At 39.3% G+C, this 288,358-nt stretch overlaps 2 protein-coding genes and 1 pseudogene across 4 annotated transcripts in view; 2 read left to right on the top strand and 1 right to left on the bottom strand.

Annotated features, from left to right (window-relative positions):
• The window catches only part of LOC124605085 (MOB kinase activator-like 2), a 380,913-nt gene extending 324,100 nt beyond the window's left edge, over nucleotides 1–56,813 (top strand). For all 3 annotated transcript variants that reach the window (XM_047136535.1, XM_047136534.1, XM_047136533.1), the window contains exons 2-5: nucleotides 19,062–19,225; nucleotides 19,503–19,599; nucleotides 50,163–50,287; nucleotides 50,893–56,813. In XM_047136535.1, the coding sequence (XP_046992491.1) occupies nucleotides 19,062–19,225; nucleotides 19,503–19,599; nucleotides 50,163–50,287; nucleotides 50,893–51,407 (901 nt within the window). In that variant the 3' untranslated portion in view covers nucleotides 51,408–56,813. The remainder of the gene's footprint in view (nucleotides 1–19,061; nucleotides 19,226–19,502; nucleotides 19,600–50,162; nucleotides 50,288–50,892) is intronic.
• A 64,697-nt stretch (nucleotides 56,814–121,510) lies between these two features.
• Nucleotides 121,511–121,628, top strand: LOC124608085 (annotated as a pseudogene).
• Nucleotides 121,629–154,970: 33,342 nt separating this feature from the next.
• Nucleotides 154,971–279,365, bottom strand: LOC124607196 (palmitoyltransferase Hip14). Its single transcript, XM_047139419.1, has 12 exons — nucleotides 279,096–279,365; nucleotides 278,876–279,001; nucleotides 278,590–278,789; nucleotides 267,730–267,939; nucleotides 255,093–255,255; nucleotides 254,720–254,851; nucleotides 254,082–254,282; nucleotides 230,269–230,430; nucleotides 202,072–202,228; nucleotides 201,844–201,972; nucleotides 187,979–188,085; nucleotides 154,971–156,221 (listed from the first exon to the last, which is right to left on the bottom strand). Exons 1-12 carry the CDS (start codon nucleotides 279,147–279,149, stop codon nucleotides 155,961–155,963), a joined length of 1,902 nt encoding a protein of 633 aa, XP_046995375.1. The 5' UTR covers nucleotides 279,150–279,365; the 3' UTR covers nucleotides 154,971–155,960.
• Between the last annotated feature and the right edge of the window lie 8,993 nt (nucleotides 279,366–288,358).

Raw genomic sequence — 288,358 nt, 5'->3', positions numbered from 1 at the left:
CTGTAGCATGAAATCTGGTGATGTCTTCGTGCTTTCGAAACACCTCGCCTTCAACGTTTAAAAATTACCATGCCCTGTATTTGCTGCCCTTTAGACTCACAATAATGCAGTCTTCATATGACTACTTGCACATTTACTCACGACGGGTATCAGGTCTAGATTTAAAAACGCCGACGCCCTAGGCCCCAGACTTTCCGTCTCCCCCCCCCCCCCCCCACCCCACCCCACACCCCCCGCATCCTCCCTATGCGGTGTCTAATGTTGTGCAGTCCTGATAGACTTGATAGAGCACTGAAGACGCATCGTACTTGTAACTGATTCTCAAAATCTGTTGTAAGGTAAAGGAAAGGAAACGGGAACAGATTACCAGTGAGCCTCATCTTTTAGAACTACGGGTGTCTAAACAGCACTTAATTTGTATTAATGTAACGGTTTATCCACAATAGAATGATTCGAAATGAGAAAATGAACTCATTGTTAGATAACGAAAATGAAAACTGGTTACATTCAGAACGAAAGAACGGAGTATAATTATTGAGAACAAAGTAGTGTGATGGTGTCTGTCTGTTCTCTGTTTTCAGGCACGAAGGTGTGGTAGCTGATTATGATCCGCACAGAATTACATTACTCCTACCATCCTACAATTACATCGGTTAAAATGTGTGAGGCGCAAAAACTTACCGTTTAGGGCGGATCGTCCTCTCGAATCACTGTGCTGATTGCGTGACGCTACTGCTTTCCTCCTCTAAACTTGTACAACGCAAATTCCAAAATTAAGCCAGACGGGCTTAAAAACAAGATTGCTATCATAGCTTGGATTACGAGCAGTGTCTTCAGTGTCCTCGTCGGGATGTTGCCCTACCAGTTCACACACACACACACACACACACACACACACACAGAGAGAGAGAGAGAGAGAGAGAGAGAGAGAGAGAGAGAGAGAGAGAGAGAGAGACGGGGGGGGGGGGGAGGGGGGGTTCATGTGTTATAGAAAATGTATTAAAATGATCCCGGTAACAAGTCAGTGTAGTGGGATTATGTGAAGTGATATGTATCGTATTGAATCGTCCTTCAAACTCCGACACATTTTCTTATGTATCTGACTTTCATTTTTAGGAGAACATCTTTCAAACTGTGGCCCTTATACGACCAAAATCGCCAAATGTAGCCATTAAAGGTTCTGGTTAGGGCTCCGTTTCACTTGGAAATAGACTTTCGGGAATGTTATCGATACAGCTGCATGGCGAACTGCTACTAAAAACAGTGTCCTACATTGTTGAAATTGTCAGGTTTAGAATATATAGTACGCTGCCATTGCGCGCTTTTCTTGGAAGTAACTGAAAATTTACTTAGTCACTGTGAACCATAAAACTGTATTTGCGAAAAGCGTGCTTGCTAGGATATCCTTCGAGGCAATGCCCAGGTGCAAATTGCCATCCGCACATTATAAACTACGAAAGAACATGATGTTGCAAAATTATACTTATGACCATCTATCCAGCATCAAGCTTGCTAGATTCGGACATTTATAGGAGCAGTTCAACGAACAGTGAACTACGACGTATGGAAAGAAATCAAAGTTATATAATTGCTCTACAGAGTGCACGTCAGTAGGTTAATAGAATGGACCTTCAGGCACCGCTGGAAAAAGAAATTAACAAGAAACTGGTGCGTAGAACTGGACATTGGGTTTTAGAGTAGAAAGTAGAAAATAAGTAGAAGCTGAAAGAAAATTTTCTGAAGGAAAGTGTTAGAATTAAAAGAATTCAAGTTAGAAATGGTAAGAGAACTGCTGTGAAGTCTGGAGAAAGAAAGACACATGCTGAAGAGAGAAAAGAACTTTGGAGAAAAAGTAAACAGGAAATAAAATGAACACATGCTTTACAGCACGTATAAATGTAGAATGGGGAAGAAACCGTGGCAGTATGGATCAGTAGGTCGGCGAAGTCATGGACGCTCCGTGAAAATATAGTAGCAATGTGACCAAGGAGTCGTGGTGGTGGTAATCTTTTTTCGAAAATTAAATGCTAAATTGTGTTCATTTCTACAGTCACAAACATTTTTTGGAGTAGACGAATAAGCTTATTTTACAAAGGAAACGGTAATGACGTGGAGCTAAAGATATTATGTAATTCATTCTCTCTCTCTGATAATCCGTTATAGCAGTTCTGATCTTCCTTTAAATTTCACTATATACGGTGTGCTGTATGTGTAAATTGTTGTTAAATCTCCTTAAGGCTATTTTAGTTCCAGAAAATTAGGAGTTTGAGACGTTTACAATAATTTGAAGAAAAGTAAGTCGGCCGTGGTGGCCGAGCGGTTCTAAGCGCTTCAGTCCGGAACCGCGCGACTGCTACGGTCGCAGGTTCGAATCCTGCCTTGGGCGTGGCTGTGTGTGATGTCCTTGGGTTAGTTAGGTTTACTTAGTTCTAAGTTCTAGAAGACTGATGACCTCAGCTGTTAAGTCCCATAGTGCTCAGAGCCATTTGAACCATTTTGAAGAAAAGTAAAAGCTTCGGATGTAGATCCTAGCTGGATAAAGATGGCCTGTTAAGAGTATAGATGATGTAGGGGGTCTGAAACATAAAGTGTCCTTAATCTTTTTGACACGCTGGGGAAACTATGCCAGGTGACAATGCCGTTCAGCCGTTTCCTGCCGCAAAATAATTTACATACAGCGTAGCGCGTGGGAACCCTTGTTTCTTCACTTCCCTTCGGTGACTTACGTCATAGGCTGCACACATGCATAATTAACATTTTCAGTGCGGTTGCGGACAGTTGCTTGTATTTCAGCTTACCGAGGTATGTTCGTCATTTGATATGTACTTTAGACTTTGGTATTGTGACCGTCTTAAAAAAATTCGCATCACTAGGTTTTAAATAGGAAAAATTACATCTGCAGAAAAGGAGGGGGGCGGGGGACGGTAGGATTCCTTGTGGCTTTGACTTGTCTAAGAAGCATAATCACCCATCCAGTTTTCGGTGGGATTGTCCCGCAATATTAAAGTGTTGGCCAGGTTCTCAGGTAAAGGGACTCAGTACACATTTTCATCTCGCCTTATGCTGAATTCGCGAATTATGTGAACAAAGAGAGAGAGGAAGATGTGTGAATTTCCTCCCCCAATCACTATACATGATTTAAGCCGGCCGGGGTGGCCGAGCCGTTCTAGGCACTACAGTGTGGAACCGCGCGACGGCTACGGTCGCAGGTTCGAATCCTCCCTTGGGTATGGATTTGTGTGATGTCCTTAGGTTAGTTAGGTTTAAGTAGTTTTAAGTTGTAGGGGACTGATGACCTCAGATGTTAAGTCCTATAGTGCTTAGAGCCATTTGAACGATTTTTTGATTCAAAATACACATTTGCCTCTTAAATTGGCGAATACTGGATAGTTAAGTCAGAGCGTTCCACGTTAAGTTTGGGCAGTTTAGAATAAAAATGGATGGACGTTCGGAAAAGACAGCTCGTAAAGTTCGTCTGTTCCGAAGAACAAAGTTAGAAGATATACGGCTTTCAACAAAGACTGGTTAGTAACAAAGATTTTCCCACGTGGTTGATAAAAGAAAAATACTTCACAGCAAAATGTGTGATTTGTCCCGTCACGTTTTCGATAAAATTTGAAGGAAGTGGATCATCATAAGATACGAAAACACTTTCTGGCAGAACATCATTGTCGTAACAGTAAAACAATTACAACTGCTGAAGTATATCTGTTTATCACAGTGTGAAACATGGCCTTGACTGCAAGTAATTGGATTGCCAAATGTAATTGCATCATTCCTTGCTTCGAGACAGTAGTATTGCATCTAAAATTTCCTGTATAAGAACAAGGCGGTGGCTATCTCGGAAAATGTTGGCCCATACAGCCAAGATGTAGTCATAGGCAAACTTCATAAAGCCCTTTCATTTCATGTGTCTCAGGCGCTTCAAACTGAGGAAATATAAAAACTTTTCCTTGTGCAGTTTAGTACTTTGTTGTTAACCAGGGGCTACGTCAGATACTGATAAATTTTTATGAAGACTCCAAAGAAACCAATGAAGGCATTTTCCGTACATTAAAAAACATTGCAGAATTTAACGGCTTTCACGTGAATCAGGTAAGTACGTACAGTGCTGACAGTGCTCCATTGAACTATGATAAGATTGATTTAGCAGTTTGTGTCATCAAATGGGAAGCATGATGCTGAAGAAACGGAAACATTCACTTCCTGAATGCTATCTACGTTTTGTGCAATATACTCGTATTTTGCCTCTGTATGAAACTGCTGTTATAAAACTAGAAAACAGCTCAGTTACTATTGTTGAGTTGGACAGAATAATAAGGGGCCTTACGAGCAAGTTGTAGGGCAGGAAGCAAGATAAACTCTTAGGAAAGTAAGTTCATGAAATGCTGGAGGAAATACCAAAAGCACAAACGTTGAGTTTTGGAAATGATGAACAATATTTCTTGTCACTTTGCACTGATTATTTGTCCCAAAATTATGATTTGTCTGTGAACAGTGTATTCAGTCTGCTTAAAAGATTTTCAGTTGTTAAAGATTACCAACAAACTGAATCTCAACGTGAATGAAGATCAGTTGTACACAACGAAATCCGTGATTTCCGGAATGCATCTGCTGGACGTGATAGAAGTAAAGCAGAAGATCAGATCTGGATAGATTAGTTTAAGCAGCATACCAAAATTGACACCTTCCACTCCCAACAGCTTAGGCTTGTATGCTGACAGAATCTTCAGTATGACGAAGAACCAGTGATCAGAAGAAAGAAAGCGAATGTCCATGGTCTTAGTGAAAAGAGAACCTCGATAAAAGTGAACTTTTCTGAAAGCTGTGGTGAATTCTAGAATTTTCTGAAAGCTTGGAAGAGACTATTGGACACTTTCTTCGAGATTTTTGTCTCGGTGTGTGTTCCTTTTTTTTTCTTTTTTTTCTGAACTTTGAATTGAACCTTGTCTTACCTGTAGGTATTCATTTAAAAATTCGTTTCATTTTGAAATGTCAGATCTATACATTACAAATACGAAAGAAAAGGAGATCATCTTTTTATTTTTCTGTCAACAGAATATTAAAATTATATTTTGATGTATTTAGAAATTATAGGTTCAGCAAATTGGTTATGTTACATATGATATTTGTAGCAAACTATTAGCATTTTCTTCATTCCCCATGATCGACAAGTTGCCCAGATCAGGGTTCGTTAAGTGGTATTCCTAAGCTCGAGGCCTACAAAGATGGACCCGTGCAAAGTGTTTAGCACTACTGTTCAGAATACGAGCCTTGATTTGAGTCGAATAAGCTGACAGACGCCGATAAGCCGATTACGAAATTAAGAGGCGATGGAGGAAAGAGATCACCCTCAGTTTAGCAAGAATTACCCTGATCACATTATCTGATGTTTCCGAATGCTATAGATTTTGTGTATTTGTGTTTATGTTCAAATTTAACCAAAGAAAACACTCAAAAAACGCCCTTTTGTGTTAGAACTTTTTTTCCGCTTGTGCCTTCAATTCTCTCCGAATAATATAAAGTTGCGAAACAAAACATATTAGAGATATCAGGCTTGTGGAACGTGGATCATGTAAGAATGTTCTTGTAATTAGATTGTTAGATAACTTCTGCTGGTAGTGATTCAAGTAGAAATTAAACGAGGCCCCCGAAACTTCTCATCGCGATAGAAAACATCGATTATAGCAGCTACGATTTGCGCCTAAGTAGTTAGGCTGCTCTTCGATACACTTAAATTCGTTGTAGGCCGTTACAGCACAGAAGTATCCGTCAGTTTAATTTGAAGTTTAAGCAGTAACAATATTTTCGCGGCATCTGCCAGTGCTAGGGTAATGTGGAAGAAATTATTTGAACTGGTTAGAAACAGGGAGTCTGCTCGAATATTGTCCACTCGATGACTGTTCGTATCGAACTTCAAGCTTCTATTTTGTCTGCAAACAAGAGATGAATTGTTCGCACCGTTTTGATTATTAATGCTCCCGCGATGAGACTGGATAGGACATGTGTTAAAATGTTAAATAATAACTTCTACGATACTAGGAGCAGGCGTAATAGGCGAAAATTGTAAGGGAAGACATAAACTGTAATATATAGGAAAATTAACCAAAGCCTCTTATACGACCTTCCGACGGAAATCGTGCGACATTGGATACGGACCGTTTCGATCCATTGTGTCGCGACAGTCCCTTTACAAAGTCGCGCGTCCACACCTTCGGAGTCTGTCACACTACACAAATCAGCAAGTGTTAAAATAAATAGGTATAACTGGAACCAAGCGGCAAAGATCAGATAAACAAAAACAATGACGCTGCTAAATTATGTGACATGGGGTTTTAATATGCGAATGAGGGAATATTAATATACTGAATATGATACGGTTAATCAGAATTAGAAAATATATGTACATTTGTGTACATATATAATTAATTTTTCTCATTATAGCACAGGCAAAAGGCAGTGTACCGCGCTGTATAAATTGTGAAATAAAATAAAACGTACATATTTGATTGAGAGTAACTTCATCACCTTCTGTATACCTACTTTCTGGATTCCATGCCTTCTGGTAAAAATTGTAAAGAGGTAGTTAACAAACCAGTCTGACTTTTTCGGAGTACCACTTTTTGTTTTAGTCGGACAGATTTTTATATTCTCTCCAGAATTCTGATTTTAAATTGGGTATTTTTTCCGTGTCGTGTTGTGACATGTGGTTCCGTTTTTGTAGTCTTGGCGTGTGACATGCCAAAGACATGAAAGGGACTGAAATCGTAAATTATTTTCAAGCTTTCTTCTGTGCAGCGAAGTAAGAACTGACTCGGAAAAAATAGAGACTACAAAGAAACGCGTAAAATTTTCGCATGTTTCCTATTTTGATGGGGAACGTGAGACTTGTGACTTTCGTATCCCGATAGTTGTGGAACATATAACACCCCTGAAACTTGGATGGCGACTCGTATTCCTCGAGGCTTAAGGAGGGCGTAAATACTACTCATGAGATGAATGATTGGTACAGGGGATTGGAATGTGACGGGCTGCATCAGACCAGTCACAAGATAGATGAAAGGGAAAAAAAGGCAAGGAGATGGAGGCACAGGAAGAGAGCTCAAAAGTATGCTGCAGTCGTTCGTTGGATGTGCTTGAACTTGCTGAAAGGGTTCTTTTTTTTCGCGTACATTCCTCCAGCTGTCATGTTTATCTAAACACAAAATGAACCATTTAATGAGCTATAATGGCTGTTGCTGCCGCACAACAAACTGTTGACAGAAACGTTGCGAAGTGACACGTCCGCCGTTGTGTCGCGCTTGCCTGTATTTGTGGCGTTGGTTTGCAGACGGTGGAGGAAGGCAGTGTTTTCCTAGCCAGTGTGTGCGTTTGCTGAAAGGCACTCGCCAGAGTCCTTGGGACGGAGCTGATGCGTGAAAGCTTACAAAGGCGGCACTAGGCGGCCCGGACAGCTGGCTGGTCGGTTCGCGTTTCAGCAGCTGCCCCGCTGCGGGTCCTGTGCTCGGGTAGCAGCGACAGCACAGCGGCCAGGCCTCTCCTGTCCGGCGGGCCTAGTCAACACACTCCTCCCCACTCACCGACAGCAGGGCGACGGTGTTGAATGCGACATCCGCCTTATGCGGGTAGTATCGTTTATATTGATTTGTAACACAGTTTTTACAAAAGGGAGCTTACGGAATCCAATACATTGCACCAGCAACATAGTCATCCTTTAGGTTTCCTAAAAGCTCAGATTCGAAACATCAAGTTACAAGACTGATTTGCTACAATTATCTTGTAACCTACATATATTTTTAGTGGCAGTTAACATTTACTTTTAGGAGTACGAAATTGCTAAAAATAACACACATTTCAGAAAAACATTCTACATCTACATTTATACTCCACAAGCCACCCAACGGTGTGTGGCGGAGGGCACTTTATGTGCTACTGTCATTACCTTCCTTTCCTGTTCCAGTCGCGTAAGGTTTGCGGGAAGAACGACTGCCGGAAAGCCTCCGTGCGCGCTCGAATCTCTCTAATTTTAAATTCGTTATCTCCTCGGGAGGTGTAAGTAGGGGGAAGCAATATATTCGATACCTCATCCAGAAACGCACCCTCTCGAAACCTGGACAGCAAGCTACACCGCGATGCAGAGCGCCTCTCTTGCAGAGTCTGGCACTTGAGTTTGCTAAACATCTCCGTAACGCTATCACGCTTATCAAATAACCCTGTGACGAAACACGCCGCTCTTCTTTGTATCTTCTCTACCTCCTCTGTCAACCCGACCTGGTACGGATCCCACACTGATGAGTCATACTCAAGTATAGGTCGAACAAGTGTTTTGTAAGCCACCTCCTATGTTGATGGACTACATTTTCTAAGGACTCTCCCAATGAATCTCAACCTGGCATCCGCCTTACCAACAATTAATTTTATATTATCATTCCACTTCAAATCGTTCCGTACGCATACTTCCAGATATTTTACAGAAGTAACTGCTACCAGTTTTTGTTCCGCTATCATATAATCATACAATAAAGGATCCTTCTTTCTATGTATTCGCAATACATTACATTTGTCTATGTTAAGGGAGCCGGCCGCGGTGGTCTAGCGGTTCTAGGCGTTCAGTCCGGAACCGCGCGACTGCTACGGTCGCAGGTTCGAATCCTGCCTCGGGCATGGATGTGTGTGATGTCCTTAGGTTAGTTAGGTTTAAGTAGTTCTACGTTCTAGGGGACTGATGACCACAGATGTTAAGTCCCATAGTGCTCAGAGCCATTTGAACCATTTATGTTAAGGGTCAGTTGCCACTCCCTGCACCAAGTGCCTATCCGCTGCAGATCTTCCTGCATTTCGCTACAATTTTCTAATGCTGCAACTTCTCTGTATACTACAGCATCATCCGCGAAAAGCCGCATGGAACTTCCGACACTATCTACTAGGTCATTTATATATATTGTGAAAAGCAATGGTCCCATAACACTCCCCTGTGGCACGCCAGAGGTTACTTTAACGTCTGTCGACGTCTCTCCATTGAGAACAACATGCTGTGTTCTGTTCAATCCAGCCGCACAGCTGGTCTGATATTCCGTAGGCTCTTACTTTATCAGACGACAGTGTGGAACTGTATCGAACGCCTTCCGGAAGTCAAGGAAAATGGCATCTACCTGGGAGCCTGTATCTAATATTTTCTGGGTCTCATGAACAAATAAAGCGAGTTGGGTCTCACACGATCTCTGTTTCCGGAATCCATGTTGATTCCCACAGAGTAGATTCTGGGTTTCCAGAAATGACATGATACGCGAGCAAATAACATGTTCTAAAATTCTACAACAGATTGATGTCAGAGATATAGGTCTATAGTTTTGCGCATCTGCTCGACGACCCTTCTTGAAGACTGGGACTACTTGTGCTCTTTTCCAATCATTTGGAACCTTCCGTTCCTCTAGAGACTTGCGGTACACGGTTGTTAGAAGGGGGGCAAGTTCTTTCGCGTACTCTGTGTAGAATCTAATTGGTATCCCGTCAAGTCCAGTGGAATTTCCTCTGTTGAGGAAATTAATTTTGACGGACATGATCTTTCCGGCGTTATCAGTAAGGTTATTATTATTATTTTTCTGTCTCAGACGTTATGTCTGGTTAAAAATGGAAAGTGACGCGGACGTTGATCAAGCGTGACTTCCCTTTAACTGTGCCGTATATGTTACATTCCATTTAGGAACTTTCGGATATTTGAACATGTATCAATAATTACAGATTTCTATAGTTGTATGTATACGTTTGGATGTAGCTGTATTGCGTTGATGTACTGATTGATATTGTGTGGTATGATTCCTGTAGTTGACAGTATAATAGGTATGATGTCAACTTTATCCTGATGCCACATCTCTTTGACTTCTTCAGCCAGTTGGATGTATTTTTCAATTTTTTTCTCCTGTTTTCTTCTGTATATTTGTTGTATTGGGTATGGATATTTCGATTAGTTGTTATTAATATTTATTATTTAGTTGTTATTATTTAAATTTCGACACGTACCATAGACCATTGTCAAGTGCTTAAAAAGGTTTCTTACGAGGCGAACACGACAAGTGTCATAACCCAATTTCCCAGAAACTTCACTCAGTGGAAGAGGGGGTCAAAATAAGTGAACATGTGTACCGGCTTATCCGTAGATATTCGATAGTTTCTGAGAAAACGACGGTCAAATTTTACGAGTCAGCTAAAGTGGTGGCACAGTGGCTAGCGTCGCGGTTTACAATTTTGCTCCACGTGTTCGAAATCTGATTACTATTTTGAATTTCGTTTTGCATTTATGTGGTCGTGTCCGTAGGAGATTACTTCACGAATGTTTTCCACTGTGTTTTCGTTATTCGTCTCATAATTGTATGTGTGGTGAATGACTTTAATCAATGGAAAAAAATTGTTTTCCTTTGAAATTCCTGTAGCGTTTCTTGATTCGTAACCAATTGCAAGTGATCCGTTATGCGTAGTTTGCCGCGAAATTATTGCCAACGCATGAAATCTTCAGCAATGTTAACGACGTTTCTTTCCCGAGCGAGATTTATACGGAGAATCGTCGCTGTGGCAAACCTGCCTTCGCGCGACGCACGTGATGTTCGAAATTTCTGTATTTCGAATGTGTGTACGATCTGTATCATTCAAGGGAATGCATCAAATCTTCTTGATGAATAAACATCGAAACAAAATATAAGAACTAAGAATTTATGTGAAAATTAAATATAAGACGATGAGAATTTAAAAAGATTTTAATCCCTGAAAATACCACACCCCACACACATATACACACATCAAAAAAAGTTTTGCATCACCTCGGTTTAGAGTGTTCCGAAACCTGTACAGAAAAATGGAATAGAGATCAACACAAACATCATTTCCGCTCTTTTTATTGCTCATAAAAACCTGTGAAAGCCTGTTGTACCACCATACAGCGAGACCTTCAGAAGTGGTGGTCCAGATTGCTGTACACACCGGTACCTGTAATACCCAGTAGCACGTCCTCTTCCATTGATGCACGCCTATATTCGTCGTGGCATACTATCCACAAGTTCATCAAGGCACTGTTGGTCCAGATTGTCCCACTCCTCAACGGCGATTCGGCGTAGATCCCTCAGAGTGATTGGTGCGTCACGTCGTCTGTAAACAGCCCTTTTCAATCTATCCTAAGCATGTTGGATAGGGTTCATGTCTGGAGAACATGTTGGCCATTCTAGTCGAGGAATGTCATTATCCCGAAGGAAGTCATTCACGATATGTGCACGTAGGGGGCGCAAAGTGTCGTTCATGAAGAAGAATGCGTCGCCAATATACTGCCGATATGGTTGCACTATCGGTCGGAGGATGGCATTCACGTAATGTACAGCTGTTACGGCACCTTCCATGACCACCAGCGGCGTACCTCTGCCCCACATAATGCCACCCCAAAAAAGCAGGAAACCTCCACCTTGCTGCACTCGATGGACAGTGTGTCTAAGGCGTTCAGCCTGACCGGGTTGCCTCCAAACACGTCTCTGACGATTGTCTGATTGAAGGCATATGCGATACTCATCGGGAAAGAGAACGTGATGCCAATTCTGAGCTGTGCATTCGGCATGTTGTTGGGGCCATCTGGACCGCGCTGCATGGTGTCGTGGTTGCAAAGATGGACCTCGCCATGAACGTCGAGAGTGAAGGCCCGCATCATGCAGCCTATTGCGCACAGTTTGAGTCGTAACACGACGTCCTGTTGCTGCACGATAAGGATTATTCAACATGGTGGCGTTGCTGTCAGGGTTCCTCCCAAGTCATAATCCATAGGCAGCGGTCATCCACTGCGGTAGTAGCCCTTGGGTGACCTGAGCGACCCATGCCATCGACTGTTTCTGTCTCTCTTATGTCCTCCATGTCCGAACAACATCGCGTTGGTGCACTCCGAGACGCCTGGACACTTCCCTTGTTGAGAGCCCTTCCTGGCACAAAGTAACAATGCGGACGCGATCGAACCGCGGTATTGACCGTCTAGGAATGGTTGAACTACAGACAACACGAGCCGTGTACCGCCTTCCTGGTGGAATGACTGGAACTGATCGGCTATCGGACCCCCTCTCCGTCTAATAGGCGATGCTCATGTATAGTTGTTAACATCTTTGAGCGGGTTTAGTGAAATCTCTGCACAGTCAAAGAGAATGTGTCTGTGATACAATATCCACAGTCAACGTGTATCTTCGGGAATTTTGGGAACCGGGGTGATGCAAAACTTTTTTGATGTGTGTATAAGAAATGCATAAAATTACCCATGTGTAATTTTACAGTTAACATAACGGCTTTGTACCCGCTAAGGGAATAAGAAACATTCGTGTAGCAGCCTGCTACGAACGTGGATAGATAAATGACAAAAATAAAATAAATAAAAACAATAATAGTGTTTCGAACACAGGATGCAAAAGCTCAAATGGTGCAAATGGCTCTAAGCACTATGGGACTTTACATCTGAGGTCATCAGTCCCCTAGACTTAGAACTACTTAAACCTAACTAACCTAAGGTCATCACACACATCCATGCCCGAGGCAGGATTCAAACCTGCGACCGTAGCAGCAGCGCGGTTCCTGACTGAAGCGCGTAGAACCGCTCGGTCACAGCGGCCGGCGATGCAAAAGCGAGACGTCGTGACGCTAGCCACTCTGCCATCAGTTGGGCTGAGCTTGTCGCGCGCTAAAGGGCATCTTAATTGTGTCGAAAACCTTGGCGATCGGTTTCTGAGAAACAGTGGAATATCTACGGATAAGCCGAAACACGTGTACGCTAATTTTGGCTCCTCTTCCATTGTACGAAGTTTCTGGATAATCGGGTAGTGCCACTTGCCGTGTTCTCCTTGTAGCATAAATCAGAAATATCCGGTCATTATACAAACGTAGAGATATTCGTGGCCGTTGTCAAGAGATTCTGGGTTGCATCGTAATCTGATATTTAAATAAAAATCCTATCAGACAGCCTTGAAACACAGCGGCCCTTTTACACGCCACAGATAACCAAAGCGAGAGAAATTTCACTGCTGACCCACGACGCAAGGTGAAGGTAAAGGACTCTAGCTGTGAAAGCAGGCGGAAATGATGAGTGACCATGGGGTAAGTACCTCTGCCGAGCGAGTCAAAGACCGTTGTTCTCCCCACCCCCACCCCTCTCATAAAAGAAAGCTGCAACAAGATTACATATTTTACCTCGTGTGGACAGTGGTCCGGCTGCAGATCCAAGAATAATATTATAATAATAGTGCTGCATCAGCTTTGAAAACTGCAGCGTGGGTGAGCTCTGAACTTCCAGCTCTGCTGTCGTAACATGATTAAAGACTACAGCACTACAGTCCCAGATAGTTTTCGTGTGTGATGCCGTAATGAAAGGTGCGTAAGGCAGAACTAAAGATTAATGTGTTCCAGTGTATTCGCCAATACACTGATGAACAATGAATTAAATATACTTTCCTAGTAAGACGTAGCATTCACTTCCGACCTGAAGGCAGAGATTGATCTCTCACTAACAACCGACCGCTTACGGTCATTGATCAGAAGAGGGCCAAGACACGGACGTTCCTCGCGGCAGCGTGCCAGATATATTGTGTAACACTTACGTCAGGTGACTTCGGGATCAGCTACGAGCCTCATGTCCGTGGAACCACTTGGACACCATCCAAGATCGCTGAGGCGTTACAGTGTCTTGCCGAATGTTGCTATTTGAGCCCATCTGAACAACCCTGGTACACGAGTACCGCCGCAGTTTAAGCTAAGCCTCGTTCGCAAGATGATTTAATCGCAACATGTGCTCTCTCTAGTTTCGCACCCGCAATCAACGTGAAATTCGTCACCCAAGGTGTCCTTTGTGCGTTATTAGAACGTGTTGTGGTTGTGTCTGCTCCCATGCTGGAGTGTTTAGAGGTACCGTTTGGTTGTCTTGGGTAGTGGCATTTCCAGTTCTGTGTATAACAAAGTACTGTGTAGAATAATAATAAATAATAATAATAATGTGAAACACGGATTGCAGGAGCTTCGAAGTTGCTTGTTCAAATGAAACACAGCATAACTTGGAAACAGGTTGTGTTGGATTTGCGTTCACTGACATCAGCAGTTTCTGTCAGACATGAAACTGATTCACATTTAAAAGAGTGAAAATCACCTGCGATCACTGTTAGTCAGGTTCTTTTTAAGACCACCGTTCTTACGCTGTGTAACATGGTTGCCACGCGTTGGATAGCTGGCGTTGATGCGCCGAATAGTCGCGCGTCGCGCAACGCCATTGGCAGTTTGGTCGTAGGACTGTCGAAACACGCTAATTCCTTTATACTGTTAAGATACGTCTCCTCTTTGAACCATTTTGCTGCGCTGATTCCATACAACCAGCTGGCACATACATACCACTTTCTGCCAAGAATTACGTGAGCTATGGAGGGAGCTCCTGGTATCAGTTGTACACTACCTACCTACAGCGTCCCAAGGCAACCGTGCTCTTTTGCCGGAGTGACAAATATTTTGTCCAGTGAGCTTGTGACACTGTCACTCAACCACTTTCATACTATTAAGGACTTCAGAAAGAGCAGATTTCAAGAATGTGTCACGAGCGTGCACCGTGGATAAACGTTGGCAGATTGAGTACGTTTGCTGGTGCAAGCTGTTTCACGGCGCTACACTAGCGCTGCGCCCACGTGGTAAGGACGGGTCTCGCGCGTGGGAACGCCGCGGCGCCTGCGGAGATTGCGGGTATCGGCAGTCTGTTTATCTTTTCCTGCGCACTCGCGCGGGAGTCTCAGGGCGCCGCTCTGTCTCTCCTGCACGCGGTCGACTACTGTACCCGCCACGTCACACACCCGCCTGGCCATTAGAACTGCCACAACGCGAAGTATAGCGGAGGACGAAATTTTATTTACTGCTAACATAAACTGTAGTAGGAAGTAATTACTGGGAATACGGGGTGAGAAATTTAGCATGCATAACTGCCATCTCTGGCAGCAACAGTGAGTTCTATTCAAATGAGAAATTATTATAAACTAATCTTTATAATATTTTTCTGAAGGAGGGACATTGCAATATAAAATCCGAAGTTTTCAATGCAGTGGAACCGAATTTGGCACAATTGCTATGGAATGTTATATCGTTACATAATGTTTTTTTCATGCTTGCTGAAGTTATATGTTTTTTATTACAAACAATTGAAGTTTTTCAGCAAGGTGAATACAAAGGTTCCTTTCTTGAAAAATATGTCAGAACAAAACTAAAGTATTTTTGTACAAATGTTGATATACCACTATTACACATATCGCTGTAACAGACTATTAATACAGTCTTTCACTAGATTTTTACAGCTCTGCAAATCTCCGTAAAAAAAGTACCAAATCCTAGGGCTTTTCTCTTATATAGATGCCTTACTATTGTAGTACGCGAAAATTCCTTCCACAAAATGTTTCACTAGAATATTGACTAACTGAATGCCAAATTTTAAGCTCTATAATGTCAATGATTTGCCAGGAAAAGGCACATAAAATTGCCAAAATGTAAGTACGGGAAACATGAATCGAAGATTTGACAGTCAACCTGAATTGAAGGTTTGACAGTCATGGTATTAGGCCTTACCTTATCTCGATGAAATAGTGTAAGCTGTATGCATTCTCCTCTTCACTCTAAAGCAGTCTTTTCTTTGCTTGTCTTCTTGGGTTAACCTGATTTTCAAACTGAGGAATAATAATTTCAGCTGCCTCAATTCTCCTGTTATCAACTTTCTTCAGTATTGACAATTTGAAATCTTCTGGATTAAATCGTAGCATCTGTAGAGTCCGTAGTTTGCCGAGATTAGCACAGTTAAAAACTAAACGAGCATCGCATGCTGCAATTTCGTCAGCAGTTGTGGAAGCATATGTTGTCTTGGGGCACAGTTTTCCTATCAGAGAGTTGTAACTTTCATTATGATTTTGAGTTTTTCCATGCACACTCTTTTGCAGGTGTTCTGGATTTGCTGAGCACCGAAATATTCCCCACATTGTGATTGCATAAAACTGGAAGAAACCACCGCAGGAATGATTAATATGAGGAAATGCAGAACCAGAAAGGGGCACGGACCTGTGCAAGCTTTTGTTAGTTACTATTTTGATCACATTTTGGAGTGGAGTTGGAATGTAATATTCAGGAATTGAAATTTCAGAACCATGTAATAAATGAAGTTTCAATAAAAAAATTTGGCTTAAGTAATAAAGATATGTCATTCTCTAGTATACCGTAATTAATACATCATAGTGACTTGCTAGTCATGCACACCAGTCTCTTGGCTGCCCCTGACAGTGTGTGTTCAGTGGGTGAGAGATTTGAAAAGCATGTTGGCCATGACAACATACAAAAACCCTCTGCACCGTGGTAGGTCAGGACAGCATGGACAAAATGTGATCTTGTTGACTGATAAAATCATGGAGACCTCTTAGCTACAGGCCTTAACACGTTGAAATGTAATGGGTGCTGTCCAAATTACTGGATACATGAACCATATACGATTGTGTTGTGTACTCACTGGCACCCTATGACAATAAATCGAGCAATCTGGCCAAGTTCCTTCTCTTCAGACATTCTGTATGCAGTACTGGGACTTGACAGAAAAGACGACGTTGTGCCATATATTCAGTGTTGGCGGAACCACCACTGTCGGCAAGCCTGCCGCTACTGCCATTTCAAGAGAATCTGCAATAATAATCGCTGTGCTGACTTGTCGAATTCCAACACATTGTGGTGGACGTTTTGCTCTCTTTCATGAGGCGTAATGCAAAATACTCGCAAACAACCAACATTCAAATGCAATTTCCGAATGAAAGATCCTGTGTAATCTTTCCTCATTCACAGAATGTAGATGGTGTTACTTATGCCTACATGTGAAGTTGCGCTGGCATGCTAATCATTTGCAGTTTACACTAGCTGGTGGGAAACCACCTCCAAGACAACGTTTTTGAAGCTTTTTGTCACACTGTGAGCTCCATTTGTACTACAGAATGTCCATGAAAAAGGGAAAGTTCAGTCAGTCTTGATTCTGGCCAAGTCACTGAAAGTGAAAGCTATACAAACTTGAATAACAATACAATGAACTATGTTCTCCCTGAACCACTTTTGGTACATTTTTGTTCCTTGTAATCTTATTTGCCTTGTTATTAGTAGGTTGTGTTTGCACATGTTTTGGTTCATTAAGTTGTTACACAGGGTATTTAAAGTAAGTGTTTGATATTCTTACAGGAGAGGATGCTGATCAAAATCAGAAAAAGTCCTGTAAGAATATAATCAGAATCAAATACTTTCTGAGATATAGGCTACATGTTAAGATACCAAACCAGATGTGAAAAGTTTTCTCTCCACAACACAATACACTATAAAGTGGCATGCAGAGTATAGATCTAGGTGTAGATTGTGTAGGCACAAGGTCCCATTTTCATTAGTAAAACACAGGCATAACTAGAATGCTCGATAAACATTTCTGACATTTATTTTCTGCATGTCTTGGTCAATCTGTTAGTGCTGTTATTTCTTGTAGAATTGCTTAATGTATTTGAATACTTAGGTATATTTCTCTACTCTCACGTAATATATCTTAAGTCTTTCTGTTTCTGTAGCATTTAAATCATTGCCAGGCATCTGTTTTGCATGGCAATACCTTGTCAGACGTCACCTGAGCTGTATTCCCATTTTATGGGTGTCAGATATTGGCAAAGTCAGCTCAGTTGCAGTTGATGGTTTTTTTAAACATTTTCATTGACTTTTGTTTGGTCATTTCATTCTTGCAGCCTTTATTGATGGGCTTCTTAGCCTTTTGGAGGGAAGACAAAATTCATCTTAATCATGGAGGGGTAATGGTTTATTTGAACATGGCATTTTTTTATACTTGGACTTTCATTATTTTCTTCATTGATCTGCTGGAGTATACTATATGGTAAGACTAGCCCGTTTCTCTCCATTTAAGTTTGAAGTAACCCAAGAAAGTCTTGATGTTCTCGTCCCAAAGTTGGCCTGTTTTTTATGGGTTTTGTCTGTTGTAGGGAGTACATGAGCATTGATCTGGATGTACTTTGTGTTGTCACAGCAAAGAATCAGAACATTACCATTGAACTGAAGCTTTCTTATTAGGTTCAAAAGCAATGTCAACAATCTGTTTGTTTTAACCTACCTTAACTGCTTTTATTCTATTACAAATTGCCTAGGGAGATACCCAGATACCTTATTTCTTGATCTTCTAGTACTCTTCTGTTTGTTGGTTATCTTTGTCAACTTTTACTTTAATAATTCTTGAGCATCTAGTTAACATTTGTGTGTTTGAAAGCAGTATGAGGTGCAGGCTAATATAAGAAAATAGCCTGTGTGCACTCTGGCAGGATGCTTAGAACAGTTAGAACCAGGGATAATGTGTTTGTGTAGACAACTTTCTACATGGCTTGATTATTTGTAAAGGTATAAGTTGGATCACGCAATTCCAGTGACTAAATGGGGGTTGTTAAACCCCCGAGCTTGAAGGCAATTCCTCCATTTTATTCACCATCAGATTGTGAGATTATCTTCTGCGTTCAAACCTGATGACAACCTTCACCTTTCATCTAGGTAAGGGCGAGGGGTACTTACAGTCTGCTACTGGCCAAACCAGCTGGTGGTTACAGTAAGATGTTAAGTGAACCATTGGCCCATCATTACTTTTCATTTTTTACTGTTTTGTGTTGTTACTGCTGCTATTTTTAAAATATTGAAGGATTTTTTTTGAACCACTTTCCTATGATGATATCTATATATTTGTCTTGGTACAACAAAATACCAGTATATTATTGTTTTCTTACATTTAAATTCTGTAAAATTTTCCTTTCACATTATACACATCAACAAAATGAAAGAAAATCAATACGATCAGTCTTAATAAAAGGCTGCCTTTTTCTGGCTGTTAATACGATAACGCACTATATCATTTCTTCTACATTATGTCTAATAACTGTTCATGTTCCTGATGTGTGCGAAGTTTTGGAATTGGTTTATGAGCTCTGTACTGCCATCGGATGTTTAAAATTTTGTCATCTGTGTTACAGGAAAGCCCGTCGGAAAGATAAAGAACCATCAACCCCTAGTGCAGATGATCCAAAACTTTACCTCGAAGAAGCGCTCCTTGAGCGAAAGTTACCTGATATTGATCTGAGAGTCTTGGTGGACCTACCAGCAGGAGTAGACTACAATGAATGGCTAGCTTCCCATAGTAAGTTGTAATCTGTTTTAGATGACAGTAGACACAACTACTATCATAAAAATATTTTAAAAGTTTATCTAGTGTTTGGAAATTCCTTATCAAATATAAAATAAATTCAAATTTACTCTTTTGTTTGTGGAAGCAAAATTATCAAGTGTAGATTTTAGATTATCATCTCCAAACTGATTAAGCAAAGTACTTGTATTTCACAAATAATTATATTATTAATAATTTTTGAATACCTCGAAGTATGGTTGTTGTAAGTATCTGTTCTATTTTGTTTCAGCTATTGCATTTTTTGATCATATAAATCTTTTATATGGGACAATATCAGAATTTTGTACAATGTCTGGATGCCCAGACATGACTGGTCCAGGTTACAGGTAAGCTGACAGATGCCTCAGATGATAATCTTGTTCATCATACTTACATCTTTGAATACTGAATATTCTTGACACATTGGTTGATATTTGACTTATCACCTTACCTGACAACCAAAGCTTTGTAGAAGTATATACAATGTGTACAACTTTGTTTCCGCCGTTTTTTTCCCCCTACATTTGAGGCTTTGATGGAACAATTGGTTACACATATATCATTCAAAGTATTTTCCATTGCTGGCCACTACTTTCTCCCATCTTTCGGGCAGTGTACAAATCCCGCGTCGAAAAAATTGTCCATCTTTTGAAGCGATCCACGAATCGATCCAATTTGTGACTTCTTCATGAGATCGGAAGTGTTGGCCAGCCAGGACATGCACCATTGATCTAAACAGGTGATAGTCAGAGGGAGCAGTGTCTGGAGAACACGGCAGGTGGGGTAGCACTTCCCATTTTAACGTTTCCAAGTACATTTCGACCTGTTTTGCAACATGGGGTCGAGTGTTGTCATACTGCAAAATCTCTTTATCATGCAGCCATTTGTCTTTTAATGCTCTGCTCAAATGCATTAATTGGATTCGATAACGGGCACCAGTGATTGTTTCACTTGGTTTTAACACCTCATAGTACACGACGCCGAGCTGGTCGCACCAAATGCAGAGCACGATCTTGGAGCCATGAATATTCTGTTTGGACGTCGACATGGAAGCATGGCCCAGATATCCCCATGATTTTTTGCGTTTAGGGTTATAATAAACCCATTTTTTGTCCCCAGTCACAGTACAATGCAGAAATCCCTTCCGTTTTTGCCTCTGAAACAACTGTTCACAAACACACAAATGCCGTTCAACGTCTCTTGGTTTCAGCTCACACAGGACCCAAGTTCCTTCTTCCTGAATCATGCCCATAGCCTTGAGACGTTTTGAAATGTCTCTCTGTGTCACTCCCACTAATCGTGCCAATTCTTCTTGAGTTTGACACGAGGCTTCACTCAGCAATATCTCCAATTCTACATCTTGAAAACCATTCTCTCTTCCACCGCTATGCCGGTCTACAACGTTAAAATCACCGATTTTGAAGTGTTGAAACCACTCAGGTCACGTTCTGTCACTAATAGCGTCCTTACCATTCGTACTTGAGAGCATTCAATGAGCCTCAGCCGCTGTTTTCTTCATATTGAAACAAAACAGTAACACCTCCCGTCAATGACGAGAATTAGGCTCGTAAACTGACATTTTCAATCAAGAACAACTTTATGATGCAGACACAAATCGACTAATGTTCGAATGAGGTTATGTTGACGAGGTCCAAGCTAACTGTCTGACATCTGCGATCTGTTTCTTTCGACCACTACTTACCGTTGTCGCCACCTATCGGCAAATGGCTGAAGCAAAGTTGTACACCTTGTATATTGTATATTTTCTGATCATATTACTTGTATGTGAAATATGTAGTGTCACTGTCTTCTTTACATAATTTACAACAAAAAAAAGCAAGCTGTTTAAAGTGATAGTCACAATGTGCATTGCTCTAAATGGTATTTCTTTAAGTGTGTAAAACTTTTCCTTTCAATTGTTTTATGTTTATTTTAAATACATTAATCCAGGCACCATATGCCTTTAAAATTCATGTATTGTAAAGGTTTTCAATATGTTGCATCTTGTAGCTCTCAGATAATTAAGGAAAGACATTTTCAGTTGTTTGCCCCAAAGCCACTAGTTATTTATTAGCTGACTATTTTTGGCTCTTGCTCATTTTCAAATGCCACCTATTGTAGAGAACATAATGTATGAGTGGATTCATCAAATGCGGATAATCCAGTATGATTAATATTATGATCCATATACATGTTTTATGTTTTGGATTTACTTGGTGTGAACAGTTCTATTCATAGCATCACTCTTTGGACGTGCTTCATATGTGCATCCAAACATGTCATAATTATTGTAGTTCTGCCTTGGTGTAGTGTGTACGAGCAACTTATTTATCTTAATTGTGGTTTCTTCATTATCCATGATCTGCTCCATGCACAACAATGATATTTCGTATAAAATGGAAAATTTGGTCCCATTGGATTTCACTGTGTATCATACTGGCTTATTTTTCATTTGCAGTATCATAAATTTGACCGATATTGACACAAAGAATTTTATTATATGCTCTTATATAATCTCTGAAATATTCAGTTTAGTATGCAGTTGTATTACTGTCACTGCCTTTGTTCAGTGTGACACACAATGTTCCATCATATTACTGTCGTGCAATGAATTTTTATTTTATTTATAGCATTATTTAAGAGGGCAAATAGTACTTCATTTGTATTTCAGTGGAATCTACATACAACAGTATTGCCCCGCTGTTATAACTGGACTTTTGGTGAAAGTTTATAGTCATAGTTGGTGAGTGATTAATGTAGGAAGTTGTTAAAATAAAACATAGTCAGAAATTTAATGCTCTTTTTAACTAAAAATAGCAGTATTTGAAAATAGTTCTGAAAAAATCTGATTTTAAGTTCAGTTGAAAGGTTACTAATTTAGCATACCTGTTCCTTAATAATAATTAAATGAATTTGTCACCAAAAGAACTCGGATATAATCAGTCAAAAAAGCAAACACCACCAATGTAGTTTCCATGATCAACCACGCAAAAGGAGCACTGGACATAGCAAAATTTTCATGACAGAGCAAAGCAGCTTAGCTAGCAAAATTGCCAATGTCATAGATTCTTGTACGACATAATATGAAAATAGAAAATGGTAATAAAAAAAAGGAACTACAACATTTGTACAACATTAATATGAAATGAGAAGCACATAACATCATAGCATTACAAGCATGCAAAGGTAATATGATTGTTTTGATGAAGAAACATTAGTATATAAATAAAACAATAGAATTTTTTAAGGCTCACACATATAGATAAAGGCCCCACAAACAGATTCCAAGAATTAATAAAAAGAGTAATCAAGGAATCTGAACTTGTCTTAACACAAAAAGAACAGAATAAGTATATAGTCATTAACCCCCAGTGCTCCAAGCTAAGAACCCAACGGAAAGTACACTAACCAGATGTCACAATTAGACTCATTGTAAATTATATAAACAATCTTGCATTCTTAACTGAGAAAAAGCTGAACAAAATCATATGCAACAATTACACATACAGTACACAGTATACTCAAAAAACGTGATGGGATTAATTCTTAGAGATTAAAGACACAAAAATCCCAGATGACAGTACATTCTTTTCTTTGGGTGTAATTAATAGACACACAGCTGTGTCCATTGATGAGACTATTAGCGTAAAAGAAAACCCTTGAAATGCAGACACATATCACAAGCATAAGTTCAAGAATTAGTGGAACTACCAATGATGATACTATCTCACAAGTATTTTAGCTCCAGTGGCTAAAATACTCTCACAGAAAACTGATCTTGTGATGGCTAGTTGCCTGTCAGCTACACTAGTGATTTAGATTTCCAGACCACCTAGAAAATAAATTATTTGAGAAACAAGACCATTGGGAAGGAAAAGTAAAGTACTATCTAAGGTACATAGGTGATTTCATCATTTTATTTAACTGATCAGTAGTGGAAATTAGCAGCTTCCAACATTTTGATAATATGCACAGAAATACCACCTTCACAATCATACATGAACTCAATGACAGCATTAACTTCCACAATTCACAAGGAGCCATAAAGAAGCATATTTTAGAACAGTACTAGGTCAAATCACAGAATATGCTCTAAGTAATACTGTGTAAAAAGAAATTAAACACAAAATGAAAAAAATTCAAAGACAAAATCACCCTGACAAAGACTGAAACAACAGAGATAGATAAATTTGTGGCACTTCCATACTGGGGACATGTATCAGACAGGACAAATTACACATTAAAGAAAGAAAATCACAAAAAGGATTATTCATCAGTAACACTAAAATCATTCTTGAAATAGACAAAACACAAACAAAACATATAATCATTATGGAGTTAACAAAATCGAATGCAGTGAATGTAAAAAGGCCTACATTGGATTGACAGGCAGAACTTTTGAAACAAGATATAGAGAAACACAAACAGAAACACAAACATAAATGAAAATAACCTTTCTTCTTTCAGCACACAACCCAGAATAAATAAAGACACCTCTCAAAATATTGGGAGAAAATTCACGATTTTAATAATGACACCAAAGGCCAATTAATGGACGTTTTAGAATAAATAAAAATCTACTTTCATATGGCTAAGCACCCAGAACAATTGTTAAAAGAATAAACAGAATCATGCAGCAAACAGTTCATAGAAAATTTCAATACCTCCATAATCACGTATAAATTGCACCCCATCCTACATTAATCACTCACCAAATACCTGACCACAGATTATCCACTGAAAAACCAATTAAAACAGCAGGACAGTACTGTCGTATGTAGAAAAACAAATTAAATAATATATCTCCACTTAAGCAACGGAAAAATAAAATGAAAATTTATTGTGCAACAGTAATGTGATAGATCACTGTGTCCCACACTGGACAAAGCCGGTAATACTAATACAGTCACAGAGCCATCAAATTTATGACAACACTTGCAAAAAATAAGCAAGCATGATATACAGTGAGCTCCAGGGAGAGCAAATACAGCATTTATGATATATTGTTGTCATTTGGATCAGATCGTGCTGAATAATGAATGTACCACAATTAAGGAAAATTTATCTTGTGCTCATATGCTGACATACTACAGGTAAGGTATAACAGTGACATGTTTGAATGCAGATCTGAAATACATCTAAAGTCTGATGACGTAAGTGGAACTGTCGATGCCAATTATATCCCAAATACAAAATACGTAGGTACTTACTGCCTGGACCATAATGTTACTGATACCTTTATTATTTACATTCAATGCATCCACTCATAAAATTTCATCCTCTGTAATAGGTTGCTTGTCAACATGGGCAAAGCCTGAAACTTATCAGCCAATAAATAAATAAATAGCGGCTTCAGTGCAACCAGTTGAAAAGATCTTTTCTTAAAAGTTAACATACTGAATAGTACCCACATATCAACTAAAATTGTAAGAACCAGTGGTCCTGAAAGGGGCATAATAGTTCAGAAGGGAGTGACACCGGGCTGCAGATTATCTCCTCCTCCCCCCCGCCCCCCCCCCCCCTCCCCCCATGTTATTAAATATGTACCTTCAGCGAGCTCTAAATGAAACGGAAGAGAAGCAAGCACAAAAGGAAATGAAAGAGAAATTGAAAAAGGAATAAATTTCAATAGAAGAATAAGAACAACATGGTTTGCTGATGACATTGTAATTTTGCCAGATGAAATATCTTGAAACATCATTTGATAGAAATGGGTAGTATCTTGAAAATATAAGATGAATATGAATAAAACAAGGGAAATGAAGTGTAATTCAAGTAAATCAAATGAGGCTGAGAGAATTAGATTAAAAAATGGGATACTAAAAGTAGCAGACACGTTTAGCTATTTGGGTAGCAAAACAACTGGTGATGGTGTTGAAGTAGTAAACGACTTGGACTGGGAATAGCAGCAGTTCATCAAAAAGAGAAATATGTTTATTCCAAATATAAATTTCTGTATTTTCTGTCAGTATTTGTCAGAACGTAAACCTTGTGTTGAACTGAAACAATGATGAATAACAATATAGATAAAAAGAGAATAGGAGATTTTGAAATGTGGTGTTGGAGAAGAATGCTGATATCAGATAAATAAATAAAGTGACTAAGGAGGAGGTATTGCATGGAATTGGGAGAACAAAAATTGTGGCGCAACTACATTGATAGGACCCATCATTAGGCATCAAGGAACAATTAATTTGGTGATGGAGGGAAGCGTAGTGGGTAAATATTGTAGAGGGAGACCTAGGCTTGACGATTGGGTAGTTAAAGTAGATTTAGATTGCATAAGTGTGCATATGTGTAGAGACTTGCACAGAGTAGACTAGTGTGGGAGAGCTACTTCATATTAGTTTTTGGACTGAAGACCACAACAACAATTGTAGCTGTTTCCAACTCCATTGTTTGGCAAGCATTATGTTAGTTTACACGCAGCCTGGGGTTATTCCTATACTACTTAAAGACTTCTTTTTTGTACAGACGCCAAAAAAGTGGTAAGCAATGTTCTTAAAACTATTATTGGCTGCTTAAATATTATTGACTGGTTTTCTGCAAATGGTCTTGCTCTCAATTTTAAAAGGACACAAAATATTCAGTTTCGCATATCTACAGATACTACACCAAAAATAAATGGCATGGAAACTTCAGAATACTGAGGTGTCCATATTTATAAGAATTTAAACTGAAAAAGCACATTTTGGAACTCTTAAAATTTTTAAGAAAGGAAGTCTTCATTACTAAAAAACATACAGTAAGAATAATGTGTGGTGCTCACCCACAATCATCTTGTATAAGTCTGCTTAAGGAGCTGCGATTCTGACTGCTGCTTCACAGTATATTTAGTCCCTCGTGAAAGTTTGTTGTAAATCCTCTACTACAGTTCAAAAGGAACAGTGATGTACATAGTTACAATATCAGAAGAAAATTTACATTCATTAGTCAACATTAAGATTGTCTTCAGCACAGAAAGGGTTGCACAATGCTGCAATAAAAAATTTTCATCACTTATTTATTGATATAAAACATTTAGGATGGAATGTAACAATATTGCGAAAAGGACAGTCAACAAAAAGACTGTCACAAATAATAGCTTTCAGCCAGCAAGGCCTTGTATGGCCTTTGTCAGAATTAGACGACAAACACACACATACACACTCACGCAAACACAACTCACACACACATGACTGCAGTCTCAGGCAACTGAGGCCACACTGCAAGCAGTAGCACCAGTGCATGATGGGAGAGGCGTCTCGGTGGGAGTAAGGAGGCGGCTTGGGTGGGGAGGGGGAGAGATGATAGGGTAGGCACGGCAGAGAATGACGTACTGTTGGGGAGTGTGGAGGGATGAGGTGGAAAGAGGGTAGAGCAGCTATGTGCTGTCAGAAGGTTAGATGGAGGGAGTGGAGAGGTGGGAGAGGGGAGGGGGAGACATCAGAAGAGGGGAGAAGTAAAAAGACAGTGTGCGATGGAGGAATGAGGGCTGTGTAGTGCTAGAATGGGAACAGAGAAGGGACTGGATGGGAGAGGACAATGACTAACAAAGTTTGAGGCCAGGAGGGTTATGGGAACATAGGATATATTGCAGGGAAAGTTCCCACCTGCGCAGTTCAGAAAAGCTGGTGTTGATGGGAAGGATCCATATGGCATAGGTCGTGAAGCAGTCATTGAAATGCAGGGAATCAGGTTTGGCAGTGTGCTCAGCAACAGGGTGGTCCACTTCTTTCTTGGCCACAGTTTGTCCATGATCATTCATGCAGACAGAAAGCTTGTTGGCTGTCATGCCCACAAATAATGCAGCACAGTGGTTGCAGCTTAACTTGTAGGTGACATGACTAGTTTCACAGGTAGCCCTGCCTTTGATGGGATAGGTGAAGTTTGTGACCAGTGGTGGTGGTGGTGGTGGTGGTGGGAGGATGTATAGGACAGGTCTTGCATCTAGGTCTATTACAGGGGTATGAGCCATGAGGTAAGGGGTTGAGTGGAGGGGTTGTGCAGCAATAGGTATTGTAATTGTAAACTGTCGAAGCTGTGTTGGTAAAGTACTGGAACTTCAAGTGCTGATAGAAAGCACCAAAGCTGAAATCGTTATAGGTATGGAAAGCTGGCTGAAGCCAGAGATAAATTATGGCAAAATTTTTACAAAGGCACAGGCGGTGTTTAGAAAGGATAGCTTGCATGCAACTGGTGGTTTGTCGCTAGTAATAGTTTATCCTGTAGTGAAATAGAAGTGGATAGTTCCTGTGAATTATTATGGGTAGAGGTGATACTCAACAAACTAGCTAGGTTAATAATTGTCTCCTTTCACTGACCTCCTGACTCAGCAGCATTAGTGGCAGAACAACTGAGAGAAGATCTGGAATAAATTTCACATAAGTTTCCTCAGTATGTTATAGTCCTAGGTGGAGATTTCAATTTACCAGATATAGACTGAGACACTCAGATGTTTAGGACGAGTAGTAGGGACAGAGCATCGAGTGACATTATACTGAGTGCACTATCCGAAAATCACCTCGAGCAATTAAACAGAGAACCGACTCGTGGAGATAACATCTTGGACCTACTGATAACAAACAGACTCGAAATTTTCGACTCTGTAAGCGCAGAACAGGGGATCAGTGATCATAAGGCTGTTGCAGCATCCCTGAATATGGAAGTAAATAGGAATATAAAAAAAAGGGAGGAAGGGTTTATCTGTTTAGCAAGAGTAATAGGAGGCAGATTTCAGACTACCTAACAGATCAAAGCGAAAATTTCTGTTCCAACACTGACAATGTTAAGTGTTTATGCAAAAAGTTCAAGGCAATCATAAAATGCGTTTTAGACAGGTACATGCCGAGTAAAACTGTGAGAGATGGGAAAAACCCACCGTGGTTCAACAACAAAGTTAGGAAACTACTGTGAAAGCAAAGAGACCTTCACTGCAAATTTAAACGCAGCCAAAATCTCTCAGACAAACAGAAGCTAAATGATGTCAAAGTTAGCGTAAGGAGGGCTGTGTGTGAAGTGTTTAGTGAATTTGAAAGTAAAATTCTATGTACCGACTTGACAGAAAATCCTAGGAAGCTCTGGTCTTACGTTAAATCAGTAAGTGGATCGAAACAGCATATCCACACACTCTGGGATGATGATGGCATTGAAACAGAGGATGACACGCGTAAAGCTGAAATATTAGACACCTTTTTCCAAAGCTGTTTCACATAGGAAGACCGCACTGCAGTTCCTTCTCTAAATCCTCGCACAAACAAAAAAATGGCTGACTTCGAAATAAGTGTCCAAGGAATAGAAAAGCAACTGAAATCACTCAACAGAGGACAGTCCACTGGACCTGATGAGCTACCAATTCGATTCTACACAGAGTACGGGGAAGAACTTGCCTCTCCTTCTAACAGCTGTGTACCGCAAGTGTCTAGAGGAACGGAAGGTTCCAAATGATTGGAAAAGAGCACAGGTAGTTCCAGTCTTCAAGAAGGGTCGTCGAGCAGATGCGCAAAACTATAGACCTATATCTCTGACATCAATCTGTTGTAGAATTTTAGAACATATTGTTTGCTAGCGTATCATGTCATTTCTGGAAACCCAGAATCTACTCTGTAGGAATCAACATGGGTTCCGGAAACAGAGATCGTGTGAGACCCAACTCGCTTTATTTGTTCATAAGACCCAGAAAATATTAGATACAGGCTCCCAGGTAGATGCCATTTTCCTTGACTTCCGGAAGGCGTTCGATACAGTTCCACACTGTCGCCTGATACACAAAGTAAGAGCCTACGGAATATCAGACCAGCTGTGTGGTTGGATTGAACAGAACACAGCATGTTGTTCTCAATGGAGAGACGTCTACAGACAAAGTAACCTCTGGCGTGCCACAGGGGAGTGTTATGGGACCATTGCTTTTCACAATATATATAAATGACCTAGTAGATAGTGTCGGAAGTTCCATCCAGCTTTTCGCGGATGAACTGTAGTATAAAGAGGAGTTGCAGCATTAGAAAATTGCAGCAAAATGCAGGAAGATCTGTAGGGGATAGGCACTTGGTGCAGGGAGTGGCAACTGACCCTTAACATAGACAAATGTAATGTATTGCGAATACATAGAAAGAAGGAGCCTTTATTGTATGATTATATGATAGCGGAACAAACACTGGTAGCAGTTGTTGTTGTTGTTGTTGTGGTCTTGAGTCCTGAGACTGGTTTGATGCAGCTCTTCATGCCACTCTATCCCGTGCAAATTTCTTCATCTCCCAGTACCTACTGCAGCCTACATCCTTCTGAATCTGCTTAGTTTATTCATCTCTTGGTCTCTTTCTACGATTTTTACCCTCCACGCTGCCCTCCAATACTAAATTGGTGATCCCTCGATGTCTCAGAACATGTCCTACCAACCGATCCCTTCTTCTAGTCAAGTTGTGCCACAAACTCCTCTTGTCCCCAATTCTATTCAATACCTCCTCATTAGTTATGCAATCTACCCATCTAATCTTCAGCATTCTTCTGTAGAAGTTACTTCTGCAAAATATCTGGGAGTATGCATACAGAATGATTTGAAGTGGAATGATCATATAAAATTAATTGTTGATAAGGCGAGTGCCAGGTTGAGATTTGTTGGGAGAGTCCTTAGAAAATGTAGTTCATCAACAAAGGAGGTGGCTTACAAAACACTTGTTCGATCTATACTTGAGTATTGCTCATCAGTGTGGGATCCGTACCAGGTTGGGTTGACAGAGAAGATAGAGAAGATACAAAGAAGAGTGGCGCGTTTCGTCACAGGGTTATTTGGTAAGAGTGATAGCGTTACGGAGATGTTTAGCAAACTCAAGTGGCAGCCTCTGCAGGAGAGGCGCTCTGCATTGTGGTGTAGCTTGCTGTCCAAGTTTCGAGAGGGTGCGTTTCTGGATGAGGTATCGAATATATTGCTTCCCCCCACTTATACCTCCTGAGGAAATCACGAATGTAAAATTAGAGAGATTCGAGCACGCATGGAGGCTTTCCAGCAGTCGTTCTTCCCACGAAACATACGCGACTGGAACAGGAAAGGGAGGTAGTGACAGTGGCACGTAAAGTGCCCTTCGCCGCACACTGTTGGGTGGCTTGTGGAGTATAAATGTAAATGTCGATATTTAAGTATCTTTCAGCCACTTTCATTTGGCAAATCACTGCCACAAGAGCAGTGCATAGTGTAGTTTGAGTGTACAGGGCTGTACACCAAGCAGTTTCAAGTGCAGAAATGACATGAAGATGTCATATTTCGTGCTTCATACTTTACCGAAAGTTCGATAACAAAGTGGGGGAAAAACTCCGCAGATTTTGAGATGATGAGTCTAATGTTTTCTTCGTGAGTTGTCAAAAGTTTATGACTACTACAGTGCACCATGACATGATATAACACTTAGATGGCACAGACGGTTCCTTTGTGGCAGTGTGTCCAGCAAATGTTTCGATGTGGAACGCAACAGCTGAGAACTGTGTATGATTATTTTAGTGGCACGATCTGCCCTTTGCTTTTCCAGTGTAGTGTAGCACATTTTGTCTCAGAGATAAGAATTTAACAACGTGAATGCTGTTTTATCTTTAATACCACTTGACTGTAATTTGTGTGAGGGTACTCACTGATTCACAGGATCAAATGTCTTAAACAAATCTTGAACAACTTTGACTCTAATCAAGCACTGGGGTCAGTAATATCAGCATGCAATTAAATTCACCAACTGATTGTACATCTGATATTAAACGGAAATGAAAAAATTCCATGGTGTACTGAGTGCTCATTAATTTTTTCAAGGTTTCACAAGTGGTTTGATAAAACCATTTTGTTGATCTCAATGTTACAAAATCACAGCAACTAGATGTTCTTATTTTGAACCGTGAAATGAATTTATGGCTATGTCACATTCAGTAACAGTCCTAACAAAAATAAATTTATCATTTCAGTTAACTTGACAGTCAGGGTTGAATCATATACTTCTTAACCACATGTTGTTGTAAATGAATCCATGAATTTGTCATATGCTCTCTTTGATTCACTTACCAATATTCTGTTTTCTATTATTACAGTATTACTGCAGCCTGGACACTCTTTTCTTATATACTTCATTTATTACCATCTGTGCTACTTTTCCAATATTACTGATTTTGCGTACTGGTTTCCTTTGTTTTGTGTAGTTTGTTATGAAGTACTACAGTTTGATGTCCATAAATAGAATGTACGGGTCCTTCAAATTTTCTTTTAATTTGATAATTTTTTTATAGAAGCTTAAGATCTTTGCAGTTGCCTTGTTTTCTTATTGTTTTTACCACATTGTGTGCCTTATTAAAGCTATGAATAAATATTTTGTACTTTTCATTAACATCATCTGTCTCGTACAACGGCTGCCAGTCTATGTGTGCAAGAACCTCGTTAACACTGTGTGGTGCTGTATATTGATCTCTAGTACTCTGTGGATTGAGTTCTGTGGTCATACAGATCATTTTCAGTAGTTCTAACTTCTGATTATTTCCTTTTTAAATGTGCAAGAACAATGTATATACATATGTGCAAAAATCGCGTTGTATCAATGTCAAGCATTACAAAAATCCTTATTATTGTTACTAATCATCATTAGCCGTAAGAAGTTTTTCAGTTACAGTATCTGTACAATATATATACGATGCTCCATCTCACATAAGCATGGAAACACAAATTGGATAATGGAGCTCAATACAAACACTGTAGTTATTGTTTACCAGATCCAGTAAATCAATAATACAGTATAATATCGGAGTTTAAAAGTGTCTAGATGTTAACCATTAACATGGCATATGTTTACTTTGTGACACAGCCTGGGATGTGGGATGTTTTCTACTCAGTCATAAAAAACAGCTCCTCTGGCCAAAATGTATATCATGATTGACAACTTAATGAACTTAAAAGTGAATTATTGCAATAGTGACCAGTAAGATTACAGTTGTTAATTGTTTGTGAGTGAACATAAGCTGTGCTGAAAGCATATTGTTACCTTCATTTCCAGTTACATTAATGTTTTTACCAGCAGCAGGAAATGGATGACATGCTGCAGATAAAACATTAATGTAATAAGAAACATTAGCAATATGGAGTTGGGCATGAATGCCTGAAACTGGTAATGGCACTGAAATACAGCATTTCAAGAATATGGTTTTTTATGTGCATTTGCTGTGAATGAGAGTGGTTACAGAATTCTTCAAGTTTCAGGCAGTTTTCTTTATTGCTAGCATTCTGTAAATAACTCCTCAAGTTTATTTTGTGCGATTTTCATCCAGTTTAATGATTTCTGTTGAAACACCAGTACATCAGAGTGCCTCCCTCCCTTTATACCTTGAAGAGTTTTATTTACCTCATTTGACCTAACTGTGGGAATACCGTTATTTTCATTACTACATGTCCATGTTTTTGATTCATGTCTCTTGAAGTGCACACATGTTTGAAGAGATGTTTGAATGCTTGTACATTTTAATTAATCCACTTTGTCTGTACTTCATCGTAATGCAAGCGAGTTGGTTCATATATATTTGTGTTCTACAAAACTGCTCAAGTGTCTAAACAAATCTCTGTTCGCATTGCAGATGAAAAAGCTAGCATACTTTGGTTACATTCATTCTGCGTCATACGGGATCCTTTTATGGAGTAACTCATCAAACGAAGCTTAAGTCCAAAAATGTGCAGTACAAATACTTCAAGATGTGAACTCAGTAATGTCCTGTTTAAGAAACTAGGAATACTAATGGTTGCTCCCCAATATATTTATTCCTTAAAGAAATTTATCTTTAAAAATATCTCTCTCTTCTCAATACAACAACTCAGTTCCTAGAATCAAAATTATAAATAAGAATAATGTTCACAAAGCTTTAAAGTCACATGCTAGTTTGGTTCAGAAAGGTGCCCATTATTCAGGAATCACATTTTCGGTAAGAATGTGTTGTATGTTTGGTGCCCTCCAGTATCAATAATCATGTGTTTGATGTATGTTGCTTTTTTATGGTAGTTTATTTTATTGGGCAAATTTTGGGCATCCACCCATCATCAGCAGTACCTGTTTTACAGAAGACAAATATTTCTTATAATATGTTATTTATAGTATACAATATTTTAGGATATTTGGTTTTATTTATACATATGCATATACACTTGAGCCAAAGAAACTAGTATACCTGCCTAATATCATGTAGGACCGCCGCGAGTACGCTGAAGTGCCACAAAATGACGTGGCGTGGACTCGACTAATGTCTGAAGTAGTACTGGAGGGAATTGACGCCATGAATACTGCAGGGCTGTGCCCATAAATCCATAAGAGTATGAGGGGGTGGAGTTCTCTTGTGAACAGCACATTGCAAAGCATCCATGATATGCTCAATAATGTTCATGTCGGGGGAGTTTGGTGGCCAGTAAGTGTGTAAACGCATAAGAGTGTTCCTGGAGCTACTCTGTAACAATTCTGTATATGGGGGGTGTTACATTGTCCTGCTGGAATGGCCCAAGTCCGTCAGAAAGCACAAATGACAAGAGTGGATGCAGGTGATCAGACAGGATACTTATGTACGTGTCACCTGTCAGCGTCATATCTAGACGGTCCCATATCACTCCAACTACACATGCCCCACACCATTACAAAGCCTCCACCAGCTTGACCAGTCCCTTGCTGACATGCGAGGTCCATGGATTCTAGAGGTTGTCCCCATTTGAAACAAGACTCATGTGACCTGGCTTCCAGTCATTAACAGTCCAACGTCAGCGTTGACGGGCCCAGGTGAGGCATAAATCTTTGTGTCTTGCAGACATCAAGGGTACACAAGTGGGCTTTTGGCTCCAAAAGCCTGTACCAATGATGTTTCGCTGAATGGTTCACATGCTGACACTTGTTGATGTCCCAGTATTGAAATCTGCAGCAATTTGCAGAAGAGTTGCACTTCTGTCATGTTTTACAATGATCTTCAGTTATTGTTGGTCCTGTTCTTGCAGGAGTTTTTCTGGCCGCAGCAGTGTTGGACATTTGATGTTTCACCAGATTCCTGATCACTCGTGAATTGGTCGTACAGGAAAATCCCCACTTCATCGCTACCTCGGAGGTGGTATGTCCCATTGCTCGTGTGCCGACTATAATGCCACATTCAAATTCACTGAAATCTTGATAACCTGCCATTGTAGGAGCAGTAACAGTTCTGACAACTGCGCCAAACACTTGTCTTACATAAGCGTTGCCGACCGCAGTGCTGTATTCTGCCTGTTTACATATCTCTGTATTTGAATATGCATGCATATACCAGTTTCTTTGGCACTTCAGTGTATATGAAATCAGGATAAGAAATTTTTATGAGAATATCTGATATCAGTTGCAATTAATGTAGATGCAAATATATATATTCATTGTGTACCATAGCCTATTATAATGTTGCTTCCATGGAGCTATAATAAGGGGTGGTAGTACTACAGAATTTTGTTGTATGTTGCTTTGAAGCCAGCACGACGATTTTACATGCCCCAGAACATTAGCATACTACTGTTTACATTGCATCTTGTTCTTAATTTCTGTCATGTGAACACAAGAGTTGTTTTAAATACAGTACTTTCGTGAAAATCGTAGTGTCAGAAAGACATTTTCAGTTGTTTTCCTGGTCTAAATGCTTATTTGATCCAGTAATGTGATGCATTTTGCCTTGTTGATGTAACTTTCTTTTCGTTATATGTTTTGAATAAATTTTATTATGTGAAAAAGACTATTTTCATAATCTAGCATTTTCCTTAATACAGACAGCTGAAACTGATTTTTGGTTTGAGTCTTTTTCCTGAGAAAGCTGAGAAGATATTTTGCTGTGTTTAGCCAGTTTCCAGCCTTTCCTTGTCACAGCATTCACGAAGAGAAGTCAAATGACAGAAATAAAACCACTACAGTAAAAGTAAACAGCACAATCAAAATTCCATGTATATAAAAGACAGTATTGCTTTAACGAATCCATTTACAAATGAAAGGATATTCCTTTACACTTCAGACTATATTCATAATGTAATTGGGTAGATAAAAGATCTACTCACCCAGCAGAGGCAGGAGAACGCACAATTTTCCTTCTCATCCCGTCTGGTAAGTTTCGCCTGACCCGGGATTCTGGGACTTCTCTGAACTCTGCCCCTTTCCTTAAACCTCACAAGTCCTTTTCCTTCACCTGCCTTCTTCAACCTGGAACCCTTCTGCCAGGATGAGGAGCTACAGGCTGCAAAAACCTGCATACGTAACACCTTTCGTATTTGTGTTTTCCTGCTGTCGCTTGATGAGCAGAGTTTTTATCTGTCCAATTACATTATGTTTTGGAAAAATTCATTATTTTCATTGATATGTTAGACTGTAGTCAAAATGATTATCACACCCATAAATGATGCAATTTTGATCGAAACACTTCCACCAGAAGCTGTTGTTTGGGACAGTTAATATGGCAGACATTAGCCTCAAGTTGTGACACCATGATAGTTACCCTTATTATGCTTCCAAAGTTTCTTCTAATTTTTATTATGTCCATTAACTGAAGAAAATTGTGTTGTATGCTAAAGAATAATAGTGACTTTTTTATCATTTTTTTTCGTTTCTTAGATCAATCTGTTCATTTAAAATAATGTCAGGATGTTTGATTATATATTTGAAAATTCCTATTTCCTACCAAATATTTAGTAAACTGCCTTTTTTGGCAGTATGTAAGACTGATAGGCATTGTGTCATATCACTGGCCATGCGGTTTTGCTCTTTTATGTGGTGTGATGTAAATGAAGATGTTCTTTAAAACTTGTTTTTAAATATATAAATAATGAATCATTCTGACATTTTAAACAAACTGACTAATCTTTAAAAAAATCTTTAAAAATTTCACTAGTATTCTTTAGCTACAACTCATATCTTTGTTCTGTCGATAGAGATAATACAAATTAGAAGTAACATCTATGGTATATAAAAAATAATTATGTTCACATGTACAGTAATTACCACTGGCAATCACATGATAAAAGTATAGTAATCACACCCAATAAATGAGAATTAGCTGAGGAAGGTGTAAATAGCGTCATTCAGAAATTTTTAAGTGGTTCTCTGCAAATGGACTCTCACTAAATTTTGATAAAAACCAGTATATAAAGTTCTGTCCAATAAACGGCACAACACCATTGATAAATATAGACTTCAGACAGATGTCTGTTCCTGAGGCAGAATATTCAAATTTCTGGGTGTATGCATTGATGAGAAATTGAATTGTAAGAAACACAGTGATGATCTGCTGAAATGTTAGTAGGTTCAGCAATTTGTGGTATTAGGATTACTGCAAATTTTGGTGATACACATCAGTGAATTAACTTACTATGCTTATTTTCGTTCACTGCTTTCGTATAGTATCATATTTTGGGGTAGTTCATCTTTAAGAGAAAAAGTATTTATTGCAGAAAAGGATGTAATCAGAATAATAGCTGGAGCCCACTCAAGAGCACCTTGCAGACATTTGTTTAAGGAATTAGAGATATTCACAGTACCTTTGCAATACATATATTCACTTATGAAATTTGTTATTAATAACCTATTCCAATTCAAAAATAGTAGCAAAGTGCGTAACTACAACACTAAAAGAAAGGATGATCTCCACTATTCTGGGTTAAACGTGACTTTGGCACAGAAAGGAGTGAATTGTGCTGCCACAAAAATCTTTGGTTATTTACCAAATAGCATTAAAAAAGAAATTAAAAAAATTTCTGAATGACAATTTCTTCTTCTCAGTAGATGAATTTTTAGATATGATGTAGTAATTAAAAGATTATATTGTGTAATCAAAATGTATGATGAGATAAAAGGGATGAAAGAAATTATTCACATAGTGAAGGGAGACGAAAATTTAATAGTCGTGGACGACTGGAATTCGATAGTAGGAAAAGGAAGAGAAGGAAATGTAGTAAGTGAATACGGATTGGGTGTAAGAAATGAAAGACGAAGCCGCCTGGTAGAATTTTCACAGAGCATAACTTAATCATAGCTAACACTTGCTTCAAGAATCATGAAAGAAGGTTGTATACATGGAAGAAGCTTGGAGATACTAGAAGGTATCGGATAGATTATATGATGGTAAGACAGAGATTTAGGAACCAGGTTTTAAATTGTAAGACAGTAGGTAAAAAGACGAAGGCTAGTAGAAATCCTTGGGTGACAGAAGAAATACTGAATTTAATTGATGAAAGGAGAAAATATAAAAATGCAGTAAATGAAACAGGCAAAAAGGAATACAAATGTCTCGAAAATGAGATCGACAGGAAGTGCAAAATGGCTAAGAAGGGATGGACAGAGGACAAATGTAAGGATTTAGAGGCTTATCTGACTAGGGATAAGATAGATACTGCCTACAGGAAAATTAAAGAGACTTTTGGAGAAAAGAGAACCACTTGTATGAATATCAAGAGCTCAGATGGAATCACAGTTCTAAGCAAAGAAGGGAAAGCAGAAAGGTGGAAGGAGTGTATAGAGGGTCTATACAAGGGCGATGTACTTGAGGACAATATTATGGAAATGGAAGAGGATGTAGATGAAGATGAAATGGGAGATATGATACTGTGCGAAGAGTTTGACAGAGCAATGAAAGACCTAAGTCAAAACAAGGCACCGGGAGTAGACAACATTCCATTAGAACTACTGACAGCTTTGGGAAAGCAGGTGTTGCCAGATGTGAAAATTACCGAACTATCAGTTTAATAAGTCATGGCTGCAAAATACTAATGCAAATTCTTTACAGACGAATGGAAAAACTGATAGAAGCCGACCTCGGGGAAGATCAGTTTGGATTCCGTAGAAATACTGGAACACATGAGGCAATACTGACCCTACGACTTATCTTAGAAAATAGATTAAGGAAAAGCAAACCTACATTTCTAGCATTTGTAGACTTGAGAAAGCTTTTGACAATGTTGACTGGAATACTCTCTTTCAAATTCTGAAAGTGGCAGGGGTAAAATACAGGGAGCGAAAGGCTATTTACAATTTGTACAGAAACCAGATGGCAGTTATAAGAGACGAGGGGCATGAGAGGGAAGCAGTGTTTGGGAAGGGAGTGAGACAGGGTTGTAGCCTCTCCTCGATGTTATTCAATCTGTATATTGAGCAAGCAATAAAGGAAACAAAAGAAAAATTTGGACTAGGTATTAAAATCCATGGAGAAGAAATAAAAACTTTGAGGTTCGCCAATGACATTGTAATTCTGTCAGAGACAGCAAAGGGCTTGGAAGAGCAGTTAAATGGAATGGACAGTGTCTTGTAAGCAGGATATAAGGTGAACATCAACAAAAGCAAAACGAGGATAATGGAATGTATTCGAATTAAATCGGGTGATGCTGCGGGAATTGGATTAGGAAATGAGACACTTAAAGTAGTAAAGGAGTTTTGCTATTTGGGGAGCAAAATAACTGATGATGGTCGAAGTAGAGAGGGTATACAATGTAGACTGGCATTGGCAAGGAAAGCGTTTGAGAAAGTATTTATATGGAGTGTAGCCATGTATGGAAGTGAAACGTGGATGATAAATAGTTTGAACAAGAAGAGAATAGAAGCTTTCGAAATGTGGTGCTACAGAGAGAATGCTGAAGATTAGATGGGTAGATCACATAACTAATGAGGAGGTATTGAATAGAATTCGGGAGAAGAGTAGTTTTTGGCACAACTTGACTAGAAGAAGAGATCGGTTGGTAGGACGTACTCTGAGGCATCAAGGGATCATCAATTTAGTATTGGAGGGCAGCGTGGAGGGTAAAAATCGTAGAGGGGGACTAAGAGATGGATACGCTAAACAGATTCAGAAGGATGTAGGTTGCAGTAGGTACTGGGAGATGAAGAAGTTTGCACAGAATAGAGTAGCATGGAGAGCTGCATCAAACCAGTCTCAGAACTGAAGACGACGACAACAACAACAACAACAACAACAACAATCAAAACTTATGTTAAACTGACACATTCCACATCATTATGAAATGTCATATTCATGATCTGTGTAACAAGTATTAATGTAATGTAAATAGCCTTTTAAAAATTCTTATGCTGATTGTATACAGAGGGTGCCCCAGGAGAAATTGCAGTAGTTGGGGACATGACAGGAACAGAACATTCAAAGCAAAAAAAAAAATCTGGCGAACAAGGGCTCTAAAGTTCATGTCTTAAAAGCTGTGAGCACTTCTTCAGTGAAAGATATATGTTTGACAGTAGTGAACATGAACGTGAACATGAACATGAGCTCATAGCTCGTAAGAGAATTACGCATTTTAGCATTCATGTTTTTATACATTGTTTGTTTTCATGATGCCTTCAATACTTCATAATTTGCTTCTATCCCCTGGTGTGTCCAAAATGTTTGAAGATTGCTGCTGTTATCAATAAGCGTTTGTACCCGACTTCCTCTATAAATTTTCTTTATGGCAGCAACAGCACCCTGATCCATTAGCTGTATTAAGGCTGTCAGAAGTGTCATCCTGTCATCTAATTTCAGAACATTTTCATTTGGGTGTGATGGTGCATTTCCAGTAACAATACAGCCCTGGCAGACAGACCCTTCAACATTAACTGTTCTTGCTCCTATGACACAAAGCAATTATGGAACCATGTTTTGAAATATTGTGTGGTCCATCCAGGCACCTTTCTGGTAAAAAGAATGAACAGGTAAATTGCACACATCTTTTCCTTTGAAACAACATGGTGTTTTAGTTTTATTTGCTATGCCATGCTTAACTTTGTGACCCCACACAGTTAGCACAACACAACACAGTTATTCTTTCCTTGCTTGGTTTATAACCAGGTGCACTATGCACCATTTTTGAAAACTAGCATCTTTGTTGATAGACACTTCCAAAACAAACCAATTTTGACTGTGTTTTATCCCCACTTAACGTTTTTCCTGGAGAGCTCCCTTCCGGGTGCCATGGTGCTGTTTAAATCTTGTTAACCAAGACTTCAGTCCCCAAGGTATGAAGAAAAATTGGGCCTGTTGGGCACATATTGGGCCAGATGCTTGTGTGCCATTTGCTCTTTTCTGTTGAAGCTATTCAAACATGGCTTTATCCAGTTCTGTTTATGTAGACATTTTCATAGCATTTTGCTTTGACATACCTTTAGAAGAGTCAGAACTAGCAGGTTGAATTATTTTGTCTTCGTTTTACTGAATGTCACAGATCGTAGTTTCAACTACATTGTAAATCAATGCCAGATTCACATACCAGTACCATCTTCTTTGAGTTCTTGTATGATTTCCAGTTTCTGCTGTATCGTCAACAAAATATGTTTTCATTTTTCAAACATTTTTCTTAACAAAATGTGTTTTCACTTTTCAAACATTTTTCAGCACTAACAGAAACCAATGACTGTCTTCTGCAACACTTACAGTCCAGCCTTGCAATGTTCGTACCAAATATTGTTTAAGACAGTGGTGTTGTAGCATGAGATATTTGTTCACCCGTGACCACTCCTGGATGGAGAAAAACTTTCAGCATCAAAAAAAGGGGGAGGAATAGGTTGTCGATAATCGAGAGTTTACTGTAGTATGAATAACACACTGTAAGACATATTTGTCTTCTGTAATAAAAATTCTGCCAATGGTAAGGCGAACGCCCAAAACTTGTCCAATAAAATAAACTACCAACAAAAAGCAACTTAAATCAAATACATTATTAATATGACATATTTGCTCATTTTCAACAACTTCCCAGTGGCTGTAAAAAGTTTAACCACTCATAAAGTTCAGTTTATGAGGAGTTCAGAGGATTAAAACTACTTTTGCTCCATTGACTAATTTTGTAGCAGAACTGACAGATTGATATACATTACTGATAATATCAGATAGTGCAAGTATTATCTACAGTGCATGTTACAATAGCCTAGGAATTATATATGCAGCTCGGTGTATTCAACATTTACATTTTTTGTGACGAGTTCTTTTATTATGTTTTAAATGAAAATATTTTTGAGATTTTCTTACTTATTCCACATCCATGAGGACCATTCCACATGACATCTGAGGAAGAAACATTTTATACTTTGTTTCTATGTAAATATTTATTGTGTGTTCGTGCTTTCTGTATCTTGGAGGATCTGTTCACTGTGGATCTGTTGGAATGTAAATGCTTGTAATCTAATCTAAACTTTGTTTTTAAAAGAATTCGAGGTATTTTCTCTGAGAGTATCTCAACATCTGAAATGTTCTCTTTAATTTTCTTCTTTACTAGAAACAGGTAAATCATCAGGCAGGAGATTGGTTCAGATACCAAAATATGTTACTAGACATGGTCCTATTCGAGGTGGTATGCCGTTGCATTACTCTGACGTTTGAACACAGCCAGTTATTGGGGACTCATAATTTAAGGTGGATTCCAAAAGATGATGCAACTTGACATTTTTCACATTAATAAGCATTGCCAGAGGTGGAAAAAGTGATACATGACAGATGAAGTTCATAAGTCTGACTGAAGGTTGAGCCAGAGGCCTTTGGATACATATTCTATCACTTTGTCACTGGACCATTGAGTCACATTTCTTATTTACCACAAAGCTTAAACCATAATTTCCTCCCTGTAGTAAAACATATGACTATATCCCATTTGATCTTATACAACTCCAGTATCTATCTTGAGAGCTCTGGAACTTATTTTTTTGCAAAATGAAAAGAATTGGAATTGATTGGACTCTTACGGGGAGTTTCTGGTCGAAAGGCATGAAAAATCAAAGTTTAGAATTTTTTCTTACAAAGGTTGTTTTAATTAAAACGAAAGTTTTTCCACTTTATTAAAGGTACATTTGTGTATGAAAAATGTTTGTATCTCATAACAAATTAAATATGACATCAGCAGCAGCCTGTATCAAAGTAAGCACCTCACAGCATGTCCTGATTTGCACAAAGCATTGTACAGACTTGTGGCTATTTCTTAAACTCATAAAAATAGGAAACTCTTAAACTGGAATGAATTTGGGAGCCAGCACCTCAAAAAGGTAAAAATGGCAGCTATTTGCAAATATGTCCATTTCTCGGGATGCTTTTCTAACCTCAAATGTTTGAAAAGGTATTTAAAATTCATCTACAAAGATAGCTCTTGCTAAGGCCCCTAAATTTAATTATCTTTCACTTCAAAAAATCAAATTAATTGGTTATAAAAGAGGGAAACATTCCACGTGGGAAAAATATATCTAAAAACAAAGATGATGTAACTTACCAAACGAAAGCGCTGGCATGTTGATAGACACACAAACATACACACACAATTCAAGCTTTCGCAACCAATGGTTGCTTCATCGGGAAAGAGGGAAGGAGAGGGAAAGATGAAAGGATGTGGGTTTTAAGGGAGAGGGTAAGGAGTCATTCCAGTCCCGAGAGCGGAAAGACTCACCTTAAGCGCGCGCCCACACACACACACACACACACACACACATTTGTAAAGGCAAAGAGTTTGGGCAGAGATGTCAGTCGAGGCGGAAGTACAGATGCAAAGATGTTGTTGAATGACGGGTGAGGTATGAGTGGCGGCAACTTGAAATTAGCGGAGGTTGAGGCCTGGTGGGTAATGGGAAGAGAGGATATACTGAAGGGCAAGTTCCATCTCTGGAGTACTGACAGGTTGGTGTTAGTGGGAAGTATCCAGATAACCCGGATGGTGTAACACTGTGCCAAGATGTGCTGGCCGTGCACCAAGGCATGTTCAGCCACAGGGTGATCCTCATTACCAACAAACACTGTCTGCTGTGTCCATTCATGCGAATGGACAGTTTGTTGTTGGTCATTCCCACATAGAAAGCTTCACAGTGTAGGCAGGTCAGTTGGTAAATCACGTGGGTGCTTTCACATGTGGCTCTGCCTTTGATCGTGTACACCTTCCGGGTTACAGGACTGGAGTAGGTTGTGGTGGGAGGGTGCATGGGACAGGTTTTACACCGGGGGCGGTTACAAGGGTAGGAGCCAGAGGGTAGGGAAGGTGATTTGGGGATTTCATAGGGACGAACCAAGAGGTTACGAAGGTTAGATGGACGCCGGAAAGACACTCTTGGTGGAGTGTGGAGGATCTCATTTCAGGGCAGGATTTGAGGAGTCATATCCCTGCTGGAAAGCCACATTCAGAGTCTGATCGAGTCCCAGAAAGTATCCTGTCACAAGTGGGGCACTCAATCTGGAACCACAACACCCTAATTCAGTAGTTAATCTTTCCTCCAAACCTCTCTCCCAATCCGAAACCTCTGTCCTATCCAAAGGCCTCACCTTCAGCCCTACTCCCAGATTCAAACAAACAGCCCTCGTCAAAGATTTACTGTCATACACTCATACTCTCTGCTGGAAATATCACTTTGCCATGAAGAAAAATGATCCTAATCCTACTCCTAATGATACAACTCCCCAAGAAACTATCCAAATTGAACCCTGCCTGGGACAGTTCCGTCCTCCGTCACAGCGGGACCCACCTCCTCTTCCCCAAAATCACCCTCTCCAAACCTTCCAGGAATTTCTCACTTCCAGCCTTGCCTCTCAATCCTTCTTAAAAGACCTTAATCCGACTCCCAACATCACGACTGCTGAAGCCCAGGCTATCCGTGATCAGAAGGCTGACTGATTCATTGTCATTCTTCCGGCGGACAAGGGTTCCATGACCATGGTACTTGATCATCGGGAGTATGTGGCTGAGGGACTGCGTCAGCTTTCAGACAACACTACATACAAAGTTTGCCAAGGTAATCCCATTCCTGATGTCCAGGCGGAGCTTCAAGGAATCTTCAGAACCTTAGGCCCCCTACAAAACCTTTCACCTGAATCCATCAACCTCCTGACCCAACCGACACCCCGCACCCCTACCTTCTACCGACTTCCTAAAATTCACAAACCCAATCATCCCAGCCGCCCCATTGTAGCTGGCCGTCCCATTGTAGCTGGTTACCAAGCCCCCACAGAACATATCTCTGCCTACGTAGATCAACACCTTCAGCCCATTACATGCAGTCTCCCATCCTTCATCAAAGACACCAACCACTTTCTCGAATGCCTGGAATCCTTACCCAATCTGTTACCCCCGGAAACCATCCTTGTAGGCATTGGTGCCACTTCCATATACACAAATATTCCGCTCGTCCAGGGCCTCGCTGCGATGGAGCACTTCCTTTTATGCCGATCACCTGCCACCCTACCTAAAACCTCTGTCCTCATTACCTTAGCCAGCTTCACCCTGACCCACAGCTTCTTCACTTTTGAAGGCCAGACATACCAACAATTAAAGGGAACAGCCATGGGTACCAGGATGGCCCCCTCTTACGCCAACCTATTCATGGGTCGCTTAGAGGAAGCCTTCTTGGTTACCCAGGCCTGCCGACCCAAAGTTTGGTACAGATTTATTGATGACATCTTTATGATCTGGACTCACAGTGAAGAACAACTCCAGAATTTCCTCTCCAATCTCAACTCCTTTGGTTCCATGAGATTCACCTGGTCCTACTCCAAATCCCATGCCACTTTCCTTGACTTTGACCTCCATCTTTCCAATGGCCAGCTTCACACATCCGTCCACATCAAACCCACCAACAAGCAACAGTACCTCCATTATGACAGCTGCTACCCATTCCACATCAGACGGTCCCTTCCCTACAGCCTAGGTCTTCGTGGCAAACGAATCTGCTCCAGCCCGGAATCCCTGAACCATTACACCAACAACCTGAAAACAGCTTTCGCATCCCGCAACTACCCTCCCGACCTGGTACAGAAGCAAATTACCAGAGCCACTTCCTCATCCCCTCAAACCCAGAACATCCCACAGAACAACCCCAAAAGTGCCCCACTTGTGACAGGATACTTTCCGGGACTGGATCAGACTCTGAATGTGGCTCTCCAGCAGGGATACGACTTCCTCAAATCCTGCCCTGAAATGAGATCCATCCTTCATGAAATCCTCTCCACTCCACCAAGAGTGTCTTTCTGCCATCCACCTAACCTTCGTAACCTCTTAGTTCATCCCTATGAAATCCCCAAACCACCTTCCCTACCCTGTGGCTCCTACCCTTGTAACTGCTACCTGTGTAAAACCTGTCCCATGCACACTCCCACCACCACCTACTCCAGTCCTGTAACCCGGAAGGTGTACACGATCAAAGGCAGAGCCACGTGTGAAAGCACCCACGTGATTTACCAACTGACCTGCCTACACTGTGAAGTTTTCTATGTGGGAATGACCAGCAACAAACTGTCCATTCGCGTGAATGGACACAGGCAGACAGTGTTTGTTGGTAATGAGGATCACCCTGTGGCTGAACATGCCTTGGTGCACGGCCAGCACATCTTGGCACAGTGTTACACCATCCCGGTTATCTGGATACTTCCCACTAACACCAACCTGTCAGTACTCCGGAGATGGAACTTGCCCTTCAGTATATCCTCTCTTCCCATTACCCACCAGGCCTCAACCTCCGCTAATTTCAAGTTGCCGCCACTCATACCTCACCTGTCATTCAACAATATCTTTGCCTCTGTACTTCCGCCTCGACTGACATCTCTGCCCAAACTCTTTGCCTTTACAAATGTCTGCTTGTGTATGTGTATGTGCGGATGGATGTGTGTGTGTGTGTGTGTGTGTGTGTGTGTGTGTGTGAATACCTGTCCTTTTTTCCCCCTAAGGTGAGTCTTTCCGCTCCCGGGATTGGAATGACTCCTTACCCTCTCCCTTAAAACCCACATCCTTTCATCTTTCCCTCTCCTTCCCTCTTTCCTGATGAAGCAACCGTTGGTTGCGAAAGCTTGAATTGTGTGTGTATGTTTGTGTGTCTATCAACATGCCAGCGCTTTTGTTTGGTAAGTTACATCATCTTTGTTTTTAGATATAAATTAATTGGTTAATCTGTTAAGGCTCTAGACCACTTCATGCACTGAAAAATGTTGGGAGAAAAATGCTTTTAAAGTTTGCAGTAACAAAAGAAGCTTTGTTTCATAACTTAAGGTTAATCTGCAATTCCAGGACCATAGCAGCATCCTTCCTCTTCTTCAAACATGCTACGGTTCAGAATTTGGTACTGTACTTTACCAGTCCAGGTTCTTTTAACAGACTGAGACATTCCATGCTCTGCAGTAGCCGTGTGTTTCATGTTAGATAACACCATGAAGTTTTTACTGTTCATCCCTATGACAATTCCTGATGCGTTCGTGGTCTTAAGAATATATGAACAAGTAACCTTCATTGAATGTACCTGCAACTATATATGCTTCTGTTTCAACAGTTTTTACCCCACAGTGAAGAGGGATTGGTACAAATTTCAAAATGCATGCATCAAAGCTCTCATCATATTGCATGTGGTATCAGCATATGTTTTAAGCAAATCGTCATTGGACAAGAATTCATGCACTGGTCAAAACGTTTCTTGAACTAATTTATCGAGCACCTGCAGCTGCCTATATTCCGGTCGGTGCACAGTTCCATTCATCATGCTATAAGTTCTAAAGTACTTTCACAGTCAAAAAATCCATTTGCAGTCGCAATCCATATACGCCATAAATGAAATTATGTAAAACATATAAAGATTCCATTTTTTATCAGCCTCAACAAGAACCTCCCCTGAAGATCCATATTGTCTACTTAACCAAACTTTGTGTGGCAAGGTTTGGGCTCAGAAGTAAATGGGCATACCTCACACTGTGAAACCATTGCCTGAGTCTTGCAAGCTATGTCAGCCAGTAAACTTTAACCGGGGCAAGATTAACAATGTCCCCAGAACTTGCATGCGCAGTATGGCCTCAGTTAACCCTTCCCTTGATGTAATGGTCTCCAAACACCCAAGGCAAGACATGAGAATAGTACAATATTTTGACAGAACTGTGCTCACAGCAGGCTCAGCCCACATATGAATGCTTCTGACACTCACAGCCTGGGATCAACACAACTGTTATGCATGGTAACTATGTTTTAACAAGGATATCAGGTCATCAGTCAATATCGTCTCTTAGCAGCCACTCTTTGTGTCCTTCTTAACCCATCAGCGCCGGAATTAATTTTTTGTGATTTTTTAAAAAAATTGCGTTATTATGAATGTAAAAGGCATAAATTACACAACAGAGTTGTTTTGACGAAAGTCATTACCACCATTAGCGAGATATTTGATGTTGCCATATGGCAACGCTAGGCGCTTTCACTACTTAAATTTATATGGATTACAACTGCAACTAAAATAAGTAGGTTATTGAAATTTCTTATTACATATACAAGTTTTGTGCAAATTTATTATTCAGTCTTCATCATACAATTGATATTTTATGACACAGTACAATTAATAATCAAAAATCAAACCTTGAACTCAGCATTATTTTACATGAAATGGAATAAAACAGTCAATACACAATCCCACATTACACTTTGAACACATTGTTCTCACAATAGATTTACAGTCCTTGTGTGCACACCTTTTCTTCTTCTTTCCTTCTGTGTGCTGGACGAGGTGGTCAGTCTTATCAAACCTAACTGAATCTTATAATGCGGTTGTCGGAACGTGCCCTTGATGCAGATGGTCTGCCGGCTCCTTTTGGTAAAGCTTGGTGTCCTTGCAAGTACGATGTTGCTACTTCTCTCTTGAAATAGTTTGGTTTCTTACCTCAGATACAGATGATTCTGATATATTTGGATGTTGTGTAGGTGTTTCAGGTACAATTGGATCATGTGCAGTACGCATTGATGGTGCCGGCGGATTACAGTGCTCATAATCAACACCGATCCTTTCATTATTTGGCATCCTTATTTCAGCATTAGCTCGTAGTTGACGAGAGGACCGGCTGTCTAATAATCTGTAAAAATAAGAAATGAAATAGCAAATCATAATAAAGTCGGCATCAGTATACAAACAATTACAAACCAATGATAGGCATACTTACCTGCCAGCATGTTAATTTCCCGAAGCTTCATCTGTGTATACATTCGGATCTGGGGGCTCAACAAACACATCACCTTCAATATCGTCATTATAAAGAATCTCCAGCGCCTCAGCAAGTGAGAAACCTCTTCCAAAACAAAAAAGAGAAAATTCATCTTTTTACTGAGTACAAGTGCCTAGCATTGCCATATGGCAACACCGACATTCGAACGGCCTAAATGAATGTAATTTATTTCACAGCAAGCAGTAACATCCAAAGAATATATATTTGCCTATTTAAAGCACAACCATACTAAAAAATCAAATTATATATCATAAGTTACTGTGTAAAACATACTTACTCGAACTTATACTCCATTTTTCTTCGTCATTCAGCAAACGATGACTTCCAATACTGCTTACGCTGCAGAATTTAAATGTATTGTTAAAACTGTTGCATTGTAGTGATCTTTACAGTCTTGCAGAACGGAATCCAGTGCTGCCAACACTTTCGCTTCATTGATGTCGTGGAATCAACGATTTTAAAAAAGTGTTACAAACATTGCCATATGGCAACGCACGGCGCTAATGGGTTAATACATGTACGTCAGAGCGTGGCAGTCATTAACTCACTGTGTTGTCTGCAGTGATTTTCAAATCCCTACCCACTTAAGTCAAATGCTGGGATGACTCCTTTGGTAGGATATGGTCAATTCCCTTCCCCTTTCAAATTATCAGCTCCATTTCTAAAAATCTCGTCAGTTGAAGTTAAACCCAGGCTTTCTCCCTTCCAAACATAGGCTTCACCTGAAAGTTCAGCTTGTTACCATTCTCTGTGTGTTTGTCTGCTCCTCTTGGTCTCTTGTTCTTACGTTCATGGTCTTGGCATTTATGTTGATTTATTGTTACAGTAACATGCTCTAATGAGCACATTTACCATCTAACTATCATTTTAATATAGCTCTCCATTGATTTTGGTTTAATTTCTGATGATAAATGTGTAATCTTTCATCAAACGATAAAACCAAGTTTGTGAGAGTGCAAATGGGCAGCATATGAGGGGGTACCCAAAATACCAGAATTATTTTTTAAAAGCTGTATATTTTACAATAGTTTACAAAATAACATTATCTCCTTCAAAATACTCTCCATTACGACTAACACATTTGCCCCACTGCAACTCATTGCCAGTTCAGTGCCGCCTGCATCGTCGACCTGGCTTGTTCTGTTCATGTGCAGTAATAGTTTTTGTTAGTGCTGTTCTGTTCTTGTTTCGTTTTTTATGATGGCAAGTTTAAGTGAACAATGCGTAGCTGTGACATTTTCTTTTTTATTCGGTAAAAATGCTGCTGAAACTGTTTTAATGTTAAAAACAGCTTACCAGAATGACGCAATGGGAAAAACTCAAGTGTACGAGTGGTTTGCTCAATTTCAAAAGGCAATGTGTCTATTGTTGACAAACCTTGTTCTGGACGTCCATCAACTGCCCTAATTGACGAAAATATTGAAACAATTCCAGTGCTTTTGTTCATAGTCTGTTGACAGGCAACTGATCAACTGTCAGAGGTTAGTGGGTTATCTTGGAGCACAGTTTGGCCTGATTTGTGGCAGACACAGGACTGAATCTTCCACCATGACAATGCACCTGCACACGTACAGCCATCTCTATTAGACACTTTTTGGCTAAAAATGGCATGGTTCCGCTGCCTCACGCACCTTACTCACCTGAGCTGGCTCCGTGTTACTTTTTCTTATTTACACACATGAAAAGGGGCATGAAAGGACACTGATTTGACATTGAAGAACTAAAGAAAACAAAAACAAAGAAGGAACTGTCAGCCATTTTTAAAGATGACTACAAAAAATGTTTCGAACAGTGGAAGCAATGATGTGCAAATATCCCAATCTTTACAGCACTTTTCACATCTGAATCAAGTGCAAATGGAAAAAAAATCACTGTTACATGTACAAATAAGCACCCGTAGTTTTTTTTTTATTTTTATTTTTTTTTTTATTTCATTGGAAATTTAATGTTAAAAGTAACGTATGATTGTTTTCAGGACCTATCTTTGGTTTGATGATAAGGGTAAGAAAGCGCGAGTTGCCGCGCCACAATATATAGATTATGTGATGACATTTACCCAGAAGACTATCAGTGATGAGACAATATTTCCTACAAAATATGGTATGTTGTCTTTGTTTTTCTATTTCAAGAATAATGTAATTGGATAGATAAAAAGTCTACTCACCAAGCAGCGTCCATCCAATTACATTATATTGTCAGAAATTGATTGTTTTCATTGTTATATTTAAAGAATAAGATTCAAATAACATTAATATCACAATTATAAGTGGCTCCTCACACACACACACACACACACACACACACACACACACACACACACACACTTATTTAGTTAACTTAACTTAACTTAACTTACTTACTTTTGGTACCAGAGCTATCTTCTCCTGGCAAAAGAGAGAAAAAGGTTGAAGTAGATAGTAGTTATTAAGGAAATTTCTGTAGGACATCCTCTCAAGGTTTTCAAAAGAAGACAGGAGGAAAGGAAACTCAATATTTTACCCTTACTTAATGTGTCTCTTTTGATATTAAATTGAAAGCCATTGCTTTTGTGACTTCCTGTTCATACCTGCCTCTTCCACCACTAAGTAAATAGAACTATTTCTATCACTGTTTGACTGTAGAGAATTTGATATGCAATCTTGTTGTTATGTTAATAGCAGAAGCTTTCTAAATATATATATTGATGATGGTTATATTGTTCACAGGAAATGAATTTCCCAGTTCATTTGAATCTATTGTTCGAAAAATCCTGAGGTTATTGTTCCATGTTTTGGCACATCTATATCACTGTCACTTCAAGGAAGTGGTTCTACTAAATTTACATGCACACCTGAACTGTGTATTTGCCCATCTGACATTATTGAATGAACGCTTTCAACTTATAGAAGTGAAGGAGACAGAAATTCTGCAAGACCTAGTGCTTGCATTAAAAGTTCACTCGGACGCTCCAGAAACGAGCACCAATGGTGAAGATGGTATCCGTGGTAATTCGGACAGTAAACAAAGTAGTGGTGATGCCACAAGTCAGTCACTTTCTGCTGGTGAAACAACACCAATGACAGCAAATAATATAGGGACTGAAAATGAGCAGGATACTGAATCAGGAACAGGGATACCAAGCAGTTCAAAGTCGGATCTGTTGACTTCTGTGTCGGAGAAAGAGGCTAAGAAAGAAGAGTCTTCAAAAAATCATGATGGTGTACAGGACGTGTCTCACTAGCTGAAATGAGAAGTGTGTTGTTAAAGTTTGGTGTTTCCAACAAGGTGAGGAGTAAGCATTTACTGTGTAGATTGAGTTAACTAGACATAGATTATAGCCAAATGAGCCAGAAGAAATAGAGCAGTTATGCAAGATGGAAGGAAGCCTTTAAAACCGTCCCATGGATCATTTGCTAGGAATTTAATGTGACAGGCTTTCTCCAACCCTGTGAGAAATATTGTGATTTGTTGTTTGAATACATTTTTTTTTATTCCAGTTGATAAAAGAATGTTTGTGAATATTTTTGTTCTGTTAATTGCAGTGAGGTACCATATAGGTTGTGACTGCTAGTTATTTAAAAGCATTGTGTTAGTATTATTTTCGGGTGTTGTTGATGAAGTGCAATTTTGGGTTGTCTATTTTACCATTGTAATATAATGTAACAACAGATTTTGTAAGTTGTGCATTTTGCCATTATTAAGCACCTACTATGTTAATTGTAAATACAAATTTATTGGTTTTGTCATAATTTTCATATAAATTCCACTCTTTTCTTCAGAAAAGAAATTATGCAGACTGCTGAAATGGCTCTCCCTGTCGACATGATAAGGGTTTAGAATGATGTGTTTCGTATGTAATTGTGCAATTTTAATCATCAAAATATTGTTAAACATATTTTGTTAATGGCGCAGTTTTATCCTTGCTTATGTGTTATACCAAAGCTATGGAAGTTAAAAAGGAAAAAAGAAAAAAAAATCTGAATATTTTTGTATGTTGCTAAGTGTTGTTAAAATGTCAGCAAACCTACCATCTTGCAGTTATGTGACAAGTAGGTCTTAAAATTAAAATATCACATACTTGCTATTGAAATCCACTCCTTTAAGAACAAAACATTGTTATAGACTAGTTTGTAAAACAAGCAATTAAATATATAAATATATATTATGTGTGTATATATCACTCACAATAATGTTGTACACTGTTACACAAGTATTTATATTATACAGAAATGCTTACTTATTGCCTTGTTAATGTTACTATAATTGTTATATAATATAAGAATATGAAGAGAGAAAGTAACTTATATAGAAGAATATGTTATCTACAGTTTCCTTAAAATAATGTCTGGCCCTTGTTTACATGAAAGTATGCATGCATTGAATATTGAATGTTAGTGGAGGAAAGATTTTAATTGTGCCACTGGTAAGCCAAAACACAAAAAGAAACTATAAGCATTATTTCATTAAATTTCCCTCTGACCTCTTTGGGGTTTCTAGTGGTGTCATACTTAAATCACTAGTTTCCCGTGATTTAATTGGATATCTTTCATTATTAAATAAACTGTGAATTTGATGTCTGTGTTTGTTTTAAGGGGCCTTCTTTTGGAAGTTTGATGTATTTTCACTAATCCGTACATTTTCACTTGCCAGCTATTACTTTCCACATAGCAAACATTCACTAAAGCTTTTTATGTGTTTTAATATTTCCCTCTGCTTCTGAAGTTTGAATGTGTCTAAAATTGATAATTTTCATCCTTTTGTAAGACGTAAAAGATTGAGTTATCAGTTTGTAGCACGTTTAGTGCATAGTTGGGAATATTATCGAACGAAGATTGATATATTACTACTGGAATTATAAGCTCTGTTCATTGAATTGTAAAATTGTAGTCTCACTTGCATTTGCCCTGTATGCAGTTTAAAGGTGTTTTTTTTTTTTTAAGGAAAAGCTAAGAGTAACGTGTTAATGCTGTTTATCGTGCAGCATACATGTTGTGTGCTTTGTTTAAGATCCATATAGCAGGAAGATCCACATAGTTCTGCTTTTTATCGCTACAGCACAAGATCCACATATTTATGTTCTGTTAAACAAATCTGTGTCAGAACAGTAATACTGTAGCTGTATTCCATACTCTGTAAACTATCAGTGGGTGTAAGCTAAACTTTATTGACAAACATCATATAATTTACAACCTAGTTACGATGTTGTTTTACAAGACTGGACTAAGTTGCTTCTCTTATCGTCTTCTTCTGCCAGGTTTGGTTGATTAATTCTGAACCCTCATGGCCTGCCTGTTATAATTTGTTGATGCAGACCTTCTACTTTAATGGCTAATGTTCTCTCATTTCATGCATTTACTTGCACTCATTTCAGTTTGTGATAAAAAATGTAGTAGCATATGTGCATTAATTTTTGCACCTAAGTCTCTCGGTGTGTCATTTCATGATCTGATTGCCGTCTTCTCCTCATAAATTTCTGTTTCAAATGGGAATAATGTGCCTCAGGGTAAACATTGGTGTCGTGAAGCTCTTGCCTTCTTTTCAGATATCACTTAAGTAGACTTTGTACTCTTTTCCTGAGATCATTTTTGCTTCATCAGGATGGTTAGACTCAAAAGCCATGTATGTACTTGCATTTACACTTATAGTCTGTCCACATCCACCAGGTATGTCAATTCAGAATAGATTTAGTAGTGTTGATGAATAGAAGTATATGAAACTGATTTTGACTTTGGGGAAAAATATTCTTAAAAACTTCACAGTTCACATTTTGATTATCTCTCTTAGTTGCCATAGTTACAGTTTGATTATTTCTCTTAATTGCCCCATTGCAGGATGGCATCCATCCAAGAAATTGTGTGTACTCCTTTAAACAAATTTTTAATATAGTTTTTTATATCTCTGTGTTTGTGCGGTGTACTTTTGATTTTTTAAAGAAATCATTTTCCATGGCTCACCAGTCAAAATAATTTTAAGTGGACAGTTGGAAGGAGCAACTATTTCAGTTTTCTTCAGGTAATACCTGCTTGTATAATCACTTAAAGATAAAGTAACATGTATTGGTGGAGATTATGTCCAAAATTTAAACTTGTAAGTTGCAATTTTATCTGTAACATTTTTTATCACTTCCATTTTTGGGCATTATTTAATGGAATCACTTTGAATAGGTTTCATTTTAACTGTTATAAATGGGAACTATGGAATCTGGTGACACTCTCCATTTGATTGTTTCATCACTGCTTTCTGTTATAAGAGATTATTTTTTGCCTTGTAATCACCATGATAACAAAGGTTTTTATTATTTTGGCAGTACATATTCCTAGAAATGCAGTTGAACAGTGTAATTTGATTCTGCTGCCAATGTGGTCTGGATGCTGAAATTATATATAGGTAGTATAGTTGTAAAAATGTAGCTTCAAAATTCACCTTATCTGAGAAAACATTTTTGTTATATTGCAGTTGACTGTGTGTAATTGCAGTAGAATCACTATGCAATTTAAAAATTTTACTGCAAGGATTTTGCCAAAATAAGTAAGAGGGTAAAGTGTCTGCCATGTGATTACAGTAGTGTTTCATTGAAAAGTAATTTACATTATTCAAGAGATAGCTTTACCTTTGATCACTCCTCATGGAAAAAAATTATCTTTTGATCCTCATGGAAAAAAATAATCTTTTGATCCTCATGGGGAAAAAATAATCTTTTGGTATATGCTTCTGGTCAATTAACCAAATGTTAAGTTTCATTTCATTTTTAATGTTGTTTTTTCATTTGATGAGATGTGAGAGCAGTGTGACAGTAGCAGAAGATGACAAAATATTTATAAATGATTTGCTTGTAGTTAGTAATATAATTGAAGTTTGTTGACACAATTCTGCACATTTGGAACTGAGTTACTGTTAAGAAGCAGTAGTAATGATAGTCTTTCTGAAAGATCTTTCCTTCACTGAACAAGTCGCAAATGCAGAACATACTTTCATGTTGCAGCCAGTTCACTTCCTGTCTAGGCCTTCCCTGTTCCAGCATGGCAAATTGTACCTGTTAGACAGACTGAGCACATTATAAGTATTTGTGATTTCTTAAGTTGTTTGTGGTTTTTTGTTCCTTTCATTTCTGATGGAAAGAAGAGTAGATCTTTGCAAACCATGTCACATTTGAAAGGTGTGAAAGTTCATTACTCAAGATGTGTTAAAGTTAGGGGTTTTTATTGATTTTTAAGTGGATTAGTTCTACCTCCTAAAATGTATTCTCATACCATCATTTCAGTTTGTGATAAATATTGAGGGGAGGGGTTGGAAACAGTATTTAATGATTTTCATTTTCTTTTCAGAAAATCATCTTATATCACTTATCCTACAGAACACAGCTTTTGTTAATCGAAAGAATTAAATAATTTATTTTTGTATAATGTAAAATGGTGAGTCACAGACTGGCCACTTATTATACATGGCAAATGAAAGTGCATTACCTCAACAGTGGGTAAATGTTTATGCAGATCTTCTGTACTGTAAGAATGCATTGAGTGTTCTGCTTTGCCATGTTTTCCCTAATCTTAAATGAATATATTTTAAGTGAATCTTAGTAAGTATGTAGCAGGCTGTGGAACTAAGTTACATTTTTTTAGTTTTGTTTGTATTTCACTGTGTAGTGTTGTTAATTGATGTATGATATGTTGATTTGAGTACTTTATGTTTAAAAAAAGATGAGTCAAAAAATGACAATTCTGGTTTATTTCTTAATTTTCTTCTTGTGTAGGAATTGTGTGTTTACTCTTTTATTTCTGCAAATTAACATATAAGTATTTGTCTGTACTTCCATCTGCATGATGCAGTAATTTATTACTGTATGATCAACTTCAAATCATGAATTTTTACTGACTAGTAGTAATGTCTGTGTCATGCCCAGAAGTGCTAATAGGACTAGATTGGTCTGTTTGCACTAAAAGTGCCCATTTGAGTACAGAGAAACCAAAAATTTTAGAATGAGAAATAAGATGTTAAATACTTGTATTTTCTGATTACTGTTGGGCATGAAGTGCTTACAGTGCGTAATATTGTAACTGTAAAAGGCTTGTAGTGAATTACCTCCATTTAATGTTGATGCTAGATCAGAAGCAGCAACTTTTTGTAGGTTTTTTCACTCTACAAAATTCAATGCAGCTTTCAAGAGGTATTTTTTTATGTGTATATATATAACTACATCAGTTTCCACAGTTTTCTCAATTGCTGAAGTAATTAAGTAACGAAAGCTCTGTTGAATACTGCCTAGTTTTACTTCAGCAGTGAACATTCTGAAATATAAAAATGATTGTCATAAATCTTTTAGCAATCTGTTTACATTTTATACTGACATTTTCTTTTTATTTTGTACTACACAAAATTCAGCACCATAAAATTAATATCTTGTTAGTACTTCACTGATCATTGTGATAGTACTTTTGGTGAAACTTCATTCATTTCTCCCTTGTTGTTATAGTGTTCTAGTGCAGTTGATGTCCTACCATTTCTATGAAATGTTATATGTGTATATTCTTTCCTCCAGTTTCTCTGTACAGTGTACTATGCTTTGCATGTTAAGTTTCAGTCTTTTGTTCTATATCTACTGTAATTATTAGTTATACTTCCTGTAATAAAATGTTGCTTTCACAGATTATTTGTCCGATCTACAGATAACCATATCCAGGAAAAACACATTCTGTAACTTTGCAAAGAATGCAAAACATTCAAGCAAAATGACACACAACATCTCTTTCTGCAGTGTAAACGTTCTAGTGTGCAACAACTCTACTGGAAGTAATTTTGAAGTATTGTGTAAGCAGTTTGTTTAGTTCATATACATTGCATAAAGCACTGCTTTGATACTGCAAAAAAACAGTTGCGATATGATTCACAGATGTGTTGTCAGTCAGGTAGAACTAGGTTGAAATTTTTTTTTTTTACAGATACGAACTGAAAATGATCGTATATGAAACTTCCATATAATGAAAACAATTAACACTATTTTATTGTTCACATTGATTCACAGGATGTCAGTCTGTTCATAATAAGAGTTAGTAACAATTGTAAAGTAATTTACAGAAGTCAGAAGCATGTTTATGCTATTATTGTTGCTGCAACATATGCAACATGCAGAGATCTTAAAGAGTGTGTGGTCCTTCTCTGCATCACATTGATCTGAAGGTGACCATTTGAGCTGGTCAAAATCATTAATCTAAACACACGGATGTGACTGTCTGGAAATAAAAATTATTTTAACAAATCCAGCAATCATTTTCATATCCAGATGATAAACATATCATGCTTCGTAAAACAATTTGGTGATAGCTTGGAGCAGAGGTCTGCAGAACAATAACAGAAAGCTGAAATAAGTTTGTTAGTCCACCTACCTTCTATTCATGTAGCTACTAATCCCATCTAATAAAATTTCATTTTAGTTCTGGAGAAGTTATTGTAGAATGTAAATACTGTAGGATTAAAGGACACCACTCACCAAACAGCAGAAGTGTTCAGTTGTCAATAGGCACACACGAAAATATGAGTACCAACCAGCTATCCACAAGGATGAATGGCCACCTCAAAACTATTATCAAGAACAAAGTTGACTACCTGGTAGCACAACAATGAACCAACTGGATCCTTCACTCCACACCAACTTCTGAACTACAAAGATGGGAGTTGCCCTTACAGTATATTCTCCACTCCTGTAATCATCCAGGACTCAACCTCAATTAACTTATTGTCCCCACACCGTCCAACTGACAATTTCCCCTTGCTATGTTCTGTCACCTCCCTTCCAATCTATGTCCCCATGTCACCTTCAGCGTGTGCTGTGGCTCACAGTCTGCTACAATTGTGCCAGCCCATTTAGCTGCCAGCTTACCTTCCTGCATTCCTAGCCTGCAAACTGGCCACTTCCCTGTGAGCCACCAGCCACTGAAACCCAGTCCCTCTCCCAGCCTCCTGCCTCTCTTTCTCCATCTCCCTCTCCCTGTACCCACCCCACCTGACAGTACCCCCACCACAACCAGTATATGTGTGTGCCTATCAACAACTAAACACTTACGATATTTGTTGAGTGGTCTGCTTTAATACTAAAGTATTTAAATTTCATTTTCATTAGAATCATAATTGTAACATAAACTCCAGTGTGTTCCCCCAAGTCATTTGTGCTCTTGTCTGACAGTGTAATTTCCAGCAGGAACTAGTGGCTAGTTGTACAATGTTGTTAGAAAAGTCAAAATGATTCAGATTTGTTCCTGTGGTAATATATATTCTCTCTCTCTTTTTTAAACAGTTTAAGGATAGAGAAACCTGCTATAAGATTGCTGAGAACAGTTTTGGTGTCATAGAATCTACTTGTCTGACTCCTCTTTAAAATTCTCAACTTCTCATTATCCTGTAGAAATCTAATGGACACTGTGAAATTGACAAAGATTAGTGTTTTAGAAATCAGAAGATAGCGTGGGTGAACACTGATTGTGCCTGTCACTGTCAAAATGAAATTGGGGATAAGTTCTTGCCCTTCCCACCATAACTGCTGTACATTGTCTCAATCACAGATAGACTGGGAACTCTGCATGTAATCCATGCTAAGATACACATGAAACTGTGATATTGATCATAACAAAACTACTGTTTTACACTTAAACATCCTTTATCACTTGATTATTAGGCACGCAATTTCTCTGCAATATTCTTCAGTGAGCTTATGGTCTTGCTGCAGTGCTAATCCTGTTTCCTGTCAGATCACCAGAGTTAGGCACTTTAAGGCTTGGCTAGTGCTTGGATGGGTGACAGTCCGGGTCTGCCAATGTTTTGTCCTTCTCAGTGAGAAAACGGCAGTAATAAAGAATTTTGTTGGCATTCTGACAGCTTTGAGCATAATAAACACATTTAGTACTTCAGAGTAAGGCCATTTAAATTACACATGGTAGGATGATACAGTAAGAGTTCCACGATGTGAAATTTAGTCTGCAGTTCTGAGTAACTACTCCTGAGTAATCTGCAAATGGTATTTGTAATCATATTTTACATTAAATGTCAACTTCATGGCGTTTGAGAGGAAATCAGTGGGCCAGATAGTGTGCTGAATAACTTGTCATTTCCAAATGAATTTCCTTTCTGCAGCTGTATGTGCACAGATTTGAATCTTCCTGACATTTAAAACTGTGTGCTGGACTCGAGCCCAAACCTTGGACCTTTGGCTTTCGTGGGAAAGTCGGGCAAGTGCTCTACCAACTGAGCTATACAAAGCATGGCAAACTACCCTCCCTCATAGCTCTGTTTCCCCAGTCTCGTCTCTCCTACCTTCCAAACTTCACCAAAGCCTCTTGCATACCATACGTTATTAAAACTCTTGGAAGAAAGTATATTGCAGAGAAATGGCTTAGCTATGCCCTAAGGGATGTTCCAGAATGAACTGCTGTGGAGTGTGCTGTGATGTGAAACTTGTCAGATTAAAACTGCCTACTAGATTGAGACTTGAACCTGGGACATTGCCTTTCATGGGTAGTTGTTCTACCAGTTGAGCTATCCAAGCACTACTTGCCACACACCGTCACAGCGGTATTTTCACCAAGTCCTAGGGTCAAACCCTATCTGGCAAATACACTCCTGGAAATGGAAAAAAGAACACATTGACACCGGTGTGTCAGACCCACCATACTTGCTCCGGACACTGCGAGAGGGCTGTACAAGCAATGATCACACGCATGGCACAGCGGACACACCAGGAACCGCGGTATTGGCCGTCGAATGGCGCTAGCTGCGCAGCATTTGTGCACCGCCGCCGTCAGTGTCAGCCAGTTTGCCGTGGCATACGGAGCTCCATCGCAGTCTTTAACACTGGTAGCATGCCGCGATAGCGTGGACGTGAACCGTATGTGCAGTTGACGGACTTTGAGCGAGGGCGTGTAGTGGGCATGCGGGAGGCCGGGTGGACGTACCGCCGAATTGCTCAACACGTGGGGCGTGAGGTCTCCACAGTACATCGATGTTGTCGCCAGTGGTCGGCGGAAGGTGCACATGCCCGTCGACCTGGGACCGGACCGCAGCGACGCACGGATGCACGCCAAGACCGTAGGATCCTACGCAGTGCCGTAGGGGACCGCACCGCCACTTCCCAGCAAATTAGGGACACTGTTGCTCCTGGGTTATCGGCGAGGACCATTCGCAACCGTCTCCATGAAGCTGGGCTACGGTCGCGCACACCATTAGGCCGTCTTCCGCTCACGCCCCAACATCGTGCAGCCCGCCTCCAGTGGTGTCGCGACAGGCGTGAATGGAGGGACAAATGGAGACGTGTCGTCTTCAGCGATGAGAGTCGCTTCTGCCTTGGTGCCAATGATGGTCGTATGAGTGTTTGGCGCCGTGCAGGTGAGCGCCACAATCAGGACTGCATACGACCGAGGCACACAGGGCCAACACCCGGCATCATGGTGTGGGGAGCGATCTCCTACACTGGCCGTACACCACTGGTGATCGTCGAGGGGACACTGAATAGTGCACGGTACATCCAAACCGTCATCGAACCCATCGTTCTACCATTCCTAGACCGGCAAGGGAACTTGCTGTTCCAACAGGACAATGCACGTCCGCATGTATCCCGTGCCACCCAACGTGCTCTAGAAGGTGTAAGTCAACTACCCTGGCCAGCAAGATCTCCGGATCTGTCCCCCATTGAGCATGTTTGGGACTGGATGAAGCGTCGTCTCACGCGGTCTGCACGTCCAGCACGAACGCTGGTCCAACTGAGGCGCCAGGTGGAAATGGCATGGCAAGCCGTTCCACAGGACTACATCCAGCATCTCTACGATCGTCTCCATGGGAGAATAGCAGCCTGCATTGCTGCGAAAGGTGGATATACACTGTACTAGTGCCGACATTGTGCATGCTCTGTTGCCTGTGTCTATGTGCCTGTGGTTCTGTCAGTGTGATCATGTGATGTATCTGACCCCAGGAATGTGTCAATAAAGTTTCCCATTCCTGGGACAATGAATTCACGGTGTTCTTATTTCAATTTCCAGGAGTGTAGTTTTAACCTGCCAAGAAGTTTCAAATCATCACACATTCTGCTGCAGATTGAAAATTCTTTCTGGAAACATTCCCTTGGTCACGGTTAAGTCATTTCTGTGACATTTGGAAGATAGAAGAAAAGGTACTGACGGAAGTAGAGCTGTGACAGTGAACTGTGAGTCATTCTTGGAGAGCTATTGGTAGAGCACTTGCCCTGGTCATAGGTTTGAATCCCGGTCCAACACAGTTTTAATCTGCTGTGAAGTCCCTGTTTCAAAATGCTACTCTTAGGTGACACACCATTGTTTGTATTATAAAACCATAGTGGAGCCTTGTTTTTATTGTTTCTGTATAATTGAAACTAGGTTCATTAGTGTCATGTTTCATGGATCATTTGTACAATTACCCGTAGTGAAGTAGAATGTGTCATTTTACGTTCACATTACAGATTCACAATATGGTTACACGCTGACAATTTACAATTTTTTAAGCTGATATGAGTTAGTAATGCCTGTCCACCTCCTTCTACACCATACAAAGATAGAAATTGTACAGAATGGGAATTGTCAAGAATGAAACTTTTCAGATACTTTCAAATTTAACATTGCTAGGTTCTCCCTGATTTCAATGCAATCAAAAGCTGTTTCCAGTTCATAAGAACTTTATTCAGTTGTGCTTTTTATCATCACCTTGTGCTGTGTCATTCACAATTACCTTTTCCCACACATTATCATATGAACTACAACAGGCAGATTCCATATTCCTAAATTTCTGAAGAGTGTGTGACATGTGCACCACTGCAGACTGTTAATGAAGGTACAAGCACATGGAATAGGTTCCCAGACAGGTAAGTGGCTTGAATACTTCTTAAGCAATAGAACACAGTAAGTTGCCCTTGACAATGGGTGTTCATCAGAAACAAAGGTATCATTAGGAGTGCCCCAAGGAATTGTGATAGGACAGCTATTATTCTCTATGTACATAAATGGTCTGAAGGACAGCATGGGCAGCAATCTGCAGCTGTTTTCAGTTGCTGCTGTGCTGTACGGGAAGGAATCATCATCGAGTGACTGCAGGAGGATACAAGATGATGATAAGATTTTTAATTGGTGTGATGAATGGCAGCTAGCTCTAAAATAGTTAGTTCATGCAGATGAGTAGGAAAGACAATCCTGTAGTGTCCAAATACATCATTATTAGTGTGCTGCTTGACACAGTCAGGTTGATGAATTATCTAGGCATAATGTTGTAAAGTGATGTGAAATGGAATGAGCACATGAGGACTGTAGTAGGGAAGACAAATGGTTGACTTTGGTTTACTAGGAGAATTTGTGGTTCATATGTAAAGGAGACCACATATAAAACACCAGTGCAACTCATTCTTCAGTACTGCTAGAGTGTTTGGGGTCCCCACCAGGTCATATTAAAGGAAACATTGAAGCATTTAAGGTGGGCTGCTAGATTTGTTACCAGTAGGTTTGATCAATATGTAAGTATGGAGGGAATGTCATGTTCTTTTCGAGAAACACTTTGTAGAAAATTTGGAGTGCTGGTATTTGAAGCTAACTGCAGAACGATCCTACAGCCACCAACATACGTTTTGCATATGGACCAAGAAGATAAGAGAAATTATGGCTCATATGGAGGCATACAGACAGCAGTTTTTCCCTCACTCTGTTTGCAAGTGGAACAGGAAGGGAAGTGACTAATAATGGTCTAGTGTACCCCCGCCATGCACCATGCAGTGATTTGCGGAGTACATATGTAAATGTAGAAGTTCCTTTCACTTATCATCAGACTTCTAAACTAATATTGTGGTTCTGTTAGCAAATTAAATTTATGAAGATAATGGACTATCTGTTTGAGAACACCTGTTTTATTTGTTAAAATCAAGCAGCAGTGAGACAGGCCTTTCTTTTTGATTGGTAAATCAACATATTGCTTCAAATATTAGTAAATGACTAAAGAAGGTATTTTTTATTGATGTAAGCATTTCTGCTGCATGTTATACCTAGTACAACAGTAGAAGTACTATTGAAGAATGTGGACAATAGAGGTATTTGATTCTAACATAAGCAGTGAATAATTACTGCTGTAAGACATTGGAAGACAGAATTATGGAAATGGATAGGTGGCGTATTTCACAAGTTGACGTGAATACTTTTTCTCTCTCTCTCTTTTTTTTTTTTTTTTTTTTTTTTTTGAAGATGGAGAGATTTAGGAAACTTTGCACAGAACCTTTATCCAACTTTTATTGTAACACTTTCATGCCTGAGTTTTCAATCTAATTAAAATCAGCATCTAAGCAAATTTTTTAGTCTAAATTTGTGCTGTAAGCTCTTCATAATTCCTTATGTCTTTTCTATGTGCAACATATTTGACACTCTCTGCTCTTACAAGTAATCATAATCTTCTAATACTTCCCATATTTGTCCAAAGAATGGTATAATTCTGATCCATTTTTCAAGAGTTCTGAGAATATCTGTTGCTTCATTACCTGAACTGAACTTCACTATTTCCTTCTACTCTTCCATCTCACCTGCCCCCCCCCCCCCCCCCCCCACACACACACACACGTTTAAGGCAGGAAGGATACAAAAAATCTGCACTTGATGCAGAATGAAACAACTTCCATCAATATTCCCAGTATTTATGCAGTTCCTGTAAAACTGGCACAGTTCCCAAGACAAATTCATGCGTGCTGAATAAAAATAACAAATAAGGACGTACACTAGCCCCAACCCATGAATGGAACGATTACCCTATTCTTTCAACATACAAGCATAAATTTAATGTTTAGGACATACAGTGGTAGGAGTTTAGGCTAAAACATAGTGCTTGTATCTAACGCATCCATTGGCCCTAATATGTTGTTCCCCTCCCCACCGTCTTCTGTACTGGGTGCCCAAACTATAACTTGATATGAATCCTACTGAATGTGAAAACTGCAACAACATAGAGGACGCATGTAATTTGAAACTTAGCAAAGTATATTTGGAACAGTATGTCTAGGATGGGAATGCTCAGCAACACATCCCTTAGCTGGTGTTACAGAAATTACTGTAGAGGAACAGTGAATGTTGTTCATCATTATGTAAGATGAAAGAGGACTAAGACTTGAGAGGCCAAGAGGAACAGCAATCCTCTTGTGGTATACGGTTTGGTGTGAATCTACATCTACATCCATACTTTGGAAATCCTCTGAAGTGCTTGGAAGAGGGTATGCCCCATTTTACCCGTTATTAGTGCTTTTCCCAGTTGCATCCACATGTGGAACGTGGAAAGCATGACTGACTGAATGCCTCTGTGCATGCTGTAATTAGTCTGATCTTGTTCTCACATTCCCTAGGGGAGTGATATTTAGGGGGTGTAGTAGATGAGGTGTGTTCAAAAAATTCTGGAACATCCATAATTTCGCACCAGTGGTGTGTTGGACTGAAATACGGTTGACATGCCTGCGCGCGCACACACACACACACACACACACACACACACACACACACACACACACACACACACACGTTTAATGTGTAACATCCAGAAGGTTCATTGTTGTATGTCTGTTAGTTATTGTTCAGTGCTGTATTGAATAGAATGTTGTCACGCAGTTTGCGAATTTTGAGATAGCAGAGCTAGAGGAGCAACGCATCTTCATTAAATTTTGTGTGAAACTCAAGAAAACCTGTAGAGAACACCAAATGATGCAGGAAGTCTTTGGTTATTAGTCCTTAACTTGATGTTACAAATGGTTCACATGGTTTAAAAATGATGGACAGAAGCTAACAATGACCTCATTCAGGAAGTCCGACATCTGCTGATGACGCTCATGTCAGGAACATCAATGAAATTGCACATGCCAGTTGAAGAGTGGCTGTCTGAGAGATTACAGAAGAATGAACATTTCATTTAGATCATGTCACGAAATCCTGGCACAGCATCTTGGAATGCATCGTGTTACCACCAAGTTCATCCCATGGCTCATGAATCAAGACCAGAATGACCTTCACCTCACAATCTTTGTGGATCACACAAATGAGAATGAGATGTTTCTTAAGAGAATTATAACTGGTGATGAGATGTGGGTCATGGTTATGATGTTGAGACCAAGGTTCAATCTTCACAATGGATTGGGAAGGGTTCTCCAATACCAAAAGGAGCTTGTTAGGTCAAATGTTAAAGCTATGCTGACAATTTTCTTTGACATTGATGGATTAGTTAATTATGAATTTGTGCCTCAGGGACTAACCATTAATCGATGGTTCTATCACGACGTGTTGCAATGCCTGCGAGAAAATGTGTGAAGGAAACAGCCTGTATGTGGCGAGACAATTCATGGCTCGTGCACAAAAAATGAAATCACTGTGCTGCCTCATCCTCCTTACTCTCCAGATGTGCCCTGTGCAGATTTTTTTTAATTTCCAAAGTTGAAAGTCCTGCGTAAAGGACGAAGATTTGCAACAACAGACAAGACAAAAGAAAATTCGGAGATGGCACTTGGTGCAATCCAGTAAGAGGCATACCAAGACTGCTTCTGGAAGCAGAAACGGCGTTGGTAGTGCTGTATCAATTGTGGAAGAGAGTATTTTGAAGGAGACCATGCACAATAAGTAAAAAGTAAGTGCAGAAAAATTTTGTGGACAATGTTCTGGAATTTTTTGAACAGACCTCATATTCCTAGTCATCACTTGAAGCCAGTTTCTGAAACTTTGTACACTGCTGGCCACCGTAAATGCAACACCCTGAAGGAAGCATCCGAATCAAGTGAAATTTACACCATGGGTTTGCAGTGATGAGATATGCAACTGATTAGAATTTCAGCACAGACGCACATCACGCGCGCCTGTGGCGCCACCTCATAGCGCCATTTAGGGCTTGGCGATTTCGACGAGTGTACGTTCGGCACGTGTGTTTACCTTGTGGTTGTTTCACAAGACGATCAGTTATGCCTCGTAGACAACAGCGAACATCGTTTGATCAAGTATCCGAGTTCGACAGAGGAAGGATAGTGGCTTACCAAGATTGTGGATTATCATACAGAGAAATCACTAGTCGTGTTGGACGAAACCAAACAATTGTAATGCGGATATGTGACCTTTGGATGCAGGAGGGTACGACGGACCGACGTGGTCGATCGCATTCACCTCGGTGCACCACTGCACGTGCTGATAGGCAAATTGTGCGCATGGCAGTGACGGATCGCTCAGTGACATCCTGAACCATAGCACAGCACATTGCGTCTGTAACGCATCATCCAGTGTCTGCGCGTACCATTCGACGCCGTTTACAGCAGAGTGGTCTGTCCGCAAGACGTCCATTGCTTCGTCTACCATTGACGCAGAACCACAGACATCTCCGTCGCCAGTGGTGTGATGACAGACGGATGTGAACGGCAGAATGGAATGACGTTGTCTTTACTGATGAGGCATGCTTCTGTCTGCAGCACCACGATGGTCGGATTCGAGTGTGGAGACATCGTGGAGAGAGGATGCTGGACAGCTGCATTATGCACCGCCACACTGGTCTTGCACCGGGTATTATGGTATGGGGCGGTATTGGATATTACTCTCACACGCCTCTAGTACGCATTGCCGGTACTTTAAATAGCCGGCGCTACATATCCGAGGTGCTGGAGCCAGTTGTCCTTCCTTACCTTCAGGGCTCGGCCACAGCCATATTTCAACAGGATAATGCGCAACCACACGTGGCACGCGTTGTCCAAAGGTTCTTCGTCAATAACCAGATTGAATTGCTTCCCTGGCCGGCTCGCTCTCCGGATCTTTCGCCGATAGAAAACTCGGTCCATGGTTGCTCAACGAGTGACCCAGATTACATCCCCAGCTGCCACACCAGATGATCTTTGGCAATGAGTGGAAGCTGCTTGGGCTGCTGTACCCCAAGAACACATCCAACGTCTCTTTGACTCAATGCCAAGACGTGTGGCAGCGGTGATCTCCAACAATGGCGGCTACTCTGGCTATTGATTCTGGCTGGAACCACATGTCACAGACGTCTGTAAACGTAATCATTTGATACTTGGTCAACATGTTATCTACAAAATAAATTTTGTTGTGCTACCTCTTGTCTTTCTTGGTGTTGCATTTACGGTGGCCAGCAGTGTATGTAGGCTTTCTTGGGATAGTTTACTTCTTGTCTTCAAGAGTCTGTCGGTTCAGTTCTTTCAACATCTCTGTGACCCTCTACCACAAGTCAAACCAACCTTCGACTATTCATGCTGTCCTTCTATGAATATGTTCAATATCCCTTGTCAGTTCTATGTGGTACAGGCAACACACCCTTCAGAAATAGTCTAGGATCACCTCTATGAATTTGCTTTGGTGTTTCTTGGAAGCGTAGCCTGTACATGATGTAATACTAATAAAGTGATGTTTTACCAAGATGTGGCACAAAGAGAGTCAGATATCACAAACCTGGACATTGTACATGAAATGTGATTTCAAAATTGATTGCTAAATGACTTGCACTAAGACTTCAATGACCATAGAACTTCATGGTCAGTGAAATTTTCAGTCAAAACAATGGTATGTCAGACCAAGAACCAATCTCTGATCCCCATCTTTCTTGGATAATCCTCTTATGCACTGAATTATCTTAGCAGGACTTGTGATGTGCCTTCACAGATGCTAGGTTTTAAACAAGCGTGTTGCCAACTGTTGTGACAAAACAACAGTTGGCAACACTACACACCTAAAACATATACATGTTGATTACAAAATGGAAAGTGCAAATCATACATGCAGTGTGACAAATGTGGCTGAAAGAACGCCATAAATCGGCCAGCTGGAGCATAGGAACTAACCAATTCATCTCCAGGACCACGCACGAGTTAACGGCACTGGAAATCACCACTGAAGGTGCTTCCCAAATAAAAGAAGTGAAACACGTATGGCAATAAACAAACTGACTTCATTCAGCTGCATAGATGGAACTTACCTCCATGAATTTAAAGCAACTAAGGAAAGACAGAAAACCGAAAAAATTAAGATAAATGATCGTTTTAAAAGACATTGTCACCTCTGACTGTTAGAATTTCATTTTCAGTGGAATACGCAAAAAAATTAAGACATCAGACAATGCGTACATGTTATAGTCAATGATGCCTTTTAAAAAGTTTTGATATGAGATCTCTCTCTCTCTCTCCCCCCCCCCCCCCCCCCCCCCCCTCCCCCAAAAAAAAAAAAAAAAAAAAAAAATCATCTGCTGCTGGTTGGGTTGTCACTGTCACACAGCTGAGCTGACTATGTGAGTGGTGCTATAGTGTACATGACAAATAGTTTTTCTCAGGCAATGAAATAACAGGAGTTTAAAAGAAACGACATTCGTAAAAAAGTTTTCCACATTCACTATTGCATGAATATCAGGTTATTGCCTTTTTGTCGTATCTTCTCCTGCTGAGTGCTTCCATTCATTTCATTGGGAGATATTGTGTTTATTTTGTACCCATTTATTGTTCTAAAATTGAATGTGAATACTACTTGAAAACCAGTCAGCAGATATGAGGTGGCTTTTACCACCCCCTACATGCAAAGTGTAAAGCAATTCATTGCGACCCATTCCAGATAAAAGTAATTGTTTTAAAAAGTGTGTGAAGTGTGTCCCATTTGACAGGAGGATTTAGGAAAGATTATGCTGGTGTGCAACATGTAGCTGATTCCAGAGAGATGTTCAGGGGTCGATGTGCTAGGAGGAACACCAAGAAATGAAAAGGGTGAGAATGAGCAAGACGGAGTAGGAGAAAGAAATAAGAAATAGAGAAAGGAAGATCTGAGAGGCTGCTGTGGAACATGGGATGAGAACAAGGAACGGTGATAGGACAAGCAAGAGAAAAAACAGAACTGCTTGAGATCAAAAATAGGGATTTTATGGGAACAAAAGATACCTTGCAAGAATAGTTCCTTTATGCACAATTCAGAAAAATTGTTGGTGATAGGGAGAATCCAAATGTCACAATGTGCTTTAGTTTATTTCCATGTACCATGGCTCATAACTGCAACCTCTCATTATGAAATGGAATGAATCAGTTTCATAATGATAGTAAAGTGTTCAGTGAAAAATATGGCAGCAAGTTGACCATTGACATGACTGTGTTCTACTAGATTTTTCTTAATGATTTTTTTTTTACATCAAGTTATTGACAGATAATTTTGTTGAATCCCACATTCCCATCTCCCTCACTCTTATGTACTTTGTAAGTTCGGCACACTTTTTATAGTAAGATGCTGTTGTCTTATTTTGTAGGTCTTGAAGATGGTTAACATAGACCAAAATCAATTACCTACTGTAAAATCTAACTTTTTATTAAAAAAAAAAAAAAAAGGTTAGGTATAGTGGGAATTAGTGAAGTTTGATGGCAGAAGGAACAAGACTTCTGGTCAGGTGAATACAGGGTTATAAATACAAAATCAAATAGGGGTAATGCAGGAGTAGGTGTAATAATGAATAAAAAAATAGGAGTGTGGGTAAGCTACTACAAACAGTATAGTGAATGCATTATTGTGGCCACAATAGACACGAAGCCCACGCCCACCACAGTAGTACAAGTTTATATGCCAACTAGCTCCGCAGATGATGAAGAGATTGATGAAATATATTATGAGAAAAAAGAAATTATTCAGATAGTGAAGGGAGACGAACATTTAATAGTCATGGGTGACTGGAATTCGGTAGTAGGAAAAGGAAGAGAAGGAAACGTAGTAGGTGAATATGGAATGGGGGTAAGGAATGAAAGAGGAAGCCGCCTGGTACAATTTTGCATTTTAATCATAGTTAGCACTTGGTTCAAGAATCACGAAAGAAGGTTGTATACATGGAAGAACCCTGGAGATACTAGAAGGTTTCAGATAGATTACATAATGGTAAGACAGAGATTTAGGAACCAGGTTTTAAACTGTAAGACTATTCCTGGGGCAGATGTGAACTCTGACCACAATTTATTGGTTATGAACTGTTGATTAAAACTTAAGAAACTGCAAAAAGGTGGGAATTCAAGGAGATGGGACCTGGATAAACTGAAAGAACCAGAGGTTGTACAGAGTTTAAGGGAGAGCATAAGGGAACAATTGACAGGAATGGAGGAAAGAAATACAGAAGAAGAAGAATGGGTAGCTTTGAGGGATGAAGTAGTGAAGGCAGCAGAGGATCAAGTAGGTAAAAAGACGAGGGCTAGTAGAAATCCTTGGGTAACAGAAGATATATTGAATTTAATTGATGAAAGGAGAAAATAAAAAAATGCAGTAAATGAAGCAGGCAAAAAGGAATACAAACGTCTCAAAAATGAGATCAGCAGGAAGTGCAAAAAGGCTAAGCAGGGATGGCTAGAGGACAAATGTAAGGATGTAGAGGCATATCTCACTAGGGGTAAGATAGATACTGCCTACAGGAAAATTTAAGAGACTTTTGGAGAAAAGAGAACCGCTTGTATGAATATCAAGAGCTCAGATGGAAACCCAGTTCTAAGCAAAGAAGAGAAAGCAGAAAGGTGGAAGGAGTGTGTAGAGTGTCTGTACAAGGGTGATGTTCTTAAGGACAATATTATGGAAATGGAAGAGGATGTAGATGAAGATGAAATGGGAGATATGACACTGCGTGAAGAGTTTGACAGAGCACTGAAGGACCTAAACTGAAACCAGGCCCCGGGAGTAGACAACATTCCATTAGAACTACTGATAGCCTTGGGAGAGCGAGCCCTGACAAAAACTCTACCATCTGGTGAACAAGATGGATGAGACAGGCGAAATACCCACAGACTTCAAGAAGAATATAATAATTCCAATCGCAAAGAAAGCAGGTGTTGACAGATGTGAAAATTACCGAACTATCAGTTTAATAAGTCACAGCTGCAAATTACTAACACAAATTCTTTAGAGACGAATGGAAAAACTGGTAGAAGCCGACCTCGGGGAAGATCAGTTTGGATCCCGTAGAAATGTTGGAACATGTGAGGCAGTACTGACCCTACGACTTATCTTAGAAAATACACTCCTGGAAATTGAAATAAGAACACCGTGAATTCATTGTCCCAGGAAGGGGAAACTTTATTGACACATTCCTGGGGTCAGATACATCACATGATCACACTGACAGAACCACAGGCACATAGACACAGGCAACAGAGCATGCACAATGTCGGCACTAGTACAGTGTATATCCACCTTTTGCAGCAATGCAGGCTGCTATTCTCCCATGGAGACGATCGTAGAGATGCTGGATGTAGTCCTGTGGAACGGCTTGCCATGCCATTTCCACCAGGCGCCTCAGTTGGACCAGCGTTCGTGCTGGACGTGCAGACCGCGTGAGACGACGCTTCATCCAGTCCCAAACATGCTCAATGGGGGACAGATCCGGAGATCTTGCTGGCCAGGGTAGTTGACTTACACCTTCTAGAGCACGTTGGGTGGCACGGGATACATGCGGACGTGCATTGTCCTGTTGGAACAGCAAGTTCCCTTGCCGGTCTAGGAATGGTAGAACGATGGGTTCGATGACGGTTTGGATGTACCGTGCACTATTCAGTGTCCCCTCGACGATCACCAGTGGTGTACGGCCAGTGTAGGAGATCGCTCCCCACACCATGATGCCGGGTGTTGGCCCTGTGTGCCTCGGTCGTATGCAGTCCTGATTGTGGCGCTCACCTGCACGGCGCCAAACACGCATACGACCATCATTGGCACCAAGGCAGAAGCGACTCTCATCGCTGAAGACGACACGTCTCCATTCGTCCCTCCATTCACGCCTGTCACGACACCACTGGAGGCGGGCTGCACGATGTTGGGGCGTGAGCGGAAGACGGCCTAACGGTATGCGGGACCGTAGCCCAGCTTCATGGAGACGGTTGCGAATGGTCCTCGCCGGTACCCCAGGAGCAACAGTGTCCCTAATTTGCTGGGAAGTGGCGGTGCGGTCCCCTACGGCATTGCGTAGGATCCTACGGTCTTGGCGTGCATTTGTGCGTCGCTGCGGTCCGGTCCCAGGTCGACGGGCATGTGCACCTTCCGCCGACCACTGGCGACAACATCAATGTACTGTGGAGACCTCACGCCCCACGTGTTGAGCAATTCGGCGGTACGTCCACCCGGCCTCCCGCATGCCCACTACACGCCCTCGCTCAAAGTCCGTCAACTGCACATACGGTTCACGTCCACGCTGTCGCGGCATGCTACCAGTGTTAAAGACTGCGATGGAGCTCCGTATGCCACGGCAAACTGGCTGACACTGACGGCGGCAGTGCACAAATGCTGCGCAGCTAGCGCCATTCGACGGCCAATATCGCGGTTCCTGGTGTGTCCGCTGTGCCGTGCGTGTGATCATTGCTTGTACAGCCCTCTCGCAGTGTCCGGAGCAAGTATGGTGGGTCTGACGCACCGGTGTCAATGTGTTCTTTTTTCCATTTCCAGGAGTGTAGATTAAGGAAAGGCAAACCTACATTTCTAGCATTTGTAGACTTCGAGAAAGCTTTTGACAATGTTGACTGGAATACTCTCATTCAAATTCTGAACGTGGCAGGGGTAAAATACAGGAAGCGAATGGCTATTTATAATTTGTACAGAAACCAGATGGCAGTTATAAGAGTCGAGGGGCATGAAAGGGATGCAGTGGTAGGGAAGGGAGTGAGACAGGGTTGTAGCCTCTCCATGAAGTTATTCAATCTGTATATTGAGCAAGCAGTAAAGGAAACGAAAGAAAAATTCAGAGTAAGTATTAAAATACGTGGAGAAGAAATAAAAACTTTGAGGTTCGCCGATGACCTTGTAATTCTGTCAGAGACAGCAAAGGACCTGGAAGAGCAGCCGAACAGAATGGACAGTGTCTTGAAAGGAGGATATAAGATGAACATCAACAAAAGCAAAACGAGGATAATGGAATGTAGTCAAATTAAAGTGGGTGATGCTGCAGGAATTAGATTTGGAAATGAGACGCTTAAAGTAGTAAATGAGTTTTGCTATTTGGGGAGCAACATAACTGATGAATGTCAAAGTACAGAGGATATAAAATGTAGACTGGCAATGGCAAGGAAAGTGTTTCTGAAGAAGAGAAATTTGTTAGCATCAAGTATAGATTTAAGTGTCAGAAAGTCATTTGTGAAAGTATTTGTGTGGAGTGTGTTCTTGTATGGAAGTGAAACGTGGACGAGAAATAGTTTGGACAAGAAGAGAATAGAAGCTTTTGAAATGTGGTGCTACAGAAGAATGCTGAAGATTAGATGGGTAGGTCACATAACTAATGAGGATGTGTTGAATAGAATTTTGGGAGAACAGCAATTTGTGGCACACCTGGACTAGAAGAAGGGACCGGTTGGTAGGACATGTTCTGAGGCATCAAGGGATCACCAATTTAGTATTGGAGGGCAGTGTGGAGGGTAAAAATCGTAGAGGGAGAGCAGGAGATGAATACACTAAACAGATTCAGAAGGATGTAGGTTGCAATAGGTACTGGGAGATAAAAAGCTTGCACAGGATAGAGTAGCATGGATCAAACCAGTCTCTGGACTGAAGACCATAACAACAACAACTGTAAAATATTGTGATCTGTTACTGGAACAAAGAAAAGTCATCCATTTTGATCTCTTCCAAAGACATATATTCAAGAACCTGCAGCTTCTTATCTGGAATGAGATAATATATCGCTTGCTACACTGTGTGATCAAATGTAACTGGACACCTAGCTGAAAATGACTTTCAAGTTTGCGGCACCCTCCATCGGTAATGCTAGAATTCGATATGGTGTTGGCACACCCTTACCCTTGATGACAGCTTTCACTCTCACAGGAATACGTTCAGTCAGGTGCTGGAAGGTTTCTTGGGGAATGGTAGCCCATTCTTCACAGAGTGCTGCATTGAGAAGAGGTATCGATGTTGGTTGGTGAGGCCTAGCATGAAGTTGGAGTTCCAAAACATCCCAAAGGTGTTCTGTAGGATTCATGTCAGTACTCTACGCAGGCCAGTCCATTACAAGGATGTTGTTGTCATGTAACGATTCTGCCACTGGCTGCACATTATGAACAGGTGCTGGATCGAGTTGAAAGATGCAATCATCATCCCTGAATTGCTCTTCAGCAGCAGGAAGCAAGAAGGTGCTTAAAAAACAAATGTAGGCCTGTGCTTTGATAGCACCACACAAAACAACAAAGGGTGCAAGCCCTCTCCATGAAAAACATGACCACACCATAACACCACCGCCTCCGAATTTTACTGTTGGCCCTACACATGCTGGCAGATGACATTCACTGGGTATTCGTCATAGCCACACCCTGCCATTGGATTTCCACTGCACACAACATTTTTCCACTGTTCAGTCGTCCAATGTTTTCGCTCCTTACAACAAGTGAGCTGTCGTTTGGCATTTACTGGCATGATGTGTGGCTTATGAGCAACCGCTCGACCATGAAATCCAAGCTTTATCACCTCCTGCCTAACTGTCATAGTACTTGCAGTGGATCCTGATGCAGTTTTGAATTCCTGTGGGATGGTCTGGATAGATGTCTGCCTATTATTAATTATGACCCTCTTCTACTGTCGGCGGTCTCTGTCAGTCAACAGACAGGGTCGGTCTGTACGCTTTTGTGCTGTACGTGTCCCTTCACATTTCCACTTCGCTATTACATCAGAAACAGTGGACCTAGGGGTGTTTAGGAGTGTGGAAATCTCGTGTACATATGTATGACACAAGTGACACCCAACCACCTGTCCATGTTTGAAGTCCATGAGTTCTGCGGAGCACTCCATTCTGCTTTCTCACAATGTATAGTGACTACTGAGGTCGCTGATATGGAGTACCTGGCAGTAGGTAACGCACCTAATATGAAAAAATGTATGTTTTGGGGGTATCTTGGATACTTTTGATCACTTAGTGTATTAGATGATTGCAAAGCCGTGTAATTACATTCACATTCAATGGTATATGAAAAACATTGACGAAGATATAATATACCTCTTGGTGAATACCATTTATCTATTTTGCAACAATGTAGGGGACCAATCAGAAGGTCTCTCAGTAGATAATTTAGAGTACCATGTCAATCCATAGCACTTGGCCAGTAAATGAGTAATTCCAAAAGACTTTCAGTTACTAGCCTAAGTGTTTAACTGTCATTCATACAGTATGTTCCCACCAGACAGGAAAATTTAAGGGTACAAAACAATTCAGCATTTATATGGAAACAGGAGGCACCTGCAATGAGGCAAGGCATAAATTAACAAAAGACAAACCACTCTCGAACATGGCTTACAGCACCACCACCCAGTCAGTAATAGTCATATTCTCTAGCAGCAGAACAAAAGCCTAAACAACACACAGATCGCATTTGTATGCATGAATTTATTTGCAGTCACTATTGGTGATACAAAAACTGAAAAGAGCTATTTAATATCTAATATTCTGAAATATTGTGAAGTTATTTGGTATACTTCACAACAAAAATCAAAACTATTTTCACAAATTGTCAAACATTCACAGTTTTTAATCAGTTCTACAATGAGTGACAGAATAATTTATCATTTTATTAACTGTTCTAATCTGACAAAAAGTACACTTAGTGTAATGCTAGTAGGAAAACACCACTTGCCTTCCTGTCAGAGTCTGATTAGAATAGTCTTTTTCAGCACTGTTAGTGCTCCCTTCCAAATGTATAACTACACTGAAGTGACAGAATCCATGGGATAGCGATATGTACACATGCAGGGGGTTCAAAAATGGTTCAAATGGCTCTGAGCACTATGGGACCTAACATCTGAGGTCATCAGTCCCCTAGAACTTAGAAATACTTAAACCTAACTAACCTAAGGACAACACACACATCCATGCCCGAGGCAGGATTCGAACCTGCGACCGTAGCTGTCGCGCGGTTCCAGACTAAAGCGCCTAGAACCGCTTGGCCACAATGCAGGTGGTGGTAGTATATATGCATGTAAGGTATAAAAGGGCAGTGCATTGGCGGAACTGTCATTTGTACTCAGGTGATTCATGTGGAAAGGTGTCGGATGTGATTATGACTGCATGACCAGAATTAACAGACTTTGAACGTGATATGGTAGTTGGAGCTAGACACATTTCAGAAATCATTAGGAAATCAATATTCTGAGATCCACAGTGACAAGAGTGTGCCAAGAATACCAGATTTCAGGCATTACTTCTCACCGTGGACAATGCAGTGGCCAACGGTCTTCTCTTGACGACTGAGAGCAGCAGTGTTTCTGTAGAGTTGTCTGTGCTACCAGACAAGCAACATTGCATGAAATAACCACAGAAATCAATGTGGGATGTGCGGTGGACCTATCCGTTCGGACGGTGTGGTGAAATTTGGCATTAATGGGCTATGGCAGCAGATGACCGATGTGAGTCCTTTGCTAACAACACGACATTGCCTGCAACGCCCCTCCTGGGCTCATGGCCATATTGGTTGGATCCTAGACTGCTCAAAAACTGTGGTCTGGTCAGATGAGTCTTGATTTCAGTTAGTAAGAGCTGATAGTAGGGGTCAAATGTGGCACATACCCTATGAAACTGTGGACCCCAAGCTATCAACAAGATGCTGTGCAAGCTATTGGTGTCTCCATAATGGTGTTGGCTTTGTTTGCGTGGAATGGAGTGGGTCCTCTGGTCCAACTGAAACAATCATTGACCAGAAATGGTTATGTTCAGCCACGTGGAAACTATTTGCAGTCATTCATGGACTTCATGCACAACAGTGGAAGTTTTATGGATGACAGAGTGCCTTGTCGCTGTGCCACAGTTGTTCACAATTGGTTTGAAGAACATCCCAGACAATTCGAGTGAATGATTTGGCCTCGTCTAGATTGCTCGTCATGAATCCCATGAAACATTTATGGGACGTAATCAAGAAGTCAGTTTGTGCACAAAATCCTACACCAGCAACACTTTTGCAATTGTGCTGTAGAGGCAGCATGGCTCAGTATTTCTGCAGGGCTTCCAACAACCTGTTGAGTCCATGCCATGTTGAGTTGCTGCACTGTGCTGGGCAAAAGTAGGTCTGACACAATATTAGGAGGTATCCAATGTCTTTTGTCATCTCTGCGTAAAATTTTGATGTATTATTGTATGGCTTGTTTTTTGGCTGCCTCTCTGACGACACTTGCAGTGATGTTCACAGTTTTCTTTCAGGTGTCACTTGTCACTTGGCTGATGGCTTCCACAAGATTTCCAATTTCAGAGATCATGAATATTTTGTTGTTAACAGCAAACTGATGTTTTGTTTGCATCCATACCCCTTCAATGGCATTTAAGTGACAATAGTATGGAGGAAGCCATATGATCTAATACATATGCCTTTTACCAATCTTATCAGTTACATATGTTGGGAAGTGTGGTTTCTTTTGTGCCACAATTTTGACCAATTCAGCCTTCTTCAAATCATCTTTGAGATCCACTTTTCATGTTTTCAGCCACAGAATAACAGTGTCTTTTTTTGTTGCTAAAATTGATGTCTTATTGTGAACAACAGAATGATGTGAGGGACCATCAATAACAATCACTGCTGGATTGTCCAATTTGTCATAACTGCTGTGTCAAACCACTTTTGAAAAAGTACACTGTTCATCTCTTCATGGTAATCACCTGTCTTTGTCGAACAAAATATTAACAGACAGTTGCCCAAAACTGTATCTGCACGTAAAACCTATTTCTGAAAGTGATTGCCATAGTCCCCTCAGGCATTTTCTATCACTCCAGCCTCTACTTAACAAATAAATGGTTGGGTATAATCCAAGTTCAATCTAGTCACACTATACTTTCGAATCTCTCACGTACAGCCCTGCACAGAAATCTGTACTGCCATGCAACAACATCTGTCCTTTCTGTTAATATTGTATGTCCATAAACATGGAATAGTTGGAGCCTCTGTCTTCCAGAACTGTACAGATCGTCTTTCTGAAGCAACACAGGTAATTTAGATAGTGTGGTATTGTTCCTCTTATCGATGAACAGTGCCTTTCTGGAAATCTTGCAAAGCTGTCATTGGCTCCTTCCCCAGTCACTTCTTTCTTGGTATGTGGAGCCTTGTTGTGCCACTCTCGTCACAATCTATATTGTACTGTTCTTTCCATATCATCGCAGTGGTTAGCACACTGGACTTGCATTCAGGAGGACAATGGTTCAAAGCCTCCTGTGACCACACTCATATAGGTTTTACATGAGTTCCTAAATTGGTTAAGGCAAATGCTGGGATGGTTCCTCCAAAAGAGCATGGCCACTTTCCTTCTCCATATTTCCCTAATCCAAGCTTGTGCTCTGTTTCTAATAAACTTGTTGTTGACAGGACGTTAAACACCAATCTCCTTCTCCTCCTCCTCCTTCTCCTCCTCCTCTCCTTGCTATTACAACAGTGTTTGTGCTTGATTTCAAAGCTGTTGCAGTCTCTTAACCTGAGCAACAAGGAATAAGGGCTCACCTTTTTTCCTTTTATTTCTCAAAGTAACCCCTCACTGAAAATGCAAATTCCTGGGCCTAGCTGTGTAGCACACGTCTCTTCCTCGGTTTCACTTCACTTGTCAGACTGTCACTACTTGTTGCAATGGACATTATTTGAAATAAAACGATAAAAATGAAATAAACTATAAACTAACTTCTATTTAGACTAACGGCAAAACGACTGCACCAGTTACACGTGTGACACTCACTGGTACGCTTCAGACATGTGCATGTGTCAGATTTGCAGAGCAGCAATGTGGCTTGTGCTACCCGCTGAAGTACACTCAGTCATTGGCTGGCTTCCTGTGGTCACTAGGCAATGGAAAAATGCTGCTGTGCTGTCCGTACCAAAGACTGATCTCTCAGACTATATGCTTATGTATGCTAGTTGTACTTATATCAATACACTGCTAGGTCTGTAACAGGCTTGTTTACAATACACTACTCCAGATGAAAATTATTTTTTTGTGTGTACTAATGTGACTGTGCAAATAACAGTTCAGATAAATTTATTTTCATCATCAACAGAAATACATTTAAGGAGTAAATGTACTGTGAAGTGAATGTAAGAACTGCAAGATCTTTAGAGAGACCTATGCAGTATTTGTCTTTATATGTGTAACACAGTGTTCTTGCTTCTGCTGGATAAAAACTTTGTTTAATGTAGGTTTCTTGTCCTAGAAGTTAAATGTATAAAAGAACATGTAAAAATATTCAGACATCTTTGTCTTTTGGTCAGCACAATGAGAAATAGTTGGATGAGCAAAACATGTTAAACTGAGCTTCTTGGTTACTTATCTGTGTGTTGTCTCCATTTAGCAATGTGTTATCTAGCTGGATCCCAAGGAGTTTACACACAGTGTTTCCTTGATCACTATGCTTATGCCATCAGAGAACATTACAGTTTTTGAACCACCTGTAGAAGTCATTGGAAGATCATTTATGTAGGTGAAGGACAAGATCTGATCCAGTACTGATCCTGTGACACCACATGTTATGTTCTGATGTTAGTTTCCTTCAAATGAAAGTGTCTGACAATGTGACCTTCTTTCATGCAAAACTTCTGTACAATGTGGGCAGACATTTTGGTGGCATGTTGTTTTGAATACTGCAGAAGTTCTGTTGGGAAGCCCTTACACATCCTCCATACAGTCCCATTCTCTCCCCATACGATTTCCATATTTTTGGAGCCCTGAAGAAAGATATTCGTGGCCGTCGATTTGCTTTGCAAGAAGTAGTGCACTCCTGGGTGCAATCCTAGTTCCATAAGCAACCACAAACATTTTTCCGTGAAGGCACTGACCATCTTGCCTCACAGTGGGCTCAATGCATTAAAATTATGGAAATTACTTTTGAAATAGTAAACAGTTTATTTTTTGTTTGACTGCTGCTTATAGTAGATGTGTTCCGCTATTTGGGCAGCAAAAGATTTGATGATGCCCAAAGAAAGGAGGATAAGAGCTCTGGTAGAAATGGTGAGACTTTCAAATCATTGCCCATAAAACTGAATGAGACTTTCTCACCATGGCACCAAACAAACTCACTAACAAACAACCAAATACAGATGTGTTGAGATTTACTTGTATAGTCACTACTTGCCCCACCTATAGCCATTAGTTTCAAAATACAACCACTAAGCAGCCTAAAAGATTCATAAGGCCACTAAAAACTAACAATCGTGCTGCTTATGAAGGTGTTTCTAGCAAAACATTATAACCTTTTGGTGACTTGATGTGATTATCCTTAAGCTAGCTCTATAATTAATCAATGACTTGGGCCTTATTTACTGACTGACTGGAATATGCTTTAGAAACAAGCATCTGTAAAACTGTAGGTACGCAGTCCACCTCATATGTACCGTCAAACGGGGTGATTTCGGACACAGGGGCGAATTCGGACAGTATGGCTTATTTGCTCTTTGCCATTGCATAGAAACAAAGAGTTATTTATTTTAACGTCCGTGCGCCAGTTGTTTTAAGCGCAAGATTGCATTTATCACTTTCCACAACTTTTATTTTGCGTCAATTGTTTCCCTATGTGAATAATTGATGAACAGTCTCAGTGTTAAAAATCCATGCATTATCGTAAAGTGGAAACTTTCTATTGTTGCGTTGAGCGGGAAGTTATTGTAACCGTAATTGCCGATGTGCTCCGTAGCTAACAGACATTGAGACAATTTTTGTACAAGTTTGTCGAGTTTCTCGTCCAAGGTTATAAAAGGTTGTAAAACTGTGTACTGTATGGGGTGATTTCGGACAATGCCAAGAACGTATAAGAGCAGGAGAGGTGCTACAGTACGGTGTAATTATGACCCAGAACTTTTAGATGAAGCTGTTCATGATATTCAGTGTGGTAAATTATTGTACAGACAGCGTGTGATTTGTATGGTATACCTAAATCAACCCTACAAAATAAAGTGCAGGAAGCACATCTGAAAAAAAGAAAATGGGAGGACAGCCAGAGCTAAATAAAGAAGAAGAAGAAGAAGAAGAAGAAGAAGAAGAAGAAGAAGAAGAAATGTTGAAGCAAGGTATCTTGAGGGCTGCACTTTGGGGATTTCCCTGCACTAAATTGGTTATTAGATATTTAGTTAAAGGCTACCTTGATAAATCTGGCCAAAAAGAGCAGAAATTTTGTAATAATTTGCCAGGAGAAGAATGGGTACATTTATTCCTCAAACGACAGTCAGAAGATCTTTCCGTTCGCTTAAGTGAAAATATTAAGTGAACTCATGCAGAAGTGTACAAAGAGACTGTTAAGATGTTTTTCTCCAATATCAAGGTAAAGCTGGAAAATCTCCCACCTAGCAACATGATCAACTATGATGAAACCATCATTCCATGTCACTTATTCGTAACAAAGGGCTACCTTAAAATGTGTAAAATGTCACCAAAATCAAATAAAAAGCATGTAGAATTTTAAAAAAAAAGGCAATAACTGTCCGAATTCACCTTCTATATACTGTCATTTCGGACAGAGATTTAAAAAACACACGTGTCCGAAATCACCCCAATCCATGGGTTGACTTCAGACACTTTATTTAACTGCCTCAGATAAATATACCTACACATACACTTTCTGGTTCTGGGATATTTTATTCGTTACACATATACCCTACCACTTCCATAACAATCTATTTAATCTAACAATGTCCCTCAGCCGTTAGGGGTAAAACCCAATGGGACTCGGGGCAAGTAAGGCTAGCAACCTGCTTCCCTGGTACTTTAAATATGAATAGGGGATCATGGAGGAACTGTATAAGGGGGGCTATGCTCCGGACTGAACACTGAAAGGCATAATCAGTCTTAAATGATGATGATGATGATGATGATGATGATGATGATATAGGCCTATACGAAAGTTACAATCAAAATAACGACAAAACTGTCCAAAACCACCCCGTTTGACAGTACATCCATTTCACGATGACCAATGAAAATTGTTTGAGAAACTGTCTGTATTAGAATACTGACTCATTTAACTGTGCAGAACTTGTTAATTGCTTCTCAGTTTGACTTTTGTGAAGGACTTTCTACAGAGAAAGCAATACAAGACCTAACAAATGAAACATTAGCAGACCTAAACAAGAATACTTATCCTATTGATATATTCTGTGTTATGGTATTAACGGCATTCTTCTTGCATGAATAGAGTCACCTTCAAAACAGAAAGCAGGGGGTCTCATTGACAGACTGTCACAGGAATGAAACTAACCTCAGAATGGGAAAACATAACATGAGGCCTGCCACAAGGGTCAATACTAGGCTTACCCTTATTCTTAACCGTCATAAATGATCTTACAATGACTCTAAAAAGCAGTTAAAAATGACAATGTTTGATGATGACACAAGTATGCTTATCAAGGGCTCAAACTTAACCGTAGCAAACATAGCTCAGATGGCTGAAAAATCATGTGAATGGTTCACATCTGACAATTAAATCCTTAATCTCACAAATCTCAATAATGACCTATAAGCACCAGAAGTAGACAGTAATGGTGAAGTATTCCCTGTGTCTGAAGTAGTGTGTATATTTCAAGCGTTGTTGCTCTCAAATTCTGAACCACTACTACTATTTGAAGTGCTACTTGGACAAACCTTTTAGTTATTCTTAATATGGTCTCCTCCAGCGCTGCAGCTGTTGTGCTGAAATCCTACTAAATGATAGAAAGTATTTCTTCTGTTACAATTTTTGATATAAGGAACACCACATCTACAAAGAATGTTCATACATTCAATCAGATGTTATATAAACTCAATCTGATAGCACTAATGACAGTTATCTACAAATCTGGCTGTGAGAATGAATCATTGTATGTTGTCTGTGATATCAGCACCATTGTCAAGGAGGCCTCTTTATTCAATTCTGTGCCCCTAGCTGGCATGTCATAGCACAGAATAACTGCCAATCCAGCAGGTACCTCAATGCTTAGCCAGACTGACATCATCTCAGCTTGGAGACACATGGTGACATCAGTACCAGTGTAGATGCATGAACAACAACAAACTTCCAAGCAGTTTGTGATTCTAAACTAGCTAGAGAATTAAAAACAGACACACACACACACTCTTTTGCACTGTGGCAATTGACTTTTGTCAGCTAGATAGATGTCGGCTAACACATTGCTGTAACAAAAGTGATATGTTGCATACACCACATATCCTGACCTGAGGTGAATGATTTCGTTGCAAACCCGGGACTTCGGTTGCCCGAGCTCAAGCTGGGACCCACCATGCCGTATTTCGTCAGGAGGCCGAGCAATTTCAATAGCGTAAAGGGGCAGTTCAGAGTGATACAGCAGTACTCGGAAGTATTCCTTTATTCAGCTAGTTTGCAGAAGCGTAATGTCGGCATACCACCTGCACGCTGTTCCGTGAGTCCGCCCATCTTGGCAATCCGGGACTGCCGACACCACTGCCGTGGTCATCAAGGCAGCTCAAAGCTGTAAGCCAGCCACGCTCGCTTGGTCGCCACCTGCCATGGCGTAGCAACTGGCGCCACTCTCCTGCCCGCTTTTCCATAGACTATTACAGTCCTTGGTCCCTGCCACCCTCCGTCCCATTTGGCCTGCTCTGTCTGACCATGGGATGAAGGTGGTTGTACTGGTCATCCGTGGCCCTCGGCCGCTGCTGCTCCCACGACAGGACTGGACTCGAACCCGCGCCCTCCTGGACGCCATGCCGCAACTTGCCACTAGCGGTGCTTGCCGGATGGCAACACCCGCCGCCATCCCTAACGCTGTTTCAGTGCTGCTGTGCCTCCCGCAGCGTACGCCTCGCCCGGACCCCAATAAGCCAGGTGGGAAGCGAATGTAGCCCGTGCTGGATCCACTGCAGGCTGCTGTCACTGCCTTCCTTCAGGCAGATTGTGCAATCTCCAAGTACCCGGCTGCCGTTCCATTCCACCCTGGTGTTGTGTCCCCTGAGGTGGAATACAACCCAGACAAGTACTTAGAAACAAAGTACAGGTTTATGCAGAATATTTACAACATCGCTGCCAGAATGGCCCCTATAAGCATAGACCAGCACAGGTTCGACCCGACTCTCGACTGACCTGGCACACCCTCAAGCTAAAAGTGCCTGAATATTTATACTATTTTCCCCCTCGCTTCTGACATAGTGTCAGAGACAGACAGAAACTATGGCAGGGGTAAATTCCCATATGTAAGCCACTTACACATTGGCACTCCCAGCTCTGGCCTACTACCTCGCCTCATACATCACAATAACTTAAAGCAATGCTGCAGTTCCCTGCATCGCTGTTGCTCCACTCCAAACAAATTGTATGTCAAATACACTGCTTCAGCTGCGCACCATGTTTACCCTGCCTGGCCTACTGGCTGGCGACTATTACCATACACTGCCAGTGGCCCCAGACTTCTTCGCCCAACTGCACCTTTACTGAATTTTTAACAAAATTCCCCTTTCCTATGACAAAGGCTAGTACTAGCGCAACACACCTCCCTCCTTTCAACAAGATTCGTCCTGAATTGAAATATAACAGCTGTGGCCTGTGGCTGCATAAACATACCTTGTTCACAAAGCTTATATCTACAGACTAAAACTAATGAGAACATAAAACGTTAATGCTAACCTCATACACTGTTTACACTGGTTGCCCATGTCATACACAACTGATGTGTTGGCACCTCCTCTACTGGTGCACGTTTCCACACTCTCCACAAAGCTGTACTCAAGAAAAATAGAAAAACTGCACACCCTGTGGCTGAAATGCTCACTGTCATTATTCTGTCGGTGCGATGCTGTTCTAATGTTTGAATGTGTTCCAATACTTTATTAACCGTGATAGATCCTTCCTGTGCATTAATAAAGGAATGCAAACGTTTCCAAAAACTCTGGATTTAATGTGGAGTTTAAATATGTCAAATTCTGCATTGGTAATATCTCCAGAACCCCTTCCGGATAAAGCAACATTCCCTGTGACAAAGTTAAAGCTTTTTCACCTGTACATGATGCTGGAAGACGGAAATACTTCCCCACAATTTCACAAACCGTACCATTTATAATTATTCCACTCTCCTGCAGTTGCAACCTCCTTATTTTATCCGCACTCTGATTGGTATAACAAGTGACCATCACCATATCGACATAAATACCGAATGTAACCAATGCCTCCCTACCTTCTGGAAGTAGGAATGTGTCGATAACACCACTTTCTCACAATCTGAGCCATTCATAACCTCCAGGAATAACCCAACTTCGCATGTACTACTATACAAAAAAACTGGTTGATTAGGGCAAATCATCTTTCATCCTTGCGTGCAATGCTCCAACCCCACCAATGGTAGTACTCCGTGAGCTTCTCTGTTCACCAAAATAAAAAGTATGCCTTGCGTCCTTATCTGCACCCATTTCCCGATCTCCTTCCATTTCACTGGGTATGGATGAATAGTGTAACACTCATAATGTGAATCAACTCCAACTACTGGAAAATTGACATCAATGTAAACTCGCGCCCCATCCGTCCTCACTTGTACCAATGACACATGAAAGAATATTGGTATAGTGGCCTGTGTTACTTGCACTACATGTTCTATATCTGGTGGAAATTGCCTCTTCGCTGATTGTAATCCTCTGGCGAGATTAACGCTGGACTAAAATGCCTGTTTACCGCATGATATACTGCTTCCTATAACATCGTAACTCCTGTATGTGCATCACTTCATTGATCTGCTAATATCCTGAGCAACCTGACAATAGCCAACTTAACATCCAATATGTTTAATCATTTCTGCAGCATCTCTAAATCGCTATTATAATTTCCTGTATCTCTCCCGCATATCGCGTCAACTATTCTGTTAAGGTTTGTACAAGCTTGGTGTTATTCGAGACTCTCATTTCCAGGCTTGACAAGCGTGTTGCGTGCCATTCTATGGTTGCTCTAATTTCACTGACTGCTTGCTCCACCTGCATTACTGATTGATTCAATGCTCGGACATCATCATCATCATCATCATCATCATCCGCTGTCTCGAACACTGTTTTCAATATCTTTACCTCTGCTATTATCCATCCCCTCTTGTGCCTAGTTACCACCTGTGGCACACTCTCCACTAAACGAGACAATTGCTCCCTCAGTTTACCATAAGTCAACTGTAATTCTTGATATTCCCCTTGCACTTCGTTTAATATGTGATTCCTTTCCCCCTCGGTATACAATTCCGAGAATGATTGCTGTAATTTCTGTACTTCATTCCTGATATTCCATACCCCTATTGTTGTTTGCAGCGACCACTTATGACTTGTTACTAATATACCTGGCTGCCATGAATACAATACTCCTGATTGCAAGGTCTGGATCATTATTTGTTGATGTCCGGCTCCGCTGCTGTGACCACAGATCAGCATCCCCATGGCTGTCATCCAGCACATCCACATACATACTGACCCTGCGAAGAAAAGGAACAAACATGCTTGCACCAACTCTTTCCCACTACAAGTTACTACAACATCTTACGACATCCCCAAAAATTCCCAATAGTACACTCCGCCCCTATCGAATTCTTCGAAAATAGTCTTCCCCATACAATGACGAAACTAAAATAACAAACAAGAAAAACGCAACTAATATCTGACCCACCAAAACACACACACACACACAAAAAAAAATGCAAACTATCCCTTGATACAAAAACACAAAATGTAAACATGCCATACAATATTACACATATAATAATTTACTCCCTCTGTGACCATAATGCATATGGAATGTTATGCGTCTGCTGTTGTCCCTCCGCCGCGACCTCCTTCTTCCATTTGCTGTGCCTACCCTCTGCAACTGGGTCACTTCCTTGTAATTGAGGTAATCCATCCACCATTCCTTTAAAAGACTTTACTCTATTTATGTGGATAACGGAGTTTTTGTTGACAGCTGCACTTTAACATTTATACGCAAAGTCATCTCCACGACCTGGTATGGGCTGTGGTACTTCGTCAAAAATTTTTTCATCTTTCCCTTAAGTGTATATGGATTTGTGATCAGTACCCATTGACCTATCCTGTACTGTGGTAAAGGTCCCAACTGCTTATTCTGTTCTTCCTACCTTTCCAACGCTTTCATATTGGCCTTATGTACCCTCTTCCAGACTTCCTGCACTGTCCGTGCAAATATCCTCACTGCCTCCTCTTTAGCTCATGATTTTGGACATAGAACATCAAATGGTTATGGTATCTTTCTTCCATAGACTACCTCGAACGGTGACATTCCAACCCCCGAATGTATTTTGGTGTTATAACTCGATACCACGTTCGGAAGATAAATGTCCCAGTTATCATGGTTTCCATTCACATAATAACTTAGCATTTTTGAAATTGTCTTATGTACTCACTCTGTTCTCCCATATGCCTGCAGATGAAATGGACTGGTCCATAATTTTTTAATTCTCAATAACCGGCACAACTGTGTCATTAATTCTGACATGAAGTTCGTTCCCTGATCTGTAATTATGGTATCAGGCACCCCAAACTTCAATAACCAGTTATTGATTAAAGCTTGTGCTACCGTACTTGCCTGTTTGTCTGGTATTGCAACGATGGCTAGAAACTGCAAAGTTGTATGGCCTGCAGATATCTAGCCCGATAAACTCAAAAGGTTTCGAGGCCTCTGGTAACCGTTGCAATGCAATTCTTGCACGTGACACATCCGCTTGCTGTGCACACAGTACACAATTTGCTATGTATTGTTCCACATCCCTTCTCTGAGTGCACCACCAAAATCGTTCTACTACTCGATATTCCGTTGCTTGACGACCCCCATGCCCTGAAAGCACATGATCATGGGCCTGCTTTAAGACTTCCTCTCTCAAACTATTTGGTACCACTACCCATGGTCCACACCTGGTAACTCTACACAACAAATTTCACCTCCACAATTAAATGTGGTTGAGTTCTAAAATCCTGGCTCTCCTCATCCTCTGCTTGTGCCCTCTGCCATTCCGTGACACTCTTACCCATTACTTCTAATGTGTCTAACTTGTGACTTAGTGCATCTGCATTCCTGTGTTTCTTCCCTGTCTTATGAATTGCTTCAAAGTCAAACTCACTTAATTTTAGAGCCCACCATGTTAACCGACTAGAAGGGTCCTTGAGTCCCAGTAACCATCTCAATGCTGCATGATCTGTCACAACCTTAAACTTTCTACCATAAAGGTAACAACGAAAATACATTACGCCATATATTACAGCCAACATCTCCTTTTCCGTTGTGGAATAATTCCTCTCTGCCCTATTTAACTGTCTGGAATCATACGCCACTGGATGCTCCAGTCCCTTTACCATTTGCCCCAGAACGCATCCTACTGTGCCATTTGAAGTGTCACGTGATAAGATGAAGTCTTCTTCAAAATTCGGAAACACCAACACTGGACCAGAAACTAATCTCATTTTTAATTCATTGAAAGCTTGCTGACATTCCTCCATCCATTGAAATTTAACCCCTTTCTTTAAAAGCTTTGTTAACAGCTTACCTATTTTAGCAAAATCCTTTACAAATTTACGATAATATGAACATAATAACCCAATATACGATTGTAATTGCTTCATTGTACAAGGTGTTGGAAAATGTGAACTGCCTCTGTTAACTGAGGATCAGTTTGAATCTCTTGTTCACTGATCACATGACCTAAATATTTGACCTGCGCCTGCGCAAAATTACATTTTCCTAAACTTAACATTAACCATGCCAACCACAATCTTCTAAGGACTTCCTTTAAATGCGATACATGTTCTGGTATATCCTTCAAAAATACTATAATGTCATCTAGGTAAACCATACATGTCTTTGGTTTCAATCCCCTTAAAATCCTATCTAATAATCGCTGAAAAGTGGCCAGTGCATTCTTCAACCCGAACGGCTTACGTATATACTGATAGTGTCCCCCAGGAACAGTAAAAGCTGTCTTTGCCCTGTCCTCTGGTCCTACTTCCAACTGGTGGTATCCACTCCGTAAATCCATTGTCATAAAATACTTACATTGTCCCAGATTATCCAATGTGTCCATGATATTTGGAATCGGATATGTGTCCGAAATGTTTTTTGCATTCAGAAACCTATCATCACAACAAAACCTATATTTCCTTGTACCATCCACCGACTTCTTAGGTACGAGAACTACATTGCCTGAATACGGACTATCTCTATGCTCTGTGATTCCATCCTGTAATTGTTGTTCTATAAACTCCTCCAGTAGTGGTTCCATGTGATGTGCTACCCTATATGGTTTCCTAAACACTGGTGTATTATCCTCCGTTGGTGTTTGATGCTTCGTAATCGGTGTTGCCGGTAACTTACCCTCTGATCCGAATAAATCGCTAAATGTCAATAACAATTCCTCCAACATGACCCTGTCGTCTCCCTGCAAATGCTGTAATTTTCCCCTTAGTTGTGCTGCATCGACATTTTGCTTATGGCTCGCCTCTAAATCCTCCCTGTAGAGGTCATCTTCATCAAAAAACCCCAATGTGGCCAATAACAACCCTTTCCACAAGCTGAAATCCGCTCTGCCGAAGTTATCTATACTTACAGAAGCCCTATAATCTCCTTCCACATAAGTTGCATGAGCTAAACTCCTCCGTACAAAACAGTGCGCATTATCCAACTCCTCGTTACTCGAGAGTGGCTCCACTATGTACATTGTATCCTTTGGAAAGTCCATATTTATCGAAACCCGGACTACCTTCTCTGTACCTGCCAGTATGTTAGCCTGCTGATCGACCTTTAATGAATCCGTTCGCAGTTTAGCTGGCGTCACCTTCGCGTTAAGTGTGCCTTGCGACATTCGTCCATTTGCAACCGTTTTCCCCATGCAAAACATTGTTCTACTGAGTTCCACTGTTTGTTGCCAAAGATCTAGCTTCGCACAATGTTTGACAAGGAAGTCCAGTCTGAGAATTACCGAATACCCCTCACCCACACATGGTAACGCCTCTACCTGCTCACTAAACTTAGTTCCTGCGATCACAAATTTAAGTACCGTCGTACCCAATGACTCCACTTTATTATCCCCCACCCCACATAACGTATAATGTGGTGGCTCAAGCCTTCTCCTGCTAACCAGGTCTAGACTAATAACAGACACATGTGCCCCCATGTCAACCAGAAACCTCTGTTCCCTTCCGTTCAACAAGCCTAATAAGTAGCATTCTATATGTGCACCTACAAGTGCATTACCTAATTTCGCTGGGACCGCCTTCCGATGGTTGAAGCAGTCTCGTTCTCGTTTAATGGTTGCTGTTGCCGAGGTTCCCCACTACTCTTACTCCTGCAGTACACTGCCCAGTGACTCATTTTCCCACGTGGTTAACACCGCAACTGATGCTGACACTGCCTTCTAATATGCCCTACCTGGCCACAACCAAAACACTTAATTTCCGCTGCCAGAACTTTATGCTCCACCCTTTGCTATATCACATAATCCACCTTCTCTAAGCATGTGGCAATCCTTAGAGCCACCGCAAGATCACTGGAATTCTCCATTCTCACCTGACATGGCATCTCCGGCAGTACTCCCCGTAAAAACATATCTAAAACCCTGTTCTCGGCCTCCTGTAACAGCACTCTATTCGTCTCCCCATTCGGTGACAGTTCGAACATTTGTGCTTTCAGCTTTCGAATACTGTCTGAGAAAACTTCCACAGTCTCATTTCTTCTCATAACTAACACACTTAATTTTTCCAGAAAAAACCTGGTACTATTCTGTTTTTGGTACCTCTGTCATAACCCAGCATCAAGCTCTGCAAACATCCCCATATTGTTCAACGTTTCATGGTACAGTACGTACGACTTGGCATCCCCTATCACCTGTAACTTTGCCACTCTCAACATTACAACATCTGACCATCCATTGGCCTCAGCCATTGTGATAATGTCATTAAGGACGCATCCTCTGTTGTTTTACCTGAAAAGGGGTTAATCAATGTTGCGATTGCCAGGTCAAACAGTCTATTACACTCCCCACCTGCAATTTACTTTCACCCGATGTCCCTTCCCATACTTGCAATGCCTCAAATCTCCTCACTAATTCTTCATATTTTTCTTTGTCCCTTATCCTTGCTGCCAACAATACCCGAATTTGCTCAGTTAGAGCAGCTACAACTTCCGCTGTAGTCACTGCCACAGCCTCCGCTGCTTGCCGTGTTTCCACCATTCTTGCTTATAGCTCTACTGTTAGTATTAATTCAACTCTGCTGCTCCTAAAACTTAGTTCTTGCAGCGAATTATTGCCCATTTACAGTCTGAACAATTGCATGTCAAATGTCCAAATCTGTTACAAATAAAATAACTCTTTGGCACCCACTTTGTACACGGAAATCTGAGACATGACAGGTTACAAAAATTACATCACTTAGGCGCTACATTGTCACGTCCCCCCATTTCCCCTGAATTCAGATAAATGTACAGACTCCTCTAGCCTTACAAAAGACACCTTCAAAAAGTCCATCGTAATTGACACTTAACCCCTTAAAACACAAAAAATGACACATAAACAATAAGTCAAATGCAACTCACTCATCCCCATCATGCTCATGCCTAGGTGACATTCCTGCTTTCCTCCGTATACTAGCATGGACGAACACTTCCTGAACTACAAGACGTAACAAGTAGTGTATGACCACCCATCATGAACACAACCAAACACCTCAACTACCTCTCTACACAGTCACACCTCAACGCTACTTGCTCGACATAAGATGTGGGAGTGGAAATATGGTACCAGCATTGTAATTGGCACCACTTCTGACACCACTGTTGCAGGCCATCGGTGGGTCGAACCTGGGACTCCAGTTGGCCAAGCTGAAGCCAGGACCCACCACAACGTATTTCATCAGGAGGGCAAGGAAGTTCAATAGCATCGAGGGGCAGTGCAGAGTGATACAGCGGTATTTGGAAGTATTCCTTTATTCAGTTAGTTTACAGAAGCGTAATGTTGGCGCGCTGCCCACACACTCTTCCGCAAGTCCGGCCGTCTCAACACTCCTGGACTGCTGACACCACTGCTGCGTTCATCAAGGCCTCCCGACGATGGAAGTCAGCTGTGCTCACCTGGTAGTCGCCTGCCGAGGTGTAGTGACTGGCGCCACTCTACTGCCTGCAATTCCGGAGACTGTTACAGTCCCTGGTCCCCGCCATCCTCTGCCCCATTTGGGCTGCTCTGTCCGACCATGGGACAAAGGTGGTTGTACTGGTGCCCGTGGCCCTTGGCCGCTGCTGCTCCCAGGACAGGATCGGACTTGAACCTGCGTCCTCCTGGATGCCGTGCTGCAACTTGTTGCTGGTGATGCTTGCCGGATGGCAACACCCACCACCATCCCTAACGCTGTTTCAGTGCTGCTGCGCCTCCCTTAGCATACGCCCTCGTCCAGATCCCAGTACGCCAGGCGGGAAGCGAACATGGCCCATCCTGGACCTGCTGCAGACCACTGTCACTGCCCTCCTTCAGGCAGATCATGCAGTGTCAAAGTACCCCGCTGCCATTCTGTCCCACCCTGGTGTTGTGTCCCTGTAGGCAGAATACAGACCAAACAAGTACATAGAAATAAAGTGCAAGTTTACACAGAATATTTACATCATTGCCAGACTGGCCCCTATAAGCGTAGACCAGCACAGGTCTGACCCAACTCTCGACTGACCTGGCGCACCCTCAAGCTAAAAGTGCCTGAATATTTATACTGCTTTTCCCCTCGCTTCTGGCGTAGTGTCAGAGACAGACAGAAACTATGGCAGGGGTAAATTCCCATATGTAAGCCACTTACACATTGGCACTCCCAGCTCTGGCCTACTGCCTCGCCTCATACATAGCAATAACTTAAAGCAATGCTGCAGTTCCCTGCCTCGCTGTTGCTCCACTCCAAACAAATCGTACGTCTAATGCGCCTCTGCAACTCCTCACCATGTTTACCCTGCCTGGCCTACTGGCTGGCGACTACTACCACACGCTGCCAGTGGCCCCAGACTTCTTCGCCCAATCTCGCCTTTACTGAATTTTTAACAAAATTCCCCTTTCCTACGACTAATACCAGCAGTAGTCATTAATTATTTTGATCATAAACTATTTGTAGGGACAGGAAAAAATTGTTTTATTTTATGGCCAATTTTGGTATTTTTTTTGCGACTTTTGTGGTTTTTTTTTTGCCAGTTTTGGCCTTATTTTTGCCAGATTTGTTGCTGTTTTCGCTAAATGTGGTCGTTTTCTATCAGAATTTTGTAACTTTTTTGCCACATTCTGTGGAATTTATCTACCACATTCCAGTGAAATTTTTTGTCAAATTTAGTGTCATACTTTGCAAACCTCGATATCATTTTTTGCCAAATTCCATATTTTTTTGGTGAAATTCCATATTGTTTTTTTTTCAAATTTAGCGTTGGTTTTGCCAATTTGGCATTGGTTTGCCAATTTTGTGTTGGTTTGCCAATTTGCATTGGTTTGCCAATTTGGTGTTGGTTTCGCCAATTTAGTGTTATTTATACCAATTTAGTTTTGTTTTGCCAATTTTTTGTTGTTGTTGCCAATTTGCTGTTTTATCAAATTATATGTTTTTTTCCAAACTCGGTAGTTTTTCGCCAGGTTCAGTTGTTTTTGCTAAAGTTGTTTTCGTACAACCTGTTGCCAAATTTTGTCTTTTTTTGCTAAATTCGGTGTTGTTCTCCTCCAGATTAGGTGTTGCGTTGCTATATTCTGTGCTTTTCATATCAAACAGGTTTTTTTTTCTTTTTTTTTTCTTTTTTTCAAAATTTGGTGTTTATTTTTGCCAAATTCGGTGTTATTTTCATTGTGACATCAAAGTTTGTTACACAGTAATTGAACTGTCGTTTTAATATTATACACAAAACTCACCCTTGAGGGGATTAGAAGTCAAAATGCAGTTTTAACATTCAATAACTTTCAGTTATGAATAGTAGTGAACTGACATCCTCAGCTTTCTAACATTTTTACACAAAAAATTACAGATTTCACAATATCTCATAAAAATTGCAAAAAAAAAAGCCGCTAATTTTGTATTATTTTTCACATCATTGTTTTTGTGAAATTTCCTTGTCCCTAATTATTTGTACATTGATTCCATTTTTCTATGCATGTAGACCAGGGCCAGTCATGATGGGCCAAGTGGCTCATGAGTCGTGTGTGCAGGCCAATGTTTGGCATGTCTTGCCTCTGCTCGGACCTTCTCAGAAGTACTTGGTACAGTGTGAAATTTCATTTAGTGTTGTGGTGTGGGATTTTTCAGCCAGCACAATTTTCTTCATTTTAGCAGAATCATGGTTTCAGTATTGTTTACCCTTCGTTATTTGTTTATGGTATGAAGGACGTCCACAGGTCTAGTAGCTGTTTGCACAAAATGAGGTAGTCTAGCAATCTATCATCATAAGCTTTTAAAACTGAATGGGAATGACAGACAAGAAGGATGAGAATTCTCAGTATATGTTATGCAATCGCATAAGCGATAGGTACTGTAAATCTTAAATGAAACGACATTACAATACCTTGCAGAAAGAATTTAAATATTTAGTTGATGATGGAAGAGCAAAAAATTACAATGATCAACTTATGGGGTTCCTTGTTCTGTACATCAAGAAGCATTGTGTGTAATTTGCAGGCATGGAAAATGTGAAGAAATTGGTGGTACAAATAGTAAAATTTCTGAAGTCACATTCCTCTGACAGTTTCAACATTTTTCGATGAAATGGAACAAAGAGCATGGAGACTTTATATGTCACTGCAAAGTACATTGGTTGAGTCAAGGTACACGCCTGGAATGATTTTTCATTTTAAAACCCAGTATTGTTGTATTTATGAAGAACAAAGGAGTGCAGGAGTGAAAATTAGAACATGTTTCAGTTGAAAGTGCATCTGTGCATGGGCAGATGTAACTGATCTGCAATGTAGTTCCCGTTTTAAAGACAAATCCTTTTATGTTTAAAATGCCCACAATGTCTACATTGTTTTCCACAGGTAGAGTTTTTACATATCCATAATGAGGTTACGAAAGTGCTACAAAATTTCAATTAACATATGTGTTAAAGGCCTTTTTTTCGAGTATGAAACTAAATAAGTGGCAAGCTGAGTGTGAAAATCTGTGGAACTACCTGTGTCTGAGTGTATGTCAAGAGTTTATACCAGATAAAAATTATATCCTCAGTGCACTAAATATAATTAAATAATGCTGAAAATTTGTATTTTTTTATGATCTGTCTTGTTGAGAAATGTGAAATGAAATCATATGCACTGTGACTGCATTGCTGTTTGAATGCGGTTCAGGGCTCAGACAGCGTGCCGTGGTGTTGTGGGAAGTAGTGCAGCTACGCCGAGCACTATGGAACTCATGTTAGGGCACAGCTCATGAGTTGAATTCTTGGCTGCCCCTTTTGTAGACTAACCTCAAAGAGGGCTGGCAAACAAGTAGCACTTCTAGTTTAGACTCCTGTTCTACTCACTATATTGTGATAAACATTCACTGCTCAGACATTCTCAATGGAGTTTCAAACATCTCTATAATCATATCCAACACTTAATTTTGTATCAGACCTTACAAATTATTTGTTTGCACGAAATGTTCTGCTAGTGAGAACAAATATGGGCAGAGGCTGAATTATTCGTGAAATAAAGACTATGATAAATATTAATTTAGTATTTTCATTACTTAACATATTGTCTTCATTTGATGTATTTTGATGTCTTTATTGGCTCCTCAATTATAGGTTTATTTCTGGATGCAGGAGAATGTTCAGATTTTGATTTAAAATAAGTGTTTCGAACTTGTTGTAAGAACTTTATTTTCACATGGAGCGCTTAAATCTCTTCATTACAAGACATCGCAATTTCAGCATTTCAGTATGTCTTAAACTTAGAATATGACATGACACATCTAGTATAACAGCATACCACTAACTTCATATAACTTCCAACTAAGCTACAAACTGCTCACCAAGAACGAGGAAGATTATACATGCTTCAAAGAAATTATTTTACATGACAAATAAGTTATTTATCAGTAATCTTTTTTTCAGATTATACTATAAGTTTATAATTAACAGTTTTAATGTGGATGACTTGAAATGGAATTAAAAATGAATAGTGAAATATTGAAATAAATCCGATATATGAAAAACAATATTTTTAATAATAAAATTAATGTTATTGGTTTTAGATCAATGTCTGAACACACATTCTGTATATAAGTGCACAAAATTATCTTATTGGTGTCAAACTATGTGGAAAGCGAAATTATAATTTCAAAACTATCTGTATTGTACAGTAAATTTATGGAATGTATCGAATAATTCACTTCTTTCAGTGTACTGCAACGTACTATACGTAGTGAAAGATGAGCTATTGACCATTTCCATTAATTCCCAAGAATTTTGCAAGCATGAAGATGCTAGAAAAGTAATGGAACTGTCTATTGTTTAATCTTGACAAACAAAAAACTATTTTCTGAAAAACTTATCCACAAGTCAACATAAGCTAAGACATTTCTAAACTCTAATCATTACTTTGCAAATTCAGTAAGTCATAAAGCATTATTGAACATATTTTTTGTGTGCACTGCTTAACATAGAAGAGACATAGTTCTCTAATCATGAAGACAACATAGTGTAACCTAATTCCTGACATTAATTAGTACATAGCACAGTTGTCTATACAAGTCACCACATCAAAAACCCTCAAGTCATCATTATGTATCACATACTCTGAAACTTATAAAACCATTAATTATTACAAGCCATTGTGTAGCATAATCAGTAACTCATCTTACATCACAGGTCATAGAATCAGTATAAACCATAAGCAAAAGAAACACATTAACTGTTCACAAATCATCATTAATCCTACCACAAATTAAACAAAGTATTTACCAAGTAAAGTTCTGCATGATTGTAGATCATTAAATAATCACTAGAAAAATCACTCAGATATCAGTGTCTATATTGTTGTATACAAGGTCTGTTCAAAAAATTCTGGAACTCTTGTAATTTCGGCCAATAGTGTGTTGGAGTGAAATGCCGTTGGTGTCCCTGCACATGTCTGTGTTTAATGTGTAACGTCCAGAAGTTTCATTTTTGTATATCTGTTAGTTATTTTTCAGTGCTGTATTGAGTAGGACATTATGTTGCACAGTTTGCAAGTTTTGAGATGGCAGAGTTAGAAGAGCAACATGTCTGCTGTAAATTTTGTGTGAAATTCAAGAAAACCAGTACTGAGACACACCAAATGATGCAGGAAACCTATAGTGATGAGTTCTTAAGCCATACTCTGTGTTACAAAAATGGGCAGATGGAAGTTAAAGATGACACTTACTCACAACACCATTTGATGTCTACCAACGATGCTCATGTCAGGAATGTCAATAAAATCATGCATGCCAATTGAAGACTGACTGACTGAGAGATTGCAGGAGAATGTAACATTTCAATTTTATCATGTCAGTGAAACCCTGACACAGAATCTGGGAATGCATCTTGTTGCCACCAAGTTCATGCCACAGCTCGTGAGTCAAGACCAGAAAGACCTCCGTCTCGCAATCCCTGAAGAGCTTTTGGATTGTGCAAATGAGAACAAGATTTTCCTTAAGAGAATCATAATTGGTGATGAGACTTGGGTCTACAGTTACGATGTTGAGACCGAGGCTCAATCTTCACAATGAGTCGGGAAAAGTTCTTCAAGACCAAAAAAGCTTGTCATGTCAGGTCAGGTCAAATGTCAAAGCCATGCTGATAGATTTATCTGATTTTGAAGGATTATTTCATCATAAATTCATGCCACAGGGACAAAATGTTACTTGATCATGCTATCGTGACATGTTGCAATGCCTGCAAGCAAGTATGAGCAGGAAACGGTCTGAAATGTGGTGAGACAATTCATGGCTCTTGCATGCTGCTTTGTCCTCCATACTCTCCAGACCTGGCCCGTCCAGAGCTTCTTCTTCTTCTCCTCTCTCTCACTTTTTTTTCCCTCCAGACGGCACTTCACACAAGACAGCAAGAGTCATACAAAACTTCATCCCGAAGTGGAAACGACATTAGGAGTGGTATATCAAAGATGGAGGAGAGTATTTCAAAGGAGTGAAAGGTAAGTGTAGAAAAATTATGTGGACAAAATTCCAATATTTTTTGAACAGACTTTGTAAAAAATAGTATAAAGTAAGCAAATGCAAATAATACTGAACAAATTGTCATAGTGCATCATAAATCACATACATAAGCCTTATCAGTGTCGTAGGTTACAGTTCAGTTTGCAGACAAACTTCTGTGCATCACTAATAATTCTGTAATAATCAATTTTGACAATATAATGTAATAGGGCTCCACAGATGATGAAGAGATTGATGAAATGTATGATGAGATAAAAGAAATTATTCAGATAGTGAAGGGAGACGAAAATTTAATAGTCATAGGTGACTGGAATTTGATAGTAAGAAAAGGAAGAGAAGGAAACATAGTAGGCGAATATGGAATGGGGGTAAGGAATGAAAGAGGAAGCCGCCTGGTAGAATTTTGCACAGAGCATAACTTAATCATAGCTAACACTTGGTTTGAGAATCATGAAAGAAAGTTGTATACATGGAAGAACCCTGGAGATACTAGAAGGTTTCAGATAGAATACATAATGGCAAGACAGAGATTTAGGAACCAGGTTTTAAATTGTAAGACTTTTCCAGGGGCAGATGTGGACTCTGACCACAATCTATTGGTTATGAACTGTAGACCAAAACTGAAGAAACTGCAAAAAGGTGGGAATTTAAGGAGATGGGACCTGGATAAACTGACAGAACCAGAGGTTGTACAGAGTTTCAGGGAGAGCATTAGGGAACGATCGACAAGAATGGAGGAAAGAAATACAGCAGAAAAAGAATGGGTAGCTTTGAGAGATGAAATAGTGAAGGCAGCAGAGGATCAAGTAGGTAAAAAGACGGGGGCTAATAGAAATCCTTGGGTAACAGAAGAAATATTGAATTTAATTGATGAAAGGAGAAAATACAAAAATTCAGTAAATGAAGCAGGCAAAAAGGAATACAAACATCTCAAAAATGAGATCAGCAGGAAGCGCAAAAAGGCTAAGCAGGGATGGCTAGAGGACAAATGTAAGGATGTAGAGGCATATCTCACTAGGGGTAAAATAGATACTGCCTACAGGAAAATTAAAGAGACTTTTGGAGAAAAGAGAACCACTTGTATGAATATCAAGAGCTGAGATGGAAACCCAGTTCTAAGCAAAGAAGAGAAAGCAGAAAGATGGAACAAGTATATAGAGGGTCTATACAAGGGCGATGTTCTTGAGGACAATATTATGGAAAGGGAAGAGGATGTAGACAAAGATGAAATGGGAGATATGACACTCAGTGAAGAGTTTGACAGAGCACTGAAAGACCTAAGTCAAAACAAGGCCCTGGGAGTAGACAACATTCCATTAGAACTACTGCTAGCCTTGGGAGAGCCAGCCCTGACAAAACTCTACCATCTGGTGAGCAAGATGTATGAGACAGGCGAAATACACTCAGACTTCAAGAATAATACAATAATTCCAATCCCAAAGAAAGGAGGTGTTAACAGATGTGAAAATTATCAAACCATCAGTTTAATAAGTCACGGCTGCAAATTACTAACACAAATTCTTTAGAGACGAATGGAAAAACTGCTAGAAGCCGACCTCGGGGAAGATCAGTTTGGATTCCGTAGAAATGTTGGAACACGTGAGGCAATACTGACCCTACGACTTATCTTAGAAAATAGATTAAGGAAAGGCAAACCTACATTTCTAGCATTTGTAGACTTAGAGAAAGCTTTTGACAATGTTGATTGGAATACTCTCTTTCAAATTCTGAAGGTGGCAGGGGTAAAATACAGGGAGCAAAAGGCTATTTACAATTTGTACAAAAACCAGATGGCAGTTATAAGAGTTGAGGAGCATGAAAGGGAAGCAGTGGTTGGGAAGGGAGTGAGACAGAGTTGTAGCCTCTCCCCGATGTTATTCAATCTGTATATTGAGCAAGCAGTAATGGAAACAAAAAAAAAAGTTTGGAGTAGGTATTAAAATCCATGGAGAAGAAATAAAAACTTTGAGGTTCGCCGATGACATTGTAATTCTGTCAGAGACAGCAAAGGACTTGCAAGAGCAGCTGAGGCAGAATGGACAGTGTATTGAAAGGAGGATATAAGATGACCATCAACAAAAGCAAAATGAGGATAATGGAATGTAGTCAAATAAAGTTGGGTGATGCTGAGGGAATTAGATTAGTAAATGAGACACTTAAAGTAGTAAATGAGTTTTGCATTTTGGGGAGAAGAATAACTGATGATGTCGAAGTAGAGAGGATATAAAATGTAGACTGGCAATGGCAAGGAAAGTGTTTCTGAAGAAGAGAAATTTGTAGACATCGAGTATAGATTTAAGTGTCAGGAAGTCTTTTCTGAAAGTATTTGTGTGGAGTGTAGCCATGTATGGAAGTGAAACATGGACAATAAATAGTTTGGAGAAGATGAGACTAGAAGCTTTCGAAATGTGGTGCTACAGAAGAATGCTGAAAATTAGATGGGTAGACCACATAACTAATGAGGAGGTATTGAACAGAATTGGGTAGAAGAGAAATTTGTGGCACAACTTGACTAGAAGATGGGATCGCTTGGTAGGATATATTTTGAGACATCAAGGGATCACCAATTTAGTATTGGAAGGCAGAGTAGAGGGTAAAAATCGTAGAGGGAGACCAGGAGGTGAATACACTAAACAGATTCAGAAGGATGTAGGTTGCAGTAGGTACTGGGAGATGAAGAAGCTTGCACAGGATAGAGTAGCATGGAGAGCTGCATCAAACCAGTCTCTGGACTGAAGACCACAACAACATCAATGTAATTGGATGGATAAAAAATCTACTCATCAAGTGATGGTGGAGAACACACATATGAAAAAAGGTTTTATGTATGCAAGCTTTTGGAGCCAGTGGTTCCTTCTTCCGACAGAAGGGTTGAAGGGGAAGGAAGAGGGGTGAAGGAAAAGGACTGTAGAGAGTAAGGAAAAGGGGCAGAGTTTAGAAAAGTCACCCAGAACCCTGGGTTAGGGGAGACATACTGGACAGGGTGAGAAGGAAACAATCTATTCCTTTTCCTAAACCTCCCCAGTCCTTTTCCTTCACCCCTCTTCCTTCCCCTTCAACCCGCCTGCCAGGAGAATGAGACACTGGCTCCAAAACCATGCATATGCTAAACCTTTCTTTATAAGCATGTTCTCCTTGCTGCTGCTGACTGGTGAGTAGATTTTTTATCTAGCCAATTACTAATAATTCTTGTGTTACACTGGTTGAAAAGGTGGTCTCCATGGCCTCTCATTTAATACAATTTGTGGCATCTTTTCTATTTCAGTGTCAAACTTAAACACATTCTACCTATACATTTTCCCTGCCAATACATTTTCCATAACCAGACAAATGTTGGTTCTACATCTTACACCCATTTTTTTTTTCTTTTAAGGTTACTGGCAAACCAAAACTGTGTACCTTTTTCACAAGAACAAACAAACATTTACTTTCATAGACTTCAATTATTCTTTCCTTCAGTGTGACTAAAAGATCAATGCTTTGAAATTTTTCATCAGAAACAACTGTTTTACATGACTAGACGTAATTTTCTTTATAAAGCAGTGTTCTTTGGAATTGTTTTTGAATTGTTGTCAAAGATCATGTTAATACTTCTCCCACAAATCAATCGGCATTTGATTACAAAATTTGTCTAATTTTTCCCACACAGAACTATTTTCCTAAAATCTAGATGTTAAGCAACTTTCTGTACATAATGTTGAAAACTCATTTTTAAATAACAATTCGGATACTTCGTCTCCAATTTCTCCAGTTACAAATTTTTCTTTCAAAACAAGAAAACAGTTTTCTTCATCAAAATCAACTGCTTTATTCAAAACATTAATAGCATCTACATCATTATATGAATTAATTACATTCTCTCCTCTACTATGTCAGATACAACAAACTTTTCAACATTAACAACAGGATTAGTTTTAGCCACTAAAACAGATTCTGAGTTAAGATGCATTTTGCTCCTCTCTCTCAACATTGTCATTAACGGTTTGCAAATTTTCTGAATCATTTTGAGTGTTAATCTCTGTTTTATTTGAATCTACCATGTGTTCTACAGGTTGTTTATTATTTCTTTCCTAAAGTACAGCTATTTCATTCTTTATGTTCTGCAAGACTTTTGCTTACTGATTGTTTAAAGAATGCATCAGATGATTCATTCCTTCCATAAATGACTCTGAAAGGCTTTTGAACATTCTTTCAATTTCTTCATCCATGGCTATGTTTTTAAAAGCATTGATTTTACATCCCAATTATTTAGTTCTAATGATTTCATGATTTCCTCCTCTTGTTTAACTGTTTTGTCTAAATCTCTCATGTTCACTAAATCTACACCCATACCTATTTTTGATTAAATTTTAGCTCCAAAATGGTCATTTTTCCTTAACTTTTTTCTTCAAATTACACAATAAACGAGTAAAAAAAAAAAAACCAAAAAACCACTGTGATGTTAGAAAAAGTTTTTTTTATTTACCTTCACGTATCAATATATGTTGCCACTGTCATCAGTCCAATGCCAATTCCTTTATTGTTCTCCAGGATACACAACCCTTCTTCAAATGTATTTGTTTGACTCTCCAGTTGTAGACACATTGTTATTTTTATTTTATTAATTCTGTTCAGGCAACAAATATATCATTTCAGTATATATTTATATTTGCTTATATAATGGCTGATGCCTACATGTTCAGACCTACCTGTACTCATATCCAATACGTAATTTTATAGCAAACGTTGCAAATTATTTCTTTGCATATATCTGCATGAAATATTTTGCCACTAAGAAAAAATAATCAAAGATAAATAATGAAAATATTAAATTAATTTTTATCATGATTTTTGACTTGTCTTCATTCACTGTATTGCAACATCTTTGCTGTATCAACAACTGTAGGTATATTTTTGCTTACAGGAGAATGTTCAGGTTTTGGTTTGAAACACATTATTTGAAATAACTTGTTGCAGGCATTTTATCTTTCATATAGAGCATTTAATTCTCTTCATTATGAGCCATCATAATTTCAACATTCCAGTATGTCTGAAACTCAGAATATGACATGACACACACTCAGTATGACTACTTTCTGCGACCTTCATACAATAACTTCCAGCTAACTGCTCTCAAAGAACAACAATGATTATACATGCTTTAAAGAAATTATTTTAGCTGATGCCTTTTCCTCCAGCCTGCCGCTCTGTTCGCCGTCTGCTCCCAGCACCATCTCTTCCCCCCGACACACTGCTATGTCCTCGGTTTGCACACAGGGACATGTGCTAGCAGCATATGCTGTTGCTCCACCTGGGCCCAAAGTTAGTTCATTGAGGGATATCTCCTTCCTCTTCCTAATCAGACTAAATGCAGGTTCCCAGACCTTTTTAAGGATTTAGCCACTATCGTGAGTGATCAGCAGTTCCGTTACTCGCATCTTGGCAGATTCTTTAATGACACACTCTCAGTAGTTAGAGGTCTGTGTCAGAATCTTAGTATGCTCATAATCCATTTCGTGTAGTTCTGATAGGCAGTGGTCCATGACTTCTGACCTGCTAGGCCCTTATGGTCTGGTGTGCCATCACTGTTCTTGGCACTGATCTTCGACAGTACGCATCATTTGACCTATATATGTCTTGTGACATTGGCAGGGTGTCTGATAGGCTCCAGATTTTCATATCCAATGTAGTCTTTGACACTACCAAGCAGTCTTTGACACTACCAAACAGTGCCCGTGTTTTAGCTGGTGGGCAGAAGATTGTCTCCGCTTGATGTTTCTGGAGAATTTGCTCTACCTTTCCAGATAATGTGCAACTGAATGAAATAAATGCAATGGCCACATATTCTTGAGGTTGCGGTATTAGAGAAAACATGTATGCAACAGTTCTAAAAATGAGTGTAGTGAAACCAATGTATAAAAAGGGAAGTAAGGAAGATGTCTCCAACTGTAGACCAATATCATTAATTCCCACTTTCAGTAAGATATTCGAAAGCATTATCTTTTCTCAGCTAAGTGCCTTTTTCACAAAACATAAACTGCTTGTAGATTCGCAGCATGGCTTCAGAAAAGAGCTAAGTACAACCACAGCAGTTACACAGTTCATCCATGAAGTTTACTGTCTGTTGGACCAGAAGATGCAGACTGCAGGAATATTTTTGGACCTGACAAGAGCATTTGATATGGTTAACCATGGGGTACTTCTTAAAAAGCTAAAAGCTTATAGGATTGGGGATCAAGCCATGAATCTTCTAACCACATAGCTGCTGAATCATAAGCAAAGCACTAAATTGTCACACAAACTAGATAATAAAATCATAAACTCCCAGTCCACCAGTGAACCTGTATTACAAGGCGTACCACAGGGTTCAATCCTTGGACCCTTTCTCTTCCTTATACAGGGTGTTACAAAAAGGTACGGCCAAACTTGCAGGAAACATTCCTCACACACACACAAATAAAGAAAAGATGTTATGTGGACATGTCTCCGGAAACGCTTAATTTCCATGTTAGTGATCATTTTAGTTTTGTTAGTATGTACTGTACTTCCTCGATTCACCGCCAGTTGGCCCAATTGAAGGAAGGTAATGCTGACTTCGGTGCTTGTGTTGACATGCGACTCATTGCTCTACAGTACTAGCATCAAGCACATCAGTACATAGCATCAACAGGTTAGTGTTCATCATGAACGTCGTTTTGTAGTCAGTCCAATGTTTACAAATGCGGAGTTGGCAGATGCCCATTTGATGTATGGATTAGCACGGGGCAATAGCCATGGTGCGGTACATTTGTATCGAGACAGATTTTCAGAACGAAGGTGTCCCGACAGGAAGACGTTCGAAGCAATTGATCGACGTCTTGGGGAGCACGGAACATGGGGAAGACCTAGAACGACGAGGACACCTGAAATGGACGAGGCAATTCTTCGTGCAGTTGACGATCACGCTAATGTCAGCGTCAGAGAAATTGCTGCTGTACAAGGTAACGTTGACCACGTCACTGTATGAAGAGTGCTACGGGAGAACCAGTTGTTTCCGTACCATGTACAGCGTGAGCAGGCATTATCAGCTGCTGACTGGCCTCCACAGGTACACTTCTGCAAATGGTTCATCCAACAATGTGTCAATCCTCATTTCAGTGCAAATGTTCTCTTTACGGATGAGGCTTCATTCCAAAGTGATCAAATTGTAAATTTTCACAATCAACATGTGTGGGCTGAGGAGAATCCGCACACAATTATGCAATCACGTCATCAACACAGATTTTCTGTGAACGTTTGGGCAGGCATTGTTGGTGATGTCTTGATTGGGCCCCATGTTCTTCCACCTACGCTCAGTGGAGCACGTTATCATGATTTCATACGGGATACTGTACCTGTGCTGCTAGAACATGTGCCTTTACAAGTACGACACAACATGGGGTTCATGCACGGTGGAGCTCCTGCACGTTTCAATCGAAGTGTTCGTACGCTTCTCAACAACAGATTCGGTGACCGATGGACCAATTCCACGGCCTCCATGCTCTCCTGACCTCAACCCTCTTGACTTTCATTTATGGAGGCATTTGAAAGCTCTTATCTACGCAACCCCCGTACCAAATGTAGAGACTCTTCGTGCTCGTATTGTGGACGGCTGTGATACAATACGCCATTCTCCAGGGCTGCATCAGCGCATCAGGGATTCCATGCGACAGAGAGTGGATGCATGTATCCTTGCTAACGGAGGACATTTTGAACATTTCCTGTAACAAAGCGTTTGAAGTCATGCTGGTACATTCTGTTGCTGTGTGTTTCCATTCCATGATTAACGCGAATTGAAGAGAAGTAATAAAATGAGCTCTAACATGGAAAGTAAGCAATTCTGGACACATGTCCACATAACATATTTTCTTTCTTTGTGTGTGAGGAATGTTTTCTGAAAGTTTGACTGTATCTTTTTGTAACACCCTGTATATATTGACGGCATTGCACAACCCATTAACTCCCATATTGTGAGCTATGCAGATGACACGCCAATCTTATTCTATGAGAGTGAATCAAATGAGCTAGAATCTCTTGCTACCAGTGGTGTAACAGAAGTAACAAAATACTTCAGTGATCAGGGACTCAAGGTGAATGTCACCAAATCTCAACTACTGACATTTAAAACAGGCAGTTCTCATCACAACAATATGAATAGCGTATGTAATATCTCTGCAACAGAAAACGGTAACTGTAAATTCCTGGGTGTGTATGTTGATGAAAATTTGCGGTGGACATACCACATTAATTTTGTATGCGGAAAAGTCAGTAGTGCCATATATCTCTTCAGCCAACTCGCAAAGATAGTTCCTAGCCAAGCACTGAAATTAGTATATTATGGAACACTTTACCCCTTTCTCAATTATGGAGTTGAACTATGGGGCTGTGCAGCTGATGTACATTTAAAAAGAATACTACTACTACAGAAAAGAGCAATAAGACATATACATGGGATAGGACACAGAGATTCAGTCGTGAAGTGTTTGTGCAGCACAAATATCTGACAATATATTCTCTGTACATCTTCAAAATAGTTGTATTTTTTATAAGTCAACCAAGAGAAGCTATCAAAGGCAGTGATGTACATGATCACAACACTAGAACAAAGTGTAACTATTTCCATAACAGAACAACATTAAAAATGACTGATAGAAGTCCATATATCAGTGGTTTGATTTGGTATAACAAGCTACCAAACTCTCTAAGAACATATGCGGTAAATGTTTTTAAAACAAAATTAAAATCTTTTCTAACAGAAAAATGTTTATATTCTTTCAACTAATTTTAAGATAGTGATTGTAACATGAGGCATTAGCATATCAGTTGTAATGTGATAAATGTAAAAAATAGACATAAAAAGCAACTTCCACAGAATATAGTGTAGTTTATAAGTGTAAATATAACCATAGTATTAAGTCTGACGTTTGCAAAAGCCATCATTACAATGGCTCCACGCAAAGAAAATGTAAATAAATAAATAAAAGGTTTCTCTTCCATTTCTGGCAGTTGCATAATGGGTGTTGGATGTAGAGCTCTTTGAATTTGTTACTCCATTTTGTTTCGATGGTTTGTCACAAATGAATTGGGTTTTTAACAGGCAATAAATGACATAATTACGGCACACATAAAATGTAAGAATTGAAATATATTTACACTTAGCTTTCATTATACATCATCTTTTTGTATGACTGTGAGTCAGAGTGTAGGTATATTTATATACGTTGAACCAGTGTAACACTTCCACTGAAATAGACTGTTGTTGATAACACAAAACAAGACACTCTTTCTTGTAACACTGTCAAAGACAAAGTTCACAAACTTATGCAAGAATTTGCAGATTACTTTGAAGAGTCTAGTTGCTTGTCTGTAACTCTGTTGTCAATGAACACAGTACTCTTGACTACATGCTTGCTGTAGACTAGACACTGACTGCAATGCAGCCTGGTACAGAACTGACTTCGTGTCTGTGTGTCAGTCTGTTTTGAGGTAGACCGCCAATAGTGGCACAGAGAACTTCTGTATGTCTTGTTACTTTCGTCTCATTGGCATGACCAGCAATGCTCCGATAGTAAGGAGCATCTTTTGATGTCAGTAACAGGTGCCAGCTCTATGCCTATCGACTAACAAAAACACATAGTTGCAATTCCAGAAAACCATACTCAGATGTTCAAGTTCTTGGTTGAGACTTTCATTGTCATGTTTCCATTCCTCTGTGCCAGGTGGTGGCAGTTATCTGCTTGTGAAAGTAGGTCAGTGTGCATTTTATTTTTGTACATGCTGTGGCCCAATGTGCCATTTGCTCTTCTTTTACCAGGACATCCAGGAAGGTGAGCATTCGACCCACTTTGACTTCTGTAGCAAAACTGATGTTCTGGTGTATGGAACTGAGATTTATGAGGAAGTCATTCAACTTATCCCTTCCATGTTGCCATATGATGAAGGTGTCAACATACCACAAAAATGTATAGACTTCCATTGGGCTGATTCCAAGACTTATTTCTTGAAATGTTCCATATACATATCAGCAGGAACTAGTGAAAGTGTACTCTCCATGGCTACTCCTTCCATAGCAGCCTCCATCAAAATGAAAGTATGTCAATGTCAAGACAAGCCTAAAAAGGAGGATTGTCTCTATGTTAAATTTCTGGACAATAAGTTCCAAGGATTCTTGTAAAGGCACTCTGGTGAAAAGAGAGATGATGTTGAAGCTCACAAGGATGCCAGATTCTTAAGCTTAAAGTTGTTAAGGGTGTCCAACAAAGTCCAGTGAGTTGCAATTATAATGTGAACACTTTTTAACACAAAGTATTTAGTGAGTGAGTATGTGAAGACACCAATGTTGCTAACAGTGGGGCATAAAGGTGCCCCCATCTTTGTGAATCTTCATAAATGTATAAAGTCTTGGTGGAACAGGTGGTCTCTGTCATAGTTTCTTTACAACTTTGTTTGGCAAGCCAATTTCTTTGAGAAGTGCCATAGTCTTTCTCTACACCCTCTCGGTTGGACCAGAGTCTTAGCAGACCCCCACATCTTCTCAATGTAATCGTGGAGGGATAGGACCACAGTTGTGACACCTTTGTCAGCTGGTAAGATCCTCACAGTAACCTCACAGTATATATATTCACTTATGAAATTTGTTGATAATAACCCAACCCAGTTCAAAAGTAATAGCAGTGTGCATAGCTATAACACCAGGAGAAAGGGTGATCTTCACTATGCAGGGTTAAATCTGACTTTGGCACAGAAAGGGGTAAATTATGCTGCCACAAAAGTCTTTGGTCACCTACCAAACAGCATCAAAAGCCTGGCAGATAGCCAACCAACATTCAAAAATAAATTAAAAGGATTTCTAGATGACAACTCCTTCTGCTCATTGGCTGAATTTTTAGATATAAATTAAGGAAAAAAAAACCAACTTAAACATTAGTGTCATGCGATATTTTGTGTAATGTAATATCTTGTACAGACATCTTTTATTAACCTGACACGTTCCACATCATTACGAAGTGTCGTATTCATGATCTATGGAACAAGTATTAATCTAATCTAATCTAATCTAAATATCTGGATGTTTCTTAGTTTCCCTATGGCTGCCCTCTCTCTGCTAGAGATATTAATTTTTTTTTCTCCATGTGTGTGCATCACAGACTTCAGAACGTTGAACACTAAGCTGTCAGTTCATCAGGGCACCTGATAACGGAAATATGTTCAAGTACTAAAATATTGTGCCCATTGGACATTGATACCTGAATGTTCACCCATGAACTATTTCATTATGAATCACACTGGAAGGAGATGAAGAATCACAGCTGACATCTTGGTTGCCTGCTAAGCTATCAAATGGACCTAGATATAACAAGGACTAAAGATTAGGGTTTAATGTTCAATTGGCAAACATATTATAAGAGATGAAATGAAGCTTTGATAAACAGGAAATCAACTGTAGCCTTTCCAATGGAACCATTCCAGCATTTTCCAGAATACTTTAAAGAAAGTACTGAAACCCTAAATATTCTGGATAGTAGAATGAAAATAACACTGACAAAAGTAATGATAATATGCACAAATAACATAAGAATTCAATTGGTGTTACACATCTTAATAATGATTCTGCAAAGATGATGATGTCAGTCATGGCCTAATTGTAGAAATCATCACAACATTTGTCAGGAGTGGACTTATAGACCCGGTAAATGCCTCCTAAAGCAAATTCAGGATTTTAAACACTGTGGCATGTTGTTAGGTAAAGACAATATGAAACTCCTAAGATACTTTAGCAGCATCAACAAACTGTTAAATGCAGCAAAATCCAGCAAGTTGGACAACAATAAAATGGAAATGAACTAATTGAAATACCCCATGGTATAGAAGATATAAATTGCAAATGATATGGGCTTACAACATAGTGTAGGTGTTCAATAGTAGACTGGAAGGAGACTGCGGGCCAGGGAGGAGAAAGGGGGGGAGCGTATACTTTGATCTCTCCTTCAGGTTGTCTTAGCATGACTGATCAATGGTGTGCTTTGAGATGTTCAGACAACTTGTTGACTCCATATTCCTGACCCAATCTAAAACACACCATTAATAATTACACATATAGTGATTACTGTACTCTGAGTATATAACTAGGATTTATCCTTCAATTGCTTAACACACTTCTCACGTATTGCAGAAATCCTTAAAATCTTTTTGAAAAGTTAACAAATAATGCTAATACAAAATTCATCATACAATGGTAGGAAAGTTCAGCAAATTTGTTTCACAGAATGCATGCTGAGCTGATATGACAAACTATCATGTTCTCTAGGAGTACTACACATGTGAGCTTTTAAACATTTAGGAAGAGTCATGATTTTTACAATGGCTGTATGTCACTTTTTTAAAAACTACACATGCACACACATGAGGCTGACCTGTTGTATGACTAAAACTGGTAGTTTTAATTAAAACACATGTATCCATTTGCAATTCATAATTTTTCAAAAATATTTACAGGCTGTAAATGATCTCCCCCTTAAAATAATGTTGAAAACATTGTTACATCTATCTGTTAATATGGTGAAGCAATCACCCCAATTAGATTTAAATGTTTAAAGTAATACTTTCTTATCAAAAACAAACTGCATTAATACCCAACAATGTCAGAAAAGACAGATTGCTACTTACTGCAAAGAAGACATGTTAAGTTGCAAACATACCCAATTAAAAGGCACTTACATAAAGCCTTTGGCCACAGCCCACATCAGTAAAAGAGAGACACACATAATTCATACACACAAGCAGGCACACCTCATGCGCACATGACTGTCATCTCCAGCATTTTGGGCCAGAGATGGAGTTCATGTGTGCCCGAGGTGTGCTTGCTTGTGTGTGTGAATGGTGTGTCTTTTACTGATGAAGACTGTGGCCATAAGTTTTATGTAAGCGTCTTTTAATTGTGCCTGTCTGCAACTTAATGTGACTTCTTTGTGGTAAGCAGCAATCTGTCTTCCCTACATTGTTGATATTCCTACCTGGAGTTTCCTTTGTGGTAATACACAGTAGCATGATAACAAACTAGCAATTACTTACCCCATGTCAATCAAACGGCATAACATTTAGGGAAGGCTATCAGTAAGGTCCAATGATTCTGCTCTAAAAGTGACATCCTGTACAATTTCAGCATAGTATCCTTCCCAGTCTCCATCTCTTTCACATTTTGGTCTAGATATAGGGACACTGAGTGCCTTGTGCACAAGATGTCCAATATGATCTTTTGTTCACAATATCTGCATACAACAACAAATAATGTAATATTATTCAGCAACAGACAGTTTGATAAGCCATTTAATGAGCAGCAAAATGACACAAAAACAAAATAATTACCACACAGAACACACCCTTCTTTGGGAATAAACAGATAAAAATCAGCTTGGATAATAAGATAAAGTCAAGAAGCATTGTACAACACATTGTCAACATTCTTCACAATTTTTATGCTCTTGTAGCTTAAATGTATTGCTTTCTAACTGAAAATAAATACTAACGAGAGCACACATTTCAGTACCTCATAAAGTATCGACAGAAACGTGTTATTTACAACAAGCTGCACTGTGATCCAATTGAATAATTCCAGTAGGGCTACATAAATTATTTTTTAAACGGTATAACTGGACCCTTTATTGGCCAACTGGTCCCACATTGCCCATTGCCCTATTTCATGAATCTGTAGGGAACAACAGGGCCAGCCATGCTAGAAGTAAACAGTAACTGAAGAATCATAAACAAACACTCTATTCTGTCTAGTACAATGTAAAAACAGTAAAAAAAATCAGAGAAGTGCAAGTAGAGCTTGCACTTTGAAAGTTCCGTACAAACTTAATTATGTATGCAGATAGTTCATCCATACCGGAAATTGAAAACCTTGACATTTTTTGCCTGTTATCGATATTGATACTCACAAGATACCAATGACAGGAATTTGAAGACTTTTGAGACTGTTTTAATTTCAACTTCAAAATTTTTGTGTAATTTTGCATTTGCTATTGTAATTTTTATTTGGTTTATTAATTATGGGGTCATATAAACATGCTATGCTAATGGGCAACTGCAGATGCATTGACTTGGTCTGCTCTTGCCCCTGTTGCAATAAAGGATAAAAGCTGACTGAAGTCTCCAGAGAAGAATGTGGTACAGCTGACCACAGGGCTATTATTATGCAATTGTCAAATTGTTCTGTGGAATGCTTCACTGGATATTTTATGGTACAGTGGAACCTCTTATCAAACAATGGAAGTGCAATGCTGCATCAGTTACCAGTATTACTTTGCTTTGAAACATTATGGTTGCCATATGTGTCATAGGCAAAGACCAAAGACTGTCATGGAATATTTGTATATAGGATGAGTAGTTCATAAAGGACCTATGACACTAGTGCTGGAATGATGCAGTAGTTGCGTAGCCTTATGCCTATCACCACTAGACAGCAAAAGCATTGTTTTCACAGCAGCAGGGGACTTCACTTCACTGTAGCTCAGCCAGTTAGCATGAAATATTTGTAAATTGTACACAAAAACTTTCCTCATGAATCACTTTACCTATTAGTGAAAAACAGATCAAAATCCCTACAGTACTTTCTGATGTTTTTGATGACTTATGAATGCAATGTAAGTTTATAATGACAAAAAATATTTTTATGATGTATCATTACAAATTAACAATTTTTGTTTTTTTCTTTTTTTCTTTATTTTTACTGTTAAATCTTGCTTCTTGTCAAATTTCTAGATTCTGGGTCAATGGGAAGTAGCCTATAGGGTTTGATGAGTGAATTTGCAAGTATCAATCTAAGTATATTATTCCAGCTCCATTTTCATTATATTAGATACATAAAAATAAGTGTTAATGTTCACACAGCCAAATGCAAATGGAACTGCCGCCAGGAACATACTAACAAACTGTCCTCAGCAGAACATGTTTTCCATGATGGAAACCACGAAATGAAATTCAGTGAGATGAATGTTTTATCAAGGACAATGCATTACAATGAGTGTATGTGAAGAGAGAGGATAGATATTTACAAACACTAAAATAAGTTAACAGAAAAGATGTTAAGTTAGATAAATCATGGAAGTCAACTATGCACCAACTGAATGATGATCAATTACTTTTAATCAAGAACAATAGCACCATGAGAGATGGGAACACAACTGGCATCACATGATGATGGTGGTGCCCTTATTCAGCTCAGTAACTTCAAGGGCCACTTGAGCCTTTGAGATCTGACACAGTCTCACACAAGGCCTAGGAAGAACACTATTTTGTACTCCACAGTCACAGCCAAGAAATATGGACAGCCTTAAGGCCTTGCCTTGTTCAATGCTAGCTGCTTTCCCATGGTTCCCAGCATTGCTACCCTCTACCACCTTCCCAGGCATGTCAAATGTGCTGGAGCACACTTGACGGATATGTAAAAAGTTACATGCAGGTCTGAAAGAACAGGCATCATTGACAATTCACAGATGTACAAAATACTTCAAAATTAATTCAGGCTGGGCCTCAAACTTGGATTTCTTGCTTAGTGCACTATGATATAAGGATGTAGACAGCGTGGAATATGAAAGTCTGGGTAGCCTCAGGGAGCAAAGTGCACAGATAGATGAAGTGGTTAAGGTGACTGTTCACAATAAGTGGGAACCCAGGTTCGAGTCCAGAACCAGCACAAAATTTTCATATGTCACTATTGGGTAGTAAATCTATATCTAATACAGTTGATCTCAAGGGATTTGCAGTCAGCAAATTAATTTTGAAATTTGTAAAAAGAGTCGGGGCATCCCTGGCCAAGTATGCCTTGTGTAATGAGAGCCATCTGGCAAACTACAGCTGCTGCCTGATCAAATAAAATTGATGGCAAGCAGTTCAGCCATAGACTGTTGTCATGTCCACAGCACTGGCTGCAAGCTCTGCCAGTTCCAGCGATCACAGACTGACTGCACCGGCCCAGAACAGTTCCCAGAGCTTACCCCACACTTCCTAGACTGGCAAGCCATCAATTTTGTGTGCCTGATGGAACCTCAGCTACCACCTGAAGATCACTTCACAATATGAAACTACTGGGTGGGCCACCCTGGCAGCTGAGTCATGGTTCTTAAGGCAGAAAGTGCTTTCGTGCCATGAACCTACTGCTGCTGCAAAGTATTGAGTGTGCTGGTGTAGAAGTCAAATTAGGGTAAAATATTTAGCACATCACTTAGGCTTACCAACCTCCCTCCCCCCCCCCCCCTGCTCTCCCAGCCCCCTCCCCCAACTCCACCATTTTAGAACAGGACCTTCAGGCTCTACCAGGTATCAGCATTTGTGTACTTATACGAAGGGACCTAAACTCAATGCATAGAGTATGGGTCTTCCATACTGAGAGCACAACTGGATGGAGACTGTATAGATTTGTCAAGAGGAGTTACCCTAGGTGACATTGCACCTGACATACCTGCACATATTCCATCAGGTGCGAACAGAAATCCAGACAGTGTGGATACCTTTGTCAGTAAAGACTTCAATCCTATTGTATCAGCCACAGAGGACTAGAAATAATGGCAAAAGCTCTGGAGTCACAGTTCTGAACTGACGTCATAGTTGATGAAGAAAATAACAGTTAGGAAAGAATTATAATGGGATGAGTGACTAACATAAGAAATATGAAATCAACAAAAGAAATCACACCCATTAGTGAGCTGACAGTATGTGCCCTAATCAGATGTCAAGGGAACCAAACACACCCTGGCCCAGATCATGTTGGCGCCCCACTTTCCCCCTTGTTCTATAACATACAAAACAAATTACACTGAAGAGCCAAAGAAACTGGTACACCTGCCTAATATTGAGAAAGACCCCTGCAAGGACACAGAAGTGCTGCAATATGACTTGGCTTGGACTCAACTAATTTGTGAAGTATGCTGGAGTGAACTGACACCATGAATACTGCGGGGCTGTCCATAAATCTGTAAGAGTGCAAGGTGGTGGAGATCTCTTCTGAACAGCAAGTTGCAAGGCATCCCAGATATACTCAATAATGTTCATGTTTGGGGAGTTTGGTGGCCAGTGGAAGTGTTTAAACTCAGAAGTGTCCTGCTAGAATTGCCAAAGTCTGTTGGAATGCACAATGGACATGAATGGATGCAAGTGAGCAGACAGGATACTTAACGCAAGTGTCACCGGTCAGTCATATCTAGATGTATCAGGTGTCCCATATCACCCCAACGGCACACATCCAACATCATTACAGAACCTCCACCAGCTTGAACAGTACCCTGTTGACATGCAGGGTCCATAGATTCATAGGGTTGTCTTCATAACCATATACGTTCATCCACTCAATACAATATGAAACAAGACTCATCCAACCAGGCAACATGTTTTCAGTCATCAACAGCCCAATATCAGTGTTGATGGGCCCAGGCAAGATATAAAGCTTTGTGTCATGCAGTCATCGAGAGTACAGGAATAGGCCTTCGGCACTGAAAGCCCATATCAATGATGTTTCCTTAAATGGTTCAAATGCTGACACTTGTTGATGGCCCAGTATTGAAATCTGCAGCAATTTGCAGAAGGGTTGCACTTCTGTCACACTGAGCAATTCTCTACAGTCATCGTTGGTCCCATTCTTGCAGGATCTTTTTCCACACGCAGCGATGTTGGAGATTTGATGTTTTACCGGGTTCCTGATATTCATGCTACACTCGTGAAATGGTCATACAGGAAAATCGCCACTTCATCACAGCCTCGGAGAGGCTGTGTCCCATTGTTCATGCTGACTATAACACCACATTCAAACTCACTTAAATCTTGATGATCTGCCATTGTAGCAGCAGTAACCGTTCCAACAACTGCACCAGACACTTGTTGTCTTATATAGGCATTGCCAACTGCAGTGCTGTATTCTGTCTGTTTACATATCTCTGTATTTGAATACACATGCCTATACCAGTTTCCTTGGACTTCAGTGTATAACATTTGCTTAAAACTAACATAATACCACCTCAGCATGGAAAACTGTGAAGATCATCATCCTCCCAGAACTGAACAAAAACCTTCTCCTTCCTGAAAATTATAGACCCATTTCCCAACTAACACGCCTCAGCAAAATCTTATAACTAATAATCCTCACTCCCCTCTGCCAATTCCTCACAGACAACAACAACCTGGCGTGAGCAGTTTGCTTTTCATGCTAAGCATTCCACTATTCAGCAGTCCCTGCACTTAGTAGAACATATCTGTCTGACCAGGGCAAAAAGAGAATCAACAGGAGTAGTATTCCTAGATGTATAAACGGCATTTGACTGCATCTGTCATGTTGGACTCATATACAAACTTGACCAACTTATGTGGCCAGAACACATAGTCTGTATTATCGGTTCCTTCCTCGTGAAACAGCAATTTTTAATAATAAATAGTATATTCAGCCAGACATGACTGACTGAGGCAGGAGTAGCACAAGGTTCGGTCTTACTCCTGTTCTACACACGGTGTACATAAATGTCCTCCCTAAACAGGTTGGTGACATGACAGCTTTCTATTCTGATGATACAGCTTTATGCAAGAGTTCTCCCAATCTGCTTTTCATACATCATAAGTTGCAGCAGTACCTAGACAAAATTACACAGTGCTGTATCATTTAAAAATGAGGTCCTCACCAGGCTCTGAAGGTCCACGGCTGTATACCTGTTGCTGTGTCATCTTCTGCCTTGTGGCATTGTGCGGATGTGGTCTGGAGGGGCATGTGGTCGGTACAATGCTCTCCCATCATTTTGCAGAATTCCGGACTGTCGAGACGCTACTATTTGGTCAAGTAGCTACTCAGTTGGTATCATGGGGCTGAGTGCATAATATATCAGTCCTCCCACCAAGGAAAAATCCTTGGCAGTACTAGGAATTGAACCTGGGTCCTCCGCATGGCAGCCACCATCACTGGCAATGAAGTCCATAGAGGTGGATTAGTGCATCATTTGGAAGGTCGAAATTAACGTCCCAAGTCATCTATTTTATGACCAGTCGTAGGCCTTTGTAGCCTCGGTTGCTAACCAGCAGAGTCGTAGACTTCATAAAAGTACTAGCTTAGTGCCTGCTGTTTTGCTTTCATAGAGTGTTTGATTTGCACAAATTCTTTATTGTTTTTCTTTAATCGAACTTTTATGTTATTCACAAACTGCAACATCTTCTAAGCTCTTCATGCTAAGTAAGACCATACTAGTGTGGTCTTTTCCAAATGTACTTCTGACTAAAAAGTAATTCTCATAGCTGGAGTCAGAGGTCTTTGTTAATCCTGCCTCTCAAGTCCTTGTGGCATTATTTCCATAGAAAGTATCATCTCCTAACACATATATCTTTAGAAGTGAACTACCAGTTTAATATAATGAAATACCTTCATAAAAAATTGCATGCCCTACTTCACCCCCTTGGGGGTTGAACTTCCAAAAAACACTGAAACATGTATTTTTTGTTTCTAACCAAGAAATAATGCGAATTTTCAGAGATTTAGCTTTAAAAATGCTTTTGCAATGAAATATTTCTGTAAAACTTTTATCTGCTACGTTATCCCCTGAGTGATTGAAATTCCAAAAACAAGTGAAACACTTAATTTTTATTAATTACTGAGAATTTAAATAAAAATTTTCATAGATGTAGCTTCAAAAATGCTTTAACAATGATTTATTTTTAAAAAAGACTTTCACCCACTATTTCATTTCCTTAGTCACTGAATTTCCAAAAATGCTGAAGCATGTACCTCTTTACTTCTGACTGAAAAACCAAATACCAATTTTCGTAGTGCAAGCTTCAAAATTGCCGTTAAAGCGACAGGCCTTTTTTTTAAATAATAAAAAAAAAATCCCCTATTTCACCCCCTTAGTGATGGAATTTCGAAAATCATAACATAAGATCAACACCACCTCCAAATTTCAAGTTTCTATTCTAAGCAGTTTGGTCTAGGTGTTGAAGAGTCAGTCAGGACATTGCCTCATTCTTCTCAAAACACTTTATCTCCTTGGATATAACTACTTAATTGTTTCATCATAGCTTTCTACTTTGTTGCTAAAGACAATAGTGGTAATCATTAATAAATCTTCCGATTGATTCAATGGTTAGAAGATGGGTCAGACTGTTCAGTGAAGGATGTGATCAAGTGCACGATGAAGAACGAAGTGGACACTCGTCTGTGGTTACTGATGAACTGGTTCACACAAATGAAGAGAAGATTAAGCACAACTGTAAGTTTACACTTAGTGCCCTTGCTATGGAAGTTCCACAAATCTCACAATCACTAATTCATGAAATTGTTACTGAAAAACTGAAATTTTGAAAACTTTGCTCACATTGGGTACCCAAAATTCTTACTGAACAACACAAAAAACAACATATGGGCAGGGCAGTTCAGTTTTTGACATGCTACAATGAAGAAGGTGATGGTTTTCTTTCTCGGATAGTCACGGAGGATGAAACTTGGGTATCGTACGACACCCCTGAAACAAAATGGCAATCAGTGGAATGGAGGCACACTTCATCCTCAATGAAGGTTAAGCCTAAGCAAGTCTTGACACCTTGAAAAGCATGTGCACCATTTTTTGGGACAGAAAAGGCTTTTTGCTGATTGCTTTCTTACCAAGAGGCCAAACAATCAATGCACATGGTTACTGCAAGACCATTAAGAAATTGTGCCGTGCAATACAGAACAAGTGCCGAGGATTACTGTCAAAAGGTGTTGTTTTCTTCCACAATAATGCCCGACCCCACACGGCGAATGTGACCAAACAACTCTTATGGGAATTTCACTGGGACACATATGATCATCCTCCGTACAGCCAAGACCTTGCTCCTACTGACTTTCATCTCTTCTTACACCTAAAATTGTCCTTGGTGGTCAACACTTCAACGATGATTATGAGCTGAAAGAAGATGTTACCACAGGGTTGAATACACAGGCGGCAACCTTCTATGAAGAAGGCATACAAAAACTTGTGCTGTGCTATGACAAGTGCCTACAAAATTTTGGAAACTATGTAGAAAAGTAGTTTAACAGTTGTAGATTTTTGTACAATAAATATTTTTTTCTGTGTCTGTACACATTTGTTTTATATAACCAAATGGAACTTACTTTGTGGACATACCTCGTATATTCTATGTTCCCGTAACCCTCCTGGCTTCAACCTTTGTTAGTCAGTCATTGTTCTCACCCATCCAGCCCCTTCACTGTTCTCATTCCAGCACTACATAGCCCTCATTCCACCATCAGAACCAGTCTTTATACTTATCTCCTTTTCTGCTACCTCCCCCTCCCCCCCCCCACCCCCCTTCCTCCGAACCTCTCACCTGTCCTCCATCTAATCTGCAGCACTTCACTGTCTGCCACCCCCTACCCTACCTTCCCTACTATCCCTCCCCCTCGCCACCCCAGCCTCCTCCTTACCCCCACCCAGTTGCCACTCCCATCATGCACTGGTGCTGCTGCTCGCAGTGTGGCCTCAGTTGCCTGAGACTCCTTTCATGCTGAAAGCTTTATTTGTGACAGTCTTTTTGTTGCACCTATCTGAGACACAGCATCTCCATTGTATGGTGAGTAGCATCTTCTTATATTTTGCTTTATATATTATCTTCTTTCTCCACTTTTATATATTTTCAGCACAAACTATTCTGGGTTCTGTCATCAGGGCCTAGAAGGCAGCATTCCACTTCAAATATATGTGTCTTCAGATTCATATTTGTTGTTGCCTGGAAGATCTGAACTGCTGTACCTGTAATTAAACAGGCTCACTGTCACTGATACCAGTTTATATGTGTTACATCCTCAAAGACGCCTGGTTTATTTGTTACTATTAGATCCAGTATATTTCTATATGAGTGGCCTTCTGTACAATCTATTCCAGGTAGCTCTCAGAGAAAGTGTTTAGTAATGTTTTGCAGGTCATTTTGCCATGCCCACAACTTACAAAACTCTAATTTTACGAATTGATTGTTGGATGATTCAAGTCTTCTCTAATGATGATTGCGCGATTGGGGAAATGATATTTAACCTTACATTTGTCTAAAGTTTTTGGTTACATTTGAAAGTGAGTCTGGTGGTTGATAGAAGGATCCGATTATACTTAATGCCCACTCTTTATACTGAGTCTTGCCCAGATAATCTCACATTCAGTTTCAATTTCTATATTGTTGGATTTGACTTTCTTGTCTGCAGTGGCAAATACACCACCTCCATTTACCAATAGCCCGTTTTTCTATTTATGCTTAAAATTTCCCCAAATATCTCACAGCCATCAATTTCAGATTTTAACCACTTCCTGTACCTAGTATAATGTGAGCTCCACAGCTTTTTAGTAGTGCTTCAAACTCTGTCATTTTATTACAAATGTTTGGCAGTCAACTTCTAGAATTTTTGTACTCTCACCTGTAGGGTACTTCGGATATTAAACTGATACCTCCAGGTCCCCTACAACTATCATTATCTGGAGTGAAAGAAGAGTCACCTAATCTAAAAGAAAAAAAACCACGTGTGCACCCCACACACTGTCAGCAATGTGGGTAACAGGCCCCCGATGTGTAGTGCACATGTGACTCACTTAGGGTGACTACTGTTCTCAACTCTAGAGTGGAAGTCCAGAAAGTAGGAGCCTAGACTGTAACAGAATCTTCGAAGTCTCTGATTCTTTCCTTCTATTCATCTCAGAACCAGGGAGTCACAATCAGTTTGGGGGACAATGTTGTAAATTGTGAACTACTTTGAAACTCTGTGTGCAAGGGTGTTTCTCTAAACCATAGGTTCTCAAACTTTTTCTGGACCACTGCCCCCTTTCTGGGGGGGGAGGGGGGGGGGGAGGCGGGGGAGAGGGGGGGGGGGAATTTACTCAACCCCCCCCCCCAACCCATTTTATCAGAGAAAGGAAATTAGACACAATCCCAGTCTATAAATAATTAACAAAGTTTTCCATCTAGCTTTGATCATAACACAATTTCCAATAGTTCAGTGACCTCAGTCTTAATTCAAGAATACCATATTACAGAAGTTTGGCAAGATATGGAGAAAGATAATGGACAATTAAATTGTGAACTGTTGTGAGTTGTGTTCTAGTCCTGAATTTGTAAGGGCACTGCTCCAAATAAGCAGGCCTACGATATGCACGGTACTTATAATTTTTGTTGCTAAGCTGTTTGCCTTTCAAGTGCATATGACAATAACTGCTTACAAAATTTAATGACACGAGACAGAATGGTCAAGTAAAAAAATACCAGCCAGCAATAATGGATTATTTTCCCCAGTTATTACTTGATTGACAACGGCCTTGCCACAGTGGATACACCGGTTCCCGTGAGATCACCGAAGTTAAGTGCTGTCGGGCGTGGTTGGCACTTGGATGGGTGACCATCCAGGCCGCCATGCGCTGTTGCCATTTTTCAGGGTTCACTCAGCCTCGTGATGCCAATTGAGCAGCTACTTGAGCGAATAGTAGTGGCTTCAGTCAAGAATAACGATCGGGAGAGCAGTGTGCTGACCCCACGCCCCCCCTATCCGCACCCTCCACTGAGGATGACATGGTGGTCGGATGGTCCCGTTAGGCCACTCGTGGCCTGAAGACGGAGTTTTACTTTACTTAGTTATTACTTGATTACAGAGTTAATATTGCAGCTTTCAATGAGGTGCTTCCCAAAGTCCCATCTAAATAAGCCACACTTCCAAAAACATCTTTGTGAGAACAAGTGCTATCATAAATAGAAATTCAGAAACTTGAACACCAGAATACAGGAAAGCAATGTCAGCAGAGAAAAATGTACAAAAACCTGAAAAATAATTTGCAGTGGTGCCCTTAGCACCTTCAGGTATTTAAAGTCTATGCAGATAAACCAACAACTGGGTGTTAATGGAGCCATAAGAAAAATAACTGAATTCATATCAAATGAAATACTTTCTAAGTCATGGAGCAAGTGTTTGTTCATATGCATTGTTTATTTTATTATTATGGTGATTCAGTCAACAATACCTTATTTTTGTCATTTTTGAAATATAGGTAAGCAGTGTTTTAACATTTTTCTGTTATTTCGTATATTACATCACATACAAAGTTGGCTATTTATCTTTTATCTGAAAGCTTCACACACATAAAATTATAATCCACATAACTGTGTGTTCAGTTACCATCTTACACATTTGCCAGAAGAAATAATAAACATAGAACTCTATAAAATACAAGAACTTACCTCTGTTGTAACTGGTTACTGCAACAGAAATGTGTTTTTACCACGCACTCAACATAAGTAATCCTTTGAATGTGCTTTGTAGAGGTTCACAGTTGCTGTGAAGGACCTTAAAAAAATTTGGGTGAAAAGAAAGCCTTATGTATCTGGAGTTAAATGAACCATTGAAACACAGATATCTTTGGTATTCTGCATGTATGTTAATCTTGCTATGAACCACTGCAGACTGGTACAGGGTAAGTTTTGTTGATTTGGCCACAACAGTTGCAGATTATCATGCCCAAAGTTGTGAACTGCACATGCTACAGCTCACTCAATGCACACATGCATCAGATAGCAGGGTGCATCAGAAAGTGCACCAAAGGAAAGACACAACATAAAAAGACAGTTTATACTCAAGAGGTAAACTGATATATACATCTTGTCAAAAATGCTGTAAGGGTGAAAGCTACACTTATAAACAGACTAATTTTGCTTGAAAGTTTAATAAATTTCAGTTTTACTATACCTTTCTGTCACGACTGTGCCAAGTATTGCCCGTGGGGGAGAGACGGGGGCTAGCAAGTGGCCATCAACACCTCCTAAATTTGTTTTGAGCCCCCCCCCCCCCCCCCCCCCCGATCTTATCACCACCTACGAGTGGTTGGTACCACCCCCACTGAGAACCACTGCTCTGAATCTGTTCTGATAGTCGCTGGAATGATCTGAGTATGACCTCAGATCCCAGATGACAGGCATAATTGATGCAGTACACCACACTGTGTGATAAGAAATTCAAATAGTAGGTCTTTTTTTACAGTTTTTATGAATGCTTCATTTCTTATGTAACTGCTGCTGTATTTTTTAGATGACATGCACCACCGCCATCTGTAATATTTCTATTTCTAATGTCGTAACCCAATGTGGGTCACTATGTCTGTTAAATATCATGATCAGATTGCGGCTATGTGCAGGGGGCAAGATGGTAGTGGTGTCAAGCTGATATTATTCAGGTCCGTGTGGTTAGAGAAACTACAAAATTACTTGGATTCCAGGCTTAGGTAGATACTGTGGTAATAAGGAACTGAGAGTCTGGGTTGGCTTTTGGTCTGTTTCTTCATGTGTTTACGTGAACATGCTGAAGGGCACAGACCATGGTTTATCACTTAAGTCCTAAGATCCATGTAACGTACATGTAAAACATAGATGAGGCTAGTAACATCACACCATTATCAGATGCTTCAACCAGTGGACTAGAATAAATGGCCACACTGGTCTAACATTCTATCAGGAACAGGGTACACACACACAGTAACATATGGTAAGTTTCTATAGCTCTAATTGAACACTTAGTGCTCTAATTGAATCCCTATCACACTTGAAATAACAAACAGACAGAAGTACATAAAGACAAATCTACAAAGGAAAACAATGTCCACAAGTCCTTTTTAGTGACAAGCTTAACTGAGTATAGTTCTCTCCCACATAGCTCCTTATGTTGGTGGTGACCATCTAAGGCACTGGTTTCGAAGGACATTGTGGTTGAGCTTTGCTGCTGGCTGGAACTCTCCCGTTTGTCGATTGGTGGCCTCTATAAGCTGCATTTGGGCCTGTTTGCTTGCAGATGGTGCATCACTGCATCAACTTTTGCATCCAATTTGCTATCAGTGAGTGTTAAATCAAAGTGACTGGCACTGTATGTCACCACATAAGTTACATGACTTATTGCTAATAAGATGACTCTTTTTACTTTTATGGCAGTCCTCCTTGATTTCGTTATTACATCACCCGTCCCAGGAGAAGATTTGACCTCAGATCATAGGAACTCATTTTACAATTCTTTATTATAGAAGTTGCAGAGATGTGTACATATACGTACTGAAATGTTTCCTTACACTTAAACTTATAAATATACAGACATAAATTTTTTTCACAAATATGTAATCACATCTTCTTCCTTCATCTGCAATCCTCTGCATCCAGTGATGAAGCACTGGAAATAGAAAGAATTTCACTAAGAGGGTACACTTCTTGTGAGTTTCTCCCATCAACCAGATCACAATTCACAGGCACATTTCCTACAAGTTTTTGCACTGGATGCTGTATGTATTCCTTTTCTCTGTTATCTGAAGTGGACCAACCTCATCGATATCACAATGAGCAATTTTCTTGTTAGATATTTCAGTTAGCACTAAGGGCATCTTCATCTTATTCTGCATAATTTTGTTCTTCTGACAACAAATGTAATGTCTTTCTGCATACCTCTTCATTGTCTATATCTTTCCAGATGATCATATCTACAGCTGATCCCTTTGTGTCCACCTAAGGGTGGATCAAGGCATTGCTTCAAAATAGCTCATTTCTCTTTTTCACAAATAGCTGATCACTAGTTGACTTGTTCTTTCTTGTGGGCTTATTCCACACTCCTAATGGCTGCAGCTGGGTCATGTGCTATGCATGACAATCCATCTGCTACTGTGTTGTGCAGTTCCATTTTATATATAGTCTCAGAATTGTTTTCTGCCAGTTTAATCCTGAAATTCATTAATCCTGATGATGGATCACTTATATGTGCCAACAAGTTCAAGGGTTTGTGATGGGTACATACATTCGTGTTCAGAAAAAACGGAACACCTCGAAAAACTAGAGATAGGATGTTCAGATTTACTGGACATGTACATTAGTTTGTGCTGCAGAAATGATTAGCATTTCAGTCACCTCTGTTCAGCATGTGTCCTGTTGCCTAGTAGGCACAGGATCCGCCATGGCCCCTGATAATTTGTTCAATGCGTGATGGCATTGACATGTATAAGGCATGAATGGTGTTCTGTGGTATAGCATCCATGCTGCATTCACCTGGTTCCAAAGTTCATCTGTGGGGATTGGCATTGGGTGACAGTGCTGCACCTATCATTTCACCATATCTCACGCATTTTCAACTGGAAACAAGTCTGGTGATCTGGCAGGCCTGGACAAAAGGATGACATCCTGTGGCACTAAGAAGGCACGTGTCTGTGCAGCAACATGTGATCGTGCATTGCATTGCTGCAAAATGGCGTTTGGGGTGTTGCACAGAAAGGATATGGCTATGGGTCGCAGGACATCATTCATGTAGGTCACACTGGTCACAGTGCCCTGGACATGCACCAACTGTGGTTTGTGATTGTACCCAATAGCACGCCACACCATAAGGCCCTCGAGTTGGCGCTGTATGTCTTTTGCAAGTGCAGTAACTGTGGTGCAGCTCTCCTGTCTGCAGAGAACCAAAATGCAGCCATCATTTTGAAACTTAACCTGAATTCGTCTGAAAACACTATCTGGTACCATTCCTGTCCCCACTGACATCGTTCCATACACATTGCTGTGTAGCATGTTCCTGCACATTTGTCAAATGTAGGCAGAGAAGTGGCCAACATGCCATAATAAATGGTGACTATGTGTCACCCCTCATAATGTATGATGTGTTATACTATTCCACTGTTGTGCCAGAGCTGAGGAGGATGCAGATCTGTTGTGCAATGCCGTTTGGATGAGGTGTCAATCTTGTCGGAGATTAGTCTGGGTGGTGCAACCTGCCCATCCCATCGTTTTTTACAGCCTTCCATGACCCATTCTGCATGCATGCACCCATTACACAGCCAAAACACTTCATCCCACATGAACAGTAATTTCCTGGATGGATGCATCACATTTTCTCATGCCAATAATGCAACCTCTTTCAAACTCACTGATTGATGGTACAGTTCACTCATACATCTGCAAGGCTTCCTGCATGTCTGCTCATGTCACACTGATCCAATACCTTCAGTTTCAATGAGAGCCGCAGGCACATTTTACCAGTAGGTGAAGTTGTGCTGTGATATTGATGTTGACCTTGAACGTGTAGGCCGACATGGTTCAAATGCTAATCATTTCTGCAGAACATACAAATGTACATGTCCTGTGAATATGAACATCTTATCTCTAGTCGATCAAGGTGTTATGTTTTTCCTGAACATGAGTATATGATAAATTTTCTTCGATATACATAAGGTCAGAAGTGCCTCACTGCCCACACTATGACTAAGAGCTCTTGATCAATCATAATTTATCCTTTTTTAAACATAAAACAAAACATGCTGCATTGTAGGCTGTAATGTAAATATTCTTTATTTAAATTATGCAATTAGCTAATTTCGATGACAAGTCATTTTCAAGGACTTTGGTATCACATCCTTTTCCAGGCACTTCTTATTGAACCATATACATCCATTCAGCTTCAATATCTGTACCCAAATATGTTGGTATTCAATTGCAGTATCCCATGCCATTCTAATCTACGAACTCCATTTCCAACAAACAGTATCCACATGTGCTGCTGAATATACCTTCAGAAATACATCACTGTATGACACATAGTTCAAGAGATATGAAGTCATAAACACTGAGATGCATGAAAAATTGTTACATCATGCATGAAGTTTTAATACATTTATTCCTCATTTCTAAGACACTTGTTCAGTCAAGACAAAATAAGGAAATCCCTGACACCTGGCAGCACTTTTGACAACTTGCAACTGTGATAAGCAAAAGGCTGTAGGCAAAAGCAGCAGCTGTCTATAGAGCTGTGCAGAGGCATTGAAATAGAGAAGTTCACAGAGTCGTGTTGTAGACACACAAAACACCTGCGTCCAGGGTATAGAAACTGTCCAGGGTATAGAAACTGTCCAGGATCATGTTTCTCAATTTGAATACTGTAGCACTTATATATGTGTACATTATCCATATTTCTTTGTCCAACTGTTTCATATTTTCAAAGATGTTTTCATGAAGACATGGAAATCAAATTTTTTTGATACTTCACTACAAATACATTTCATTTTTTGTTTTTGTTTCTAATAGAAAATTGATGAAATGAATACCTGGGAAATGCTGGGTTTGTCAGCTAGTACTTTATAAACAAAAACCTCATCCATTATAGGCTGTAATATAATGTCATTTATTTAAATCATGTGATTAGCTAATGTTTACCACAAGTCATTTTCAAGCACCTTGGTATCACTTTTTATTTTTATTTATTTTTTGCTGCCACTTCTTATTGAATTGTATACATTTATTCAACTTCAGCATCTTTATCCAAATACATTGGTATTTAATTAATAGCAAAATTCATTCTGTCAAAAGGGTTGGGGTGAGAAAGAAGTTAGGTGCACAACCTTATTCATCCAGCATTTGAGAATTAGAGTACTTAGTGACTTGCAAAAAATTTTACACAACATTTCAAACCTGAACTTTGTATGGCTCTCGATCACCACAAAATGATGGAAGGGAAAAAGTTTATCACTTACTACATCTTTGGAACTTCCTGACAGATTAAAACTGTGTGCCGGACAGAGACTCGAACTTGGGACCTTTGCCTTTTGCGGGCAAGTGCTCTACCAACTGCGCTACCCAAGCACAACTTATAACCCATCCTCATAGCTTCAATTCTGCCATTACTTCATCTCCTACCTTTCAAACTTCACAGAAACTCTTCTGCGAACCTTGCAGGGGTGCTTATTCTCATTCTGGGTACTACATCTTTGCTGTTCATGCAGTGCAGCTGCCACATTAGGCATCATGTTTTAATTTACTACTACTTTACTGCTAGCTGTATTCGTGACATATTTTGTAGACAGTATTCATATACACCACTGAATGTACTGCAAAATGGTATCATTGTGTGGCACATAGCTCAGGATATATGACATCATAAATATTGAGTTGCATGAAAACAAATCTGCAGCTGAAATTCACTACAGATACAGATGAAATACATGTGAAATATATTAAATATGTGTGAAACATATGTGACATGTATGTATGCAGCAAAAAAATCCTGGATCGATTTCAACCAAACTTGACACACAAATTACTTACTATTTGGAATTAAATACTGTGGAGGTAAGAACCAGTTCCTAATAAAGCCTGTACACAAGTTAATGAACACGTGCATATAACTAAGCACAATTAAACCCTAAATGATGCTACACCATGACAAGCTTTCAACTTTTTTAGCATTGTTATGCCCAGCTGTGAAGTGCAATTGGACTTATTTATGTGATGAGTTTCTCTTCTCCTTCTGCCATAATCTGAGGTCTTCTCACTTTCTGTCCACTTCCTCTTAGCTCCAGTTCTTAATTTGTCTGCAAACTGATGATTCTCAACTAGTGTTCTAAATGCAGATCTGTCCTATACGATGTCACTTGTGATGCTAATTACCTGGAGATTTCATTTCAATTTGCAGTGTTCTTAACTTTCATTGAGACTGCAAAGGAATTATTTATGTCATTCTATCCTCATTCATTCTCATTCTTCTAGAAAGTTTCAGAGTACACTGATGTAATTACTGAGATTTCCTTTTCATTCCAAATTTCATCTGAGCAGCCTAGGCCAAAAATTTTCCTTAAAATTTTCCTTTCTTTATTTTCTATGTCTTGAATAAGTGTTCTGCCTCCAGATCTACATAGGTTTCCAATACATACAACACTGGCAGTTTGATAACTGCTTTGTTGTGTCTTACTTGTGTGTTATTGTGTGATATTAAGTTTTTGTTGTGTAGGCTATCTCTTTATTTGGTATTTTGGTTTTTATTTTTATTTGGTATGTGTATTCCATAGATTTGTATATGCGAGTGATTCGCCTGGATGTGGAACGTGTCAATACAATTGTACAAATACAATTAATGCTACAGAATAGTAATATAATACAATAATATAGATATTATAAGTATAACTTTTTCTCATTTACAAGCTGTCATTTAACTAGTATAGCAATTCTCAATATAACATTATAACTATAACATTAACACTATAACATTAACATAATATTGTATCATTCATCTAATAACTAAGAGACTAAATACATGTATTATTAAGGGAGGGCATTACTTCTGGAAAAGAATTCATCTAACGAGTACAGTGGATGGTCGAGCAGGTATTTTTTTAACATACCTTTGAACAGCGTTTCATTTTCTCTTGTACATTTAATATAATTAGGCAATGCATTAAAAGTCTTTATAGCAGCATACTTTACTCCCTTCTGTACAAGTGTTAAATTTTTTAGTTCAACATGTAGATCATCTTTACCTCTAGTATTGTAGTTACGGTATGAACAATTTGTTTCATACTGAGCATAGTCTTTATTAACTACATTCATCAGAGAGTATATGTACTGACATGTTGTGGTCAGAATACCTAACTGTGTAAAAAGTTTTCTACATGAGGTTTGTGGAGGAACCCCACACATGATTCTGACTGCTCTCTTCTGAGCAGTTAAGATTTTTTTTTGAGGCTGGTGAATTACCCCAGAATATTATTCCGTAACTCATTAATGAGTGAAAGTACCCAAAGTAAGATGATTTTAAAATGTTGATGTCCCCAAAATGAGTTATTATTCTTAGAGCAAAAGTTGCTGATGAAAGCCTTTTTAGAGTAAGGGACACATGCTGTTCCCAGTTGAGCCTACTGTCAATGTGAAGCCCCAGGAATTTAGTGGATTGCACCTGTTCTAGTTCCTGGTTGTCATGAGCAATTACTATATTTTCTAGAGTTTTATTTTTTGTGTGGAACTGTGTAAAATTAGTTTTTTAAATATTAACTGAAAGAGAATTAATTGAAAACCAAGCTGTAACTTCTCTGAGTATATCATTAACATCAGTCTCCAGATCAGCAGTAGACTTACCATCTACGACAATGCTTGTATCATCAGCAAACATTGTGAATTCACAATTTTTACTAATGGACAGGGGTAAATCATTAACATATATTAAAAACAGCAAGGGTCCAAGAACAGATCCCTGGGGAACTCCATGCTGAATTTTGCCCCATTCAGAATCCACTAGATTAGAAGATCCTTTGTTGCAGCCATTTAGAACCACCTTTTGTTTCCTGTCTTCAAGATATGATTTTAGCCAGTTACCTATAGGCCCTTTGATTCCGTAGTGATAGGCCTTCTCCAAGAGTATCTTGTGGTTTACACAGTCAAAGACCTTGGAAATATCACAGAAGACACCAACTGGTGACTTCTTACTATTAATAGACTCCAAGACATCATTTGTGAGTGAATATATGGTACGCTCTGTGGAAACCCCTTTTTGAAAACCAAACTGTCTGTGGTTAATAATATTAAGTTTATCAAGATGTGCCACAATCCTGTTATACACTGCCTTTTCAAGAACCTTTGAAAATGTTGTTAAGAGAGAGACAGGACAATAATTTTTTACATCTGTAGCATCGCCAGACTTGAAGAGAGATCTCACAATGGCATATTTCATTCTCTCTGGAACAACTCCCTCATAAAGAGACGTGTTGCAAATGTGAGCAAGTACTACACTTACATCATTACTGCAGGCTTTCAACAGTTTATTAGAGATGTTATCTATACCTGAAGATCCTTTACTTTTCAACGAGTGAATTATTTTTTTATTTCATTAACAGTTATGGGTGTTACATTTATATCATTAAAACATTGTGGGAGGTTAAGTTTCAGAATATCTAAAGCTTCCATTAGGTCACCACTGCAACCTATTTGAGAGGTGACACTTAGAAAGTGGTTGTTAAATGTGTCTGCTATCTGTTTACTATCAGTTATTTCCAAATCGTTAATTTTTAGGACAGCAGTTTTTTCATTGTCAGATGGTGCAGTACCTGTTTCCCTCTTTATTACATTCCAAATCATTCTGATTTTATTGTTTGAACAGTTAATTTCAGATTGCATGCACATACTTTTAGATTTTTTAATGACTTTAGTTAAGATTTTGCAGTATGTCCTATAATATTTCATCTGGAGGGGATTATTGGATTGTCTAGATATCATATACAGTTCTCTTTTTCTCTGGCATGATATTTTTATGCCCCTGGTGAGCCATGGCTTTTGCTTGATTGCCTGTTCTGTAGTCTACAGACCTTTTTTGGAAAGACATTTTCAAATATACCTGATAATTCATCAGTAAATAAATTATATTTTGTATTAACATCATTTGCAAGATAAACATACCTCCAGTCAGTCTCCCGAATGCATAATTTGAATTTTTTGATATTTTCCTCATTCATGTTTCTAATGGTTTCCACTGTGCACTAGGTTTGTTCTGATTTGTATTAAAGTTGTCAATTGTGAGTATTTGCCCATTATGATCAGAGAGACCATTTATGACTTTTTCAACTTTGATGTGATTAGTTTTACTCATATCTACAAAGATATTGTCTATTAGAGTGCTGGAAGTGGCAGTAGTTCTTGTGGGAAAACTGACAGTTGAGACAAGGTTGTAGGTATGCATTAAATTTGCAAACTCTGTCTTAGAAGATGAGCTTTCTAGGAAATCTATATTAAAATCTCCAGTCACTATAATGTCGCTATTTTTTCTTGTGAGATACAATAGCACAGAATCTAATTGTTTCAGGAATACTTTAAAATTACCAGATGGAGCCCTGTATACTGCTACGATTACCAGTTTCTTGTTAGCTTCTACTATTTCTGTGACACGTGCCTCAAAGTCTTTCTCTACACAATATTTCTCTACATCTATTGTATTAAAGGACAGGCTGTTTTTCACATAAATAACTGCCCCACCCTTGCACATATGCTTTCTACAAAATGAGGTAGCTATAACATAGTTTGGTATATTGAGCATTTTGATGCCAAAAGTGGCATGGTGTTCTGTCAGACAGAGAATATGAGCACAATTTGCGCCTGTTGGTTCATCAATATTTACAATAAATTGGTCTAACTTACAGAGCAGGCTTTGAATATTTTGGTGAAAAATTTTGAGCTTATTTTTAATTACATGATTGGTTGTGGTGCTGCCACTGTTGGGACTGAGTTTTATTTATTTTGACATACCAGTATTACAGGAACAGTTTTCTGCAGGGAAGAGGGAGCTGTTGTGCTGGTAACACCCAAATTTGTTGTTATTAACTACATTACTTACATTCTGTAGTTAATAACAACAAATGTGGGTGTTACCAGCACAACAGCTCCCTCTTCCCTGCAGAAAACTGTTCCTGTAATACTGGTATGTCAAAAGAAATAAAACTCAGTCCCAACAGTGGCAGCACCACAACCAATCACAAATTGAAACATTCTTCATTAACTTCACAATTTAATCCAGAAGGTTTGCTGATTTCCCCTAGGTATCTGAATACACATACCATGACACTTTTTGCCAAAAACTGAGTTCACTGTAACTTGTCCATCAAAGCACCATAGTTTCTTCCATCAGCTCAGATTTGGCCACAATTCCATAAATTTTTCTTGGGAATGAATTGTTTCTTTACTGCTGTTGGAGATAATTGTTAGATAGTTTGCAATGATGAAGCATTCTAAACAAATTTTATTTTAATGTAGTTTTTCTTTTACTACTTCTTCCCAGGTCATGATTATTTATTCCAGTATAAGATTGAACAATAGAGGGGATAATGCATTTCCTTGTCAATGTCAAAAAGTACAAGCATTTCAAGTAAATTTTAAATTTTGAGTTGTTAGTGCATGTTTGATTAGTTCTGTCGTTCTTCTATCTAATTAAAATTCTTCTAATATATCGAATAGTGTATATGTATCTATTGAACCTATGCTTTTCTAAAATCTGTTTCCCTGCCTTTGTATAACAGCTTTGAGACTGAGAATTCGTTCTGCACAAGATCTGATTTTCCTAAATCCTGCCTGATATTCTCCAAGTAGATGGTCTGATTGTGCTTAAGTGTCTTCTGTAAGACTTTCAAATTAATTTTGGAACATAGCATGGAATGTACTCCGTAGTTATTATGTCTGTTTTCTCCCCTATCTTTTGTAAATGGGAGAATAGGGGATGATGCCAGCCATTGAGGACTTTTTCCTTGAGCCTGATATCTATGACAAACACACAAATTTTCTCAGTGAGGCCTAAGCCATACATTTTCTGAGTTTCAGCAGTTGTACCATATTCCCCTGTGGTTCGTGTTTTTTTTTTTTTCAAAATCTTATTGACTCCAGCCATATCATAATGGATGTGTTCCTTTTGTCTGTTTGATGATCTTTCAAGTGTTTTGGACTCCAACAAACTGATGGCACTTCTGTTTGGTTTTTGGAAATTTAAGTTTTCCAGGCTTTGATAGAAAGTTCAATTGACTTATCATGAGTCATTTCACCACTAATGTTTGCCTCTCCTCAGAGACACACAAATGCTTCAGGAAGCTTTTAAGAGTTGTAGCCAGTTGGAAGGATTTCAACAACTCTGTGTAACCCAGAGATGTTTTGAAGACATTTAGAGCGTGTGGCTAAGTCTTGTCAGCTGTCCTTTCCATTCTCATTACAGATAGGGTAAAATAAAATTATAATTGTATTTCCAATCACAGATTCAGACTGTACATGCAATTATGAGTTAAATGGTAGGAGGCACAGAGCTGTACACCAATTAACTAAAAAGCTGACAAATTCAATGTGCTTATTTATACATTAAAAGTGATTCCTCCAAGCTAACTGAAGCCACCGACAGCTTCCTTACGTAGACTATTGAATGGTGGGGTTGGAACAATTTTCGTGACCATAACCATTTAATCCATAAAATACTCAAGATGGAATAAATCTGCATAAGTTACACTGGTCTTTAGCTTCCAATTTAAGTCAAGGCTACAGTAGCATGAAGGGATATTAACCTTTCTCATAGTCAGAAAGCTAGGACCATCTCAGGACTGCCAACTTGTGAGTGGGTGGGCCAAACTGCCCCTTGGCATAAAGGTTAAAGAACCATATATGTCTTCTCCCCAGTCAAGTTGGCTACAGAAACCTTTCCGAGCCTTTTACTGTCCGAGAAAGCACACAGCTGTGTGGTGTCCGAGGTAATAAAACTACTAAGAGATGCACTCTCAGCCTCATTTCACTGCTGTTCTTGGTTGCATCACTTCTTGACTAGCACTAGTGTGGGAGGTGCCATCTTTTTCATGTTGCATATGTTGGTTTCCACCACCTTACATTACATTCAGCTTTACCCCAGACATTCGTGCTATAATGATCATAGCACATCCATCTGTGACTAAGATACAAGTACATGATTTGTATCCCAATGACATTTATGGTACCTGCAATGCTAGCTTTGCCATGCTGCCTCTGTCAGTGTACTCATAATTCATGATTACTCATGGCATATTACATTTGTTCTTAGTTCTAAATTATTACCGTTCTTCTCTGTTTTAAGATCAATACTCCCTTAATAAATGGTCAAGTTGTCATTATACCTAATCTGTTGCTATGTATTTCCATGCTGTGGGTTGATGTGTAATCCAAAATTGTGGGCAGGCAGATTCCTACTTCATGCAAAGAGACTGCCTTGCATTTCCGTATTTCATTAATAATCTGCCCCTGTCTGCTTCATTAACCACTTTATTTATTTTTCTTGGCAACTGAATCCCCTGCAGTAAGAGAAGAGGTCCCATGCCTCCACAGTCCAGGGAGCAGAAGATTACCAGGTGAAGTCAATTTAATATGATGGTATGGAAAGCAGTGACAGGCAGAACTCGTTTATTTCTTGCAATTCAGTTCCCCCAATCTACGCTTATTATAAATAATCTCAACTATATTGCCAGTTTTCGGCATTATAAAGGAATGTGTGACAGTTTCTATAATACTGCTAATTTGAAACTGAAATTTGACAGCTGTCTCATCTCATTGTTCTATCAAGTCATAACTAATAAATGTTTTTGTTGATTATAGTACTTTCTTGTTGAGTGAGTGTGGTTTATTTCAGCATTTTTATACAGGGGAACAAAAATTCTTGCACTCAGATACACAGTCCAACTCCTTGGATACTAACACTAACAAAATTTCATCCTCTGCATATTTCTGGTATGAAATGAATGTCAAAGAAATGCAGTTTGTGAACAATGTAATCACATGTCTGACAAATATCTGCATTCAAGACTGTGTAGCCATTCTGCACAGTTAGCACATTGGGTGCAGTTTTGAGTAAGAATACTCAATTCAGACAGTTCGATTCCGGCTTGGATATAATTTTCTAATTTTCATCAGTACAATAATGCTGTAGCATATGCTGTTTCTTAAACAATACTTACCCCAAAACAAAAACTGTTTTAACATACTACACTCAGTAAGAGTTGACAGCTGTCAGATTTTAAATATGCTATCAGTGAAAGTATCTCTTCCATTGTAAATAATTACCTGTGCTTCATATAAGAAACTGCAATAATTTCCATATAATGAATAAGAAGACAAATATATCATAGCATAAAATTGTGAAATAAAAAAAAGTTACACCTAGACTTGGAATCAAACTCTGCACCTCGAGTACTCCAACCCAAAGCTCTATCCACCACACTAATTGCACAGAACAGCTACATAATATTGAATGAGGATACTTGTTGGTCATGTGAATACACTGGTGCCAAATTGCCTTTCTTTAAGATCCATTTTCTACCAAAAAAATGTACAGGACAAAATTTTGTTAAGTGACTTTTTACACTATTGATGTTCAAGGAATCACCCTGGGACATCCAAGTGAATAAATTTTTGTTCACCCTGTATATAATTCTAATAAGGACCCCTGGACTGTGGGGTCACAAAAGGTATTCGACACCCCACATATTGTCTACCATGCAACCACAATATTGGCTGCTAATGGCAACAGGGGTGGGGCTGGGGGTATCCAATCGTAAGCATAGCATGAGGTCACAGTGCTATTTGTGTTGATACAAAGCTGAGCAATTGCAATGATAAACAAATCAAACATTGCATTATATCTACAGCAACAGTTGCTGAAGTTGACATTTCGCCAGAAAGGAACCGTAGAAATATCATGGAGTGGGAAAGAAGTGACTGACAGATAAAATATTAGCACTTCTGCAAGACGAGTCAATGGAGTAGTGTGTGGTGTCATATTTGTTCGACTGTGTGGAAGATATACATGAGGAGTACAATGATGATGTTACATGTTTAACAAGTGCAAGTGATACTGAGACAGGTGTCAAGCCATGTAGATATTCATCCACGTCATATACGGAGCCACAAATCCTGTCTCCAGCGAAAAGTAGTAAAGGACCATCATTGTGCAAGGAGCAGGTACTAATTGTAATTATGTAAATGGATGATCATCCACAGCATAGTAAAAAAAACAATTATGAACAGATTTTGAATAACTCCAAAGCAATATGACCATCTGGTGCACAAGAAAAGCTGTGGATATTCAAGGATTGTTACAAAAACTGGTGTTGGCGCATTTCAAGGTTGCTTGATACAGTTTACAGAATGTGCATGATAGTTGCTTGCTTACCGGTACGTCTTGCACATCAAATTGTGCACAAGATAGATACAGTGATTTCAAGGGAAGAAGTGGATGGTTGCATAACTTCAAACAGTGCTACAGAATTGGAAAATGTAAGATAAATGAAATTTCAAACAAATCATCAATCTGATGACACACAGCAAACTGTGGAACCATCCTGAAAATTTGTAGGTGAGATACACAAACTTATCCCATCATTCAGTAAGGAATATATTTTGAACTCTGCCCAATTGGGATTTCAAGAGGAAATGCCTATCAAAGGAACCTTGGAGTTGTATCAAGGTTAACGAACATCAATGCTTTAACACATTTGCATACAATCATACCTGCTGTTAATCTTGATGGTAAATTGGCTGGAAAGATAGTTACTGTGCTGCAAGAAATTGCAGGTGCTCTGCCTCCTGCGATTCTTTCTCATGTGCATGATCTTGCAAGGGGAGTAGGGAATATTTACATCAGAGCAAGCAAAAGTGGGAAAATGGTTGTAAGAGAACTACAACTATGGTATGAGCACTGCTTGTGGCCAATAGCTGGTCGAAATAACTCGTTCTTGCTTGATTCCTGGTTTGCATATAAAAATTGTATGCCTTTACAGCAAACTATTCCTCCCAAAAAGTGTGTGACACTGCAATTCATACTACTAGGAACCACTCAACAAATCCAGACTATGGATATTTGCTTTTTTTCTGTTCCTATAAAACATATCATCACACCATCTGCAGCTGCATCTTAAAGAATAGTAAGTTTCATGATAAGCTCCATGGCAGACTGTTTTGCATTTGGTTGCATGCCATCACATTCCATCAGCTCTCATCATGCCGTAACACCAACATGGTTCTGTACTCACCTTTAAGAGTGGATATTTAGCTGAACATCCTACATGGTTTGTACACCTCAAATCTTGGTGGCATGAACCGTTGCAATCACTAAGTCCCACCATTTTTCATTCCGTGTTCATGGTGCAATTTTATGGTTTGTTTCAAATATTTTTTGAATGTTGACAATGCCCATTTTGTGAAGTGTATTACCTACATACCATAGACTTTCCCTGTCATACTTGTTAACACAACACTTTCAAATGAGCCTTACTAAAGACTGAACTTGCTACCCTCAAGGGGTTCCTTGTAAGGGCTATTGTTGCTGCTGTGTTGCAACAGGCATAATAAACATCACTTTTGTACAATGACCTAATGCCAAAGCTTGCCTTTATTAGAGAGCTGAATGTTTGATATTTTTTATTATAAAGTTTAATTCAGTCAAGTTTTCTTTGATCCATAACTTTGGATTCAGTATTTGTGAGTTAGTTATTTTCACAGTCACAGAACATTATGTACCTTTTGAAACGTGAAAATCTAACCTTAACAAACCAAAGGATTTTACCTGGTATGGCCCAGCACCCAAAATTTATAACTGCCTTGGTCTATTTGCAACCAGCTAAGATTTAGTACTGTGTTACTTTTTATGTTACATTAATAATTGAAAATATTATGATAAATTTGGTGACTGTTACAACAGGTTGACTTACTTGTTCTGTTGTTATAATACATTCAGTAAGCTGATTTTGGGGAAGATTAATTTTGTAAATCGATTTCCTCATTCACATAGTTTATTCTGGACTCAGTAGGCAACTAAATCAGCTATCATCAAGCATAGCCTCACCCATGAATATGGAATACAAAGATACTGGCACTGTGGCACAGGTATCAAAATACTAAAACAGCATAATAAATGGTGGCAAATTTAGAATTTAACCATGAGGGATAGAGGCTGTACCTTAATTAAGGAATACCTTGGGCACAAATTTACAAAAGAGCAAGATTGTCAATGCAGCAGAAAAAGGCAGTGCGTGGCTTGCTCAGACATATCTGATGAAGACATCTAAGGAAGCTGTTGGAACGTTATGTAAAATGACACCATTAACCTGGCTAAAAATTCAAAACCTGAAAATGATCAATTTCACTGAGGTAGGTTGAAAGATCACATAAACACTATGTAGCCTGTCCCTTTCCAACCAAATGACCTTTTAATTCCTATACCACTGTATGAAAATGATCCATTTGTACTCTTGACAGCACAAAAAACAGCCGTGGCTTTAATTTGAATACTAATCACATTACAGGGTATACAAAACCCCTAATAAAAGAAAAGAACATTTGTCATTGTGAGTGTAGTAGAAGAAGTAATGCCTTTCTGATACTTAGCATGACGCACCCTCTAAAAACACCCAAGAAAACTGCACCAAAACATTCATAGCATTGCAGGCCAAGTAAATGCACTTCATTTCGTGATGTGTAGTTGAGCAGTACAAGGTGCCTAAATTTCAGCAGTTGTAGAATATTCATAACTCAGTGGCATAGACAGCAGTCTAGTAGGCAACTGCCTAGTGACAAGATTTTATTTGTATCTGGTGTAGTGCAAAATCTTTTGTGTTTCTCTACTAATTTGTTTAATCTTTAGAAATCAAGAAATTAACTGAACAAACAGTTCAAAAATCTTAATAAGATATTTTGGCTCTCAAAAGGGCACAGCATGCAGCTTCTGTACCACTTAATATCCCATCCAAAGGCCTTCAGCTTCAAAAACTGATGCACAGTGTGAGGAAGTGAGGCTGTGAGGTAGGTAATAAATCCCTCATATTATGCCACCTCCTTCCAGGTAGCTAGGTGACATTCCGAAGATCATAATAGGTTCTTGGCACTGGGTCAAGGCTCTTTTCTCTCATGGCCCATTTCGTCTCTAAGTTTCTAATACGATTTGCATCTGGTGCAGGAAGAGGCCAACCAAAAAGGAAAATCTCACTCTGTTCAGTAAACCACACCTGTACCATCCTGATGTGTGTAGGAGAGTAGTCCAACTCGAAACAGCACATAGTTGTCACAATGATGGGACGAGAATATTACTCATTATATGGGTATACTGGACAGCATCAAGTTGACCACGTATCTTGTGAAGTATTCCAGGAACAAGGGAACAAATCTAGCCCCAAACTGCCACACACACACAGCCACTGTAAAATGACTCATAGACGTATTTGAGATCAAGATGGACACCGTACAGACAGTATACTCATACTGGACTATCACTAGCTGAGTACAGTACTGATTCATTGGAAAATATCATGTTCTGTCAGTCCTGATGGACACTGTCCTAAGCAAACACTAATCAATAGTGTCAATTATCATCATGAAACATCTCCTTGATGGCCGCTCATTTGCTAAGTAGTTCAGCCTTTTGTAGCCTGGGAAGCACAGCAACATCTTTCAACTGCACTGTGTTTACAAAAGGATTGTGCCATGAGGTGTTGACAAGTTCATTATCCGGGACAGGTGTTGTTACAAGTCAAAGTTCTATTCCCCAAGCCTACTGGATTTTTTGGTATCTCGATATTTTATCCATTGTCGTACAGTGGGCTCAGGAATGCCATACCATTTTCTGGCCTCCTTCCTCCGCATGAGGAATGGTGCAGTCATGAGTAGTGTACTGACTGGTGAAGCATGGCACATGCATAATGTGACTCGACTGAAAGCAATATGGTGCAGGTATTTGCCCTTTCTTGTGTACTGTCATTGGATATTATAGAACGAATGGTGTGCTTGCAAACAGATAGACTCAGTCTGTCACCAAGTAATATCAGAAATCTGTGGGACTAAGTCTCATGTATTATGTAATTTCAAACAGTAGTAAATTAAACCTTTAGGGTCCAGGAAGGTTCTTCTCCACCAGTAGTGATGCCGGTTGATTTACAGCCAAAAATTCTATTGCACCTTCTACGAGAAATAAGCTGCACATTATAGAAATATGTTTCATATAATACAATTTAGGGCTTGATAAGCAACAAACACCTGAACCAGAAGAACATGTCTCTTGGGAGAGAAGGGGGGGGGGGGGGGGAAGGACTTGGATGTGATACACTTTACATACTAAGCTTAATAGCTTTCTGAACTTACATCTATTCAGTTGTCTATAGATAATACTAGCATATTCTATTTACAGAAAAGATTTTGTGCTTTCTTAGAACAGATCTGGAATGCTGACAAGTTCAGTTCTCTGTAATTTTTGAAATAATAATTCCTCACCTACATGTTCCCAAGATAGATAGAAAAAAATGACCGTGTTGCATTTCATTCATGTCAGCGCTGTATCGGACTTAAGCTGTGACTTCCTCCAGCTGTGTGCTGTGAAGTGTATATGATTACTGCACTGCTGAGCACTTCCTTTCCCATTGTCCATCTGATTGCAGGCCTTAGATGCAACAAGACTGAACAACTTGTTCTGTCTAATAATGGTTTCACTGTTTTACCCACTGCTTTGAACTTCATGGACAGATCTGTTATGGCATTGACTCTCTCACTAAATATACCCAAAAGAAAGGAAATTGCATCAAAAGCAAACTTCTCTTGAGAAAACTATAAAATTATGACAGAATTGCTGGCCAGTTTTCAGAAGAAATGTCAGTACTGCCAATAGTCACTTATAAAAGTACATTCATTATTGTAGCTTCCAGAACCAAAATTTCCTTCCTGAAGGAGGAGAGAGGTATAGATTGGGGAAGGCTAAAAAGGTCACTCTGACCCCAGTGTGAGATAGCATCCTTTTTATCTCATGACACTGTCTGAGGTGATATTTCTATCCCCCACCCCCCTCCAATGAGTTCCTATGTTTATTCTCTTTGCCTGTCCCTTTCATAAAATATCAAAAGACTGAAATTTAACCGGCTTTTCCAAACAAATATTTGCATGCTTGTCAGTACTGCTCTAATTATTTTTAATTCAATAGACGAGTAGAATATAGCCTTTCATTTCTATTTTTGAAACATAATATAAGCATACTTTTACAGAGTGTCATACTGTGCTCCAAATTTATTGATGCGACTGATCCTTCCTGATGTAGGAATGTAGGTTGTTCCTCACTTTTTAGGTAATGATGTCAGATGGGCCAAAAGTGATCTTTGACTGCAGTATCCTGACATCTTCTCACTCATCTGTCATTGTAAACTAGACTTTTGAACTTACAATAATAATTTAAATTTTTCCCATAACTCAGCTGTATAGATTTGAGTGAAAAATGAATTTGCTTCAATGTGGCTTGCCTATTACCCACTCAACTCACACTTCACAGTTTCCAAATCAGTCCCTTGCATACATACACACTTTGTGCTATCCAGGCCAAACACATACTTCATAAATTTGAGCCAACAGCTTCTTGTACAATTTAATTTTACAGTAGCAAATCAAAAGTAATCCACCAGCTGACTGCTAGAAAAGAAAGTTCTTTTCAAGATGATGTGCTCAAAAGAGACAAGATCATAAGTTGGGAATGGACAGGGATGGGGAAGAAAATTAGTCCTATCCTTTTCAAGGGAACCATTCTGTCATTTGTCTGGAGCAATATAGGGAAATTGCAGAAAATCTAAATCTGGATGGCCGGATGCAAATTTGAATCACCATCTTCCCAAATGTAAGTCCACTGCATCAACCCGCTCGGTGGTTTATGGAAAGAGTCATTCTTATTGGACAATTTACTTATGTTATCCTCTCTACTTTCAGATTTTTTTAAATTTCCACTATCACTACCATTTATAAATCCATATTATTACACAATGTCACCCCTTAACCATTTACTCTAAAAGCTCTTGCTCCAGTCACTGTTTTTACCCATTTTCTTGTCATGTGAAGAAAACTGAAGCAAAAAATAATATACTGTTTATTGAAGGCATCATGAAAGGAAAGGAAATACTGGCCAGTTGCCAACAGAAACCACATACACATATTTCTAATAAACCAAGATTTGTCAGTTTGTTTTCGGTATTTCATGCTTCTCGTACCAACAGAACATTGTTGACCATGTATTCCTATGTGTGAAGCTGTCTTTTGTTTTTCAATGATAATTTTTATTTTAAAAAATTCATCCATATATTACTTCTTTGACAAGCCAATTATTACAAAAACATGTTTCTTTTAAAAGTTCTGAAATATGATTAGAAGAAGTTGGAGCAAAATCTTTGACACAATTTTAAAAATGGTGAACTATAATGACAAACATCAGTTTTATATGATAGACAATGGCAGATGAAGCAAAGCACCAATTTACATAATTCAAGGTAACATCTAAGTACAATAAGTGACACATTGCTGTATAAAATGTACCTTCTACAATTAATAAAGAAAGAAAGAAAGAAAGAAAGAAAGCCATTTTCCCTGAATAACAGTTTTTAATCACACTTATACTAATGTATTAACATACAATTTTGGTGCAAACTCTATTGCTCAAAATACATGCAAAATATGATAAAAATATAAAATTGTTTTTGAAAATTGAGCTCCAAAAAACATTTGTAGCCATCATGCTATATACTATGGACTCCCTTGAAGCCTGGCAACTTTGTGTTTAATAATTATTTTATATCTCAAAATGTGTGTGTATTTACACTAATTGAATACAATGAGTGAAGAGCAAAATGACAGCATGCTGGCATCAGACACAGAAATGATGATATAGTTTCATGTTCGCCATTTCAACAAAAACACATTTGAGTTTCTTTCACACATTTTTGGTATATTAAAAACTCAGGAACCCAAAATGCATTTCCATGACTAATTATAAACTAAAATACTATATTTTTTAGAGTACATAAAAATTAAAAAGTCTGATGTGATACATAAAGGACAGATGACTTCTTCAATGCAAAATTCTATTATGGAGACTAAAATTTTAATGTCATCTTTGACTGTTTTACGACATGATAATAACATTATCCATTTGTGGAGCCTTGGTCCCACTATAGTACTTCTTAATCCAAATTTGTAATAAACCCTGAATACTGATAGCCAGTTGGTACATCCATCACTATGCAGAAATTTGTGACTCACGTGTGTGGCTAATAATAGATATACTGACTGTGTTTACAATATAAACAAGTTAAGAATTTTTAAGTAGCCCATATAATATTATGTCATAAATGCATATTTGTGCATTAGTTTATATAAAGTGCATCCCTAATAATGTAAACATACAGTGCGCCGACAATGTAACAATGTGCCTCATAATTCTGTATGGAACAATTAACAAGAGGTATCCTGTTATCCAAGCAATTTCTCACAGGGTGACAATTTGTCACTCATCATCTACTGATTAAACATCTAGTAATGAGTGTAGAATACCAGTAGTGTTCAAACTCCTTAAGCATCAGAACATTCATGTTTAAGTATAAGAAGAATGATATATTATGGGACTTTAAAACCAGTATTTACACATTAACAACTCAATTAAAAAGTATCTTAGTCTTCACAGGCAGAAGTAATACAGAAATAAAAGTTTAAAATATTTTTTTTCTTTTTGATATGTTGTAAAAAGACAGAAACTAAATCTTGCATAGCTTTCAATGCCTTTCAGTCTGTGATGCCCGTATAGACACACTGCATTTCTTTAGTGTTCACAAGATCTCTATCATTGTCCAATGGGTTCGCTTGGCAGTATTAAATTCTGACATGCTTGGTGCATTAATTGATAATAGTTATGATTGGATGGTGTAAACACACTCTAGTTTTATCATCTATAAGTAGTTGGATGTTGGCTGTAGCTGCATGGCCTGCCTGATTCATGCTATACACTTTGATTTGAACAATTCTTTTTACTTTATTGTTAAACGACAAGAGAATAAATGTAGTTGCAGACAAAAACTTGCATGATTGTGTGAGTTGTATGATTCTGGTGAGAGGTCATAAATATTGGATTCTAAGAGAACCTCTTGACAGGAATTGATACACCACAAAATGTCATATCACTAAAGTAGTTAATTATATTACTTCCAAATATTTAGATTATCAAATAATGGGACTCTGTAGTATATGCTGAATGGTGAAGTGCCTGATAAGCTGACTTTTTAAGGTTTCAGATGATCAAGACTCAAACTAATTATTACGACAGGAAAGACGTAAGGCATAACTCAGGATTTTCTCTGCCATGAGGAAGAATCAATAAGGGAAAATAATTTTGAGCATCATCATTTCTCTCGCTGATTGGTTTGGATGACACTTATGGTCGAGACACAACAAGCAAAACTTAACAATATAAAACTGAAGAAACTTGACACATAATGCAATGTTATTTTGTCATGAATGAATTCACCAGCTGATTGGTTTGGATGACACTTATGGTCGAGACACAACAAGCAAAACTTAACAATACAAAACTGAAGAAACTTGACACATAATGCAATGTTATTTTGTCATGAATGAATACACCAATGCATTTCATAGAGTTTTTCTTAGATATAACATTTGTACACACTGCATGAGAGAAATACATACTTTGAACACCAATTACTCTATAGTAGAACATTTTTTGGAGTACATAGCATCTTGAGTGGAGTAACAAAAGGAGCTGGACTCAACTAAGTGAATTGACACAGTTGCTTTCAAGAAACAGATTTGAACTGTGACTATAAATTCATATGGCAAATAACAACAATCTCCTACCATGTGATAATTAAAATCAAACAGGACTCGAACCTTGTTCTGAGTCTGTGTCATGGTTTGACACAGTTTTAACTAGTTAGTAAATTTCAAAATCAGACTCTGTTGTAGAGTGAAAAATCATTCTGAAATGCTTGGCTTCTTTGTAAGTGGTATCATTAACAGTAACAAGACTAGGATACAAGTATGTATCTGCTGTACATTGAACAGTGCATAATAACCACAAATGGCAAGACTGTTTTGTGTGAAAGCCAAGTTATGAATGAGGTGTTCAAAATGTAATGTCACATTTTGAATGCATGACAAAAAGAACTGTTTCTTGTGATGCTATAACAAAGGTACTCAGTTTTGTAACTGTCACAAAAAATAAAAATAAAAATGTACTACTCATTTGCTACGATTTCCTAATACCTGCGTATTCCCAGGAAGTTTCTGTGGGCACATTTCAATGTCTCAGTAGTAGCAGTTATTTATTGTGCGAGATGGGTCTGCAGGCCATTACTTACCTTCAGGAGGTGAAATGTATAGTATTGCTGATAGGTAGATATAAAAGTAAAAAGACCCACTACCTGTGTAATGGGTATAAGTGCAGATATTTTTATATGTGGTGCCTTAATATGTACACATATCAGTGTGTTTTTTTTTCTCCTCTGTGTGTTGAACAGTCTTCTCACAAACATGCCACAAATTTTACAACTTGATGTTTTCTGTTTGGTTGTAACTGCGTCACTAAGTGGATTACACCTATCAGTATACACTAACTCACTGACTGGTTTGCATCCATGTGTCTACATTTCAATATCTGGCTTGCTGCCCAGGGGAAAATAAGCATTAATGTCCTGCTCTTGCCACAGATACTTGGAGGTACCAACGAACCTAAAAACATATAACTCGTAATAGCTATAATTATTAATCTGCAAATGACATAAGTACTCATGTAGTGTTGTTCAGTACACTGTCCTCATTCACCAGTAGAAATATCTGCACTGACACTTGTACCTGTTAACACATTCTGTATAACGAACTTACTTGTTTTATGGCACTGTGACAACCAAAAAGTCATTCTTCCTTTTCTATAGTTATACAATTTGGTTTGGTTGGCATTAAAAGAGAATTATTGTTAACATCACACTGAATCCTTAAACTCATCATGCCAATAATAAGTATTGTTATACAGCAAAGAAATTAATGGATGTACAACAGAAAATATACAAAAAATATACAGGCAGACACAAAGCAGGGAAGCATGAGAGACACCTGAAAAATTATAATCAAGCAACCTTGTATTCAAAATCAAATTTCATGTTCATCTGAAAATGTACCCCTAAACTAGTTCCTTTCACATTTTCATCAATATACACCTAGATGTAGAATAAAGAAGGAATAACCTACATTATGGCAAAGACATGTGAAAATGAGTAGGCTTTGTAAAATGGTTTGAAAGTGAACTACTGGAAAATTTGGAAGATGCAGGCCTTCGATGTGGTCAGTCAGGGAAGAGGAGGTAAAGTGAACCTTTGGTGGCAGAATAAGTATAGGAAAACAGGCATATGGAGCACATAAGATTAGGGTTCTACACTCCATTGATGACAAGGTCATTCAAGACAAAGCATAAGCTTGTTCTGGGCAAAATAAAGAAGGAATTAGGCCTGTCTTGTTGAAAGGAACCATCCCATTATTCACATTACTAATTTAGGGAAATCTCAGAAAACCTCAATGCTGGTGGCAAGACCCTGCTTCTCCTGAGTTTGAGACCAGTGTCTTATCTAATGAGAGATACTGTTCAATAAAATGGAGAGTGGCACCTACTATGTCACCTGTATGCTGCACCAGCTACTAATTCTGGTATTACTCTGAACACAAGATATTAATCAAAGGCTTTAGCATTTTATTTATACTTAAAAGTGGCTGCAAATCATGGTTACAAAACATGAATTTTCTTAAGAACACAACTGACACTGACACTCTCATAAGCTTTGCATCAATAGAGGTTTTTTAACCTTATGATCCAAAAACAGAACAAAAGAAAAGTAGAGCCCACATATAAAGGTAGATGAAACAAAACAAAAGTAATCCTTTTCTCTAATTTTGACTAAACATAAATAATTTTTTTAACTTTAGACTTGTTAGATTGTGTTAATAACTTCCTGTGTTAGTAACTTCCTCTTGAAATAATAGATGACTGGTGATTAAATTTTAAACAATTTTAACACATCTTACTACCCATCAATTTCAATATGACTAGTAAACTGCAAATACATCATCAACATCACTATTTACTGGCACTTCACTGAAAATTTATAAATCTTAAAGCTGGCATTTGTAAATGTCTAGGACATTTTTTCAACTTACTACAGCATTTGCTTATCCCTGTGCACAATGATCTTTTGCTCTGGAAACTATCAGTACTAACAGTTTTCAGTTTTTGGTTGGTGGGGATATGCCTCTGTATTTTTCTTATACTACTCCTGCAACATCATCATACATTACAGTTAAAAACTTAGAAGGCTATATGCAGCTAATACATTGAGACTGAAGTTTTTACTCCCACATGTTGACTATTGTAAACAAAACAGCACATTTGAAGTAGAATGGAACTCCTGTGCTTCCATTTATGTAAGGATAACAGTGATGAATAAATACATAATTTCAGACAGAGCAGCACAAATTAAGGCTGTTGTCAATTGATAAACATGTTTGTGTTCTTTGATATTTCTGGCATTTAGTGATTTGCCTGTTACAACACATTTTTGAAGTCAGTGTGCTTTTTGACTCTTTGGATGTATCCCTGGCCTTTAAATTTATTCATATACCACATTTTATTTCACTCATTTTTCTGTTATCCATATTGTTTACACGTCAACTTTCTGTACCTATAGTTATTTATGGTAATGAAATTTCTCACAGTTCCTCTTGATAACATAGTTTCCGCATAGTTATACATTTAGGATGACAAAAATGCTGCCATTCAGCAGTCATGCTGATATTAAATCACATGCAGCTGGGATCAGAGATGATTTATTGGTATCAATACATGCTGGAATAGGAACTCAATCAACTGTTTCCTTGACTATAGCATTTAAGTAACTATTTCTGTTTATTAAAAAGAAGATAAGAAATCTATAACAGCTTAAGGCTACTAAAAATGTCATGCCACTATGAAATGTTTTCTCTAATAAAAATAAAAGGAAAATTCTGAAATTGTAAATTTATTTTTATAAATTCTGTATTGTTTATTAAATACAGAAGGGAACTGTAAACATACATTTGGGAGGGGAATGATAGGGACAACTGTATATTTGCTGCTCGACCAAATATCTGTTTCATTACATGCATACGTAAAATAGTAAAAGAATTATCACATGTTTAATTAAAGAGAGACCAGGCTTTCTGAAACATCAGGCTATATTGCTTTTGCACTCTTGAAGCAAACATTTATTCTCTGTGAAAATAACTTTTAAAGTAAGGAGACACTGAAAAACTAAGTATCATCCAATTTAGAATGCACGTAGTTGGGAAATGGATTTAAGTGCTATTTTCAGGCTTTTACTGTGAGGAACTGCTGCAGAATAAGTTGAAGAAAACAGCAGTTGTGTTTCAAGACAAATGTAAAAAAGCTCTTGTGGATACAAAATTTTGTCAGGTTTAGGTCAGCTTTACATTCCAATTGCACAGGTTTTGTGTACATTTCACTGATTAATGGAGTTAAAGAGTAGAAAAGTAAGTGTTTAATTTCAGGATGTATATATTCTGAGACAAATGTCTGAGGAGAAAATAATGAGAAGTAGGAAATTATAAATTACATAAAAAGGGAAAAAAAGGCACACAGCTGATAATCTGGAGACTTGAGTCTTAAGCATCAATGAATTGGGGTCCATTAGAAACAAGACCACAGAAATTACATTTAAACACTGGCAGCTCAGAACAAAGTTGCACAATTTCAGCAAAATCTACTGACTGACTATAAGGTCACTGTTTTGATTCAGTAGGTGAAAACAAACAACTGACATTGTTCCCATCAGTTGTGAAGTGCAAACTATAAATTCTGTTACTGTATGCAAAATGATCTACAGGTACTTAAATTAATCAGGAGCTGTGTGTGGTTTATAGGTCTACAATAATAAGTAAAGGAAAGGTTAGACCATGGTGTTAAGACTTTAAAAGTAGCCATACAAATGTGCAAGAGTGAAGCGGCAGGTCCACTGTTCAGAATAATGAAATTGTGCACTAAATGGATAAAAAAACTGATCTGATTCAATGATTAGAGCACCTGATTGATGAATTCTCCCACACTGGATGCACCACTATTTACATGACTTTCACAAAAATGCACAGAGATGGTAAGTTTTGTGCAACATGGGTTCTGAAAATGGTTACCAATCAACACAAAGAGCAACGACTGTTAAACAGAGCATTTTGAACTACAGTCGACAAGATAGAAACGATTTGTTTTCCCACATTGTTACAGGCAATGATAGGCAGATACCTTACGCCAATGCAGAATCAATACAACAGTCGATGTTGGAACATCATTCAGCTTCACCAATTTTTTAAAAAATTAGAAAACCAAGTAAAACCTTGCACAAGTTGAAATATGATGGCTACTCTGTTCTGTGATGAAAAGGGCAAGCTTTTCGTTAATTTTATGAAACATGGATCAGCTGACATGTACCACAAAATGCTCACCAAATTGAGATGTGCCATCCAAAATCAAAGAAGTGAGAAATTGTTATCTGAATAATTCTTACCCACATTAAAGTGTGTCCACAAAATCACATTAAAGTGTATCCACACAATACTGTGTGAACATTCACAAGAATAAGAATTTCTGATTGATTGACAACATACCCTAAACTCCCAACCTCACATGTAGAGACTATTACCTCTTCTTTCACCTGAAAAAATGACTTTGTGGACAACAGTTTGAAGATGTGAGTGAATTACGTAAATGGTAGTTACATAGAAATAGTTATGAATGTAGGAAACTAGAACTGACAATTAAGATTTTTTTTATAGCAACTGACCTCGGGGAAGATCAGTTTGGAATCCGTAGAAATATTGGAACACGTGAGGCATACTGACCCTATGACTTATCTTAGAAGCTAGATTAAGGAAAGGCAAACCTACGTTTCTAGCATTTGTAGACTTAGAGAAAGCTTTTGACAACGTTGACTGGCATACTCTCTTTCAAATTCTGAAGGTGGCAGGGGTAAAATACAGGGAGCGAAAGGCTATTTACAACTTATACAGAAACCAGATGGCAGTTACAAGAGTCAAGGGGCATGAAAGTGAAGCAGCGGTTGGGAAGGGAGTGAGACAGGGTTGTAGCCTCTCCCCGATGTTATTCAATCTGATTATTGAGCAAGCAGTGAAGGAAACAAAAGAAAAATTTGGAGTAGGTATTAAAATCAATAGAGAAGAAATAAAAACTTTGAGGTTCACTGATGACATTGTAATTCTGTCAGAGACAACGAAGGACTTGGAAGAGCAGTTGAACAGAATGTATAGTGTCTTGAAAGGAGGATATAAGATGAACATCAACAAAAGCAAAATGAGGATAATGGAATGTAGTCAAATTAAGTCGGGTGATACTGAGGGAATTAGATTAGGAAATGAGACACATAAAATAGTAAAGGAGTTTTGCTATTTGGGGAGCAAAATAACTGATGATGGTCGAAGTAGAGAGGATATAAAATATAGACTGGCAATGGCAAGGAAAGCGTTTCTGAAGAAGAGAAATTTGTTAACGTCGAGTATAGATTTAAGTATCAGGAAGTCGTTTCTGAAAGCATTTGTGTGGAGTGTAGCCATGTATGGAAGTGAAACGTGGACGGTAAATAATTTAGACAAGAAGATAATAGAAGCTTTCGAAATGTGGTGCTACAGAAGAATGCTGAGGATTAGATGGGTAGATCACATAACTCATGAGGAGGTATTGAACAGAATTGGAGAGAAGAGAAATTTGTGGCACAGCTTGACTAGAAGAAGGGATCACTTGGTAGGATATATTCTGAGGCATCAAGGGATCACCAATTTAGTATTGGAGGGCAGCGTGGAAGGTAAAAATCGTAGAGGGAGACCAAGAGATGAATACACTAAGCAGATTCAGAAGGATGTAGGTTGCAGTATTTACTGGGAGATGAAGAAGCTTGCACAGGATAGAGTAGCATGGAGAGTTACATCAAACCAGTCTTAGGACTGAAGACCACAACAACAACAACAACACAACATTTTATTATAACCTAATGGCCATTACTTTTCTAACATACCTTTTCCAACTTTATCCCTATTTCCTCCCTGAAGCTAAGGCAGTTTTTTGTAGTTTGTATGTGCATAACCAGTCCTCAAATTTTGCTGCCTGAAGTACAGAAATGAGCAGCCATTCTTTCTCCTTTTAATTTTGTAGATTTATAAAATAGAAGTTGTCTTCAGTGTCAATGGTAAACTTCAGGACTGTCACCATACACCATGTGACAGATCTATACATTGGAAGTGTTAGAATCATTAAAACATTTATGCAAGTATTACATACTAACTTTAAAAAAAGAAGAATACCAAAGTTGTGAAATGGTGTCTTTCTCTGAATGTAATGAATAACACACAGTTCACTATCTACATGACCTGTGTTAAGGTTTGCACACACATACAGAATTGTAGTATTTCAGTTAACAAAACAGATTAGAAGAAGAAGAAGAAGAAGGTGCCAAGGGGTTGTACTTCACAAATCACAACTAACACGTGAAAATCAAATTATATTTTAAGAGAATAATAGTATGAATCTGCAGCATCTTTTATTATTGTAGATATAAGGCAACAGCATATGGTTCCAGAGGAGTTACATACTACAGCTGATGATGTGCAGCCAAGCCTCTATGAAAGGGAAAAGAATAGTAAGACAAGCCTCAATGAAAGGGATAAGAGGGGTTGGGTTGATCTGGGGGAGACCAAACTGCGAGGTCATCAGTCTCATCGGATTAGGGAAGGAAGTCGGCCCTTTCAAAGGAACCATCGCGGCATTTGAAGTGATTTAGGAAAATCACAGAAAACCTAAATCAGGATAGCTGGATGCGGGATTAAACCATCGTCCTCCAGGATGCAAGTCCAGTGTGCTAACCATTGCGCCACCTTGCTCGGTAAAGGGAAAAGAATAGTAAAATAAATTATTTTATAATAATTACAGATTACTGAAAAGAAAGAGACCCACATCACAGAGGCATCAGAACTATGCAGTGTTATTGCATACTATTTAAAACAGGCAACATTAGGTAAATGAACTAGAGAACAAACACCATTTTACAAGCAACACCAGGAAATGGAGGAAAGAGAAAACAAGGAATAATATCTGGAAATAAACATCTAATAGCACATAAAAACTCAACCTTGACATTACTAACAAATAGCACAGCATTTCATTGCAATTAATCAATAAAACTGACTATGGCATTCCAAATTAAGACAAGTAACAACTCCTCTGCATGATCTCTAGTGTTTGAAATTGCCATTCATTATTATGGTGGCGTACAGGAATATATGTAAAAGAATGCTTAAAAGTTGTGGTACAGAACTGTGTCAACGAGATCTGCAAGAAGCTATCAAATGAAATTAAAAAACCAAAAGACCACCCTCTCAATGCAGTCGTTTATGACACTGGTTCCTGAATGAAGTAACCCTTTAAGACTCATCTTTTAAGCTGCCAATAAAATTTCCATTCTTTTTTATGTCCTCTCATCTCCACAGGTAACATCCATTCATACAACTCAATATTTCCAAAGTTATGTTGAAGTATTTTAGATTCCTATAAACTTTAATGGTAATAATTACAAGTTTTTTAATTATCTGTGGATAGTTTAAACTTCTTGTGTAAACATATTTGCAAATAATAATTGTGAATAAATGTTTCTATTTATGTGCCACAAACATAGCTAGCGAAATTTCATCTCCTAACATAAATGTTTCAACCAGCAGCAATATTGCATCTCAAAGGATTACACAGCATATTAATGTAATAACAATATATGGGCAATGACAGATGGCAAATGGCTCTGGGGGGGAGGGGGGGGGGGGGGAATAAAAAAAAAATAAATAAATAAATAAAAAAAATAAAAAAAAGGTTCAAATGGCTCTGAGCACTATGGGACTTAACATCTGTGGTCATCAGTTCCCCAGAACTTAGAACTACTTAAACCTAACTAACCTAAGGACATCACACACATCCATGCCCGAGGCAGGATTCGAACCTGCGACCGTAGCAGTCGCGCGGTTCCGGACTGAGCGCCTAGAACCGCTAGACCACCGCGGCCGGCGACAGATGGCAGAATGCTGCAGAAACATGCCATGCCAAATTATTAATGAAAATAACGAGTGATTGAAATAGGAAGTGTGTGAGGTCTTTAAAAGTATTACTTTAAATCTGCAATAAATACAAATGTACTTTCTAAATGCCACAATGATGAATAACAAATACGTCAATGAGGCAAATCTATCTGGTTAAGAAACTAATCAAATAGTTTTGAAACACTATCTTGCAGGATAAAATAAAAGAGGAAAAAAGGGATTGAAGAGGAAAGTGGTGAAATCATCAAATAAGAATGAAATACAATTAACTTTTCATCCTGAAAAGACAAATACAAACCATGTTGAAAAAAATAAAAATTAAAATATTCCATGTCAAAACACAGGGTGTGGAAAATTTCAGACACCACACATTAACTAACAATAAAACAGCTTGTCACCTTTGAAAAAATATTTTGCTGTACTGATTTCTTGTTTTTCTCATTTTGCCTCAAAATAGTTGCTTCCCCATGATGATTTAATCTGCACCACTAACTAGGAAAGGATCATTTCTGTTTCTCATCAGCAAAAATGTAAGCTTAGTATTGTTTATTTATAATGTGCTACTGTAATATACAACCCACAAAGGCAGATTTTAGTTGGAAATTCATCAATAATTGTGTTCTAGCATACAAGATTACTGGAGTCTGTAACAGTTAAGCAATAACACTCAAATGCATTACCATCTGCCGCATCCCGGTCTAGAAAGGACAGTTCATATTAGCAAGAGCATGTTAGCATGTTGTCAATTTCTTCATTGATAATGGCCGAAGAGAACAAGCCTGTTAGACCCTGGACATCACTGACCTGTACCTATGGTCAGAAGCAAAAAGAGATGAAAACAGGAGGTTTTACATTAAATTTCAAATTGGAAATTTTGTCAATAAGAGTGGCAGCAATTCCTACTCAATTACTTCTCTAGTCTTCATCATTTCTCTGTATCAACTGCTCTTCATACACAAGAACACAAAGAAACGCGAAGGCAGGTGCAATCTCCTACACACACACACACACACACACACACACACACACACACAAACCAAATATACATAAGGCAGATATTACACATAACTTGCTGTATCTGAGATTTGCAAAAATAAGTTTTTCAATATTATGTTTATTTTTCAGTTCTCCTGTGTTTCTTAAGCTGATTTTGTCTTCCACATAGAAGTTCTATATATTGTAGGTAAAATTATATGCTAACTTGTTTTACTAGAGGATTTTACTGTTGCAAAATCAACCTTTGGAGCATTAGACTATATACAAGTTTATAATACCTATGACAATTCATGAGTTTACGTTATTTAGTCACACAGTACCTCCATGCATCCTATAGGATATCAATTATTATTAGAATTCACCATAAATGACAGTTGGAATGATGGTTATACTGTGTGAGCTAATAAAAAAAGACTACAAGAGTCCTTATTTGACTTTTTACATAAAAGGCACATACAGACAACTTACAATATGACTAGAAGTTTGTTTATTACTTAGTTTACTTATTTAATACTGGTAAAACACTGATGCCTTATGGAGTAAAATAAACTGTGATTATTTTTATACAAAAAAAGAAACACCACACACAGAATACGTTGAAAACTATTTCTGATTTTTCATTACCCTGCCTCTCTCCCACATCCCGTTCTACCCTCACTGCCACTATATATGTTTTACCTATAACTTCATTACCCACTGATTCTGTTACTAACAGCTCTGTACCATAAACTCAATTTTTAACACCAATCATTTTATGTTACTGATGTTTTTAAACGTCTAAAATGTGAAACCATCTCCTTTTTGCTCTACATTTGATTTCCATTGTAAACGTTTAAATATTTTCATTCTAGAAGCCTTTATTTGATTTGAAACTATCTTCTAATAAGAGTGACGAAAGGCACCAAAAAATTGCACTTGCTACCAGAGGTCAAGGTGAATTTGCAGCTAATGGTGCTGCCAATATTCTCTCAACATTCAGTCAGTCTGACACTATGGAAGCTCTTACTTGTTCATCAACTACAGATCTGTGTGTGTGCGTCTGTATATTTATCTTCTTGTTAAAATTATGCAGCCTTAACAAAAATGTTGATTATTTGTTATAATGCACACTATTCACAACAAATATACAACTTAACAAAGTTAAGTATACACCAACAATTTTTATCACATTTCTACACTGCAAAAACATGTACATTCTAAAAAAGACAGAATCTATTTCATGTAATATTACATTTGTATAAAGAGAATAGCCTTTACCTGACAACATACAGATAACAGTAAATTACTAAAAATATTTCACTGAATATCACAGATAAATTACATAGAAAATTGTGGCAGTCAAGCACAGTGTACAGAACAAATATGACTGAACAGACTAAAAATAATTATTCTGTAACACTTACTACAATAAAATCACAGAATATGCCACCAATAGTGGAATAAATGACCTAGCTGCACTGTTATACATACTGATAGTTTTCTTTGGCTGAAAGTAGAGGCATCTGCTCAACAGAGTCTTTAATATCATACCGTGTCAGCCAATCAGTACTGTCTGGCTTAAATAAGCCAAAACAACGGAATTCAGCAAAGTCAATGAGGTTTTGACAAAGTCCTCTATGAAACGGACTTCTCGTTTCCTGACCCAATCGTCCTGTTGTGTGAAAATGTTTGTAGCGACCACTATTCATACGCTCATTTGTTGTCATTCCCAAACACATTATCTGCAACAGAAAAGTATTTATCTAAATTTACATACTTTCTAATTTTCCTCGATTATTCTGAAACCAGGGTGACTTCAACAGAGTGACAACTGAAATTCCCGCAGTCTTTAAACTAGATAAGTAAAGGTAATAACTCTAGGTTGTAGTATCTTTTTAACTTTCAAATGGAATACAACTCTTTTCCTAGATCCGTCTTTTATGGATTAACAAATTTTATTTGTTCCTTTGGTATGTGATGCATCACATTATTGAAGCAAGACTGCTTAATCATATTTAGCAGTTTTCAATTGGGAACAACAACCATTTTCAAAACTGTGTGTGAAGCTATGAAAGCTTAGGCCACCAATTAGCATCATGAGAAGGGAGCAACGAGTGTAGCACCATCTGATGGCAGAGAAGATTATCAAATGAATGTGACTGGTAAATTTAATCAAACTTTGTTTCATAAGTGAATGACAAACGCCAAAACTGGACAGTATTAAGGGAAGAATATGGTTGTGACTTCCATACTTAAATTTTTTGGTTTGTTTTAATAAATGTTTGACAATACCCATATACTATGAAGCGCCTAGTGAAGTATCAGTACATACTGTTTAGACAGAAGAGAATCCTTCAATGAAACAACTAAGTAGTATCAATGAATGAAACGACTTTATAGGAATCTGTTCCAACAATTATCTCAGATTTACTTAAATATCACTTATTTTCTATGGGTACCTGATGCTCCATCTAAAGAGAATAAGATGGGAGAGACAGTGTTCTTACTCTTCCTGAAATGTAGTGGGACAGAAATATACAGGGTGATTATAATTACAGATAAACTTTCCAACTGCTGAAGAAATAAGACCACTGGTCAGAATGACGCAAATCGCAATGGAATATTATCAGAGAAGGGGGAAAACGTATGGCAGAAGAAAAATAAATAGTTACAAAATGTAGCAATAGATGGCGCTGTAAGCATCATAATTTAACAGTGGTCGACTACCAATGACAAATGAATCATACAACAACGTCTAAGGTGTAAGTTTGATGTTAAACAAACTGTACTACTCAGTGTGCATGGGTATACAGGTGTGATACTGTTAGTTACATAAGCCCATCCACAATGGCAGGGTCATATCACATTGGATGGGAAAAATCAGTTTTTAATTGTCCTGAGACCAAAAACCACATAAAAAGCATCAATTATATCAGTTTTTAATTGTCCTGAGGCCAAAAACTGCATAAAAAGCATCAATCACATCAGTTTTTAAACGTCCTCTGGCCAAAAACCACATAAAAAGCATAATCAAAATCAAATCGAATTATTAATGTCCATGTGACTGGTGCAAAACATGGCCAATACGCTTTCCACTGTTTTCTGCAACAAGTTGAAATCGAGAAACAGCACGTTCCACAACTGATCAAAGTGTTTCCAGGGTCACATTCATAATGTGTTAAGCAATGCGTGTCTTCAACGCAGCTAAGTTTGCAATCAGATCACTGAACACATCTTTCAGATAGCCCCTCAGCCAGAAGTCACACAAATTAAGATCAGGTGACTGGGATGGCCAGGTTGATAATTCTAACATTTCCGAAATGGCACTTCATCAGCTGCTTACCTGGATTTTCAATGTGCAGAGGTGCACCATCTTGCATAAAAATGATCCCATCCACACTGTTGGAGAGCTGGAATGATATGGTTGCACAAAAGACACTCACAGCACTTACCAGTGATGGTACAGATAACAGGACCGGGAGCACCTGTCTCTTTGAAAAAATATGGCCCTATGATAAATGATGCCTTAAACCTGCACCACACAGTGACCTTTTAGGGATAAAGTGGTACTGGTTGATTTGTACATGGATTTTCTGTTGCCCATATTCGACAATTCTGTGTACTGACATATCCTGTCAGATGGAAGTGGGCTTTGTCTGTCCATAAAATCTTCCATGGCTAATCATTGTCCACTTCCATGTGAGCAAGAAATTCTAAGGCGAAGGTCTTTCTTGCTGGCAGGTCAACAGGAAGCAACTCGTGCACATGGGTAATGTTGAATGTACAGCAAAGAAGGATGTTTCGTAGGATTTTACGCACCATGCTAATGGGTATGTTTAATGTTCAGGCAATTCTCCATGCACTGCATGTTTGCACACCACCACTTGTCTCCTCCTGCATTGCTGTGGGCACTGCTTCCACTAACATTGAATCAATTCATTTCCTCTGTCTACCAGATTGCATGCCAAAAGAACCCGCCTTTTCAAATTTCTAAATCATTTTCTTCAGATCCATGGAAGTCATAGGACTAATGCCTTTCTTCAAACCCTTCTGTATCTAGAACTTCTGCAGAACCACGCATTATCGTGCATTGAGACAGTCATGGTGAACGTCACAGACGCAAAAGGAGGAAAAGCCAACTACCTGGCGTGTTTATACCAACTTTAATGGGTCATGCACATGACAGGTGTTTTCATTTACATATTCTGACACATACAGTGTCAATACTGATCAATTTTCACACTAATTTTCTTCTTCTGCCATACGTTTTCCGCCCTCTCCGATAATATTCCGTTGCAATTTGACGTCATTCTCACCAGTGGTCTTATTTTTACAGTGTTTTGAGGGATTAATTTTAATTATAATCACCCCATACTTCTCAATTCCAGTGCAAAACAAATCTTAAAATTTGCTACCAAACCATGCATAAATTACCAACAAGTAGTCCAGCACTTCTAGAAAAAGAAGTCAACAATAGCCGGGATTTAAGAAAAAAACAAAAAGCAACATAAAAGAACTGAGAGACAACAGAAAATCTTTCAACAAGGAACAAAGAGAAAATGAAGTAATTGTGATGCCAGTTTGTCAACTTGATAGAAAGGAGGGGGAGGGAATAAGAAGGGGGGGGGAATAAGATGGATGTTACTTCCATGTACTGGGTGAGTAACTGTCATCACTCATACAATGTTGCGTATTCTGCCCAGGACCTTCTGCAATTATATTAATGGCAGTAAATGTTTTCAAGATTAGAACACAAAAGAGAACCATGTGAAAATGTATAATGAGAGTTTTGTGAAGATGTAGTCATTTGTGAAAATTTGCACGTGCACAGTTCTTTAATATTCTATTATTATCCAGTTAGTGAAAAGGTCATGCAAACTCTTAGTGCAATTCTTCCACATTTTTGGCAACGTACATATACTAAAGTAACTGCATACAATTGTACCTAAATCCAAGATATACTAAAATAACTGTAGGCAGCTGTGTCAAAATCCAAAGCATTTGACCAAGCTAATAATAAAAATTATTGGGGGAAGAGAGTGGGGATGGTGATGGTGATGGTGGTGGTGGTGGTGGTGGTGGTGGTGGTGAGGAGGAGGAGGAGGAGGAGGAGGAGGAGGATGTTGTGAAAATTTCACTGAAGGCCCCTATGCACAATAAAACAATTTGTTAAACTTTACTATATTTGCAAAATATTTGACTGTTTGTGGCTGTCTGATGCAACTGTCAAATACAGAGCATGTCTGGCACGAATGAGAGAAATTTTGATTGACAGAAAATTTGACAAGATGGCACACATTATTTGTGTTGATGATTTGCTGAATATGTTTAGCTCTTTTTCATCTTCTTCCAACACATTGCCAGAGACAATGTTAGACACGAAACTTGCTTGTAGAAGAACTTCTGTGAAGTTAGGAAGGTAGGTAGCTCGGTTGGTAGAGCACCTGGCCACAATAGGCAAAGGTCAGGAGCTCGAATCTCAGGCTAGCACACAGTTTTAATCCGACAGGATGTATTTTATCAGCACATGCTCTGCTGCAGAGTGAAAACCTCATTCTGGAATGTTGGACATGCTTTATAAGCGTTTGTAGGAATGTACGGGCTTGTTTGACAAATCTGTGGATGGATAAGAGTGAACTTGACAAATAAATTTGATTGTATATACAGTCCTTAAAGAGTCTGAAAGCTAGGGAGACCTGCATGTATATATAACTGTTTCTTTCTGTTAGAGATTTGATTAGCCATATGAAGAATGCACTGAGGTCTCCACACATTTACAGGGTTGAACCATCTGTTAAGGGTAGCACCCACAAGAATGAACAATTATTTCTGCACTGAATCATAAACTGATGGAAAAATTTTTTTTAGCACCAAATAGGAGTTATATGACAAACAAAAGTTGGTAGCCTTGTTTCTACATCTGAAAGATGATATCTATTAAAATTTCACACCAGTCGCATAAGAGTCGTGCTAGTAGCACCACTATGAGGATGCAAATTCAGTTTGCTTTAAATACGTGCTGTAATGGTCATCAGCGTTAGTTACCTTTGAGATCGGACATGGTGAGTTGATGGTCATCAAGAATGCCTTAATGGCAACAAAGACACCTCAAAGAGTTTGAATGAGATAATGTAACAAGCCTAAAGCTGGCTGTTCTCTCTAAGATATGGCAGAATGTCTTGGCAGGTATGTAGCCACTGTACACAACTGCTGACAACGGTGGTCACAAGAATATATTGTTACAAGAAGACTGGCACCGGACAGCCACACGGCACTGCTAAAAGGGAAGACCATCGTGTTCAGTGTATGGCTCTGACACATTGTACTACATCTGCAGCAACAATTGGCACCACAGTGACACAACAAATTGCTTACTTCAAGGGCAGCTCTGAGGCAGATGCCCTGTAGTATGCCTTCCACTGCCCCCAAACCACCACCATTTAATACTTCAGTGGTGTCAAGTGAGAGCTCATCGGAGGGCAGGGTGGACGTCTGTGGTGTTTTCTGATGAAAGCTGGTTCTGCCTCAGTGCCAGTGATGGCCATGTGTTGGTAAGGAAGAGGCCAGATGAGGGCCTGCAACCAACCTGCTTGTGTGCTAGACACCTCAGACCTACATTTGAGGTTATGGTCCCCAATGCGATTACGTATGACAATAGGAGCACTCTCACGGTTATCCCAAGCACACTGACTACAAACCTGTGCGTCAATCTGGTGCAACCTGTTGTGCTGCCATTCATGAATAGCACTCCACGACGTGTTTTCCAACAGGATAATACTCACTCACATACCGCTGTTGTAACCCAACAAGCTCTACAGCGTTGACATGTTGCCTCGGCCTACTCGATCACTAGATCCATCTCCAATCGAGCATGTAAGGGACATCATCAGGTGACAACTCCAGCATCATCCACAAACAGCATTAACCATCCCTTTATTGACTGACCAAGTGCAACAGGCACGGAACTCCATCCCACAAACTGACATCGGGCATGTGTACGACACAATGCATGCATGTTTGCATGCTCGGATTCAACATTCCAGTTATTAATGTACCAGCACTTCACAGTTGCAATGGCTTCTCTCGAACTTACACTAACTTGTGACCTTGCAATGTTAATCACTTAAATATGTTACCTAGACAAATGTATTATGCAAATTTTATGATGGGCATTTCATAAATTATGCACACTAAGTTTTTTACTTACACATTTATTTATTTTTTTATTTAATAAAATTGCATCCAAATAGCCATATACAGTTACTTTTCTTAACATTTTGCATTTACATTTTTCGTTTTTGCATAGATTTCACTCTTTTACTGCGCAGTTCTATGTGATATCGTTCCAGGCTTTGTTACGCAGTTCACACACACACACACACACACACACACACACATTGTGGTTGGGTCGTGATAAGTTTTGTTTTTGAAAATTAGATGATGAAAGCCGTGAATAGATAATATAGTTACGACATGTCGCAGTTCGAAGTTTGGTGCTGTCCGTGAGTGGATCGTCATTGCTTCAGTGCCGTGGAATTCCGGCCATACTTTTTCTCGTTTATCCTCCGTGATCTTCAGTTGATTTCTGGAAGCCCTGGTGTGTGGCATCATATATCGAAGTTTGATGTCTTCAATTAGGAATGGCAAGATTTTTGCGTTGAATCATTTCATGGCTGTTTCTAGACTGAGTAGGCGGATGTTTTCGATGTCCTGTATTGCTATTGTTGCTTGGGCTGCACGTTCTGTTGTATGTTTTGTGAAGCATTTGGCTGTTGGTTGCCATGTCACCCCTTGGTACTTAAGACTCCATTTAATTGCAGAATGATGTTCGAAAAAGAGAGGTTGTCTGATATTGTGATTAAGTTGTATTTGAGGATTGACTTGATTATTCTTGCCCATATGCTATCTTCTCCCATTGTGTTTTCCATTTTTCAGACTATGAACCACTTTCCAGTAGGTCAAAGGCTTTGGTAACGTCTATGAACACTGCGTAGAACATTTGTTTCTTTTGTAACGCTTTGTTGATGATGTTTAGAAGAAGCCTGACTGCCGTAAGTGTTGATCGTCCAGATCTGAAGCCCATGTTTTGTTCTGGGAGGTGACTGTCCACACAGGCTTTGATTTTTTGTGTAATTATCTTTGAAAACATCTTGAACTAAGTATTTTCCAGGGCTATGCCTCTGTACTTGTTTGTGTCCGTTTGGTCTCCTCTACCTTTCTAGAGAACTTTTATTATCGAGTGTCTCCACTGGGTCGGAATTCTTCCAAGTTCCAGGCATTTGTTAAATAGTTTGATCCATACATGTTGGAGAGCCTCTTTTGCATCTTTTTTATGTTCATTATATATATTAACGGGTCCTGCTGCTTTCTTGTTCTTCAGTGTTTTTATTACTTCTTTAACATCATCTTCATTTAGAGGTTCCCATACATTGTCTTTTTCCTTTGTTTGATGTTGTTTCTCTTTCTTTGGGGATGTTTTGATTCCTTTTTTGTTCAGTATCGAAGTGGTCTTCCCATTCCTTCATGTCTATATTTGGTGTATGAGCCATTCTTCTTGGTCTTGCTGCTATGTATGGGTCTTTCTCTGTTTCACCCGCTTCTCTTTTTGCTTCTCTTTCAATGTGTTCTTTTTTCTTTTCTTCTATTAGTTTTTTGTAGATTCTCCTCTCTTCTGCATATAGTTTGCACGTTTCCTCACTGTGCTGGTTTCTTAATCTGTGGAGCGTTCTTAGAACAGTGTTCCTTTTGCTGTAGCATTCAGCATCGAACCATCTTTTTGCCGTTTTTTTTTTGGGTTTGTTTGTATCACTGAATTTTTTAGGAGGGCTTCTATTTTGTCTGTTGCTTTTTCAAGGTCTCCTTCCTCTATTAAAGTTTCTATTTGTGTTATTTGATCTTGCTGGTTTGTTAATTTTTCTTTATCTGCTTTTCTTTGTGTGATTTAGTGGGTCTTTCTTGCTGGTGGTGATGTGACGTTATTTATATTTATCTTCACTGGAATGTGCTTTCGTATAGGAGTCATGCCATATTGGTTGTATACTTCCTTTTATTTCTCCTCTTGTTAATGTGATATCAACGGTACTTTTCCCATTGTGGAATATATATGTAGGGTGAAACCATCCTCTTTTAGGGTTTCAATGACTAGTCTTGTTTTATAGTTCTCCTTGTCTATTCTGCAGTTGAGATCGCCTGCAATAATGGTGGGTTTGCTGTCGCATTGTCTGATGAGTGTGACTATTTCATCAATTATTTCTACAGCATTTGTGTGGGGTTTAAAATAGACTGCAATTATATTTATGTTTGCTGCTTCTACTAGCATACTATTTTCTTGTTTTATGATTTTTTTGGTGGGGGTCATCCAGGGTTTCAGTAGGATAGATATTCTTCCCATGGGTCGTCCTCTTTCTCCCTTCTTTGGCATTAGGTGAATATTGTAGAAATCTTTATGTTGCCAGTTGTCTATCAGGAAGGTTTCTGACAGAATTGCAAGATCCAAGCTTTGCAGAATGTCTGTTGGTGTGGGGTTAAGAGCATTTTTTATTCCCTCTGTATTCCACAAGACTGCTTTTATTTCTTGTCCTTCTGGTTTTCTTCTTAGTTTAGTTGAGCTCTGCTCCCTCTTCCATTGATCGTCTTTGGAAACGAAATCGACGTACTTTTATGTTTTCAGGCCAGAAATCTGATTCTTGTGTGATTTGTAGATCTTCAAACAGACTGCCTATTTGAAAGCTTTTTTGTCACAGTGTGCGCAGTTCTTCACATTCAAGCTGTCTCAGTATTTCGTTCTTGTTGAGGTATTTCACTACTGTATCAGTTGTGGTGGTTCTATTTAAGTTAGGAATATATAACCACACTGTTGTTTCCGCTGATTGCATTTCTTCATCTTTTTTTTTTTGGTACCCATTATGGTTTTATTTTTAATCTAGTTTCTTCTGTACCAGCTCCTCCCTACCACAGTACTCCAAGTTGGTTCCTCTAGTTCATTAACCTGATTTCGGGTTTTATTATGCTCATGTGCATTGATCTGGACTTGTGGCTGATTTTGTTGCTGGAGCAGAGGATTTCTGTATATTGTCGTTCCCCTTGGTTTAACTTTGTTGTATTTAGTTTGTATGTTGTTTTGCATCAGTTTTGGTTTTCTCTGGTTCTAGGTAACTTTCCTTTTCTAGTTTTCTTTATTTGCTCCTGTATTAATATCCCTAGTTGGTTTTTTAGGAAATCAGTTATCTCCTCCATTTTATGCCTCAGTTCTCCCATTTCCGTGTTATTTTCATCTTTTTTTGCTTTTTCGAGAGAGCTACCCACTCCAATATCTCCACTGAAGTTCTTCTCAGAGCCTGTAGGTGTGTCTTCCATCTGCCTCTATTCGCTATGTGCTGTTTCCTGCGTTTCTCCGATAGGTGTTGCTAGTTGTCCAGCTGTCTTCTTCCTCACTCATCTCCTCTTGTTGGAGGTTCCTAACCTCTCTTGTAGGACTCCTATTCTCCTCCTCCTTTGCCTTTGTTTTGTTTTTCAAAGATTCTAAGCATTTTCTTATGTCACTCACTGCCTCTAGTAATTCCATTCCTCATTTTCTTCTTCATATATCCTCCTCCTTTTGCCACTTTTCTGATCTTGATAAGAGTGTTCTCAATACATTGCACTGAACTGTCCGCCATCTTTATTTATTTTTCAATATCTCTTTACTGTCTTTCAATATAGTCTCCCTCCTTCTCTATGACTGAATCTCAACATCTCAGAAGTTCTATTATTCCAAGACACCACTCCTGTTCAACTGTTGAATGACTCGGGTATCGGTAGTAGAAAGCTCTTCCAGAGAAAGATAACAACGTCCATGCATAGGTTTTTTCAACTTCAGAAACAAGTCGAAACCTGGTGGACTCACATCTGGATTTTAGCGAGGATACAGCAACACTTCCCATTTGTGTATCACTCAGTTTTTGGGCTACAACATTGCTGGTATGTGGGCGAGCATTGTGTGGAGAATGGGAGAATGAGTGGCTCAGCCTCACACAACTGATATCAGGTTTTGTGCATTTTTCTGCACAGGTTTAGCATGATGTTTAATACACTGTTGTGATACTTGTTCCACATGGGACTACTTGTCACGATTATTCCTCGGTGATCACGTCAACTTTTTTTTTATTTTATTTTTTTAATTTTTTTTTTTATGTGGAGAATCTGAAGCTCTCCACTCACTGGACTGTTATTTCAACTCAGCTTCAAAGTCTGTAATTCATGTTTCATCAATAGCAACAATTTAAGACCAGAATCATTGACCTTCACAGTGAAATCTTTTTTTGGGCAAGGTTGCGATGTCGAGGCATTTCTGTTTCTCTTCAGCAGTCAAACAGTTGGAACCGATCTCGCAGAAATTTTCTCTTCATCAAATCATTTATAAGAATATGGAATACTGATGTTGAGGGAATTCCCTTGGCTTCAGAGAGTTCAACACAAGTCGCACTGCTATCTTCTTCAACAGCATCTGCCACAAGTTTTATACTTCATTCATCTGTTGTCGTTTTTGGTCTTCTGGGTCTTGGATTATCATCTATGCTTATACAACCACCATGAAAACAATTCACCCAATGTGAAACTGTACTATGTTCTGTGGTAAACTCACAACAAACTTCACTTAATGCACTGTGGATTTCTATTGGGTTTTTGGTGTGTAAAGTTTTGATCATCATGTATGACAGCACCCAGGACCCCCCACAGGCTCCATTTCTATCTCCCACCAATTTTATGTTAGATTACACCGCGAAAAAACAAATACGTGCTGCTTCCTCAAGCTCCTAACTCAACCAATCCAACAGTAATACCAACACGTACATTATTTATAAAATATCCCTTGTATTATTTATGAAACGTTCCTTGTATTACTCTACATTAATTATCTTTTGGTGCTGCAATGTTTTTCTGTCAGTGTATATGTAAATGACATTCCATTTAAGGCACATCCAGCATAACAATTTCTTCTAGCAGATGACACGTATTATTAGTCTCAAAATCACATCATGCAAAAGAAGTGAAACTGCTTGCATTAGTAAGGAATTACTTGTAATGAGGCATTAGTGGACGACTGTTTTTTGATGGTGACCTGCATCACAACGCATTAAAAAAAATGTCAACTCAGTGGCAGTTGACAAGCGGTTTGCAACAGAGTAGTTCTTGCACTATGCCATAAGGTAAGAACAGCTGAGTTACAGTGCAGCTTTACAGCAAAACATAATGCAGAAATGTCTAGAGCAGGGGAAGGAACAAATGGTGGTGAGTGCAGACTCAAGTGGGTTCTACTCTGACAACAATCCATTTGGTAAGTATAAAGAATTTGTATTGAGAGTCTAGTTTTACTCTCTCTCTCTCTCTCTCTCTCTCTCTCTCTCTCTCTCTGTTTGGTCAGATCTTGTACACAAAAACTGCTGGGTGCATAAAATTACCAGAGGGAAAGCATATGGCTGTAACAAATTGGTCACCCACTCCCATGGAGTTGATCAACTTTGATCAAAATTAAATTGTGCTCTTACTCTGTGACAACATAAAATCACAGTCATGTACTAATATGGCATGATAAATACACACATGTAGTAACTTTTCACCTGTGTCAAGCTAGCAGGTGCAAAACAATAGAGATCCTCTTCTCTTCATTTTAGAAACACAGTACACCTAGATGGCTGCACTGAAATAACGCAACGTTTTGACGAGTGTCACTCTGATCATCTTCTGGTGAGGAAACAGGAGAATTTCAATGCAACCACCTGGATGGAAGCATGAGAAGATTTCATCTGCAGTATGCATTCATTTACGTACTTCAAAGTTACAACAACAACGAACATTCATAAATTTTGTGATATGGCCTTTTAACATCAGAAATCATGTCATTGTCATGTCGGTACTGCAGCATGGCTACAAGTGAGGGGAAACTACAGCCATTATTTTGCCTACAGCCATTATTTTGCCTACAGCTATACCAAATAGTTTAATAGTGATAGTATTTTGGACGTAAAAAAGTCTGTCACTAAAATGTGCAGACACGCATTTGCCAGAAAAATAAACAACCCCCCCCCCCCACCCTCTTTCACATTCTCCCCTCCCACACCACTTTGCCCCAATCCCTCAAAATTAATAAACAATATGAATTTCATTTAAATTATACTTTTTTCTTAACTGTCTCTCTTTCTCTCATACAAATGTAGTCAAAACCAAACTCTTATTCATTTACACAGGCGCGTGTGTGAGTACCTGACCCCCCCCCCCCCCCCCCCCCCCACACACACACACAACATTGAGAGGCTATAAGTGAGGTACTAGCATCTAGAGAGACACGTGATTCAGTAACTAAATTCAGCAGGATATTGGTTTCTCAAGACACATTTGTGATCCCTGGAGATAGGACATATTACAGTTTGGGTGCAGTGGGTATAGTCAGACTATAAAAATGTTATTGTGTGTGTAAGTGGAGGTTCAACAGCACTTTACAACTTTTGAAGGTGACTGCTGTTATTTAGAGCAGAGGCATGAGATTTTACGCGGGCAGCTTCTGGTAGTGATAGTTGATCAGTAAGTGTGTAGTTCGAAGTAGAGTGTGACAATACTTATAAGAAATTCACATTCTTAGTACAAGGCAACCTTATTGTGTCAATAACTATGGCTCAGAGGCTTGTTAAAAAGAAAAGTAACTGTATCATTTCTGTGAGAGCTGATTTATTTCATTTTTTGTGATTACTGGATTTTCATATTATGAACACTGGCCCCGAGAAGTTTTCTTTGAGGAGAATTTTTTGATGAGGTTGTAGTTTCTATTTGGGAGGTAAGAGGAGTGTAGCAGGAATATGGGCCCAGGAAATGACCTGGGGGGTCTCTGCAGACATCATGAGACTCTGGCATAAAATGGGGGTGATACGCGATTACAAGAACTCAGCAAGAGAGTTCTCACAGCCTCCATCACCTCAATTCTCCAACTTCCTACCTACACATGGTGCCCCCTGTTAAGCCGAGCAACTCAGCGGAAGGCTGGGTAACCAACCCCAGCGGGAAACTGAGTCGGTGAGCAGATAGGAGTTGGAGGACAGTGGAAGGCAACGGGAAACCACCACTGAACTATCCCAAGAAAACCCCATGGCTTCGCTCAGCTCAAAATGTTCCGGAGTTTCAAGTTCCCTGATCGGATCTCCGGGGGGAACCAGGTTGAGAGGAGCTTCACGAAGAGTAAGATGGTGCAAAGAGAAGCACTGCATAGGAACATGGAATGTAAGATCCATGTATCAAGGAAAACTAGACATAGCGAAAAGAGAAATGGAGAAAATTAACATCGACATATTGGGAATAAGTGAAATGAGGTGGACTGGCATGGGAGAATTTGCTTCGGATGGCCATATGGTGTATTATTCTGGGCACGATAACAACAGAAGTAATGGAGTAGCCTTCATAGTTAGTGATAAAGTGAGAAAAGCTGTAATGGGATGCAAATATAAAAATGATAGAATGATACCCATCAGACTTCACGGTCAGCCCCTCAACATCACACTAATTCAAGTTTATGCACCAACAACCGATGCTGAAAAGGAAATTATTGACCAGTTCGATGGAGATTTACAAGAATTACTACTGTCAACACCAAAAAAGGATATCGTCTTCATAGTTGGAGATTGGAATGCAAAAGTGGGAAATGAAGCTGTAGAAGGTATAACAGGGAAAAATGGTCTTGGTACAACAAATGAAGCTGGACAGAGACTCCTAGAATTCTGCCAAGAAAATTCATTGATAATTACTAATACACTGTTTCAACTACCAAAGCAACGCCTATATACCTGGACTTCGCCAGATGGGCAACACCGGAACCAAATTGATTACATACTTTGTAATCAGAGGTGGAAGAGCGCGGTTCAGTCAGCTACAACAAGACCTGGGGCTGCCTGCGGATCAGATCATGAGCTCCTGATTGCAAAATTTCGGCTGAAACTTCAGAATGTAGCAAAAAGTATCCCAACTTGCAGATACGACCTTAACTCTATACCCTCCGACTATGCTGTAGAGGTACAAAACAGATTTAATGTATTACAGCTGGAGGACAAAAGCTCGCAAGAGATGTGGACAGAAGTAGCTAATACTGTCAAGGAGGCTGCAGAGAAACACATTCCCAAGAAAAGGAACAGTAAGAAGGCTAGATGGCTACCAGTTGAGGCACTGCAAGTTGCAGAAGAACGAAGGAAAGCAAAAATCAAGGGAGATAGATCAGCTATGTTTGAATTAAATAAAGATTTTCAGAAATTAGCTAGAAGAGATAAAAATATATTCTTTAATGAACAGTGCAAGGAAGTTGAAGATAGTAACAGAATGGGGAAGACAAGAGATCTTTATAAGAAAATTAGAGAAATTAAAGGAAAATTCCAGGCAAAAATTGGAATGATGAATGATAAAAGATAGAAACGGGAAAGATCTGAGTGAAGCAGAGGATGTTAAGGAAAGATGGGCAGAATATGTAGAAGACCTACACAAGAAAGAACTGCATCATGACAGGGCTCCTACTGCTGATGTTAATGTTAATTTAGAACTAGAGCCAGATATTTTGGAGAGCGAAATCCAGTGGGCCCTTGAAAATATGGCTGGTAACAAAACTAGTGGACATGATGAAATACCAGCAGAATTGTTTAAAGTCACTGGAAAGGATGCAGTGAAAGTGCTGCACCCAATATGTCAAAAAATATGGATCACGCAGCAGTGGCCAGAAGACTGGAAAAGATCAGTATTCATTCCCATTCCAAAGAAGAAAAGTTCTAAAGAATGCTCAGATTACCGAACAATCGCACTTATTTCACATGCTAGCAAAGTTATGTTGAAAATCTTACAAAATAGACTTCGCCAATATCTAGATCGAGAGCTACCAGAAGAACAAGCTGGATTTAGGAAAGGAAGAGGAACTAGAGATCAAATTGCTAACATTCGGTGGATTATGGAAAAAGTGAGAGAATTCCAGAAAGATGTGTACCTCTGCTTTATTCACTATGCCAAAGCCTTTGACTGCGTCGATCACAACAAATTATGGACCATACTGAAAAACATGGGTGTACCAGATCACCTCATTCATCTGATATGGAGTTTATACCGTGACCAAGAAGCCACAGTGAGAACTATGTATGGAACAACGAAATGGACAAAGATTCAGAAAGGGGTCCGGCAAGGCTGCATACTGTCACCGTACTTGTTCAATCTGTATGCAGAACATGTTATGAGGAATGCGATGCTAGATGAAGGAGAAACAAGAATTAAAATAGCTGGAATAAATGTAAACAACCTCAGGTACGCGGATGATACGATCCTGTTGGCAGAAAGTGAAGAAGAATTGAGAACACTCTTACTGAAGGTGAAAGACGAAAGTGAAAAGGCCGGTCTTATGCTGAATGTGAAGGAAACGAAAATTATGGCAACTACACCTACCAATTCGTGGGATATAGCAGGAGAAACCATGGAGGTAGTGACCACATTCAGTTATCTCGGTTCCCAGATCTCTGCTGATGGCGACTGCAGCCATGAAATCCGGAGACGCCTGTTGCTCGGTAGACAGGCGATGTCAAACCTTGACAAGGTTATAAGGTCCAGAGATATAACACTAGCAACAAAGATCCATATTGTGAGGGCTATGGTCTTTCCAGTTGTGATGTATGGATGTGATACCTGGACCATTAGAAGGCTAAACGGTGAAGAATTGACTCCTTCGAATTGTGGTGTTGGAGGAAACTTCTTAGAGTTCCATGGACTGCAAAGAGAATCAACAGATCAATATTGGAGCAAATTAAACCAGATTTCTCCCTGGAAGGTCTAATGTTAAAACGAAAGCTGACCTACTTTGGACACACAATGCGAAGGCATGCCTCGCTGGAAAAAACATTAATGCTGGGGAAGATTGAAGGAACTAGAAGAAGAGGACGTCAGAGGATGAGATGGATCGATGGCATCACAGAAGCAATGTGTTCCAACCTGGAAGGTCTATGGGAGAAAGTGCAAGACAGGAAAAAGTGGCGTGATTTGGTTCATGGGGTCACGAAGAGTCGGAACCGACTAAACGAATAGAGAGAGAGGGAGAGGGAGAGAGAGAGAGAGAGAGAGAGAGAGAGAGAGAGAGAGAGAGCAGGAATATATGTTTTCAATTCTGTGGTAGGAAATAGGAATTACCAGAATGTTATCATATTGTTACAGAGCTGATATTAGTATGCAGGTGTGACAATTTTTTTATCCTCGTCTCACAGATCAAGATAGGGCTGGTGACCCTTGTCTGAACTAGTCTGTTAGAAGCCAAGAGTTGGTAGTTGATACAGGTCTGACGATAAATTTTTCCCATAAAGTCATAATTACATGATGTAGTGTGACTGCACCCCTAACCGCTCCAGGACTACGCTGATGTTCGCCATCACAAGCACTAGCAGCAGAAGTAACAATACATTTGTTATGTGTTTTTGGGAATTGTTCAGCATTTGGGGGCAAATAAACATATCAAAACTAAAAGATGCAGTTAACTGGCTTTGGTGTTTAAATGTTTAATGTGTCCCATTGTCATATTTTCTCAAACTGTTGCAATAGAATTTTTTGACTTCTTAATTACTTCCAACTGAGGGTCACTAGTCTCAATATCTGTTTGTCATTCCCTTATGTTATATTTATATACACCCAATTTTTCAGTTAAACAAGAGCTGATTAATAGCTGTATTGGGAGACACGTTAGTGTTCCCAGAATCTGTTGCAAAGGGTTTATTGTACCTTTATGATAGCCTCTGTGATTTTTAACTGACTTTGGGAAAACTGAATGTTTCTGAGAGGAAATCAAATGAATTTTTTTCATATACTATTAGACTTTTGACTAAATCTCTCCATTGGAAGCTCTACTTGAAATAGAGAGTAATATTCACGTAACATGTCAGATTATGTCCAGGTATATGATTTAAGCTCCATCCACATGCTGGGGTGATCATTTGAAACTATAGTTTCTTGGCTCCATGACTTAGGTCTCATTTTGTTACACATGAAATTACGTTCTCTACCTATTAACAAACTGTTCAATGCCACTCAGTAATTAATGAAATTGTGTAGTTGCAAAAACTTTTCAGGTTTTCTGGATGAAGCAGGAAATTGCTGGTGTTAACAAGTGTGTAATTTATGAATTTCATGTTTTCACGTTTAGATCTACAAGGTTCTGAGTCAATGTTATGAAAAGACTTATGACACAGAGGTTTTCTTAAGATTTACCTGCCAATATTTAGCCTGTTCGTCTGAAGAAGAGAAGAAAGTCAAATGCAATTCACCTCTCCCCCAGTGAGATTGGAATCCACAAGTAAAGCATTACCTCTTAGCTAGTGAGGCACTACTATGATATCTGCCCTGTCATAGACTTAATGAAAACTAAGATAGATAATTTCAGTCTAAAAGTCAAGATTAAGTGTACTTTCTGTAACGAATGACCTTCCTGGGCCTTTAAGCACAAATCTGATTACACTATGGCACACCTTAGATGAAAATCGCTCACATTATTTAATGAAAATGACGAGAAAATATCAAGTGAATTTAGCAGGATAATTCTGTGCCAATCCAGAAGTAACTTGAGAATCACAAAGTTGCCAAACATATTATATGATATTGGCAATTATAATAGCCATAGGAAGTATATATTTCCACTGATGATGTCGGCTTGGAAGTGAGGAGCACAGATCACACTTCAAACATGCGTCTGGGGAGTTGACCCAGGTCCGATATACCAAAAGAGAAAGCAAGTTACGTGTACTCTCATTTCTGTAATTAGGTTTAGGAGCTAAAGCATAAATACTAATAATTCGCATATTCACCAACTGCATGATGAACATCAATAACTATCAGAGTTATTATCGTTTTTATTTTTTAAGCATACTGTGAACTGAAGAGCTCATTCACCAGGCACAATTCACTGTTTTCGGGCATTGGTGATGGTTATAATCCAAGCACTATGCATAGGTAACACATCTTTTGACTGTCACAGACTGAAAGAAAGGTTTTTCTTACGAAGGCTGTCACTGTCACTTGCTCCCAATCCTGAGGAATGCAAATAAGAACAAAACAGATCATCAAATGCAAAAGGCAAACATGCACGGAGAAATTCTGCAAGCTAAAAGCACTATGAAACCTCAGATCAATCATGTGAACTATGCAAAGAAATAATTGACAATGACCAAAAAAATGAAAACAGAATGTAAAAAGGAACATAATATGCTGATAGTAAAGACTTTAACATGTAAAAATGTCATAAAGTCCATAATTAACAGAAGAATGAAAAGTAACGTCTACTGACATTGATAGCTTATGCTTTGTCCACATAAAAAAAAAAAAAAAAACCTTCTGATGAATAAATGAATAAATTTAATAATTTAATTGGGAAGCACAGACTCCAATATTCACTGTTGATGAGTTACTTATTGTTCAAGATCTTCACCACAGTTTCCATATAAAGAAAGAAACTAGTAATTTTTTTTTCCAAAGTATTGTGGACCCTACAAGACTGTGAGTATACCCAAAAGCGGTATACCTTGTCGACCCCACCACAGGCCAAGATAAAGGTCGCTATAATACTGATATGATAACATGATTTAAGTGCTCTGGGGAACCTGCATTCTAAGGAAGTTCGGCAGGGCAATGTCCGTCAAGCCCCAAGTTAACTGTTTATTTGTTCTTTCATTTTCTGTAGAATAGTTTCTTCACTCTTTTTCTATTCTATAATCTTTTGATGGATATTATCTCTAACTGCCTTATCCTACAATTAAAACAACGAAAATAATCAATTATTGACAGTATAATGTAAATGGATAGATAAAAAATCTACTCAGCAAGCGGAGCAGGAGAACATACACACAAAAAGTCTAACTTTTACAAGCTTTCAGAGCTAGGGGCTCTTTCTACTACCAAAAGACTTTAAGGGGAAGGAAGAGGGGTGAAGGAAAAGGACTGGAGAGGTTTAGGGAAAGGGGTACAGTTCAGGAGAGTCATCCAGAAACCTAGGTTGGGAGAAACTTACCAGGCAGGATGGGAAGGAAAGACTTTCCTTTTCACCCTGTCCGATAAGTTTCTGCTGACCCAGGGTTCTGGGTGACTTTTCTGAATTGTACCCCTTTCCCTAAACCTCTCCAGTCCTTTTCCTTCACCACTCTTCCTTCCCCTTCAACGCTTTTGCCAGAAGAAAGAGGCACGGCTACGAAAGAAACAGCTACTGGCTCTGAAAGCTTGTAAAAGTTAAACCTTTTTATGTGTGTGTTGTTCTGCCACCGCTTGGCAAGTTCATAAAATGATACCTCGTATGCATATGAATATTTATACTGGTTAAAACTTGAGAGTCATTTCAAATCTATATTTTATATATTTTGTATGAACGCATTTTTTTTTTTTTTTTTTTTTGTACTTATGGGTAATAAGTAAGGTACACTGTGAAGGTATGTCAGCTAATGTGAAACATATGAGAAGTGTGTTAAGCACCTCAACTGTTACCAGTCAGCTGTTGAGTTAATTAACATTACAGAATATTGCTGACTGTGTGTCGCTAACACATTGGATGAATACAAGCAGGAAAAAAAGTGGCAGTATGGACATGTGAATAAATGTCTAGGATGGATTTCTTTTTAAGGTTTTTATACGGGGGATTTTTTTGTTAAAATTTGCTAATAAAATGTAATAAACAATGGTTGGGTTTATGAAGATTCTGTGGGGGAGGTTCTTGTTGGGCGTCACTTTTTGGGATCTGTGGTGGTGAAAATATGACAAGTCCGTTCTGTAGGGAATGGTGGCCAACTTCCCACTCTTTGTCACAATGAAGAATTTTAGCAGAAGAGATTTCCTTGGTTGGGGATGGTACAGAACACAATCTTTCATTCTTTTCCTTTCTTACTTCTCCAATAGGAGGACCAACTCTGTCTTTCCCACTATTTCATATTCACAATTTTCTATTGTTGAAACTCTTCCTTCTTACAGATTATTTTAGTGCCACCTGTCTTCACAGAGTAGCCAAGGAAAATGACACACATGGGAACCTTAGACAAAATTTTATGACTGATAATTAGTGTTACATGTTAGTTGCATCAAATGTTGTGGGGGAAAGGGTGCATGCAGCAAATAAATGGGAACGGTGACGGATGAACATGTGCACATCGCACATCACTTATTGCAACAATGGAGAGCCGGAAGAATTGCAACAGAATCCTCAGGGTGTAAAGGGAGTGTTCTGATGTGGAAATAAAGCTACAAACATGGAAGACTGAACGAAATTTATTGGAGGATAAGGTTAAAAGAGGATTAAGAAACTTGAAAGTTGATGGGTAATCAAGTAAATACATTACATTGTCAGTAATTATATTTCCTAATACAAGTATTATAAAGAGGAGGAGACACACATACCACTTAGTATTCATCCCAATAAGTATGTATAACTTCTTAGTGTAAAAATATGGAAAAGATGAAGAAGTAGTTTAAATACAGCGACTGTTCAAATACAGTGACCACAGACCAAGATAAGCAGGTGGAAACAAGTTATTGGCGGAAGGTATCACATAAGAAGAAACATATGACAAGGACAAATAGTTCACAATTAAGGTAAAATTGAGAATTATAGAAGCATTTCCATACTAGAGTAATGTGATATTGACTTGGTTGATTAACCTTAATGAATTTGAGTAAATTTCCACTGCAGTTTCAGGAAGCAACTATCTGAAGTTGTGTTGTTGTGGTCTTCAGTCCAGAGACTGGTTTGATGCAGCTCTCCATGCTACTCTATCCTGTGCAAGCCTCTTCATCTCCCAGTACCTACTGCAACCTACATCCTTCTGAATCTGCTTAGTGTATTCATCTCTTGGTCTCCCTCTACGATTTTTACTCTCCATGCTGCCCTCCAATGCTAAATTTGTGATCCCTTCATGCCTCAAAACATGTCCTACCAACCGATCCCTTCTTCTAGTCAAGTTGTGCCACAAACTTCTCTTCTCCCCAATCCTATTTAATACCTCCTCATTAGTTACGTGATCTACCCACCTTATCTTCTGCATTCTTCTGTAGCACCACATTTTGAAACCGTCTATTCTCTTCTTGTCTAAACAATTTATCGTCCATGTTTCACTTTCATACATGGCTACACTCCATACAAATACTTTCAGAAAAGACTTCCTGACACTTAATTCTATACTCGATGTTTGCAAATTTCTCTTCTTTAGAAATGCTTTCCTTGCCATTGCCAGCCTACATTTTATATCCTCTCTACTTCGACCATCATCAGTTATTTTGCTCCCCAAATAGCAAAACTCCTTTACTACTTTAAGTGTCTCATTTCCTAAGCTAATTCCCTCAGCATCACCTGATTTGATTCCACTACATTCCATTATCCTCGTTTTGCTTTTGTTGATGTTAATCTTACACCACCCCTTCAAGACACTGTCCATTCCATTCAACTGCTCTTCGAGGTCCTTTGCTGTCTCTGACAGAATTACAATGTCATTGGCAAACCTCAAAGTTTTTATTTCTTCTCCATGGATTTCAACTCCTACTCCAAAATATTCTTTTGTTTCCTTTACTGCTTGCTCAATATACAGATTGAATAACATCAGGGATAGGCTAAAACCCTGTCTCACTCTCTTCTCAACCACTGCTTCCCTTTTGTGCCCCTCGAGTCTTATAACTGCCATCTGGTTTCTGTACAAAAGTAAATAGCCTTTCGTTCCCTGTATTTTACCCCTGCCAACTTTAGATTTTAAAAGAGAGTATTCTAGTTGAATTTTCAAAAGCTTTCTCTGAGTCTACAAACGCTAGAAATGTAGGTTTTCTTTTCCTTACTTTATCTTCTATGATAAGTCATAGGGTCAGTTATTGCCACACGTGTTCCAGCATTTCTACAGAATTCCAAATGATCTTCCCCAAAGCAAGCTTCTACCAGTTTTTCCATTAGTTTGTAAGGAATTCGTGTTAGGATTTTGCAGCTGTGACTTATTAAACTGACAGCCAGGTAATTTTTGCACCTGTCAATACCTACTTTCTTTGGGATCGGAATTATTATATTCTTCTTGAAGTCTGAGGATATTTTGCCTGTCTCATACATCTTGCTCACCAGATGGTAGAGTTTTGTCAGGGCTGGCTCTCCCAAGGCTACCAGTAGTTCTAATGGAATGTTGTCTACTTCCGAAGCCTTGTTTTGACTCAGGTCTTTCACTGCTCTGTCAAAAACTTAATGCAGTATCATATCTCCCATTTCATCTTCATCTACACCCTCTTCCATTTCCATAACATTGCCCTCCAGTACATCGCCCTTGTATAGACCCTCTATATACTCCTCCCACCTTTCTGCTTTCCCTTCTTTGCTTAGAAATGGTTTTCCATCTGAGCTCTTGATATTCATACAACTGGTTCTCTTTTCTCCAAAGGTCTATTTAATTTTCCTGTAGGCAGTATTCATCTTACCCCTAGTGTTATATGCCTCTACATCCTTACATTTGTCCTCTAGCCATCCCTGCTTAGCCATTTTGCACTTCCTGTCAATCTCATTTTCGAGACGTTTGTATTCTTTCTTGCCTGCTTCATTTACTGCATTTTTATATTTTCTCCTTTCATCAATTAAATTCAATATCTCTTCTGTTACCCAAGGATTTCTACTAGCCCTCGTCTTTTTACCTACTTGATCCTCTGCTGCCTTCACTATTTCATCTCTCAAAGATACCCATTCTTCTCCAACTGTATTTCTTTCCCCAGTTCTTGTCAATCATTCCCTAATGCTCTCTCTGAAACTCTCTACAACATCTGGTTCTTTCAGCTTATCCAGGCTCCTGTATAATCTATCTGAAACCTTCCAGTGTCTCCAGGCCTCTTCCATTTATACAACCTTCTTTCATGATTCTTCAACCAAGTGTTAGCTATCATTAAGTTATGCTCTGTGAAAAATTCTACCAGGCGGCTTCCTCTTTCATTCCTAACCCCCATTCCATATTCACCTACTACTTTTCCTTCTCTTCCTTTTCCTACTATCAAATTCCAGTCCCCCATAACTATTAAATTTTCATCTCCCCACACTATCTGAATGATTTCTTTTATCTCATCAAACATTTTTTCAATCTCTTTGTCATCTGTGTAGCTACACTATGTGATCGAAAGTATCCGGACAACCCCCAAAAACATACGTTTTTCATACTAGGTGCATTTTGCTGCCACCTACTGCCAGTTAATCCATATCAGCGACATCAGCAGTCATTAGACATCATGAGACAGCAGAATGGGGCACTCTGCAGAACTCACGGACTTCAAACGTGGTCAGGTGGTTGGGTGTCACTTGTGTCATATGTCTGTACAAGAGATTTCCACACTCCTGAACATCCCTAGGTCTGCTGTTTCCAAAGTGATAGTGAAGTGGAAATGTGGAGGGACACCTATGGCACAAAAGTGTACAAACCGATCTCGTCTGTTGACTGACAGAGACCGCCGACAGTTGAAGAGGGTCGTAATGTGTAATAGGCAGACATCTATCCAGACCATCACACAGGAATTCTAAACTCCATCAGGATCCACTGCAAGTACTATGACAGTTAGGCGGGAGGTGAGAAAGCTTGGATTTCATGGTCGAGCGGTTGCTCATATGCCACAAATCATGCCAGTAAATGCCAAACGATGCCTTACTTGGTGTAAGGAGCATAAACATTGGATGATTGAACAGCAGAAAAACATTGTGTGGCGAATCACGGTACACAATGTGGCGATCCAATGGCAGGGTGTGGAAATTGCCTGGTGAATGTCATATACCAGCATGTGTAGTGCCAACAGTAAAATTCAGAGGCGGTGGTGTTATGGTGTGGTCATGTTTTTCACGGAGGGGGCTTGCACGCTTTGTTGTTTTGCATGGCACTATCAGAGAACAGGCCTACATTGATGTTTTAAGCACCTTCTTGCTTCCCAATGTTGAAGAGCAATTCGAGGATGGCGACTGCACCTTCCAACACGATCGAGCACCAGTTCATAATGCACGGCCTGTGGTGCAGTGGTTGCATGACAATAACATCCCTGTAATGGGCTGGCCTACACAGAGTCCTGACCTGAATCCTATAGAACATCTTTGGGTTGGTCTCACTGACCAACATCGATACCTCTCCTCAGTGCAGCACTCCGTGAAAAATGGGCTGCCATTCCCCAAGAAACCTTCCTGCACCTGATTAAACGTATGCCTGCGAGAGTGGAAGCTGTCATAAGGCATTACCAATGGAGGGTGCATGAACTTTTAAGTTATTTTCAGCCAGGTGTCCGGATACTTTTGATCACATAGTGTAGATGGCATATAAACTTGTACTACTGTGGTAGGCGTGGGCTTCATGTCTATCTTGGCTACAATAATGCATTCACTATGCTGTTCGTAGTAGCTTACCTGTGCCCCTATTTTTTTATTCATTATTAAACCTACTCCTGCAGTACCACTATTTGATTTTGTATTTATAACCCTGTATTCACCTGACCAGAAGTCTTGTTCCTCTGGCCACCGAACTTCACTAATTCCCACTATATCTAACTTTAACCTATCCATTTCCCTTTTTAAATTACCTACCATACCTGCCCGATTAAGGGATCTGACATTCCACACTCCGATCCGTAGAACGCCAGTTTTGTTTCTCCTGATAACAATGTCCTCCTGAGCAGTCCCTACCTGGAGATCCGAATGGGGGACTATTTTAGCTCTGGAATATTTTACCCAAGAGGATACCATCACCACTTAACCATACAGTAAAGCTGCATGACCTCAGGACAAATTACAACTCTGGTTTCCTATTGCTTTCAGCCATTTGCAGTACCAGCACAGCAAGGCCATTTTCGTTAATGTTACAAGGCCAGATCAGTCAATCATCCAGACTGTTGCCCCTGCAATTACTGATAAGGCTGCTGCCCCTCTTCAGGATACACATGTTTGTCTGGCCTTTCAACAGATGCCCCTTCACTGTGGCTGCACCTACGGTACTGCTATCTGTATCACTGAGGTACGCAAGCCTCCCCACCAACAGCAAGGTCCATGGTTCGAACACATTAAACATTTAGGCACCAGAGCAAGTTAACTGCATCTTTTAGTTTTCATATGTTTATTTGTCCCTAAATGATAAACAGTCCCCTAACGCATGTTACAGATGTATTCTTGCTTTTGCTACTAGTGCTTGTGGAGGCAAATATCAACATAGTCCTGGAGCGATAAGGAGTGCAGTCTCACTACATGAACAATTACGACTTTATGGGAAAAATTTATCATCAGGTCTGGATCAACCTCCAAATATTGCCTATTAACAAAATAGTTTATACAGGAGTCACCAGCCCTGTCTTGATCTGTGAGATGAGGATAAAAAAAATTTTAACCGCCTACACACTAGTATCAACTCCATAATAATATGATTACATTCTGTTAGTTCCTATTTATTATCAGAGGACCAGACACGTATATAGCTACAACTCCTCTTAACTCTCGAACAGAAAACTACAACCTCATAAAAAATCTCTGCAAAGAAAAATATTCATGACCAATGTTCATAACAAAAAATCCAACAGGCATGAAAAATCAAACACTCCAGCTCTCATGAAAAAGATGCAGTTATTTTCTTTTTAACAAGCCTCTGAGCCATAGTTACTTGCACTATAAGGTTGCCTTCTATTAATAATGTCAATTTCTTCTAAGTCCCCTCACAGTCTACTTCGAACTACAAAGTAACTGATCAACCAATACTACCAGAAGCTGTCTCTGTAGTCTCACGCCTTTGCACTACGTAACAACAATCACCTTCGAAAGTGGGAAACTGCTGCTGACCTCCCGCACCTGTGCACTGAAACAGGCTTAAGTGTTTTTATAGTCTGGCTGTACCCAAACTGTAGCGTGTCCTACCTCTGGGGATCACAAATATGTCTTGGGAAACTGATATGCTGCCAAAATTTACCAATGTATGATGTGTCTCTCTAGACACTAAGAGCTCTCTCTCACCCTCAAGATTAAAATAAAAAGTATAATTTAAACAGAAACCACTTGAGACACTAAGAGCTCTCTCTCACCCTCAAGATTAAAATAAAAAGTATAATTTAAACAGAAACCACTTGATATTGTTATGTTAATTTTGAGAGGCTGGAGTAAAAAAGAGTGGGAGGGAGGAGGGAGGGGGCAGGGGGGGGGGGAGGGGGAGGGGGCAGAGAGGGAGGGAGGGGGGGGGGGAAGAGAGAGACCTGGGAGGGGGGGGGTTAAGACACTACGTCTTTCACTATTTTCTGACAAAGAAAAATATCTGAAGCCCAGTGCAGCTTGTACACATTACTTCCACACTCAAATGGAGAGTCTGCATAAACATTCTTCCAAATTTCATGGTCATTTTCTTTATAGTGAATCTGCTCATTGTATCACCACTCCGCTTCCCAAACACCGCAAGGAAACTGACACGAGGGCATATTTGGCATTAAACTGCATGCAAAAATGTGCACAGTTATATTTTCAGTTTGCAGACGTCAAAGACATGCAATTTTGGAACAAACAAGTAGGTTTAATAGGATTTTCATTTTTAGTTATTTTCAATTAAACAAATGATTCTCTATGGTAGATAGCGAGCAGTTACAAACATATTCTTGAAAGTTTTATAGCTTCCATACTGCCTACATGTTGGCAGCCAGTTGATGCCTCTGCTTTTCAAACATTCAGTCAGCTCCGTAATCTGTCTCATAGCCAGTGGGCGTTCTTTAGTGCCCTCTTCCAGCCAGTCAAGTAAGCAGTCCTTACAGATTGGTCATAGACAGGTATAGAGCGAGTGTCGGATATCTTATGTTTCCTGAATCAACAACTCACTTTCTCCATTTTATGCCATGCCCTGGACACTTTTTTCTGCTGTTATTGCCAAATGGTCCTAATCTGATTCCATTTTGCCTATAGCTGCCTTTTTTTTTTTTTTTTTTTTGCTGCAGGATGCACACACAGACACATGAAATGTACCATCACCAAAACACAAGGAGGAAATGTGACCTGAAAAATCTGTCCCTGGTGCAAAAAGGTGTGAAATACAGAAGCACAAAAATCTTCAATGCACTTCCAAGTAATATAAAGTGACTACAAGATAAAAAAGTAATATTTAAAAATAAGCTAAAGGAGTTCTTGCCTGAAAAAAGTTTCTATTCTCTAGAAGAATTCTATAGCAAAGCTAGCTAATTTTAATTCCCAGATACTATTGTATACTCCTGCCTCAATATATCTTGCTGTGTTAATCAGATTAATTGGTGATCTGTAAAAAATTGTTTGGACAGAATCAGAATGTTGTATCTGGAACTCTGCTTGTGAGTGTAATTTTATCTTACCAATTGTGTTTCCAACTTGTATTATTAATCTTTGTTTATTGTCCTTATGGAAACAAATGTAATAAAGAACTAAATGTTTTTGAGTCGTTCCACATCCATGCGTTAATACGCAGAACTGGATCTACGGAATATGTATTGCAATAAATAAATAAACTTCAGAGTGACCCCTAGATTTAAATTGGCCAACAGTGGAGAATGAAGCATTGGATCCAGCCTCAAAAAAAAACCATGGCTTCTTTTTCAAGGATCATCCACAATAAAGACTGTTTAATTACACAAAGTGAAAAACATGATATTTATTGGAAAAAAATAACAGTTCTGTTAAATACTTGAAGTGTTATTCACTTCTCTACATAATAATTTGATGTACTTTGTCACAAGTTCCAGAATTCTCATATTCTCTTCCGCCACCATTATCTGAAACGAGTCAGTCATGTAAATTAAACAAAAGTCTGCTCACAAACTTCTGTCGCACAGCTCTCTCCTTTTTCTCTGCTCAGGGTCAACCAGCTTTCATAGTAGCTAAGCTCACAACACTGTGAGTGAAGGTTGTAAGAAGCTGCCCTCATGCAGTTAATGTGTGTGGTCAAAATCAACTGTGAGGTAAGGAAGGAGTTGTGGTGAAACAAGTACAATATCATTTGAGAGGTACAGAGGCGAGCGAGTTCACTGCTACTAGCGCTATGTCATCATAATGTGCCATAATCTAAGAATGAAATAAAAATTGATATGACTTTTTGAAGCTTTGTCTATAAGTGCTTCAGTATATTAATGTTAAAACTGCTAAATCTCAGATTCATCAAATGAATATATTTCACTACGTGCACTGTTTTAAGAAAACGTGGCACTAAATAATAAAGCCAGAAAGCCAAAAACTGTTCAGGATGTGCAAATGTATGTCACAATCAATAGCTACAAGTCTCAACTTGATTGGAGCAATATTTTGGTCAAAATTTGCATTTTTGAAAAAAATTAAAGAAAGTAAATATTAGACAGAGAAAGATGAAAATTCGAACGTAGCATCAGTTTCATATATTAACATTAACTATGTGACTCCATTCGATACCTCTAATAGTTTTCAAGTAATTTACTAAAAACGAATGCCTTTATTTATAATAGATTAAGTCTCATTTGTATTAATGATAAAAAGTTCTAATTGCAGCATTTGATTACATCCATTAAATTATACATCTGTATCAAGTTTCAAGACTTTAATGTAAATAACTATCAATACAAGAACTTTTAAAAAAGTTCTTTAGAGGTCATGCCCTACTGTCAGTTCCGTTCTAACAATTTTTAGTGGACAAAGTTTAAATGCAGTTGAACTAAAACTTTATCAGTAACTAAAGTCAACTTAATTCCACTCATATAAAAATTACAAAGATTTTAAATTGTTTCACAACAAAGTTATTAAATATTAAGTGTCAGAGAAAATGGCCATGTAAATGCTGCAGACTGTGCGTAGTGCAGTTGACATCAGATGTTCCGTTCGGCTGTCCGCTGTGCCCATATATAAATATGGCCAGAGAGGCAGGAATGAGACACTTCACACTGAGCTGTCACTCTGTCTGCATCAGACAAAAGCTGGCATACGCTGTGTTTTGGATGATGTCACAGCCATGTAGCAACCAAACGTGTTGTTGGTACAAATAGGAAGTGAACTCATGAGGATTGTACACCATTCTGGATAGTTTAGTTTTCCGGAAAGAGACACTTTGCGCCGAGCTATCAGTCTGTCCATGTCAGTCAAACACTGGCTCATGTGCTGGTTTGGATGACGTCAGGGCTAGGTTCCTACCAAACGTGTTTGGTAAAAGTAGGACGTGAACTCGCAAGGACTATACACCGTCCTGGATCACTTAGATTTCACGGAAGTAGCTGTTTGTGTGCTGCCCATAATGTTGACAAAACTGCATGGCAAATGGTGAAATTATTTTCCACTTTTCTGGCAAGCAATTAACTTTCATGATTTAAAGTCAGGGCAATAGAACATTTTACTTGGAACTTACCATAGAGGTCACCTCTGAACTGCTAATAGTGTTGTTTACGATAGTGACATTACTGTTATTCTTATCAAATATTGTTATGTTTGTGTGTGTGAACTCTTATTAATCAGTTAGAACTCAAAAACTTCTATTTATAGTCATAATTCCTGCTCCAGCTGAATAATTAGCTAGTACAAACATTTTCTTTCAGTAAGCACAAGAATAATATGGACTTGCAGACTGGAAATTATTGTCAGTGTGGTCTCCATCACTTTATGGCTGCTTGCAAAAATTGTTTTTTGGCTCTTATAAATATGGCAAAGCTACAAAAAATTTAACCCACTGCCTCACAGAGTGTTATTCGATTTTTGAATGTTCAAAACGTAAAACCGGTAAAAATTTACTAGCAATTGAAGGTAGCATATGGTGACAATGCAATGAAGAAAAGAAATTTGAGAAAATGGTATGAAATGCTCAACAATGGATGAACAAATGTGCACAATGAAACTTGACCTGGATGCTCCTCACTCGTCACAGAAGACCTGAACATTGCTGTGAACAACACAATCTTGCAAGACAGCTGAACACTCTACATATTGCTAATTGTGTTTCCAGACATTTCTCATTCTTAGCTTGGTAAAATCATGTTGGAACATGATGGGTTCCACGGCAACTGACTGACCAACAAAAAACTCATGTTCTTTACAGGACGTCACACAGATGGAGATGCCTCTCTTGATGAGATTGTGACTGGTGATGTGACCTAAGTGTCTCATATTGAGCCAGAGAGCAAGCGTCAATCACTTTTGAGTGGCATCATCCCTCATCATCTAAAAAACTGAGAAAATTCAAACACACTCTCAACATGAATGGTTATGGCAATCATATTTTAGGGTCATAAAGGTGTTCTTTCGGTGGATTTTGTGCCAAAAGGTAAATGTAGATTGTTATTGTAGGACTAATAAAACTATGGCATGCCATCCAAAATAGGAGGCAAGGAATGCTTTCTGGAGGAATTTTGCTTCTGCATAACAATGTCAGCCTTTACATTGCTGCTGCGACTCAAGAATTACCAGATCAATTCAGAAGGGAAATTTATGATGATCCGTCATGTAGTGCACACCTTACACCTAGCAATTTCCACCTTTTCCAAAGATGGACGAATTGCTGGGCAGTGGAAGTTTTGGAACTGATGAAAGTTGCAGAATGCAGTGACCACCATGGCTTAATGAACTGGTGGCAAATGGTCATGACCAGATACAACAAATGTTTAAATGTACGTGGTGATCACAAAGAGAGGTGAAGGAAGCTTCATATATATAACACAATTGCTTTTTTCCAATAGCTATTGTGTTTTCATGTTGTATAACATAACAGTACTTATTTTCTGGATGATTCTAGTAATTTTAGGAAGTACACTTGTGCAGTTTTCACTCTTTTGTTAGTTACTGCATAATCTTAACCACTGACACTGACTTAAGTTTCTGTCATATTTTTATAATACTCTTATTGTTTTAGAGGCTCTCTCTCAAATTTTCACTGTATCTTCCCACATTCCGTCTAAGACATTTATGAATAATACTGCTGAAATGCACTATATTTTATTATGTTCATACTATTGTTTGCTAGAAATTCCCACTTTTTCTTTAATAGCTGCCTCATTCTATTTGAGGTTTTCCTTCCTTTTGCTTTCTTCATACATACTGTTTGCCTAAGTATCTTTATTAAATATTTTTCTCTTCATCTCTTTGTATTATCTTCATTTTGTAGTGTGATGAATTTTGTAATTAATTTAATATGGTATATTTCCATGCCCTTAAATGAATTCACATAACCTGTACTTATGGATTTCTGCCTGGAGTCTGTTTCTTTCTAGCTCTATATCCATGTTACACTCTGTTGTATAAGCCATCACAACCTGAAATTCTAAAATCGTTTAGGAGACAAACATCCAGCACAATTTCTTTATTATTTGAGAGAATGTGCTCCGGTTTAATTTTTAGGACCATTTGGTTCTTGCCAAGACCAATTTCCATTTGCTTTGTTACAGAAGAATGTGTTTAGGATGAACATTTTGTTTTTCTGGCAACTTCTGCTACTGTATGAACTCGTGTCATTTCTGGTATTCAATGTTTTCACCTAAAAGAATCTTTCATTAGTTTTTGTCCACTTTGAATTAAAATTTCATCTAGTAATGAGATTTTCTGCCGTTTTTCAGCTTCTGTAATTCATCATAGAAATCTTACTGAAGATATCCATGGAAATTTGCATCTGCACATTTTTATCTTTGCTGTGCTAATAGTTGAGCCTCCTGTAGCTAAGTTTTGGTCAGTATACTGACTCTTTGTGAATTCCTATTTCTTAATTTTTAATTAGGAATATTTTACACGATTATATTCTGAGCTACCTCACCCTTAAGGAAGATAGATTTCACTGCAGATATGTATGCCATAGGAGTACTATCATCTTATATACAGTTGTTTATGGAGTTCAGTATTTTAACTACAGAATCATATAATATTTTCTCTGAATTTTTTCCAGTTAGTCTTTGTGAACTTTAATGTATTATTATATTTCACGAAGGGAGTGAACAAAGTTGCTACTAAAATCATATAAAATGTTTGACAAGCAGCATAATCTAAAACTGGATAGAAATTGAAAAGGTAAGTTCTGTCGCATTACTCCTCCCCCCCCCCCCCCTTTTTTAAATTTAACTTCTGTAGTACAAAAGACAAATAATTTTATGAGTTCACCTGAAAATATATACACTGTGACCACATTTAAACATGAATTGTCATTGTATATTGGAATTATATAACATGCCATCAATTTTATAGCAAGAGCTCAAATAATTTCATAAACAATTTGGAGTGCTACCCCACCTAAAAATGGAACCTTAAGCAAACAGTTATGTGTATTATATTACATTATATTTTACAATGTCATATTTAGAGGTTGATACTGGAGCAAAGCACAGTTTCACAAACCAACACCGTTTATACAACATGCAAAATTAAAATCCTCACACTGTAAAATGTGAAACTTTGACTACTATATTTGCTTCCCGACAGTTTCAGATAATGCAGACATATACATTTTACCCACAAAAGTAATTTGTACACGACGTTTATTGTAACAGATGATGTGCCATTACTTTTTTCCTCAGCTTTCACCAGCTGCCTTACCTGATACATCTGACAAGCAAAGAGTGTTGCTACCCATGCTGCATGTAGAAGAGCATTGCCAGCAACCCAGGCAACCCATGCATCACATTTTGCCATATTGAGAACAGCTGGAAGAAAATAATATGTTTCCAAGCACATCATAACAAACAATCACAGACAATATTACTACACAATATTTTCATTGACAACAGATTACAGATGTTTTTCAGTAAATTTACAGAAAACTAGAATTAATTAATGTGATCCTTGGGCAGCTGAAATCTTTTGTATTTGGTCAAAAATACAATAGAATAATAGCTTGAATGTTCAGATTTTTAAGATCTGAAGGTCAGTGCCTGGATATCAATTTCCTAAGGCAAAAATATAAAATAAAAATTATGAAAAAAAATAAAAATTGCCTTTGACTATTAGGAGCTTCCTGAGTGCTGTCAAGTAAAAAAAAAATGGAGTTAGATTGTAGTCATGAAGTCACTGATTTGAATTCCACTGATGGCATAGTTTTTTATTACCTTTTATAAATTCTATAATCACTGACAAACTGAGATGTTAATTAACAAATATGGAATCATACATTTTTATGAAAAACAAATATCCTTTTATTTTCAGTTACTGGCCATATGAAAATAAATTAAAGTTTGATATAAACATGCAAAATGCCTATTTGTTACATGAAAAACATATACATTAATAATAATAATATTATTCAGTTTCTAGAAATAAAAAGCATTTGGTGTTATATTTGATGTTCTGCATTTTTGTATCTAATTTCAATTTATTGTGAATTCACAATTTCATACAAATATTAATTAAACCAAAAAGATGTTTTTAATAAAAGTTTGATTATATATTTGTTAATTAACATTTCTTTTTGTTAGTAAATATGGAATTCATAAAAAAGTAAAAAAAAATAGTATACTACTAGTGAGATTCAAACCAGTGACCTTATGATTCAATCCAACTGCACTAGGCATTGAGCTACTGACTAATTCATTGATAGACTCATAGGTGTCTGCAAGGAGGGAGGCGAGTGGCACAAAGAGGCACTTGCCCCCAATTTGAATTGGGTGGCACAGGCTTTTAATTCATTACAGAATTTTCAACCTTTTCTAGAAATAAATCTCTTCAATTCTAATAAACAATTTTGCTATTGATGCCACCTCCCTTTACACTTACATCCTAATGCCCAAGGCCTTACAACTATTGAACACTACCTTTCACAATGCACAATGGTATCAAAACCAACAACCTCCTTCCTAGTCGTAATGACCAACTATGTCCTCACCCACAGTTACTTCTCCATTGAAGGCATTACCTACAAACAAATCGGGGGTATGGCTATGGGCACCCAATGACACTATCCTATGCCAACCTATTTATGGGCGATCTAGAGGAATCCTTCCTAAACATCCAGAATCCAAAACTCCTCACCTGGTTCAGATTCATTGATGACATCTTTGTGATATGGATCGAGGGTGAGGTCACCCTATCCCGATTCCTCCAGAATCTCAGCAGCTTCTCCCCCATTTGCTTCACCTGGTCCTACTCAACCCAACAAGCCACCTTCCTATAAGTTGACCTCCACCTCATAGATGGCTACGTCAGTACCTCCATGCATATCAAACCTATTAACCACCAGCAATACCTTCACTTCGATAGCTGCTAACCGTTTCATACTAAGAAGTCCCTGCCATATAGCCTACCCACCTGTGGTCGTCGCATCTGCAGTGATGAGCGGTCCCTCCCGAAATATACCGTGAGTCTCGCTGAGGCCTTCACAGACTGTAATTATGCTCCCTACCTTGTACAAAAACAAATCTCTGGTGCCTTATCTTTCCAGTTTCCCACCACTGTACGGCCACAGGGGGGCATTCTCCTCGTAACTAAGTACCACCCAAGACTGGAGCAACTGATTACAGTCTCTGCCAGGGTTTTGGCTGCCTCTTGGCACGCTCTGGAATGAGGAATGTCCTGCCCACTATCCTTCCCACCCCTCCCACAGTGGTATTCCACTGTCCACTGAACCTACACAATGTACTCGTCCATCCCTACACAACCCTTGCTCCCAAACCCTCCCTATAATAGACCTAGGTGCAAGACCTGTCCCACACATCCTCCCACCAACACCTACTCCAGTCCAGTCACAAACATCACCTATCTCATCAAAGTGATCTACATGCTAAGCTGCAACCAATGTGCTGCATTCTATGTGGGCATGACAATCAACAAGCTGTCTGTCCCCATGAATGGCCACCGACAAACAGTGTCCAAGAAACAAGTGGACCACCCTGTTGCCGAGCACGCTGCCAAACACGACATCTTTCATTTCAATGACTGTTTCACAACCTGTGCCATATGGATCCTTCCCACCAACACCAGCTTTTCTGAATTGCACACATGGGAGCTCTCACGTTAATATCTCCTACGTCCAAATAACCCTCCTGGCCTCAACCATCATTAGTCCTTGTCCTCACCCATCCAGTCCCTACCCTGTTCCCTTTCCAGTACTACACAGCCCTCATTCTGCCAACACACCCTGTCTTTTTACTTTTTTACTTCTCTCCTTTCCCAGTACCCCTCTGCCCCTGACACCTCTCCCCTACCCCCGTCTAACCTCCCAACTGCACCTAGGTGCTCTACCCTCTCTCCACATCATACCTGCACGCTCCCCAGCAGCACTTCACTGTCCCTCACCCCTACCCTACTATCCCTCCCCCTCCTCCCTCCCCACCAGCCTCCTCCTTACCCCCCCCCCCCACCCAGTAGCCACTCCCATCATGTACTGGTGCTGCTCCTCGCAGTGTGGCTTCAGCTGGCAGAGACTGCATTCATGTATGTATGTGTGTGTGTGTGTGTTTTGTCTATTTTTGAGAAAGGCCTTGTTGGTCGAAAGTTTATTCTGTGATAGTCCTTTTGTTGTGCCTACCTGTGACTCAGCATCTCCAATACATGGTGAGTGGCAACTTTTCTTTTCATAATATTGTTACATTCCATCCTGGATTTTCCATTTTTCAGTTCTAATAAACTGCACATTTAGCACTGGTGCGCAGGATGGAAAATACTGTGATTTCAGCAATTATTATGTAACTTGGGTTTGCTTATCTGTTTCACTGTTCACAAGAGAGTGTTATTTCCTTTGTGTGGCAGCACTGTTGATGCAGTTCTGTAGTGAAAGTCGATATGAACTTCCACACAAAAGTGCCGAAATAAGATCCCTTGTGTTTTTCTCTATCGCTTCCTTGTATAGCCCTTACTGAGTTGCAGGAGAGGACTGGTCCTAAACACCGGGCATTCGGTGTCCATCACAAATTCCCAGGACACTTCTCTTCTCCCCAACCAGCATTAACATTAACATGGTTGCAGTATACCCGGCCAACATCAGCCCTCAATTCCTGCAACAACTCTCTCCTATCCCTGCTTCACAACTTAATGACAATGGTAGTTTGCCTTTTCTCCACACATTAATGAGACCTATTGCAGCAATTTTTTTTAATAAACCCTGAAGAACATTGTGTGTGTGCTTATCTGTGGTCCCAAATGCAACAGATGAAAAGAAAAAATGTAATTTCCTACTTAAGAAAACAAAAAAAGTGTGAAATTTCAATACCAGGTGTTTGCCTCATCTAAAATTTCATGGAACGGAGCATAACAAAACATACTACCATACATTATGAATATTGTAGCCTGGTTGGCACTGCTGCACAGCACTGTATCTAATTGACCATGGAGGAAAGAATAAGCATTGCGAGATTGAAGTGGTGAGGTTGTATGAAGTGAATGCAACCAACTCAAACACCACGTCGGTATTTGGAGATGGAAGTACCAGGAAAAAGACCAACTGGGTGGCCTAGGAAGGGATAGGCAGATCAGGTCAATGAAGCTCTCAAGAGGAGATGAGTAATATGGGATGCAGTGGAGAGGGAAAAGCTACACCAGGACAGAAATCAATGGAGGACTATTGTTAACAAAGTTCCTACTCAGCTTGCTGGAAGGAAATGATGATAATGATCATGATAGAGAGAAAAGGACCACCTTGGTACAGACCTAGACTGTTAAGTCAGCTGTATTGACCAATTTGCAGGTGGTTTTGGGAACTTCTCTAAATTTGTATAGTCGAATGCTGCTCCTGGGTTACAAAAACAATCTGTAGCTTTCATAACATATTTTGTTCAATTCAGATTATTACAGTCAACATTGTTGTTGTGGTCTTCAGTCCTGAGACTGGTTTGATGCAGCTCTCCATGCTACTCTATCCTGTGCAAGCCTCTTCATCTCCCAGTACCTACTGCAACCTACATCCTTCTGAATCTGCTTAGTGTATTCATCTCTTGGTCTCCCTCTACGATTTTTACCCTCCACGCTGCCCTCCAATGCTAAATTTGTGATCCCTTCATGCCTCAAAACATGTCCTACCAACCGATCCCTTCTTCTAGTCAAGTTGTGCCACAAACTTCTCTTCTCCCCAATCCTATTCAATACCTCCTCATTAGTTACGTAATCTACCCACCTAATCTTCAACATTCTTCTGTAGCACCACATTTCAAAAGCTTCTATTCTCTTCTTGTCCAAACTAGTTATCGTCCATGTTTCACTTCCATACATGGCTACACTCCATACAAATACATTCAGAAACGACTTCCTGACACTTAAATCTATACTCAATGTTAACAAATTTCTCTTCTTCAGAAATGCTTTCCTTGCCATTGCGTCTACATTTTATATCCTCTCTACTTCGACCATCATCAGTTATTTTACTCCCTAAATAGTAAAACTCCTTTACTACTTTAAGTGTCTCATTTCCTAATCTAATTCCCTCAGCATCACCCGATTTAATTTGACTACATTCCATTATCCTTGATTTGCTTTTGTTGATGTTCATCTTATATCCTTCTTTCAAGACACTGTTCATTCCGTTCAACTGCTCTTCCAAGTCCTTTGCTGTCTCTGACAGAATTACAATGTCATCGGCGAACCTCAAAGTTTTTACTTCTTCTCCATGAATTTTAATACCTACTCCGAATTTTTCTTTTGTTTCCTTTACTGCTTGCTCAATATACAGATTGAATAACATCGGGGACAGGCTACAACCCTGTCTCACTCCTTTCCCAACTACTGCTTCCCTTTCATGCCCCTGGACTCTTATAACTGCCATCTGGTTTCTGTACAAATTGTAAATAGCCTTTCGCTCCCTGTATTTTACCCCTGCCACCTTCAGAATTCGAAAGAGAGTATTCCAGTTAACATTGTCAAAAGCTTTCTCTAAGTCTACAAATGCTAGAAACGTAGGTTTGCCTTTTCTTAATCTTTCTTCTAAGATAAGTTGTAAGGTTAGTATTGCCTCACATGTTCCAACATTTCTACGGAATCCAAACTGATCTTCCCCGACGTCCGCTTCTAACAGATTTTCCATTCGTCTGTAAAGAATTCGTGTTAGTATTTTGCAGCTGTGACTTATTAAACTGATATTTCAGTAATTTTCACATCTGTCAACACCTGCTTTCTTTGGGATTGGAATTATTATATTCTTCTTGAAGTCTGAGGGTATTTCGCCTGTCTCATACATCTTGCTCACCAGATGGTAGAGTTTTGTCATGACTGGCTCTCCCAAGGCCATCAGTAGTTCTAATGGAATGTTGTCTACTCCCGGGGCCTTGTTTCGACTCAGGTCTTTCAGTGCTCTGTCAAACTCTTCACGCAGTATCTTATCTCCCATTTCGACTTCATCTACATCCTCTTCCATTTCCATAATATTGTCCTCAAGTACATCGCCCCTGTATAAACCCTCTATATACTCCTTCCACCTTTCTGCTTTCCCTTCTTTGCTTAGAAATGGGTTGCCATCTGAGCTCTTGATATTCATACAAGTGGTTCTCTTCTCTCCAAAGGTCTCTTTAATTTTCCTGTAGGCAGTATCTATCTTACCCCTAGTGAGACAAGCCTCTACATCCTTACATTTGTCCTCTAGCCATCCCTGCTTAGCCATTTTGCACTTCCTATCGATCTCATTTTTGAGACGTTTGTATTCCTTTTTGCCTGCTTCATTTACTGCATTTTTATATTTTCTCCTTTCATCAATTAAATTCAATATTTCTTCTGTTACCCAAGGATTTATATTAGCCCTCGTCTTTTTATCTACTTGATTGTCTGCTGCCTTCACTACTTCATCCCTCAGAGCTACCCATTCTTCTTCTACTGTATTTCTTTCCCCCATTCCTGTCAATTGTTCCCTTATGCTCTCCCTGAAACTCTCTACAACCTCTGGTTCTTTCAGTTTATCCAGGTCCCATCTCCTTAAATTCCCACCTTTTTGCAGTTTCTTCAGTTTCAATCTGCAGTTCACAACCAATAGATTGTGGTCAGAATCCGCATCTGCCCCTGGAAATGTCTTACAATTTAAAACCTGGTTCCTAAATCTCTGTCTTACCATTACATAATCTATCTGATACCTTTTAGTATCTCCAGGATTCTTCCAGGTATACAACCTTCTTTTATGATTCTTGAACCAAGTGTTAGCTATGATTAAGTTATGCTCTGTGCAAAATTCTACAAGTCGGCTTCCTCTTTCATTTCTTCCCCCCAATCCATATTCACCTACTATGTTTCCTTCTCTCCCTTTTCCTACTGACGAATTCCAGTCACCCATGACTATTAAATTTTCGTCTCCTTTCACTACCTGAATAATTTCTTTTATCTCGTCATACATTTCATCAATTTTTTCATCATCTGCAGAGCTAGTTGGCATATAAACTTGTACTACTGTAGTAGGCATGGGCTTTGTGTCTATCTTGGCCACAATAATGCGTTCACTATGCTGTTTGTAGTAGCTTACCCGCACTCCTATTTTTTATTCATTATTAAACCTACTACTGCATTACCCCTATTTGATTTTGTATTTATAACCCTGTAATCACCTGACCAAAATTCTTGATCCTCCTCACTAATTCCCACTATATCTAACTTTAACCTATCCATTTCCCTTTATAAATTTTCTAACCTACCTGCCCGATTAAGGGATCTGACATTCCACGCTCCGATCCATAGAACGCCAGTTTTCTTTCTCCTGATAACGACGTCCTCTTGAGTAGTCCCCGCCCGGAGATCCGAATGGGGGACTATTTTACCTCCGGAATATTTTACCCAAGAGGACGCCATCATCATTTAATCATACAGTAAAGCTGCATGTCCTCGGGAAAAATTACGGCTGTAGTTTCCCCTTGCTTTCAGCCGTTCGCAGTACCAGCACAGCAAGGCCGTTTTGGTTAATGTTACTAGGCCGGATCAGTCAATCATCCAGACTGTTGCCCCTGCAACTACTGAAAAGGCTGCTGCTCCTCTTCAGGAACCACACGTTTGTCTGGCCTCTCAACAGATACCCCTCCGTTGTGGTTGCACCTACGGTACGGGCATCTGTATCGCTGAGGCACGCAAGCCTCCCCACCAATGGCAAGGTCCATGGTTCATGGGGCAGGACAGTCAACATTATAAAAACAAAAAGAATGAAAGCAACCCAATAAATCTATTAACACAATTCTGTGTGAAGTTTTGTAAGGAAAGAAAGTAATATACAGTAATTGGACAGAAATATAATAGAAACACTGCACGAAATGCATGCCTGAACATAAATGCAGATACTAGCCAAACATGCAGGCTGCACTGCTGTAACTGATCACGAACAGCACCTGTGCAATGTCCTCAGTAGATTGCAAATGTCAGTCATGGTCAAAACAGTGTTCTGTGTAGCTGTGAATGCTTGATATCAGTGAACAAGGGCAAACTATTGCTGCTCATGCAGTGGGTATGTGCGTGTTTCCATAACCAAGGTGGCCAAAGTGTTCGATGTTTCAAGAGGCACTGCATCAAAGATTTATATCACTTACAGGGAACATGGAAAAACACCATCTGCTATGTCAAAATGTGAATGTCAGTGTGTGTGGAGTGAAAGTGACAGATGGTTACTGAAGACTGTGATGACAAATAAACAAGGTTGACAAAAATAAAATAAATAATGATGACAGTTGCAAAACTCACTGGAGAACTCGATATCGTGTCACGAACCCTGTGAACACCAAAACAACACGAAGAGAGCTCCATAAGCACAGAATTGCAGGGTGAGTTGGAATTCCAAGAGCACTCATCAGTTATGTAAATTTCCATAACAGCAAAATGTGCTCCTGAAGCCATAATGGAGCAATGGAAGAAAATAATTTGATCAGACAAGTCTTCTTGCATAATGTTTTCAACTTCTTCCCAAATTTACAACCCAAGAGTAACACGTGGTGGAAATCAATGATTATTTGGGCAGCCATGTCATGGTATTCCATAGACCCCATGGTTACTCTGCGAGGTCACATTATTATCAAAGATTAAGTGACCATTTTGGCTGATCAGGTCCATCTCATGATAGAGTGTTTATACCCAAAGGTGATGCTGTGTTCCACGACGACAGTGCCCCTGCTTTCACAGCTTGCATTGTCCAGGATTGAATTTGTAAGCATGGGGATGAACTGTCAGACCTTTCCTGGCCATCACTGTTACCATTATTGAGCCTTTGTAGTCTACTTTGCGGAAAAGTGTGCATTATCACTATCCATTTCCAGAATTGTTACCTGAATTTGCCACTATTTTGCAGGAAGGTGGCATTAGAGCCCTTGAAAACCATACAGGATCTGTAATTACTTACTCATTTTGGGATGATTGGATGATGCTTTGAAAGCCCATGGTTTTCCTTCACTTTATTAGGCATGGTAATGTGTTATGTTTATGGTGTTTCCACATTTTTGTCCACAAAACATATATTGCATCACAGCTGTATACATGACGGTTTTGACTCGTTACTACGTGACTTGTTCCTACAATTTTCTGAGTGGTATTTCTTGTTGGTTACTCTCAATGACCTTTATCAATAAAAGATATTTCTTGCTAGTTATTTTTGTTCACATTTAGTAACACTTCCTGACTCATTTTCTATTTCAAATTTTTAATTTTCTCTGTCAAACTAACATTGTTGGTACTGGTAAATGAATAGAAATATATTTTTGTGAACACTTTCTAGCTTCATTTCCCAACTCATTGGATACACTTGATTTAATAATATAAAAATGTAATTTTTCATCGTTAGCTGAAGATAGGTGACAACCATGATAATGTGAAAACTATAATGGATGTATTTTGATAATACAAAGAAAAGGTAGACTGCAACTCACTGTGAAGATGACACATTTGAGTTACAGACAGGCACAATGAAAATACATTTACACATCAGCTTTTGACCAAAGCCTTCTTCAGAAAAGGAAAAACACACACACACAAAATCCTTCATTCATACAAGCAAGCACACCTGATGCACATATGGCTGCAATCTCCAGCAGCTCGGTCTGAGCTGCCGGAGATGGCGGTCAGTTGTGGATGAGACGTGTTTGCTTGTGTGAATGAAGATGTATGTGTTTCCCCTTCTGAAGAATGCTTTGGCCAGAAGCTAATGTGTAAGTGTCTTTTCATTGTGCCTGTTTGCAACTCAGCATGTCACCTTCACAGTGTGTAGAAATCTATCTTTTCCTTATATTGTTTGTATTCCAGCATGGTGTTTCCACAGATGTATTTTGCATATATTAATATTATATGCTTCACTTTTGGATTTTGAGGTAACTTACTACAAAAGTGAACTGAATGGACATCTAGGAATCATTACAATTACTACATGTTTAGTTCTTGGTCACAATCTCTCTTCAAATTTGCTGAATCTGTTGTATAAAAAATAATTTTAGCATCTTACATGCCTCCCCCCCCCCCCCCCCCCCCCCCCCCCCCCCCCGACAAAATTTTCTGGGCTTCCATGGATACACAAACGTTATATCTTTAAAGGCTTTTTTTTTTTTTTTAGTTTCTTTAGAACTGCATTTTACTATTTCAGCAAATCAGTGCCTAGACACTGATCTTCATATCCTGTAAGTATGTGGAAAGTAGAAGAATGCCACTCCATAAGGTCCCCTTTTGAATATGAAGTTATAATTTTTGATGTTGAGTTGTGTAAATTTAACTCAATGCTTAACAAAATAAGGACAGACCAGAGGAAACAGAAACACAGCCAAAGAATGAAGAGAAAAGGAAGAAGGAAAAAAGGAAAACGTGAACAATCATGTAACATTCAAGTTAACCACTGCCCTGGAGGCAAAAATGAGTAATAATAATAAACTGCTAGTGCCTGCTACATGCCCAGGGTCTCATACTTCAAGTGATGATGAAGCAGGAGTATGAATCCTGTTAAAAAACACCTGAATCCAACTGGTCCTGGAGGTAACACTCCATTGTAGATCCTTGCCTGTGGTACTTGCTGAAAATGGCCAACAGTTTTCAAGGTGCAAGAGGAAATATTTCATGACTTGGAGGGTACAAAGGCCTACAGGAGTAACCCCTGAAGAAAAAAGTAACTTTCAGGTGTGTCAGCCTCGTATGAGGTGGATTCCTGGTCAATGTCTGCTTCCACCTCTTGCAAACTTGGTTTTAAAACTGGATGAGGTATAGCCCTGTCCCACAAATACACTCACACACAATTACCATGATAACAACTGTTCAGAAATTAATATCCTGAATGGTTAAATCCAGGGCTCACTACGTGGTCTATACATGACAAAGCACTCCAGGTTACTTACGTCATTATGTTTGAATCATTTGGAAAGTCTATCTATCAAATTGGGACAAAATGTAAACACTTCTTTGCACACTCAAACACTGTTTTGTAACCTGGTAAACAAATGGAATTATTATACCACTCAAATAATACACCACCAAGTTACTAGCAGTTAAATAACAAAGATTGTTATCAGGTGAAATTTAAATTGTGACTAATTCTAGATTACTGAAGTGATACCTTGCCATCAAGTCAAGGAGTCAGGTAAAGCAAGGCAAACTATGTTTATACTTTTAAGAGCCATCTCTCTCTCTCTCTCTCTTTTCTTTTTTTTTTTTTGCAATTCAGTGCGTGAAAAGACTGTAAATCCTGATTTTTTAAAACTGCAATTGTTACACCTGACTTTCCTATTATTTCAATGGATTGTGAAGAAGAAAAGACCAATGGAGGTGATTCATATGGAGTGAAAAGGACAAATTTGTAATAGGGAAGGCTGGCCAAAGAGGATATGAGTGTAGTGAGTGAAGCATTGGAACTGTTTTCAATTGCTTCAAGTGCCACACTTGACTGCTCTATGAAAGCGGAATTTCTCTTTGATCTTGTGGTTTTTGGGTGTTTATATGGCATGTTAATCTATAATAGATTACGGATTTCCATCTCCCAGACCATCAGTATACAGAATCTGGCAGATGGAGATCAAGAACCTGTTCTGACCATACAACGCAGACTTTAATGACCAGTATTCACACCCCTGGTAATTTTTTAGCATGTTTCTGTGCACAACACATTTTGTCTCCCAATGCTAGAGACATTGTCAAAGCTATAAGGACATCATTACTTGATTTTTGAACTCGTAACACATAGGTTCCCAAAAGGATTAGTACAGTGATCAGTCTTGTTAATCTACATAAATGATTATCTAATGACTTTAAAGTGTGGTCCAAAAACTTTAATGTTTGCTGAAGACTCAAACATACTAATCATCTGTGGAGTTCATGTATAAGTCATCTGGCCTACGTCCTGAGCAGGATTGCCGTTTCAGCAGAGATTGCTTGTTCCTGTTAAATGCGCAGCCCAAAAACCCCTATGCCCTGCTTCTGAACACCTAATGAGAAGTGTGCGAGAGAAGTCACTCAGGATGCTGCTGGAGTGTCGGTCCAAGACAGGACGCTCCCTCTGGCTTCAGCCTCCAGCTGGACATTATGTGCACCAACTATTCTTTCTCCTGATTGTTCAAACTGTGTTCTGTCACAACGACATCCTTCCATTGCCATCTTGACTGATTAATGGTCTGGCATTCTGAGTTGGGCATGTCCACTTTTATACTATATATAACAGAATGCGGCCTCATTTCCAAATTTTGTTCCCTTCAAATGCTCACATCCTCTTTCATCCTGAACAGGACCTATTGCACTTGTACAGTTGCAACAGCGTTTACCAACATACTATCTTTGACCACATATCTCTCTGATATCTCCCCTTATCCTCAAAATAGAAGGGCTCTTCCTGTCTTCCCAACCTTTCCAAAGACCTTTCCAACCTTTCCAAAGATCTCTCTTCTTCCTCCCTAAGGAAGGAACCAACTGTTCAAAAAGCAAGGAATCATGTTTTTTTTTTTCCTGAAATTAAGTACCAACTAGAAATTCCCTCTCCTCATAATTTTACAGTTTTTGCAAATTAATTTTCCTTTTATATATTTAATTAGTTCTACTGTAATGACTGATTATCCATTTATGAAGACAGACTCTCTTATTTCCTTAACCTTTTTAGACTTATGACATATCTTTTGGAAAAAACAACGTAAAGAGGAAGAGCAAATAAAAAGAATGAAGTTATATTGAACTATTGCATTTGGGATGAAAATGCATAATTCAATTATAACTAAATAACCATGGATACAATGCATACATAAAATATTCATAAAAATTTGTGCTATAATACAGCCTAAAAATGGACATATACCGGGTGACCGAAAAGTCAGTATAAATTTGAAAACTGAATAAATCACGGAATAATGTAGATAGAAAGGTACAAATTGACACACGTTTCGAGTGACATGGGGTTTTATTAGAACAAAAAAAAAACAAAAGTTTAAAAAATGTCCAACAGATGGCGCTTCATCTGATCAGAATAGCAATAATTAGCATAACAAAGTAAAACAAAGCAAAGATGATGTTCTTTACAGGAAATGCTCAATATGTCCACCATCATTCCTCAGCAATAGCTGTAGTCGAGGAATAATGTTGCGAACAGCACTGTAAATAGATGTCGGTCGATCACGATACACTTGTGACTTCAGGTAACCCCAAAGCCAATAATCACACGGACTGAGGTCTTGGGACCTGCGAGGCCAAGCATGACGAAAGTGGCGGCTGAGCACACGATCATCACCAAACGACGTGCGCAAGAATCTTTCGCGCATCTAGCAATATTATTATTATTATTATTATTATTATTATTATTTGTTCTAATAAAACCCCATGTCATTCCAAGTACGTGTGTCAATTTTTACCTCTCTATCTACATTATTCCGTGGTTTATTAAGTTTTCAAATTTATACTGACTTTTTGATCACCTGGTAAGGGAACGAGGGATATATGAGAAGAAAATGATTTACGAGATTTTTACAAATGTTCAGACAATGAGGTGTTGTATTTGATGCCAATTTAGGTAATGTATTGCGTGAAAAGACTGTAAATCCTGATTTTTTAAAACTGCAATTGTTACACCTGACTTTCCTATTATTTCAATGGATTGTGAAGAAGAAAAGACCAATGGAGGCGATTCATATGGAGTGAAAAGGACAAATTTGTAATAGGGAAGGCTGGCCAAAGAGGATATGAGTGTAGTGAGTGAAGCATTGGAACTGTTTTCAATTGCTTCAAGTACCACACTTGACTGCTCTATGAAAGCGGAATTTCTCTTTGATCTTGTGGTTTTTGGGTGTTTATATGGCATGTTAATTGGTTATAGAAAGTATATGAATAAATATATTTAAAGACAACATATTATCACTTTTTTTCTGCTGTAAATACTACCAAGTTGTCCATTTTCAATACAAAAAATACCAAAATTGATAAGTTGAAGTATATAGTTCAAAAAATCCAAAAAAGTTTTAAAATTATAACTATGATTAATACAAAAAAGTTGTAGTTCTCAAAAAATTCCAGCCACTCCATAGGATTTGGCATTTACTTATAGGACCAGTATTACAAGTGTTAAATCTGAATGGTAGGCTCACCTTCCCAGATACTGTCACTTGTGACAGGGCACATTATGTGCCAAAACTGTACACAACCATACAGCAAAAATATACACATTGTGAGAAGCATTATTAAGTATCCCATGAAATAACGATGATTTCTGGCACCTGGAAATGTATTGGAATATTACTATTCAAATCTCAACAATAAAAGTTTGTAGTAAAAAACAGACCACACATGTAATTCAATGCATAATAACAGCTTACCTATACAATTTCCGACCCATGGGCAGTGATGGTCGAACTTAGCAACACATCGATTACAAACAGAACAGTGCTTGGATCGGACTGGTCTTCTAACAAGGCACGAGCTGCAGAAACCTTGTGGGTCAAAACCCCCACGTTCTGCCAGTTCAATGATGGTCTGTAACAACCAAAAGATAATGAATTTATGACAGAAAATTCTATGTAATTAATATACAATACACTAGCTTTCAAGGGTGGGCTAACAAGGGGCTGGAGGAAATGAGCCTTTCCTGCATTTACATAATAGCCTGAGTAACACAGTCACATATACAGAGTGAGTGAGAGTGTGTGTGTGTGTGTGTGTGTGTGTGTGTGTGTGTGCGTGTGTGTGTGTGTTGTGTGTGTGTGGGCGCGTGCGGTGGAAGGGGGCGGGGGCAGGATGTGCGCACGTGTGGTATTACCAGCAGTGCCACTCGCATCAGCCGCAAACTAGAGTTGGCACTTTGTGGTCCTTCTTACATTTTTCCGTGAGGAGGTAACCAGCAAAGAGTTTTTGACTTACATGATTTCTTTTTCAGTGTGGCAACTTTTTGTCATCAAAAAAGTTTGTTATTTCCGAGTTTTTCCACATTGAAATTCGAAATTTCCAAGAACCAATTTTTGTTGTACACAATAACAAGTTTTACTTTACTAGTTTTGATGGTAATTTGGCAATTTTTTGTGGCCAAGTCACTGATTTGCAATTATTTCAGGCTGAGCAAGCATTACGAGTTGTATCACGTATTCTGTAAGTTATAAGCCATGCCACTGCTGTGAATTCCTTACCATTGGCTGTCAGCATTCTGTGCCATTGTGTGATAACCTCAAGTAGGTGAGAAATCTTGCAGGCACAAACTTTGAATTATTATGTTATAACAACAGACTTTGACAGAACATTGCACAATGCTTCAAATTGGATGTTCTTCACACTATGGCTATCGTTAACTTGAAGCTTGACAGTACAAGAAAGTATGCAAAATACTTCTTTGCACTGAAATTATTAAACAAGAACTGAAACTTAACTACAAAATATACATGTTCAAATATCGATCTGCATTTATAATTTACATAAAATTAAAAACTCACCTTTCCATATCTGCAAATAACAAATTCAAAGCTACATAATAAATTCTTACATGCTCATTACACTCTACTGCACTTCAGTCATATAATAGGAAATAGACCCAAAGCCCAAGGAGATTCTAGACGTCAGTGAGTGCAGTGGAGGTAGCTGAAATTGAGGCACAAACATTAAAACAATTCAGTGCCCCTCTTCACATTTCCTTACACGACTCCACAACTTACTGTTCCTCAAGCAGAATCTACAAGTGAATTGTAACAAAATGACTCAGAATGTACTAACAGTTATTTGATCAGGAAATAGTTGACATACCCCTAGAGTCTTTCAAAATTCCCCTGAATCTTTCAGAGTACCCTGAAATTTCCACAACTTTTCCAATAAAGTCAATACAAGACATCACCCTGTTTTTGTATTTGCAAGAGAGAGGTATATATGCAGAGACATGCTTCATATGACTGCTATGAATTGCGCTGATGATGGAGTTTCAGAGCAGTTTCCTGTCACCACATACACCGCATGGAGCATGCCAGTTACTACTGTTGCTGGTATTGACTACAGAGAACCACAATTTAATACCAAGCAGTGACCTAATGGTGGCTGGCGGGTTGTGCCAAGATATGGAGTCCATTACACGGGATATGTTGTACACTGCAAATTCTAACAAATGAGTTTGAGTCATTGCCTTCCACTAATAATGAGTGCCTTGTCTCTCCTCCTCAGGCAGTAGTCACTCCTCCGTCAATGACATGGCATCCACACAGAGGGGGAAGAATGTTTGGTGTAAGCATTTAAAACATTTGGTGATTGACACCCATAGTATAGATATAGTGTCACAGGAGGGGGACAAATCACATTTGCTCTCAGAGTGTGTCCCAGGTGGATGTAGCTGCTAGATTGAGGACACTATCGTAAGACCAAATGAGAGCACAGTTTGAACTCAACTGCAGATCACATCAACACCAACAGCAGCTGTTGCCTGGGATATAAAATTCTTCTCAGTTTTTTTCAGGAAACTGTCAAAAACCTTGAAAATGGCTAGCATCCCTCATGGGGTCCCAGTACAACTTTATATTAGCAGTACTGTTATGAGACTGATGTAGGTCCTCTAATCTAAAACTAAATGGAGGGTATAAACCAGAGACTTCTTGTTTTTGTGACCTGTTCAACAGGGTGAATGGTTGTAAGTCAACATGGGTAGCTCAGGTACGTGTAATACTCTGGTAATAGCCTTTGGTTGGCATAGTACACGTAAAATGTACATGGCTTCTTTTTTTCCTTTTTAAAGTCAACTTCAATTTCTAAATCAACAGTAGGGAAGACACCCATTACTACAAAATAACAAATATGAGAGATCTAGAATTCAAAGACATTAATGTTAGCTGTCAGAACACTTGGTGTGGAGTCCCAGAATTAGAAAGCAGCTCCCATAGCTCCTACATTAAGAACTGAAAGCGACAAACTGCAAGCAGAGACAAAGGGAATTTTTGAAAGTATAGACTGTATATAGGAATGACAAGTCAGACCAAGCTCTTCCAACACTGCCCCATGAGGCTGCCACAGATGGTCACTTGAGCTGGAACAACCTAGACTATGCTCCTCATAATGTGAAATATTTATAATGATAAGCAAAAAAATTAGACCTAGCAAGGTCCAAAATCAATCCGACTAGGATCTCATGAGGACAAGATTAACCGGGATGGGTGGAATTGGATTAATAACTGGATGCATCTACCACTTACCAGATTCATCCCCACCATTTGTAGGGCCATCCAAAAACAGCCTTAACTTGAGAGTAGGAATACCCCAACTGTGTGGCAATAGAGTTGGTGGCAACTTTAATGTGCTCAGTATCACCTGAAGTATTTGGTGTAACATATCACTTTCATGAAGTGGTGTGTTGCACAATGTTAATAGTACCGACAAATTATGCTCATCAAACATACAGTTAATTTTCATTAGTAGTTTTAGGGCACTTTGGATATGCATATTGTGTGGAGAATTTGTATTATTTGTGCATGTTAATGAGACTGATGGAAGCAGCATTTCTGCAAGAAGGGGATTGTTCTGTCCTTTGCCAAGCTTCCAGGCACCTGCGGATTTGATGATTATTCCATGCAGCAGCGTCCCTACCTCTAAGAATAGAATAGTGTGCACCTTGACAATGGCCTATGAGATGTCTGCTAGACAGTATGTGCTACAGCTTATTAGAGAGCAAACACTGAGCTGTTGATAATTTTGTTCACACTTTATGGAACTGTCAAAGCTAAATTGCTGACAATTGTATATGGGATTTTCCAGAGCTGCATATGAGGTGTGTGAGGAAAGTACTGAGACTGATTTTTTATCTATAAAAGTTTTTATTTTTTTTTCAAACAACAATATTGTCCCCTCCAAAATAGTTTCCTTTGGCAGCTGTACACTGGCAGAGTAGTCATTTCCAGTCTTCAACTGGTAGTGCCTCTAACATGTCGGCCATATTCTTCTGAACATTCTTCACAGTCCCAAAATGACGTGCTTTTAAGAAATTTTTAATTTCAGGAAACGAAAAAAAGTCACAAGCCCTCAGATCAAGTGAATAGGGAGGCTGTGGAACAACAGGAACGCCTTTTTGAGATCAAAAATTCTGTGATGGAACTGGCCATGTGACACTGAGCATTGTCATGATGCAGTATCCACTTGTATGCAATGTCCTCTCTCAATCAATTCACACTTTTCCCGAGGCTTTCAGGAATACCTTTGTAAACCAGTTGGTTGATGGTTTGCCTTGGAAGAACAATCTCACAAGAGCATTCACACGTTTTCATCGGTTTTTGAAGTTGAAGAGCTCCCTGAGTGAAGTTCTTCCTCCAAAAATAATTTGTGCTGGTGAAAATCTTGTGCTCTTGATAAGGAATGATCCCTATAGGCCCCTGATTCAACTTTTAAAAGGTCCCACTCACAGATTCCCCAAATGTAACACAAAGCTCAATGGCATAACATTGCTCTAAATTCCATAGTTCCATCTTCGTAACAAACAACAAAAGCACAACTTCACTGATGGCACTGTTATAAATCATGTGATAGCTGTACAGAGATGACACTCAGACTGAGCATCTGGAAGGGATGAGGACACCAGTCGACACAAGTAGAACATCACAGTATCTCCAGATTGCTCACAGTGTTGTCAGTCTCATTACTTTTCTCACACACCTCATGAGTTGGAAGAACAGACACAGCTTAAAAAAAAAAAAAAAAGAGATTTCAATTATTTGGTAATTTTCTGAACCTATATAAACACAATTTTTATCTACAACACAGGCCAGACCACATAAGACTCAAAGGCGAAGGAATCAGAGAGTGGATTGTACCCTGAATAAACAAGTCAGTAATTGCACATCTTTACACCACAGCATTGTAATTATTACACATAGTTCCTCCCCCTCTGAACATTCGTCAAATACACCAGGAAATATCCCAAGTATTACCGAAAACACTTTTAGACAACTGTTTTGAACATGCTGAGAGCCATCAGTTTAAATTTGACAAACATTCAAGAGCTGTGTATGTTAAAGCCCAGACACATCATCCATCATGCTCAAGATAAAAAAACAAATACAAAAAATGTCCATCATGGTGTATAGTAGTACTTATATACTGTTGTGAAAAAACATATTTACACAATCTTGCTATGAAAGAAAACACAGCAAAACTGATAAAAACACACAATGGCAATTTGTGCACCTGTGAGAAGGACTATGGGATAAACCTACATTAAGTTTCACAGTCAGGTTCTGGATAAGCATCCAGCACAAAAACATTTCTGGTCACATGAAAAGTCAATGATTGGATTTAAATATTCAACAGAATCTCTCATGGATTAGTCTAGTGTTAAAACTGAAGACATCAGACGGAAAGCTGAAATAGGTTCTGAATTCATACATGATGAAATCATGCCATTGTTTGACCACAGCTCACAGTCATAAATGAGGCAGATTGAAAGAAGCATTCCCAATACTGAGAACCAGTTAAACTACTCAAAGTGAACAAGGCACCAAGTCCAGACAGAAGAGCTACTGGATTTTTCATTGAATACATTATAGAACTGGCCCTTTCCCAAACTCTTAAATATCAATAATACCTCATGCAGCAAATACTCTCACACAACTGAAAATATAGTGATAAGTCGTGTTTAAGGAAGTGGTAGTATCCTTATCTTACTGAGTCCTAGAGCATATTCTAAGCTCAAACATTATGACATTCTTGGAGGAAAAGGATCTTCTTTCACAGAACCAGCATGACAGAAAATAGTAGATGATGATGATGATGATGATGATGATGATGATGAACAGGCAGTCTATACCTTTACAAATTTCCAAAATACAATCGACACTGAGCTACATGGCCAACCAGTAACCCAGGTATGATCCCATAGAGTATCTTCACAGGCATGTTTTTGTGATCATAAGGAGTGGCTTCGTAAATCAGCTCCAAGGTATTGTGACAAATAGAATCCAGGATGTTCTACAGAACAGGGAATCAGGTGAACATTAATGAAAGTGATAAACTACAGGGACGAATTCCTGAATGGAAATGGAGGAAAAACGGGCTTATGAACAAGTGTCCGGAAAGGCATCATTGCCATGGTAGATGGCGTTTACAAATGACAATTCCTCTGGCCCTGTGTCATGTGTTCCTTGTGTATTGCAGGTTGTGTGATTGATGCAGCATACTGGAAGCAGCAGAATGGTCCAGTATTTATGTCAGGAAGAAGCCAAGGTGGTGGTTGTGTATTGCCAAGCAGATGGAAACGGTCAAGAGGCAGCACAGCTATATCAAAACATGTACTCTCACAGAAACCAACCACATCACACAACATTTCAAGCTCTTTTTGGGCATTTGTGTGATCATGGGTCCTTTCAGATGGACGAATGTGCAGGGAGGTGGTGGACTGTGCGAACACCAGATTTGGAGGACCGTGTTCTACAGGATACTGAGAAGAATCGTAGTACAAGCTCCAGACAAGTGGCACGCCAACATGATGTAAGCCAAAGCACAATTATGTGTAACCTGCATGACAATTGCTACTATTCCTATCACCTGCAATCCCATGGAGGATATTTTGAAAATATGTGGTGATGTGGATGGGATGTAGCTCTGTTCTGTGGCCAGGACAATTTGTTGTCATTGCACATACACCATTCATTTCAGGACAAAAGTTCATAGCACCTTTTTTCCTTCATTTCCAGTCAGGAATCTGTCCCTGCAGTTTGTCAGTATTATTAATGTTCACTGAGTATATAAAAGCAGAGTGTATTTATGTATGTCCAGTATCGCTTCCCAAACCTCTGGATCAATTTCAACCAAATTTGACACAGAAACAGCAGGCCTCTTGAGTATCAGCACTGGGGGATTTATAACCTTCTAGCTCCAATAAGGGCAGTGTGATATGGGGGGGGAGAGAGAGAGGAGGATATGGTCAGAGGGAGTGGAGAGGACGATATGGTCAGAGGCAGTGAAGAGGAAAATATGGTAAGAGAGAGGGGTGGAGGAAATGGACAAAGAGAGGCAGAGGAGGAGATGAAGAGATAGAGAGAGTGAAAAGGAGGAGTTAGACAGACAGAGATGGGAGGATGAGGTGGACAGATAGAAGGAGGAAGAGGGGGGGACTGGGAGGGGGAGAAGGAGAAGTGTTCAATACATGTGTCAGATGCATATGTGGGTGAAGCTGCAGGGAAAAGGCTATTGTTGAATAGAAAGGAAGGTAACATTGGGTCCATCACAGGTAGTGTAGTAAGAGCACTAACGTTCACAATATATATAACAATTTGTTGATGCAGTCTACAGCACTATAGTTCAAAGAAAATTTTGTTGTCTACAAGAGAGAATTGTCACAAAAAATTATAAGGAAATTCAGAAAGACTTAAACCTTCACAGAACTTTTAAATCTTGTAATTACATTACTTTATGACACCAAATTTTCGTCACATGTGATACACACCCTGATAGGAATGTCTACTGGTGTTGACCAAAAGATTCTGAACAACAGATAGCAATTACAGTCACACATGAAAAGAAATGGAAAACAATACACAGTGTCATGATTTTCACTTGGTGTGGTGAAAGGCTACTTTCTTCCAGAGTGAATAAACGTAAGATAGTACTCAAGGAAAAAGCAAGGTCAATGTAGAATCTAATTACAAGAATAACAGTAAACTTCTGGAACTGCCACGTCATTTATATGTTTAGTAGTAACATGAAGAAGTGACATGAAATGTCGCAAATAAGTTCAATCATTAGCACTGAATGTGATCAGAAGACCTAGATTTGTTGGAAAGATTCTGCAAATAGCATTCTAGCTGTAAAAGAAGTTGCATTCATGGCACTAGTGTTATCAATTTTATAGAGTATTGCACTATCTGAAATATAGATAGATAGCACCTCTCAATCTGTTATTGTTGCACTACTATTCATAACTTTTTCCCTTTTATATTTCAAACTGTGACTGACTTAACATATTGTGTGTATATTACATATATTTGAATGGCCATTACACTGTACATGTACTATCTCTAATTAATTTATTGTTCAAGTGGTAATTTTCAACCTGCTGACTGTAGTGATATAGTTAGTTTTGCATAAAAATTTGTTCATTAAAAGGAATGTGTAACTGAAATTGTTGTAACAGTGTCCAATGGAGCTATTCAAAAGAGAGAATCATTAGTTTTGAGAGGACTGACACCCCCAAGTAGAAAGTTTTTCTATAACTATCTTCGTCTGTCCAAAAACTAGTTAACTCAGTTGGTGATTTTAATTAAAGTTTAGACATACTCAAAGGATTGATTATTCCTGTTTAATCCTGAAAATCCATATTATATGTTTTTTGGTTTAATTTTTCTAAACCGAATTACAACCTCCAGAATTCAGTCAAGTCATTGACTAAGAATTGTATAAATTAACATAATTTTAAACATGGTAACTATACTTGTAAATAAGCAATTCACAGTGGAAGGATACTAAACAGTCCTTTAATTTATGTTAATTTTTGTAACTAACTGTGTATTAGGTAAATCAAGTTATTGCTGGAACACATAGCTCATCTGCAATGACAAATTCTTATCTTACAATTTCACAAATTAGTATGTATTTAATGAAATCATAAAATGTCCTTTCACCTGTTTCTAAATACTGCCCTCCCCGAATATCTTCAGTCTATGTTCAGAGTCAGTCAAGCTAATATCTCCGCATCACTTAGTTACTGAACAAGCTGTAGTCATTTATCTTCATGAACTTCTTCGATAAAAGTGAGTCTGGGCTTGGACATATTAGCAGCAACGTTGTGTATGTTCTGTCAGAACTGTTTCAATTGATGTTTACATATCATTCAGTATCTTGGTGAACTACTTTGATTGATATAAAGCAGCACTGTGTTTGCTAGTATGCACTTTATAGATGTGTTATTGATCTGTGTCTACTGTGACTTTAGTAGGGAACTATGCTTGTCTGACTATGTTTTTGAACTGAGATTGGTTGAAGGATAAGGACTATGAGATATGTTGCCACTAAACGGTCGCTGTATGGGTTAGCCTGGTCTATGCGATATACGAACAGAGGAATTAAGAAAATGATCATCATCCAGACAGCTAATTTAAAATTAATAAAAGTGAGAACAATTGAACCTAAAAACAATGTTGTTGTGCTCGTAATTTTTTCCCACCACTCAGTACCCACAATTTTTCAGCTATGTGGTGAAGAACTTGTAGTACCACCAAGGAAAAGAAGAGGAAGAGGAAGAGGAGGAGGAGGAGGAGGAGGAGGAGGAAGAAGTAGAGGTAGAGGAGGAGGCGGCGGCTACAGCCAGATTAGTACCATTACATACCGTTTGGAGTCTATATCAAAAACAGACATGAATCCTGGCATGGCTTCAGAAAAGAGCTAAGTGCAACCACAGCAGTTACACAGTTCTTCCATGAAGTTTACTGTCTGTTGGACCAGAAGATGAGGACTCCAGGTATATTTTTAGACCTGACAAAAGAATTCGACATGGTAAAGCAGAGTTTACTTATAAAAAAAAAAACTGAAGTCATATTGTATTGGGGATCCATCTACAATCTTCTAGCCACAAATTTGTTGAATCATAAACAGTACACTTACATGCAAACTAGATGACAAAATTATAAATTTTCAATCCACAAATGAAACAGTAATACATGGTGTACCTTAGGACTCAATCCTTGATTCCTCTCTCTTCCTCATATGTAATAACAACATTGCACAATCCATTAACTCCCATTTAATTAGCTATGCAGATGATATGTCAATCTTATTCTGTAGTACAGAATATACACAACAAGAATCTTTCGCTGCTAGTGGTATAATAGAAGCAACAAAATACTTCAGTGATCAGGGCCTACAGGGGAGTGTCACAAAATCTCAATTACTGGCATATAAAATCGGCAGTTCTCACTACAGCTATGTAAATAATGCGCACAACACCTGCACAACAGAAACTGGAAGCTGTAAATTTCTGGGGAGTATGTTGATGAAAATTTGCGGTGACAAAACCACATTAATTTTGAATTTGGAAAAGTCCATACTGCTCTATACTTCTTTAGGCATCTCACAGATATAATTCTTAGTTAAACACTGAAAATAATATATTGTGGTGCAATTTATCACTTTCCTAATTCAGGGCTCAAACTATAAGGCTGTGCATCTGCCACTTAAAAAAAATACTACTGTTGCAGAAAAGAGCAATAAGGATTATGCATGGGACAGAAGACAGAGTGTCATGTAGTGAAGTATACGTGCAGCACAAAAACCTAACAATATTCTTTATATATATTTGAATTAGTTACATTTTTATCAGTCAATTAAAGGAAGTTATTAAGTGCAGTGATGTAATTGATCGCAATACCTGGACAAAATTTAATTATTTCTGCAAAAGAACAAAATTGAAAATTACAAATAGAAGACATTACATGACTGGATTGATTTGGTTTAACAAACTACAAAACTCTCTAACAACATACAGGGCCCGATTTTAACACAAAATTCAAATATTTTCTGATAGCAAAATGCTTATATTCACTCAAAGAATTTTAAGACAATGATTATAACATGAACCAGTAGTGTACCAGGAGTCATGTTATAAATTTATAATATAGATATGAGATGGAACAATTGCAGTATATAACATATTTTGACAGTACAATTATTGTCATAATATTACCATTTCCAAAAGCCATCACTGGGATGGCTCTAAGCAAAGAAAATATAAATAAATAAATAAGGTTGAATAAATTCAAAAACAAGCTGCTAAGATCCTAACAAATTAGTAAAGTGTATATCAAAGTGTAATGGAAACATTCAGGCAACACTACTGGGAATCTCTGATAGAAAGGTGACCACATTCCCATGAAACCCTGTTGGATAACTTTAAAGAAATGGTATATGAAAAAGAAGCTGAATGACAATTATCCTACCATCAACATACATTTTAAACAGGCTCAGTGGACTAAGATGAGAAAGTTTAGTGCTGCTGTATCTCTTGTCATCTGACAGCAAGGTTGATATCCTACAATGTCCACTATCAACGACTCCTCCAGGGGCTGATAAGAGGCGCCAATGAGAGAGCACATGGACAAGGCCACCAATGAAAAGCTAGGGATAAAACCCAGGTACCGGAACTCTATAAGATGCTTCGAATTGTGCTGTGCTAAAGTCTCTACCTTGTTTACATCATGCTTTCATGATCTGGTTGTTAACTGGATTTCAACTGGAGTACATTTTGGAATGCTGTTCTGCAGTTATTGACAGATTTGCTTGACCCTGGACAACCTGGATTACCCTCTTGGTGCATTCTACAATTTACAATATTCGGTGCAGATTTGTATTGTGAACTATAAATTGATTTCAGTGAACTATCAATTGATTTCAGTGAACTCATATTTTTGTGTAATATAGTGTGCAATGCACCATAGCATGTGCTTAGGACAATAAGGTCCAGTAATTACGGATTCAGAATTCATGAAACTAAGGCATCAACAGCCTCAATTTCAAATGCAACAGCAGACCGAACAAGAAGGATAATGAAAGCAACAGCTGCAACTTCAAATGCAATAGCAGATATGGCAAGAACAACTACAAAAACAAATTCCGAAAAAGCAGCAATAACAGGTATACTAAAACAGCTCATCAAACCAGAACAGCACCCACCATCACCACCACTTGTGTGACTTCATTCAGAACTCATATACTTCATCATCTGACCTGTGAGTCAACCTCAACACCCATTTAGAGACATGGCCCAGAACAACAAATCAGTAGCGGCATGTGTCTGACTCACAGTGTTCACATAACCCCCTACCACCCAACTTAACTATTACAACAGGAGAGAGTGGTAACCAGGGTGCCCAGATGTTTTGCTAAACATATGTCCACTCAGTCCTGTATAGGGATATGCACTGGGTGCAGTGCTGTAAACAAGGACATGTGGAAATTTGCAGAAGCAAAACCATATTGCACCAACAACATCGCATCAGTGTAAACATGTTATAGCCACCATTACAACCTCTCACAGAGCAACTGCAACACTTTCCACTCCCTCTAACAATCAACAAACAATCACTACAATTTCTTATTGAAATCAGTTTTTATCATAAATGATGAACTGACGAACTCAGTGCAAAAACAGGATATCTCATGTTTTACAAATCCGATGTCGAACATAGGCGGCGGTCTCATCAATGTTCAATGCAAAATAGGGATATCTACAGTATTTATCCCTTTCTCCCACCAAAGTGATATTTGGACTAGATTGTAAAACTTATAGGGAAAAGTGGAGTTATCCCCTTTTTATACGGAGGTCTTAATTTGGTTTTCTGTCTCTTCAGCAAACATCACAAATGCAAGGATGGTATACTTTTGTGCAATAAATGCATTGTAATCGCAGTCTCAGTTGCGCCACCATGTCAGGTGCATAACATTTTTGTGATGGATGCTTTTATATCTCTTCGTTTTAAAATAGTAACAACAGCAACATCATACCTACTGTGGATCTGGAGAAAATGATTTGAAAATTCAAAAAGATGGGTTCTTTTGGTGTGCAACCTTGTGGAGGGAGGAAAGGAACAGATCTGACATCAGTAGAAGCAGTGGCCACAGCAATACAGGAGGAGATGAGTAGTGGTGTGCAAACATATACTGCATGGAGAGTTGCCCAAACATTGGACATACCCGTGAGCAAGCTGCGTAGAATCTTACAAAATATCCTTCTTTGCTATCCATTCAAAATTACCCATGTGCATGAGTTGCTTCCTGTTGACCGGCTTTAGAATTTCTGGCTCACATGGAAATGGACAATGATTGGCATGGAAGATTTTGTGGCCAGACGAAGCCCACTTCCATCTGACAGGATATGTCAATACACAGAATTGTCGAATATGGGCAACGGAAATTCCACATGAAAAACAACCAGTGCCACTTCATCCTGAAAAGGTCACTGTGTGGTGCGGGTTTATGGCACCATTTATCAGAGGGCCATATTTTTTCAAAGAGACAGGTGCTCCTGGTCCTGTTACCTGGTAAGCGCTATGAGTGTCTTTTGTGCAACCATGTCATTATGGCTCTCCAACAGTGTGGATGGGATGATTTTTATGCAAGATGGCGCACCTCTGCACATTGCAAATCCTTTTAAGCAGCTGCTGAAATGCCATTTTGGAAATGCTACATTTATCAGCCACCATTTCCCTACAGTCTGGCTGCCCGATCACCTGATTTTAATCCGTGTGACTTCTGGCTGTGGGGCTATCTGAAAGATGTTGTGTTCAGTGTTCTGATTGCAAATTTAGCTGTATTGAAGGCATTCATTGTGCAACACATTCTGAACATGGCCCTGGAAAGACTTTGATCACTTGTGGAACATGCTGTTTCTCGATTTCAACTTGCTGCAGAAAACGGTGGACAGCATATTGAACATGTTTTGCACCCGTCTCATGGAAATTAATAATCCGATTTGATTTTGTTTATGCTTTTTATGCGGTTTTTGGCTGCAATTAACTACCAATGTCAGTGATGCTTTTTATGTGGTTTTAAAAACCGATTTTTCCCATCCGATATGATATGACCTTGCCGTGATGGATGGGCTAACATAACTAACGGTATCACACCTGTACACCCACGCATACTGAGTAGTACAGTTTGTTTAACGTCAAACATACACCTTAGGCATTGTTGCACGATTCAGTTGTCATTGGTAGTCGACCACTGTTAAATTATGATTCTTACAGCGCCATCTATTGCTACATTTTGTAACTAATTATTTTTCTTCTGCCACACGTTTTGCCCCTTCTCTGATAATATTCCGTTGCAATTTGACGTCATTGTGACCAGTAGTATTATTTCTACAGTGATTTGAGAGTTTAACTTTAATTACGAGGGTCACTCCAAAAGAAATGCACACTATTTTTGTAAAAATACAATTTTAATTCTACATGTGTGAAAGTTTTACAGAGTGTAGATACACACTTCCCGCTTGTTTTCAAACTTAGTTCAACCTGTTCCCATGAGTGGAACCATCACAGCAAGTCTTCAAGATGGCTGCTACACTTGACGTTCGTCAGAAGCAATGTGCTGTCATAGAATTCCTGTGCTGTGAAAGCGAGACAGTATGAAACATCCACAAGAGGTTGGAAAAGGTGTATGAAGATGCTGCTGCCGTTTGCAGCACAGTTAGTCAGTGGGCAAGCACGTTACATGATGAAAGCAGGCACGGCAATATTGAGGATTGTCCTCGCAGTGGTAGGCCTCATACTGCACACACTCCAGACAATATGCAGAGAGTTGACAAATTGGTGACTGCTGACAGATGCATCACAGTGAACGAATTGTCACGCTACGTTGGGATAGGGGAAGGAAGTGTTTGCAGAATACTGAAAGTGTTGGTGTTAAAAAAGGTTTGTGTCAAGTGGGTTCCCAGGATGTTGACAGTGGCTCACAAAGAAACAAGAAAAACAGTATGCAGTGAACTTTTGGAACAGTACGACAATGGTGGAGATGAATTTCTTGGAAGAATTGTGACAGGTGATGAAACATGGCTCCATCATTTTTCACCAAAGACGAAGAGGCAATCAATGCAGTGGCATCATGCAAATTCACCCAAGAAAAAAAAATAATTCAAAACCACACCTTCTGCGGGAAAAGTTATGGCTACGGCGTTTTTCGATTTCAAAGGACTCTTGCTTGTGGACATCACGCCAAGTGGAACCACCATAAATTCTGATGCTTATGTGACGACACTGAAGAAACTTCAAGCTCGACTGAGTCGTGTTCGACCAAATCGGCATAAGCAGGATGTTTTGCTGTTGCACAACAACGCATGGCCACATGTTAGTAAAAAAAAATATGGAAGCGAACACAAAACTCGGATGGACACCACTGAATCACCCACCTCACAGTCCTGACCTGGCTCCATGTGACTATCATCTCTTCGTGGAACAAGGTTTGAAGATGAGGACTCCCTTGTGCATGCTGCCAAACAGTGGCTCCAACAGGTTGGTCCAGAATTTTACCATGCAGGTATACAGGCGCTGGTTCTAAGATGGCATAAAGCAGTTGAGAGGGAAGGAAATTATGTGGAGAAATGAATATATTGTTCCTAAAGGATGTATCTACACACTGTAAAATTTTCAAACATGTAGAATAAAAGATGGATTAAAAAAAAATAGTGTGCATTTTTTTTGGAGTGACCCTCGTATAATCACCCTGTATATTAGTATCTGGCACTACAAAACAGTTATGTCTACTGCTACAGACACAACAAAATAGCCTAAACTGCACCATACAAAATTGCGAATTCTTTTAAAAGCAAGTGGAATGGTAAGGCTAAATATTAAGCCATGAAGGACTTCAACTGACACAGCAACATGTGGAAGCCATAGAAAAAAATCAAAGTCCCTGCGAACTTAAAAGACATTTGATTCTTTCTCAGAAAAATAAATTATTATGTCAAATTTATACCAAATGGCACCCAGTCTGCAAGGCCCTTAATAATCTATACAAAAAAGTACAACTTATGAAAGATCATAGCAATGTCAAGAGGCTTTTACAAGCTAAAACATTAACCCATCAATGCCCATGGTATGTTATACCATACGTTGTTTTTATTTTGTGTTGTTACCACTGGATGGAATGGTGTAGGCTGCTTACAATTGTTTGTCTGTACAGTCAGTGGGTGCCACTCCACAACAACAGTAGTTTTCAGTGACACAAAAATACCGTTATTGCACAGCTAGCCATTTCCTCTTAGTGCTACGCAGAACCGGCAAGATAACGTGTGACAGGTAAGAATTTTATCCTAACTGAAACTGCTTGTATTGATATAAATGTTTGGCTTATGATTTTAGTATTAGATTAGAATAACAATTTAGCTTGATGTTGTTACCGGTTGTAAAATCTTTATCTAGTCTTATGTAATAGAGTAATACTTTGTCGGATGATATATCATACAATGGAAAACAATCACTACTATTAAACGTAATTCAGGAAACATTTCTATTTTTTTACTTTTACAATAAAATAACAGATGAAATTGTTTCCTGAGCTCATTTTGGTACATTCTTATGTAGCATATTTTACTGGCAGGTCAAATAAAAACTATTATAATCCTGACAAACCAAGTGTGCAAAAGAGATTCTAAAACCACTTGAAAATCGCAGCGATGAAGATAGTATCTGCGGTGAAACAGACTGAGCTGATGAGCTGGATTTAGTCTTTCTTACATTGCATGATGGAAATGATTCCACCTGTGATGATGCTTCTAGTGAAGATGATGGACTCGTAGTTTAAGTGACACTGGTAAGGGGATTCTTTTACAGCCAGTGGAAATACAAGCCACTTCAGAAGGAAACAGAAGTGGTGTTATTGTGCAGCCTGTGAGAGAAAGCAACAACAGAGATAAGAACACACCAGAAACATCAAAGAAATATCAAACAATGACATGGAAGTGGATATCAAAGGAACTGAAGACCATGAATGTTGGCAGTCAATTAGATTTCACTGCTAATATATCAGAGGCTTTTCTTGCAACTAAAATGAAGCAGTCTCATAGCATGCCTGTAGATATATTCAAGGCAGTTTTCAATGAAGAATTTATGGAGTAAATTTGTAAAGAGAGAGTGAAATATGCTTCTCCAAAAGTATATTTACAATTTCAACTTTCAGTTGATGAGTTATACAAATATTTCAGAATAGTTATTCTTTCTGGTTACAATCCAGTCCCCTTTAGAAGAATGTATTTGGAAATGAGCAGACACTTACAATTATCTTGTAAGTAATTCACTCAGTAGAAACAGGTTTGAAAAAAATCAATGTTTTCAGGATTTCAATGATAACACAACTATAGAGCCAAGTAATAAAACTTACAAAATCAATGTGCTCTTGAGACACCTCAACATCATGTTTCTGCAACTTGTTCAGCCACTAGGATGTTTGTTCTCTTTAGATGAAGCCACGGAATCCTACTAAGTACATAACACAATGAAACAATTCATAAGGAGAAAACCGATTCGCAATGGTTACAAGTTATCGTGCCATGGAACACCAGAGGGCTATGCTGTGAAGTTCAATCCTTACTCTGGTGCTGATGACAAAGAAGAAGGAAAAATAGTGGGAACTTCAATTACAGAAAAAAATTGTGTATGTTGTCTTCCTACTAATTCCGCTGTCTTTGTTGACAACTATTTCAACTCTCTCCCGCTCTTGGAAGCACTAAGCAAGCATGAATTAAATTGCATTAGCACTACCTGGAGAGGCAGGGTTGAGAAATCAACACTGAAAGACTTAAAAATGGAACCTTGTGGATCTCATCATATTCTTCAAGATGAACACCTTATGCTGCTAAGATGAAATGACAATACCCAAGTGACATTAGCAACTAATCTGCAAATCAATGATTGTCTTACCGAGTAGACATGGCAAGAGATGGAGTAAAGCAGAACGAAAGCAAGTAACTGTGCCTCAGCCAACATTAGTACACCTGTACAACAAAGAGATGGGAAGTGCTGATCTTTTCGAGAAACTGAGAGGTCTGTACAGGATCAGACTTTGCTCAAAAAAAAAAAAAAAAAAAAAAAAAAAAAAAAAAAAAAAAAAAAAAAAAAAAAAAAAAAAAAAAAATATGGTACTGACCTCGTGTTAGATTCTGACTTGACAGTAGCCTTGTCAATACGTGGATGCAGTATAGAAAGATGAACAACATAAAGTTTGTTGGAGTTCCAACAAAGTGTTGTACTATCTCTACTGAGGTCGCCAATAATGGATAAGCTCAAGGGTTCATTCTAAAATCCAGGAAAGGTGGACCAAATGATATCTGCTTAGACAATGTTGGACACTTCATGGAAAATTGTAAATTGGAAAAGCAGTAACTTCGACATGTTACCGGTCACCACAGCATCATCAGCAGACAACCACAGATTGCTGCCTCCCCACATGCCAAATTATTTATATAATATAGAGAACAACAGTGATCCTGTCACACTTCCCTGGGGCACTCCTGATGATACTCTTGTCTCCAATGAAAACTCGCCATCAAGGACAATATAATGGGTACTGTTACCAAAGAAGTCTTTGAGTCACTCACATATCTGTGAGTCAGTCATACCTTCGTTATCAACTTGCAATGGAGCACCATGTCAAATACAGTCTGGAAACCTACTAGAAATATGGAATCTGCCTGTTGGCCTCTGTTCATAGTTCATAGTACATCATATGAGAAAAGGGTAAGCTGAGTTTTCCACAAGCGATGCTTTCTAAAACTATGCTGATTCGTTGACATAAGCTTCTTAGTCTCAAGAAAATTTATTATGTTTGAACTGAGAACATGTTCCAGGATTTGCAGCAAACCAAAGTTCAGGACGATGGTCTGTAATTTTGTGAGTCGGTTCTTTTACCTTTCTTATATACAGGAGTCACCTAAGCTTTTTTCCAGTCACTTTGGACTTCGTGCTGAGCAAGGGATTCATGACAAATACAAGCTACATAAGGGGCCAATGCTGTACAGTACTCTTTGTAAAATGGAACTGTGATTCCATGTTCATCTAGTGACTTACTAGCTTTCAGATTTTTCAGCTGTTTCTCTATGCCAGGGATGCTTATTACTATATCATCCACATAGGAGTCTGCTTGATGGTCAAACGACGGTATGTTTTATGATTCTCCCGCATTAACAATTTCTTGACTGTGAAATTTAAAACTTTGGCTTTCATTTTGCTACCTTCAGCAGCCACACTAGAGTGGCCAGTAAGGGAATTTTCTCTGGTTCCCTCTCAGATGTTTTGCTTTAATGTGATGGTGGTAGCTGTTGTATGCTTCATGCACAGATCCTTTCACAAAAGCATGAACCTCCACTAGCCTACACTTGTGGTCATTTGTGCGTTCTCTTTTGAACCAAGAGTGCAACAACCTCTGCTTCCTCAGCATCTTCTGAATTTCATTACTGAACCATGGTGGGTCTTTCCCATCCTTTTTCCACTGACCAGGCACACAATACTCCAGACCACGATTTACAGTCTACTTGAACTTTGCCCATAATTCTTCTACATCCAGCTTACTGGAACTATGTGATGTCAATTCACTAAGTGAGATGCTTACAACTGTTTATCAACCAGGAACACTCCCCTAGCCTTCTTGACAGGTTTACTAACTTTTGTAATCATAGTTGCTATAATGACATCATAATCGCTAATCCCTGTTTTTGTACTAACATTGTCAATGTTCACTTGCGTTAACATGCCCAACAATGCCTCTGCGACATGCACGGCGTCGTCGCTGGCGGCGCAGTGTACCTGTGTATTGCAGTTTGAAGGCGACTGATATTGACTTGGCTGGGCAGTTTAATAAACAGCAATTGATTGGGGGTCCAAATGTTTTTCATGGACTCCATCTGAACTTTACCTGTGATGTACAAGCAGTGTTTGGAGGTAGTACCTGGCTGACACTTGCTGTTGTATGGGGCAATCAAGCAGATTATGGTGGTCTTGAAGCATTTCCAGATGCTAACATTTTGGCTTGGAAGACTTGGAGTATTGCTGAGACTACAGGACTGTTGGCTAAACAGCCTTATGGTACTCTTGTTCCAAGCATGCCATTTGTTTTGACTACGAGAAGGAAGAAGAAATTAGATGCTGATGAGTACCTCTTTTTATGGGCTAAAGTTGGCAATGGGAATTGTAAAATAAAGATCAATGGTGATTGTAAGATTTATTATAGACAGTAAAATGTGTTCTGTCCTTTCCTTATCTCTTTTCCTTATCTCCCTCCCTTTTTATTAAAAAAATGTATTCACTTTTTGTTTTGGTGGCTGTGCCGTTCTTGGTTGCACGCTAGGCGGGTGACCTTGAACGGGACTTAGCCGCTGCACGAGGCTGCCGGGCAACACGGGCCCTAGTATTACTAGGCAATGAATCCATAGACATCTCAGTTTATATTTGGTAGTAAATTTTGACAACATAGTCCACGGAGAGCAGCAAACTGATTCAATATTTAGAAATGAACAGTTGAGATCACAATAATATTTCTTTATTAACCAGTCTTAGCTTATCTACAAGCCATTTTCAGAATTTTTTGGTCCCCTATGGCTGGTACTGGTGACTTCTCAGATACCACGATGGTATCATGAAAAATCCAAGGAGCCACTAGCACCAGCCATAGGGGGGCCAAAAATTCTGAAGATGGCTTGCAGATAAGGCGAAACTGGTTAATAAAGAAATACTATTGTGATCTCGACTGTTCATTTTCAAATATATCTTGGCACCAGTACTGATTTCAGTGTTATCAATGGCCTTGTAACAGTAGCAGGTGAGTACCGGCTCCTCCCAAAATGATACATCTCGTGAGTCATTCAAAGGAGCTGCAACAGCCTGATATAGACTGCCAACCCGACCAGAAACAGTCACACTTATATAGCCTGCCAAAAGCCAAGAAGTGATTCTTGGTGTTGTAGCTCTCAGGGGCACTCTGGGACGCTCTCTGTGTGAGGCACACCAGTGCATCTCTATGAATTACAGCTAAACTGTGTACTGCAATTCAGAGCTTTTTGTCTTCTGTGGTGTGCGACTTTGAATTTTTTCCTCCTTGGCAGGTCTAGCTTAGCTCAATTACTCAAAGATTGGCTCTGCCAAAAGGTGAATGTCACAAAATCTCAATTACTGACATTCAAAATGGGAAGTCTGTACTCATCAGCTAGAGACTGTGGTCATCTGTGTGTGAGTTGTGCTTACATGAATGTTGAGTGTATGTTGTCTAATTCTGATGAATGCCTTTTTGGCCAAAAGCTTACTTGTTTGACAGTCTTTTTGTTGAGCCTGTCTGTGACTTAGCACCTCCGCTATAAGGTGAGCAGCATTCTATCCTTTTCAGAATATTGTCAAATATCACAACAAGGTATGCAATACATAACTTCCTGAAAATATTCGCTATTGAAGGAACCCCAGAAACCACTGTTTTGGACAATGGCCATTGATTTTCATCCAATATGAATCAGGAGCTTTACTCTTAGGAGGAAAGAGATTAGTGTTTAATGCCCCGTTGACATTGAGGACATTAGAGATGGAGCACAAGCTCAGATTGGGGAAACACGGAGAAGGAAATCAGCTGTGACCTTTCAAGGCAACCATCCTGGCATATGCTTCAAGCGATTTAGGGAAACCATACATATGGATGGGCGGATGTGGATTTGAACTGTCATCCTCTCGAATGCGAGTCCAGTGTGCTAACCATTGTGCTGCCTCACTCAGTAGCTCTGCTCCTGGGAGGGCATACAGCACTTAACAATGGCACCATAACACCCAATCTCTGATGGCAGAGCTGAACAGTTCATCCACACATTTAAGATGCCAGACATAGAGGTTGGACTTGCACCTTTGGGAGGGTCCCAAGAAGGATACCAGGCATTATCAGAGCTGGACGGGGAGGACAAATTTTCATAGTGGATGCCAATGGCACCACTCTGATGTGACATGCGAACCAACTGTGTCCACACTCAAAGACTTCAACCTCAAGAAAACCATGATTTTCCCTCCTAAGGTGATGGATAAATAAACTTGAGACACTTGGCAGACCCACATCCTCAGGATCTGTGTCTTTGGAATTGGTCCCTCATAGAATGGGACCTTTTCCACTTCCTGCACCATTGACTTCCAGCACAGACTCGGGGACTGGTACAACAGCTCCACCTTACTGCAGCATTAGCACCTCACCCCTGCCACAAGCAAAGGATACAGCAACACCAGACAGAGATGGGCAGTAAATCTCTAGCTGGCTTGTGCACCCACGCCACCCCTGCTCATGCAGTTATTATGGTACCGACAGGGATATTTCTGGCCTTATCACATGCAGATTACAAGGGGAGGGGGGAGGGGGGGGGGAGAAGAGGAGTAGGGATGCTATATCTCTCTCAGCTGATAGTGAGATCGATAACCTACAATGTTGGCTATCAATGATTCCTCTGGCAGCCAGTAAGAGGCACCAGTGGGCTGTCACATGGCCCTGGCCGCTGATGTCAAAATGGTTCAAATGGCTCTGAGCACTATGGGACTTCACATCTGAGGTCATCAGTCCCCTAGAACTTAATACTACCTAAACCTAACTAACCTAACGACATCACACACATCCATGCCCGAGGCAGGACTCGAACCTGCGACCGTAAAGGTGGCGTGGTACCAGATTGAAGTGCCTAGAACCACTCGGCCACAGTGGTCGGCGCCGCTGATGTCAAGCTGGATATAAAACCCAGTGACCTGGTCTCTGTGAAGAAAAGGAGGAAGATTGGGTTTAACGTCCCATCGACATAGAGGTCATCAGAGACAGAGCACAAACTTGCATTGTGTCAAAGACGAGAAAGGAAATTGCCTCTGCCCTTTCAAAAGTATCATCCCGGTATTTGCCTGGAGTGATTCAGGGAAAATACAGGATGGCTGGATGCGGCTTTGAACTGTTGTCCTCCCATATGCGAGTCCAGTGAGCTAAACACTGTGCAACCGGATCTCTGCAAGACATTTGGTGTCATGCTGTGCTAAAATCTCTACCTTGCTTACACTGTGCTTTTGTAACCTGGCTGTTTTGTGTACTGGATTTGAATTGGGCTGAACTACTGTTTCTCAGTTTTTTTTAACACATTTTCTTCTTTCCAGACTCTTAATGTGTTCTACAATTTATGATGACCCGGAACAAACTGTAATTGTGGGCTTACAAGTGATTACAGTATGCCCATATTTCTGTGTAATAGTGTGTTGTAAAAATATGGGCATACTGTGATCGCTTGGAAGATCAGTTTAGATTCTGTAAAAATGTTGGAACACACGAGGCAACACTAACCCTACATCTTATCTTAGAAGACAGATTAAGGAAAGGCAAACCTACGTTTCTAGCATTTGTAGACTTAGGGAAAGATTTTGATAACGTTGACTGGAATATTATCTTTCAAATTCTGAAGGTGGCAGGGGTCAAATACAGGGAGCTAAAGGCTATTGACGAATTGTACAGAAACCAGATGGCAGTTATAAGACTTGAGGGGCACAAAATGGAAGCGGTGGTTGAGGAGGGAGTGAGACAGGGTTGTAGCCTATCCCCAATGTTATTCAATCCGTATACTGAGCAAGCAGTAAAGGGAACAAAAAAATATTTTGGAGTAGGAATTAAAACCCATGGAGAAGAAATAAAAACTTTGAGGTTTTCCGATGACATTGTAATTCTGTCAGAGACAGCAAAGGACCTGGAAGAGCAGCTGAACAGAGTGGACAGTGTCTCGAAAGGAAGATATAAGATGAACATCAACAAAAGCAAAACGAGGATAATGGAATGTAGTCGAATTAAATCAGATGATGCCATGGGAATTAGGTTAGGAAATGAGACACTTAAAAGTAGTAGATGAGTTTTGCTATTTGAGGATCAAAATAACTGATAACGGTCGAAGGAGAGAGGATATAAAATGTAGACTGGCAATAGCAAGGAAAGCATTTTTGAAACAGAGAAATTTTTGAACATCAAGTATAGATTTAAGTGTCACGAAGTCTTTTCTGAAAATATTTGTATTGAGTGTAGCCATGTATGGGAGTGAAACATGAATCATAAACAGTTTAGACAAGAAGAGAATAGAGCCTTTCGAAATGAGGTGCAGCAGAAGAATGCTGAAGATCAGAAGGGTAGACCACGTAACTAATGAGGAAGTACTCAACAGAATTGGGGAGGAGAAGAATTTGTGGCATAACTTGGCTAAAAGAAGGGATCGGTTGGTAGGATACGTTCTGAGGCATCAAGGGATCACCGATCAATTGGAGGAACTTTCCATACATGATACAAAGAACACACTGACCATATAGCGGAGATGCTGAGTCGCAGATATGCACAACAAAAAGATTGTCACAAATAAAGCTTTCGGCCAGTAAGGCCTTTGTCACCTCCCCGTCCCTACCTCAGCCTCCTCTTTACCTCCACCCAGTTGCCGCTCTCATCATGCACTGGTGCTGCTGCTTGCAGTGTGGCTTCACTCGCCTGAGACTGCAGTCATATGTGTGTGTGTGTGTGTGTGTGTGTGTGTGTGTGTGTGTGTGTGTGTGTGTGTGTGTGTGTGTCCGCGCATGCGCGCATCCGTGTGTGTGTGTGTGTGTGGCGGGGGGGGGGGTCTATTTTTGATGAAGGCCTTATTGGCCGAAAGTTTTATTTGTGACAGTCTTTTTGTTGTGTCTATCTGCGACTCAGCATCTCTGCTACATGGTGAGTGGCAACTTTCTTTTTCACAATACTGTTATATTCCATCCCGTATTTTCTATTGTTTGAAAGAACACACTGATGCTTTTAGATTTAACCACTTTGACAAATTCACAATAGCCAACCACAAGTGATCACAACAGCCTAACTGCACTCCACAAACCATAGTAAAAAATCTTGATCTAATAGAACAATAAGAAATAATGTTACGCAGAGTAAAATCTTATGAAAACATGTTGAATGAACAAACAGAAATTAGCTGCCACAGTTTTTTCAATAATTTTAAAAGTTTATTTTTCCTAAAGAAACACATTTTAATAGTGCAAAAACCATTTGATAACATAATCCACATTTGACTTATTCACAAATATTTGTTCTATAAATGATATCCTGTATAACTAATAATAGCTTTGTATCTCCTTTAAAAGAATAAAACTTGTGTATTTTTAGAAATGCAGAATCTTTACACTTGAAATTCTTTGAGTTGTTTTGACATGTGTTTCCAAAATGTGCTGTAGAGGAAAAACTGTATATATGCACATAAACTTGTTTACTCAAACTGTATTCCCCACTGGAAACAATAATTTATTTTTTGGTTTGAGTTAGTTTTGTAAACTTATATTCACAATGCGTTCACTTTGTAGTATACCACTGTAATCTTACCAGGACCAGAATTAATCCAAATCTGGAAAAATAATCAATGTAGACTGTCAAAGCATATGAAGATGTGCCCCCAGGACTTGAAATGCATCGTGCATTGAAATAAAATCAAGTATGCAACTAACAGCAGTTGTTCTTTATTGTATCACATTTATATGTTCCTCATCTCTATGTTTTTTTGCACTTGTATATCGTATAGTGTGCACTTTTTCAATTTTGCGTGCAAAGTGACTCCACTTTCACATTTTTCCATTTATACATTTTCACATTTTTACACTATCATTTTTGCTTCCCCACAGCCATTTTTCTCCTACTTATATAGTATAAATACCAAGAAATCTTCATAAAATGATTCATATATGGTGTGGCCGTTGATTGTTGGTTTTTTGTATGTATACAAACTCAAAATCATACTGCATGTCATAGCTACAGTACACATGGTGACACTATTGTTCATGCCCTCGTGGCAGTCAGTTTCCGAGATAAGGAGGGGGATCGGGGCAGTTATTCAGGGGTAGTAGGTGAAATGCCAGTTCCTCAATATTTTTATCTGGCCTCACTTTGAAAAGGTTTATCTATCTTACCACATATGGTGGTATTTACTCGAAACAAATTTCCCTGTTTTGTGCAGCACAAGAACTTTCTTGTAGCAGCAATCAAGTGATTCTGACAAGGTGAAGGAAGTAGGCTCCAGTTTTTTTTTTCTGCAGCTCAACCTCACTGGGAGAGGGGGGGGGGGGGGGGGGGGGGCAAAGGCAAAGGCCAAGCATAGCTGTATGATTGTTATAGCAGCCATGACATCACCTGCTTGAGTTTGTCTGTGAAGGGGTCACATGTTGAGATAGATTGAAATTTTATTCCTGGTTACTTCCAGTTCCAGATGGCAGATTGTAAAGCAGTGGTTGCTGTGTGTATGGAGCATACTTTCATCTGTAGTGCGTTTAGTGTTGTTTGTCTTAAATGTTAGTCCTGCTTACGATATAGTGAGTATTTTATTAGAAACACACTCTTCACATTGTATTGAGCCACGTATTAGAAAATTTTGGATCATGTTTCGACGGAAATGGAGGAGAGATTTTGCAATTGTGAAAAAATTCAGTTTGTTGCCCTGCCTATACCACAAACCACATGTTTTCCTTCTAGTGGACTCGAAAAACTTGTAAAACTTCTTTGGACCTGTATTCCATAAGATTCAATGCTTCACAAACAAACACTCTATTATGCACGCCAATGAGAACAACAGAAAGATTTTCACCAAAAAGTTGTTAGAAATGCTTAATGCGGATAAGAACCTTTTTATGGAAAATTATACGCTGTTCTACCTTATTCTGCTCTTTTACTACAGCATCTCCGGCATGAAGCCAAGCATAGCTACGCAATGCAGTACAGAAGAACTGCTTGGAATCTGTTGAAGATTCTGAAGTACCAAAGAAGACAATGACTGGGCTCATATTTCAAACAGAGCTGATTTTGATGGTTGTGATGATTATGTTGCAGAGTGATGCATTCAAAATTTTTGAATCTGCAGTCACTCCCAGTCTGTCAGAAGTACTTACTGGATTGGAAGTAAGATGTGCACAGCAACTGCAGTTGAGGACTTTATCTACGAATGCAGTGTTGCTTCCAAAAAACAAACCACAACTGATTCATTCTTCAAGCCTAAGTGACTAAAATTGTCCATAATGTCGGCTTAAGCCAATCTGGACTGCTGTACAGTATATTATCCTTCATTTCGATGAATTTCAAGTTGATACAAATATTTTTAGAAGTTTCATTTTAATGTGAATCTCACTTTTACATTTATTTTACTATCTGCCTTCAAAAAATATAAACAATGCTTCACTGCATTATTTTGACATCTTTCTTTTTTTTTGGTATAAAATTTGGCAAATGTTCAGCAACAAAAAACTGTAACACTAACCTGGTGGTAAAGTCATATGTGCTGAAATGTTTATGAGCCATTAAACTTCTGAATAAATCAATACTCTTTATGTATTAAATGACAGGACTACTAGTTGCTCTCCAACATGGTCATATAGAAAGCACTGAATGATATATTTTATGTCCTTCCACTTAGCCATCAGGACTCTCTTTACAACTTAATCAAATGGCTTTTTCAGTTTCTTTGGAGGTACATTTTAATCTGTCAGTTACAGAAACTAATTAATATACAGGTGTTTCAGAAGTGATGGTCAATAATACACACATGGAAAGTACAGGCCAAAAGTAGCTACAAAGCTCCAACCATTGTTGAGATACAACCCACTTTCTGTTGCGGTTCGTTAGAGATGCCATGTGCTCCTAGACACTAAATGTTAAAGTAGATGCTCAAAATGTTGTCCATGTGTCTGAATGTAACATTTAACTCATCTCTGAAATGAGTTGTGAATCCTCTCAGGCAGTTCTGGGGAATTCTGTAAATGCTAGAAGGCTGCTTCAACCTACAAGCACAATTCCTCAAGAAAGTTGACCACAGTAGCATAGACTACATTTTTGAAATGCCTCCACACACAGAAATCCATGGGATTTAAATCCAGAGACCTTGGAGGCCATGGCACGGGCCCTCCTCTACCTACCCAATGTTGACCACATGTCTGAGTTAGAAGCCGGTGCACTCGTAAATGAAAATGGACTGGAGCACCATCAAGCACAAACCACATCATGTTCAGGTGCTGGTTCAGTGAGACATCATCACTTACATCTGGAAGTTCAGTCCACAGAAACCGCATGTACTGCTGTCCAGTCAGTCTCTGAGGAAGGAAGTGTGGCCCAATTATGCATTCTCTGAGCAGTCCTGCCCAGACATTCAAGAAATAACACTGCATGTCATGATACGCATGTTGCATTAGGACTGACATCAACTCAAATGTGACAGTTATGGTATTTAAAAATACCATCACTGGTAAACCCAGCCTCATCCATGAGCTGAATACTGTTTACAAACAGGGGATTCAGAGTACACTGTTGTTCCACCCATTGGCAGAAATTCTCTCTAGGAGAGAAGTCTGCAGTGTTGAGGGTTTGCACTCACTGGAGATGATATGGATCAAATACTTGCTGATGTAAAATCTGCCATACACTGCTATGACTCAGGACACCTCTTGGGTAGCAAACATCCTCGTTGAAGTACTTGGACATTCCTGTTCAATGAGTTACACCCTTTCCTCAAAATCGGTTGTTATGGATCTGGGTCGACCTTCTCATACATTGTCTGCGAAACTCTTGGTTTCTCTAAGGCACTGATGTAACTGGCTAAATGTACGCCTGTCAGGCTGCCTGTGGAGAGGAATAGCTTCTTCACACAATCGTGCAGCCTCCAGGGCACTGCCATTCACTTTGCCATACTTGAAGTGCATTTCAGTGTACTCCTCACTGGTGTAACAGCAATGGCTGATTTGTGGACCCATGTTTATTGGAGCTTATTAGCTACTTTTGGCCTGAACTTTCAATAATTCTATTGAACATCACTTCTGAGACACTCTGTATATACCTAAAGTTTCATCTTTAACATCAATAGTCTATTCTTCTACAACCAAATAATAAATTTTTATTTATTGCATTTAACTATTTATCCTGTGTGTCCAGATTTCCAATACATCAAATAAGAAATAACTGTAAATGAGCATACAGAAAAGCAAACATCCTTTACAGGCAAAAAAATTGCACAGCAGCAGAACTATACAGATAACGCCACTTACTCTATATTTTTCTTCTTGAGTGCTTGAAAGGACTCCTGGATCACCTCTCCAAGCTCGTAGAAAATTATACCATAGAAAGAGAGAGGAACCAACAAACAACACTGTTATCCAGACTTCCACAATAGGAGCAATCCACACAAACCATGTGACGTACATCCAAAACTGAAAAAATAACACATATGCAATTAAATTTTTTTATTTTTGTTACGGGAACAGAAACAGATCCCATCATTGCTTCACAAAATGTAATGAAGTTTTAAGCTAACTACTACTATGCAGCTGTTATTGTTGAATAATCAATGAACCTTGAATTTTGGAGATAAAATAAATTCATATTCTAAGCAACCTTATACAGGAAAGAAAAAATACGATGCAAAAAGTACATAAACCATTGCTCTCTGCTGTTATTAATGTTTTGTGTTTGACATTATTAACAATATCTGCTCTCTGCATCCACCAACTATTGTCTATATGAGTTTTCTTGTTTGGTCTTCTATCTTTAGCATCTCTTCTTTTCTTTACAGAAATGATCCTCCAACAAATTGTAGGGGCATTTCAATTTAACACTGAATCCAAACTACCAAACAAGCTGGCACTTTTAACACAGAAAGCATTGCTAAAGTTACGTAAAAGTTCTTCGTCAGACCAAAAATTGAACCATAGATCTTGAAATTAAAGTCTGATAGATGAAGCCATCGAACCAACACACATTTGTACATAAAACATATGAATTGTTATGAGGAAGACAGGAACAGTTACCCACAGTAGAACATTGTCTAAGGTCAATAACATAAAACATTTAAAGATTAATCTTTTGAAACAGTTAAATCTTAACCTGAAGCTGAACAAAAATAGTTAAAGTAGATCATTCAAAATGACATATGCATAATAACTGAGTGTAAATCTCTCAGTGACTAGAATGAATTCATCCAACTAATGACTTCCACAGTGAATACACAGAACACTATCAATTCGAAACATTAAAACTGCACAACTAAATTTTTTGAGCTCTTTACGCACATTTTTATTACAATTCAAAGTACACAGGTGTTGCACAGGAAATAGTACATTTTCAATTGACCATCTATAACAGAATAATGTTACTTCACATTTCTTGTAGTATGTTATAAAAATGTGATTCAATTGATTTATGAATATGTAATGATGGTCATACAGAGAGAAGTGTAATCATGCCTTGTGAAACTACATGATGATTTGATATTGATTATCTAGTGTTATAGTCTTAAATATATAAATGAATATGTAATTTAAATGGACTAAATTTATCCTACGTATAGTATCACACAACACGTATTCTGTAAAAAAACTGTGGCAGCCATTAGGCATGATGATGGTCAAGCCTTTCCCCTGGTTGAGGCATGAACAATATGCAAAAATATTCTAGCACCAAGTCCTCACCTGCACTGCATCTGAGAAGGCTAGCCACAGACACTTTATTCTTTAGTGTTGTGTAGGACAGGTAGACTCACAGAAATTCAAACTAGGTGAAAAGTAGTTATGAGTTAATACACTGGCAATGAACTGTAATGAGTGTTACAATTTCATTTCAAGAACCTATTTCACTTTGCTTAAATCACATCTTTGAATTAGTAATTTCTGGTCAGTAAGTTTTACCATGAAAAGCAATAGTAGTGTTGTGTATTCACGTAAGAACAGGATTCTCAAAACTTTGATGAGTCATATTTTTCAGTCTTTGCTTTTTTAAATTTGTCCTCACAAGATGTGTAGATCATTTGTGGCAAGCACTAAATTGTTTTTCAGGAGGATTGTGCACAACATGAATCAGTATTGATCCTTGCCTAGTGTTGTATGCTATCACTATTTATTGGAAAACATCATCTGTCAGAAAGATAGATGAAGATAAGAAGTGAAGTGCTTAACTGCTTCACAATGAGCCTTAGGTTTTCCAGTAAACACTCTGGACAAAGTAAGATTGTCCAGTTAATTTTCAAAAGGTACTAATGCATTTAACTATTGTAAAACTGTCCAGGTAATTAAAAAAAAGTGTTCAAAGTGTTGTTGGTTTAGTTGCGAATAGACCATTATACACTCCTGGAAATTGAAATAAGAACACCGTGAATTCATTGTCCCAGGAAGGGGAAACTTTATTGACACATTCCTGGGGTCAGATACATCACATGATCACACTGACAGAACCACAGGCACATAGACACAGGCAACAGAGCATGCACAGTGTCGGCACTAGTACAGTGTATATCCACCTTTCGCAGCAAAGCAGGCTGCTATTCTCCCATGGAGACGATCGTAGAGATGCTGGATGTAGTCCTGTGGAACGGCTTGCCATGCCATTTCCACCTGGCGCCTCAGTTGGACCAGCGTTCGTGCTGGACGTGCAGACCGCGTGAGACGACGCTTCATCCAGTCCCAAACATGCTCAATGGGGGACAGATCCGGAGATCTTGCTGGCCAGGGTAGTTGACTTACACCTTCTAGAGCACGTTGGGTGGCAAGGGATACATGCGGACGTGCATTGTCCTGTTGGAACAGCAAGTTCCCTTGCCGGTCTAGGAATGGTAGAACGATGGGTTCGATGACGGTTTGGATGTACCGTGCACTATTCAGTGTCCCCTCGACGATCACCAGTGGTGTACGGCCAGTGTAGGAGATCGCTCCCCACACCATGATGCCGGGTGTTGGCCCTGTGTGCCTCGGTCGTATGCAGTCCTGATTGTGGCGCTCACCTGCACGGCGCCAAACACGCATACGACCATCATTGGCACCAAGGCAGAAGCGACTCTCATCGCTGAAGACGACACGTCTCCATTCGTCCCTCCATTCACGCCTGTCGCGACACCACTGGAGGCGGGCTGCACAATGTTGGGGCGTGAGTGGAAGACGGCCTAACGGTGTGCGGGACCGTAGCCCAGCTTCATGGAGACGGTTGCGAATGGTCCTCGCCGATACCCCAGGAGCAACAGTGTCCCCAATTTGCTGGGAAGTGGCGGTGCGGTCCCCTACGGCACTGCGTAGGATCCTACGGTCTTGGCGTTCATCCGTGCGTCGCTGCGGTCCGGTCCCAGGTCGACGGGCACGTGCACCTTCCGCCGACCACTGGCGACAACATCGATGTACTGTGGAGACCTCACGCCCCACGTGTTGAGCAATTCGGCGGTACGTCCACCCGGCCTCCCGCATGCCCACTATACGCCCTCGCTCAAAGTCCGTCAACTGCACATACGGTTCACGTCCACGCTGTCGCGGCATGCTACCAGTGTTAAAGACTGCGATGGAGCTCCGTATGCCACGGCAAACTGGCTGACACTGACGGCGGCGGTGCACAAATGCTGCGCAGCTAGCGCCATTCGACGGCCAACACCGCGGTTCCTGGTGTGTCCGCTGTGCCGTGCGTGTGATCATTGCTTGTACAGCCCTCTCGCAGTGTCCGGAGCAAGTATGGTGGGTCTGACACACCGGTGTCAATGTGTTCTTTTTTCCATTTCCAGGAGTGTAAGTTACAAAAAAAAGTCAAGGTAATAATGCTGCTCTGTAACATGCTCACACCACTTAATCATATGCACATAGTGTACAATTCAGTTGAGTATGGAACTTGGCCAGTTCTGATGCATACTGTCATGTGCAGAGCACTGCACCTGTGTAACACACAAAGCACCTTTTAAGGGGCTGCCATTACCATGTTTCCTACAGAATGTCGATACCCAGGTAAATAAAACAATGACATGAGATGAGATGAGTTCAGTAACCAACATGAGCCATAAGGGACCTGAAATCACCGTTTGAATGCTGGAAAATGTCCAATGACTTCATGAAGCTTTGCAACAAAGCCTATAGCAATCTGTCAATTACCATTCTAGAACATTAAAAATGCCTTCAGGTCTTTGCAGAGGATTGTGAAACAGGATTTAAACATAAGCTGCAGGCAGTTCAACATTTATGACTGGGAGATAAAGTGAGTACGCGCAATTTCTGTGCAACATGCCTGGACAGAATTAACCAGGATGATGACTTTCAGGCAAAACTTGTGATGTCTAAAGTGGCAAACATACTTCTGCATGGGCTTGTCAGTAAACAAAGTGTCCAATATTTTTCAGACACAAAGCATGGTCAGAGAGGTTACCCTATCTTTCAGCCCCCGATTTTTTCTGCGTGGTCATCTCAAGAACAAAATTTGTTTATGGCTACCCCACAATACTGATGAACTGAAAAACACAATCCAGGAAGAGAGAGATTTCTCTAGAAATGATTCTGAATGTAAGGGCGAGATTACGCAAACATTTTCAGTGTTGCATTACCAATGATGAGTCATTTTCAGGATGTGCTTTCTAAGGAATAAACTTATCTTTGGCTTTTCAATAATGGCAATGTTTGCAGAACAGATATCTATAAGTTATATTGATGTAAATATAAGCTAAACCTCGAAACAAGCAAATGAAAATGTACTATTTCTCGTGGGCTTCCCTGTAGTTCTTTAATTTCACGTTTCCCTCCTTCTATCATTCTTTAAATGCATCACTAAATGATACCACTCTTTCATAAAAACTTCTATTAGCTTTTAGATAATTCTCTGTTTCTAAACCATACTTCTTGATTTTGGCAGTATGATGAGCTGGTCATAGACAGATAAAATTTTATCTCAATGTGATGAACATTGAAAGTGGAAAGTCAGTATCTTTTGTGGACAAGTCAGTAGACAGAAATAAAGATAAGAAGCAGGAAGCACATTTAACTCAATGTTTTTTCTATTTCTTAGGACAATATAACTCAGAAAAATGAAACTCCATTTAAGCTCTTTTTTCAACCTTATTAACATATTAATTTACACAGTTTTAAAACTGTAGCAAAGAAAGACAGTTACAATAATAAAACAGTAGCAAGAAATTTTGAAGAAACATCAGAGTAACATACAAGCAAACAGGATGAGTAGCAGCAGCTAAAAATTGTTGTAAGATATCTGCTCAGAACAGAAGTACAAAGAAAAACAGTTTTGTTACCAAAAGAAACACACTTGAGACGCTGGAGAAAATCTGCTATGCCTTCAGTGATCTAGTGTGTGTGTGTGTGTGTGTGTGTGTGTGTGTGTGTGTGTGTGTGTGTTTCCATCTGTATTCACATTGATCTCTTTTTTGGCTGGGGGATTTTGGGGGGGAGGGGGGGGGGGGAGGAAGCACAAGTGAGATTTTTTTTTTCTCTCAGTACATTATTTCATTGAAGGTATATACTTGGTTTGAGCTGTATTATCGGTTTCATTTCAACAGCTGATCTTCTGTCTATATTAGATGTTGGAAGCAATCAATGGTTTGCGAAGGGTCACTGTCCTGATTCCAATTAGATTATTAGAGTCCAAAAGGCAAACAAATTGACAAATCATAGGGAATCATTCACAGCACTGGACACAGATGAACAGATCAGTTGTCAAATTACTGAGGATTACAATGGAACCATCAGCTCTGTTGGGCAGCTAAAATAATATCTTTCTTTTGGCTTAACTACTTGAAGACTACAATTTACATTACCCAAATGAATTATGTACACTCTTTGAGACAAAATCTGGCTAGTGGCCAGCCACCGCAGAATCTAACTGTGTGTCAACCATGGCATGAGACCAATATTGTGGCTATGCTGATAATACTCGAGGTCCAGCTACCTGCACAAACTGGTAACACTGTAGGCTGTGGCTGTTCCTTGAGGAAGTCTTGTCTTCTGTTCAATCTGCTATTCTACGTCTATGCACATGGTCTAGTGGTAAATCGCACACTTCTGGATGCAATGTCTTGCAGGCAAAACTGCTCCTTGCCTAAATTTTTATAGCACCTTCTGTTTGAATTCTGAAGCCTGGACACACCAGTAATAACAGTTCCAGCCAATAACATTTTTTAAAGATATTTTAGAACTCTGTCTGCCTTTGATGCTGCATGCACCTTTAGCTCTCCAGGACTCATTTGCTGCAAACCGCCAGTAACTGCGGTGGCAGCAATGTGCTCCCTTCACCCTTTGTCAAAAGCGTGAGCTACCGATCATCGCTTTGGAGAGTATAAAATGCTTTTCTGTTGTTGAGTGATGCTCCACAAAAAAGTCTGCAATTTGCATTTCAAGCTCTAAGCAATGGAAGCAGATGACCAATTTCAATACAATGCGATGGGTATTGTATTCCACTAATATACAAGATGTGAGTCTGGATCAAAATTAATATCATAGTTTGTGATCCAATCGGAATACTACACTATGTTGTTTAATGTTATTATTAAAAGCATTATTTCATTTCTTTTCCTTTTAGAAGCAATTCTTCATGCAATATTTTTGTCAGATATATGTATAAAGCTATAGCATGTAACTGTGGTGTATGTGTTTTCCTGTCATTGTTTGATTTATTACAGTAAATGTATGTGATAAATTGTGTGAATACATTGCAATGCATGCTCTACAGCAATGCAGGTACACTGCTCATTTTGATGTCCATATATGGATTCATGGAGAACTTAATGCTGATGAGAGAGATATTTAAGGTATTCGATTAGACTTAAACCAACAAACTTCTACAGTGGTGCCTAGTTGGCATTACACAGATTTAGCACAAAGGAAATATATTCACTTCACAACTAGTCACAATGATATATGGGTCCTATGTGATGAACAAAACTCAAATTCATATTGTTGAAAATCAAGTCAGAGCTCTTCGGAGATGTTTGTATTCTGAAGAAGCTCAGTACTGAAAACGCAGACATCTATGACCATTAACACAGCTTACTGAATTGAGCTTCTGAGAACACTAAATGTGTAAAGGTTTTCTTCAGGTTTTGGTAAAGAATTTCTTCCAGCAATTTGCAGCGACATTAAATAAAACAGAACAAGAACCTAGAATGCACTGGTCTGCACTGTGATTAGAAGAACTCACACCACCTTTGCATCACAAGACTGGTGTGGAACAACCGAGTTAATGAGACACTGCTGGGAGTAAGTTCCTCCGACGCAACATTGGTCACTAAATCTCATAATGCAACACTCAAGATAAGAACAGTTGTTACTTAAGTGAAGTACAGCATTCTTGGAGTCCAAGAATTAAGTTTTTTTGTCTCAGTGTCTCATGTTACGTAAGGTTTATGTAGCATAAGTTGTTGAAGTGGAAAGTGAAAGTCACATGAATTTAGTGGAACAATTCAGGACCAGCTGAGGAAGTAAATGCACTACCACAGGGTCATCAAACATTTGCAATGATGTTGCCAATTCTTAGCTGTGCTAGGGGCTCTCAAAAGGAGGGTAGGGCAGGGGAGGGGGAAAGGGTAGCATGTTTCATTTTTCTTCTTTAAGTCTGGGGCTATTGTGCCATTCTCTTATGTCTAGCACACTTAGTGCAATAGTTTTGTCATGGTTGGCTCTTCCAAAGATATCATTAGTTCTGACAGAATGTCATGTACTCCAGGAGCCGTTTCGACTTACGTCTTTCAATGCTTTGTCAAGTTCTTCTTGTGACTCACAGTATCATATCTCCCATCTCATCTTCATCCATGTCATCTTCCCTTTCTACAATACTGCCCTTAAGTTCATTTGCCTCATATGGCCCCTTTACATATTCCTTCCGCCTTTCAGTTTCCCCGTCTTTGCTTAATACTGATTTTCTGTCTCTGCTCCTGACATCCACATAGTTGCTTCTCTTTTCTCCATAGGTACCCTAATCTTCCTATAGGCAGTATCTATCTTTCTGCTAATTATGTATGATTCTATGTCCATACAATTGTCTCCTAGCAATTTCTGCTTAGCTATTTCACACTTCCTGTCAATCTCACTTTTTAAGACATTTGTTCTTCCTTTTGCCTGCTTTATGTGGTGCAATTTTATATTTTCTCCTTTTATCAATAATTCAACATCTCCTGTGATATTTTCCTAAATGCCTTGCCTTTCTACTTATTTGATCATCTGCTGCCTACGCTATTTCATCTCTCAAAGCTACCCATTCACCTTCTACTATATTCCTTTCCCCTGATGTAGTCAATCATTACCTAATGCTCCCTCTGAAACTATCAACAATCTCTGGTCCCTTCAACTTATCCAGGTCTCACCTCCTTAATTTCCAACCTTTTTGCATCTTCAGTTTTAGTCTACATTTTATAACCAATAAATTGTGCGCAGAGTTCACATCTGCCCCTATAAATGTCTTACAGTTTAAAATCTGGTTCCAAAATCTCTGTCTTACTATTATATAATCAATAAGGAACCTTCTGGTGTCTCCAGGTCTTTTTTACATAAACAGTCTTCTTATATGATTATTAAACCAAATGTTATCGATGATTAAATTACGCTCTTTGCAAAATTCTACCATGCTACTCCTTCTTTCACTACTCCTCCTCCTCCTCCCCCCCCCCCCCCCTCCAGTCCATACTTACTATTTTTCCTTTTCTTTCTACTATAAAATTCCAGTCCACCATCAGTATTAAATTTTTGTCTCCCTTAACTATATTTTTATCTCTTTCTAATCAGGATCGAATTATTTAGTCTCACCTGAGTGCTTTGGTAGTTTAGTTTTTGAATCTGTGCATGTTAACTTAATTTATTAGATACAGTTCTTGCACAGTTCAGCATTTGCAGTAGAGCTCCAGAGCGCATGTCGATAGCCATTTGTTCACTTTTTTTGAAAGTTAGTGACCACTTGTTGGTATTAGTCAGCCAGTCAGGCAGCGGCAGCTGGCCGGGACACTAGCAGCAACTGATTTTGTGAGTTCCTAACCAGGATCAAATTATGTAGTTTTATCTGTGTGCTTTGGTAGTTTAGTTTCTTGAATTTCTGCATGTTAATTCAATATTTAATAGACACAGTTCTCATGTTTACGTTTGTGTCAGAAATTAAATTGATTTGGGGACATATTACAAGCTCCTAATCTGGAGCGAATTATTTAGTCACACCTGACTACTTTGGTAGTTTAGTTTTTGAAAGCCTGCATGTTAATCATATTTATTAGACACAGTTCTCCCATTTTTATCAGTGTCTACAGTACAGTTTTGTAGTGGATGTCGATAGTCCTTTGTTTGTCTGTGCAGTGTAGTTTTCTACAGCATTTAGTATGGATAGAGACTGTGACTACTGTATGTGGATGCAAGCTGAGCTGGTGACACTTTGCTCTCAGCCCCCGGGCAGTGATGGCTTAGGTTACAAAGCTTGAGGCTGCAGTTGGATAGGCATTACTGTTGTGGGTGGGTCGTGGGGATCCAACGGACATCCAGCATGGCCCATGAGTTTGCTGGTTGGTTGCACTGGTGGCCAGCCCAGTTACTGCTTGCACTGAGGTAGACCCCTCACCCACTGCTGAGTGGGAAGTCGCCTCGGGACGTGGCAGGTGGTGGACTTCTGAGGGGGCCGAATGTAAGGCCTCCCTGGTTAGTCTGACAAATAGGATCCAGGTGCTGTCTGTGGCCAACACTGCCCCGCAGCCACATGTTAGTCACTTGTCCTGTTTCGGAGGAAATTTCTCAGCCTGCAAATTCCAGTCAATCACAGAGGGTGGGATTACTGGTAGTTGGGAGCTCCAATGTTAGTCAAGTTATGGGGACCCTTAGTGACATGGCTGCCAAGGAGGGGAAGAACACCAACTTGCAGTCCATGTGCAAACCTGGTGGAGACATTCCACATGTGGAATGGGTCCTTCTGGTTGCCACGAAGAGCACAGGGTGCAGCCAACTGCAAGTGGTTGCTCACATTGGTACCAATGATGTGTGTCGCCTTTCATCAGAAGAGATTCTCTCTGGCTTCGAGTGGCTATCAGAAGTTGTAAAGATTGCCAGTCTTGCTTGCGAGATGAAAGCAGAACTCACCATTTGCAGCAGCATCGACAGGACCGATTGCACAACTCTGGTACAGAACAGAGTGCAGGGTCTGAATCAGAGGCTCAGACGGTTCTGTGACTGTGTACACTGCTGATTCCTCAAGCTGCACCATAGGGTGGTGGGGTTTCAGGCTCCGCTAAATCAGTCAGGAGTTCACTATGCGCAGGAAGCAGCTACATGGGTAGCAGTGGTTTTGGGGAATGGGCTGGGCAGTTTTCTAGGTTAGAAGGTCTCAAGGAAAAACAAAAAGGGCTTCAGTTTCAAAAAGTGCAGGTCAAACACAGAAAGAACCTATATTTAGGAACCATTGGTATAACAGTTGTAAATTGTCATAGCTGTGTTAGGAAAGTAGCAGAGCTCCTAGTGTTAATACAAAGCACTGATGCTCAAATCATTATAGGCACTGAAAGCTTGTCTCAAGCCGGAGATAAATTCAGCTGAAAGTTTTGTGAAGGACCTGGCAGTGTTCAGAAAGGACAGCCTAAACACAGTTGGCGGTGGCATGTTTTGTTGCTGTTAGAAGTAGTTTATCTTAAAGCGAAACTGAAGTGGATAGTTCATGTGAGTTAGTACGGGTAGAGCTCATTCTTGGAAACCAGAATAAAATAATAATTGGATCCTTTTACTGACCTCTCAACTCAGATGATACAACTGCTGAAATGTTCAAAGAAAAACTTGAGTTTAATTTCAAATACGTACGCCCCTCATACAATTATAATTGTGGTGACTTCAATTTACCCTCAACATATTGGCAAATGGCAAAAATACATGTTTAAATGTGGAGGAATGCATAAAACATCATCCAAAATTTTGGTAAATGCATTCTCTGAAAATTATTTTGGGCAGTTAGTTCATGAGCCCACTCAAATAGTTAATGGTTGTGGAAACACACTTGGTCTCTTAGCAACAAATAATCCTGAGCTAACGAGTATCAAAATGGATACAGAGATAAGTAAACACAGAGTTGTTTAGTGAGACTGAATATCTTAACTTCCAAACCCTCCAAAAATTTACTATTAAAAAAAAAAAGGAGATAAAAATTCACTTGACACTTCCCTGAGACACAATCTCCACTCCTTCAAAATTAATAATGTAAGTGTAGATCAGATGTGGCTTGAATTCAAAGAAATAGTATTGACAGCAATTGAGAGATTTATACAAAATAAATTAACAAACAGTGGAGCTGATCTCCCTTGGTACACAAAAAGGGTCAGAACACTGTTGCAGAAACAACGAAAAAAGCATACCAAATTTAAAAGAATGCAAAATCCCAAAGACGCAATATTTTACAGAAGCTCGAAATTTAGCATGGACTTCAATGCGAGATGCTGTAATATTTCTGCAATGAAGCTTTGTATTGAAACCTGGTAGAAAACCAAAGTGATTCTGGTTGTACGGAAATTACGATAGTGGCAAGATGCGATTAATGCCTTCTCTACGTGATAGCAGTGGAAATACCATCGACGATGTGCTGCTAAAGCAGAGTTACTAAACACAGCTTCCAAAATTCCTTCACCAAGGAGGACGAAATAAATATTCCAGAATTCAAATTGAGAACAGCTGCTAATATGAGTAACTTAGAAGTAGATATCCTTGGAGTAGTGAAGCAGCTTAAATCACTTAAGGGGAGTTATAACAGGGGTGGGGGGAAGGGAAACTTTTTTTCATATTTTCGGATTTTTATCTCATTATAAAATTTGCAATACATATATAGACACACATGTGGAGGGTGAATCGAAATTCGCACACTTTGGCTTCACAGCGCGACTCCTCACATGCCTGCAATAAAAAAATGTCTCTCACAACATTTCTTTCGGAGTGTACATCCGGCAGAAAAAGGACATTAAAGAGTGGCAATCTGACAACACTGTAACCACATGTATGGTAACTACCTCTGTCAGCACATGTAATTTGTGCTCTGCAACTGGTGCAGTGGATAGACTTTTGGGTTAGCATGTAAGAGGTCAAGGGTTCGATCCTGGGTTGAGGCGCATTTTTTTTATTTGCTAATTTCTTTCTGACATTTCATAATGTAATATACACAGTTTCTTAGGTCACATGTATCCTAAATTTACATTTTGTAATGCTGAACATAATAAATACATGGTCAGACGAATAAGAAACTACAGCAGTATTATGAGATGGCCATTAGAAGCAATACTGAGAATTTGTTGAAAATGAAGCAGGCAGTATGGGCTACCTTCTTCCACAGACTGTCAACTGATGAAAAACCAGTATACCACCTTTGCCCTCCTGTACCTGATTCATGGTGCAATTACCACAATGCCCAGTACCCAAACAGTTCATAGAGCCATAAACATTCCATCCCAGCAGCAGTCATGGATGGCATAAAACCTATTTACAGAGACCTGGCAAATCCTGAGTTACTGAAGAAGCGTCTACATGGTGAGACACAAAATCCCAATGAGCCATTCAATAATCTTATATGAACTCGCTTACCAAAAAATGTTTTTGTTGGAATGAAGACACTAAAGTGGTGCATCAGTGATGCTGTTATTGCTTTTAATGACGGCAACATTGGTAGGGTGAAAGTGCTACAGCATATGGGAATTAATTCTGGAGCAAACTGCATCAGAGAACTTGAATGGATAGAAAAGGTTCGCACTGATATAGTAGAGTATTCGGCACAGTTGGCCACTAAGGAGTCTAGAAAGGAGAAAAAACTTGGAAAAAGATCAAGAGGATAATATACAGTATGATGCAGGGTGCTTCTGAGCGACTAAAAATTAAAAACTAAGCATATATTAAGTGAGTTACAGTCTTTTGAAATTTTAGAAGCTGTTCCTGAAAAACTTACATTTTCTGTTGCATTTTTCCCTAAATCTCAGAAACCACTTCGAGTAGAGTATTCAAATTTTCAGGAGTAATAACATACACATCCCGAGTCTACTGAACTAAAATAACATAATGTTATGTATAATTAAAACTAGTTAGGATAACGTACAAAAAAGTATCAAAAATTTTAACCGTGTAATGAAGAAATTGTATTTCCGAAAGCAGTGGCTGAAATGCAATTATCGTAGTTCAGTAGACTCAGAACATACATTTAATGTCGTGTAAAAGTTTCTTGTCAATGGCTACAGTGGTTCCTGAAATACGGGGAAGCCAAGTCACTAAGTTTAACATCATCAGGATAGGGCGTTCCAGCTCCCCTCCCAGCCAGCCTTCCAGTGCAGACTGTATACCAATTAGGTTCCTTTCAGAGTATGCTGATGCAATAGACCCATACTTAATAGTCACATACAACTGCTCTCTCGACAAAAGATCCGTACCCAAAGACAGGAATGTTTTACAGGTCACATCAATATTCAAGAAAGGCAATTAATGTTGATATGCAGCAGGATTTTGGAACATATATTGTGTATGAACATTACGAATTACCTCAAAAAGAATGATCTGTTGACACAAAGTCAACACAGATTTAGAAACCATAGTTCTAATGAAACACAACTAGCTCTTAACCAACACGAAGTTCTGAAAGCTATTGACGAAGAATTTCAAATTGATTTCATATTCCTAGATTTCCAGAAGGCTTTTGACATTTTACTTAACAAATGGCTTGTAATCAAATTGTGTGCTTATGGAATATCGTCTCAGTTATGCGACTGGATTCATGATTTCCTGTCAGAGAGATCACAGTTCATAGTAACTGACAAAGAGTCATTGAGTAAAACAGAATTGATTTCTGGCATTGCCCCAGGTAGTGTTAAAGGCCCTTTGCTGTTTCTTATCTATATAAACAATTTAGGAGACAACCTGAGCAGCCGTCTCAGGTTGTTTGCAGATGACACTGTCATTTATCATCTAATTAAGACAGCAGAAGATCAAAACAACTTAGAAAAGATATCTATATGGTACAAAAATTGGCAACTGATACTAAGTAATGAAAAGCGTGCAGTCGTCCACATGAGTGCTAAAAAGTATCTTTTAAACTGTGGTTACATGAGAAACCAGTCAAATGTAAAAGGCGTAAATTCAACTAAATACCTAGGAATTACAATTATGAACAACTTAAACAAGTTGGTAGAACACTTAGAAGATGCAACAGGTCTATTAAAGAGACTGCCGACACTACACTTGTCCATCCACTTTTGGAATACTGTTGTGAGGTGTGAGATCCTCACCACACAGGATTGACGGAGTACATCAAGAAAGTTCAAAGTAGAGCAGTATTTTTTTGTATTATCAAGAAGTAGGGGAGAAAGTGTTACGGACATGATACAGCATTTGGGGACATCATTAAAACAAAGACATTTCCCATTATGGCAAGATCTTCTCATGAAATTTCAATCACCAACTTTCTCCTCTGAATGCGAAAATATTTTGTTGACACTGACCTACACAGAGAGAAATGATCATCATCATAAAATAAGGGAAATTGGAGCTCGCACAGAATGATATAGGTGTTCGTTTTTTCCATGTGCTGTTGCAGAAAGGAACAATAGAGAAGTATTGTGAAGGTAGTTCAATGAACCCTCAGCCAGGCACTGAAGTGTGATTATCAGAGTATCCATGCAGATGTAGACACAGACATAGATTACAAATTTTTTCAATCTCTTCACTATCTGCGGAGCATTGGCATATGAACTTATACTGCTATGATGAATGTTGGCTTTATGTCTATATTGGCTAAGATACTGCATTCACTACACTGTTCAAAGTAGCTTACTCGCATTCCTATTGTCTTATTCATCCTACTCCTGAACTATCTCTATCTGATTGTATATTTACAACCCTGTATTCACCTAACCAAAAGTCCTGTCCCTCCTGCCACCAAACTTCGCTAATTCCCACTATACCTAACTTAAACCTATCTCCTGATGATTACATCCTCCTGAGTAGTCCCTGCCCAGAAATCTGAATGGGGGACTATTTCACCTCTGAAATATTTTACCCTAGAGGACGCCATTATCATTTAACCATACAGTACAGCTACACATCCTGGCTGTAGTTTCCCCTTCCTTTCCATCGTCCGTAGTACAAGCACAGCAAGGCCAAGTAGGCTTATGTTACAAGGCCAGATCTGCCAATCATCCAGACTGTTCTCCCTACAACTACTGAAAAGGCTATTGTCCCTCTACAGGAACAATACTTTTCCCTAGTCTCTCAACAGATACTCCTCCATTGTGATTGCACCTACGGTATGACTACGTTGAGGCATGTTAGCCACTCCACCATGGCAATGTCCATGGTTCACCAAATTCCTCGTTCTTCACAACCTCTTCAACACTACTCGCTACCACTTCCTTGTAGATTATATGAGGCATGAGCTTATGAGATCTGCTATTTGTCCTTGATACATATTTATACCATGAGTTTTGCTGGTATTTATAAATGGGACATTATAGGTAACTCTTCATTACCCTACTCATTTATGTTTCATCCAATGTTTGCCTTGTATGTTCACAACATAATAGGTAACTGAAAATGAGTATCCAACATTGAATCTGTTGTCAAAAAGTGAAACAGCATATTTATATATACTATATAATTCTTAAAATTATTATTTACACAAACTATCTTAACCTTTGATGAAACCCAACTACATCCTGCTCCATTACTCAAAAAAGCTCATGTTGACAGAAGGCATATGAAAATGCTTCAATGTTAATGTAGTGTCCCTTGGAGAATAGCCTTTTGTTTTATCTTATAATGAATTATATAACTGCAAAGATACAAAAAGCAACACTATGGAACCTTCCGTATACTGATGACGTAGCCGTTATATCTAACACCATCCAGGAAAGTAAGAGAACCTTGATGACTGGAGAAAGGCACTTTAAACAAATGGCTTAAGCATCAGTAGAGCTAAGACTATGTTCATAAGGTGCGACTTCAGTCTTGATGCCACACAAACCACAGATATGAAGTTTGAGAATGTTGGTCTTCAAGGAGTTAAAAATTTTAAGTATCTGGGATCAGTAATGTCAGTGGATGGATCAACTGAAGTAGGCATCCCAATCTGGTTGGACAAGCAGTATATGCTTCCAGAGGTTCTGAGAGATGCAAAAAGTTCATAAAAGCAAAAGGCAATATTTATAAAACAGCTGTAATAAGATCAGTTCTACTATATGGCTGTGAAATCAGGGCATTAAAAAAGCCTCATGAACAGAAGTTCCATACAAGAGAAATGTACATGTTACAATGTTCTGGAGGAGTATTCTTGAAAGACACAGTGCACAATGAATTCATAAGGGTGAGTTCACAGTGGCACCGACAATGGCAGTCAGACACTACTGCCAAAGGTCACTTGATAACACTAGCCGATAGCTTGGTCACAGCGTATCGAACCTCCTCCGTCAGAATTTGGTGGAGTCAAGGAGGATAGGTTAGGCTAGAACCTATTCTATGTATGAAGTAGGCTAGATTTTAACTTCCAAGGGTGGAATGGATACGATGACACCTCTGCGCTTAGAGCCAAGTGCTGCAATGAGGCATTTGCTATTAAAAAGAGACAGATGCATATAAATGATTTACATACACTGATGTCAAAAAAGTCATGGGATACCTCCTAATATCATGTCGGACCATTATTTACCCAGCATATGCAGCAACTAGTTGTAGCATGGATTCAACAAGTTGTTGGAAGTCCCCTGCAGAGATACTGAACTATGCTGCATCTACAGCCATCCATTATTGTGAAAGTGTTGAAGGTGCAGGAGTTTGTCCATCAACTGACCTCTTAATTATGTCTCACAAATGTTTGAAGGGATTCATGTGTGGCAATCCAGGTGGTCAAATCGTTTGCTCAAACTGTCCAGAATGTTCTTGAAACCAATCCTGAACAATTTCGGCCCAGTGACATGGTGCATTGTCATCCACAAGAATTCCATCTTCGTTTGGGATTATAAATTCCAAGCTGCAAATGGTCTCCAGGTAGCCAAATAAATCAGAGGATCCATTTCATTCCACATAAATGCAGCCCACACCATTATGGAGCCACAACCAGCTTCCACAGTGCCTTGTTGACAACTTGGGTCCAGGTCATGAGCTCAGGAGAGGCGCTGAAGGTTGTGTCATGCTGTTAGCAAAAGGAACTCTTTTTGGTCGTGTGCTGCCATAGCCCATTAACGCCAAATTTCGCGGCATGTCATAACAGATATGTCAATCTTACATCCCACATTGATTTCTGTGGTTATTTCATGCTGTGTTGCTTGTCTGTCCAAAATTTGGTATTCTCGACACACAATTGACATGGAAGATTTGGAATATTGCATTCCCTAATGATTTCTGAAATGGAATGTCCCATTTGTGTAGCTCCAACTACGGATCACATTCAGTGTCTTAATTCCTGTCATGCAGCCATGATCACGTTGGAAACCTTTTCAAATGAATCACCTGAGTACAAATGACAGGTTCACCAATGCAATGTCATTCTATATCTTGTGTACCTGATAATATCACCATCTGTATATGTGCATACTGCTGTCCCAGGACTTTTGTCACCTCAGTGTATACCCATCTTGAACAGAACGTGGCGAGTACTGTACACTCTACAATCAGTTACTGGAATTACCAGACAAGTTTTACAAATATATGAGATGAAGAGAAAAATACCACACCACAAAAGGTAAAAACACTTTAACTTTGTGACTCCACTTTCCTTCTCCCGCCATCGCCTCCTTTGAACCTAACGAGCCATACTTGATTTTTTCATATTTAAACATATGTATTATGAAAGTATGTAGTTTCAATGATACACTACATTAAGGATCTCTCCAAAACACATTGTTCAGAGTATGGTTTACTAAGATACAGTGGTAGGGAGTGCAATTTGGATGTATAAAGATTTTGCCCATGGACTTACGAGCACATAATGGTGATGTTACATAGTGAAAGTATGTTTCTATTATAAGATGCATGGATAAAACTTGTGTGTGACAGCAATTATTATTTAACAAAAGGTAGTTTTGTGGTTTAACAGCAGCTCACTTTACTCTAAAAATGGTGAAATTAATGCAATACTGGCAGTATATTCAGATAATCAACTCTAGTAATAGAAACTTCAATGCTCTTTAAACACTTTCTCAGTGGGTTTGAGAAAGGAAGTAACAAGTTTTCTGGTGGCAGTATTATTCCCGACTGAGTGTAGCTTTTAATAAAGGAAAACAACTTTACTACAGTATCATTTAGTGAACTTGCACAAAGCAGAGCTGTAAAATTCAGTATAGGAGGACTTTAATATTTCTTAGTATTTGGAGGTGCAAGAGTGAAGATATTAGCTTTTAAATTAGCATCCAACACATCACACAAAAACTCTGAAATTGTACTTTTGAGATTGTGATATAGGCCTAGTACTGAAAGATGTAATTGCCAGATGTCAAATATCGAAATGTCACTGCTGGTTTCACTTGAGCCAGAAATGTATCTTTACTGTAGGTACTGGATTTTTTAATAGAGCTTGAATCACATTTCCACAAGCATTCAAAATTAGCTTTCATTATGCATAAGTGTTTCATGTATGTGTCTTCAGCTTTCCGTACTTGAGTTGATTAGTGGTGACCCTGAAAAGCAAGATTAAACCACTATGTTTTGCTGAATTTATCTGAGTTTGCACAGACATACATCTAAATTTCAAAGACAAGCATATATATGAATGACATAAATAAAATTTAGAATAAGGTACTACAAACACTGAAAGCACATTTGAAAACCAATCCATGTAACAGAATCACCATCCTACTCACATAAAAATGCCAGCAAGCAGCAATAATAATTCATAGACTGCTAACGTCTGCCCCCACAACCCAAAGAAAATCCACTACAGTAACTTTAAACACAAGATATGCTAGCCCCTTTTCACTTGAACGAATTATTTTTTGAGGTTGTAATTCACACCTAAAATTTCCACTAATGATTTTGCCTACTTGTGGTTTCCAATAAAACTGCAGGTTCAGTCCACAGATTCCGAACTATATCCCAGTTATGATATTTTTATTCTCATGATGGCACAAGCTCACTCTTTCTTGGATTAAACTTATCATTTTCTCACATTCCATACTTCACGTTTAAGAATGTTGGTCAATTTGGCTGAAGAAAACAAACTGATCTGAATTTCTCTGACTGTTGCCTGAAATCTGTACATTTGGATTATGATATTGGCTCCAGTACGACAGGGCTCATAATGACGTACTGATTTGGAAGGATTGGCCATTGGCAGAATCCACCAATTTCTGTGCCACTGTGACTGCAGCCTAGGAGGTAGTTTTAAAGTTGTTCCCATAAGCAAAATACACTTGCAATCCAGGTGGAAATGGTACATTCACATAACTCGAAGGTCTGATGACTAAACTGTGTGTGTGTGTGTGGGGGGGGGGGGGGGGGGGGGGACCCTTTCCTTGGCTACAAAGAGGAGAGTGAGAGAAACACCTCAAACCAGCTGGCTGACAAATGGCCAAAGTGATATGAAGAATCTTATTGAAATGGCGATGGTGTGTGATAGAATTGGACATGACCTTGTTGAAGGTGATTTAGAAGAATCACAGGAAATGTAAATCATCCTGGTATTCATTCAAGGTGATACGGAGGAACCACAGGAAATGTAAGTCAGAATACCTTGGTAGAGATTTCAATACTAGTTTTCTCAAATATTTCATGACGCAGAATGGATGAGTGAACTACTTATGCAAAAATAAGCATAAAGTTTAAAGTTAATAAACAAACGAGTTTAAGAAACTTAAGAATGAAGGCAGGAGTTTAACTTCCCACGAATGGCTAAGTTAATAGCAAAACCCTAAAAAATTTGCAATTTACAGTAAATGCAAATATAAATGTGAATTCTGCCCCAAAATGCTAAACATGAAATTACCTAATAAACATTATTTCACAGCAAACTGAATCCAAGTGAACTATTTTCTCAAAGGCAGTTTGCAACAGCTTTTTTTCTGCATACAAATACTGAAATGTACTGTTTTGTTACTGGTATTGCAAATCATCTAGTGAAGACAAATTTTTGAAGGTAATATGTGTAAGAAAGCATTTGCAAAATAAAAAAAGAGCACGATAACAACAATATGTCAATGCACTTGATGCTCTGGTGTCATGCCAGATGTGTGTGGTTGGATGATTTGCATAAGATACATGCCACGTAATGCAATCTTGGACTCAACTGTGGGACCTTGCATCATAAAACAAAGAAACATACATTTGTCTGTGATCTGAACTTCAAAAGCTGTTATAATGTGGAGACTTCAGCATGGCCATTTTAGGTGTTGGGTGTTTTGAACTGTGGTTGTGTCAAACACCAGTAAAGATCAGGCCTGAACTGCCTTATTTTTGACACTGCCTTATTTTTGACACTGCCTTATTTTTGACACTGCCTTATTTTTGACACTGCCAGCAAAAGGAAGCAATTGTGCAGTAGCTGTTACTGGAGGCTTTGCATTGTGAGGCTGGCTGCCCTGCCAATGGGTTGTTTCCCCACACTGCTCCTCCTCCTGTGGAGGTCTACATTCTAATTTGCTTACGGTCATGGTCGAATGCCACTTTACAGTGTCTGCACTCTGCACTGTAGCTGTCAAGTGTGAGTCAAAAGGCTATGAATGCCCATTACAGGTCAAATCCATATTCTGCAGATTTTGTAATTAATGGATTAGTTTTCAAAAAACATATAATTTTGAGATATCAGAGGAATGAAAATTGAGCAGCTTCCCAACAATAATTTGTTGAAAGCTGTGTAGAACCAAAATGAGGAAACAAGCAAAGGTAATTGCAGAAAAGTATTGTTGAGGTTTTCGCAAAAGTGAACATTACAGCCAAAAAGCTCCCAAATTGCCACTTCTTTTTTACAGTCAATTTCAAAGCACTAAGGCTTTGATTTCAGGAAAATAGCACAACAACCTTTTAAATTTGTACATATAATCATTTAAAAAAAATTAGATGTGAATTTCACGAACAACAGATATAACTTTCGACACAAAAGATATACTACATTTTCAGGTCACTAGTTATTTGACAAGATAACACCACAACACGAATTTAGACAGTCATGAAGACGTCCTTTCCTGATTTTTTTTTTATTCTTGTCCAAGGTTTGGAGTTGAGTTTTACAGTCTACAAAAAAGCCTTTAAAAAGTACCCACAGGCAAAACATGAGTATCACAGCTGATGTCTATGACTAAACCTTCCTGTGATGGTGCTCTGTTTTGATTTTATTTTCGATTCATTCATTTATTGTGTTCCGTGGGTTCTATTGAGAAGGATAACCCACAGGGATGTGGAACAGATCAGTATATACATTAACAAAAGTGAAAGAGCTCTTAGAAACTTAAATCTGTGCATTGTATTAACAATGAACTATCATTACATTACTTAACCTTTGAATGGGGGCACCTATGTATAAAGTGTACCAAACACAAATTAAATCATTTTGCACCATTCCACTGTTGTTTCACAACGGTGAGCCCATACTTATTCCTTCGTTACTGCTTCAGGTAACACAATGATAGATTGTGTTGTCATATATCCAAGTGAGCAGGAATGATGTAAAACATGCAGCAAACTAGATCAGAAAAAAATTTATGATCCGTGCAAGAAAATGACCCACATTACAAGCTAGCACCACAATCCCACAATTAGGCAGTTGTCTATGAGATAATGACTAATTGCATAAGTGGCCAGTGATATAATGAAAGTTTATTTCATTACTGTTTAATTACACACAGTTTTAATGCATATTATGAAAGTTTATCATTGTTCAATTAAACTAAGATTAAACTATGATTTTTCTCTTACATGTTTACCCTGGTAACATAAAGACAGATATTCTTTACACGTGCACAAAGTACGCTGCACACCCACTTCTTAGCATAAAACTTGTCATGTTTGCTTATTCCACCACAATGAACACTACAGTAGCTAAAGGCCCTCACCATACCTAAACTAATATGGAGACCAACGCTAAATGTTCTACACACATCCTGAAACACACAGTACAGGCAGATGCAGCAGAATGGCAGTGCTTGCTAGAGCATCACATGGTAAACTGTTTCTTGTTATTGCGCACTGGCCTGCTACCTAGCTTCTTATGTGAACAAATGTAGCGGGCATTGAAAATATTACAGTTCTTGAACCATTGTTTAAAGTCACTGGAAGAAAATTTATGTAGGTAAAAAACGAGAGCGAGCCACTACTCTGCCTTGTGGGGGGGCCCAGATGTAATTTTCCCCTTTTCTGAGGTTAGTTCATTCCAGTGATACAACTATTGCTGAATACTCTGAGCAGCCAGAATATTATGACCATGAACCTACTATCGAAATAAACTCATCCTGGCAGTAGCAGAGTCTCCTGGCGAGGAATGATTGCTAGTCAACCACACAGATGGTGCACGCAGTATCAGTGAGTGTGCTGTCCATACTTAGAATGGGAAAAAAATGTGCAATCTATCTGAGTTTGACCGTGGGCAGATTGTGATGGCCTGGATGCTCAGCATGAGCATTTCAAAAACTGCACAACATGTCACGTGTTTGAGAAATGCTGTGGTGACTGTCTTCAACACATGGCAAAATCAAGGTGAAACTACATCCAGACGTCGTGGGATTGGGCGGCCAGCCCCTCATTACAGATGTTGGGTACTGTAGGCTGGACAGACTGGTAAAATGGGACAGGCAGCAAACTGTGGCAGAAATAACATAAGATTTTAATGCTAGGCTGAGTACAAGTGTGAACACTCAGTGCACCAAACACACCTAAAAATGGGCCTCTGCAGCCAACAAACCATGCATGTGCCAAAGTTAACAATATGACACTGGCAACTACATCAGAAATGAGCATGTGACCGTCGGCACTGGACGTTGGCGCAGTGGTGGAGAGCTGGAGTGTTGCAGGGTCTGGTGAATCCTGAGACTTCCTTCATCATGCCAATGAGTTTGCACAACTCTGGCCTCTTCCAGGGGAATAGCTCCTTGACAACCATGCTGTGGGATGGAGACAAGCTGACAGCAGCTCCATTATGCTGTGGGGAATATTCACATGGGCATTCATGGGCCCAGTGGATCTCATGCAAGGCATCTTTCTGGCCAAGGAGTATCATACGCTGGTTGCAAACCATGTACACCCCTTCATGACAATCAGAGGGTTTTTTCAACATGATAATGCGCCATGTCACAAGACCAGGAGTGTGATGGAGCAGTTCGAGGAACACAGTGGCGAGTTCCAATTGATGTGCTTGCCCTCCTTGAACACACCTGAGATGTGATTGAACATGATGTCAGAGCTCATCGCCCCCCCCCCCCACCCCCTCCCCAGAATTTACGGGAATTAGGCGACTTGTGTATGCAGATGTGGTGCAACTACCTCCAGCTATCTACCAATGCCTCATTGCTTCCATGTCACAACAGGTCACCACTGTTATCGATGCCAAAGGTGGAGATACTGCCTAGCAGGTAGGTGGTCATCATGTTCTGGCTGATCAGTGTAAATCATATATGCTTAACTCTGAGTGGCAAGCCTAAGCACATCACAGCATACTGTGTCCAAAACATGCTCATACCAAAATGTTCAGGTACCTTTCTAAATTTAACTATGTTTATTCTGCTATGGAGTACATGGACTGATCCTAAAGCTCACGGACAGATATGACAAATGATTAGTTGCCTGAGACTGCAGTCGTGTGTGTGTGTGTGTGTGTATGTATGTGTGTGTGTGTTTTGTTGTTGAAGACCTTAATGGCCGAAAAGCTTTGATTGTGAGAGTCTTTATGTTGTGCTTATCTGTGACTCAGCATCTCCCTATATGGTGAGTCGTAACTTCCCTTCTCATAATATTGTTACATTCCATCCTGGATTTTCAATTGTTTGATTTCAATAAAATATATACCTGGAATTCATTGAAGCAAAATGGCAAGCTTCCTAGATTACCCTCGTATCTGCAGTCTGATGTAAATCAGAAACATCACGTCTTCAAGTTGTCATTCAAAATCCAGCAGGACAGATCTGAATAATTTTATTCCTACAAGAAATAATACTGAAAGAGATACCCACCTTTGTTGCTAAATATATGGACATTGGTAGCAGGTTCATGAGGCGGTCGTCAAAAATAACTTGGCCACCAAAATGCAGTATGATGTAGCAAGCAAGTAAAAGACCAAGTTTGACTAGGTAGTTCTGATCTGACTGCAAGATTATGCCAATCAGGTAGAAAACAAGAAACGGTGTTGAGACCATGCACCAGAAACGAAGCCGCTAGAGAAATGCAAACACATACACATGTAGTAACATATTCACTTATATTATATATAACATATCATACAGTATGCACACACTGTTTGACATTAATGGTAATTATTGTATGAAGCAAGTATCATACGATAATTACCGTTAATGTCAAACAGCTACACTGGAAATTATGCACAGGTAGTCTACAAGCCTATAATTTATTTTTATAAGCATTTTTTTATTTATGCTTCATGGCACAACTTTTATAAAAGAATGGGCATGTTGATGGGATACATCCTGAGCCATCAAGGAATATTGCAGAGGCAGGCCAAGGCTTGAATACAGGAAGTAGTTCGAAATGAATGTAGGATGCAGTAATTACTTAAAGACAAAAAGTTTTATACACTATACACTAACAAGAAGAGCTGCATCTAACCAGTCTGCAACTTCAAAATAACTCATACCTTGTCTCGGGTAAATCTATAGCAAGGATTTCTCCTGTTTGTCACCGATACTTCTTGAATTTTTTCTCTAACTTTCTTCCCTACCCAAGGTGCATTTTGAAACATTGCTAACATTGTGTATGGAGAATCTCCCTGAAAAAGTAACAGTAAGAATAATAATAATAATAATAATAATAATAATAATAATAATTTGTCAATTTCTTAGACACTGTGTTATTATATAGACAGCAGAGTTGGATTTTTCACAATGTACTCAAAACAAAATGAGGTAACACTGCCCCGTCAAAATACAATGATCGTAATAAGCTAATCAACTACACAGTTGTTTCATACTATTCATTTCCTGCAATTAAAGGGATCACATCTCACATACCTGCATGTTAGTAATATCCAGACTGGCACCATGCAAAATAAGTGTACTAATTGCAGTATGATTTTGGGCCAGAATAGCCCAATGGAGTGCAGTATTACCATGTAGCTTGTCCTGAATTGATGTACATGCTCCAAAGGTCAACAGCAGGCGAGTTGGATCTAAGCTTCAACATATAAACACGAAAATTTATTACTTTTGGTTAACTGTCAATTAAATGTCAAAAGCACACACATTAACAATAATCTCAGAAAATCTAAACCAAACTGTCTTACTCAGGGTTTTCAGTCACATACCCCTCCTTTCTTCATGGTCTTATACTAATTTAGCAGAACCCTTCAGTACATACCTAATACTGAGACACACAAAAAATAAACATTAAAATGTATCAATATAAAATCTCACACTCTGTGAATTCACAACTACAGCCACACACACAAACACATTCTAATGGAATAGAAAGTTCAGCACATGTAAAAGAATTGTTAACTGCATTGGATGAAGATGACTTGGACAGTTGCTGAAATACTCACCAGAAAAATGAAACTATCAACCAGTTGGAAACTTTAAAGTATATCTTCTATTTTGATCTCATTTATTTTACATAGATTCACTACATTTTGTAAGCTGTCTCCATGACTATAGTCCGATAACCACCGTATTCTCAATTTCTTTATCTATCTTTCTGTGTTTCAGAACCTTTTCTCTGGCTTTGGTTGAGATCTTTCTTGGCAAATCTGCTTGTATTTCACAGAAAAATCTTTTTTATACATTGGTAAATGTGAAATAGAAGAATTAATCCTACTTCTTAGCAGTACCACAGTAAACAGTGTTTTTTCTGAATTTGAAATCAATAAACCAATAATGTCTTTATTCTTTCCTTAAGTGTGAAGCACTTCAGGAAGGAAACTGATGCTGAATGGTTGGAACAGTTTTCTTTACGTCACTACACATATCAGAAAACTTCATTCATTAACTGAGCATTATACTTGCCTTCAGGAGGAAATTCCAAGTCTTGCCAATAATACACATACAAAAGTACAAAAAAGTATCCCAGTTTTAGGAAGTTATTTCCTTATCTGGGGAAAATTAGAAAAATGTGACAGGTCGCTTAGCGCCCAGCTTTCATCATTTGACAATTTCTCTTCCATGCTAAGTAATCTATTCTTATTGTTTGGTTACCCATCTCCACTGTTTGTCAGTCTATTCACATTGTCTGGCAATCTACTTTGACTGTTCAGCACATATTTTTACTGTTTGAAAATCCACTTCTACTTCCACTGTGGCACTGTCGAACAATTTTCTCTTGTACAGGTACTGGTTTTCTCAATTTATTGACATTTTCCCTACTCCTTACAGTCGCATTTCATTCTTGGGGGTTGTTAAAGTGCATATAGTGACTATTATTTTATACTCTATTGTTATCCTAGCAGCTAGTCTGCCGATATACAGAAACTCGTCAGCTTGTGTTACTTTTCTGTTTATAGTGCAACTTTCAGCACTCTAAAGCAACTCTCCTTTTTTCATCACCTCATCATGCTCCCTAATGCTACACTTCAATAGCTCCACTCATTCCGCAACCAACAGTATCATGCAATTTTCCTTCAGTTCTGTTCAAACTTTGGTATTACTCCTACAAGCCCCAGCTTAAAAGTTCATCTCTGCTTGCAATCTATCTTTCCACCAGTCTCCTTTTCCATTCCAAAACGATCAATCCTCAGATGTTAACTCACTCTTTCCTTGGCCTATAAATTACCTTTGGGAACTACTACCTCCAACAGCTGCTGTCTCTGTTCAAAATGCACCATCTTTCAGCCCCTGGGCCTGCCAGCACATTCAGAATAATTCTCCGCAAAATCAGCTGCCTCATTTTTGCTGCCCCAGTATGCGCATCATGTGTCTCATTCTTGATCTGGGGTATGAGTGACTTGCCCGTCCTTTCTAGCTTTCTCAAACATGTTCCTCTTCCCTCCCTGAGGAAGAAACTAACAGACCTGAAAGCTACAATAGCTTTTTTTTCTTAGATTTTTATCTCCTAAAGGCAAATATTGGCCAGTCAATGTGTCTCCTTGTAATTTTTATAGTTTTCAAAATTGAATCTCCAAGAAAGGGCTTAAAATAATGCCTGTGCTCACTATCCTGCATATGCAAGCAAATGGTGCAAGACTTACATGCTAGGGACATAAAGGCACTCAGTTATGGTTACCACACAGCATATTCAACAACAAAAAAATGATTCAAATGGCTCTGAGCAGTATGGGACTCAACTGCTGAGGTCATTAGTCCCCTAGAACTTAGAACTAGTTAAACCTGAGTAACCTAAGGACATCACAAACATCCATGCCCGAGGCAGGATTCGAACCTGCGACCGTAGCGGTCTTGCGGTTCCAGACTGCAGCGCCTTTAACCGCATGGCCATGTAATTCAACAACAGTCGCTGGTGGAAAACTGTATGGGTTCACAAAGTGCGGCCACAATTTATTGATCTAACTATATTTCAAATAATCAACTGCAATGCAATGTCAATCTATGACATAGCAAACAGGTGTAAAGACTGTGCTATACAAAGACATGCAAAGGATATTATGTTAAGCAATGGAATGAGCAAAGAATCACTCATGTATTAGAGGCATTCAGTGGTATACGCACTCATAATGAACAAGATGAGCATGATGGCTCAACTTACAAACTTCTCATAAACCCCCCCCCCCCCCCCCCCAAATATCATTTTAAGAACATAATGTGTCACTTTCTTAATTGTACAATTAAAAATTTTACTAATCTTGCTCTGAAATGTAGCAATTAATGATGACGAAACAGTAAGTAATTATGGTCGGATCATCTTTATTATCAGTCAAACTCACCAATTTCCGTATTTTATTCTTTATAAAGTACTTGAGGGCTACTCATCCTTCACACATGTTGAAAAGTAAATTGTACAGTCTTTACTAGTACCTCAGAAAAACTAGTTTGGAAGACTGAGCAATTTATTTATTTATTTATTTTGCTTATAGGAAGAATGACAGAAACACTGAAGACATCAAAAAGTGATAAACATTAGTGGCAAGCCAACACAGTGCATTAGATTTGCCTATGATATTTAATATTAGCAGAGTCAGTAATGGACACAGATTATACATTAACTATTTTGACTTCTGCAGTGACCAACCATAAGCTAAGGATAAACACAAATAAAACAAAACTGATTGTAATAAATTAGAAAGACACGTGAGAACCAAAACTAAGACAGGAAATGCAATCTAAAGGAAGTAAATGAGACCTGTTAGTTGGGTAGTACGGTAATTTACGGTAAAGAGTAAAAAAGAATAATCACTGTGATCATGCAGATATTGGTAAATAAAAGGACAGTTATTTGTAATGTTTTAAACTACTGTTGTGAATCATAAACTCTGAGAAAATGGGAGAGGGAAAAAATTAGAGGTGCATATGGAGAAGAGTTACAAAAACATACACTTGATTTGAAAGAAACTCCAATAGGCAAATACTAAAAGAGATTAACCAAACTGTGTGTTGAATGACACTTTATGTTACAGAAAGATTGCTGAAATGGATACCTGGTTTAACACAATAAATAAATGTTGTTGTTGTGGTCTTCAGTCCTGAGACTGGTTTGATGCAGCTCTCCATGCTACTCTATCCTGTGCAAGCTTTTTCATCTCCCAGTACCTACTGCAACCTACATCCTTCTGAATCTGCTTAGTGTATTCATCTCTTGGTCTCCCTCTACGATTTTTACCCTCCACGCTGCCCTCCAATACTAAATTGGTGATCCCTTGATGCCTCAGAACATGTCCTACCAACCGATCCCTTCTTCTGGTCAAGTTGTGCCACAAACTTCTCTTCTCCCCAATCCTATTCAATACTTCCCCATTAGTTATGTGATCTACCCATCTAATCTTCAGCATTCTTCTGTAGCACCACATTTCGAAAGCTTCTATTCTCTTCTTGTCCAAACTATTTATCGTCCATGTTTCACTTCCATACATGGCTACACTCCATACGAATACTTTCAGAAATGACTTCCTGGCACTTAAATCTATACTGGATGTTAACAAATTTCTCTTCTTCAGAAACGCTTTCCTTGCCATTGCCAGCCTACATTTTATATCCTCTCTACTTCTACCATCATCAGTTATTTTGCTCCCCAAATAGCAAAACTCCTTTACTACTTTAAGTGTCTCATTTCCTAATCTAATACCCTCAACATCACCCGACTTAATTCGACTACATTCCATTATAATAAATAAATAATGGTGTGAAAATTCTGGGGAGAAAATCTCAATGCACACTGTAAGGGTACAGATGTCAATACTGTACTTTATGTATTTGATCTCCCCTTATTTATCTCTCTCAGACCAGAGCAGCACGGATAGTATGGGAATGTCCCATAATCCAAGTTAAGTGTGGTTTTGGCACCAGCTGATTTGGTGCTTGGGAATGAGCTTATCAATCGGGTCATGGGTGAATGTGTTGTGTAAAATCGGGTTCCAAAGTGTAATATTTGTGGATTAACATTAGTTTTGTATCTGCTGAGAAAAACTAGAATCTTTTTAAAGCAACTATACTGAATGTAAAAGCAATGGCTAACTCTTGCAGAACTCTGACAGCTTGGGTGTGGTTCCATACTTATCTTTATTTATATATAATAGAGAAGTAGTTGTGGTCATGAACTGTGTGAACTTTATATATCATAGGAATATTTTCTCTGGAGTTAAAGCATAATAAATTCAGTGTCAACTATAAATTGCTTCCCATTGAATGGACTGTTCCATCATTTTCTTTTATGTGTAATAAGAAGCAGTAAGGGTAGGAGTCCACATGTCACTTAGGCATGTGATTAGAAATTTTAATACTGTGAAGTGTGTCCTTGGAAGTAATTCTGTCCACTGAATGCTGTCCAAATATTCTGAGTCCAATGTCAAAGAAATATGACAGCAAATCATTCAGAACCTACTCTGAATAACAAATACCAAATATGCAGCTTACACCCATACCATAAAGTGTTCATCAGGAAATAAAGTACAGTAATTACTTTAGAAATGTGGAATTACTAAAGAATGCTGAAACTTAACACCTGACACAGGCGAAAATGTACCTGTTGCATGAGACACAGTTTGCATTTCAGTGCAACTGCTTTGTCCTGCAATGTGGAAGCAGTTCCTTCATTTGTTGCTAAAGGGCAGTATTTATCAGGTATCTCATTCTGTTGTGCTTTAGTGGACTACAAAGAGGCTGCCATTTTTAGTTTTTTTTGTGGTTGTGTACTAAAACTCGTATAAAAACCAGATTCCAGCTAGAAGAGTTGAAGAACATTAAAAGGAATGGAGTGTGACATGGTTGCAACCTATGCTCAGGAGTTATTCAAACCTGAACACTGAGCAATCTGTGAAGGAAACAAAGGAGAAATTTGAATGGAGACAACATGGTGTCGGGAGTAATCCCTGAGGAAAGCTGGCCCACACGTACTAGCAACAATGACACCACAATAAATGCGCCAAGGAATTCTAATTCTCTTTTGGTAGCGGTGGGGCCTGAGGATGGCAGTAATGTGCCTCCAAAACTAGCCATGCAAGACAATAAAGATATTCTCTTGTTACAGTTGTGGTTGTACCTATTCTCACAAAACTATGAGATTTTCTGATGGCGCTGTAATTCTCTCACAGGTAGAAAAAGACTTGAAAACATGGGCACATCTGCATAGATAACCCGCTAGCCACCATAAGGTGCATGGCGGAGGATACCCTGAACCACTATTAGTCATTTCCTTTCCTATTCCACTCGCAAATAGAGTGATGGAAAAATGACTGTCTATATGCCTCCATATGAGCCCTAATTTCTCATACCTTATCTTTGTGGTCCTTATGCGCAGTGCATGTTGGTGGCAGTAGAATCATTTGGCAGACAGCTTCAAATGCCGCTTCTCTAAATTTTCTCAATGGTGTTCTTCAAAAAGAATGCCACCTTCCCTCCAAGCATTCCCTTTTGAATTCCAAAAGCATCTCTGTAACACTTATGTGTTGTTCGAAACTACCAGTAACAAATCTAGCAGACCACCCCAAATTGCTCTGATGTCTTTCTTCAATCCGACCTGGTATGGAGCTCAAACACCTGAGCAGTACTCAAGAATAGGTCACACCAGTGTCCTATAGGTGGTTTCCTTTACAGATGAACCACTCTTTCCGAGAAATCTCCAAATAAACCAAGGTCAACCATCTGCCTTCCATAACACAGTTCTCACATGCTCATTCCATTTCATATCGCTTCATAATATTAAGCAGGACACCAGTAACACTGTATCCGAACACGACAGTTTGTTTTTCCTGCTCATCCACATTAACTTGCATTTTTCCACATTTAGAGCTACTTGTCATTCATCACGCCAACTAGAAATTTTGTCTAACTCGTCTTGCACCTTCCTACAGACACTCACCATCAGTACCTTACCGTACATCACAGCAGCATTAGCAAACAACTGCAGGTTGCTGCATTTATGTACATAGAGAACAACAGTGGTCCTATCACACTTCCACGGGGCACTCTTCACGATACCCTTGTCTTTGATGAACACTCACCACTACGGCAACATACTGGGTTCTATTAGTTAAGAAGCCTTCAAGCCACTCACACATCTGTGAACTTATTCCATACGCTGGTGCCTTCGTTAACATCCTGCAATGGGACTCAATATCAAATGCTTTCCAGAAATCTAGAAATATGGAATCAGCCTGCTAGCCTCCATCCATAGTTCACCCATAATTGCTTACATCCACCTTATTGGAACTAAGTGATGTCAATTCACTGTCTAAGTGAGATTCTAACAACCGCTCATCTACCAGAAACACTCCCGTAGCCTTCTTGACTGGTTTATCAAGTTTCATAATCATAGTTGTTATAATGACATCATGATCGCTAATCCCCGTGTCTGTACTAACATTGTCAATAAGGTATGGCCTATTTGTAGCTACAAGGTATATGTTATTTCCACTGTGTGTGGGCTGCTGAGCTATCTGCTCAAGACAGTTTTCAGAAAACATGTTTAAAAGTATTCCACACATCTGTCTGTCTGTACCTTGACCGCCCCCCCCCTCCCCCCCAAATGAATCCATAGTCATGCCAGTCTATACTCGATAGGTTAAAGTCGCCTCAAACTAGTATTGCATGATCTGGATATTCACATGCTACTGACCACAAACATTCTTTGAATGACTCTAGAACTGTCACAACGAACGGATGACCAGTAAAAACTTCCAACAATTAACTTGGTTTCACCAAGATCTGTTATACACAAACAGATAACTTACACACTAAACTTTGACCTCAATAGAGACAATATTTTTGTCAACTGCAATGAACACTCCCCCTACTATGGCCTCTAATCTGTCTTTCCAATATACATTCCATGACTCACTAACTATCTCAGAGCTTTCCACCTCAGATTTCAGCCAGCTCTCAGTCCCAAGCATAATTTGAGTGTGATAACTTTCCTGGACGGCAGTAAATTTGGGAACTTTATTACAAATACTTAAGACAGTTTACTGCTAAAATTTTACAGTTGAAATTTCTTTCTTCTGAATGCTGTCCGGCTTCCCCTGCTGCATATTCACTTCACTGGCAAGTGTTCATCAGAGCACCTTGAACTACTGTCTAGCCTAAAAAACCCTCATGTGCACTCCACAAATACTCTGCTACCAGAGTAGCCACTTCTTTCGTGTAGAACACATCTGACCTATCAAGAGGAGTCCTGCAAATCCCCACACAATTATGCAGGTCTAGAAATCTGCAGCCAAGACCATCACAGAGTTGATGAAGCCTTTAGTATAGACCCTTCACTTGGCTCCAAATCAAAGGACCCTGATCAACTCTGGGAACAATGCTGAAAATTGTGAGCTCTGCTTACACCTCAAGCATGATACCAGCAGTCTTCACCACCTCCACCAGCCACCAGTAAGAACTTAGGATGGCATCAGAACCCATGCAACAGGCATCGTTAGTGCCTACGTGAGCCACAACCTGCAGATGGTTGAACTCCACACGCTTGATAGCTGCAGGCAAGGTCGCCTTCACATCCCGGATGAGACTGCCCAGCAGACATACTGCGTGCACATTGCTTTCTTTCCAGCCCTGAAAGCTATCTGCCTAAGGGGCTCCATAATGCACCTAATGTTAATGGTAGTGGAATACTGTCAAATTAAATCAGACAAGCTGAAAGAATTAGAGTCTTGAATGATACACTAACAAGGGAACCTCCCCATCACACCCCCCTCAGATTTAGTTACAAGCTGGCACAATGGATAGGCCTTGAAAAACTGAACACAGATCAGTCGAGAAAACAGGAAGAAGTTGTGTGGAACTATGTAAAAAAATAAGCAAACTATACAAACTGAGTAGTCCATGTGCAAGATACGCAACATCAAGGATACTATAAACTCAGGAGCGCTGTGGTCCCGTGGTTAGCGTGAGCAGCTGCAAAACGAAAGGTCTTTGGTTCAAGCCTCCCTCGAGTGAAAAGTTTTAATTTTTTATTTTCAGACAATTATCAAAATTCAGGCACTCAAACATAATCAACTTCACTCTCCAAAATTCCAGGACATGTTCAGATTTGCTTGGACACATGCAGGATTTGACGGTCTACACACGGAAAAATTTGAAAACATTAAAAACATATGTTTTGACAGAGCACAGGGAAGACTGTGCAACTGTTGCATTCATTTGTTGCAGTTTATGTGACAAACTCTTATGTTTTCATCACTTTTTTGGGAGTGATTATCACATCCACATGAAAACCTAAATCGGGCAAGGTAGAAGAATCATTTTACCCATTCGCCAAGTGTGCAAGTTAGATGGGTCGACAACATATTCCTGTCAGGTGACGCACATGCCGTCACCAGTGTTGTATAGAATATATCAGACGTGTTGTCCTGTGGAGGAATCGGTTGACCCATGACCTTGCGAGCAAATGTTTTTGGTGCCCATTGGAGAGGCACGTCCTTTCGTCTACTAATTGGACGGTTTTGCGGTGCGGTCGCAAAACACAGACACTAAACTTATTACAGTGAACAGAGACGTCAATGAACGAACGGATGGATCATAACTTTGCAAAAATAAAGAAAGTAAAATTCTCACTCGAGGGAAAACTTGAACCAAGGACCTCTCATTCCGGAGCTGCTAACGCTAAGCACGGGACCACGGCGCTCCTGAGGTCACAATATCCTTAATGTTGCCTATCTTGCGCATGGACTACTCAGTTCGTATATTTTGCTTATTTTTTTCATAGTTCCACACAACTTCTTCCTGTTTTCTCGACTGATCTGTGTACAGTTTTTCAAGGCCTATCCACTGTGCCAACTTACAACAAAATCTGAGGGGTGTGTGATGGGGAGGTTCCCTTGTCAGAGTAGTAGATGGATTTTGTTATTTGAGCAGCAAAATTACTGATGATGACCAAAGTAGAGATCATATAAAATGCAGACTGGCAACAAAATGAAAAGTGTTTCTGAAAAAGAGAGAATCCCTTATTAGTAAATATAAATTTAAATTTTACGATGTCATTTTTGAAGGTATAATCTGGACTGTACCCTTGTACAGAAGCAAAGTCTTATTAACTGAACAGTACCCTTGTACAGATGTAAAATATAGACAACAAACAGATCAAACAAGAAGAGAATACCAACTTCTCAACTGTAGTGCTACAAAAGAATTCTGAATTTAGATGGAATATGGGAGAACTAACAAAGAGGTACTGAATCAAACTGGGAAAAAATAAATTTATGGACAACTTGACCAAAATAAAGGATCAATTGATAGCGCACACCCACAGGCATCAAGAAAGCGTTAATTTGGTAATGGAATGATACGTGGCGGTAAAAAACATAAGGGGAGGCAAAAGCCTGACTTCAGTAAGCAGGTTTAATTGGACGTAGTTTGCCATGAAGACGCACTTGTGTAGGCTAGCTTAATGTAGAGAACTGCATCAAATCAGTCTTTCAACTGAAAATCACAACATCAACAGAAAGGTGGAAACAGCAAGTAACAAGCTGACAGAGTCGGAGATCAAAGATATTTTATACAGAGATTCAGGATCAGATATAGAAGATAGAGAGAGAGACGAATTTGGCTTGCCAGATGAAAGTTCAGATACAATTTCAATATCGATTATTTAAGTAAAGTTAATTGTGACATCTAATAACAGGCTCCTTGATATTAATCTAAACGGATATCACGTAAAATCCATTTTTATACAAAGACATGTTTATAACAACAGCACAACATTGATTCCACAGATACCATGCAATCCTGAAATTGTATTCTAGGCTTCCTGTAAGAAAGCCACATTCTGAATGTTGAAACCAATGAAATTCCACACCCTATTTTGCTACCACAAAACGAGACCCTATGACCATTTAAACCATTACATAGTAACAGGTTACAAAGGAGAGCTATTAATTCACATATGTGAATCACATATTAACGAAGGTAGCTATGGAGCAATATTAAAATTGAATTAAATGACTTCTTTCAAAAGTGATGTTCATTCCCGATGCTGGGGGCCAAAAGACCTTGTTTTACACACATCAGCTGATTTATCACTACTAAAATATTAAAAATAACATTTAAATTTTCCATAACTTTGGAAATATTACAGACTTGTGATATCCAAGACCAGTTTTGGAATCATCACAAATATTCCTTTCAGATTAAACACTTTACACATTATTTTGCAGAGGTCACATTTATTTTATTTTGGTAAGATGGAAGAACTGGTTGAGGAAAGAATGGGGGTCTCAACTATTATTGCTACCACATTAATAGGCACTCCAACAAATTTAGTATGCAAACGAAAAACTCTTTTGAGTTCAGACTAATATCAATTAAAATATCACTAGCCATTAGGCAGTCAGTTCTACTATGCAGTACATATTTGTACTTCATTTTTATGATGTCACGCCAACTGTTGTTAGAGAAAGGTTTATAAATAGATTTTAGACAGATGATAAAGAACAGTTCAGGGTGAACTGACATTGTGGTAGGTCGTGCAAATCCATAACACTTTTACTTCTGCGAATTCCATCTAAGTATAAGTTGGCAACAGTGTGAAAACTCTCCAGAATGAGATTTTCACTCTGCAGCGGAGTGCGCGCTGATATGAAACTTCCTGGCAGCTTCTGTAAAGTTTGGAAGGTAGGAGATGAGATACTGGCAGAAGTAAAGCTGTGAGTACCAGGCGTGAGTCATGCTTCGGTAGCTCAGATGGTAGAGCACTTGCCCGCGAAAGGCAAAGGTCCCGAGTTCGAGTCTCGGTCAGGCACACAGTTTTAATCTGCCAGGAAGTTTCAGTGTGAAAACTGGTTGATGTCTGTTGCTACTGTGAAACTCTTGTTTACTGTGTTTACAAAATAAATATTGTGGTGTGAATACATGGTTTTGGCTTATTAGTTTGTAGTAACCAAGTAACACACAAAGCCCATCCTAGTGACACATATATGGCTTTATTCATAAACCTCTGAACAATAACAGAAATAAGCCTCTTGTGACTCCATACCAAACAAGACAAAATAATCATGTGCACGCTTCCTACAGGTGGCCTCTAGTGGCTGGCCTGCACTGATACAGTTGGCAGTTGATTTAAGTACATACGGGCAGCGACACTAAATTCGGCACACTCACACGTACTAGTAGCAGGATACGGCATTGTATTTACATAGCACAGGGCACAAATGAATTCTGGAATCAGAACTGTGGAATGGACTGCAGCCATTTTAATTCATCAATATGTTATTAATGAAATCTGTAAGTTAGACTGATGGTGTCATTGAATGGGGGCTCGGAAATAAATTTTTTATCGACCCCAAGCACAGAAAAAGGCACAAAGTGTGAGGGGTGATTCACGTACTTCTGTGTTTTGGCTGCATGTAAATGAGTAGTTCATTCCCAGATTCTGTACTGCAAACAGTATTCATAACTTTGTTTCCACTGGTGTCTCACACACACACACACTGATCCAGCAGTCTCTCTACATCCAAACAATGGGTCATCACTTAGTTACTGTCTAGAGTTACAGATTTTTTATGACTGAATGATTTGAGAGTTCAAATCTGAAATGGATTGGTTTAATGGTAATAAAATTGTGATAATGAAAGGTACAGAGAGCCCAAAAAAATTTGGCTGTTTTGAGTAGGACTTGTGCTCTGAGGGTTCCATAAAAACTTAATTACATATACTGAAACACTCTACAATTTTTGCCTGTTATTGAGGTAGCCACTGGTGAGATATCAGTTCCAGGCATTACGAGACTTTTGAGAATGTTTTAATTTTAAGTTTGAAGTTGGATGACAAATGATAATTTTTTTCATGTGTTATAATAACAAATTAACAAGTCTCTGATCTTTTTCCTTTAGTTACATTGTTAATCCTTGCTTTTTACCAAAATTCATGATTCTAGGTCAACCTAAATTTCAACTTGAAACATCTATCCATTCTTGAGGAAAAAGATTTTTAACAGTCAGAAAGACAAATGGACAACGAAGTGATCCTGTAAGGATTCTGTTTTTACATAACAAGAACACACACACACACACACACACACACACACACGCACACACACACAAAGTCAGACACTCACCTTGTAACTTTGTATGCACTCCACATAAGGGGAGTCATTCCATTACGGTCTTGCATATTCATGTTGACACCTTTTGCTATAAAATATGCAACAATTGCTGTGTGACCAAACTGAGCTGCCAGATGAATACAGGAACATCCTTCTCCATCACGTAATGAGGGATCTGCTCCGTACTGCATAAGCAATGTCACTGTACCAAGGTGGCCCTGCCTGACATAAACATACTGAAATTAAGTTCAATGAAACACACTTTTTGTAAACAACAACAATTGTGACTCACCACATAGACGAGGTGTTGAATCAGATATGCTCAAAGGAAAAGAATGCTAGAAATACTTCTAACTTTTGGACAAGGTCCTTCTTCAGATAGAAAAAAACACACAAACAGTCACAGAAACAAAACTCCCGCACACATGGCCACTGACTCTTGACCCTACAGCGCACTGTGAGTTGACTCCACTTATTTGAATGTGATATTTCTAGTGTTCTTTTTCAATGTGCCTGTCTGCATCTCAGTGCCTCCTCAATGCAGTGAGTAGCAATCTGTCTACCTTTCCGTATTGTTGTTATTCCACCCTGGACTTCCCATTGTAACAGTTTTTAAAAAAAAAATACATATAATTTTTTTCCTGACAATTTTTTCAGTGTTAATAACAGTAACTGAGACAGAACTGCACAAAGAGCAGAACTGCAAAACAAAACATATTACAAGATGATAGCTCAATTGAGATAAAATGCACACAATACTAACACTGGTTGCACAACCCCATCTACAACTGTTGTCACAATAAAGTTAACAAACTCACCCAGTTTCATAATGATTGGAGGGGAGGGGGGAGGGGATGTTCATATTTACAGGACTGTTTGGGAAAGAGAGGCAAATATTCCAAAACACATTCACAACTATGTCACAGGAAGATATTTCAGCACTCCTGACACAGGAATGTATAGATGTACAATTTGTTCAAAATACTTTAGGACTCACTTGGGTAGGAGCATGGGATAGCAGAGAGCAGAATAGCCATATTCCACACACAATACATTCTTAATCTCACATTTGAAAAATTTCCACACACTCATACTATTCTACATATAGCAACAGATCTTGGATCTATATGTTCTGCAGGAACTGCACTTCATTTTCATTGAGAGATATTACAAGTTTATACAAATCCATTTCCTGATGATGATGATGATGATAATGCAGAATTTTTGACCTGTTTTAATTGAATCTAGGTGAACATATGAGGTGTGATTGGAAAGTTTTAAGAATGGGCTTGTAATTGTACAATGGTGGTATTTACATGGTACTGTGATACATCTCCTTCAAAATAGTCCCCCTGAAGTCCCCTTCTGACTGAAAACACCAACTCCAGTGGTGTTTCCACTTTTGGAAACATTCCTGGAAATTTTTTTCATGAGGTGTGTTGAGGCCACTCCCCATATTTGCCTGGATGTCTTCAATCGAGTCAAATCGCTTCCCTTTCAGTGAAAATTACAGTTTAGGAAACAGGTAGAAGTCCGCAGGGGACAAATCAGGGGAATATGGCGGTTGTGGAAGCACAGGAATTTTGAATTTGGTCAAAAATTCAACGATGGAGAAGGCACGATGAGCCGGAGCATTGTCATGGTGTAACACCCAACTCCTGTCTTTCCAAAATGTACGCCTTTTCTTTCGCACCTTTTCGCGCAATCTCTCTAGGACACATTTGTAGTATTCCTGGTTAATTGTTTGTCCTCCAGGGGTAAATTCATGATGCACAATACAGGTAGAATCGAAAAAAAATCACCAACATTGTCTTCACCTTCGACTGACTTTGCCGTGCTTTTTTTGGTCATGGTGAGCTTGGAGTTTTCCACTGCAAAGACTGCACTTTGGTTTCAAGATCATATCCATATACCCACGATTTGTCACCTGCAATTACCCTATTTAACAAATGTGGGTCATTTTTAGTCCAATTAATCTGTTCTCGGCACACTTCAAGTTGGTATTGCCTCTGGTAACCTGACAACACTTTTGGAATGAATTTTGCGAACATTCGGCACATGTTCAGATCTTCAGTTAAAACTGACTGAACTGCATAGTGACTTAAGTTCATCAGCCATCTCCGTAATTGTAAGTCTACAATCAGGGCACATTAAGTCACAAACTTTCACAACATTTTCATTTGTTTTTGAGGTGGAGGGACAGCCGGACTGTGGTTCATCTTCAAATGATTCGCGGCCATTTTTAAATCTGTTGAACCAGACAAACATATTTGACTGGCTCATACAATTATCTCAAAAAGCTGTTTTTAATAGTTTGTATGTATCAGAAGCTGATTTCATGGTTTTAAAACAAAATTTCACACAAACTCATTGCTCCGTTTTTATGTCCATTTTCACGCAGACTCTGGCAACAAGCACAAACAGACCCGAATTCAACCAGCTGCCACAACAAACTGAATAAAGGAAACACAGTTTCCTGTCAGAGGGCATTCAAGGACAAGGCAATGACTCACTCTCCACCTTCCGTGTACTTGACTGCCAAACCAGTAAGCAGTAGCAGATCCATTCTTAAAACTTTCCAATCACACCTTGCATATTGCTTTCCAAATCTTAAAATACAAATTCAATTGCTTCAAAGAGAAATTCATAACCCTCTACAAAGTAAACCTATTATAGTTTCACCTTCCCTAAAAATTCATTTGGGTTTCATAAGAACCCATTTGAAAACCTTCAACTACGACTGAGTATGACAGGTATATCCAGTGTGTGAAGTAGCAACTGCAATACATATCCTGAATTTCCCACGACACAATGGCAAGGGAAGTAAAGCATGCCTGCAGTAGTGAGTTCTCTGTTCAGTATTGTTAAAATTCATGCTCACTAGAATTACAGATAGTAGTATATGTCATAAATAAAAGTAGCCACTACAGCATCCGCTTCTCCACTGTGTGTCATTCTTTCTATGGAGGCCATTATGGTTGAGCACAAGGTGTGCCAGAAGATTCATGGATTTGTCCTGCGGTTTAAGTCCAGTTTCTCTGCAAATATTCTGAACCCATTTACATTTCACTAGAAAATGAAAATTGTCTAAGTGGTCAGGGTTTTCTTAATTTCTTCCCTTTTCTTTCTGCTAAAGTGAGCAGAATGCAGTTGTTAGAGAGTCACTTCATGAGTTTTTGATTCCCTAAGGCAGCTGCTAATCTAAAGAGGCTGTGTAAAGAATAACAGCATTATTTAAGTGTGGATAAACACAAGATAACACCTATAACAAGCAGAAAGAATCTGATAGCATTCAGTTGCAAGATCTTTTGTAGCTCGTCATTTTGTTTAAGTACCTGGGAATAATATTGTGAACTGATACAAAATGTGACAGACACATGAAATCAATAAAATGGAAGGCAAATTAGAGTCATTATGATGTAGACTTAACATACACCTCAACAGAAATTAGAAGGCACTGATAGGATCTTAAACAGGTCAATATACACCACACAAAAGTGCTAAGGAAACTTAAAATGGTGAATCTTCAGGTGATGTTCTCAAGAAACCTGGTTGGTTGGATGCAGAGAAATAGTACTTGAGGAAGACTGTGCAGCAGCTGTGTTGCCTCTATCATGTATTTAGAAAGGACCATGAGAATAAGATAAGATAGGTAAGAGCACACATGACTCGTATGGCCAGTCATTTTTCTCATTCTATATGTGAATGGAATAGAGCAAGGTTATGTTTGTAGTACCCTCTGTTATGAAATGACTTTTCCACAACATGTGCCATCAGAATCCTCCCCCCCCCCCCTCCCCCACCCCACTCTCTCTAACAACAACCTCTATGCATTACACAGACGGGAGTTGACCTTGCAATACATCCTTCAATCTCATAATCCTCCTGGCATCTGACCCACACCCACATTCACCCTGCCACTCAATCTGTACCCACACAATTTTCCCTACACAATCCCCTTCCTCTGTCGTCACCCCCCCCCCCCCCCCCAAAAAAAAAAATCACCCACCAGCTGTGCATATCCCCCCTGCCTGTGGACAGAGTGGTCTTACTGGTGCCAGATTCCTATGACTTATTAATTCCTTTGGCCCTTATGGTAGCGTAGGACATCCAGGTGAATTTGCCTACCCTCTGTCTTTGGTCATTTCCCTTGAATCTGCCCAGGCCTTTCCAACTCTCCTCATTTTCCCTTCCACTGTCCTCTTCTATGTAGCTGTATGCCTGCCTCTTTTCCTTGTTCCCCGGGGATTCCATTCCAATGCCTTCTTCTCAATTGTTCTGTCTGGCTTTCTCAATGTAAGCCCCAGCCATCTCCACTTTCTCTCTTGTATTAACTGATTTGTTTTCCTCCAAAACTCCACATTACTTATTTTTTCCGGCCACCAGATATTCATGATAAACTGGGGACACCTATTTACAAAGCTCTGCAATTGTGATGTTATCTTCTTGACTACTTCCCAACTTTCACTGGCGTATAGGATATATATTATTTTAATATATTATATTAAAAATATGAACAGGCAATGCCTCCTGAGAGAAGTCAGATACCTATCCCTATCTTCTACATATGATGCTTGTCCCTCCTAGCCAGCAACTGCCCTTTCTCAACATGGGGTGATGGCACATGTTGAGAAAGTCATTAAAATCAAGCATGTTATTTTCAGCAGCATGTTTGCCACTGGGTGGCCTTTGGCACAGTTTGACAATGACCTTTCATTCATTCTGGTGGGCAGCTGGACTGTGGCATGCCCATTTTAACATTTTTCCCCTCGCCTACTCCACCAATCACAACTCCTGCCTCTACTATTCAGTAATCTGTTACCTTCACTCCTTCAATTACTTATGTTTCATCAAGAGTTGCTGGTACCTATAAGATTGAGAATTAAACTGTTTGCTGTGAACCAATTTTCGAGTGTCTCCCATTTTTCTCCTAGTATGGACATGTTTGCACCCTTTATCACCAGCAGACATAACAGATTCTGATGATCCTTCCAATATCTTTAGTGAATTACTTATTTATGTCAAGGCTAGAACCGAGTGATGTAATGTACCTCAATGGACACAACATTTAATGTTCTCCCATTTTTCATTTAGTTATAGTCTTGTGGTATCATATGTTCATTTGACCCTCTAATTTCTATTGTTAAAATATAACTCCATCAATCCAAGGGGGCTGTCTTTAATGCCCATTTTAGTTCCCTTATCATTTTGATTTACATAGTCAAAGGCCTTGGCAAAATCATGGATAATGCCAAGACGGTATTTTTTTTTTTCTCCCCTAACTGAGTTCACAGCATTGTATATTGCTTTCTTTGCAGAGAATCTTTTATGAATGCTAAACTGAATATATGTTAAAAGGTTACAGTCAGACTAGTGGTTCAAAATCTGTTCAAAGCTACCTTTTCAAAATTTTTGAGAATAGAGGTAAGAGGAAGAGTCATTTATTCTCTCTCTCTCTCTCTCTCTCTCTCTCTCTCTCTCTCTCTCTCTCTCTCTCTCTCTCTCTCTCCCTCCCTCTCTATTGTCTTGTATACTTGACTCGCTGCAAAAGCTAACACAAGTGGGGTTCTATCAAGTCATATTAAAATTCTGGTGTTTTCGCTGAAACAGAACAATAGCCAGAAGAGTTACTGCTTTTCAGTAACAATAATTTTTGTTATCACTTTAACAGGTGAACAGGAAAAATTTATGTTTGCTGGCAGAGGAACGAAATCCGTCTAAATAACTCTAGTGGATCTGCTTTCGATAGCTCATTTTTTTTCTCATGTTTTTCTGCTACTGTTACGAAAAAGTGATTAAATTTGCTGGACAATGACTTCAATCGATGATCTATCTTGCAGTTACTGTCATCAGCAATCTGAATATTATTTACCTCACAGAGTTAATTCATTTAATGCATAACAATTCTCCGAACTGCTTTTGCTTTGGTACAGGGATTTTTATTTTTTATGCATGGTGCATTGCTTTTGTTTTTCTTGAGGCACTGCAGTGCACCTTGCATTACATTAGCTTTCCCCTCCCGCAAAAGAAACTTTGCTCTCAAATGTTAGTCACCCTACCACGCAGCATCCACTCTAACTAATCCTGACTCCTAGTAAAGGAAAAATCAATTTATAGTGTTGTAACTGTGTGTCCTGGGTAAACTACTTTCCACTGTTCACCCAGGATTCTTCCACAAAGTGTGAACGAATCAGAATTTACGATTATGTCAAACTGTCCCCTTCTTAACAACATGTGTGATCATTAAATAAGATAACAAAATGTTCTGCAAAATTTATGTAATGTTTCTTCATTGTTAAATTAAAATACTTCTTACACTATCGATACATTTTCATTGGGGAGACGGAGAGAAAAAGTTTATGTAGATCAGTGCAGTCTTCTCTACAGTGATGCTGACTAATAGAAAATTATTATTTGTTCTTATACTCTTATGTCCGCAGCTCGTGGTCGTGCAGTAGCGTTCTCGCTTCCTACGCCCGGGTTCGATTCCCGATGGGGTCAGGGATTTTCTCTGCCTCGTGATGACTGAGTGTTGTGTGATGTCCTTAGGTTAGTTAGGTTTAAGTAGTTCCAAGTTCTAGGGGACTGATGACCATAGATGTTAAGTCCCATAGTGCCCAGAGCCATTTGAACCAATCTTATACTCTTATGAGAAACAGAATGAGAATCGTCTGCCTGGTAGCATCTTGCCACCACAAAGATGGCAGTAATGTAATGTGCAATACTCCTTGAGAGATAAAACTGTTGAGAAGCACACCTCATCCATAATAAACTGTCCCCCACAAGTCATGAAAACTAGTTGGGGTTTATTTATTTATTTATTGTTCCGTGGGACCAAATTAAGGAGAAGTCTCCATGGTCATGGAACGAGTCAATACATGAAATTATAACACAATATTAGAAACAGATAAAATGAAATATAAAAAAACATATTCAGGTGACACGTCGTAAGTTTAAATAAAGAAAATCAACAATGTAACACTGGAATTTGCTTAATTTTTTAGCTCTTCCAGGAGCTCCTCGACAGAATAGAAATAGTGAGCCATGAGGAAACTCTTCAGTTTAGACTTAAAAGTGTTTGGGCTACTGCTAAGATTTTTGAGTTCTTGTGGTAGCTTATTGAAAATGGATGCAGCAGAATACTGCACTCCTTCCTGCACAACAGTCAAGGAAGTGCATTCCACATGCAGATTGGATTTCTGCCTAGTATTAACTGAGCGAAAGCTGCTAACTCTTGGGAATAGGCTAATATTGCTAACAACAAACGACATTAAAGAAAATATATACTGTGAGGGCAATGTCAGAATTCCCAGACTATTGCATAGGGGTCGACAAGTGGTTCTCGAACTTACACCACACACAGCTCAAACAGCCCGTTTTTGAGCCAAAAATACCCTTTTTGAATCAGAAGAATTACCCCAAAAAATAATACCATACGACATAAGCGTATGAAAATATGCGAAGTAGACTACTTTTCATGTTGAAGTGTCACTTATTTCAGATACTGTTCTAATGGTAAATAAAGCAGCATTTAGTTTCTGAACAAGATCCTGGACATGGGCTTTCCACAACAGCTTACTATCTATCTGAATGCCTACGAACTTGAACTGTTCCGTCTCGCTTATAATATGCCCATTCTGTCTGATCAAAATATCGGTTCTTGTTGAATTGTGAGTTAGAAACTGTAAAAACTGAGTCTTACTGTGATTTAGCATCAAATTATTTTCCACAAGCCACAAACATATATTTCATGAACCACACTGTTTGATACTGTTTCAATATTACACACAAGATCCTTCACTACCAAGCTGGAATCATCAGCAAACAGAAATATTTTTGAATCACCTGTAATACTACAAGGCATATCATTTATATAAATAAGAAACAGCAGTGGCCCCAGCACCGACCCTTGGGGAACACCCCACTTAACAGTGCCCCATTGGGACTGAACATCACTACCACTCTCAATATTGCGGAGAATTACCTTCTGCTTTCTGTTTTTAAAGTAAGAGGCGAACCAATTGTAAGCTACTCCCCTTACTCCATAATGGTCCAACTTCTGCAGTAATATTTTGTGGTCAACACAGTCTATCCGAGGCACGGAATATAGTGCGATGGTATGCCACACGTGCTAAATAAATTACAGATCAGGTTACATGGGGATCTTCACAAACGGCCTGTTCTTCAAATCATTCTTCGGAGTCCCTGTAAGAACGAAATGCACAGGTTGTATGATTTTCTAAATTCCTCATTCAAACCTGGTTCTTGAAAATAGGGAAGTAGGTGTTCGTGGGATATTTGGCATCTATTGCCAAATGTCTGACAGTTTAAATTTTTGAGCACCTCCCTGATGCTCTCTCATTGGTCAAACAAACCTGTGACCATTTGTACATTTTGCATATATTCAATACCTCTTGACAGTCATATGCGGAATAGTTTCCACAAACTTGAGATATACTCTACAATGCATCCCACGAGTGTTTTGCAAGCAATGTTCTTCAATGACTGACTGACCCAGTGTCCTACCAACAAATTGAAGTCTGCCACTTGCTTTACCAACAACTGAGCCTACATGATCATTCCAAAAATGGGCGATCAAAAAGTCAGTATAAATTTGAAAACTGAATAAATCACAGAATAATGTAGATAGAGAGATACAAATTGACACACATGCTTGGAATGACATGGGGTTTTATTAGAACAAAAAAAAAAAAAAAAAAAAAATACAAAAGTTCAAAAAATGTCCGACAGATGGAGCTTCATCTGATCAGAATAGCAATAATTAGCATAACAAAGTAAGACAAAGCAAAGGTGATGTTCTTTACAGGAAATGCTCAATATGTCCACCATCATTCCTCAACAATAGCTGTAGTTGAGGAATAATGTTGTGAACAGCACTGTAAAGCATGTCCGGAGTTATGGTGAGGCATTGGCATTGGATGTTGTCTTTCAGCATCCCTACAGATGTCGGTCGATCACGGTACACTTGCGACTTCAGGTAACCCCAAAGCCAATAATTGCACGGATTGAGGTCTGGGGACATGGGAGGCCAAGCATGACGAAAGTGGCAGCTGAGCACACGACCATCACCAAACAACGCGCGCCAAGAGATCTTTCAGGCGCCATCTGTTGGACATTTTGTGAACTTTTTGTTTTGTTTTGTTTTTTGTTCTAATAAAACCACATGTCATTCCAAGCATGTGTATCAATTTTTACCTCTCTATCTACATTATTCCGTGGTTTATTAAGTTTTCAAATTTATACTGACATTTTGATCACCCTGTGTATATCCTCCGTACCATCAAATCCTCAACCCACTCACAAATTTCACTTGACAACCAGAACAATCACATTTTCTTCAATAAGTTCAGGTATGCTACTGAGTAAATGCTGTTCAAAATGCCTAGTTGACAAATACTGCATTTACTGCATGGCCTTGATCCACAATTTCTAGGATGTCATATCAAAACAAACAATAATCGGGTTTTGCATGATTGATTTTATGGAATTTATCTTGGCTGACAAGGAGGATGTCAGCCTGCTAATTGAAAGCCCTAAGAATTAAAACTTGATGAAAAAAGAGAAGAAAAGCAACACACTGGGAAAAATAATCAGATGAGACACCACAATATATAAGAACAAGCCTTTAATTCAGTTGACATAATACAATGATCTATTTTATTTTAGACTACAATGTTGGGGTAAACTTTGACGTGGCCATAAATCTGATCAACACAGACAACCAGCAATCTTGGGCCATGGCCTTAATGAGACTGGGGAGTTCTTGTTCACTCTTCAAGAGGATCTTCTCTGGCTGGGCTGGCCTGATTACAATGTGTCTTTCAAATAAATTCCAGATGTGGTCAGTCTAATTTAAGTATGTATAGGCAACATAAAGGATACAGAATTTGGTCAGTATGCTGATGTTTTTCATTATGAGAAAGAATCCCAATGGTAATTATACATTACAGGACTTTAGGTAAGAGGATCTATTTTTTGTCTTGAGGCCATTAAAGAACAATTTCAACCATGTATTCATAAATGCCATTTTCCTTTCATGCCACCTGTGTCCCATCAATATTTTTATTTCTAGCATACAAATACAGGTAGATTTCGTTCAGCTTCCACCCTGACATTTTCCAATTATGTTTTGGGAAGCCATAAAATCTCTAAATATTGATGTCCAGATGAGCACTTTAATATCACTCCTGAGTGGGAGCTCAATGTGTTAACCTCCCCTTCGTACTTTTCTTATATTTTGAATTATTATGGAACATGTACCTAATTGGAGTTGGATCGCAGCCTGCAACATATTCCAGAAAAATGTGAGAAAGAGGAGATAACTGCCCCTTGCTGTGTGCATAATTATCTTCTTTTAATATTTTCTATTATTTGATACTCCATACTCATGTAATTGTACCATGGGACATATCAATGCCATTCAGTACTCCTAATGGCAAATTATAAACTTCGAATAGACCATAATGCAACAAATCCCACTTTCACATGCATCAAAGTGAGATCCAAAGGCAAACAGGTGTGATGTGACTGTGTTCTAATACTTAAGCAGAGTCCCAGATCTCAGTCATAAGAGTAGGATAGTTTCTTTCCCATTACGCAGTAATTTGTGACGGCAGCACTTGGCACAACATTCTCCTCATGATGTAACTTTTTTAAATGACACAGTGTTTTGACATTTGTTTGTCTATACCTCACAAGACGGATGTGCTGGGTGCCAGAAGATAATGTCTGGTAGGGAGATACCAAATACAGAAAACTGTATTTGTAATATTCAGTTATATATGTCAGTCGCTTCCAATCAAATTTTGTGCCACGTTTAAGATGCATACAGTTATCTGTCTGAACATGTACCTTGTGGCCCAGTGTAGAGGAGTCGCAGCAAGTTCACCTCCAATTGCATCAACAACAGCCCCTTTGCTTATGTAATACCGTATGATATCTCTTCGGTTGTTGATGGCCGCCCAGTGGAGTAATGTGACAGTTTCACTGTCAGGCTGATTAACATCATAGCCGGCTTCAATAAGCTCATGGCAGCGCGCCAATGACCCGTACTGCAAAAGTGAGTCTATAAGTGATAACTAGAAACGTATATAATGTACTTTAGTTCTGACTAGTGTAGCCGATTTTACATATGTACCTGTGTTGCTTTAACTATATCAAATCCACTGCAATCTTGCTCCGTCACAGCTGTAACAGGCTCTTGAAAAATCGTATGAGCTTCGCTTTGCTCACCTCTGTACGCAGGCCCTGGCTTGCAAGCATCCTGTTAATATATATATAACTTTTTTATGTAGGCCAACACTAACACAAACATAAAACAAACTTCACTATTTCCGAAACATGCTAACGAAACTTGCCTGTGTCACAAAGTGAACGGGATTACAAGTGGGGTCGACTTCGCCGGACATCATTATTACTAATTATTTACAAAGATAACTATCGGAAAAGTGAGAGCGACGTGAATCGCAAAATAACACGACAACTAGACGTCATGTTTATTGCAAAGTATGTCATAACACAACCACCACCCTACCAACAACCTCAAAACACTTATAGTCTCATTTAATCGTCTTATCCTACACCAACGTCTTTGAGTTGTCATCAACACGAAGATGTACCACTCGCATCCACCCTAACGGACGCGAAGTAATAACACACTCTAACCAGTAACCACAGTCTACTCGCGACACTTCGCCTCTATTTTGTTGCCTACAGCGCCAGCAGCGCCCCAAGCGGCCGGTAGGTTGAACTGTGAGTTCGGCGCGATCGTGAAAGCGAATAGTGATTGTTTATTTTGATTTATACAATGCTTTCTACCAACGGGAGCGTTTGTAGCGCAATAAATTGCAGCAACAACAGGAAGAAGACACCACAGCTGTCTTTTTTTAGGTTTCCTAAGGATCCTGTGAGATATATACCACCATGTTACTAAACTATGTCGTCAGGATTCACTTGCAAACTATATGTGTATAAATGATGAATGTTTCGTTGTAGGAGCAGAAAATGGCTAGTTAATAGCAGACGAGAAGACCTTATGAAGAAAGACCCAGTTTACCTGTATAGTAATATTAGGTTTTGATCGCTACATTTCGAACATAACCAGTTCATGAACGCAGACAATAACAAACTCGTTTGGAATGCAGTACCCACACTATTTGACATTCCAAATAAGCCCCCTCAACTGACGGTGAAAAAGAAACTGCCACAAAGATTCGACAGTCAATCTAAAGCTGTAAAACAGTCCTATGACACTGAAGCAGCCAGTTCAACTCTCCATGTATCAGTGCCAGATTCGTGTAAATCATCCACACAGACCTGCTTTGACGATGAAGTGGTTAAATTAAGTGCAGCTGTTCGTGTCTTACAAAAGCGCGTGAAGTGTCAGAATGTGCAGAAGCGAAACTATTACGGGAACAAGTAAAGTGCCTACAGACAGATTGTTTGAAAATTATTCAAATATTTAGTTTTTCGTGAAATGTAATGCAATCAGGTCATTATAATGTTTTCAACATATGTCTCCCACTATTTGGCAGTTGCCTGTCCCACTTAGAATAACATAAAGATGAAGGTCGCACTTGTGGCAACGGGCGACAATGACAAACACAGTAGGCCTACAGAACGATAAACGAGCTGTCGATCGCTTTTGCATGTAGAGGTACATGTCTGTGCTTCTTACATGTGAATCTGTGTGTTTATATTCTTTTGATATGAACATGGTAAGCTGCAATTCTGTTCAATGTCACAAGTGCTTCTTCACAAATGTGTTGTAGCTTGCCACTCTATTCATGGTTTTTGTCCATACTTACGCTTATTTTAGAATCTTTTTTAGAAACATATATGCCTTCTGATACTACACAAACTCTTGGAGGCAAGAAAATAACTCGAATAATTCGGAAATTACGTAGGGAATGAATTCGGAAATTACGTAGGGAATGGATGTAAACAAACATTATGCTTACTACGCGTCTGACGTTCACCTTACCTGCCGCTTGGAACGCTAGTGTCGCTCCATCTGTCAAACGGCAACAACTTTCACAGCAGTGAGTGTCGCGACTGTTATGTTAGACTGTGGTTAGACTGTGGTAGAACCAAGTTCAACTTTTTATGGCGTGACAAAAGTTGCGCTTCTTAAATGGCGCCAACGAAAACTAGGAGTTCACACATCCAACTACAAAGTAACTGCAGTTCGCCATTAGCAGAGGCGATACTTTAGTTGCCTGTGTGAACCCGGCTTTAGACTGTGGTAACAATGAACAAGTCGGGAAAGAATTACTATCTCTCTCCAATGTGTAAAATAACTATATTCCCACATAATCCACAAAATCGAAACTAAATTAGTATGTGTAGCTCAACACATAGAATTGACAACTGAGTATAGGCGGCGCCGCGTTACAATTTAGTTAACAGTAGTGCACTGTGTACAAATTTAATAGTCAGTGCGACAGGTAGTACATTCCCCTTTGTAATTATAAATAAGGAGCAAAAACACAGTATAAAAAGGATAAATTATGAAAAGGAGAGATCGTGTGTACGTCCGCATCGAACGAATGGGTAAGTATATTCTCCTTTTTTAATTGTAAATAAGGAGCGAAAAAAACAGTATAAAAATGGTAAATCTCGTACAGGAAAACACGTGTATAGCGTCCACATCGTTTGACCGGTAAACGCCTCTTCAGTTCGAGCGATGAAATTATGTTAGGTCATGCGCAATATCACACGTTTCTCAATTGGATACAATCACATTTTGACTTAATTGTTACAATAGTGAAGTGACTATGGAGAAATGTTGTGCAGACACGGAAATGAACGTGCTGAAACTGGATTTAGCAACGTTCAATCAATATACCTGTAAGTTGGAGCCATAGAGACGTGGAGTTTTATTAAAAAATATAAAACAGTTAACTCTGAAAGCATGCGCTAAACACGTGATGACAGTCATTATGAGTTTAATATACACACATCAAAAAACGTTTTGCATCACCGTGAGTTCCGGAACCTGTACAGAAAATTGGAAAAGAGATCAACATAAACATCATTTTGCTCTTTCTATTGCTCATGAAAACCACACACTGCATGTTGTACCACCATGTAGCGATACCTTCAGAGGTGGTGGTCCAGATTGCTGTACACACTGGTATCTCTAATACGCAGTAGCACGTCCTCTTGCATTGATGCATGCCTGTATTCGTCTTAGAAGAACAAATTGTAAATAACGCCATTTGGACGTTGAAAAACGTGTTTCCAGCATGTTGCATTATGATCAGTGACATCATAAAAAAAGGCTCAGAAACAGCTTCATACATATGCAACATAAATAATAGTGTATGTCACCAATGCGACAAGCTTGGAGCAACACGTTTTAACTGCAACAAATTCCAGTGCAGCGATGTACAGCCAAAGACGTCCTGCACTTAAACACACACTAATCTGTAGTATTTAAGGGCATTACATACACAGAACACCAAAATGTCAGAAATACGACACCCATGCTACACTACGGAAACTGAGACGTTCAGTAGCCTTGCACTGAAATTCGATCTCGGGAAAATATGGCGTGACAATCCGTATTCTTGCTTGGCGAAATACAAGTACTATATGATAATATTTTTCGTTTATACTTTATACGTGGGTATGGTATTCTGCTGATAAAGTGCATTTATTTGTAAATCCCAATATTGTAATTTCTACCATGGGGCTGTTATCAAGGAAATTATGTTCCTGATTACCACATTCTCATGTGTATTGTATTGTAAGTATGATGCTCGTATTCTGCTGTTTTTGCTCACATCCATAATACTGGGTGGAGCTGGGGGAGTGACTATCGATAGTCAACAGAACACTGTATACATTATCATCGGGACGAGTTGCTTTGGACTAATGTTTTGAAGTGTGTTTCGTTTCTTGTGTTGCGGGGTCAATGTGTCGAACCCGGGACTCCATATGGCAGAGCTGAAGCCGGGACCCGCTGCATCATATTTCGTCAGGAGGCCGAGCGAGTTCAAGAGCGTCGATGGGCAGTGCAGTGTGATACAGTAGTATTCGGTGACATTGCGTTAGCTAATTTACAATACTTGATGGTGAGGCGTACTGTCAGCATGCCGCCTGCTGATGTCCTGCAAGTCCAGCTGGCTCAGCAGACTCCTGGTATGCTGATGCCGCCCCCTCCTGGACGCTGCGCCGCAACTTTCCGCTAGTGTTGCTTGCCGGATGGCAACACCCAACGCCGTCTCTAGTGCTGTTGCAGTGCTGCTGCGCCTCCCACAGCATACACCTCGCCCCAGACCCCGGTACACCAGGTGGGAAGCAAACATGGCCCATAGACTGGATTGGAATCGAGCCCATCCTGGACCCGCTGCAGACTGCTGTCATTGCCCTCTTTCAGGCAGACCGTGCACTCTCCAAGTTCCAGGCTGCCATTCCGTTACACCCCAGTGTAGTGTCCTCGGAGGCGGAATTTAGCCCGAACAAGTACATAGAAACAAAGTACAAGTTTATTCCGAATACTTATAACGTTTCTGCCAGACTGGCCACTATAAGCATAGACAAGCACAGGACCGTCCTAATGTTCGACTGACCTGGTACACACTGTCAATCTAAAATTTCCCGTCTATTTATATTGGTTTCTTCCTCGCTTCTTACATAGTGTCAGAGAGAGACAGAAACTATGGCAGGGATAAATTTCTACACATCAGCCATTTACAAATCGCCACTCCTGGCTCTGGTCTAGTGCCCCACCTCATACATTGCAATAACTTAAAACTGAGCGAGGTGGCGCAGTGGCTAGCACACTGGTCTCGCATTCAGTAGGACAGTGGTTCAACCCTGCATTTGGCCATCCTGATTTAGGTTTTCCGTGATTTCCCTATATCGCTCCAGGCAAATGGTGGGATGGTTCCTTTGAAAGGCCACGGCCGACTTCCTTCCCCGTCCATCCCGAATTCAATGAGACCGATGACCACGCTGTCTGGTCTCCTCCCCCAAACAATCCAACCAACCAACCAACCAATAACTTAAAGCAACACTGCAGTCTCCTGCCTCATTGTTGCTCCACTCAAAACAAATCATGCGTGCAAACGACTGTCGCAGCTCCGTGCCCATGAGTGCCATGTTTACCTTGCCTGGCCTGCTGGCTGTCGTCGTTACCACACTCTGCCAGTGGCCCCAGATTTCATCGCCCAACCACGCCTTCATTGAATTTTGACAAAATTTCCCTTTCCCTCGACTAGGACTGACACTAGCACAGCACTCGCCTGATGTAAGTCATTGTTCCATTACGCTGTGGTTCAAAATAGTTCAAATGGTTCTCAGCACTATGGGAGTTAACTTCTGAGGTCATCAGTCCCCTAGAACTTAGAACTACTTAAACCTAACTAACCTAAGGACATCACACACATCCATGCCCGAGGCAGGATTCGAACCAGCGACCATAGTGGTCGCGCGGTTCTAGACTGTAGCGCCTAGAACCGCTCGGCCACCCAGGCTGGCCATTAGGTTGTGTAATAAAGTTAAGTGCATATTAGCACAAATATGAATACATGTTCTTTTATGTAGTGCGAGTATCCCTACATAAGTGGTCACCCTAAAACTACAGTGATGTGCCAGTGGACAAGTTTTCTTTACACGTATGAGTAGCAGATTATACAGTTGTTGTATTAATATCCTGAACACCACTTTCTATGAAACTAGGAATTTATTATGAACACAGTACATAAAACAAAATCACATGCCAAGTTACGGAGTAACAGTAAGGAAAAATCTCAATGATGGTGCAAGTTTGAAAAGTCAAAGATTTTGGCTAGTTCAAAGATAGCACATTGCAGCAACACATCTTTCTTGTGGTCGATGACCGCCACAGAACACCTTCCCTCCCACCGCCCCCTCCCCCATCCTCCAGTGTGAAGCCTGGGGAGAGGTCGTGATGTAGGTTAGCATGGCACTCGGTCTGTGGTCATGTCTAAAGATGTCCCTTTGGGGAAAGAGGATCCGTGGGTGTAGATTCTGTTAATGATTCTGTATTGCCACGCCACAGGTGACCAAACCATGAAACCAGGATCAGTCCATTGATGTGGGGTTGTGGTGGACCATGAGTGGCATGTGAATACAGAGATGGCCATCATCGTCATTTGAGGCGGTGATGGTTGTCTCCTCTGCATCTGCAGGGATTGCAGATGCATGGAGGAGTGTGACCTGGTCGATCGAATCATCAGTGTGCATGCAGGACTAACAGTGTGCCTTCGTGTAGCTGCAGACAGATCCTTGACAGGAAGGGGTGACATGTTGACAGGGAAGACGGCAAAGCAGGTGTTGTCAGATGGTGTCGGCCGGTCAGTGTGATTTTGTATTGTCGTAAGCACTATTATAACTGGAAGGAGAGCTCTGGTTATTAGGCGCACTGGGAGTGAGGGGTCGCATGGAAGCGGGATTGGTGGAAGAGTCGTCCTCCGAATTTACATCTTCGTCGAGCCGGCAAGCTCGTCTGATACTTGGGATGGATGCTGCTTTTATTATACCATGGACCAGAACGCGAAAGGGCTGCAGCGAGTGCCATAATACCTTATGTGGGAACAGGTAGCGTGGGTGTAGTGCAAGTCGCACCTTGTCATCATGCAACATCACTCAGTGTGATGAACTGTTGGATACATTTTACTAACATCGGAAGTTCGGAGTGTGTGAGAAGGTTGGAGTTCTCAATGAACTGAGCTGGAAGGACGAGAGGTTCCCCATACAGTAAGTCAGGGGAGGCTTGTAAATCCTCTTTTCACACTGAATGAACGCCAAGCAGGAGTCAGGGGAGAACGTCTGATCAAGACATGTTGTGGTACATCAGCACGGCTTTTGAAGTGTGGTCCCAGCACTCATCCAACCCATTGCTATTGTAGGCTATTGTAGGCTATTGTAAGTAATTTGCTTACAGTGCACAGGTCACACAGATTGGAGAAAACAACAGCCCCAAATTGTCGTCCCTGATCTGTTGTGACCAAAGATGGGCAGCTGAACTGCATGATCCAGGAGGCTATCATGCGAAAGAGTTGGCTGTTACATCTATGATCAGAATGGCTTCGACCCACCGACTAACATGGTCGATGATAGGAGGTATCGAAAACCCTCTGAACGAGGAAGTGAGCCAATCAGGCCGAGGTGTACATGACAGAACCACCTTTAGCTATGTCAAACGACCCCAATGGTGGGTGTGCATGGTGGACAATCTTGGAACATTGGCAGGCTACACATGCACACAACCTGTTTTTGCAGTTTTCCCTAACCCCTGTCCATATGAAACACTCCGTTATTAGGACCATGGTGGCCCAAATACTAGGATGCATGAGGTCATGGATAGCAGCAAATATCTTACAACGCAAGACGGCTGAAACTAGGGGTGGATCATGCCTGTTTAAATGTTGCAGAGGACCGGTATGGAAGAACCCAGAATTCGGCGTGGCTCAACTGAAAATGAGGTAGACTTGCTGTGTAGCAACTGCTATATGTCATCATCTGTTTGTTGCTGGGCTGTTAGTTTGTCGAAGTCCCAAGAGAATGAAATCGTACAAACTCGTGATATGTAGTTGGCGATGACATTGTCTGCACCCTTAACGTAAATGACATCAGTGAATTGACATGTCAGGTCCATGTGCTGTATCATTGGGGAGGGAAGTCAGCTGTGGGGTTACGCACTGCATCAGCCAGCGGCTTATGGTCCATATATATAGTCAGTGACCTACCCTCGACGTCCTCATGGAAATGTCAAACTGCTTCCTAAATGGCAAAAAGTTCTTGGTCAGAAGTGGACCATTTGCATTGGGAGACGGACAACTTTCGCAATAAGAGACAAAGTGGTTGTGTGGGACCCTCAACCTGGTGCAGAAGTGTGGCGCTGATGGCTGCATCGCTTGTGTCTGCCCTGATCGATACTGGAACGTTGGAGACCGAGTGAGTGAGAGTGACAGTGTTTGCGAGTGGAGTTTTTAGTGAAATGAATGTGTGTCGCCGGTTGTCGCATCATGGAACCTTGAGAAGTCTGGAAGTGTTCTTTCCTGCAACTGCATCACTCAACAGTACTTGCAGGAACAAAGTGTGTGGGATGTGTCGTTGAAAAAAATTATTATGACAGGAAATGGCGTACATTGCTGTAAGTCTCAGGCAGAGGATGGCCATGGATAAATATAATTCATTCCGATGTGGGACAGGTCCCTTCAGTGGAGACAGCATAAACTAGAAATGTCACAATAGCAGCTCACAACTGTGATTTATCATCACTCGTCACGATCCAATTCTTGGCGAGTATATTAAGAACTCTTGATAGATGTTGTTCGTGTTCCTCAGAGGTAGTTCACGAAAAAAGAATATCATCCAGATATGCATCACAGTACAGGAGCGAGAATAGTATGGAATTGATGAAACGTTTCCAGGTCAGTGCAGCGTTTTCTAGGCCGTGCAGCATGTAGCAGTACTCATAGAGTCCGAAAGAGGTGATATGTGTAGTCTTGGGAATGTCATCCCAATGCATTGGGATATGGTAGTACGCTTTCTGACAATCTATCACACCAAAAACCGCGCACTGTGGAGCTGTTAGGCGAAATCCTGTATGTGTGTTATGGGATAGTTATCTAAGAATGTCCAAGCATTCAGTTGTCGGTAGTAGCCACACAAAATGAATGAACCGCTCTACCTTTGGAACTAAGTGGATCGGTGAGGACCAATTACTGTTGGAGGGTGGACAGTCTAGCAGTTCTTGTATTGCAGTTCTTGCATCCTGCAATTTAGTGGCGTTAATGTGTCGAGCCTTGTGGCATACTGGGGGGGGGGGGGGAAGGTGCTTCCGTGGTGTTCAGTCTGTGACAAGTACCATTAGTAATCGCACCTACCACCAAAGGGATTCCCTGAGCAACAACAGTGGCAACAGACGTAGGAACTCTCGCAACACTAGAAGCTGGACTGTCACTGACCTGTGGGAATAGGCGTCGCTATGAGCATGTCTGCAGCACCTGTGCCACGGAGGTATTGGAATGGTCATGTCCACGTGGTGTGCTCGTGTCCTCTGCTGCCTTGAGTGCACGTGTCAGGTCAGCTGACATGGTGGCGATCAGCATGGCGTGTTCTCAGCATGAACGTTGGTGCTCTCGCTGCACTGATTTGTTGATGGGCTAGGGAAGAGTGAGTTCTGCAGCGAGATGGGGACATTCAATTGTAGCAGCAGACTGGGCATCACAGTGTGTAGTAGGAGGCAGTGGGGTGGTAGCGAAGACCCCTACTATCCAACCGGTGGTAGTGTAGTGCAAGAGGGCTGCTGCTTCAAGGTCCAGTGAGAACCTGAAATTACATAACATATCCATGCTGGTAATAGGGCAGTTGACATCCGTGATGCAAAATGTACAGGTGCAGTGTAAGGCAGACGAAAGATGCAGTTCAAGTTTGGCCAAGCTATGGACGCGAATTGCAGAATTGTTGGCTACCCGGAGTGGTATAGAAGACAGCAAGAGTGCAGATGGAGTGCTCAACCTGGGAATGATGCTAGCATCCCTGCCTGTGTCTTTGAGGAAATAGAGCATGCTGATCCTGTCAGTGTATAGTCTGCCAGAGTGATGGGTGGCGGAAGTGGTCGACCTAGAATGTGAATGGCACG

Source organism: Schistocerca americana, chromosome 3, assembly GCF_021461395.2.
Source record: "Schistocerca americana isolate TAMUIC-IGC-003095 chromosome 3, iqSchAmer2.1, whole genome shotgun sequence".
NCBI classification, from domain to species: Eukaryota; Metazoa; Arthropoda; class Insecta; order Orthoptera; family Acrididae; genus Schistocerca; species Schistocerca americana.
The sequence above is the reverse complement of the archived record's forward strand: the minus strand, read 5'-3'. Positions and strand labels throughout refer to the sequence as shown.

Bases quoted from the DNA above. Each gene is read 5' to 3' on its own strand.
- LOC124607196 (XM_047139419.1), bottom strand. From the start codon at position 279,149: ATGATGTCCGGCGAAGTCGACCCCACTTGTAATCCCGTTCACTTTGTG. The intron at 201,973-202,071 runs GTAAGCTGTTAT...ATACATTTCCAG, and splicing joins ATGGGTCGGAAATTGTATAG to GTGCCAGAAATCATCGTTAT. The intron at 188,086-201,843 runs GTGAGCCTACCA...ATTTTCTTCCAG, and splicing joins AAGTGACAGTATCTGGGAAG to CTGTTCTCAATATGGCAAAA.